The sequence below is a fragment of the Pseudopodoces humilis genome, chromosome 4, assembly GCF_049639895.1.
Source record: "Pseudopodoces humilis isolate 2021_Gansu_Grassland_sample_001 chromosome 4, ASM4963989v1, whole genome shotgun sequence".
NCBI classification, from domain to species: Eukaryota; Metazoa; Chordata; class Aves; order Passeriformes; family Paridae; genus Pseudopodoces; species Pseudopodoces humilis.
The window spans coordinates 34,927,031-35,215,388 of record NC_142203.1 but is presented as its reverse complement, the minus strand read 5'-3'; the positions used below and the strand labels follow the sequence as shown (position 1 = coordinate 35,215,388).

The following is a 288,358-nucleotide window of genomic DNA, read 5'->3' as shown; positions in this document are numbered from 1 at the left end:
ACACAAAGTTCATTTTAGCACTGAAATAGTTCATGGCACTCTTTGTCCCACACTTACTTCACACCCTTCAGCGAGCAGCATGTCATTCAGACCTGGAGGCTGATCCCTGCTGACACATAGGGGATTGTCTTTCAGTCAAGAACAGGGTCTTTTTCTGCACGAATTTTCCCGCAGGGCTGTTGTTTGGGGGTTTTTTTGTTTTTTTTTTTCCTTTTCCAAAGGGAACAGAATAAAGTCAGTAAAGACTTTGAATTTTCAGGATTACTGTTCAAATGAGGCAAAAAATTTAAAGCATCCCCCCCTCTCATGTCAGAGGTTCAGGGTACTCTGGAACTGGGATCTGGTGGCCCTGGTCTCTCAGAGGCAGGTGGCTTAGGTTTGGGCAGCTCTCAGTGCACTCTGCAGCCTGGAGAAGCCACTGCCTCCAAATCACAGAGAGCAGTTGCAAACCCACAGCCCCAGATTGTGCACCTCCCCAAGACATATAAAAAAGGTAGAGGAGACCAACCCCAACCTGCTGGAGGGGATTTGTTGGTAAATAAATAGCAGACAGGGCTCCACTCAGGTCAGCAGTGGGTGCAAGACAGATGCCCAATTTTGAAAGGTGTCTGGGCAAAGCAACACTGAGCCCTTGTAAAACAAGGTGGTGAAGTTGGGCTCTTACCGCAACAATTAGTTGCTTACATAAGTGACCTGATTTTTCAAATGTGCTGAACATCCAACAGTTCCCATGGACTCCAATTAGGGCTTCTGGCTGCTCAGCAGTTTTGGAAATCAGACCATTTCTTTGGATGCCTAAATATGGGCTTGGGGATGCTGGCTCTAGCCACTCCAACTTACAAATTCTGGTCATGCTATTTCTGCAGCAGAGGCAACCCCAATTAAGTGAGCAGAGTTAGAAGTCATTCTAGAAAATCTTTCTGGTCTGCCGACATGAAGAAATGAAATTTAAATTCTTGTGTTACTTACTGATAATCTTCTGTAAGATAAAATAAGAATGCACATGTCCTTCATACTTCACTATATGTCATTTTGCCTGCACTTTGAGAGAGGTTGCAGAACATCAGGGACTGATTTTGAAAAACTGTTAATTTAGTATACATTCCGCTTGCCCATCCCAAAACACAATGTACTTTACCACAGGGAAAGACTTGGACTTCTTTTCATAACAAAGAAAAGAAAACAGCAATAAATAAAATAACTAGGAGGCAACGGTCAGTGTTGAAACTTGTTCTCAGGTTGTTCTGCAAGACTTCCTTTAGTCTACCCCCTCCTTCCAACCCTCCACAGGGACAGGTAGCAACGGGCTTCAGAAACATTCTGATAATAATGAACATTTTGCATTCCCCTTCTAACTCCATCCAGTCAAATGTAAGCTCCTGTTAGCCATCAATAACACTTAACAGTTGTCTAACAGTCAGATTAGCCAGCAGTGAAAGTTTGCTCAGGTTCCTTGTAGCACTGATGTGAATGAGACAAGCTCTATTAGAGATATTCATACCTCTGTACCTTAAGCAAGCTCTTTCTAAATGCCTCCTGACATCCCAGTCACTCTGCAATCTCTTTCACCGCTGTCTGTTTAATGTGCCCCCATGCTAATCTGGAAATGTAATAACAAGATTGAGAGCCAACATAGGTTGTCTGAGCAGTGACGAAGGGGTGCTCTTGTTAGGGTATTCAGCTTAAGCTTCTGTATTTGGCTCCCCAAAACAGGTATGCTTGGCAGGTGTGATGTTAAATGAATTACTAATACTGGCTTTCAGCAAATTTTCTGTGAGGCTTTTATACTGATTTATGCTCCTGGCAAGCATTTTCTAAGTTCTGAAAGCATATTTAGATATTATCACTAACTTATGTAACACTTACAGAAAGCATGGCAAGTAGTATGGAAAGGGAGCTAATTTTCATTTGTATAGCTGATAGAATCATGTAACTATATGTTTGCCTGTGGCCTGTTTGCATGCTGATTCCTGTCCCCATAATGTTAATGTAATTATGTAAAGTCTTCACTATGAGTCACATAGGAAACTTCAAAGACAATGAAGTTCATTCATTTGTACACTGTGTATTTCCCAAATTTAAACAGGAAGGTTATCATCACAGCATCCCCCAAGGGGTCAGCCCAAGTGATAACAGTTCCCTTCCCCTTTCCCTTGTAAGTATTGCTCAGAGTATTAAGTAACTTTCTTCTGGACATTCCAGAAAGGGTAATGTGTAATCTATGACTTCACATAAGACAAAGAAAACCCTGATAATTTCCTATCTGAATAAAGAAAATTCATTCTTAAACATGTTTATTTTGAGGTGATGGGGGCATTTCATAGCCTGTGATAGCAACTTCATAAAAGTATCCATTTACTCAGGAGAGCTTTTGCCACAGTACTGGAGGTAATGATGTTGTAACATAATTTCTCTTTCTCTTCTGTTTTTGCTCCACCCTAAATACCTAAACAATGATTCCCCGTCTTCTGGAAGGTGTTTCTTCTAACTAAATAGAAGAAGGAATATTAGTCTGGGGCTGGCTTGCGTAGGACTCTGTCATTTGAATAAAAATCTCAGCATCCATTTTTTAGATCCAATGGTTGAAGAGCCCTGGACATACCACAGAAAAGCTATTTCTATCAGCTGTCCAGGAGCTCCACTGCTAAAGTTTCAAATGAATCTCTGGATGTACACTTTGAAAAAAACAAAAGAGTTTTATTATAGTGCTGAGTGAATCCTACTATACAGAACAAGAGAATTTATGTATTTTTCCTTTTCTGTACCATCAGAGCACCACAGAGCTGCATTTAGAATTTGATTTGTCATTCCCCATTACTGACAGGAAGGGAAAGTTTCATTCATTAGTCATAAGAAGAATAGAGAATGCTGGATTTCACAAGAAATCAAAACATTTGGTTGCAGATCCAGAAGGTTCCATCAGTGCTGCACTCAGTGATGTGATGTTCACAGATGGGTGTCAAACTTTAGAGACTGATCCACTGATTCCTGAATTTAAAAGGCACTTCCTGGACTATCCTTACCTCTTTCTCGTCTGTAGGTTCAAAGCAGGTTTCACAGCTGGTGAAAATTTTCAGCAAGCAGGAAATTGACAGTCATTGTAGCTAGGTAAGAACTATGCTTGTGTACAAGAAAGATCTTAGCTTGTTGGAGACCTGAAAACACGTCAACTAAAAAATTATTGTTTCTCAAACTCCTGCATAGATCAATGTACTTAACTTCAATAAGCATACTAATGAAATGTAATTCCAGTTACTATTCAGAAATAACAAGGTCAACCAACCTAATCCAAATAAAATCTTTCTGTCAAACCTTTGCTATGTATTTCTCTATAGATTATATATCTTCTATATTAAAGCCCACCTTAATACTATTCTTCTAAAAGACAACAACGTTAAGCATTCAGGATTTAGGAAATCCTGGCAATTAAGGCTCCTGTGCAACCTTAATTCAACCTCTGTGGTACATATGTATTGTCATCATGTATGGTGAGACAGTCACATAGTGGTTTCTTCTTACAAGACCTCTGCCTCTTTCAATTACTCAGGAAGGACAGAGCCCTGTATGTTTTTAATATTTAATTATTTCCTCATGCAGTACACTGTTGCCTAATGCGTTATTTATTTAACATTATTCAAGCCTACGCTGAAAGAAAAAACACATAAAATTTTCTCAAGGGTTTTCTGTAGTGCTTACCATAACAGTGCTGCAATGATACACAAATGTTAATGAATCATTTCACAGGTTAAGAAGTGAGGCAGAGACATTAAAACCTGGTAAGCAATTTCAAATGTCTGCAACCTTTCCAATGATTACTTAGCATTGTATTTTCAAAGCTCATCTTCCACTAACTACAGCTACAGCTGTGAGCATTCAGCATTTCTGCAGCACTGTCTTACAGCCTCAAGTCAGAATATCAAGAAATATGGGGAAACAAAATAATAGCCAGCCTGGGAAGTCACTTAGATGTTAGATCTTTCTCTTGGAACAATCCAGGTTTAAAAACTGGTCTGAACCAGCCATAAATTGAATTTCTAATCATAAAGATTCCAGTCTGGAAAAGTTATGTCAAAACAGAAATGTGTCCATGAGTGTCTTTGTTTTGATAGACTGGAGTTTTGTGACAAAAACATTGTGTAGAAAAATTCCCCAACAGTTCCCTTTGCAGTAAGGACACACCAAGAAACCAATTTAGGTTTGTTCCAACATTCATTTTTTGGTATTTAGCTTTATAAGTGCTTTAGAGTGCATCCATAATAGTAATATAAATCATTTACCAGTGTGTGTGGGCACTCTGGTTCCACATCAGTGAATGCAGACGTGTTCGTATTGACAACCGCATTAGACACAGATGTGCTGGGACATGGTACTACGTTGACTGGCAGCATTCTTATTTTCATTTGTATACAGCGATTAAGCAAGATGGAAACAGTATATAAACAAAATAATCTGCTATTTCTGACAATCTTTGTCAGCAGTGGCAGACATGTCACTTTGGAATACGATTTAGTGGTGGACTTGGCTGTGCTGGGTTAACAATTGCACTCAGTGATCTGAAAGGTCCTTCCCAACTGAAATGACTCTATGTTTCTATGAAACAAGAAGCCTCAAGCTTTAGCTTACACTGTAGTATCAGGTTGTTTTCACAGCTACAAACAGCTATACACAGACAATAAATTGATTTTCAAAATATTGCTGAATTCATTGTTGTTGTAGTATTTACTTCTCTAGACAGGTTTCTAATTCATTCAGGAAGGATATTACAGGGGAGGGTTAGGAGATGGGGAGGACTTTGCAATGGGAATAGGCTATACTTTTACCCTAGATGTTACACAGAAAGAATTTTAATAAAACCACGAATTGTATTACATCAGTGCATCCCCTTAAATCCCATGGAGATTTTCCTAAACAGAGCTAAGCCATTTGCTTCAAACATCTTATCTATTTCTGTCACTAGACAAATCCCCTAAATATTTCAGTCACTGCAAGGCCAACTGAAATGGTAAATTACCTCGTATACTAAAGGGAAAAGTGCTGAATAGCACTAGGTTTGGATCCTGCCGAAAATGAGGCTGCTGGGATTGAAGACAACTGCAGGAAAATCAGAATTATAAGCAGTATCATCCCTGTCCAATAATTACACTAGTGCCTATTGGTAACATTCCTTTATACTTCTCCTTGCTTTTATTTTGTCTGATGAGACATTCTGCTATTTTTCTAAGCGGATGTTGAAAGAGAACGGACAAAGGATGGCCTTACCTATTATTCTTTGCAATAGAACTGTTTGCAGACAGGTCATCAGAGGCTACAGCAGCTTTTGGAAAAGCTGACGATAATACAATGAAAGCATTTCTGAAACCTAAGGCTGCCTCTGCTGTACTTTTCCTTCTTCATTTTACAGTGTCAAATGCTTTTCTTAGTGCCCTTTAGCTAATTTTGGAAGGAGGAACTTTTATTAGATGGCTGGTATTAACCTGGGAATAAAGCTAGCAGCACTAGGGCACAAACCCAAGTGACTCAGATAAGGTTCAAATTCACTTACAAACTTATTCATAAAATTCTACAATGAAGGACAAATCCAAAGAACAATTAGCTTCTGCCACTACATGAATTATCTTTCTAACAAAACCACCAGAGCGTTAACTGTAATCCCAGGAACTGACAATTCATAATGATGACATCAGCCTACAAAGGGAAAGCAGAAAGAAATGTGTGGAAAGTATTATTATCCTCCCTTATTCTCTAGGATTATTATTTGTGGTTTGTGGTACCATCTTACTTGGGATACAGCCTTTCAGTTGTAAGCTTTGACATTGGAATTTTTTTTAAAATGTCCTTATCAGGAAAAGACATAAGGATTCTATTTTCAGCAAAGATCCTGAGTTTTGAGGCTTTTCCACACCTTTATAGATGATTCGGAAGTTTAAAGGCAAGTCAGGAAGTAAATGACATATTTACTAACGGACAGCAAACTCCAGAACACATGCCTGTAATTCTTATGTACTATTAAAGCATCTATAGTTGCATATTATTAAATACAGTAGGGACAATAGTGCCACAAAATTCTGATCAATCCTTCAAAATTTGACCTCATTTATGCTAGTAAACAACTTGCTAGCAACCCTAGTGTGAAATGACCTCTGCTCTCGTATCGTGGAGGTGACCTCCAGGAAAGGGCTGGTCATTCACTTTGCTATATGCCAGCAGATACTCTTCATTAGTACAACCCCATCCCAAGACCATGGAGGAGGTCCCAATGTTTTGGACTCTGTCCCAATACTATACTAATTCTGGCATGGACATCTTTTGTCCCTGACCATCTTTCAAGACAGCACCAAGTCCCAGTGGCACATTAGAGGGACAGCATCCGTGTGGCGTTGGCTCTCTGCAGTGGCACACTATTTTGCACTAAAGAATTTCCACTCTCCTCATTTCTCCAGCCTGCTCCATGCCCCACTAGTGCTGGCCTCTGCATTGTCTTGCTCCTCTGTAACTTAGGAAATTTGGGATCTTCATGTTAGATGCCAATGGCATCTCCTTCTGTCCCAAACAGCCCCTCACCTGTGCTGCTGCATTGTCCCTCCAGGAGACAAACGCATACCTTAAGGCTGTTCTGCTTGATCTTGTAACAAAACTGCTCATTGTTCACCAGGGACTGGCCTTAAAATCTTGGATTGTTGCCATCCTGCTGCCAACCCACCCACCCCGCCCCGTCCCCTGTCCCCACCACCACCCCTGTCTTTGTTTTCACTGATGTCTAGTACTTTAAAGCATTAAGTTGGCCTGGATATGTATCAGATGTCAAGTGGGATGACAGTGTAGCAATGCTGTCACAAAGGAAAATTAACAGCATGTTTCTATTTTGGCAGAAACCAGTTGTTCATGTGGGACTGGAATCTCATTGAGTTGTGCCATTTGTACCTAAAGAGCAAGCAGCATGGACAAGATGCCTGGTTGAGCACGTATGCCTGATTAGCATCTAGATTTTAAAATACAGTTGTGGGTGCACTAGAAGAAATACATGTTTTCTGGTGAACTAACTGTGGTGTTTGGATTCAGAAAATTCCCTGCTGGGCTTTTTAAAATAGGCTGTCATATTTACATGCCTCCAAGAAGGAACTTCAAAAAATTAAAAATAGTTCTCTCTTGTATGATGACAAAATGATACCAGCTTTTCCTTTTCTGAACTGAAACTCATGCTCAGAAGGAAGTGGAAGCGAATCTTTGTCTCTCTTTTTTTTTGAACTTTCTTGAAGGCTGACGCCAACATGTTGCTATATGGGTTGGGCACATTTTTTTCCTTGAAAGAGGTCAGAGGGGTGAAATCCCAATTTCCTCTGACTTCACTGTGGAAAGAGGCCACAGCATATTTCTGCTGAATGTTTATACTTTTCTTGGGAATTTTTTTTTCTTTTTCTTCTTTAAACAATTTATGACATTTTCTGGAAATCAAGGAAAACAGAAGTATGTTCAGACCAACTTGAAAAGCAAGCAGATTTACACATATGTTGGGACAAAAGCTTTCCAGTTCATCATTCGGAGGTCTAATGCCACACTTGGTTTTGTTTGGTTTGTAATTATTTGAAACACAGTGGCAGCCTCTACTGAAGTGGAACCCTAGTAGAAAATGAGGATGAGGAAAGACTGTAATTTCCATATGATCTCTGTGCATCTGCATGTACGCACACACATGCTGTGTTTACAGCTTTGTGGTTCCAGCTGCAGTGTCCCAGGTAGAGCACCCAAGGACTGTCCCTGATTTATGCAGGTCAAGAGAAGTGAAGAGGAAGGTTTGGCGCTGCAATGAGCACACATTCTTCCAGCAGGTGGGGGTTACTCAGTGACCTCCATTCTCCTGGAATGGCTGGAATCTTCAACCTTCCTATCATGGGGCTCTTTCTCAATGCTGTAGTCCAGCCTCAAGCCTGGAAAGCAATGCTAGAACTATTAGATAAGGCAAAAGCGTTGTTGCAGTTACTTCTCAAAGCCAATTAGATCCACTATAGAAAAGGGTGTTTGTTTGAAAGAAAAAGCTTACCAGTGCCTATATGCAAAGAGATAACTGAAGTCAGCAATAAAAGACAGTTTAACAGACCTGTGAACTATGTACTGAATCCTCCCAGCTACAGTATACTGTTTCCTTCAATTTAATACCTTAATTGCATCCACAATTCTTTGGACATAAAAGGTTAATGCAAGAATGCTATATCCCCTGGTGTGCAGACTGTTGTCAGCTCCCATCTCTTCATCTAACCTTCCAAGTACAAATCAGTTCTTAGGTATGGAAGAAATGAAGAAAGATGTGATTAATACTTGAAGCTGTTCTCTGGTTTCTGTCCTCTTGGCAGAGGCTGTAGCAGCAATGATCAGATCAGTGCCAACCTTCTGACATCACACTTTGCACAATCAAAATCCCCAAAGATTTGGTATAATCCACAAAAATCCTGGAATACTCTGTTTGAACCACTGATTTCTGATGTTGTCTTTGGCCTTTAAAGCTTCAGTATCTGGGTTTATTTTCCATAAGAGATCACTATGAGTTAATACAACTGTCTCTCAGTATAGGATAAGCAAACATTGGAACCTCAATTGGAAAACTCATCCTGAAGAGTTTTCATTTTAGTGCCAGCTTCTAGTGGAAGATTTTGAACTGCTTTGCTAAAGACTAGCCAAGATGCCAAACACTCCTTGGAGCTTATTAGGATTCACTCTTACCTTTTCTTATCCTTTCTTTCCTCATGAAGCAGATGAGACATTGTAGTTACAAGCAATTTGACCAGCTTTTGCAGCTCAGAACAGTGGAATGTTGACTGTGAAGAAACATCACCCGAAATGGCAATAGAGCCCTATGCTCCAGATACCATAGCTCACATTCACTTGTCCATGAATTAATTTCAACTTATTCTTGATAGTTACCACTTGCACACATGTTGTAAAGTAGACTTAAAAAACTAGATATGACTCCATTAATTTCAGTTTATCTATGCTTGGTTTCTCTCTACATCTGAATAAAGCCTGTGATGTTATTTTTAGACACCAAGCAATGTGTTTCAAGTATTCCATCACTGCCATAATTTAAAATGATTCTTTACTATTTGATGTGACTAATTAATCTTAAAAATAAAAAAGAGAGTAAAACTGATCAGCAACATCAAAGAGTATTGAAAGCAAGCCTCTCTATACACATGGAGATGTTTCTTAGGACATTTCTTAGGACCTCAGGAAAAATAATAAAGCAGATTTGACAGATTAGAAATAAACAATTGCAGTTAAGAACTTTAAAATGAAACTTAAATAAAAGTACAGCAAAAGGAAAAAATGGGCTAATGTTGAGGTCATCAGACTAAACTTACACATTGCACAAAGATTACATTTTTTCCACTAGTAGAAATACCTGTCTGGATCACTCCTGATGGTAGAATTCCATCCAAGTTAGCCGTAGCAGCTTAGACAGGAGACAGAAATTCTGCATTAGGAAATTAGCCAGTTAATTATGTATTTGTCAACAGGAAAAAAAGCTACAGGCACAGATGGATTCCCAACTGAGATTTTTAAGTTTTTGGAAGTAATACTGTGTTCTAAGCTTTAATGATGTTTTTGAAGTCAAGGGCAGTTAAAACTGAATGAATCTGATGGAAATACTGTCACCTTTAATGAAGATAAACCAGTGAGCCTGTTGCCATTTGCCAAGTTATTTCAATATTAAAAAATACCTACAAATAATTTGGCAAGCAGACTGGAAAACTGCATAAAGCACTTGATTGGCAGAGATCACGTTAGTTTAAGTTCTGGCAGGTGGATAACATCTGGCAGCTTATGGATTGAGTTGTTAAAGGAATGAAAGTGACACAGTTAAATGCTGTATAAGTTTTTCTTACTGTCTGTGGGGATAATTATTGTAAGCATGACAGATAATAAAGAGCAGATCTGAACAGCTGGACAACAGTAAGATGAGGCTAACCGTTTTGCATGAAGGAAGAATTGTACACTTTGGAAGGAACTTGTGAGCAACAGTGACCTCTCCCTTGCACCTCTCATTTTCAATCTATTAGAAAAGGATAAGTGCAGCAGATCCAGAGAGTGATAAATAAGGAAACAGCAATAATTAGCTAAACCAGATGAATGGATAACTGCACCATCACAGGCATAACAGGTGTGTTAAATCAATGTTTTGAAAAATCTACTGACAAATGTCCACTGATAGCTGTCTGATAGCTGGTTAATCCTGAAGAATAATCAAGCTGCCTTTTTTAGCAGAGGACACAAATATGTCCCTAACCCTAACACCTGACATGGCTAAACTGCTCCAAATTGTTTTAGGCTGATGTTATCCAAGATAAAAAACTGCACTAGTGACTAACTTACCAACTATCTGGCAAGTACATCTTGGCTGCATGCAGCCAGTGCTGTCTCCATGATCATATATTTTGCTTGTTCATATTCCCAAGTATTTTTAAGAGGCAAAGATAAGTGCAGAACTGGTGAAAGAAAATGCCAAACACTTGCTAAGATACCAAGGAGTTTTTGATTACCTTGCTGTAAGAAACAAGAGAATTCACGCTATGGTATTTTCAAGATGTCCCCAGAATCTGTTAGAGGGAGAGAGGTGGGCTGAGATATCAATTGAACTCATACCTGACTAAATACAAATAGTGCAGCTCTGCTATTCTGGTACAGAAAGCCCTTAAATATTTCATGCAGGACAAACAGTATTAACTAGCATTTTCAGAGGAGCCAAATGAACGAAAGTGTACAGATCCCATTAAATTTTCTGCTTAACTCCTAATTAGTCTCTAAAAATTCCATCATTTTTTACAGAGAGAGATACAATTTACTCTGTTTTCTCAATTTCATTTAAAATCACATTGCATTTCAATTGAAATTTTCCTCAAAGAACTTTGCTGATAGTAATTCGTTAAGAATTTAATTTTCACCAAGATTTAAAGTTAAAGACAAACATATTAGTTACACTTTAGTCCTTTCCTAAAGAAAAATACTAGCACTGATATAATGAAGATATCCAGAATATTTTTATCAAAGACAAGTGAATAAAAACCTTAGAGTAAAATATTTTATCTTGTATTTTTTTAAGGTCATAGTTAGAGGGATTGCTTTTTGTGTTGTTCTCCATATTAAAAAAAACCTGCAAACAAACAAAAAAGAACCCAAAAACCCCAAACCTTCCTACACAAAAAAACACAACAAAACAATATTTTGAGGACCAAAAATAATGAAACAAATACAGAATCAAAACTGTAATACAAATTCTTCTTTTTTATTTTGGCCACAGGGTCCAGCAACCTCTTCAACAGCTCCCAGTTCCCAAAAAAATTATGCCTTCTTTTTTTTCATAAATGGGAAAAAGCAGGACTTCAAAGCACAAGAGAGTTAACTAAAGGAGGGTTGGATTTTGAGATGTCACAAAAGCATTTATATAAAATTAATTTGAAAATGCAGTTATTTCAGACCTCAGAGAAAGGGTAGAGTTTGCAGACCACATGCAGAGGCAAAGAGGTGATAATTAATTCTGTGAAAGGACCATGGACATAATTTCAAAACACAGCAGTGAACCTAATAAGCCTGATACAGGAGATGAAAGTCAATTATAGGAGTAAGTAGGGGAAAGACTTCTGATAAGAAAATTCCCATTGTGTTTTGGACCCCTAAAGTGAAGGAGGGTGGCTATCTCGAAAAGATTTTTTCCTAGCAGTAAAAGAAAATAATTAAAAGCTATTAATTCAGAAGCACCAAAAAAATTTAGTCTTTCAAGATAATTCACAAAGATGTGTATCACTGGCTATCAGAGAGAGTGTGGGCTGAAAGGCAGGTAAATTTTATGCAGATTCAACCAGGCCATATGGACTTTAATTGGATGATAAAATGATACAATATTGGATAAAAGGTAAAATTATCACTTCCTGCATTTAGTGCTATAATAAGACTCATGAGTATATGCCATAAAAAGAAATGCCTTTAGCTCCAAAATGTGAGTAATAAGCCAAATTTTATTAATTCTGGACAGTTAGCATGCGTGTTGAAAACCTGGATACATAGATGGCAACTTCAAAGCTCTCTTCTAGAGAAGAAAAAAATTAGTGCAATGCAGACTTCCTCCAGTATTTTGATGAGATGGTAGCAAGTGGGGTTTTTTGTGGGCATATGGAATTACTTTGCATTAACAGACGAAATATGTGCAGTACACCGAGAATTGATTTACCCTACAGCGCACATAAATAATGGGATATTATGATGTCATCCACAGTACCCAAAACCTAACCAGGTATTGAGACACAGATTGAGCTGACTCAGAGAAGAGCAAAGATGGTAAACCAGAGATATGTTAGAATATCCTAAACTCAAATGAAAATGGGCTGCCAAGAAGACACCAAACATGGAAGCAAAATTTTTACATTTGGCGCATGCTACAAATTAAAAATATTAATGACACAAGCAGTAATGTTTTGCTATTTTGCTTCTATCTTTCTATCTTATGATTTCATTAATGAAAATTGAAAGGTGCAAGGAAGAGAATAAAAGAGGTTAAATATGGAACAGACACCTGTTTTAAAAATATCTATTGGTATTGCAAGATAGTTACTGTTTTTTCCTCTATGATTGACACCTTTGTGTTCCAAATAAGATTATTGGTGTTTATTTCATTTCTGAGAGTCAATTTGGAGTGCACTCAAAGAACTCCAGTGCATTCACCTGGCATGTCTACAGCTTGTACTTTCTCCACTGAAATATTTTGAAGTCCTCATACCCTTGGCCTTATTCAATATTTCCATCCTCACAAAAGCTCAAAAATATATTTTAAAATGTTGTAGAAGACAGCATGAAAAGCAGAAGCAAATCTGAAGGAATTTTCCTGACAAAGTCACTGTACATCCTAGCATCTTACCAGGAAGTACAAGCTTCCATTTGTAGAGATCACACTTGAGAGTGACATACAAGATACTTTTTATAGATTTTGTTTTGTTTTGGTTTTTTTTTTTGTTATTTGCATGCTCCATTAGGAAGAGCGGATTGGGAGGATAGGAGCATACAGGCAGCAAACATTTTGGCCATGCATGTTTGCTGCTCTCAGTACACTAGGAATGCTTACAACCAATAATCAACTTTACAAACCTTGATACAAACCGCACCAATTCCTATTTGCAACCTTTTAACAAGCATTGTACCCCTTGGAGCACAAGCGGAGGCTCTGGAATTATTACTAAGCAACCTCATTATCCTAATCAACCCCCTCCTTAAACTTTCCCTTTACTGGGCCAGCACTGCTCAGCTGGTTGCAATAAATACCCTGTATCATGCTGTTCAGTGCTGCCTTGCACCTCCCTGATCCCTAGCCCCAGTCCACTGTGCACACCTACAGGCCCTGGCTGCTTTTGGTATTTCTAGTTCAGCTCCATTGGGTGATTGGCTGACTCCACAAACTGACCTATTTTATTTTGACTGCCTGTCTAGAAGCCTGTCTAAGAAGCCCCAGTTAATGAAGACACACTTGATAATGGTCATGCCTTATCAAGAAGCACACTTTTTTTTTTTCTTCAGCTGATAAACAATGCTTACAGATCACAAATTTATTCAAAGAAGCCAGTCCATTCCCTTTTTTCCTATACTCTGCTCTTCTTTCCTCTGCCTCTCCTTTCTGCACTGGATTCCATTTTGCTGGGTTCTGCCTTCTGGTTTTCCACAAGATGTCCAGCAGAAACATGTGAAACAATGTTTTCATATTCCAAGGTTACACTGTTCCTCCTGTCTCTTAAAGCACTGCCTGACAAGTCTCTAAATAGCAAAAATAAAGCTGTTCATTCTGAAGGGAAGGCCAAGCTGATCTGTCCTCTAGGGTTCTTCTTGTCTCTTCCCAAGCAGCTGAAATCAGTCTTGATAACAAGCACAGGCAGCAAGACTATATTTTTCCAGGCCAGAAATATCCCAAGAAAATATCTGAATTGTGGAGAGAGCTTTCTAGCAAGTGATTTGTGCTCTGCAGTTTCTTTCCATGATCATAAATGCCAGAAAGACCTTGGGTCACATGCTGGAGGTCAAGTCAACTTTCCTCCTCCTTTTCAACACATGAAGGACCCTTGAAGTCTGCAAAGACTGCATAATAGTCTTTTTCTATCCTCAATTCCTGAACTTGAATAGCAGCTGAGCAGGAGGGAGATACATGAACAACGAAGTTCCCATAGCCTGCAGTCCACATTTCAGTCCTTTACCGAAAAGAAAGCCTCACACATGAAAGAATAAGGTGTATCCAGAAAAACAATCAAGGGCCCTAAATAAAAATATTGTTCCTCATAATGCTTATATTCTTTAACTTCTTTTGTTTCTTTGCAGTCTCCTGCATATAAACACACAGCATCTGGGATGTGAACAATCTTGAGATTTGTAAAGTGCTTTCACTATCCAGACTGTAAAGGAATTCAGAGGGGTAACAGGCAGGAGCTAACCTTGAACAGAAACTCTTCTAAGCCTCTATGCTATTCACTACCTTTCATATTTGCCTGTAATACCCCAGAATCTATCACAAGTTGTCATAGCTACCAAGGGGGTAGATTTTCAAAGTTAAGTGCATGCCAACATCCATCTAACAGAAAGACATAGTACATTTTAAATCTGTAGTTCTTTTCACCAGGAGTTAATGATGCAGCCAATTTGAGCATCACAAGGCACACAGACATTAAAAATATAAGGATTCAAAGAAAATAAGTTATGACAAGGCAATTTTAAAAATGTACTTATAATCACCAATCCAACCCAAAGCAAACAAAACCAATCATTTCACAAAACCAAAGCATGTGCCACAAGAATGTTCTGCTGGCTGGTGTTTTCAAAAGAGTTCTATTGTTCAAAGTAGCTGACATTGCCAAAAGATACAATAATTTTATTACATTTTCTTAGTGAACAGTAAACTTCTCTGTGTACTACAAAATGGAGGAAGAACTGCAGGGTTTTGAAAGGAAGAAAAATATGCATACTAAAACATTTCTGCTGCAGGCCTCAGCCATCAAAAAAGAAAGTTCAAAGAATACACAAAATACAGAAATAAATTACCAAAATTTTACGAAAGTATCAACACCTAGTTGTTTGTTTCTCTGATTAATTACATATAGACAGCTAGAAGAGCAGAATTTTATAGGTCTGTCCTTAAGGTAATTGCAAAAAGCATGTAAATTTAGACAGCTAGTCAGTGGAAAAAAAGGAAGACGTGATTAATCAACAGGATTAGATAGAAAATTTCTTTGCATATAAATGTAAGGAGCAACTGTGCTTTAATTGTAGCATTGAGAGAATATGTCTTTCAAATGTTAAATTATTCATCGTATTACATACTTGAATGATCTTTTCTTAAATGTTCATGTAGGAGGTAAAAATTTTACAGACAATACTTTAAGGAAGATACTGTAGGAAAATTTATATGAAAATTTTAGGAGTCGCTTATCTGCCTAGACTGATAAATAGTAAATATGAAAAGATACAAAAAAATAAAAAGAATGAAAAAGAACTTTGAGAGACATCGTTTGAGAAGTCTGTTTCTTAGAACAACAAATAGTGAGTCATCACAATAGAGAAAGAATTAGTCATTCTTTGCAATGCTACAGTACATCCTCTGCGTGAGTTATGCAGAAGATATGCAGAATATGGACTAGACTCTAAATCAGGACATAAATGGCTGATTTATAACAAATAAAACAATCAACCAAAGGATTAAATCCTGTGCTTTATAGTGTTCTGTAGCTGCAGCATCAAGCCAACAATGGATTAAATAAACTGGATTCAGGCAGGCAGCTTGAAGATGCAGTTGATAGCAGAATCTAATCCTGACGTGTCACACAGGTAAACCTACTGTGGGTTATACCAAGAGATCTTTTCAGAATGAGGATGACATAAACAGATTTCGGCATGCCTTGCAGAAACCAGTCTACTGTCATTTACCAGGATTACACCAGTAATTTGGCTTTCTGACACCATTTTATAGGTAAATGGGGAAAAATTGAGCCAAACTAACAATTTTTTTTTCTTATATTTAATGTGAGAAGTAGTCTAGATTAAAATACATAAACCAGAATATTTCATTCCACCTTAAAACGTCATCCCACATAAAGTTAGAAAAAGTGCCAGCAAAAAAACACAGAGGGTATTAGTTATTGTTGACTGACAGGCATGGAAGTAGACACTTTCCATCTGGATAATCTCTCTAGAACAGTTTGCTGCCTATAGAACACAGTCTGAGCTGGCATTTGGGATGTCATAAAGAGGATACCAAGCCTGCTAAAAGCTGAGGACTGTCACCCATGCTTACTCTTTCATGAAAGAACAAATTATGCCATGACAAAGAGATTGTAAAATACCAAAAGATACTTCATGTGTCTCAGAAAGATGTTGAAAGAATCTGGAGCACAGATATTATTACCTTCCATCTTCCCAAGTGGGGGATCCAGACAAATGGATAGGGTGAATGGCAAGACTGGTGCCTGTTCAGGGCTTCGGGTTCTTTGATTTGGGACATGCCTACAGGAGACCAGTGATGTTAGCAGATGGGGAACACTTGACCAAGAGGGGCACGAGTGTTCTGGGGAGCAAGCTGGCAGGACTTGTTAATGGGGCTTTAAATTAGATTTAGCAGGAGAAGGGGGTGATCTACCGGGTGCCAGAGAGGAACCAGAAAACAACAGCATGTTAGGGAACAGCAGGGAAATATTCGTAGATCAACCAAAAGGACTTTAAGAGGGCTCCTCCCAAAAGATGGAGAGTTTGCCATCCCAGATGAGTGCCTCATCACCAATGAGCACTGGTCACAAGCAGGAGGAATTGGAAACTGTGGTATAATTAGAAAATCATAATGTAATTGCTGTCACATAAACATGGTGGAAAGAGTTACAGGACTGGAGCACTGCAATCAAGGGCTACAAACTTTTCAGAAGAGGTAGGCCAGAAAGGAGATGCAGGGTTATTGCACTCTAAGTTTAGGAAAGGATAGATTGTGAAGAGCTGCCTCTACAAACCAGACAGGAGTCTGCAGGTGAAAACCAAGACCAAAAATGGACACCTTGTAGTGGGATCTACTACAGGCTGCCTGACAAGGAGGGGCCTGCCAAAAATACCTTTTGCTTTGGATACAAAAGCCATTGCACTCCCAAGCTTCCATCCCAATTTCAATTGGGATTTCAATCACCCAGGCATCTGCTAAGAAAACAATACAGCTGGCTGCAAGAGATTCAGGATACTCTTGGAGGACAGCTTCCTGGACCAGGTATTAGAGAAACCAACCAAAGGTGAGGTGATACTTGACCTGGTACTTTCCAGTGGGGATGAGCTCATTAAAGGAGTTGAAATTGAAGGTGGCCTAGGCTGTAGTGGCTGAGCTCTGGTTGAGTTCGAGATCTCAAAGCACAGGAGCCTGGAGAGGAGCAAAGCCAGAATCCTGAACTCAGAAAAATAAAATTTCAGGTATTTAATGAGTTGGCGAATAACATAATGTGAAAATTGTCTTCAAAGATGGAGAGGCTGACCAGAACTGGCAGTTCTTTAGGGACAGTTAGAGCATAAGAGCCCTCTCTCTAACCCATTGTGTAGGAAATAGAGCAAGGCAGGCTGGAAACTGGCATGGTGGAACAAGGATCTGCTTCTCACACTGAGGAGTAAGGAGTAAGGAAGAAATACACAGCCAGTGGAAGAAGAGAACGTGACCTAGGGAGAGTACAGGAATACAGCTTGAATATGAATAAGGTCAGGAAAGACAAAGCAAAGGTGGAATAGGACTTGAAAAGGAACTTGAAGAATAACAAGAAGTGTTTCTGTGAGTGCATGGGTGACAAAAGAAAGGCCAAGGAGCATATACCACTTTGATAAGCTTGAAGGATCAACAGGTGGCAACTGAGATGGAGAAAGATGAGGTACTCAATGAGTTCCTTGCTTCAGTCTTCACCAGCAGTCACCCTTTCCACTTGTCTCAAGTCCTTGATCCTTTGTGTGGGTATGGGGGAGTGAAGTCCCTCCCATTAAGTGAAGAGCAGGTCTGGGATCACCCGTTGAAGTTGAATAGCCCCAAGTCTATGGGACCTGATGACATGCATTCCAGAGACCTGAGGCAACTGGCTGATGATGGTACTGAGACAATCTCATCATATTTGAAAAGTCAAGGCAGTCATGTGAAGTCACCAGTGACTGGGAAAAAGGAAGCACCACTCCCATTTTTAAAAAGTGGAGAAAGGAGGATCTGTGGAACTACAGACTGAGCCTCACCTCTGTGGCTGGGAAGATCATGGAACAGACTCTCCTAGAAGATGCACTAAGGCACATAAAGGAGAAGGTTATCTGAGGCAGCCAGTACAGCTTCACTAAGGGAAAATTGTGCCTGACCAATCCAGTGGCCCTCTACGATGGAGTGGTGGCAGCAGTTGACATGGGAAGGCCAACAAAAATCTATCTAGAATTCTGTAATGCCTTCAATATTGCCATGTTTTTTTCCTGGCTGGCAGACACACCCTTCTTCTTCTTGGACTTCCAGATGCCAAAGAGTCCCTTCTTCCCACCCTTAGCAATGACCTGATGTGGTATTAAATAACATCTGGGTTCTGGCCATGCCCCCTCCCAGCTACTGCAAAAAACAAACCCTGTCCTTGACTGAAAGCAGGACATTAGGGAATATGTCTTACCCACTCACTACTGTGCTCTCTGGCCCATGTGTCTGTGGGGCTATTTATGAAATGAGTCCCATTAGTCCAACTCAGTTCTTTCTGGGGTGCCATGTTGCCACAGAAGTTACATCTCAAGGCCAGGATGGTGTTTTGGGCCCTGGTGTGGGGCCTGGGGTTCATCTCCAGTCATCCAGTGGTTGTTTCCACTGTTGTAAGCATACAGTGCTTGCCTTGGTGGGTGTGCAGCAGTGTGGTGTAACCAATTTGCCAGACTGCCCCATATTTGTATTTCAGCCATCACCCACCATAACAGAGAGGCCTTACCCTCTTGGCCCGCTCGGTCGCAGTGCATGTTTCAGTTGTGGGTAACTGGGAGGTGGTGTCCATGGGGAAGTCCACCCCTTGATCACAAGCCCACATGTATATTGCATCTCTCTTCTCTGATGGCCTGAGGCATCTTGAGCCCACTGAGACAGAAGTAATTTGCTCTTACACTGCCAGTCCAGATTAACCTGAGACGCTTTAATCTTGGTGGCCTGATCCACCTCTCCATCGTTGTGATGTTCTTCAGTAGCCTAACTCCTGGGCATATGTGCATCTCATGATGTAGTTCTACAGCCAACTTCTCTACCAGGGAAACAATTTCTTGCCACGATTCATCAGCCCAGATGGGTTTTCCTCTGCACTGCCAACTGGCCTTTTTCTGTCAGTCCAGCCATCCCAACATAGCATTTGTCACCATCCACAAGCCAGTGTAGAGGGGGATTGCTGGCCATTTATCTCATTCAGTGATACCTGAAGACAACTGGATGGCTTTCAGTTCTTCAACCTGACTTGATCCACCTTGTCCTTCAATAGCTTCTGTATGTGTTACACAAAATTTGTCCCTGTGATACGAAGCGAACTGTGATTTAAGAGTGTATCACTTTTAATTTTCAGGTAACTGATTGTATGGTGGAACCTCCTTAGCATGTGTCACCTTCTCCACCTTCTCCTCTGATGACGGTCCAAAATTTTCACCTTCAGGCTAGTTAGTGATGACTTCCAAGATCCCTGGGCAATTGGGGTTTCCTGTTCAAGCTTGCAGTGTGATAAGCACAACCCACTTACTCCACGTAGCACCAGTGGCATGATGTGTGGGAACGACTTTAGTTTTGAACATCCAGCCTGGCAGCTGGGGCAGCAGGAGGAGTTGAGCTTCAGTCACAATCACTTCTGAGGCAGCTTGAATCCCTTCATAAGTTGCCAGTATCTCTTTTTTGCAGTTGGCATGTAGCACATTTTGAATGCTTTGTATCCCTGACTCTAGAACTATTGGGGTCATCCTCGAGTATTTCCTGGGTCATCCTCCCTGGGTGTATTTTGACAGAGATTCCAAGAAGGATCATTCTTCCTGGCTGCAGTGTACAGTGCATTTTTAATATCTTGTCCTGACTTGACTGGCCCAAGAGCAGTTGCATGAATATTTTTAAATTTGCTCAAAAGCTTGTTGTTGTTCAGAAACATACTTAAAATCATCCTTTTTCCACATGATAGAGCTTACAATCTGGAATATGCATACTCTAAAAAATGAAAGCTTCTAGGAAAGCCTGTATTTCCTTCTTACTGGTTGGTGGGGACATAGCTACTATTTAGTTAACCATGTCCACTGGAATATGACAATGACCGTCTTGCCATTCTACTCCTAAAAATTGAATTTTCTGGGCAGGTCCCTTTATAGCAAAACTAGCCTTCAGGAGGATTTGGATAGTCTTCTCTCCTTTCACAAAAAACTTCCTCTTCTGTGTTTTCCTACATGATGATGTCAACAATGTATTTCAAGTGTTCAAGCCTCACCCTTTTCCACTGCAGTCTGGATCAGCCCATGGCCAATGGTGGGGCTATGTTTCTACACATGGAGCAGATAATTCCAGGTGTACTGGGTACCCCTCTAGGTGACACCAAACTGTGGACTCCACTCCCCTGCTAAAGGAAGAGAAAAAAAAAATAGAAATGTTGATGGTGGTACCACTTCACAGCTTTGGACTCCAGCTCGTACTGAAGTCCCAGCATGTTGGGTGCAGTGGCACTCAGTGGTGGTATGACTTCATTCAGGCCATGATAGTCTGTTGCTCCCTGGGCTTACACACTGACCATACAGGACTGTTAAAGGGTGAATAAGTCTTGCTGACCACTTCCTGGCTCTCCAGTTCACGGATCATCTCATGGATGGGAGTCACAGAGCCCCAGGTGGTGCAGTATTGTCGATGGTGTGGTGATGTGGTAGTGACTGTACCTGCTGTTCTTCAACCCTCAGCAGTCCCAAGGCAGAGGGGTCCTCTGAGAGACCAGGCAAGGTATTCAGCTGTCTCGTTTCCTCTGTCTCCACAACAGCTATCCCAAAAATCCTAACAACATCTTTTTGGGTCTTGGAAATACCATCTTTTGAGGCAATCTATGCCAAGGATGCACGAGGCCTCTGGGCCAGTCAAGTGGGGAGTTTTTGCCATTTATTTCCAGTCATGCTCTCTCTACCTTCCAGTGCAGTCAGCTGTAGGGATCCCTTTGGCAGCCCAGAAGGAGATGGATTCTCTTCCCACATATCTTGATGGCATCAGGGTACATCATGTGCTGGTGGGAACTAAAGCCTTACACTCCTGTGTGTCTGGTGTGCCAGGGCCCTGGATCCACAAAGTCCAATAAATCTGATTGTCCCTGTCTTCTGAAACCTGGTTGGAATCAGGGCCCCTCTAGTTCTGGTCATGGCACTCATTGTTCACTCTGTGTAAATATGAACTGAGGTCTCTTCAAGAGGATTGATTGTAAGCAACATCAGCCCTCCTATTCTGTCTGCCCACTGGAAAATGGAGTGGCATTTATCCAGAACTTCCCATGGTGGCTCTTCCTTTCAGCTCACATACCTATGCTGCAGGAGCAGATGTGGGTTTTCCATTCCACTTCTTCTTGTCCTCTCCAGGGTCATGCAGGTAAAGCCACATGTTACCTCACAGCATGGACCATCTCTCTCAAGAGGGGGTGCTTGCTCCCAATAGCAGAGACTCTGGTCCATGCTGGCAGGGCATGGGATATTTTCTCTCCAACTTGCTTGAGTCTTTCAAATCTGTCTGTGGCATTGGACAGTCTTTACACAGTTAAGGAGCATGTCTTTAGGGAGGAGAAAAGATGATCTTCATGTGCCTGGAGTTGAGTGGTCATTGGAAGTACTGTTGGTTCTCCTTTCATTAACATCAATGCCATTGATCTGGCTTACAAAAATGGTGCACTTCTTATAAAGAAGTGCACAAAAATGGTGCACTTCTCTGCCACATGGATTGTGTACACTGGATCTCATCTGGATCTACAAGGGACTGCTCATTATTTGAATCCTGATAGATTACCTCCAGCACAGCTAATTGTCTCCGGTACTGGGTACTTTTCTCCATCATGCTCCAACAGCTTGAGTGTATTATTAGATCACCCTTGAGAGAATACCTCATGTTTGACAGGAGTCATCTCCAAAGGCTGAGACTTTCTGTCCTCTTCCCAATCCCCTTCTTAATGTCTACATCCCAGGACAGGGATCCCAGTTGCCTGGCTTCACTACCATCTAGTTTCATATCATGAGGCCATGATGTATGAGCATCAGCACAGCCAGGTCACTCAGGGCTCATTCAAACGGCAGCTAAAATCTACTTTTATCTCTTGGGGATCACTTAAGGATAGAGATCGGGTGCTTACTTCTGGCCCTGCCTCTTCCTCCTGTTCTGAGGGCCCTGCTTCCTCTTCATCCCTAGCTATGCAAACTGTTCTTGAATTTCTTCTTCTGCCTAGGGCAGCTGCTACCAGCACAGGTTGTTCCTCTAGTTCAGCTGCAGTTTGAGTGGACATGGTACCTGTTGCTCTGCTTTCTTCCTTCTCCCCATGAGAGTTCTGCCTAGTGATCAGCAGTGTCCAATATACAGGAACCAGAGCACAGCATGTTGCATACATTTTCCCCTCTCTTGAGCTACCACAGCATTTTTGTTTCCTATTCTTTATCAATCCAACAGGATTGATATATAAGGCCCAAAAAACCCCTGAAAAGGTGTTTACAGTACTTGGGTTATACACACAGGAGAAATTCTGGATTGATGTTCTCAAGACAGAAGTGTACTGACAAACTGTAGAAAAATCAAGGAACTTTGGCAAAAAGTTTCCTACAACATCCAATCAACATAAGGCACTTCTCACAGCATTAATTTGGCCCATTCAACTTAGCAAGCTTTAAAACTATTCAATGTTAAGTTACTAAAAATGTTTCAAGAAGAGGTAATTAGAAGTAGAGAAAGACAGAGAAGCTATAGGCAAGCACACATATAGCTGCCAGCTCTCAGGTGCCAGCAGCGCTCAGAGACATATTCCAAGAGGAAGGTAGTCAAAATGTACTGGCCTTGTGTTCAACCTAAAATACTCCCGGGAATTTGTGGGCCCTCCTCCCAGGTGGGACTTCCAGTTGTACAGCCCCTCAGAAGCTGGGTTAGGGAAGAGTGGAACTCCAACTCCAGTGTGCCAGTGATTGGCAGCTTTGCCAGGCTGGGATAGAGGCTCTGGGATAGGGGCTGGGGGGCAGTTCACTATCTAACCAGAGCAAGGCCCAACCTGACCCCCTCCCCTCACCAATCAAAATGTACATCACAAAATGTATCAAGACATCAATCCCTCCAGGCTCTGTAGGATCCAGGACCCTGTAGATGTTCAGGGGTGAATTGCAAACCACTGGAGGAGAGGAGTCTTCCAAATACTGGCCCATGTCCTCTCACATTCCATGCCATTCACAACTACCAACCCTCGAGGCAGATCTTTGAAAGGCTTCCCTAAAAATCTCTTCTACAACTCTAAACATGGTGTGGACTGCTCTAAGGAGATCTGGCAGGCCTAGAAACAAGAACATGCTTTCCTTAACATCCAAGGGAAATTAAAAGTTCTCAACAGGTAACAGGCCTGAGAGAGAAAAAAGGGGTGAAAAGCTGGGGAAAATAATCCTCCCTGCAGACCGAGTGACTTGCAAAGGTGACATCTGAGGTAGAGGAGGAGGAGCAACACTGAATATACATCCCAAATAACCCTCATTGCCCTTGATATTATCATGTTATAAGCTGGTATCACAGAGTACAGTAACAAAGCAATCCTGATCCCTCTCCCTGCTCTGAAAAAGAGCACCCTAAGAAGCACAAACAGGAATATATGAGGGGTTAGGTAGAACACCCACATGAACAGACCAAGCAACATTGTGACCAGTGGCTCCCTATCTAATGCAACAAATGCTTAGGTCAAAGCCACCAGATGAGTTATCTCATCCCCTTGTGCCACACATTCTATGACAAATAAGCTTGTAGTAATTTAGGAATGGTATTTAATTTAGTTAATTTAATTTAGTTTAATTTAATTTAATTTAACTCCCACTAAAACCATGCATTGCTCACTGCACCCTTTGCTTCACCTGCAGCACCCTGGAGAGGGGAATTGGACGGCACAGACAGCAAAGATCATAGGAAGAGATAAGAACAATTTATGGGAAATGGCAGTGCAATAAGAAAATGAATAGTAACAGAAACAATACTAATGACAGAGGGTATAAGAAAAGGAACAATCACAGGAACCTCCTGACAATAGACAATACTGGATGGCTCCTTCCACCACATTTACCTGCCTTACCTACCCTTCTCCCCTTCTCTTTGACCCCCAGAAAAGATATGAAGTGCTACCTCCAGGTCATAGCCATATCCCTTTTGGCAAAAATTAACCCTGTCCTAGCTGGAAGCATAGGAAGATGAGTATGTCTATATAGAGATACAGAAAATTTCAAGGTTTGAAACCCATTATTGACCCATTAATACATTCCTTAACTTCCACATGTGACCTACATTAATTCTGTAAATAAGGGCATTTATACACATTTGTAACAACAGTATCAGAAAAACATGCCTGCAAAGCACAGGATGAAACAAAAAAAACCCAAAACGCGCTTAAAGAAGAAGTGGTTCACCGACCTGTTAGTGAACAAAAACAGGTTTGTCTGGCTGTGGAACACAGGTTACATCTTGCACTGCAGACATGAGTCCAGTAAAATACAATTAAACAATTACAGAACAGTTGTGTATCTATAATAGAAAAAGGACACCCCAGAGCCCCCAGTCTTCTCCATGCAAGAGAGATGCTTGCCTTTTAGGAATGTGTTGAAAGATTCTTGGCTTACTTTACTTTCACTGCCACTTGAAAGACACAGATTATTCCTTCTCATTGCTCTGTGTTAGCATGCCAGAGTCTTCTGCTTGTTTCCACTAGAACTAACACAGTCAACAAACTAAAAGGCAGCTGACTCAGTCTGACCAGGGGTGCCTTTCATAAATTATACTATTATTTATGACATGCTCAGGTTTATGTTGTGCTCACTATCTCTCCAAAATATTTCAGTTGTTAAAGAGGAGCCAAGTTTGCCAAAAGAACAGTTTATCTACACAAAGAAATGATACCTGGAAATCCTGCCAAGTGAGAAAAAGGTCATCTATTTAAGCGAAGAGTGAAGCTGGCAAGTAGCCCTCCTTGCACAGGCTTGTTCAGATCTGTCATGTGTGAACTGTGCTTCTGAAGAGGGACAAGATAGCATTACCCTTGACTTGTGTAACATGACAATTTCACAGCTGACTTTCTGTTTTTAATGGAGGCTCACTGTAGAATTGGCATATTTTTTTCTTATTTCCCAAGGCATTTCATATTCTAACTGAGTTTTTCCTACATGCAAAATGGTTTGAATACAAGGGAGGTGAAGTGCCCTTTCTTTAAAATACATTTTTACTTGAATGATTTTATAATCAAACACTTTTTCAAAAGCTAGACTACTGGAGAAATGCAGGATTTAGGCAGAACATCCAAGATACCAGAGTTTGGGGCTTCAGCTCTGAACCCCTCAAGTCAGGAACCAGCAAAGCCTGGAGCTGCCTGGTGCATTCTCTGATTCCTACATTTCCAAGTACCTACAGCAGCGATGGCCAAAACCACTTATGTTTTGGATGCCAAATTTAGCTGCTGACCAAAGTAATAAGAAATCAAGAATAAGGTCTGTTTCTGCCCAATCCTTCTGTGAGATGCACAGTACAGTAGGCATTCCTGGAGCTCACCTAACCTTTGGCAACAAGTCACATTACAGTATCCCCTTACAGTCTTTCTCTTGTTCCTAATGCTTCTTGTATTTCTTGTTTTGCAGGAGAAAAGTTTACACAGGATGGGTGGGGACTGCCTCTAGCCTACTTCAGAGCTAGTCTGGTGCTCACAGCACTTTCCTAGAAGAGAGGTAGAAGATAAGGTTTTTTACAGCCTCAAGCAGAGTAGGGTAAGTACATATACCCTCCTGTTTCCTAAGAGAATATTCCAACCACTTGACTACTATCCTTAAGGCAAGCCCGGCTACCATCTTCCTTCTTCTCCATTCAAGTTTCAAGTCCTGAACAGCCACTTCTCTCTGGTGAGAGCCCTAACCTGTGAATCTGTGGGTAACTGAAGAAGTAGGTACTTAAACAGCATGTCTTTGCTCCCTGCCTGGTTAGGATTTCCAGCATCTTGCTTTTTGTGAACATTTCTGGTAGCTCTAGGAGGCAAGTTGCTCAGTAGGAAGGATTTAATTTTCCCCATGTAGTTCTTCCAAAGGCCTGTTTCTCAGCAGGAAGCCTTTAGAGAGCTTACATGTGTTATGTAAAGTCCTGCGTTGTTTTTCCCAGGCCAGACAAGCTTCACTGCTGGGTGGATAAGAAGATCACCATCCCATGTCTCTTCCATCTCCACCCATTTGACTGGCTGCCATTGTGCATTTTCCCACACCAAGCCATGCAACTACAGCTGTGCATTCTTCTCCGTTAGAATTGCAACTGTGTCAATCTCTACCCTGTTCAGCTAAAATGAGAGGTGTATCCTCAAGGCATTTGTGAATTCCGTTATTAGGAAAGTTCAAAATACATTCTTAAGTTCAAAGCTAAAATTGACACACAGAAAAGTCCTTAACAAATTAAGCTTCTTCTCAGACTGAATTTGATATATTATGCAATTGAAACCACCACCCCTAAAATAGTGATTTAGACTAAATTGCAGTGATTTGATGGATTTCAGTGGACTTAAAACTCGTAAATAGTAGTTCAGGTTTTACCCTCGACAGCATAATATATTAGGCAGACCACTGTGTTGAAAGCTGCTAAACTCTGTGTGTGTGTGTGTGTGTGTGTGTGTGCGTGAAATAGGAAACATTAATAAGAGAATTAGAGAATTAAATTAAATTAAATTAAATACCTCATTGAAATGTTAGTGCCCACTATGGTCAGGGTTGTGTTCCAGATTCATTATCAAATTTAGTACTTTGTACTGACTCCCAAAAGAGGATGATGGCTGATAACTGAAATCAAAATAATAATAAACGAGCTATTTACTTGTGGTCTGATTGGGACTCCAAATTCTCATCAAATCAGGAGCAAATACAAAAAATGAATTTGATCACTTCTATTTTAGGAGTTTTTTTGATTTGTATTCAACAAGCAGATATGGAAAGATGTTTTTTTTTTCAAAAACATGACTCGATTTTGTTGATTGTTGAAAATTAGCTTCATGAATATTTCAGTATGGAAAAAGCATTTCATCAAGTATTCACTGACTTCATAGAGCTAATACACAATTGACTTAAAATAACTTCTGTTTACCAGGCTGTATTACATGGAAAATGTGCAGTCTACTTGGTCTTAGACGGGTATTATTCAACCCAGATATCAAAGCAAAAGATCTCTGAGCATTTTGGAGCCAGTCCATATAAAAAATACTGCAAAGGGTGTTCCTTACTAGCCTATATGTTTTTAAGAGCAAAGGGTCTGAGGCAGGTCCAGAACTTCTGAACTGAGTTCCTCTGTTTTGACTTCTGAATGCATTTCAGTATTTCAGTGAATAGACTAGACAATTCAGGTAAAATGCTGAGAATTTTTAAAAATTTAATTTTAAACATTTAATATTCAAAATCAAAATCACATATTTCTAATGATGCATAGACTGTGGCAAAATTTCTTTGGGAAATCACAACTTTGTGACAGAGAACCAGAACAAATTTGGCTAAGAGGGATTATAGGTAAGTACAAACATTGCTGTATGACAAACTGTCTGGAAGCCCATTTACTAAAGCTGTTACCATCTTTGTACTGATTTACTGAAGAATTCAGTTGTGTGGGTCTGAATTCATACATTAAGCCTAGAAGGCATAAAGATTCCAAATACAAATGGCTTGTGTCATGTGCTTACCGCTATTTTGAAGATACATATAGTAGAATTCATCAGTATCATGCATACTAGTTTTTTTATAAAAGGAAGCCACCTTCAAATCTACTGCTATAATGAGACTGCTCTGAGTCTTGTTATAAAACAATAATTTAATAAAGAATCTGAAATTCCCATTTTACACCTTGCATTTTCTCAGTGGTTATAAACAGCAAAGTTGCTATGAACATCAGTGATTTTAACTGCTTACTTTAACAGTTTTCATTTGTCACATCTAAGATATTGTAAAAAGAAGGGTGTGCAAGGAACATTTTGTGTGTATACGATACATTATGGAAGGCCAGGGCAGAGTCCAGAGATCTGATGAACTAGTGCAGAAGTAGCATTTAGACTTGTGCTTTTGGATTTATGCTCCTGAAAACAAATGTAAATATACATAATTTCATTTTTATAATGTAGATCATATTACCTGAAAGTGTGTCATTCTCATAAAACCAGTTGATCTTACAATTTTTGCCATATTTAAAAAAAATATGTCTAGAAAGATGTCCCACTGTAGATAAGTACAAGTATTCTCATTATTACCAGAATCTGCTATAGCTCAAGTGAATAGCAGAAAAAAATCATCCATTGCACATAAAACCCTAACTCTCTGGGGAAAAAAAAAATCAGACTAAACCTAAGAATTATTTTAATTTGAAGGCACTACTTCTAGGATAATCCTAAGCTTCAGAAAAATGTCAGTTCTTATCAAAGGAAAGGTTACATTGATATCTACAGCATGTGTCATATTTGTGTGGTGCTACTAGAGGCCTCTATAACAGAAGGCCAACATGTTATTTACTAATAGTTCATATAGTGTAGCCATAAGTGCTAGGTTTGCCTAATGGACTCTTTTTCATTTTTTTTTTAATAAAGTGCATATCATACAGACATTTACACAAACTTCCAAGTAAATATGTTACCTAGTTGATTTTATCTGCTGAAGTTTTAGATGCTTTCCAGACCAAAGCCCTGCAAAAGGCTTACTGACTGATTATCATTGGTGTGCTTGACAATTGCTACATATAAATTCTTGCATCTCTAAAATTATACCAAGTCAAAATTTTTCAATTTTCATCTCTGACTGAAGCATATGATTTTATTTTGTGTTCAACTTAAATTTGAGAAAGATTTTGGAGAAATGTCATTATTCTCAGTGCATGTTTGGTAGAATGACAAAGAAAACGCAGTGGCCAAATATACTTCACAACTAGTTGTGTCACATGGGCTCAGCTGGGCTCAACTACAGAGACAAGTGATTTTCTCCTTTCTTCACTCACTGGTCCTCAAAAATGAGGGACAATTCATGCAGTCAGCAGTGACAGTATGCAACAGAGTTCAGGTACGCATGCTACCTGAGAAGATCACACCACTGCTATGTGAGAGCGTAGGTTTTCTATTAATGCAAACATGAAGGTTTTTTGAACTAAAAGAAGGCGATTAAACACTAAAACAGTGCTGATTTGTGATACCATTGACTAGTTTGTGTCACAGAAGTCTTTGATGAAAATCAGTTCTTTCATAGTGATGCCTAAATTTACCAATCAAAATCCAGTTTCCTATGGATGTGGACACCCTTTGAAATTATATGCTATCAGGATAAATAAAGACAATTCCATTTCTCAGCATCAATGGAAAAGTGCTCAAAGCTTTTGGCTGCCTGTTTATGAATTTTAATGAGGCCTGGATTTGTCTCAGAAGGAGGCAGCCCTAATTTTCAAAGTGATTCAGACAAGTCAGTACAATATTAGAAAACAGTACAAAAAGCATGAGCGATAATATAATAAAGCACTTTGATGAAGCTATGTTGAGGAGGGGAAGGCGGCTTATATAAAAATCACCCCCGCTGTTTCTTCTCCTAAACTACAAAATTACCAACTTTAGATCTCAGTTTCCAATGTCATTTTCACCTTTTTTTTGCTAAATAGTCTGTGGTATAAAATGAAAAGTAAAAATAGAGGCTCATTGTTATATTTTAGTCTCAGACAGAGGATGATTTGACATTTCTCAGCCATCAATTATAGGACAGACCAAGTAAATTTTGGTTTTAGAAAATGTTTGCCTATTTGAATTAATTTACAAGGATATTTAAGTGCAGAAATTGATTAATCCTTAGCAGAAGCTACTCCATTATTAGCAAGGCCTTCAAAGTTCCTTCCTGGTCCAAACTCTACTCCTAGACATGCGCTCACATCTATGTACCACAGCGGCCTACCAGTGCCCTCATCCCAGCTATGACCACATGTGAAGGGAAAAGCTGCCCTGACAGGCCTCAGGATCCTACTCCAGCCACTCTCGTCACTGCATTTCTTACATTTCCTATGTGTCCTAGCTGTGGGCAGGCGTATGTATACATTGCTTTGTTATCAGCTAAATGGAGAGTATCGCTGCCCAGTGTTGCAACACCATCACAAGGCTTGTTTATGCAGTATCCTTGATCTTTTCAGCTCTCAGGGCTCTGAAACCTGTACTCTTATTTGTGTGGGCTTAGAAAGAAGCAATAGATGGGAAGAGTCAATATTTGCCACACAGAAAAGAACAGCTCCTGCATAAGTTTTCTACATCCTAGTGGGTCATGTGGAGTAAGAAAGGTCATTGTGGGAGTCAGCCCTGCTGGGACGCAGGGCCAGAATGACTTCACCCCTGAAGCACCAGGCTTTAAATGCAAGCCTTGGGAAGCATTTGTTTTAGGGTTTATGACAGCTAAAATGTTAATCAAGTCACGCCATATAAGGCTATGCCTCCAGAATATTCCCAGTTCTCTCCCCTGATTGGTGGTTATTCCTTGCAGTATTTTGCATATTTGTTGCTGCAGTTTGTGATTGGATCCATGCCCTCAGACTCCACCCTCAGACCAATCCTATGTATTGTTGTGTCTGCCTCTTGTCCTGGTCTTTGGAGCTCGTCCCTATATTGTGTTTATGTATACGGTTTATGGGCCTCGTCCCTACTTTATTTACTTTATTTACTTTATTTACTTTATTTATTTTATTTACTCAATCAAACCCACTGCTTGTGTTTGTGCCTCGGTTGCCCTGGTGTCAGGGGACCCTAAAGTTTTAAGGATTGTCGCAGCCATCCTTACTGTGACAGGTTGTGACCATTACAAACTGATGTCTTTAGGTGAATGCTGTTCACCTAGAAGATCAGTGTTTAGAGCAAAGAGCCAGCCCCTAGGTGATCACTCCCTGACCAGTGGATGAGTTACCAAGGTCCTGGGAGATGGAGGGTCTATCATGTTCTTGTAAGAAAGAGGAAGCCCAGGACCCCCATGAGTTGGAAAAGCAAGCTGATTTCTTGCACTCCCCCAGCTCTATCACCTCAACTTTCAGCACAAGCAGCATGGTCCTATTGCTTCTGCTGGAAAAATGTGGGATGGCAGGGTCCCTCATTCAGACACCCTTCTGCAGCTCTTCCTGCTGGATAAATGGCACTTCTGTAAGACATAGCAGGTGAGCAGAAATGAAATAACAACAATTGCCATCAATGATAGAGACTAGAGCATGGGGTTGTTCAAAGTCTCTCAGGGGAGACCTTCTTTTGCTCTTTCATCTGAGCTACTTAGAACTTGCTGTACTTATCTTCAGGATCTTCACTTTGCGTTCTGAAGTCAGACCCTTAAATGCAACAGCAGATGGAAGTCCCAGGTGATTGGGAGTCTATGTGAGTTTTCATATGTTGAGATAAAACTGTCTTAGCTCTTCTGTTGACCTTGCTGCCAACTTCTAGAAACATTTAACATTCTGTAGAAAAGAATTAAAGTCACATAAACTCAATGCTGTTGTTTTTCTCTTTTCTTTTTTTCCATGTCTTTATGCTCATTTTCTTCCATCTCCATTTTATTCTCATGCTTACCTACTGGATTGTTTTTGTTTTTCAACCTTACTCCACTTTTCATAGTCTGCTTCTTTTCTTATGTAGCTTTTCAGAAAGGTATCTATTCTTCTAATATCTATTACCTTTCATTTTCATTCTGCTCCCATTTCCTTCAAATTGCTTACTTATACTGAGGTCTAGCTTTCAAATTCTTTTAAATTCCCCTACTTTTCTGTTTGGTGTCAGCCCCTCAGTTTACCTATTTCATCTTACTGCATTTACCTCCTCTCTCTCCCATATTTCATATGTTTGTTGAAAAAGATAAAGGAGACAGTATTCTTCAAATGCCAAAGATATAAACAAAACAACTGCACATTTGAAAAAAACACTGTTATTTTTAGCTAGAAATGGCAGACTCTCAGCCAGCTATTGTCATAATATCCTTCAAAAAAAGGTGAGAAGTAGGTGGGGAAAATTTGTTTTACTCCTAAGCTAAGTGCTGGTTCCTCCTGCATAAAACCAGGCGATATATTATGCTCAATCCCACTCAGTTAATGAGATCAGTTAATAGTAAAAACAACATTTAGGAAGTGTATATTTATGCAATATATACAATGTTTCATTTTGGCATTGAAACACTACCACACCCAGAAAAAAAGGCTTTCTGCTTTTGTGCCTTGCAATACATTAACTATTAGCCCAATACCAGAGTAGTTGTTATCTGACTGTTTACTAAATGGGTAGGTGATAACCACACCTATCAATGATGAGAGTACTTAACATTTTCCTTGAAGGAACATAAAATAGTTTGGATTTCTGAAACTTTTACCTGGTAAAGGACTAGGGATTTGTTATAGGCACATAGCATACCTTTGGATCACTACCAAAAAAACATGATCTCCAAATTCCTTCTACCATTTGTACATGGAAAATAGATTAAGCACTGACTTCAGAACCACAGAATAAGTTGTGCAAGTGCAAAGCATCATAATGAATAATTGGTCAGATGATACCATGTAAAGGACACTTTTGGATCTAATCTAGTAGTAAGATTACTTTATCCTCTTTTTACTCATTTGCTTTTGTAGCCATTGGCATTTCATGACCTATGTTTGGATTCTGCCAGACAAACTATTTTATATTCTTTTAACTTAGTTTTTCTTGGAGCAGTAATAGGCTAAATTGCAAATGTGAAGGTCTTAGCAGGCTTTGCAACAGTAAGTCTTTAAACACACAGTAATGTTTCAGTTTTTCAGACAGATCACTGGCCTAGGACATTACTACATGACATCTAAAGAGCAAACCCGAACTTCTTGGATTTGTGGTGTTGAGACTGTAGCTAATAGTCATGTTTCTTTCATTTCATTTTTTAATTCCCCTTAGTTTTTGCATTGTCCTGGGAGTCAGAGTCATAGATTTTTGTTCCCTATGTGCAAGCTTGGGAGACATCCTGCAAGATAATTACTCTGAAATGTACGTATAAGGAGACATGTTCTGCCCCATCCTCCTAGTGACACTTCCTGTTGTCTAGGAATGTATAGCACAAAGCCTCATCTGCCAAGAGAAGTTTGTATATGTGTGTATATATATATATATGTGTGTGTGTGTGTGTGTGTGTGTATGTATATATGCATGTGTGTGTATATATATATGTATGTATATATGTATGTATGTATATATATATATGTATATAAGATCAGAAATTTCTCTTACTAAATAGGTCATACAGCCAAGCCACATGAAAAGGCTACACATCAGTCCAGGGGACAATTAAGAGAATTTCTCTTTATATGAGAGTCTTTTGCTCAGGATTACTAATCTACTAACAGAAGAGCTGCCTAAGAACGCAGTAAAGATTATGAAATCACATAAGAATGTACAAAGATTTCAAGCAAGGTTATAAAGATACAAATATATTAAAAAACACGTTCTCATGCATCTCTGGGCAGCTCATCCAAGGAAAACAATCAAAATATTTAACAAGCATTTGAATTTGAAGCTCAGACATCTGATGCTATCTAAATATAAAAGAGACATTTATTGTCCAGTAGATGAAACAAACATTTTATATCCAAAATGGCAATTCAGATCATTGAAATGCTCATGAGAAGCAATGCCTATTTTGCTAAGAAGGAAACAGAGGGGATAGAAATTATATAATGACACGACATTTCATGCCCAAGCCATGGATAACATTGATGGTACCTGTGATTATACATTAGGCATTCCTGGTTCTCAGTCCCAAAATGGCATTTGGAAACTTATGTCCATACACTGAAGGGTAAGCAGTAATAATAAGACTTTGCCAGAAAGTTCTTCAATATCAAAACAACTGTCAAGCTCTAGCCTCATCATGCGGGAATGAAGTTCAAAACAGGAAAGTATTAAGAAGCACAAGCCCTAAAGCCACATTCTTTGTCTTGAGATACATGTTATGAACCACATAACACATCCTGTGCCAGCAGATCTCAAATCATGTCAGGCATGCAGGGAATAAAGAGATTATCAAAACTGGGATGAACTAAACCCATGACGTACAACCCTGCAAACGATCTGCTATTCAACAGGTGCCAGTACAGCACTGGGGACAGACGTTTGAAATGCTTAATGGGAGCAAGAAACCCTGCCTCTGCATGTTGAACCTGCTTCTGGAGCATCCACAAGTGCTTGGCCAGGCAAGTTCAACAGCAGTTTAATTTTCTGTTCCAGGAATTATGACTTCCTACACAAGATGCTAGATCTAGGTGAAATGCTCAGGGTTTATGCTTTTGAATAAGCAACTCTCTGGCAGCTGCATGAAATTTGATTGTTTTTCACATATACAAAAACGGCAACTCTATGCATTGCAGCTAAAAGCAAACATGAGAATTTGTTACAGAGCATGTGTATTCACAGATTAGTGGCTACCTATGAATTTAGTCTTATAGTGTATTAGGAGAAAAAAATGTGTTTAACTGAATTATCTATATCTTAATAAAAATACAGTGGTACATATTTCTATCACTGCAAACAATCTTAAACATATCCTCTTAGGTATTGGGGGATGGTCCTCTTTTCATCATCGCATTTTACTGATAAAAAAATCAAGACAGCAGCTTCTTGCATGAGGAACTTGTTATAATTTACATGTAAGAGAAAATTCTTTCCAGCTGTAACTTTGCTCCTGTTTTGGGTGTGCATGATTCTTTCAGGACCTTGAAATGGGAACAGGATTATTTGAACTAAGGCTCAAATGATCAACTAGCAAAAATAAGCATACTTTCCTCTGTTTGACTGGACCAATGAAAATACATGCAAACATATGATCCTACTCTTTTATTTTAAGGGGATCTGAAAGTATTAAACACTTCTGACCTGCCTTCTTAATAATTAGGAGATCTTTAAATGAATAGCAATGTCAAAACAATTTTATTGGCCTACAGAGTCTGTCTTTGCTGCCAAGAGATTTTTTTTTGTCATATCCATTGCTGGGTTTTTTAAGGATTAATTTTTCTAGATAATACCTTGGGTTGATGTCTTCTTGTTTGCCCCATAAGTTCTGCCCTACAGATTTTTTCTCTTTATTTGGAAAGTAAAATTGAAAAGGCTTATTTTGATCTGAAAATTAAATAGAGAATATGAAATGGAAAGAACATACATGCACTGCCCTTCTCTCTACATCTTATCTTGAACTTTCTCTGTAGGTGTCATGTGGATGCTAGTAATATAGCATTCTCGTACCAGAATAGAGAACAGAGAAATCAGGAAAATATTTCCCTTTTCAGAAGATATTTTACTTTGCACTTAAAAGGCCACGCTCTCCATCAAAGGAAACTTTGGTCACCTTTTTCACATCATGATAAGTACCAAATGAAAAGGATTCATCATGAAAGAAAAATGGACAAGTTGATAATCTCCATATTTGTATACTGAACTCCACCTAGAGAAAGGCTTTAACAGTGTTTAGAAGGAGAGGACACCATTAATTCTTTTTGGAGTTTGTCTCCCACAGAAAAGGGCTGTTTGAGAAGCATTGGATTTTTCCTACTGAACTTTCTATGACCTGCCTATTTTAAAATGTCACCAAAGCAACAAACTGCCTTGGATATTCACAGAAAAGTCCAAAAATCCTTTCTCTGGATATTTGAATAGAGGTGCCTAGGGATCTTGAAATTTATGTAGAGACATTAATGTCTGCACAATGAAAATAATTTCTCAAGCTTTCAAGTGTTTTTTCTAGCTTCTCATATTTCTCCAGACCTGTGATTCCAGACTTCAGTCATTCTTTCCCCACCTCTTAAAAATGAATGTATTAGACTGCATAACATTCTTTATTCCCTATTACAGGAAAAATAAATATAATTGCTCCTGCATGAAGTATTCTTTTTCCCAGTAAGCCGCTCCTCCTCCCTGTCCAACACTGAATTTAAATCTGATAAACATGGTGAAGAATCATACATTTTGTGCGATCCCAAGTCATTAGGGAATCAGCAAGTACTTTCCTTGTATTTTGCAGTAGTGCTAACAAAATACATAATTGCTAGAGTTATTTTTTTCTTCTTTGTAATCAAAGGCAATTAAACAGTATTTACTGTGTGGTCAGTATGAGCCTGAATAATGTGAATTACAATCACAAAAGAGCTTTTAGGTGAGTGGAAAATAGCAGCCATAATTTTTTTCCCTCTCTTTAAAAAAGCCTAACAAGCAAACCCAAGAACACAAGCACAATGCCATTTTAGTGCATTTCTGGTAATACTTAATTAGAACTACACAGCACAAGTCAATATTAAAGCTCCATAACAAATTTATACCTTTTAAAAATTCACTGGGCTTCAAATGCAAACAAAAGCGGCTAAGTGACAGAGAAATAATAGAATTACAGCTGTATGCTAGGACACTGGCTGTAACAAAGGATGATGCCAGTCCCACAGAGGTTCCAGTAGAATTGATTCCTCTCCTGCTCCAGAAGAGAAAAACAAAAAATACAAACATTTTCAAACCTGTTCCAGCTGTACAGGTGTTACATACTTTCTAAATGAAGTGTTAGTCACAGAGTTTAGAGGAGCAGGTCCTGTAATACAAAAGATCAATACTTTGAACTAAATTCTCTTTTCAAAAATGTAGGGGGATGTCATATGGCATGAAAGTGGCAAGTACCATGCTGAAGTATACATTTCAACTTAAATGTTTACTCAAATACCATGCTGAAGTATACAGTAAAACTTAATAGAGAAAAATTTTAAGACCTCTTTGAGCTTTTACACAATATATCTTCATTAGCAGCAACACCCCTTCTACAGGCATTTTCAATTTCATAATAATTGTTCCATTTTGTTTCAATACAGAAACATATTCAAATTCAGTGAGCTTCATGTGGAAGCAACCTAGCATTTGTATTACAAAGTAAAATGACCAGCAAGAAACCTGGTCCCAGTTAATCATAGCTACAGTTCAGTTTCAGTTTTTTCTACATGATATTATTACTACATAGAAACTTTTTTCTCCCACCCATCCAGTCTTAAAAATTATGTCTGGCCTATTTTTTACAGCTCAGCCACTGACAGATCTTTCTCATGGCCCTTGACAAATGCTGGAACATACATTCCCTGTTCATTCACAGCTGTTCCTTCTGACCTGCCTATTCTTCTCACTGACTGTGTTTCACATCTGCTGTAGCTTTTCTTCTTCCCACACGTCAGCCTAAGATGAGCTCGTTGGCTTACCTATAGTCCATCCTCTCCTCATCCCTCCCTGTGTCTGACTCGTGCCTACACACAGCCAGCTACACCAGACACTACTTTTGCAGCCAGCACCATCCAGCTTTTCCAGGATCTCCTCTGAGAGATGGAAGGAGTGCTCAGGAAAGGGACAGCAGCCATGTCCTTTGTGGGGATGCTTGGCCAAAGGTTTTGTCCCTGCCATGCTCATCAGTATTGTCTCATCAGTATTTCTTCTCCAGATACTGCTGACTTGCAAGAGAGACTTAATGTTTGATGTTGCAAGACCCTGCAAAGTGACCTCTGTGCTACACCAGTTCAGTGATTTGTGGCTGGTGGTTGTCCCCAGCCCCCTGGGACCCATGATGTTAGTTGGCACTGCTTTATTAACAAAGAACCCAAAGCAAGGGTAGCAGCAACTCAGAGAGTTCAGACCTGATTATTTTTACATTCCAACTTCTTATTTCCTTTGGTCTTACTACCTTTTTAGCATAAAATAAAGCTGTTTTTTAAACCTGATGATATTATAGGGCTGTGAGACAGAACTTATGAAAATCACTATTAGCTTGCTACATGGTGCACAAAGTACTTTAAGCATGATGTTTGCACAATTCTTCCACTGTAGCTGGTTGAGCGAAGACATGACATAAAGTCTGTGTTTTAAAAATGTCACATAACCAAAAATTTTGCTCAAGGAGTTACATGGCAGAAGCATGAAATAGTTTTAATATAAAACAAAAAAAAACTGACTTTGATCAGTACTTAGAAGTGAAAGCTATCCCTAGGCCACTTCTTTGAAATACAGGCATCAGGAGAGCAGAACAGCATCTTGTTAGAGACGGACTGGGCAAAGAAGGTGCTAAATGAGAATGACCATGATAGACCTTTGGTACCCACTGCTTACTAGAAACCCAGTAAGTGTCTCAATCAACATACCTCCATGGGAAACAGCATTTCATCATCCAGTGTTAATTATACCTTCTTATATATTAAATTCTACATCGGTGACCTTGCTGGTTTTCAAAGGAAATGTGAATAAGAAAAGGTTTTGCATTCTTGCTAGCATTCATATTTCATACACGCCCTGAAGTCTGAACATGTTTTTAAAAATGTATTCAACTATAACCAAGATGTGGCAAAGCAGATCATACATATTAAAGTACACTGTGGGTTGCATATACTGATGTCTACGTATCTATCTAGGCACATAGCTGGAAACCAGCCCCTTGCCAGAGATGCTTTGACTAAGCACATGCATCCTAGATGTTTAAACATTTTGTGGTGTAGATTTTCACCCTTTAGGTTTTGGTGTGTGAATTTAATTTTCAAAATAAATGTTTGTGGATTAGTTTTGGTCTGCAGACTGCAATTTAGCACATGGATGAAAATGAGACAGACTCAAATCTAATTCACACCATAAAATGCAGCTGGATGTACTGAAGTACAGCTGGGATGCAAAGGCATGGAGTTTTCTGATGGTTACAAATATTGTGAAGTATATGAGCTTTTCCAAAAGCAGTGAATATAACACTATGAAATCACTTTTTTTTTTTTCAGAATTCTGTGTTGAAGAATGAAAGGTAGAAATGTGGTCTGTTTTGTCTTTCCCAGCAAAATATTTCTTCCCTTTTCTATACAATTTATGTTGAAAATAAATGATCAAGCTGATGTGATTTACTTTTTTATACACACCATATATCAACACAATCCTGAGATGAATTTTATGTTCCATAATCCTGTCCAGAAATGTTTTTATCATGAAAAAATAAATGTCCTCTTGAAATTCAAATCTGTAACACATAATTGAGACATTAACTCTAGAATCGGAAGAGGATATATGGAACTATTTTCAGTTGCATTGAATTGCACATGACTGTGCTTCTGAAGCACTTAGCACATGGGGATTGCTGAAACATTTTTTGAAGGGGATAGGTTTTATAGAATGATTATTTCCATAAAGAGATACGTCATAGGTTTTTACCTTCACTTTCCACAATGCACATAATAATGCCTGGGAAAGTTAAACACATTGTAAAGTAGTCAGACTATGAAAAAAAAATTAAAACTGTGTTTTAAGCATTTTACACTGGCACTAACGTTGCTTTATATATCAAGAACACAGGATGCGCAAATATTTTCTCAACTGGCTCCTGAGCTGAAGATGACATGACTGGAAAAAAAATTGCTTATGCAACTAAAAAGTTCTTCTGAATAGTTGTGTGTGTGATTCATGCGAAAAGTGTAATTTTAGTCTCCTTTCGCTTGCCCTTGAAAAGCTTTTCAGGAAAACCTTAAGGAAGTCTAAAAGAGAGAGAAAAGCCAGCATGTAGAAAAATATGATTGTCTTTGTTCTCTCTGTATTTAAAGATGCACCGAAAGAGCTTACTGTGATTATATGCCATATCCAGTAAAAGATGAACTACACAGTAATTTAGCCACAGATTAGGTGTCTAAATTGTAATCCCAAGAGACTTTCCTGTCCAAATCCCTTATGTCCTCATTAAACACTCTGATGTTTCATGTGCAAAGCAGCAGGCTTCTCTTGTGAGCCATGGTGCAGAATGCCATCTCTCCACGGTAGCAGGGGAGATGCTTAAGGTGGCACCAGGCTTGGCAGCTCTTTTCCCAGAAGTGGACAGCCCTCTGCCACTTGTAGCATCACCAGGCAGCACAGCCCTGGTCTGCAGCAGGCTCCAAAAGTCCTTCTCTAAAAGGAGACCAAAGATAACTTTCCCACATATTGAAATAGTGGATGCAACCTCGAAAGTGTATGCTAAAACGATCAGAGTCACCAGCCCAGGATCACGGTCACTAAAGGAAGATAGTTTTTATGGTGTGATGAGAAATGTTTCCAACTTTCAGCAGAGCTGTAAAAGATCATGTCTGAGCCACACAGATGATACTAGCAGTCAGAAGACCACGGAGGTGCCTGTCATCTCCCTGACTCAGCACTTCATTGTACATGCATGCATACCTCTCATCAGCTGAGCCAGTGACCATTTCAGCACATTTCCTTGTCATATGGATTTATTGAGGAAGGGAAAGTTGAGTATTTCCAGCTTTTTTTATGCTGAATACTAAGGTCTAATGCTAGGGTAAACTTGTCACCTGTCTGTGTTTATGCTTAAAGAATTACTGAAAAAACTTGTGGTGGAATGTACTCATGCTTGGGTTAAACCCCACCTACCTTTGACATAGCATCAGTCAACACTCCAAGGAAAGTAGCGCAGGCACTTGGATGGAATATATTTTAGAACAGATCTTTTCCTAGCAAAATGTGATTTTATGGCTATTTCTCTGCAAGGTAAATATTAGATTTCATATACATTCAGCATATTGCTGCAGATGAGTTTAGTAAACTTACTTTGCTGAGCAGCTGAAATTTGTGTGGTGTGGTTTGATTACAAAACACAAACCTTTGACTTTTTAAAAATACTTATCAATTCTGTAGCTTGGGCATATTCAGTTTGTGGAACCCAAACATTGTCATTATCTACTAAAACAAATTTTTCTCTTGAGATTCTCCACCAGAATTCTCCTACAAGTTTCCCTACTGATGCAGGAGAGTTTTCTTATTGTTCAATTTTTGTTGTTGGGATTTTTCTAAAATGTCTTCTTTCCATATCTTGCAATGATCTTTATAACAAAGCTGTTAGGTGTTTAAGGTTGTTAATCAATAGAAGGAATAAAATCCAGCCTGCCATGACCAGCCAAACTTTGAACCTATTACAGACTCTTCTTCCATACTGCTCTCCTGCACCTCTTCTAGCAGTCCACAGACAGGGCATATCATAACTCCTCACGGGGAGCTGAGTGTGTGCTCATGGTACCAGCCCACCTACATGAGCACCTGGATTGGCAGGACCACTTCTGACAAATGCACTGTGCTCTTGTAGAGAAAACTCACCTATTACAGGGACTCAAGACTCTTCCCACCTTCCCTTTATGTTGTTTTAGACACTAATTTCAACAGACATTAAAAGGAAAATTTCTTCAAGACATCTATTACAAAGTTGATAGAAATTGGTTACCCAATTCAAATTTCTTAAGCAAAAAGAAAGACAGACAAGTAGAGATTGCATAATGATAACTCCATCAGGAAACAATGTTAAAAACAGGTTCCTGAGTCCTTAGAAGTAATAATTACAGTTATTACCACTTAATACATGTTTCAATTAACTTTAACTCACTAAATACAAATAACCTGTGGATATCACCCCGTTAAGTTCATTTTAAAAAGAACTAAATCGGAAACAATTGCAAAGTCACTAAACACAGAGATCCAGTTTTCAAATCTGAAGGCATAAATTAGCAAGTTTTCTGTATTAATGTCTTTAACCAATGTGCTAGATGGTATTTGTCACATACCTACCTACATTGTCATTCTACTGGAAATTTCAAATTCCTGATATGGTCTTGGTCTCCTTGATTCACACAAAGACACTTCTGTGGCAAATATATACCACATTTGTATTGGTTATACACAGATTGCTACACAGATTCTCAGTTAAAGGGTCTTATATTTGTCCAGATATAAGAAATTACACTGCCTGCTTATGATGAGGTATGTAGCAGATCAGGTAGGGCATATCATAAATTTTATATGATCACAAGCAGTGGAAATGTATAGAATAAGTATTCCCTTTTGGAAAACTGGTGAACTTCATATGAAGTTAGTAGGTGGGAATTCGAAGCAAACAGGAGGAAATGCTTCTTCATCCAACACATATGAGTTCAGTTGCTGAAGTTTTTCTCTCTGGAGATGATTGAAGATGCTACCAGACAAACTGACAAAACCACTAATAATCTGCAAGCCACAAATTATTCTGGAAAAGTATCTATTTCTTGGGCATTTGCTGCTGACCAGCATTTCCTCTGTTACTTTGTTTTGTGAAGAAACAGGATTTTATTCAGGCAAGTATCCATGAAGTTGCATGTGTCTGTCAAGCATTCCAGGACACAGCAGCAACGTCCTCTCTGCTCCCATGTCCTATTGTCAAGGTCACACCCTGGTAGCTAGTGGTTATTAGAGCATGGAAAACATTCAGTCCACTGTGGCTGTCCTGAACTCAAATTTTAGCAAGCAGGCAGAAGTGGGGGGGAAAGAGACTTTCAGGTTCGAAACAGTTCTTGGATTCTTGTAAGCTGAGTTTTCAGTCTATTGATAGAGAGGCTCTAGTCCTCATGCCATACTGGAACCTGGTGCATAATGATAGCAAACCACAGTATACTTTGACATCACTTTTAATTAGCTATTTTATATGGAAGGAGTATTTTATCTTGTTATTAATTTTCATACTAATTTTTTTCATACAATTTCTGCTCTTCAGAAGTCCTACCTCATAAGGTCTTATGTAAATTTCCTTACAAAACTTAGCACTTCTGTAACTGCTGAAATCACAGCAGTCAGAAGGCATCAATAGCGTTTTTTTGTCAGAACATATTTCATTCCTTAAATAAGGCTTTGCATAGCCCTTTCACACTAATGCTTTATAAATTAATCATCATGAAAGGATGCCAAGTAGGTTAATATATTTTCTTGGTAAAGGGGAAATGCAAAAGGCCAGTCTTCTATTTGCTCTAAAACAGAGGCCTCCTGTTTATATCTTGTTACCTATTTGATAGGAAATATTCTGTTTGTGTTTTCAAGAAAGTTCCCATGCTATTCTTATGTTGCAAAAAAGAGACACTTTCCCAAATTAAATGCACTTAGGTTGTCCTTGACTTGAAGCATGCTCATTAGGTGTGCATCTATAAATACAAGAACATTCTATGCACATAATTTGTTTGCACAAAGTAAACTATGTTCAGGCAAATGAATGTATTGTAATACAATGCACTTCACAGGAAGAAACAGTGAGTGTTTTTCAGATTAATTTTTTTGAAAAATGCCATTTCATATTGATGAGTGTGCTTATGACCTTCAGCGTAAGAAGTACCAAATACAAGGGATTTTGAACATTTTTAAACAAATGCAACATTTCATTGTTTTATCTGGAGAAAAAGAAAAAAGTTTTTATAATTCAATTACATTTAAAAAAAATATTCTCAAAAAGAATATTTCAGTTTGATAAGAATCAAAGTTATTACCTTGTCGAGATGTAAAATTGACTCAATAATTATCTGTAGAGTTTGGCTTATAAGCAAAGTTGAAAGGGGCCATTTGGATACAACTACACAGAAACGATTTCATTACAATCTGAATTTTACCAAGATAAACTTCTAAGGCCACGCCTACAGAAAAATACTCAGAATTTACTTCTGTAAAAGCCTAAATCTTATCTGATGTTCACTGATTTATTTAAAAGTGAGCATCCATGATATGTATGCCTAGAGAAGGTAGTTGTCAAAAAATGTATGCAACTTCATAATTTTCTCATGTCTCTCGAGTTTTATTGATTTATACATGCATGAAACCCAGAGCATACGAATTTTAAACTTTATTTAATACAGAATACTCTCAATTTCACAGTAGATAAGACAATTAATTTCTTGCATGTCTATATGCAGAAAGGCAGATTCTATGTATTGCAAAAATAAAATAGTATAATAATATAATATAGTAATATATAAAATATAGTAAAATAATAAAAAGTAAAATAGAGACTATCAGAATTGTGTGGAGATCCTACAAAGAATGACTAATTAAAATACAAAATCTTTAAGCTCACTAAATGTCCTTTTTGAAGTAGGAAACAATCTGTGTTTTCCACCAAGGTTTTAAAAACCAAATTGCAGAGCCAGGTAGCTCCCCTAGTAATACTGGGATGGTGAGAATTTTTTCTTCCAATAAAGAGAGAACATTTTATTCAGTTTATCCAACTAATTCAGACCAATGCACTATGATACTTATAGCCTGAATGAGATATTAAGAAAAAAAGCAACAACATAATCTAGAAATTTGTCAGTTTATATGAAAATAGGCTACAGAACCTGAGATCTTCTATCAATAGGTCTTGACGCTGAGAACAATTCTTTCATTTTCATTTCTGTACACACTGCTTAATTTCTTCTTACTAGATACATTCATTTAGTGTCTAAATCATATTTTAACTTCAGAAAATGCATTACACAGCCCATACATTTATTATAGTGCTACTGCTTAATAGAAATACTTTTTTTAAACACCATTCGTGTTCATTTTAAGTGAATTCCTGCTCTATTTCAAAAGCAATTTGGCATCAGCCATAAAGAAAAGAATAATCACAGAGTAACTAGAAATGTATCATTGACTATTTTTAACAAAATTAGCTATAAACTGTTTAATAAAAATGCACAGGTACATAATTGGGTTCTTGTTAGCCTTACATATGAATCTCAAAACTAAGTTCATTAATTTGATAATTGAAATGTTTAGGTTCTTACCAAACAATAACAATTTAATATTCTTGAAGAAACTAATATTTCTATTACAAAAACAAACAAAATAAAAAAAGAAATCACCAAAACTAGTTACATCAAGCATGCTTGCTTATTGATCTAAATCAATCTCTCTGTAAAAAAAATGGTTTGGGCTGCTTTAAGGTCTTGTGAGCTGATCCCTTTCCGTCTGCAAAGGAAGATACTAATTTTCAGAGAAGCCACAACCATGTAGATTTGTTGTTCTGTAGGTATAACAAAATGGTGTTGACACTCCTGTGTCTTAAAATATGGCTATTATTTGGAATGTTTTCTGATAACTGAACCTTTACAGATCATCATAACATGATATTTGGATTGATAATTACGTCAATGATTCTTTACCATGCATTGTACATGACCTGCATACTGAGGGAGAAGAGTCCAAGTAAGGAAGGAATGTTTTCTGAACACGCTTAAACTCACCTCATCTCATTACATCCACTCTGTTCAGCCTAACTCACTCTGAAGACTGATGTAAAACCAGCAACACCCTAAAATCCACATTCTACATGCTGTTACTGCTTAAGTACTCAAGAAATGTTAAAATAATGATGAAATAACCTGAGATATACTGCTGAAAAAAACTCCAGAAAAAATACTCTGACACAGATTCAGATTTGTGTAAATGCCTGCAAGATATTTAAGATTCAAGCTAAAGTTTCAGAGTTTAGACTGAAAAAATGCAAGTGAAGTACTTAAGCAAAATTGGCGTGATTTTCAGAGACACTCAGCAGTTTCAGCTCCATTTCGCTCACCTCTAAAATTACATAAAACAATCTATTTGTGTAATCTACAACGCTGAAAAAAAAGGTCTCCTGTGATCTCTTGTAAAAGATTCTTGGCAGATAAATGTAAGTAACAGAAGAGACATTGTCTCTTTTCTGAAAGAGAGTGCTGAAAGTCCAATAGCTTTTCCAAATGCATTGTTAATATGCATTTTATTCAAAGAGGATGAAACTTTTAATGTTTGATGAACACTTTTAATGTTCTCTTTTCCTCAGTGTGTGTTTCTGTTTGGTGGCTTTCCTCCAAGTTTTCCCAAATTGTGTTGTGAAGTGATGAGGAATGCTGGATGGAGATAGGAATAGCAAGTACTACACAGAAAAGACAGCAATGACTCTGAAGTGATTGATAAAAGAAGTCAAAAATAGAATTTTGTTTTCTTTCTAGTTAGAAAGAGAAATGTTCTGCTTCAGAACGTTTTGTCTAAAAAGGACACGGTATGTCTTCTAGGTGAGCAATTGTCTGGCTTGAAACACACACTATAGAAGTGTATATTTATATAAATATGTATACATGGCAACACACACATGTATCAGCGTATATTTAACTGCTGAATACAGTTTATGGTTTACTGCTTCATAATTTTTTATTTTCGCTCTTACTTCCACATTTTCATTTAAGAAACAGAAGTCATGGTCTTTGAGCACAGAGTCCACTGCAGATTCTGAAACTCAAGAGTTTGTTTCCTCTTGCCATCATTAAATGACCTGTCTTTAATTAAAAGACTAGGAAATTATGGCATTGTCTACAAGCTACATAGACCTTAGGTATTAGTGTGCTTCTTCACTTTCAAATGCTCTTCCCTTGGACCATTTCTGTAAGGGGGAGCAGCAAATTTGAAATGGAAGTGCACAGTATCTCACCAAGGGAAGACCATGGGTCAGTAGAACAGCCGAGCCCTGGGATGTCCTCCCAGGGCACTGCAAGATTACACAGGGCTAGGGAAGCAGCAAAGGACCTTGGACAATGCTCAGGGTGCCAAGGCTGTAGTGTGGGTGCCAAAGATCATGAGCTAATGTGCCTGTAAAATCTCTTCCCACACAATGCCCAGGGCTATGGGTTTACTTCTGTCTTGTGATGTGACACAGAAATTAAAGACAGACAGTGTTGGAGAGTCACCTGGGCAGTAACCAGGTCAGACCACAGCTTGTCACCACTACAATTATGGTTCCCTTCTCCTAGGATGGGCCAACACTCCAACTAAAGCTGTTCCCAAAGATCTAATCTTCATTCTGCCAGCTGATAAAATTCAAAGAGAAGTGTAAAGAAACTTGCCTAACAGATCTTAAATGTGTTTTAACACAAAGAGCCCAAGAATATTTAACTATTGATTGGTACCTTTCCTGCAGCATCTGGAAAAAAAAACAACTAGTTCAGAGTAGACTTTAGGTTAGAGCTCTCCACTGGGCTGTGGGAGATGAATGTCAGTCTGTGGGTCACAAGAGGCAGGGGAGCAACTTGATCCCAGGTGGAGCAGGTCTCAGTATTCCTGTCCTTTATAGTGGAAAGGGAAGGAGCACAAAAGAATTCAGTTTTGTCATAATGCAGAGGGGAAAGGCCAAGGGAGAGCACACCCTTGCTTCCTTTCACCCTGCTAAGGTCATTCACATCAGTGACACACAACGCTTCCTTCCTGCTAGCTCTGCTCTCAGAATTTGGAATGTAACACAAGTAACCAATTTCATATTAATCTGTATTGGAGCACAGTAGCATGTTTGCCTTATTTACTTTTTATAAACCCTTAACAAAGGCATATAGGAAGACTGGATGAAAGGTTAATGTTCATAACTGCCCTGAGCCCAGGATGCTCTGTACCCAGCCAAAACAACACCCAGCTTACACAATCTACATCTGTGAAATACAGATGGAATTAACAAAGCTTGTACGTTCTTATTCATGTAGTCACTTCAGAAGAAAACACTTTTAATGGAATGAATCCCATATACTAGATAAGACAAATAAGATTTCTCCAATGACTACCTTCAAACTTTGTTTACAACATCACCAAAAAAAAACCCCAAAAACATATGACTCAATTATTTATCTACCCATTATTTATTCATTCTCCTAGTAGTAGCTCAGTAAACTAGCATGTGGTTTGGCTGCTCAGGTATCCCCTAAGGATTCTGGCCAAACACTCCTGTACAAAGGAAAGCCAGAGAGTATTTTCATTTGAAAACACAAAGAATGCAGACATATCTTTTCTAATCTCTTTCACTAAAGCTTTAACTAGTTGTGGACATATTCCAGACAGTCTAGTTCAAGCTTGGGTAAAGTCCTCAAATATTTGGACACTTCTGAAGAACCCTTGTGCTCTATTGTGCCCCTGAAAGCAGGTCCTAGAAAAACTCCTTATCTCTGGAACACACTGAAAAGGTATATTTGGTTACACATTCCAAATACAAAGAAGAAGAAATTAATGTGAGTTTAGACACACACACACACACACACACACACACACACACACACACACACACACTCTCTTGTTCATGTAAACTGAACTGGTTAATCTGAGGATATTTTTATTCTCAGAAAGTGTAACTTACAACTCCAGCAGGTTTGCACTGTCTCACTTTAAGTTCCCCTTTTTTGATTTTTGCTTGAGAAACATTGCTCCTACCCTAGCTATGCAAAACTGCTGCTTTCACTTCATATCATTTCCCCAAAATTAATTTTTCTCTCTATCTTGTTTCTCTTTAGTGAAGAAGAAAAAAAGATCCGTCACAATAAAAGAAGTATCAAGTTTTGTATTTCATCATTGTCAAAAAAGGCAAAATCTATGGGGAAGGACGGATTTAGACAAAATTTGGTCAGGTTCCAGCAAAGAAAAATATTCAGAAGTGTGGTGAAATTCTTCCATAAGCCTGGGCCAGTCTTCACCATTAAAGGATCTCACATCTATAGTCTAACTACACCCTCTTGTAAACAAACCCCTTATAAGCAGAGTTCAGCATGAATGCACCAAAGCTCAGCCACCACAGCAACTCCCTATTACAGTGAACAAAGAGGGGAAAAAACACCCCACCACCACCCCCTCACACACATCTTCAAACTAAAAGAAGTCAGAAGTTGGTGGCTGGAGAAAGCCAGCTCTCAGTGTAATAAATTTAGTGGGGAAGGTCTGAGGGGCAGTGACATGCCCTCCTTACTAAAGAACAGAGTTGGTAAAAGGCAGAAAAATCTAAATAACCTGAGAAGGCAATAGAAAGAAATAGCAAAAAACAATTTGGTGCAAGAATAAGATCTGGGGTGGGCCTAAGCTGTAGTCAACCACTCACTTAAGCAATCTGTATTTTAAACACAATTGGTATGTTCAAGGACAACTATGGTTCACTAAGACTATATTTTTTGGGTACATAGAGGCTCTGAAGTATTAAAAAACTCTGTCAGTCATTTCAATATGTAATAAATGTTATCTGTTTAATGGGTTATAAAAATCCCGATTAAAAAAGTTATAAATTGTACTTAGAAATTAAAATCTTCACAACACTGGAATAAAGAGTAAGACAGCTAACTATGACTGTAGAGTATGGCTAAAAAACCTGTGTTTTTCAAGTCATCACCTTCACAGGAGGAGACAGTAAATATTATGGGAAGGCACACAAAGATGTTTTCATTTATAGCAAGGCAAATTAATTCATCTACATTTATTGTGACTCTTGACACTTCACTTCCAAATCCTAAGGTTTAATTGTAAAGTTCCTTGAAATCCCAGTAGATAGGGTAAGGCACCCAAGTCCAAAGAACTAGAATATTATAATGCTGCAGTGAAAATTAATTTCACCACAACTATAATTTAAATCAAATTTAAGCACTGAATGCTATTCTTGTGGCAAAATGGTTTTGTCTTGGCTTTTTGTCCAAGGCTGATATTTACTTACTGTATATTTATCAGAACAAAAAGACAATGTCTAAAGAACTGAAAGAATTTCAGGATTTTTAATAAAACAAAACCTCTCTAATGACTCTGTAATTAGTGTAATGTAATTCAGGAATGCAAAAGATCTAGAGATTTTAATAAACTGAAACACTTCACTGCATTTGCTTTTGTTCAGGCATGTCCTGCATTTACTTTCTCATAAATCCTCTTTAGACCAGCAATTTACCTAAAACTAGCATAATTGAGCATATTTGTAATAATACACATGGTAATGCTTCTCACTAGGAGACTAAGGTCTAAATATTCTTATTTCAAAAAAAGAACAGTAAGTGACTTATTGCACTTCAGAATGTGAAGCTTTTAAATTTTATTCATGCACCTCAAAATATGACACCATCGTGGTCAGATATAAGCCATGACAAAATTAATTTCTAGAGACAAATGCATTTTTGGTATGAGCTTGTATGGTATGGGCTTGTTGCCCATTCAGACTCTACAAACATACCAGCAATACCAACAGGACTATAAAAGAATAAAATACCTTGCTCCTGGATCACATAACAAAATGGAGGCTGATTGTTTCCCGTGCAAATATGATTATTTTATGATTTTATTTTTTTTGGGTTTTTTTTTTTTTTTTTTTTTTTTTTTTAGTTAGAACAGTTTCAATAAAATTTTGATGTTCTAGTGTTTCCTGTAAAAATTTTTAAAACAAAGTCCTTTCACAGCCTGGAATATGCAGAGGTGAAAACCAACTTGTGAGGCACCAATGTCTGCAAATAACCCAGTGATTATATATCTCTAAAGAGAAGCCTCAGACTGTCCACTTCAGAAAGGTTGGACAAAGCTTGATCACAGCCTCCTATTATTTCTCATAGATGCCATTTAGGCCACGCTTGCAGTTTGCCAGTTGTAAATTGTACTCTTATCATATTTTTTATTATTCCTTCCAACCTTATCTGACAAGCAAAACCAAGACATTTCATCATAGCCAGACAAGAAAGTATCTTTCAGTGCAACTTACAAAGCATTTGGATTGAAACTGGCAAACTGGCACTACCTATCCCTTATTTTTTTTTATTCCCTCATAAACTCATTATGCTTAATATTTCAGAGGACTCCACTAGGGATTTATTACAAATTTTAGTATCTTAGCCACATGAAGAGGGATTGGTTTGAGAGGGATTTTTTAGATGTCATTTTCTAATTGAGCATTAAGTGCTCATTGTAGCACTAAGTCCCTCATGGTGTAACAGATGCCTTTATGTTTTAATTCATGTAAGTTACATGAATATTTATGTATATTAGTTAAAAACAATTCAGCTACAGCAGTACTATTCTGCGTTCCCTCGTCAACAAATAAGAAGTGCTCCCCTTGCCACATGCTTATCTCTCAGTTATTAATGTACAATAACAAATTCCAAGCTCTCAGCTGGGAACATTATATTGTAATTGCTTAGTAGGCTATTAGGGCATACCTGTCTGTCAGAATCAAAACACAAGAATTAACTCTCCTCATATGGGTAGAGAAAGATTGATTTCTTGTGCCATCTCGTGGAAAAATTATTAATTGCAAGACAATTTTAAATATATCACAGGGTTCTCTATATGAAGTAATCTGGGGAACATGGTTCAGGACAGCTTTGTTTCCTACACAAAAAATCTGCTGCTTGTGAAGTAGTAATCTTGTTTGGTAATATCTTACAGTCAAATATTTTCAATTAGTTGTCTTAAACTGAGTGGCTTATTTGTCTGTATGCTGTGTGGACTGTATATCATAAAGCTTTGATTTATTTTCTTTGATTTATATTTCTTTCCTACAAATTATTTTTAGAAAAATCTTCCTCCATGTTCACATTTATACAGAAAGATAGTGTAGTTCTTTTAAAATTCGTTGCACAACAGAAGCATTTATTTTCACCTGGACTGCTGGCTGGAATCTGATTTCTTTTCCCTAGTACTTTTTTATGGAAATCACAAACTGATCGTTCTGAAAATAAATATTCAGTGATAGCTTAATTAAACTTATTAAAATGCAAATTAAAATCCCAAACTAATGACAATAATTAAAAAAGAACACATTACCACAGTGATGAAAGATCAGATTTAACTTTTTCCATTATCCAATACAATGTCAGTTAAGCATAATTGGAAAATGAGAGAGCACAAAAGAAGTCTGAAAACAGCTTTTGCCAGAGAAACTTAGCCAGGAATGAGTTACCTCATACATAGCTCAGAAGAAGATGGCAGTGTGTTATTCTGCAAGGGGGTTTGGATACTGTTGTGTTCTAAGTCCAAACACAGGTTAAATCTTCTGTCCTTTCCCCTCCACCCATAATATTTCGGCTGTAGGAAACTGAAACAATTTTCAAGATCCCATCTCTTTAATCTGTAACCTCTTGCTAAACTACATTCACAGAAGAATACAGTTGATAAGCTCTAGGAAACCCCAGTGGGTGTGTGGTGGAATAACAGTAATACTTGAGGATTTAAACATGCAGCTCTTTTTAGCATAAATGTGAGTCAATAAACTTAATCTCTATATTCCACTTTGAAACTATGTGTGCAAGGGTTTGAATTATTTCCCTTTTTTTATGGTTATCCTTTGATATCCTTCAGCATGTGAATATAGCAAACAAGATGATAGTGGAGTTCAGCGCCATTTAGTCACCGCAAAAGAAATTAAATAGAATTTCCTGGATGCAATCTAATCCAGCAAACATTTCAGGAACTGGTCCACCCCACTCTCAGAGGCAACAGGCCATTTTGCTACATTTCTGATTCTTTCTAGAGCAGATATTGCTCTCTTACACTTCTGCATTATATTTCAATTGGTCAAGTATTTTCTACAAGTAATGTCAAGACCAATCTTGAATTGAGTGATTATCTAAATAAAAGCCACTTGATATGGCAAGCTACTGTGCTAACATATTGCTGCATAGACCATCTTCAAACTGTACTATTTAAATTCCTCTGGCTTCTTAAATGCAGTTTGTGCTTTGATGCTGCTGCAGTACCTGTGCAATAAAGTGCAGGTGGACTTTTCAGAGGGGCTTTGGAAGAATTCTTGTGGGAGAAAGCTTTCATTAAATGTGGGTCAATGACATTATGGAGAAACACAGAAGCATCAGCAGTTAACCCACTGCTGGGAGTGTCTCAGACAAGAAACAAGGTGGAGTCCCAGCCCCTGTTACCTTGGTCTCAAGCATGTGGTACATTAGGAGACTACACAGACTTAAGTTCATACCTGAGTGCTCTCACCACCTTTATTGCATGCTGTTGTCTCCAGAGGATTTGTGATCTCAATAGCAAGCTTGCAAATAGTGAAGCGTTCAATTACAAAGTATCCATACAGGCCTGGTCCAAGTCACGCTAACTCAAGGGCTGACATGAGTCAGTTTTACTCTGGCACAAATAATTTGCTTCTTAACATAGGTCACAGCTTACATACTGTTCTCCATACCATTAGCCTATGGAAAGCTTTGCTCCATCATTCACGTCACTACCAAAACTGGACCTGCTGTAGGTGGTTATTGTTGACTTTTTTCCTAGTAGGAGGAGAAGTGAAGTCCTATTCCAGTCACATAAAAATTAATGAGACTATAAAATTAAGTGCTGACAAAGTACAAGAGATGATGCTCTCTTCCTGTCAGAATGTGTAATGTATGTGCCTTTGTGGCAAGGGTTCACATAAGCATGCTTTCCCATTCGTATATTTTGCTGCTACTGTACATCTGTTGCAAATAGCATTGTTTTCTGGTCATAATCTCTCACCCATTATTTGATTACTACAGTAAAACCTGCTGTCAAAATGTTGTCCCTGATATCTCCTCAAGAAACTTCCCTGCCTTGCCTCAGGCATGGCCCGCAGATCTGTACACACTGAGGATTCCTGCAACACTCAGCATAATTTCCAGACATTGGATCCATTCTCTTGACCACATGGACTCAGCTGACTTATGGTTTGGGTAAGACAACTGGCTACCTGGAGTTTCTTGTGTTGCCCTAAGCATACAGAAACACTAACCACTGAAAATTACAAGATTTGAACAAATGAAGTTGATTCAAGGGAACTTTCTTGGGTTTGAGGTTTGGAAATCCTGTTGAATCTTGTTTTCCAAGCTGTCTTTGAAGGATTAAGTAATGATAGTTTCTTTTCTTCAGGTTTCAGAATTCTGCCAGATATTAAGTGTGAGACTTTGTAAAACTGTAGCTACCGCAGTCCATTAAAAATTAAATCTAATTACCCTTAACACAGCTTTCCGAGGTCAGCTTGAGTCAAAGGACAATTTGGTAGCTATGTTAATGGACCCATATTCAAGGAACTCAAGTACATAATCAGCAGTAATAACAATTCTGAAAGACAAATTAGATGGTTAATAACATGTAAACAGAACCACAGTATTCAGATTACATCATTAGTAATAGCTGTGCAACTGCGATGTCGTCAGAGAGAACACACACAGAGACCTGAATGGAAATTGCCAAACTGTTTTGTTGATAGGGAAAAAAGGGAGGAGAGCTAGATTCCACCCTCCCAGCTGTGTTGCTTGTGTAAGGTTAGCAAAGTGGAAAGCACTACAAATTTAGTTTTGCTTTGGAAAGCCTGCCAATTTTCCATATTCACACTTTTATAGACAATGCCTCACTCTTCCTCACTACTCTCTTACTTGCTGTCCGGCATTTTCTTTTCAATTCATTATTGCACTGCTTATTAACATGTTTTGTTTCTTCTGTTTAATCTTCTTGTACATAAAGCTATGGTGGCATGCAGAATGTCATCAGTTGCCTCAGAGAGGACAAGGAGATGACTTACAGCTCCTCCAGTCCTTCCACAAGGAGCCACAACTCCTTTTGGTGTTTAACCTGTGTGAATAAAGAAGAGGGTATGACCATCTCTGTCCCCATGGATATGACATTGGCCACAATGCAATTATCTGTTGCAGGGGAAGCAATGTCGGCTTCAAAGTTAAACATTCTTGTTATTATAAGTCTATGCAATGACAGGACAGTAATACATATTTCCTGAGTGTTTTGGTGATTCTTTCTCAGACAGTTATAAATTATTTCTTAGATGAGATCTTTTTATACTTGATGAATAGCAGATGTTTGTCACTACTTTACTGTTTAATTTTTAAATTAATTTGAAGTACAATTCTCCAACTATAAAGTGCTCTGAGACTACTAAGAAATTAATCACATTAAATGAACTTCATTATAAATCATCATCCTTACATGACTCTCAAAATCAGGCACTGAAAGAAATTAATGCATCAAAGTAGGATTCTCAAGGCTTCATTTAAACAGAAAATGAGAGAATTGAGAAAACATCAGGTATGTACTGAAATTGTGGAATTGTGTGGAACTCCTCCATTTTATGTAAAACCTAAGTTTATATGTAGCAAGAGCAAAAAGGTTTGTAACACCTATGAAATTAGAACTTATGCATTGAGGTCATATTATAAAAAATTTTTTAAAAGTATTATAGATCTGAACAGTGACCTACAGTTTTGGTCTTACACCACAGAAAAACTTCCAGTAATTACATTTAAGAAGACAAAAAGCCAGTCATGCATGAATAAAAGCAAATATGTTGCACTTTCTATGAAAAACCATGACATCTTCATATTGAAAAGAAAAATATCAAACACAGAAAATATGATTATTAAACTTACTAGCAAATAGCCATTAAGCTCTTTATTAAGCATTTACTTCTTGTAAAAAAGAATGCATAAAGTTTAAAGAGACACTGGAGATAAAATATGAAGCACATATCAAAAGCTACAGCTTGTAACCATAGTTTACTTTTCCAGCAAAATCCTTGGAAATTATAAAGAAAAAAAGAATAAACTACTTCTGAATAAGGGAGTGCTAATTTTTTATAAGCATATGGATATTTGCAAATCTTTAGTGCAATGTCAGAAAGAAAAGGCAACTGGCTAAATACCCAAGCTATTCAGCTGAGGCAGCCATGCAGAATATTCATATTGAAACAGGAAATTATAAATTAATAAAAACATAAATTTCTTTTTTTAAAATACAGTTTTAAATTATTTGTAGACAAAATACAGGAGATTTGAACTTGAGTAGGAAGTCTCTTGTGTTAGTCTTTCTGCTAAATGTTCAACTATCTAGAGGTACTATCCAGTGGCCTACACTAAATTCTAGAGACCACTATTATGATTAGTTTAGAAACTTGCCTCTGCTCGACTCACCTATTTTTTCTAACACCTACTAGGTTGTTTCTTTTTTTGCTATTTTGCCACACAGAATATGAATATAAGTCATAAAAGCTGAGTAAAAAATGAAAGCTAAGTTTGTAAAAACTTTTTAAAAACTTGTCACAACAACAAACAAGAGCTGAGAGTGAAATGTTGAAAACCAACACAAATTAAATTTTAGATACCATTCATCTCTCCAGAATTATTTTAAAGAAACTGATATACAATACACAGATTTAAATCTGTAATTGCAAATTTGAGCATTCTTTTGCATGAAGCTTCAGTGTCTTATTTGTAAAAAGGTCTGCTAAGGTGAACCAAGGGTGTTGCAGACCTATTGAACATACAGAAAAAAGAATGCAAAACAAAAATTATCTAGATGCTCACTAACTAGATTTAAATTAAATATGCAAAATAATTCTTAGACTTCAATGAGGTTTTAGACTCCACAGAGTTTACTATTTTTATCCAGCTGGTTTTTGAAATTTCAGGGAAGCTCTGGAAGTACTGACAATTATGGAATTACAGAATTTCCACAAAAAGCCAAAATGCTTCCTCAGTCTGAATGAACTTCCTAAAGTATCCTCATTTTATAAAGGTTTGGCGAAGAGTGGAGTTAATTCTTCTGCACCCTTTTTTTTCTATGCATGAGCAGACATTTCATGGTCAACAGCTGAAAGCACAAAATACTTATGCACAGAGTCCAGACAACGCAGTCTTAAAAGGTTTGTTTTTCTTAGCTGGTTTATACCTACTTGATGAGGCAAAGGTCTACAAAATAAGTATTTTACAGCCCCAGACTACAAACCAAGAGGCAACTTTGCTGCCCCTGACCCTATGCACCAGAAAAACAGAAGTAAAAAAGAAAAAAGTGTGGTAGAGGGGCTGCCTTCATTTTGCTCCAAAATAAACATTTACTTGCTTTTTAAAGAAGAGAGGGAGGAGGGAAGGAAAACATTGACTTAATGGAGCATAAAAGAAAACAAAGTTTGTTAAGTTCCTTTGTTCCTCTCTAGAGAATTACCTCATTTAAATGCAAGACCCATTTATGGATAATGGGAAAAATAAAAGCTTTGTGAATGTAGGCATGAAAAATTCTTGTACTTGCAGAAAACATTGATGAGTCAATATCTACTTATTTGGAAGATTTATTTGGTGTAATAGATAAGTACTTTAATTAAAGCTTTCATCTGTGGAAGTTGGCAAACACTGCACCTTTACTGTTTTCTGACCGTGATAATGCTGAAGGGGAATGTTTCTGTGCAATAGTGTCACCGAGGTCATTATATGGTATTTAATTATAATGTTGAAAAAACGGAGCATCGCACACTTATCTCTGATGTGAATGTAAATGTGACCTTTTCCAAAACTAAAAAGCACATGAATATAAAGAAGTAGCAACATATTCCAATTATTTCACAGTATTTCATCAAGAAGGCAGATGTAAACCAAGAGTTACAAGTGAATATGACACTGTTGTAAGTGTACTTCAATTTTCAAAAAATGAAAACTGCAGATATAAACTGTATAGGTATGTGGGTATTGATATCTCAGTGTATTCTTTTGGATTACATTTTCATTGTATTTTAGTTTTATTTGCCATGTGTGCTGAAGCTGCTTAACAGAATGTTCCTTTGTCACCAGAGAAAGTGTATCAAGATGTAGAAACACAAATTCTTTGATTAAACAGAAGTAAATGGTAAAAACAATGCTTTATAAGTAAACCTACTAGAGATACAAGGAAAACTGCAAAAGAAATATAAAGTATAATAGATTATATGTGGATTGCAAAATAAATACATAGAAGCAAATAAAATGTATGGGACTGGCAATAAAAGTGAACATATACCAACATGCCATCTGCAAAAGAACACCACTGCCACTAGCATGAGAGACAAGATGCAGAAGTGGAAGATTGGAACACTGGTGTACAGGTAAATCAAAATTTATGCTCAAGGAACTGTATTACCCAAGTAAAGAGCTTCATTTTAAAGGAGATAAACTAGGCAGCAAACGATCAACACCATTACCTAGTTTTCCATAAGGCTGTCATACAATTGTCAACACAAGATGTTTTGTTATATAACAAAAGATTCCAAATAAACTCATAGTTACAGTGCCATCATGGGTAAGACATCTTAATACTCCTCTGTTGGCAATGCTATGCTCATACAACACTTTAACCAAACCAAAAAAAACCTTTGAGAAAGTGTGAAATGAAACATATGGGCAAATCGGTCTTACTATCACAACTCTGGGATACTCCAGAAAGCATCTGCCTTGTTCAGTGCCCTTCATTTTATTAAATCCTAGAGGTTCCAAGTGTTCTTTTTCCATAAAGATTGTGAAATCAATTAACAACATATAAATATTGATTTAATTGTTTTTACCCACAGTTTCTAGATTCCGTATTACTGATAATAGGCTTAAGCTTCTGAGAAAAATGCATGAATTTTGATCTGTTAAAAAATTTACTGAGGAACTGCTGGAAGATCAAAGCACATTGATGCACAATTATATAAGTGCATCAGTTATATGGAATACTCTACTGCAGAAGTTTTAAGTTCTCAATTATATGGAAGTAAATGTGCAAACTGAACTTCAAAAGTACAACCACGAAACATCTCACAATGTATCTCTGTTATCCTATCTCACACTTGTAAAAAGACCTGGTATATTTCCTAGAACTGTTTCTGTGATTTATGGTTTCTAGAATCACATTTTCTTCATTGCTTCTGCAGTTACTTAACACTGTCCTATTGCAAGCATACTTGCAAAAGTCTTCCCTTTTCCAAAACATGTCTGTATTTCCATGAAAAATGGAAAAGCTTCAGTGAAACTTTTCCCATGCTGCTGCAACTGTATCTTCATGTTTCAGGAGTAATTACTTAGAGACACCCACACTCATACTTCATTTGATAAGCAAAAAACGCTTATTCTCTCCAGCTAAAAAATCACAGGTCAAAGCTGCACTTATGGTTGCAATACATCCTGAAATACAGCACATCATTTAGTGATGCCAGCAGAAAAATGAAGTGTTGCTACAAAGGCTGTCACTGTCTCTAGCTACACATCTCTTTTCCCATTTGCGTATGTGACCAATGGCCCATGCTGCCACCTGTGCCACAAGAAACAGGGAAGGCCAAGAAAGCATGGTCATTACCTTTAGTGAGATGTAATTTCTGCACTGGCAGCAATATTCAGTAATGCTCAGTAACTTTCCAAGGTAATGGAAAAAATTAATTTTTTAAACTCTTAGGACATTATCCCCTTTCATTACATAACGGGTCTCAATTTTGAAGATTGTGTTTAGAATTAGTGGAAAGGATTGGCATGAAGAATTAATTTTTTTTCTTATGTTAAACCTATACTTACAAGTCTTATCTGATGTGGGCTTATATGGAAAAAAATAGCAAAGAGTAAATGTCAAACAAGGTATCTCCTTCCTCTTTATCCTTTTTCTTGAAAAATGAGACCTATACATGGTTTTGATGAAGCACCAAGGTTAACTCTTTAAAAGAGTCTTCTATAAACAGTTAAAAATATTGGCCAGCTTTGCAAGTGTGTATATATTCAATAGTCTGCTCAGCCATGTGAGAGTAAACAGGTATGCACATGTATATGTGTACAGCAGGAATCCAAATAAGCAAAAATTTAATGTACGTGCAACTCATTTCAAGGTCACATTTAAAATCATCTTGGCTTTATTGAAATTTCTGTGAAAAAGTATTGAAGAGGTTTAGCATTTCCTCAGAGGTGTAGCACAAATATAAAACTTGCAACCCAGTATTCACAGCAAAACCGATCAAGAAGAAGCACTAGGTGAAAGCGTGCACACAAGAACACACATGGGTAACACTGTCTTGGAAATCTGCAAGTCAAAGATAATAACCTAGGTAAACATAAAAGTTATGCTATCTAAAGTCCACATTAAGAACTAGCATAAGAACTAGCATAAGAACCTTGTGTATTAAACCCACAAAAAGATCATTTTTATTAAAAAATCATCGATTCGTCTAAACCCTACATTTTACTTGCACAAAATGCTTTCTGGGACTCCAGAAAATGTCTTCTCCCCTCACTGTGTCATGTTTCCCTGCTTTCAGGAGCCATCCAGAAGCTGAAGTGCTGGAGCAGCAGGAGAGGGTTTGCAGGGCTGTACTTCTGTCCTGGAAAGAGGAAGCACTAAAAACCCTGCCTGAAACTTGCTGGCAGAGCAGACCCCTGACAGGATGAAGACAAGCATCTTCTTACTGTGCGTGCATTTTCTGGAGCGGGCCAGATGAAATCTCAGGAGCCCCCGAGATGGGGTCTGTATCATCCCTCCCCAACATGACACCTTGCACTGTGCTGGGCAGCTGTTAGTGTCCACCACCACATTCCCTGGAGCCACACGGAACACAGTGGTCAACTCTCAGTGCGTGCCATGGGACACACACCATGTATCAGGCCCTTGGAAGAATGGAATAAAGACTAGCTAGAGGTCAGCAGGGGAGGGTCCAAGGTGGCCAGGAGATACTTGGGTGGGATGAGGCCAGTGTTTTACCCCTCAGGCTCCCGGGCTCACAGACTCCCCCGTGATGTTGCCTGTTTTAAACAAATGCTGCCCTGGGACAAAGCAAAACCTTACTCCCTCCATTGCTCGGGCATAGTCTGTCAGATCTGCACCTCAGACTGGAGGTGGACCTCTTCCAAAGAGGCAGACTTCCAACTCTCCCTCCACCCTCCCCCAAAAGACCATCTTATCTTAGCACACTTTAAAATGCATGAACAAGGTAGGTATATTAACTCGCACTTATTAAAATCAGATAATTGCAAATATGTATGTGGGTTTCCAAGCAAAGTCAGAAAAAAAGGAGAGGTTTTCATGAATGTTATTTTGGCAAATATTTTTCCCAAGGGCATAGGCTAGTGAACAAAATGATTACAAGAAATTACAGTATGTACCATGAGTACTTTTTGGTATGCACAGAACAATTTAAGGCATTATAATGTCACACTGCCATATGAAAAATAAAAATAAAAATTAAAAAACAGACTTTTAAATTTATTCAGAAAATCATACTCTCTGACCGATGTAGAAGCTTTGAAAGCAAAGCAGGATTGTTTTAAACCATTCTTTGAGCACAATGTTGATTACAAGTTGGGGAGTGTTTATTTAAAAAAAAACAAACTGAAATTTTCTTATGGCTTTAATACAAACCCGTTTGAAGTTGCAGAGTTTTTCCCAATGACTTCAACCGGTTCAGGCCTCAAAACAATTTTTTACATGTAACCACTCATTTCAGAGCAGCGCACCCCCGAGGAGGTGCTACATTCTGCACATGGTGCACCCAGTCAGGCAGCCCGCACCAAGCCCAGGGGTACGGGCAGCCTCCTAATCCACTGATCTCCTGGGGAACAGAGGATGCCTTTGTGACATGTCTTGCATGAAGCCTCACCCACCATTCGGGTGCTAATCTTGCCTGCAGTAAGAATTCCCTTTTATCCCATGTGTTTTCCTTCACAATGCCTGAAGAAGCACCAGCAGTTTTGTTGTTTACAGGAGAAACAACAAACCTAAACAACTTACATGGAGTCTCACACGGTGCCAAATGGGCGTTCAGCCCAGAATTAACCCAGTTCCTCAAACAAACATGATTAGGAAAAATACTCAGTCCCAGACCCCTGCTGTCATCCAGCACCACCTCAGTGTTTCAGCACCTCCAAAACAACTGGCTTGAGGCTGCAGAGGTAAAGGAGGATTCACAGCATTCCCTGCTTTGGCTTTTGCTGGGTGTCCCAGAGCAGGAGGAGTCCTGAGCTCAAAGCATCAAGTTTTGGAGGTGAATTCTTCATTGGTTTGGTTGTATTTGCTTCTTTTAAACTGGGGAAGCAGTCTCTACGAAAGTAGCAGACACCACAGCACAGCACAGGACTGTTACAGCAGTCCTGCTGGATTACCTGGATAAAAGAACAGGTAAAGAAATCACAAAAATAGTCAATTACGAGCAAAGACATGGAGAAATGCCAGAGAACATCCAGCACTTACATTTAATAGGATGCAAAATTGCAGGTCACAGCAAACTCAGGAGAGAACTTGTACTGAAAACCAAAGATCTTTCTTCCACACACCTTTTTATTTGGGAATGTTTGATTCTGCAAGTAAGGGAACAACAAAATTCTTATTCCATTGGCTTTTCAAAAATGTTAAGACTGAGTCCATTCATAAGCATATCTATTTATATATATATAAATTTTGGGTTTTAGTCTGCCTTAAGAGAACAGTTTTTCAAGTAGAGGAGGCATGATAGCGAATGCTGTCCTCTGAGAAATATCTAAGAGAAGACAAGGGAGGGGGATATAATAAAGGCATAAGGAACAGAGGAAGCAAAGACATCATGAAATACCTTCTCTTCATAAAGAAACATATTTTTTATTCCCAGTGCTCTCAGTGTTAGCAGTATACAGTTTGAAAGGCTTCCTCAGTAATTTGTTGTGAAATTATCAACTGAGCTGGGAAGAGAAGGGTTCACTTAGGAGACATGCATTTGGTGTGGACACAAGATGATGGAACAAAAATGGAGCACAACATCCCTTCTTCAGTATGAAAAGCACATGGCTGCTAGCCATTTTTTTTGCAAGGTATTTCTCCCACCACCTCAGCCTAATTCTCATAAAAATATTTCATTTAAATCTGATATGAAAGTAATTAAATGGAAAACCACATCAAGTTATGAAAAAGTATCCACGGGATTAACAACAGAGCAAGACAATGATCTTTATCGTAACTGTAAAGCCTCAGACTACATTTGAGAATAATCAGCCTCAGCTGAAGTAATATTATATCTAAATTAAATTAATGTACCTTAAATGTTTCTGGTTTTAAGTTACTTAGGGATTCACTTCTTTAGTTTACTGTCTGTTTTCCTACCCACTATCCTGTCTGTTAATTATTTTATCAGTCTGAAAGGAATTTCTTTTGTTTCATAATGGTTGTGGGTATCAAATAGCTACTTCTAAAGCAGACTAAGAATTAAACTTCTTGATAAGATTTTAAAAACTGATTGTTATGAATCAACTACAACAGCTCCAAACATCTCCAGTAACTAGTTTATTAGTTTGAAAAGAAATGTACAAGAAGTCTATGTGGAAGATGACTCCTAGAAAAAAATTATTCTTCAGTAACAAAGTATGGGGCAACAAAAATACTTTCTATAAATCTCCATGATATATTTTTTATTACTTGGTGTATGGAATAAACATTCAATTAAATGAATGTAGTCATTTCAATTTAAATTCCCTCCTTTAATTCCACTGCTTTTAAAGTTAACAACCTACTGAACAGAAGGGATTATTTCAGTTTTAGACAGAGGTTTTAAAAAGGACAGTTAAACCATCAGGTACACTGTAATCGAGATAAAGTAAAGTTCCTCTTTTAGATCAATAGAAATGAGAAGTAGCTACATGGGATTCTGCGTTCCCTCAGTATTTTATTATTTAAAACTCTGACTCTTCTGGAGATTTACAGCCCTCAGAACCCCATACTATTTCCAGCTCCTGCCATAACCTCTCTTACATTACTTCCCCTGCTTGTGCAATCTTAAGGTATTCAGCTAAGATTTAGAGCCATATTTTTTTCATTTTAATCAAAAATGGGGCCTAGATGAGACGAGAGGGACACAGACAGTGAAAACCCTCTCTGCAGTTCTGTGTGGAGGCAGTGTTCCATGGATGCTGCTAGGGATTCCTCACATACGGTTTGTCCTTTGAGTCTGCTCCTGCTACTGCCCCAAGGACTGTGACTGAATGGAAGAAGAGCCCAGTAAACACTTCACACCAGGAGAAATTGGATTTGGATTCAGAGCTGCAGAGATCTCACACAGCCCTGGGACAGCACCATATCATCTGCAAGTGTGTCCGTACATTTCATGTGACCCCAAACACAGAGCTGTTGCCTTATATTCCAGCATATTTTTTCTTGCAAAATCAGGCATGTGAGCACAGAACACATGCAGGTGTTGCCTTCTATTTGAGGTCACAAAGCAAACCAGGTGGCCCAGTCTTCTGCACTGGCAACCCACTGCTAGGAGCCTCCACTGTGTATTTTTTGAGAAATTGTTATGGAGTCCAGACACTACAACTTTACAACATCAATCAAGCCAGGAACAGTAGGTGCAAAAAGTTTTTACAGCATTTTTCTGGAAAGGAAATCCTGCTGAACCAATTCTCCTATATTTCATCACAGTTGACACAGTACATTTTGGTCTAGAGAAAGATCTGACTGACACAGATATTGCAAACTTGGTTTATCTTGTCAAGTGAACACATTTAGTATTGCTTAACAGTCCTTAGATTGTTTATAATTCATATTGGTGATTAAAGGAGAACAAAACTTGTCATATCTGGAAGCCGTGCAAAACAAAGACTATACAAGGTCCCTTTTGAAAAACAAGAAACAAAATTCAGATTTCTGGTTAGGTGGAACTAGAACTTATCCACTGAACCATGCCATTGTTTGTGCTGTATACTACTACTATTCTAATATCAGTTTTCCATTGTTTGAGTAAATCCCCAAAACTGGAATCTACTCATGGAGTCCACTAATATTTATAGATTTATTTATATAACAGGAACATACATGGTTGTCCCTTACAATATGAATTTAGTCCCTTTCCTCAAAAAGAGGGTGGTTTTGCCAGTTGATTTTTTCCTCATATTTTGGGTAACTGAAATGATGTTTTGGAGAGCAGTTTGCAGTAGCATTTGCCTGTCTAGAAACAGAATTACTTTCTATGCATGGTGAAACTATGACTTGGGGTTTATTTGAAGATGCTATTCTCCATACAGCTGGATGTTTCTCCTCCTTACATCTACTTTATCAAACACCTCAAGGTCTGACATCTTTTGAGAGTGCTCCAACTCAGCAAATGTTCCTGAGCTGTCTTCCAGAAAGTATCAGACCTTTTCCCTTCACTCCCACATAGCTGAAGTGAGGTGATTCCTCTGGACACAAAAACCAGTGACATCTAATGCACTCCTCAGAAAGTAAGAAAAGAAATCAAATTTATCTCTCTAATAAAACTTTGAGGTACTGTTACCATGATGTAAATTCCCTATGACTCATTATGATGTTCACAGCCATGGCAGATACAGAAGCAAAGGATTCTCATCTCAGCAGGCAGCTTGTTCCACTGGATAAGTCTTTAGGGAAATCACTAGACGAAACTAAGAGTAGTGACGTTTAGATGAAGGAATAAACTGGCCTATCAAAGTTTGTAATAATGTCTGTTTGTACTTAACATTGTGGATGAATCCTCAGCTTTTATAGAGCTGCCTATACTGTACTCTTTATAGCTTGGCCTTCCTTATAGTCTCAGTGGGTAAAACAGAAGAAAAGACCCTGCAATAACGCAGATCTTGGACAAAATCAGAACAGAAGTCAAACTGGAGCTAGTGACACATCTGTAGTCAGTTTCCCCATTCAGACAAGGAACCATTACTCAGTTTTCCTGCCCTGTCATTGTAAATCCATTCTCCATCTACCCTATATGCTTTTGTGAGCAGGGACCTTCCTGATTCTCCATCTACCCTATATGCTTTTGTGAGCAGGGACCTTCCTGCCTCACCAGTGGACTGCTGTGGACAGTGTCAATGCCTAATCCACTTTTTCTAAAAAAAGTGTCAGACCCAGTCTTCTTATGAAAAGGAGAGTAGTATGAAAGAGAAATATTTTTGAGCAATCTCACAGTGTTCTCAAAAATACCTTGCCCTTTACTGGCCATCCAGACATGTATTTGCCACTAGAAAAGGTGTTTTGGCTTCAAGAAAAATTCCAGCTTTGCTAGACCTGCCAGGACAAAGTACCTTTGCAAGCCAAACTGAGCAATACTGTGCTGGTTTTGTTTGGACCCACCCCCAATCCTTCCCTCACTTATTGCCACCTTATCACCTTGTCCTATCTACTTACCTCCACATCCTTTCCTTGATCTCTCTTCGGCTTTCTTCCAAGTTCTGGGGAGCAAAGGCAGAGTCCGACACCAGCTGGGGCTGTGCAGCAGATATCACCAGCAAGAGTAGTCTGGGAAGTTGCAGAACAATAAGTTACTGGCAATCCATATGACTTAGAGTAGCCACTAACATGCTGGTAGTGGTGCTTGTGCTCACAAGAGGTGAACAGAGGTGCTCACCTGAAGTGCAGAGGAGGTGTTTGCATGCCGTCATGGCTCAGATCTTGGCAGCTCAGATGAGCCCACCCCCATCAACAGAGAGGGAATACCCCACTCCAGTACTGTGTGTATTACCAAGGCTGACCTAGAAAATTCTGTGTGACTCCTCGACCATCACTTTGAGAACACATCCACATTAAGTGGGGATGGGAAAATCAGTGTAGAAGTCTGACCTTTTTTCCTCACTGTAGTGAATTTATGAGGCTAAAAGAAGAAAATTAGGAGTTTCCCAAACTGTATTCAAAGCACACAAAGTCATAATGGTCTTTACTACTAGAAACAGCCTGAACTTCAGACAGTACAGAAGCTTCCACTGACTGCCATTCATTTGTTTAGTTTTTTCTCACTCAGAAATCTGTGGTGTAACTTGAACCATTTGTTCTCCACTTACTTTGAAGCAAGTTAGCAAAGGAACAAAGAAAGTCAATGTAGTTTAATCAAGTTCATTTACCTGAGATAAGGAAACCTAGAAAAAAAACAAAGAACTTCACATAAATAAATTTCACCTTTTTTTTCTTTTTTATTTATCCTTTATTTAGTTAAAGCACCCAAAGCTGCATTATATTAACACAAGTAATAAAGCTTTCATATTTTATTCCTACCAGTGCATTTCCAAGTCCGGGTGAAATGCCAGAAATAAGTAATGCTGCCACACCTTGAACATTGGTGTAGATCACAATGATACATGACTTACAAGTGAATCCCAATGTAAAAAAAAATAAAAAGTTGTAGTGTAAGTGTGAAACCTGTAACTTAAGCAGTTGAGGCCATTTCTATTTCCACAAAATACCATAACAAAACGGTGGCTATAGGATAACATACTTCATCATACTCTTTGCATCACTTTATTGAATACTCCATGCTGGATGTAGAACTTATAGCTATAGTGTGTATTGGCTGCAATGCTGCAATGAGAATGTGTACCGCTTGTATTACAGAAAGGGGTCATGAAATGTATGGACCTGTCCACATGTTTGACAAAATGAAACAGCAACACCATAAAACTGCACTGCATGTGAATATTGCAGATGGTTAAGTTATATAGTCATTCATTCAAAAATCCAAATATTCCAATGAAAAAATGTATATAAAATGTAGTAAAACATAAATTACATTTAAAGGTCTGTACATGATTCATCCCGCAAATAGAAGCACAAAAACAGCACCTTGTACATTATTGCTCATTTTGGTCTTTTAAAGTTCAAAGATAATTTTTACTAAAAGTCAGGAAAAAAAACATGGTTTCACATGCAATCCAGCAGTAACTGTGGTAAATCAAGTAAGTCACTCACAAAACCCAACACTTTCACAACGTAGGAAAACACATGTGGAGCCCTCTTCTATACTTGATAACCAATTAAAGTTGGATTTATTAAGTTAGTGCACACCTATAATATCCCCTACAATATCCCCATTTTTGGTTAACAGTGTATTAAGGCTGTTTGCTGTTTAAAATACACAGCAGAGAAGGAATACTTTCATCCACAAATGCAGTCAGATGATCTCATTTGGAAGCTTCTGTCAGTCATTCACCCAAAGTGATGAAAGAAAACCATCCTTTCTCCTCTCAGGTTATTCCACAAGCTGTTGTGGATACTCTAGCTCTATGTGAGTTCAAAATCATTTGGATAAATCCATGGTAGAAAATTCCATCAAGGGCTATTTAACAGAAAAAAAAATACACTTCTGTCTTGGGAAGACTCTAAGCCACAAATTGCTGGAGGCTGGGGCAATATCCTGGGAAGTTTCTGCAAGGGAAATTGCCCTTGCAGTCTCTCCCTTGGCAGGCATTATCGATGGTCTTTCAAGACATGATATGGGGCTGGACAGACCTGTGGTCTTACTCAGCACAGTCAATTTTATGTTCAGTTTCCCCCATTTTCTTGTTATTGTAATACAAACACAGATCATTATTCTCAACTTCATTTTTCAGACTCAAAAAACAAACAATCTTGTGTCCATGATGTCGAAGAGATAAATACTACAAACTAAGCTGTCCATCACATCCAGGGCACTTCTTTATGCTTAGAGCAATTCTGCAACCATAGCTGGATTTCTTTTTGTGTTATTGGATTGAGCATAACTCACTAACATTACACCCATATATCAAGATATACATGGTGTGCAGTGCTATTCTGCAATACGTTGCACAGCAACAGTACATATTTGAAAAGCAGCTTCTCTCAAGAACTGTAGGACAGTAAAAAAGATTAAATCCAGCAAGTCTATGCCACCATATTTGAAAAATCTACTGGTGGCAATGGAAACCTGGTATGTTATTACTGCTGCACTTTTAAACAGATGTTACTTTGTTTTAGTTTTGTTTTTTTGAGTCAGATCAAAATCACTCTATTAAGCCTAAAGATCTACTCTCTCCATACATGGAAGTGATGTGGAATTCTCATCAATGAGGCCAAATTCCTTAGGCTTCTGATTGAATTTCTGCTTCATCCATCTGAAGTGTGTCATTATCCCCCAGCAATTCTGTTTCAGGCACAGAGCCCTCTTCTTCCTCCTCCTCCTGGACAGGGTTCTGGGCAATATCTTCCACTCCATTGTGTGTGTCATCCGTGCCTTCTGACAGCAGAGCAGCTCTGTCAGCCACTGATGCATTGGAAGGTGCTGTTGTTACATAGCCTGTGCTGGTAGATCCACTCCCACTGTGGTGGGAGCCTGGTTTGGGAATGATCTGGGGAGGTATTTGCTGAGGAGCCATTTGCATTGGAATTTGGACAGGATAAAAATTTGGCAAGTAAGCACCATAGGCAGGCATTGGCTGGTAACCATTAACTGGAATGTAGAGCTGAGGAGGTGGGACCATTGGTCTCATCTGGCCTTTCATTTGTATGAACTGAGGTTGAGGGAAGGCTGGAGTTTTCTGCTTTGGTCCAATGTATCTAGCATTGCTGACATTGCTAACAGGGCTTGTGCTGAGAGAACTTGTTTGTGTGGTGTTGCTTGCCCCAGAAGTTTGCGCTGAGCTGTTGTAATTAGAAAGGTTCCCCCATGTTCTTAGTCTGTTATGTATATCCTTAAATCTTGGTCTTCTGTTAGGAAATTCATTCCAACACTCCAACATCAATGTGTATATCCATGTCGGGCAGTCATCGGGACATGGCAAAACTTGTCGGTTCCTGATCATCTCAATGACATCCTGGTTGGAATAACCACAGTAAGGCTGCAGGCCATAGCTGAAAACTTCCCACAACACAACTCCGTATGACCATATATCCGAATCAATAGAAAACTTGCCATACATGATAGCCTCAGGGGACATCCACCGGATAGGAAGAAGGGAATTTCCCATCAATTTGTAGTAGTCAGCAGCATAAACTTCCCTGAAAAGGCCCAAATCAGATATTTTCACATTCAGTTTATCAAACACCAGTATATTTCTAGTGGCCAAGTCCTTGTGGACAACATGGTGGCTAGAAAGATATTCCATTCCTGCAGCTATCTGAGTCACAATGTGAAAAAAGTCTGCTGGTTCCAGAGTAGATTTTACTGTCTTGTCATCATCAGTGCTGCCAACATCCGAGTGGGGAGATCTCATCACCAAGAACTCATGGAGATCACTGTGAGAACAATAACTAAATATCATACTTATAGGTTGCTCCTTTGTCACTATTCCCAGCAAACAAACTATGTTTGGGTGCTGTAACCGTGATCTCATCATTGCCTCATGTTTAAATTCTTCCCGAAGAGCCAGTTCTGCTTTGTCTTTAAGAGTCTTAATGGCAACGGCTTGTGTCTGTTCACCTGGTGCTGTACCAAAGAGATGCCCCTTGTAGACTTTGCCAAACCTCTCCTCTCCTAGTTCCTCCATAAATCGCACAGTGGAGAGATTAATTTCTTTAAGCTTAGCCTGAAATGAAGAAAACACAAGTCAGTACAAAAAATCACAATGTTTTCTGAATAACAGGATCTCTTATTAAAGAAAATCTCCCAGTGGTTAAATCTCCAAATGGAAGATAGATTGGGCCAAAAGGACTTTTCTGGGTTTTTGTGTATTCACATCAGTACATTGATTTCACAATTAACCTTGAAATGAGTTACACTCCTTTCAGAAGTATAAACTGAATTATACTGCAGGACAATGGATATAGTTGTTTTATAAAGGAGTGGCAGCACTTCCTGCATGCTAAATGAATATTGGGTTCAGAGTAAATCTGGCAAGAAATGACATCTATTAACTGCATCTGTACTTTCCCTGCAGACCAGTCCCAAGCTGCCCAGTGGACGTCTGTCAGAAAAGCACAGAGGCTGAGGAGGTGGCAGTCTCAGAGTGAACTGAAACATCCTTTCCACAGAAGAAGGAAAAAAACCTGTCTCTTTCAGCTCTGCAGTACCAGATAATGCCCTTTCTTCTCTGTTGCACTATAGGCATGGACCCTGCCCATGGGCAGAAGTGTACACTACCCCTGCTGAGGAACCTTCAGTTAGCTTCAATAAAGACAGGGGTGGAATTGGACAAGAAAGGGGAAGGAATTCCTCTCTGATACTTGAAGGAAAAGGTTGCAAACCCAAGAGTGGGAAATCCCCAGAGCCTTCCTCCTGCAGCTGGAAGGGAAAGCAAGGGAGTTTGTGACGGTGATGTAATGCATCTGTCCTGGGGCAGCAGGAGGTGGAGGAGTCCCTGACCAAGTGAGGTGAAGCTGGTACAGCTTCACATGCAGGGCAGCACAGCATGAGGGAGCAGGGCAGACTGGGAAGATGCTTTAGCAAGTGATTTGTGAACAATCTCTGATTTTTGTGTCCAACAGCCTGTAGACTGGGCTGGAAAATTTCATTTAAATATTCAGATTAACACACAAAATCATCACAATTAGTTACAATTGCTAATATTCATCAAATACTCTACCAGTTTCCTGAACAGATGTTGCCAGCTTCCAAAGTAAGCATTGTTTTTAGAGTTTGCATCTTGTAAATGCTGTGATTAAAAATTCAACATTAGCTCTGAACAGGATTTTAGTGCAGAGATCAGTTAGCTGACCCAGAAAATCCTGTTCAGGAGCTGACATACGTAGACATGAGTTCAAAGCCATTTTCCTTTCAACATCCTTTGTGATGCACAGCCTTGGAAACATGTTGCATGCCATCTCAGCTCTCAACTCACTTGTGGATCAGAACACCAGAGGTCTTGAGCTGAAGGATTAGAACAAGAAACCCCACTGTGCATCATGCTTTAAACAGGCAAACAGGCCACATCAGGCCATGTCATTACCAGGAGCAAAAATGAGCTGCAGGCTGAAGACTGGATCAGAAATAACCACTTTTTCAGTCATTCAGACAATTGGTGGGTAAGGACAAATGCCATTAAATACTGTGTACTGAAAGCTGTTGTCCAAGGTCAGGATTTTTAGATACACCTACAAAGTGCAAGACCTGGCTTTCCCTGAAGTGGATAGCCTACGCAGTATGAAAATTAGGTCCCAAACAACATGGCTCAATTTGAACAGACAACCTGAGATGCTGAAAATCGCAACACATTGAAAATAGGAGGGCCTAAGCAAATTGTGTAAGAAATACCTGTTTGTGTTGATTAATGAGTGGCATTTCCATGTCTTGGCTGGGAGATGCCATCAGCTGGCGGCGCTGCGGTGTAGCAGCAGATGCCTTCTGCTTGTTTCTGCACATGCAGACCAGGAAGAAAAGACAGGCTATCACCAGAGGGATGGCTATGCTGGGAACAAGGATGTAGAGGATTCCCATTTTGCTGTTGTCACGTGGACCTGTCAAGCACAGAAATGCTCACTGCTTACAATAAGTATTTTTAAGTTATTTGATAGTAACACAAATGATTATTAATACTATATTTTAAACCAAAAGTAAACTATACCCTGAAAACAGAAGTCACATTACCTTCTCCCCCTTCTTCATAATTTTCCATTACATATTTCAAAAAAGCTTGAATGGACATAGCAATTAACAGTATGAAGATAAACTAGCAGCCCCACATTTAATGTAATTTAATGTAATTTAATGTAAGAGTATGTGATTAATTTTACTTTATTTTTGAGACTTACAGTAGAGGAAACTGCAGAACACAGACAGAGTATCACTGCACTATCCTGTTTAGGGTATAAAAAGCAAGTGAGCAGTCTCTACCATAATATATAAACCAGAGAACTCAGTGTGACCCAGCAGAACAATGCAGTCTGACCCACTCTCACAGACTCAGCCATTTAAATCAACACTTGGCCCATTCTTTACCTGTACTGGTGCTACTTCTGCCCAGAATAAAATAAATTTCACTTCTCATTGGTAGAAATATTATTTGTTCTGTACTTCATAGATTTGCAGAGCTTTGATGTTAGAGATAGACATGAAAAAGTCACCAATCTGTGTATTGTATCTCTGGAACCTTCCTAAAATACTTTTTCACTTAATACTTAGAGACTTCAGGAAAGTCTAGTGATGTCAAAAATGTTCAATGGAACTGCCTGGGATGTTTTCTGTAACCTGTGGTTTTGCTATTTGTGGCAACTGCTTTCACCACAACCACATCCCAGTGTTATCTTTACCCTATGGTACATGCAATGTAGAAATTTATTATAAATGTCAAATCATGTTTCTGCAAAAAAAAGTGAACTAAAAAATTTCAAAGTAGTTCTGAGCAGTTTTAGAGATCCACATAAACCATTTTTGTGGCTTCAATGATATATCTGTATCTTGCTTCAGGAAACATTCTTTTCTTCCTAATGAAGCACAGTATTAACTGTCATATTCAAAGACACTGTCATATACAAAGACCATTACCAATGTGTGAAGTCTGTACCAATACAGAGAAAATGAGCAGAACTGTACTAATTTGTGAGCTTTACTTTTTATTTTTGCAAACAGTTGTGCTGTACAGAGCCACTAGCAGCTAGTGTGGGACTCTTCTGATGAGATCATCTGCTTTATGCACTCCAAACTGCTCTGTTTCTGCACTTGAAATGGTTTCTTTCCAACCAGGTATGGTGCTATATCTCCCTCTATAGGATCTGAAAATCCTTGCTGCCTGCAAGATGTCATACAGAGCAAGAGAATATACCCTTGAGCAGCAGGAACAAACCAAAGGCGTACTGGTGATTTGCATGTGCAATCTGTCTTTTGACAGGTCAAAATACGAACTGCAGCATCATCATTAATTATTACCTCAGACTAAGCCTCCAGTATATAATAAAAAAGCGTCACAATATGTCACAATATGTCACAAACTCTGATCTCCAGAGAACATTAAACAATTACAACACAAAACAAAGTTTCTGCAAGTTAAACACTTAAAAGTATAACCCTCCTAAATGAATTGTAATAACTAGAAACATTCAAAATTACACAGGATTCAGAACAGTAGTAGGAGAAAAAAGAAAGAGAATACATACTACAAGAAGGTATGTCACACAGTTCCATGCGTACGTTTTTGTTCTTTGTAAAACACCAGGGACCATCCATTTGACCTCCAGGATTTCGACAATACGCATGTCCTCCACCTAGCTCTGGAAACTGTGTGCTTGTCAGATCGTGGTTGTGGGGACTCTGTGAGTCCCAGAGTTGGCAAGTGTGGCCAGACTTGGTAACACTGACAGTCCCTCTGTAGTCAGCTCCAGAGCCATTGTAGCACTGATGATCTAAAACACAGGATTTGGGGAAATGTTAGAAAAATCAAAACAATCAAGGGACATCAAGACCAAAACAGCTGAAGTTCACAGAACACGTGTGGAAAAAAGTACTTAAATTTAGATGCCTCAAGATTTAATGAAAGCTGTTCATTTTGCAATTTCAGTTCTGTGTGTATCTGTACTTTTGCACCCAGTTATTTCTGGATTCTGTCCTGGAATGCCTCACGTATGGTACACACATCAGTATTCACAATTCTGAATTCAATTTGAGACTAAGAAGCATGTATGAACCTTTAGATACAGAACATGATTAAGTTAAAGTAAATCAGAGATAGGAGTTTCCCATCAGGAAAAGTTCTGAGTCAAAAATGAAAACTTTTATTTCTCATAATCTGCCCATCTTCTTCACGCTGCTCACTTGCTATAGGAATAAGGGCTGCATTTTCTAATGCCTCATGCCTCTTTTTCCTTATTTTCATCTTCAGAAAGAAAGGATTCAGGATCTTCTTCTCTTTAGAAGCATCATTTTCTTGTCTTTATTCTTTGTTTTGCTGCTTCATACTTTTTGAATGCTTGTCCTCTATATGAATCACTTGAGTTGAATCATGCATTTTCCTCAATATTTGCACCATTACCTTCCCCATAATCTTCTTTTTCTGTTGTCCCCTCTCCAGACCTCAGGAATCCAGCTCTCTCAAACCCCACAAATACTCAAGTTTCAGCTGTTCCATCAGCACCACTGGCTCTGAGAATCACAGACAACTTTCACCAGACTTCTTATTTGGTTTGTTCTCATGCCTTTTGCTTGGTATCTCTTCCCTGTCTGATTTGTCTCTGTCGTTGTATTATTTCTGCTTCTCAACTACACTACATTATTTATATAAAAGCAAAGACCTAGTCTTTCATGTCCACCATTATACCATGGTTCTTGCTCCTAACTGTGGATTCAGACAATGGATAGTCAGAATAATCTTATCACACTTTGAGCTTTAAATACCTTTGGTCTCTTCAGGTTTTCTTATTTTACAATATAGGGGGTTGTGATTCATTGCTATGAAATGGAGTAATCAGAAAGACTGTCTGAATATAATTAGTGACAACAGAACAGCCCTTCTACTTCTAGATGTAAATAATATGAATTCATGGAAGCAAGATCCATTTTTCAGCCATTCCGTGCAGGTAAAGAAAGATAATTGCACCCCAAGTTAAATTTACAGGATTAATATTCTTGCAAATTTCCGTATAGAAAGAATGAAAAGGTGGTTCATTTCCTGAGAGATCTTCCAGTGAAGCTTCAACAAACTATACAAAGTTTATTGATAGGTGAGCAAAATTCTCTAATAGGCGTATGGCAAGGTTCATCTAAAAAGGCAAGGATTAGTGGAGGCAACTCTGCAAATCTGCATCAAATCAGCCAGTGAACACAAAGTTTCATAGCCCAGGGTGGTTGATATAACACACTCTGGTACAAGCCCTATCCTTTAGACTTCCTTGTCCTCCCAGATACATCTTACAACAGTGCATGATTATGGTCAGTATTAACAAGACAAAAACGAGTAGTTCAGCGCTTTCTTTACAAAAAGAATGGCTGATAAAGTATTGTCTCTCAGACTCAACCAAGGAAGCAGCAAGCTGCACTTTTTCCCAGGGATGAAACACCCACACTTACACCGGCTCAGTCTCTCCACAGGGATCCCAATTCTTATGCAGTTGGCAGCTTCCAAGGTGTCGGGGCGCGGGAGGTCCTCACACTTAGGCAACTGTAGCTGCATCAAGATGAGGGGGTTTGACCTAGCAATGTTGTACTCCTGCCTACAGAGGTCATTCTCCAGAACTTCACATTCATCCCGGCACAGCTCCCGTGGCTTAGGGTTCCGAGAACGCTCGTCGCACAGGGGAAACACAAAGTGGCAGAAGGAAGGTATAGCGAACTGCGAGCACTGGTCAGACAAATGCGTCGAGGTGCCAATCATGGTGAACGCAGCTGCAAAGCAACAAAAATACTGATATTGCATGGATTCACAGTGTGGGAGAAAACTTAGTTTTGATGTCATTTGCCTTTACCACCTTTATTCTTTCCTTGAGGGTCTGAAAGCCTATTGTGCAACAGGTAAATGAGGTAATTTCTGCTGTAAAGGACAGCTGACACGTGCAGGAAGAAAATCCAGCATCCCAGTGTCCCTCTGACATCTGCACAGAGCTTGTAGGCCTCAGTTCCCAGGAATTAACCCACGTGACTACCATTGCTCAGACTACAGGCAATTGGTTAATTTTAACTTGAAAAGAAAAAGAGCAAAGGCAAGATACACCTGCCAGGATACTGGCATATCCAAAGATCCTAATTACATAAAATCTGAACAAAAATCACCTAACATCTTCTGCCTCTATACATTTTGATATAAAAATAAGTATTTTTCAAGTCTTTTCAGGCAAAAATAAGTGTATCATTTATATCTGTGGAGACATGGCTTATAACATACATGAGAAGCCTAACAGGCAGCAGCTTTCAGGAAAATTAATGTAATCAGTCTCAGCATGCTGATCACATTAAGATGAATGTCATAATGAGTCAGGAATGTAACTCTCCTCTTCAGTTCTCAGCACCTACACACTAACATTTAGCTCAAAGTTTTCTTGCAAATTGCAAAGGAAAGGCAAATGTATGTGTGCATCATGTATGTGGTGCTGAATCAACCTTTAAATGTAGGAACGTTCAACTCCCCCAGTAAAGCATCATTTAAGAGTGAGAGTTGCCAGACTACATGTTCCACCAACTCAAACTGTAAAAAGAGATGAAATGTCATTCAGCAGTCTATTTACAACCTACAAATAAATTCTTTCTCTCTTTTCCAGCTCTCTCCTTTCAATGGTCTGTTTCCTGTGGACACGTAGTACCAAGGCTCCCTTCCATGCCAAACATGCAACAAGCAGCTGCAAATCTAGCATTTCAGACTGTTTACACCTTTGTTTATTTTAATTCAGAAATATTAATGCAGGAATACAACCATTTACCAGTCAGGTTGGGAACACTGCATGCAAACAGACCATCAGACCTCAAAAAGCAGCTGTAACATATGCTTGTCCCAAAGACTAAAACAGAAAAAATAAAACTGAAGGACTAAAGTAGTCACTGTTGGTTTGAAACTCCACACTAAGTTTTGTAAAGGCACTGCATTACAGAATCTAGATCATCATGAGAGAAGAATGCACAATTTACAATTATATCTTTATTTTGATGGAAGGTGCAAAAGACACCAGTGCTGTGTGGTAGTTTAAGGGGTTTATATTTTACTTACAAAACAGATGTTAAACAGCACAGCAGAGACCTTGCTAGCCAAACACAGACAGGTCAAGCATCAAGTCTGTGCACTATTCATTGTTTGCCTTTCAGTTTTCCAAGATACATCTAAAGTTGTTTTTTCCAGGAATGTTATTCTTTATTTAATCAAAGATTGCTATTCTCACACACGGCCAGGACCAAACAGCACAAGGGCCAATGGAGACAGAGAATATGTATTTCTCACAACAGTACAGCAGGGAAATGAAAATCCAGAATGAAAATTCCCCACAGACGTAACCTTGCTAAATGCTCCTGGTGTTGGACAGTAGGTGTCCTCACTTCCCATGCACATTGAAACACACGCTTACCATCAAAAAATTCATTTATGGGCAAAATTATCAGCAAAATCTCAGCAGCAATTATTCAGGTTTTTTTTTTTTTCCTTTAGCTAACAAGTTACTGCAATTTCAAAAACACCCTCTCATTTGGGTATGGAGCACCCAGTCTTATGATACTTGCTTAACATATAATGTGACTTACAAGAACCAATAAAATGCTATGAAATCCTCAGGGTACATAAGATGTTTGGTATTACCTTTAGAAGTATGTTGTTTGAAAATGTTATATTATTAACAGACTAGACATTACTGCCTAGCTGGACATTGGCCAGCTCTATATGGTGGTTCTCAGTGTCTTCCTGAAAGAGTACATTTCCATCAGGAATTCTCTCCAACTGCAGAAGAGTTCCAGCACCTTAGCTTTGGAAATCTAACCAATAATTGTAATATTAAGTAAGTAATATTAGGAAAAAAGCAGCCAGGTCATCAATTCCAAGTTCCATATCCCAGAAAGTAGTACAAGTCAATGAATAAACATTTCTGGATAATATCACAGTTTCTTTGTTGTTGGGTTTGATTTTGGTGTTTGAAAAGAGCATTATAAACATAATTCACAAAATTACAGATTTAATAATTTCAGATAGTTAACATTTCTAAAATATTTTGTTTTATTGATGAAAAATTTCCAAACAGGACAGAGATTATGTAGCTGGCAAAAAAAAAAAAAAAGTATCCATATGTATTATTTAATGACATAATGTTTAAAGAGTCTGAAATTACAAAAGATTACAGGAGAAAGGTGGGAGGAGAATGTGCTGTAATAGCATAAGTAAAGCACCTGGATCCAGCACCTGGATTTTGCCAGCCCCAGAATCTGGTCACCATTTCAAGAATGGGACAAAAAATGGACCTGGATTTCTGGCTTAACAATGAGTCTTTAAGGTAATATCTTAAGGGAGTTCGAGCTGACAAGTGAAGTTAAATTCCTTTTGGCAACTAATTATGCTGAAGCTGGAGAGTCCATTAGTGAGTTGTGTCTGGCCTGATGTAGATCAGCTCCTGCTGCACTGAGTTAATTTGCTATATATTATGACAGTTTGCTCTATTCCATGGGTTCATTTGCTTGCTCTTCTTTGTGTACATCAGAGTCACAGCTGATAATATAGTATAATATATTAATATCAGCTAAGTGAGATCCAGTGAAGAAAGAAAACCCATGTTGACTTACAGCCCATTAAAAGTCATTAAGGTTTTGGATGCATGTTTGCAACTCTGTACAAAAACTATGTTCAGAGAAAGATTAAGCATAGGCAGAGCACAGGAAGGTCAGCTCTTGTTTTATATAAATCAATGTGAAATCCAGACTCTGCCAGAATTATGCAAACAGGAAAGAGGGAAAGGCCACCATACACTTTCTCAAGAAAATAAAAGATCAGTACTTTTTCACTGTATCACAGATTCATTTAAAAAACTCAATTTTTTTTTAATCCGTCCTGCAAAAAGCTCCAGTATAAACTAGAAACTGTTAAAAATTCAGTACTCTGACATTTTACATAAGGATATGGAAGAAGCTTTACACATTACCACAGATACTCACCTTCCTTTCTCCAAATTTTACTAACTGCTCAAGTGAGAAACAGGCTCACCCCATTGTAAACCTTAATATAAAGATGTCTTTGTCATTGGCTGACAAAACTAGAAGGATGATAGCACTGTTTTTACCTGAATTGGATACTTCTATGAATGTTTCTTTCTCCCTCCTAAAGAGATGTGTAGGCTTACCAGTAATTCGGTTTTCAATTTCCCCTTGCATCTGGAGGGAGTCCACATAAATGGTTCTGTTTCCAATGATTCGTGCACACGCAATTCCCCTATACGGCTGACAGAACCCATCTTCATGGTAATCTTCTCTGCAAAAGATATGTTAGGATTTTATATGCAGATGTCTCTCTGCTGCCAATGGATTTTTACAAAATACTTTCTTATAAAAGTGGAAACACTCAAAATATTTTAAATCTGAAACTGTCCCATTCCCAAGGTGCAGCTTTTTCCTCCGATTCTCTCTTACCTTAGAAGTATTATGAGGGACCCTGTAAACAGCACATTGCAGAAAGAAGAAAGCAAAACCCAACATTTATTTTAAAATAATAAACAAATAATAATGGAATTTGACAGATGAATCTATTAAAAAGTCTTTAGACTGAGACAGCAACATAGATCTAGTTACATGTCCTCATGCATTTTTGGCATCCAGCTGTACCACATAAAATTAAGCAGTTTGTTCTCTTCTCCCACTTCTCTCTCCTGCTCTTCATTTCCTGTAGTGGATAGCAGAAGACATCTTGCCACGGCTGAATTAAAACATGGAATAAGAATAATCAAGGCTATAACCTCTTTTCCTCTTCTCTCAAGTGAAAGTAAGTGCCAAATTTCTCTTTCAACATACATTGCAATATCATTCTCAATTCAATGAAGCTTTGGGCCTTTCACTCCCTTACATCAACATGAATATTTTGGCACAAAAGCCCTAGCCTCAAGTCTCAGAGGTTCAACACTTCAACCCCAAAGTCCTTGTAAATAATACAGAGCTGATCTGCATATCATAAGTGTCAGAGCACTGAAAGGGGACTTCAGAGTAAATAGCCAGTATGCCATGTCTTTCCTCCAGCATGGCACTGCCTCTGCGCTAGGATTCACTAACCTGATGGATTTAGGTTATCATGCCATTTACTGCATGGTGGTCCAAAAATAGGTAAAAACATAATCTATAAAAAGTGTCTCTAGAGTAGGACATCTAAAAACTTAATTAGCTTTTATAACTAAAAGGTTCAAAAGTTTGAAATACCTCTCCAAAACCAGCAACATTTGAAGTATTACTTCAGTGCTCCTCTGCACTTTGTACTTTTTTATCTTTGGATATTAACTCCTGCTTTGGTCACCCATGTTCCCAATTCTCTTACAAATACTTCCACCCTTCCTTCAGGTACCATGTGAGCAGGACAAACTTGTCAGCAACTATGTGTAAAATTTCATAACTTTAGCTGGAAGAAATCAGCATGAAAGCCTTCTAACAACAGCTAGCCAGCATTACTTGTGCCTACTGCAGCCCCTTACACTGATACCTTACTCTTACTTAGGAATCTTTCCATTTTTCCTCTGCTCTGTCTCCCTGATAAAGCCCACCTCTTCAGGGAAATGTTACCAATATTTCTTACAGTTTGGCAGTGGAAAGCTGGGCAGGACTCTCTGTACACATCACCAAAAGGTGGAACCACCAATCACCACTGAAGCTGCATCTCCTCTTCACCTCCCAAAAAATAATTACTTAACATGACTCTTGTAAGTCATGGATATGAAGCGTATCATGCAGTTGCTATCCAGATATGGCCTTTATTTCCTATCACAGTACTACTGTTAATATTCATAAAGCAACATTTTGTCTACAAACTCTGAAACAAGTTCTCCTTCCTCAAAGATATATAAGTTTTTGATTAGGGTGGATGAAGTAAAGGAGGAGTCATAGGATCAACTACTCCCTTCAGTGACATTCTTTCATTCTTACAACAAAACCTGTAATTTTGCAACAATTGCATCATGCCTGAAGGGACAAAAATATCAAAGTGTTTTGTCTGTGCCTGTTTTATGATCCTTGACCACCTCAGTAGGAAGTCAGCAATTCCCAAAAGGAGCTGAATGAATATGAAACCTCTATTTGACCTCCTTCTTAAGAGTGAATTCATACCCCTATCCTGCAGAACAAAGTCTGCAATGTATCTTACTGAAACTGTATCTCACACTTCAGGTCTCAGTTCAGGGTTCTCTTGTCAGTAATAAAAAGGAAAAAGAAAAAAAAAAAAAGGAGCACTCCAAACAGCATGGGTTTGGTGACAAAAGCAGTGTGATCTTTTACTTAGCTCCATTTATTTATTTCTGTCAAGAACTTTTAAACACAGCTTAGATACTATAAATACACGCATATGCTCCCCTCTCCCACGTTATAGTCAACCGCAGATTATACTAAACTAGATACGACCATTACCATGGACACAAGCTAAAGTAAACAGTAACCTGATGTCAGTTACTCTGACAGAAGCGCGGCTGTTTTTCTACATGCATCTTTGTCAGGTCAGGAAACTCGGTGAATGCTGTTTGACCAGTGCTATTGCAGAGAGAACAAAATTACATGGTCTTCTTAGGGAAAAAACTGATCTCAGCTGCAGAAGTGCCAGCAGTAAGAGTCTCCTTACAGCTTACTCTGTCCTACAGCTACATGTACCCTTGGAACATGGCAAAAAATCTTCAACAAAAAGCAACCTGATAAGATAAAGATAACCTATGAGTCTGATAAAACAACATAGGAGTGTCATAATGCTCAGTTCAAACGGGGGACCTTGGAACCATGTGCAGCTTTGAATCTTGCTCCAAACCATATGCCAGCAATTCAGTTGCTGATCAGAGCAATAATTAAAAGCTGCTGAAAATAGGCAGAAGTACTGACTCCTCCATTTCCTGCTGCTTGAGCTATAATGTCTGCTCTGATCAAGAACCCTGGCAAAAGCAGAAACCTGACTCCACAAAAGGAACCCAGAAGAGTTCAATTTGCTCCACTTGCAGAAATCTTACAAGCTATCCACCAGAGGTAATTTTTTACCTTTGTTCTTTAATTTGTGCATGCTTAAAGGCAGCATTAACATTTCTCTATTTTTTCCCGTTTTTATAGTATTTACTTTTTTTTACAAAATAAATTCAGGTGCATGTTAAGTGTTGGTCTTTTTTCCAACTTTGCTAGAAGGCTGAATCAAAGACAGTGCACCTGGAAACTGAATTTTCTCAGCACTCAGCATGGAGGTAAGGTATTCTCTTACTGAGTTAATTCTTTTACAACTACTCATCATATGTTTGACCAGAGTTTGTATTTAAAAATAAAATTTTAAAGAATATGACTGAACAGACCTTCTATTCCTAAAACCCCAATTCCCATAGCTCAGGATCAGTGTCATCAGTTTACCAGGCCCACAAGGTGACCTTCTGCCAGAACAATTCAGTTTAGAACTAGGCTATCTAATCAAAAGCAAAAGCAGAAGAACCTACTACCTCAGTCACAGGTAAATAAAACCAAAATATTGATGCTGCTTTTATGTAGAACATAGAATTTGTACCAGGCCTGGAAACATCTTGACGAACCAAGTGCTGATAAGCATTTACAAGTTCCCTATCACACATGCACTGCAACACCTCATAAAATACATCCTGCCTTCAGGTTTGTGGGCAGAAGTCCATATGAAATGGAGAATTAACCAGGCAAGAAGTGTAGAAGAAAGATGTAGATTCAATCATCCAGTGTTACTCCTCCCACTGTTAGAAACCGTAACTTCCAGGAACATCTGGGTCTATAAAGGAAGAACTGGAAGAACCAGGTACATCTGAAGAGGAATAAAACCTAGCATGATGAATAAGAAAACTCTCTAGATGGAGGCCATGCAACTCTTCTGTAAGACAGCTATCTGCTCAAGAAACACATAAAGAGATTTCTAGATGTCCTGGAAAAAAATATAGTGGACATCTAAAATCTCCACCCTCTCAGTAAGCACTACTTTAATTTCACATATGACACAGAAAGGGCACCAAACAAAATACTACAGAACAAAACACATGGGCAACAAAGGCGCTTTTCTTCACGGAAAATTTGAAATGCAGAAAGAATACATCTCTGCACAATACACTAAATGCTATCTATGTAACACCACCTATTGTTTGCAACTGTCACAGCTGAACAGACCAAAGGGCATATGAAACAAAAAAGTCACAGTAAAAAAAAAAGGCAACCACAGAAACCTCTGTTTAATACTAAAATAACCTGAAGCACCTAAATCTGATGAACATTTTCAGTATGTATTTAGTGCCCCTGAAAGCACAGTAAATGCAGACCTTGTGGTTTTCCTCAGAAACAGAGAAAACAGATGAAGCTCTAACAGTTTTCAGCAAGGATTCAGAAAGGGAATTATGAAAGCAGAACTGAGAGGTACCAGATATTCATTTGCTAGTGAATTACCTTTATTCTGATTGCATACCACAAGTTTTACTTGGAAAGACAGCAGAAAATTCTAAATGAAAGCTATTTCCCTGAGAATAGAAGAGACAAAACACCATGCACCAGCCATAGAAAGAAACTCATAAATTCTTCAGAAAACTCAGAAAGAATAAATTTTTTCAATTGAATATATTGTGAAAAAATATCATTTAGTAACACCCTACCAACCATACCTACCATACCAGTAATATGGACAGACATATTCTCAGCCTACAGTTTACTAAAGTAAACAATATAAGCCAGTTCACAGACTGTAACAGGATATTCCAAATGTTAGCCTTTAAAAGGTAGTAGCAACTTTGTTACAGAAGTTTCCCACAAGCAAACTACATGCAATTATAATTTCCTGTAAATTTTACCACAACAAACAAACCTGAAGCTTTGACCCTCTTCCATGTTGTCCAGGGATTAAGCAGCTTTTAATCAAGAACTGTTAAATACTGACAATGTTAGACCTCCCCACGTTTCATTACAAGAGGAATAGCAAAGCAAGGACAAATGCACAGAAAACCGCAGACTGTGATAGATGAAGGAAAGGACAAATTATTTATGTCAGTCTATTTGCTATCCTTAGAGAAATACAACATTTGGTATACAGTTGCTCATCTTATCAGGAAGTCTCAGGATTTTTGTTACAACTTGATAACTAATGTCAGAAGCTGTGTAAAGAGAATGATCATGAGGGACACTAAGATCAGAGGAAAAAAAGACAGGTATCATATTTCAGACTATGAGATCACTTAGCCCAGGGTGTGTCTTCTTTGTAAATATAAATCAAAGAAATCAAATTACCTGCAATACTAAAAATAATAAAGGAATAAAGAGTCTGTGTTTAATCAAAGAGAAGCAAATCTCTCTGACTGGGAAGGGCATTATAAAGAGCTGCAGTAAAAAAATAAGGTATTTCTGGGGTTTTTACATATTTATTTACCTGTTTGTTTGTTTGTTTGTTTATACACACACACACGTATATATTTATATATTCATGGCTTTTTGTACTGAATCTCAAAATCAGGACATCTTATAACGTTGCATTACAATCCTTGTAATTCATTACCCTTACACTTGACATGAATCATAAATCATATCATAGTGCTGGGGAGCAAAGTCTATTCACAAGAAGATCACTTTTCAGTGGTTAAAATGATTTTACATCCCCAAATATTCGCTCCCTCAACAAGTCAGATGATATCTGAGAGAAATATACTACCCTTGTCATATGCCATATAGCATCTGTAAGATTTGCCTCCTGTCAAAAGCATAGTGAATATATATTAATGTTACCATTGAAAAGTACTTGGTACCTTCTGGCCAGGTTCCTATATTTCTATATTACAGAGAAAACATCAAATACAACACTCAATTTCTTGTTTCACCATAAAATTTGTCAAGAAATTCTGTATTTTAAAGGAATAGTTACAATGGGCTTTAAGATTGCTTGCTCTCATAGGCTTCAGATCATCAGTGGAAGTTTTGCTACTGACACTCAAGGCAACAGAATTGGGGTATATTAGGTGGAGAAAAAGAACATATCTTTTTTAAAAAAGAATGGTTTGTACTATTACTATCCATTGAAGGGCCAGGCTAATGCCAGATATTTCTGACGTCACCCATAACACAGGGAAGAAATTCAGTAACACACAAATAGGTTTTTGGTTTTAGGGTAGTTTTGAAAACCCAGATGTACAGGAAAACCTCAAAAAAAAACCCCAAACCCACAAACCATAAAAGACCCAAAACTCCACACTTGCACGTTTGTGTCCTTCCTTCTGACGCCAAGAAACCAAAGGGTGGCATGGACAACTTGACTGCAGCATTGACCCCTTGCCTGAATAAAGGCCACCCTGAACCCACATCCTGGGAGAAGGGCACAGGCTTCCTGCCCTACCTGTATCCATTGTCTGAACAAACAGTTTCATCCTCTGACCAAAGGTTTCTGCAAATAACCCACCTTTCCGGCACTTAAAATCCTTGTTTGCACATCTTCACCTGCTTGTAAAGATCAGTACTCCTGGGATATCAGGAAATCCATACTGATGTACTTAACTCCTCAGAGAGACTTAGAATACTACAACAGTAAAACTTTTCCATTGCACTGGAGGAATGTAAGAAATACCACCAGAGAAGAAGGGCAGTCTAGTGTTAAAAAATAAAAAACTAACAGGCAGGGGAATTTGTATAAATAGTCATAGCTCAGTTGAAGCTAATGGGCCTATGACAATTTACACTCACAATGGATATGGCCCGTGACTTCTGCTACCAGGTCCTTATTGAGTGTAACAACAGACCCAAAAAGCAATATTCCTTTACATTGAGCACACAGCATGAACAAATATTTCCTCCTTAATATCTGAAAAGTAGTACATCACAGAATCCCTTAAAGAATTCACTGAAAGTTCCAGTTACTGAACAGAACAATTATGTTGCATTTGACTTGAATATTTATCTACTAGTTACTAAAAAAAACAACCAGTATGAACTGAAACTCCATATTCAATGCCTAAGATCAGTAAAAAACAGCAGCTAATCTTTATTCCACACATTCTATCAGATTATGGACTTGTTCATACGAATCAAGATCTGAGAGAGCATTTTAAGCCAGTTAATAAATAAACTATTCACTGTATTTATTATTAACTATTATCTATAAATTATTATAGATGAAGTAACTAATTGAAATGTCATTAGCAAAAACACAGATACAAATGGACCTAGTGTTTGTGACAAACCAAAGAGAAGATGTTTGTTTGTCAAAGAGCAACCTGTAAACTTTACAACAACCTAATATGTAGGCTGTTGAAAATATTGCCAAAATGGATTATGAAATCAGTATTTTTAAATACAAAACTCAGGCTCCAAAGTCTGTCTCTAAAACATAATCCAAATAATGTTTTAAACATATAATTCTAATTACTATGGTAGGAGGATTCTTTTCTTACTAAATATTTAAAAATTACTTAAAGACAAGAAAGGGACAGAATATCAATAGTGTTTAATCACAGGCCTTCACTGATTCTTGACCCAAACTGGTTTCCTCAGTAGGCATTGCTTTAAGCAGGTGTCAGCACTCTTAGCTGAGCTGTGTCCTTAATAAAAGTTACTATGATCAATTATTTAGGTGGATAAAACTAAAGGAAAATGGTGTTGCCTTCCTTTCTTTCACACACTCATCCATCATTGCTCCTATAACATGAAAAACAGCCCTCACAGGCAAACATATACAAGAGAAAGAAACACATAAAAAGGTGGCAGGTCGCTCATTAGATAACTACATGCTGCTATGGCTTCTTGGTATCATATTCAGGTATTTATGATTGCTTTGCACCTTTAGAAAAGTTTTCAGTGTACATGTAAAACATGTAGTAGTTCCCAAGTACAGCCCATATGGAAGTATAGACATAGGTGGCAGGGTTGCTTTTACTACAATAACCTGGGTAAAACAGTCAAGGAAGCAAAACTAAACAAGGACGTCAATGTTCCGAATTTCTGTAAGAAACAGACTATTGTCCCTAGCTGTATAACCAGCCACAATCCTCCTGATTAACGTGTGTAACTTCAAACAGATGATCTAATATTCTGCCAACAACATTCTAACTTCTGCCTACAAACTCTCTCTTTCAGTTTACTCAAAGGACATTTTTGTAAATTCTCCCTTGGCTTTCATAGGTGTTAGCACATTGGGATGAAATCTTGAAATCACATGAGTCAGCTGGCAATCCAGGGAGGGCTGCAGATCTGTTTTGCTGAGTGTCAGATACTTTTAACAGAAACATTTCTGTTACAACCACGGTTAGTGAAAATTTGAAAAATAAAAACCTTCAGAAAACTAATTTCAACATATGGGAACACAAACCTGGCCATGCAGCATTCCAGCTTCTCACTCACCAAAGAAGCCATTATAAGCCTTCTTCCCCACCCCTTTATTTCAAGGCATGTTATCCCCCTCAGTGTTATGACCGTCTAATAAATTGCCTTTCTCTGACATCTCCAAGGAAAGTCAGCAGGGCCAACAGACCCTCTCTGAAGAGCCTCTAACAAGCTGTTCCCTCTTCCCTCTGCTGACAGAGGAAAGCAAAATTCTTAGCAGTTATCTATCCTCATCCTGCCATGCCGCCTTGAGTGAACAAGCACACACAGGTCAGCTCCAAAAAGGTCTTAGAAGAGTCCACCAGATGAAAATGTCATTATAACTGCTGCTGTATCAGACAACAAGTAAAACTGGCAGGGACCATCCTGGGCAGCTCAGAGAGGGCTCCAGCACTGGGGTTGCTCATGCCTTGGGGTCAGTGCAGGGGACCAGGCAGCTCCACCTGCGTGGATGGGCTTCGGCAAAGGAGAGATGTGGCTGGGGGGACAGAGCTGAGAGATCATGTCAGCTACCAGAGAAGATGGGAAAGCCATGCAGGGCAAGGAGAAAATAACTTTGATGACTGCAGTGCTGAGGGAGCGGGGGAAGGGCTATCTGGCCTCACCAAGGGGACTGGTCTGGGAACTGGGGTACCCTTCTCACCCTGCGAATGTGTGACAGAAGGGCAGCCCACCTCCCACCAGGCTACTCTGACCTTGTCTGCTGTGATCCCCACCCCACTCTCTAAATGCCACCAGGGATAAGCACAGTATGGTGATTATTATCTTTTACAAAATCCTTTAAATTTTCAGGTAGACGTTAATGCATTGTGTTTTACCTACAGAAGCAGATTTTGTGCACAAATAGGAATTTTTTAATACATTAAAATATATACAATAAATAGATTAAATAAATATTAAAATATAAAATGGATTTTAAAATATAAAGTGGATTTAAATCCACTGACAGAACTTTATATATATGCCAGGAAGACAGGTAGGAAATAGAAAAACTTGAGAGAAAAGACTGTGAAAGCATGGCTGAAAATTGCAAGTCATAAAAATCCAAAGAGAAAGGGAGGTTAAAAGTAGGACAAAGGAATGATTTAAAACAAACAAACAAAAAAATGAAATCCTCTGGACATGTCTTAAGCTTTTCATTTTGGTTGTGGGTTTTTTTTTGTTTCTTCAATTATGGGGAATATAAGCTTTCTACAAAGTGCTTCCTGGCCTTTTTTCAGAGGTTAAAAATTAAAATGTTTCTGCAAAAAGGAAAAAAGTCAAGTAATTATTTTTATTTTTTTTCAGAATTAAAAATGTTTTAACTGACCATGCCATTAAAAATTTCATTTTTGGAAGAATATAAGCAAATGAAAAAGTGAAAATAACTGTACTGGCATAATTTTTTTTTTCTTCCTTCAGAAGAAAGAAGAAAAAAAAAATATGCCAGTACAGTTAAAACAGAACAAAGGTGGCTTTTCTATCTCAGTTACCACAGAGATTACACATCAGATAGCAAACAGCTTTGCAAAACACCTAGAAATGATCATAGCACCACCTATAAACTGGCTATGTAATTATATGTAGAAGTATGCATCTTCAAAGTCTTCTGCAGAACATTTTCATTAAAACTACAGAAACATCAGGTATTTACTGAATTGTCAGTTTTCCAGTTTTAAAGAAAAATTAGCATATTCCACCCACTTGGAAAACTCAACATCATCTAAATTATGTCTTTAAAAACATCCAAGTGACAATATGAAATACTTGTGAGTTTCTCTGCTACTTTTCATTTATGCAAAATGAAATAATTCTAGGCAATGTTGCAGAAAGTTAGTTTGCAAATACTTCCCAATATTACAGACAATTATCATAGCTTCTCTTTGATAAGGCTTATTTGAAATTTTCCACAGTCTGAAGATTTTTTTTTTTTTTTTTTTACTTTAAAGGAAATTGTTAGGTGTTTCAAAACATAAGGGAAGCTTTTAATATTTCTTTTCTCTTCAGAAAAAAAGTAAATTTAAACCCCAAACACAACCAGTACTAGTAGAAGGAGCAGCCACTTGTTTGTGATGCTATTACATTGTCTTGCCATTGAGCAGACACATGAGACTCTCATCAGCCCAATCTATGAGAGTGCACCTGATATTCTCCAAATACTGCGTATACAGCAGGCTTTGCATGCATATGTGACAAAAGAAAACTGCTTGGCACCCATGGTTATCTCCTAAGGTTGACTGAGGCACTGCTGTGAGAAGTTTGTGAAGGGCCCAGGATGGCAGGGACTCTGGAAGTGGGATGAAGAGGCAGGGCAGGGATGCATGCAGTGGCTACCACCAGAGGAGCACATGTCTCCCTCAAATCTGGAGCAAAAACAAATGATTTTTGTGTCTCACCATTTCTTTCTGTCAATGGGTGAAAAAGGATGTGTCTCCTGTTCTGGGATGGCAGTGCTGGAGACAACAGTCTATTATTAGTGTTACCCACTTGTCATCTGGCTCCAGCAGCCGAGGTCTGGCTAGGACAGCTAAGGAATCCAGAATTCATCAAATAATTTTGGTGTGTTGTCATAACTTCACATAGTAGGTTTGCTGGCTTTTTCCAAATTAGGAAAATTAGCTTTTTCTCCACAGGTAATTCTATGCCAGTTTCAATCAAGGCCTCTAGAGTTCTCAAAAATTAAAAATAAACAGACACCCTTCTATTTCAGCCACTGGAAAAGGGTGGAAATGAACAAACTTCAGCTCTGTAGCTTCCTTTTTCTGGAGCTGGAGTAAGAGCACCCTGAATCACCCAAAACTGCTGGGAGGCTGAGATATTCATCCAACCTTTACATAATCCCAAAGGTAACTTCCCCTTACATTTCTTCCTTTGGACTTAAAATTACCTACTGAATGTTTATTAGACTGTATTTGCAAAAACTCCTCACTTCTTTTTCTTTACTTCCTGTGTATAACCAATTAATTCCTGATTGTCACATTTTTCCATTTAAATCTTTCCGCAATATAATAGTGGATGCTGGCTGCATTGTTCCACAGGCAAAATAGCTCACATTCCGAAGTCAGAATTAATATATTTTCAGGTGCCACACACATGATGCTATGCAAACATCATTAGCTAGATACTCTCTGAGTCGCAATTGTACCAACACCCAGCTGTGTAAATTAATGTAATGGGGTTTAACATTAATAAACTTTTCATGAATCAAAATATATGGCAAACTCAATTAGGAGAACAAATGCTTACCCAAGTTTAATACTTCAGCATTTAGTTCTCAATGCTTAAAAACTGAGATTCTGTATATACTGATATATCTGTCAGTCTGAATCACAGAGTATATAAAGGCACAATGATCACCCACTGCACATTATTGATGGAGTGCCTGGAACCTGAAACTGCTGATTTTGTGTTACATTTTTGCTTTTCTCTCCGTTCCTCAACCTGGTAAAAAAAAATATGCAGCTTCATTGCTGTATATGTAACTTCATTACACACTGAGGTGGTCTTTTCTACATTAATTACCATGTGCATGTATGAAAATGCTACTTTCAGCTATCTACAAATGAATATCACCACAGCAGCTCCAACCTGAAAAGTGACTACAGCTTCAGCTCTGTAACATGGCACACCTACAAGCATGCCTTAGTTCTAAGATTCAAATTCCTGCATAATTTAGCAGATATTTGAGCTGAGAATATGTTTTTTATGTAATGAAGCATTCATTGGACTCTGTGAACTTAAGGGTCTTTTCCTACTTAAGTGAGTCTATGGCTGGGAAGCAGCCCTGCAGAAAGGGATCTGGGGGTGCTGGTCTGCAGCAGCTCAGGGTGAATCAGCAGTGTGTGCCCGGGCAGCCAGGAGGGCAAACCCCATCCCGGGCCGCATCAGACACAGCATCACCAGCTGTGGCTGGGATCATCCTGCTGGATTCAGCCCTGCTGCGGCCTCACCCTGAGTCCTGTGTGCAGTGCTGGGCCCCACAGCCTGAGAAGGGTGGGAAGGGCCCTGAATGGTCCAGAGGAGGACAACAGAGCTGGTGGAAGGGCTGGAAGATACATGCCATGAGGAGTTGCTGAGGACTTTGGATTTTGCTGCTTTTGGAGAGCAGGAGGCTGATGGGTGACTTTACTGCTCTCTCTAGGGCTATGAAGGGAGGAGGAGAAGGAGGCGCTGGTCTTTTCTCCCGGGGGTTCAGCTACAGTACACATGAGAACGGTTCAAAGCTGCATTGAGGGAGGTTCCAAATAGATAATTAGGAAACATTTTCTTGCCAAGAGGGTGGTCAAACTTAAACGGGCTTCCTAAAGAGAGGGTCTATGCCCTGTGCCTGTCAGTGCCTTAAAAGGAGGCATCTGAACAACGGTCTTAATAATGGGCTTTAACTTTCATCAGCCCATGGAGTGATCAGGAAGCTGGAATAAATGGAATAACTGTAGGTCCCTGCCAACTGCAGCTACTGTATCATATTATGCTGTATTGCATTATATTTTATTGTATCGTATTTTATTCTATTATTTTCTCTTTTGTGTGTTTACTCCTCTGTTAGTTACTGTGCAATAATAAAATTACTTTGTTGCGATTAGGCAGGCAGAAAAAAGGAGGTTTGTCAACATAATTTTGCAAAACTGAGTCATATATAAGTATAAGAATATCTATATGCAGGTCAGCCTGCTGAACTTAGGAGATATTTCCCAACTTGAAGGAAAGCACGGTGAGGCAGGAGAAAAATGTTTTTCGGCATGCAAATTCAACAGCTGGGAAAACTTAGGATGGGTGGAAGTATGTGTATGCGTGTGAATAAATATTTATAAAAACAAAGATTCTGTGATATACCATTGCTTGTGTCCCATCTAAAGTACTCCTTTGCCTCTATTATGTTATTGGAGTGAACAAAATGAGAATTTGGATGCTTAAGATTAAGCTTTTTGAGTAGTATGAGAAACTGCTGATGACACATGCTTCTTGCAGCCCTACTTTCAGAGCAGTACTACCTCAAATATTTCAGATTTTAGACTTAACAAAGCAGTACCGATTTAAAACAGATTTCCTTACTGAATTTTATTTCTTCTTCTCCAAAAATAATTCCTTCCATCACTGCTAATGCTATTTAGTTTTGAATAGAATGGTTCAAATGTTATTGGTTTGTACCATCTGTTTGACTTTTTCTCATGTACACTAGATTAGCTGCATCTAGGTTTTTTGGCTCTTTCAAACTGAAATAGAGAACATAATAATACAAAACTAGGGAAAATCTAACCATAAAGCCATAAAAATTGAAAGGATGATTTATGGTGTGGTGTTCCAGCATTATCTCATTTTGTTAAATTACCTACTTTTCATTAGAATAGTCTTCCTTTATCTTTGTGCCTAACTACAACATTCACGCTTTCCTTGTATGCAGTTAGAGGCTATTCAGTCTCCTAAGGAACTCTAATTAAACTCAATGTGGCATCAAATGCCTACAGGAAGTCTCAGGGACACATAACTGTCCTTTTGTAAGACATACAATAAATACTTTGAAAGCCATTTAAGCTACTGAACAAATGAGAGTAGGGGAGGGATAGAGGGAAGAAGTAAAATCTAAACACACTAAAGATTGCTGGTTGTATCAGGGATGTCCAACAGCTGCAGTAGCTACTTGCCAAAAGCCCAAGGGCCATTACTACTTTGAATATCAATTTACATATATCCTTAAAGGGAGTAACAAGTGTCTTACTTTGCTTGCAAGGTCTTTGGTAGTTTAATACAAACTGTTTCTCTGAGCTACTAAAACCTAAGCACCTGCTGCTGATCCGGAATTTGCTGGGAGAGGGCGTGTTGGGGTCACATATTTACAAAGAGCTGTAAACTGGCTCTTTGCCATGTGTTGCACAGCTTACAGTCGCACCTTACAGCTCGTCTGATGTAACAGCCTAGGCTTTTTTGGCTATCAAAAACCTAGCCACTGCTATTTAGACTAGGAAGCGGGCTGTGAGTGAATTCTCATCCACAGAAAACAACTCCCTTAAATATCCATATACAAGCTAAAGTTCTAAATTTTGAAAAAAGAACTCTTAGGAAAGAAAGTATTTGTTTTGTTGGGTGTAGTGCATGCTTGTAGCCCTACATATAATGAATTACATTCAGTACAATGCATGATCCAACCCATTTAAAAGCATCTTGATGGTACTGCTAATAACAAGTGGGCAAGTGTTTCCTACAATTAACCCTACATTAGCTTAACTGTAAGAAATGTAACTAAATACCACTTCTTCATGAGGTATTTAGAAACCTTGCCCAGCTACGGGTCAAGTCCTGTAAGGCTGGTTTTCTGTCTTTCCCACCTGTCTGTCTCAGTAAAGCAATGCATCTGCATTACACTTTAATTTACACAAGGGCATTCGATTTATACAATAGCAAAAAGAAGGTAAAACTTTCATGAAGATTTATTTTTCATCACCTGTGCATATGCTTGGCTTTCTTTGTGTTTTGGGGGAACAACATGGGCTAGTGAGCATAACAGATTGAAACCAACCATTATCCTGTTTTCTCCCTACATATTCCCTGTAAACTTCTTTCTTCAGTTCTTCCCTTACACTAACGGAAAGGAAAGAACCTACCACTTGTAATAGTTTCCCCAGATAACAAGCTGCAGGAATACAGACACTTGTGGTATGGATATCAGTTTAAATACACACCTGGCTTTTAAAATTCATCAACTTTGCATGTGCATTGAATTTCTACTTCTACCACTAAATAATGTAAAATGCATTAAATTGTTCATTATTTATTTACTTGTGATTAGAAAGCATTTAAGTGGAAGATTAAAGCTGAAGAAACAATGTCATGCAGGAAGAAGTCGTGAGCTGGTGCAGTGCAAAGCAATCTGAAAGAGTATTTCCACTGCTCTTTAACCCTGCCTTGAATTACATATGTTCTGGGGGTTAAAATGAGAGGGGGTAAAGTATTTTTTGAAATGCATGAGTAACATTAAGATAAAAATTTCAGGTTTTATTACAAGATAGACTGTCAGCTTCCTCTGAGTACATCTTACATCTCTGGGCAGAACAGAGTATAAATTTTAGTTATATGTTAATTTGTGATGTCATAAACTTCTGAGCCTTTTTAGGCTGTATCCATAACAAGAGGAAAAACTGAAAAATTGCACTCTAGAATAGATAAGAAAGAAAAAAATTTAGTGCAACCTTTGTTTTAGTTCTGTCCTTCCTCCAAATTTCCTGTCTTGGCCTGAAGGACTGTCAAAGGACATTTAAAATGATGAAGTCAAAAGCAGATCTGAGATTGTGGATCAAAATCCCCTGAAAGGAGCCCCAAACCCACAGGAGGGTGAAATACAGCCTCCCCCTCAGCCTTGAGAGAAAAAAGGGAAACTGACACACAGGGGCTAAGAGGGAATTGCAGCATGTTTCAGCCAGATCCCCAAATTGGATTGTCAGGGAGTCAGGAAACCTGCCAAGACAAACACATGCTGTTTAATGTAGACCAGCCCAAGATAATCTGTGCCCCAGTTCCTCACTCATAAAACAGGATAACATTCCATGCTTTATGGGGAGAGGAACGTACCCAAAACATTTTGAAATAATCTGATCCCATAGCAAAGGAAGGCAAAAAATTCCCAAGATCCATCATGTCCATTTGATGTACAAAACACGGAAAGACAAAGGTTAAACAACTTGCTGCAATCACACAGAAGAGACACAAGTACAGTCAGAAATTAAATCCAGACCTCTGAAATTACAGTCCAGTGTTTTAATCACAAAATTCTTTTTTTTTCCTTGATTAAAACAGGAAATGAAAACACAAGTATGAGCTTATTCTGTAACTCCAACATATTACCACAAGCATCTTAAAAAATCATACATCCTAAAAAAACATGGCTGTCTCAGCCACATGAATATTTTGATGAAACAAAAGACATGCATGTCATTCTGGAGGAAGCACATCATCAAACACCTGGTCCTTATGGGCCTGAATAAACACTGTAACCTCTGAGTTGAAACAACCTTGTATTGTTTTAAAAAAACCATCTGTTTATGTGAATTTTAAGATAATCTTGTATAATTTACAAGATTAACAGCATTATCTGTGGCTGAACCACATTGAGAACAAAGAAATTTGCCACACCACTTAAGGAAAGAAGAAGATATAAATGGTGCTGTTATTTGACGTTAAGGAAATTCTTTCTTTTTATTGTGATGTCAGATACCTTTGGTTTGCCAGACAAATTCAGTTTACAAAACTATTTTTCCCCTCAGTTACTGTCTTTCACATGGTAGACCCCACGCAGGGGTAGGGAAGCAACCTGTGGGTGAAGGACTCTCATGATCCACTGCTTTCTACCTTCTTTCCCAAGACTTTATATTCTCTTTTACATCTTGTAATTCATGATGAAGATTCATCACATGATGCAAATTACTTTGTTTCTATCATAAAGATATACGAGTGCCCCTCACATCATACAGAAATTCCCCTTTGGTATCACAGAAAAGGTGTGCTTTGGGATATGGAGACCATGGAGAATAAATTGCTCAGGAACCCAGCCTCCTAGCTGGAGTTTTAACACAGCCACATTACTGGTTTTTAGACATTCTGTTTTACACTGCTTGAAAGAACGTTTTTTTTTCCCTAACTACAATTGCTTCATCATTTTTCTTCAATGGGCTGAATCTTAAAAAATTTCCTGTTATCCCAAATTACTTGAAAATCAGGCATAAGGACATGCAAATTTATTCTGGTTGATTAATACCTAAAAAACTCCTCCACAGAGTACTGATGGTTTCTATTTGGTGGCAGAGTTTCTTCTCACCTATTTCTCCTAAGAATCCAGCATACAGACATCAAAGGCTGCAAACCCATAACTGATCTTAGTCAGAGTTCAATAAAAGACGGACTTCCCAAAGTTTCTTGGAAAACCCAATTCCTCTGCATAGGGAAAGAGATGTTCAGCTCCTGCCATCCTGAGCAGATTTCAGAAAGGTCACCTAGGGAAAAGTGCAGCAGTGACAACAGAGATGTTTCCCATACACTTGGCAAGGACTGAACTCAGGGGCATTACTTTCAGACTGCATTCTGTGTGCCTTCCTTACTTTGCAAAGGCCTCATCAGATTTTCCAGAAGCCCTTAAGAGCCAACAGACTGAATATTCAAATATTAGATGTCTTCCATCCCTTCAAGGTGTCACTAATACAGTTAAACTTCTTCAAAAGAGGTATTTCCTCAATGGGTAAAATTTAATCTAACCATTCCATTCAAAAGAAAAATATTAGACTAGAGAACACACAGTCTTTTAGAATGATGTTATCTTCTAAGAGCAACACTTCTAGAAGGAAAGACAGCTGTTTAGCCCTTCTGTTCTTAAGATGCCAAGATATTAATGCCCATTGCTTTGTTTTAAATCACAGTATAAAAACATTCTCTGGTGTTTGTCAAACATTTATTTTACATTCACACACTTGTAACTTTCTGAAGGATAGGATGTCTTTCTTTTGAGAAGCAAAGCTAAAAATATTAATGACGCAAAAGGTAAAAGCATAATGCATTGAGAGAAAGGATTGCTAAAGGGTTGTGCTCCAGTAAAATAACCCTTTAGTAGCACAGTCCTCTGGACAGCAAAGACTAATCAGAAACATTTTTTTGATCACATTTTGATTTTTTTTTTGTTAATTGATTAATTTGATAAATAGAATAGATTGTTACTACAGAGAAAATCCCTAGAAATATTTACACATATGGATCTTGACAGAAAATAAAGACACCTCCAAATAATCTGCAGCAATTTATGACTATGTATTTAGTTGAAAGTTTTTACATTTAGATTTTTATGAAAATGTCTCAGCTTCTTTACCTGAAGATCAAGATGCTCTTTTGCGCTGGCAAGTCTGACTGCATAACACACATTTTCTCTCCGGCAATCTTTAATTGCTGATTAATTCTAAGAATCTACAGCATGGTCTGCATAAAAATACCTTGCTAGATAGTATCTACATAGGTAATGTTTCTTATCCCTTAATATTCATTAGGTATAATTTTAAACCATATTACAATGGTTTTATGTTTCAGGTTTCCACTGAAGCATGTCTTTTTTGAAGCACTAATACCAACAGCAATTGCTCTTGTGTGCGAGGCTGCACTGTGCCGACAGTGAATGGAAAGAGTCCTTAGCTCCGTGAGAGATCCTTCCAATCAGTTAGGTATTTCTTTGCCTTTTTCCACCCTTCCTCTTTTCTGGCTTACAAAATAACCTGCATGATTTTATACAAAATATTTGGTTTTTAAAAAATCATGATCAGTTTCTGAGAATAAAATGATTATACCACCAAAACATGGCATTTTATTTGAAGGACTGATTTTAAGAAAAACTGATTCAAGTAAGCATGTAATGAGGCAATGATCTCTAATCCCTGAAAGTTCCTGGGCCTCATATGATAAGACCCTCATGACTTCTCACTAGACCTTTGACCTGACCTCGTTTTTCTGAAGTTTCAGGTTTCCCTCAATCTAGATATTAAAAAGAAAATAATCCAATCGTAGTGTACTCTTCAGCTTTTAATGGCAGGTCCAGAACAATGATGGCACACTATGCTTCCAACACCAACGGTACAAGACACAATGTGAAGTGTCATAACCCAAATGACAGGATTTTTAAATTATTCTTTTTCCTAGTTATTTATTTATTTATTTTAATTTAGCGTTCCAAACCAGCAAAAGTTGCATAGCAAAGCAAAAAAAAAGTAGGAAAAACCAGGATGAAGGATGTTTTGGGAACCCTAATTTATATCCACCCGAGGAAGTCACATATGCAGTAACTCTTCACTCTATCAGTTGAAATGTTCTTCTTATGTTGACATATGTGAAATATTAAGAAGTTCATTCTCAGTACAGGAGAAGCACTTGGAAAATACTAGGGAAGCCAAAAGAAAATTAATTACTTGCTCTATAACAAAAGTATCAATGTAAAATTTGGTTCTCAGGTCTATTGTTCTGACAGAGGCCAGAAAAGAAAGGCCAAGGAAAATGTACCCTGTGATAAGCAACAAGGACCAACTGGTGGTGGCTGATACAGAGAAAGATGAGTTATTCAATGACTTCTTTGCCTCAGCCTTCATCAGCAGTCACCCCTTCCACTAAAGTCCTTGATCCTCTGTGTGGCTATGGGGGAGTGAAGTCTCTCCCACTGTAAGTGAAGTTTGGGTTCACTTGTTGAAGCTGAATAGCCCCCAGTCTATGGGACTTGACGAGATACGCTCCAGAGTCCTGAGGGAACTGGCTGATGTTCTTGCCATAACAATATCATCATATTTGAAAACTCAAGGCAGCCAAGAAAACTTCCTGGTAAGGGAAAAAGGGAAACATCACTCCCATTTTTAAAAAGAGGAGAAAGGAAGATGTGAGGAACCACAGATTGGTGAGCCTCATCTCTGTGCCTGGAAAAATTATGAAGCAGATCCTCCTAAAAGTTATCCCACAGTATATAAAAGACAACAAATTGACCTAAGGCAGCCAGCACAGCTTTACTAAGGGCAAATTGTACCTGACCTATTGGGTGGCCTTTTGTGACAAGGGACAGCAACAGTCAATAAGAGAACACAATAGATATCATCTATTTAGACTTCTGTAGGCCTTGGTACCATCTCACATGGTGAGATGATAAGATAAGGTAAGATCTCCTTATCTGCAAATTGGAGAGACATGGGTTTGGACTATTCAGTGGAGAGGAAACTGGCTGGATGGATGAATCCAGAAAGCTGTGGTCTAAGGCTTTGTGTTTAGATGAAGGCCAGTGATGAGTAGTGCCCCTCAGGGCTTTCTCTTGGGACTGGTGCTCCTCAATATCTTCATCAATGACACAGACAGTGGGATCAAGAGCACCCTCAGCAAGTTTGAAGATTATGCAAACCTGAGAAGTGCCATTGGGACAACTCAGGGACAGACTTGAGAAATGGGCCCATGAGGACCTCATGAAGTTCTACAAGTTCAAGTGGCAAGTGCTGCACCAGGGTTGGGGAAATCCCAAACATGAACACAGACTGGGAGATCAAGTCATTGAGAACAGCCCTTTGAAGAAGGACTTAGGGATTCTTGTGAATGAAAAGCTGGATGCAACCCAAGAGTGTGAGCTCTCAGCCCAGAACGACAATTGTATGCTGGGCTGCATCCAAAGTGGGGTGTCCATCAGGGTGAGGGAGGGGATTCTACAACTCTGAATGTTCCCCATGAAACCCCATCTGGAATCCTTGGTCCAGCTCTGAGGTCCTTCGCACAAGAGTGATGTAGACCTCTTTGAGAGGGTCCAGAGGAGGCCATGAAAATGATCAGAGGGCTGAAGCACCTCTCTGTGAAGACAGGCTGAGAGAGCTGGGGTTGTTAAGCCTGGAGAAAGAGAAGGTTTTGGGGATATCTCACTGCGGCCTTAAAAGGTTCTCATGATAAGGAAGGAGGGGAATTTTTATACTGGTAGATAGTGCAGGACTAGGGGCAATGGCTTTAAACTGGAAAAGGGCAGGTTTAGATTAGATGTTAAAAATAAATTCTTTACTCAGAGGGTGGTGAAAAGCTGGAACAGGTTGCCCTGAGAAGCTGTGGACACTTCACACCTGGAAGTCTTCAAGGCTAGGCTGGATGGGACTTTGAACATCCTGACAAAGTGGAACATGTTCCTGCCCATGGCAGAAGGGTTGGAGGGGGTGATTTTAAGGTCACTTCCAATCCAGACCATTCTGTGATTGTATGATTCTCTTTCCATCCTTATAACTGAATCAGCAAGTGAGCCCAGGTGTCTTGCAGAAATTACCAAATCACCACTCAAGTCAAAATGACACTAACAAACAGGGAAGTTTTGCTTAACTACTCAGTGACAGGATTCTAGTCTCATTTTACCTGGCCCTTCAAGTTATAATAATATTACATGGGTAAATTTGCAACCACAGCAACCTAAGCATTTTACCCATTCATTTTTAACCATTCTTCTAGCCCATACTTGCCCTGTAAATAATTACTGTTCCAACTTGGCTTTGTGGTAATTTGCTTGTTCAAAACATGAAATAGGCAAGCAGAAGTTCCTGAAGAATAGTCAATCAAATCAACCCCCATTGTAACACAATGCTACCTCTGTCTAAAATAGTTGCATCCATTCTGTGAGTTTTTGATCAAATTAGATACTTCTTTAGCAAGAACACTGTGGCTGCAGACAGCATTTACAGAGTTTCTGGACCAAATTCTGACAGAACAAAAGTAGTCAGTGTACATTAAGTAATTTTCCAAAGAGTACTTACTGAAGATTGTGATTTGGGCTGTTTGTTGGACCTGCAAACATAAAACAAACAAGTATTACTGACAAGTTTAGCTCAAGGACAACTTAATAAAAAAAGTCAACAGCAATCTAAAGGAAATTGTGTCTTTAAAGAAGGTTTATCTCAAGATTCAAGCAAAACTTTCTGCATTCCTGAACATAATTATATATTGTTATTTTCAAAGCCATAAATAAAAATCACATGAGTCTACTATCTGCTCCAGCAGCAACTTGAATGGACTTAACTTTTTTCATAAAATATTTTCCACCACAAAAACACAGGCAGCTAGACAAGGTGTTATCTTGACACATCACCTACCTTTTAATAAGCACCAACTGAGCCTTACTATCAGAATTTAGGATGTGGCAAGGGGCTGACCCTTTTGTCAGCTTTTGTCAGAGCAGGAAAAAGGTTCAGTACTCAGCAGTTCAATACTCAATCATTACAAACTAAACTGTGGAATTACTTATTTACATTACAAAATTAAAAAAAATTAGAGAAATGCATCTAGACTTTTTTCTCCCATTGCTCCAAAGGCAAGCTACATAAAAGGCTGGCTTCCAGATTGGATTATTAAGTCTCCAAAATGCAATATAAGGTTTGAAAGGTGTGGTATACCACATGTCACATGTCAAAGGACAGAATTTGAGGCCATGCTTCACACAGCAGTACAGAGCTGATATTCACAAGGATGGGCCCAGAACTATGAACATTGCATAGAAAACCACTTCTCGTTCTTCTCATCAGTTTTTGTTTTTTTCACAGACTGAGTTCAGCAGCAGAGTGAAAACTACAGGCAATGAAATGCTACCTTTTTGTACTTTTTACTGACAGTTCTTTAATTTTTTCTTCACTGAGTATTTACAGACCTCTACATCTGTATTTACTTTCTTTTATTACCACTGAAAGGGTATCAAGTTCAACTGAGAAGTTCTGTGCTGGGAGAGAGGCCCCAGGCACTGACTTTATTTTCTTTTGTGCTGAGAATTTTTCTTAAAACATTAAATTCATTTCTCATTACACTATGGTTAAAACTAATACCTAGTCTACAAAGCAGTCTGAGTTTTATGACTATAAAAGCCAGGAACTCACCAAGCCTGACAAACAGAACTCCTGTTGCAGTTATTGTCTTCATGCCATTCGAAGCCACGCACTGGTAGTATCCTGTGTCTGTGGTATCCAGATCCTGGATTCTCAGACGTGAACCATAATCTGTTTTTCTGATGATGATCCGTCTGGGCTCCTGAACCACTGGAGCATCGTTTTTTAGCCATCTGACATTCGGAGATGGATTTCCTGCTACCTTGCAGTGGAGGATTGCTGTTTGCCCCTGGACGACAGTGATATTGTTTACTGGTTCCAAGAAGGTCAGGAAATAACCTAAGAGGAGGATAAAAGGTCATAGAAGATCAAACTTTACTTTGGTTGAGGTAAAAGCCTGCTCAAAAGTACCTTTGCAAGAGAGAATATTGGAAACAATTTCAGTTTTCTTTCAAGCTCAAAAAAATGCAATTCGCTGTCCTAAGGACACTGTGGAATCACACTCCAATTTTGTTTCCAAAATGTTTCATTGCTGACTTCATGTTTGTGTGCAGATAGGTATGCAGATTTGAAGGTCAATCACTCCACAGTTTACACTCCTAACTGCCTATTTGGACACCTACTTTGAAGCAGTAGTGACTTTTTCTACATCTGACATGCTAAAATACTAATATCCTAACATACATCTGGTGATGTTATGTTCTAATAGCAAAAATACACCCTTGTTCCATAAAACAATGATCCCAGTTTTAACCACATTGGAATATCATTGTGATTTTACCACATAATCTTCATGAATGATCAGACAGATTTTTCTCAAAAAGAACTACAACTGGAAAAGTTACTTTTAGATATTAATTTGACTTCTTTGTTACTCAAAAAAATCTTAAAATTAGACTGATGTGGACAGGCTTATATTATGATAAGTTTTCAGGATGATATGTCTCACATTCAATTTAAAGAAATAATGTCTCAGTTGCTGAAGTGACCTGTGATACAGAAGGGACCCATAAGCAGATTATAGACTGCCATTTTTTACATCAAGTCAAAATATATGGTCAAGGAAATGTCTGTATGAATATTGTGCAGAAACATTTTGTAGTTATTTTTTAAGTGAAAACTACAAGCTCTAATTAGTGATTTGTTGAAAGCAAAGGGCTTATCAAGAAGGCTGTATTGGTGATCTCTAGGGATGACAAAAAAAAGAAAGAATTGATGGAAGAACACTGTCAAAACCTGACAGTCAAATCTTTTGTAGGTTATTATTTATAAATTTAATTTGGTGTTAGGAGTCCTGCAACTGATACACATCACACACTGAAAGCTTGACAACATGTAATTCCACTGAAACAGTAATGTTGTTGTATTACCTTACAGAACAGGTAAGAAAATTATCTAGCTGTCATGCTCATATGTTTGTTCCAGTAAATTTAGACCTTCTAGACATGAAGAACCAGGAATTCAAATTACATTATGTTTTTATGGAAGCTGGATCCAAACATCAAAAAACTTTGATGGATGCCTACATGTGGACATTTCCTGTCAGATTATTTTGCAGTTGTTTAATTAAGAAATAGCATATGACAGTACACACATCCAACACCAGTAAAAAAATGGTCTACACTGACAGTCTAATTGCTGAAATACCTTAAGAAAATTGATGCTCTGCTTTGATTTATATTTGACAGTACCATGAAAAATCAGTTCCTCTATTATAGCTAAGTATAGCATTGGAGAAGAGAGCAGTAGAAACACCATAATATAATAAATGTACAAAGCCAGACATTACTGGAAAACTGGGTTTTGTGTTCTTTACCACTGGCCTTTCAAAAGAAATCCTGTTATAATGAATAGTATGAAAATACAATGTAGGCAAGTGAGAATTTAGTTTGTCACTAAATGGAAAATTAAATAAATCCAAGTACATAGAATCTCCAGATCATATTGAAAACTTACAGGAAAATTACTTATCCTTTTTTGTCATAAAATAAGAGATTATTGTTTATGTAATTTTACATTAGCCGTCCCCATTTTTAATTTAAAATCTTTAGCAGACTTCAAAACATTCTGACAGAGCACAGACAATATCTATTTTCAAATAACTTACATAAATGGGGGAAAAAGTATATTAATGTTTTCAGCAATGTCACACCACAGCAGTGTAATTTGTTATGGTTTCCAGTTACATTTCATAGCTAAAAAAATAGAAATATTATGATGACATTCTGGCAGGGAAAACAAAACCAGTAAATTTACTTCTTGATATAGTCAACTGAAGCCATTGATTAAAACTTCTACTTAAGCTAACATTTTATGTACGTATTTCTAGCAGCATGAAAGAAAGCATGATCTACTACAAGTTAGAAAATTATTTTATATGGCTTTTTCACTAATAGCTTGCTATTTAGAGACTAATTTCACCACCTTTTCATAATCTGTATGTAGTTTATTCTCATGAGCACCGTTGAGATACTAGGCTGCATCCATAGGGGCATTACCTAGCAGAGACAGAGATACCACAATCCAAATCAGCTCAGTGCCTACCAGGCCACACCTGGAGTATGACATCCAGTTCTGATCCCCAGAATTCAAACATAACACAAAAAGACAGGAGAGGGTTCAAAAGAGGGGTATGAATATCATCAAAGGGCTAGACAACCTGTCCTGGGAGGAAAGACTTGAAGTATTTAAGTCTCTTCTCCCTGGAGAGGAGAATGGCCAGGAGGGCATCATCACAGTTTCTCAGTATCCACAGGCACGTACAAAGAGAACAGGACACTCATCATTAGGAGCTACATGGAGAAGACAAAGGGCAGTAAGTGAAAGTAGCCAGGAAATGTTTTGTTTCAATGGAATAAAGACTTTTTTTTGCAGTGAGGACAATTATTGACTGGAAAATGAACTGCCTGGAGTTATGGTAGAGGGCTCATCACTGGATATTTTCAAGATGTGACTGGACAGAGTACTAGACAGTTTTGTCTAAGCTTTCTTTCCCCAGAAATGTTGGACTGCATGATCTTTTGAGGTGCCTCCCAGGCTGGAATGTTCTGTAGTCCTTTAGGTCTGTGATTCAGCAATCATGGGGACAGGCTGAATATGCTCATACAAGGGAGGCAAATAGACTGGCTTAAGACCTCTTTTGAGAAGAAGCTGGGCCTTTTCCAGCATGGAACCAGCACAGAGGTGCATTCCTCTAGCTTAGAGATGCTTCTGATACCCAGGAAAGGAAAGAAGCAGAGAAGATCTGTCTAAAAGGTGAGACCAATTCAAGCACTGTAAGATGACAGACAGGGACTGTGGTTTGTCTGGCTCTTTAATACATTTTTTCCTCTTCACATGTAAGTGCATGAAAGGGCTACATTGCTCTTGTGCCGTTGGTCAGCTTATACCTTACTCAAACCCTTTCACTATTTCACTTTTTCTGATTTAAAATCAACTAGATGGAGTCTTCTTTTTGGTATAGTCATGGATATTACATTCAAGTATTTTTGGTTGAAAACAGATAGAAATTTTATTCATTAGGTCTTATTAACTCAGGATTAAATCCATGCTAGAACTTCCCATTTTACTAATTAAAACAGAGCTACTGCAGGAAGCAATTAGATCCGTATCTTTTAAGCCATCAAAAATATTTAATATGAATCTATTATTCTGATCCTAATAATAACTAGAACAAAACTATTACCATGAAAAGCAATGCCTAAGATTTATGGGTTAGTTCAGACCCAGTGCAATTAGACAGACTTCACCTGGAGTCAGCATCACTGCATCTATTTCCTGCAGGTCAGAATTCAGCTTTAGTTCATCATAGCTCTTGCCAATTTTACAGGTATTTTATGCAGTGCTTTATATTACTTTGTTATTACAAACCAAGTAACATTCTAATAATTTTAACCTAATGAACTTTGAAGCATTTCTGTTTTCCAAAGTTCCCCAGAGATGCTGAAGAGCAGTAGGGCTCTTTTCTGCCTCTGTCCACCCCGAACTGCACACTCTCTATTTGCTGGTTTCATTGACTCTTTGAGGGGCGAGGTTTATGTATCCACTGATTCTGAAGTATTGGTATGACAGAGCAGCCAGCCATTTCTTGAGCTGCTCTGTTATTTGGTGTCCACTTTAGATAACCCATAATTGCAATTCTTTCAAACTAAGTGGAAAATTTAACCAACCATATTCTAAAGAATGTTTTCTTTATTTAATTCCTGTGGTGATAATCAGCAGTTACATTTTTGGTAATGTACGTCACACCACAAACACAGTGTAGATGCCATTTTGATTGAATGATTTGAGGAAGAAAACAAATTTTCCCAGGAAAAATTAGGATCCCAACAATGTACAAAGCAATTTTTTTTCCAGTGTCGTTCTCCTTCTGTCTTAGTAAATCTTAATTTGGAGAGGTATGGAGGAAAATGAAATGTGAAAATTCTAGAACTTGTATTTGATTTGTGTCCTGTATTTTATGTTAAGCATCAGTCAAGTAGAATTTTTTAAAACTGGAACACAATTGTTAATCTGTGTTAATATTAACATAATTTTGAAGCCGAAGATAAATACTCTCTATAAAATTTTTTGTGCCTGATACATATTGCCAAACTTATAAATGTCCTATTGTAAATGTCATATTATAAAGAAGTATATTTTATTTGGGTGCTGGATAACAAATACAATTTTTTTTTAAAAAATGCAAGTATAATGTGCAGAAATTTCCTGTGTTGTGAAATTAATATTGTTATATACTGTTTTTCATAACCTGGCTTATTTCCAAGGGTCATTGAAATGAAAATGCTTCCTCTGCCTTCAGTGATCTTTGGCATGATTCAACTATGTCAAAAGAAAAATCTATCTGGTACATATTTCTGTATTTGCTGTAGGCAACAATGCTGTAAATTAAATTTCTCTTTCATTATGGTTTCTAACATAGTCTACAACCAATACTAGTATTTATTTTGCTTGAACAGATTAAAAACTGTTCTGTCAAGAAGCTATGAGAGGACAATGCAACTTAATCTATACATTATGTTTTGCTATCATATTCTATGTACTCTATGAATAAGATAGCTTAGGGAAAAGATTGACATGAATTCCAGCAGAACTCTTTCATATTTGGAAAACCTTTGTTAGGTTGCCAGTACTTCATATTTTTAAATTGAATAAATTTGATATAAATATATCAAACAGAATCCCAGAGCAAATCAACATTAAGATGACAGGTCTATTATTCATGTTTTGGCAAGAATATAAAAATAAGCTTTTCCAGTATGCGTCAAATCATTGTCAAGATATGCACAAGAATAGATACTAAACTAAAAACCTAAAGGGTGCAACTATCCCTAAGACCTCACATGCATATTGTGTTTCTTAGTTTTATTTACATTATTCTGGCACTTACATGTCCAAGTTATTGGCTTAAACCATATGTGTTGTTCTTGGCATGAATACAGCATAAAATGATTGCTTTGCTTTTGTTATTTTAAGATTTTAGCTGTGATTTTGAAGTTCATTCTAAAAAAAAATATTTTAAATCTCTTTTGTTACTCTAGATCGTGTAAATTCTGGCTTAATTGTTTTTAATTCAAGTTTTAGTTCCTGTTCATCTTTTATTGGTTTAACTCTTTTTTTCTTATGTGATTTTAAAAATAATTATGTATTCATAATTTTTAAATGAGCTTCAATATGGCAACCATGAATAGTACTTAGTAATTTTTTTTTCTTTTTATCTCAGAACTTGTAAATCGGTTATGAATATTGAAGTCTCCTGAGACGGGATGATACCATCACCCTTATTTTCCAAAAGCAGAAAGTAAAGCAAGGGGAGTCTAAGTGATCTGACAAGTTACACATGGACTGTCAGTATCTATGATACTACACTGAGATTCACATCTTCTTGTATTTTTGAGATAATGGTGCTTTGAGATAATCATCCATTTTGACTTGTATCCAAGCTGACTCACCTTTCTTTCTGCACTGCACAAGGAACACAAACACTGAATATCCAGTTTTTGGGGAAAATAAAGGAAAATTTGACTCACAACTTGCTAGATACCTGAAGATACAACAGTCTTTTCAGACCAAGTAGTAATAATTGTGTATATGTGTTATCACTTGTTAGAATACTTACTTCTCCAGAAGACATATATATTTATTTAAATAACTTTATGCAACAGTCAAAAAAGCCCATAAAGCCATCAGGTTGGCCTTACAGAAAACATCACAGTTTGCAAGAGTCTTGGCTTGAGATACTGAGAATTAAAAATCAGCTGTTTTTTAAAAATGACAAATACATTTTTTATGCATAATTGCATAAATTTAGACCATTTTCATTTATTTAATGGAATAAAAATTTCCAGTGTTCAAAATCCCTATGAAAATATGTATATTATGATTTGTGTAAAAAGCAATGTGGGATTTTTTTTCCCTAAGTTTTTTTTGTTTGTTTGTTTGTTTGAATGCCTTCCCAGCTTTTTCATTTTTGTCTTCAAATAATCTTTTCTTAGGTATAAGTAAAAGAGCATGATCTTTCTTACCACAACTCTTTCAAATGTCAAATTTCTGCCCTGGCATTTTAAGACTAATACAAACTTAGATCCAACACAAAAGGGTTTGGGGACAATATTTTGAGTAAGTAAACTAATTATATTTCCACCTTAAGCAAAGTCACATTTTCCCACAATAAGCCATAATTTTTCACCTAGGATGCATGCTTTAGCTTATGGAATACTGGGGAAGACACCATTGTTCTAAAATTTCCTGTGTTATGAACACAGTACGAAGCATAAATTGTTCACAAAATTGACAGGTAATCTATAAAGCATATCCAAGAGATGCAGAGCTTCTTAGGCTTATAAAAGAACTGAAGACTGTAAAAATAGGAAATGTATGTGAAAGTTGCTGAAATTCAAGTAATATCTGTCTAGAGGTGTGTGTAACAGCATTGCTGTAAGTACACGAGTTCAGGGGACACGAATCACACCACATCTTGTCAGGTCACCACTAAAGGGACTCCTTCCACAACTAAATCAGAACTCCAAATAAACTGAGAAGCATCATCCTACTAAGGAGGGTAGATTGATGCATAAGACTCATGATTTCTTGCACAGGACATTTTCCTAAATAAAAAACAGTCTACCCAATTTTTCACCCTCTGTTTTATTTAATCCCAATACGAAGATGAGTGATTTACAGATTATTTGAGCCAGGTCAGCAAATGGAAGGAATGTTGGCAGGTCTCTTAAAATACACATGAGTAGTTAAGGAAACTACACTATCATATAATGCCACATAATATTTCCAGATGAAATGATACCTTTACAGCTTAATTTAATCCAATTTGCATCTCATCCTTCATCTTATTTTTTTTACCTCAACATACAAAAATCCATCCAGAAATATGTAAAATAAGTTGATTCAGTTCACATCCTCTTGACAAGTCCTTAGGAACAAGGAATGAGCAACTGCCAATCCAAGAATGAAGCAGAATTGCCTTGAAACACTGTCACAATGTGTACATTGTTCTCTCCTCTGAAATCAGTGGGTTTTTAGGACCCAGTGGGAGTATGTTAGAGTGCTTGTGCAAAAGAGGAAGAGACCAGGTGATGCTTACTTGTAAGTAAAGTTAAAGTAAGATTGAGGAAACTATCATCTTTGCAACGACTGACTGGACTGAGAGAATGTAGTCACTGAATGTTTTATTTTTATTCCAAAGCAGACCTTCTACAGCAAATGCTCACTGCTCTGCACTGGTTTTCAGTGAAACATTGCTCAGGGACAGTTCTTTTTAGTCATTCAAGTGCCCATTTAAAGGAAACAAGAAAAAATAAATTCTCCTCAAAGGCCTAGCCAAGCCAGTCCCTTGTCATCAACTATCAGAAGGCTAGCTTCACTTGTAGAAAGAGACTTGCAACATTTTTGTAAATGCACATTATTAATAATACCTTGCTAAAACTGGTTTTGTCTTTGGAAACACAACTATTTCTCAGGACTTCTGGAGATTCTAGAAAAGAGGATGACTAACACACTTGTTACTTCTAAAGTGGTAGAATTTTTAATTAATTTAGGCTTTTAATTTGGGTATTATTAAAGCTGCTTATATCCATGCCTGTTTTGAATCTATTCTAAAATAAGAAAAAATTTTAAAAATGAGAGGCACAGGCAAATCAGAATAACTAAAGATTTTGGAAGGAAGGAAGAAAGTTGATGTGATGGAAGGGCTGAAGAATATTTCTAATGGTCTCAACAGTATGCCCAAGCTTTGACATAGGACTGTCCAGTTTTGTGGTTTTTTTTTTGTAACAAAGCCTGAAACCTTACTATGACACAGAAACATGTGGGCTAACATTCCAACTAGTTTGCTTTTTGGAAAAAAAAAAAAAAAGAGGGGGAGCAAAATGACGCCATTTCCAAACCAGGCATGCTGGAAACTTTACAAGTGATTCTATACCAGTGAATAATTTAAGAACTTGGGGCTCTTTTTTTTCTTCCTTATTTTTTTTCTGAATGAAATATACATTTCTTATGCTGTAGAAATGTTTGAGATGTGATTAATTACTTCCTCAGACAGGTATTGCCTGTGGCTCTGCAAAAGAAGGAAATAACTGGAACTCCTTTTTCAGCAAGAATTTAACCAAGTTCTGTCACATGAATAAAAACCCCCTCTTTTATGTCTGCAGCCTTAAAAGGTCAGACATAACAAAAGAGAAAAGTGAGACCAACTTGCCAAGCAAACAAGCCTATCAGATGCAGTAAAAAGTTATACATGGCCCTTTTCATCAAAAGTAGTGTGTACTTAAATGTGAATAAAAAACCTGGTAATACAGTGCTACTGACAGGAATGACTACTGCTAAAATTTGTTCCCAACATAGATGGCAAATTCTAAATTTCTAAAATATTTCACAGTTTCAGAAAATGGCAGAGTTGAGGAATGGAGTAGACCAGATCTTCTTTCCAAATAGGAGGGACTTAGTCCCACGCTGATAATCAGTAGCAAAGTGGTTACACATATGCAAACAGAAACACACCTTTTTTACCACTTATGGACAAAAAATTAAAGAAAGATTCCATAAAAAACCTCCTAATATGCATAGTTAGGGTAAGAAATCTAACTACTATTCAGGAGGACAATAAGGATTAGATAACACTGGATATCTATGAGAAGAGAGACTATATTCCAAAGCACCCTCAAAATTCACGTTCCTCTGAAAGACAAACTACAAGAACATCTGGTCAATACCAAAGAGCTCTGTAGAGTTCAATATGTGTTCATTAAGGAAGCTGACATTACTATCTGACACTTTTCCTTAGCATAAGATTTGACATTGATACAGCAATGCACCCATAAAAAGATTCAGTATACAACTCAGTACATAACAGAAAATATGCTTCAGGTAGAATACTGAAAATGTCTAGCTTTAGAAGCTTGCACCAAATTGCAATTGGAAGCACAATTCTCAGTAAATATGTGCATTTTCAGATCCAAGAATAGCATTTGGATCTATAGTTTTAAATGCTAAAGTATCATAAAATTTATGTTAACTAATAAATAACTAGAAATTCTGACACTGGATTCAGTTTAAAAAAACCAAAGCACTAATGCTCAGAGCTACTTAAAAGGTAGGTATTCTTGCTTTGTAATGGGCTAGATTTAATTACCTCAAACAAAAGACACCAATACTTAACATTTCCCTAGAAATGGATGCTAAGTGTGGCACTGTACAAAATTAAATAAATTTCATTGCAACAATGTGAAATAAAATATGCTAGGAAGGTAATAATAGCACTCTGTGTTTGGATGAAACATCTAACCCTTCCATGTAGGGGAGATTCAACATGCATCAAAATGAATTTTTATAAACTCCTTTAACCTTGCTATCCCTGCTTGGAATCAGAAGTGCTAATTCACAAAAAGAAGGCTGCCTTCCTTACAGACTTGTACTAATTGAAAAATACAGGGAATGTACAGTTACAGGATTTTTCTGATCCTTTCTGAGGAATGTTTGTAGTTAAGCAGGGTGATGAAATTAGAATTCATTTTACCTTTAGGTGTTGGAATTGGTCTGTCAAGCCCATCCACATGACCTAAGGGGTCATTTGAATCTGGAATTTCCATTTCACCTACAAAGAAGAAAATATTTTGTTGAATTGAGGTGGTGAGCTAATCTTTCAGTTAAATAGCCTTATATAACAGTGTGTACAGCAAACTCTCAGTCCATATTCTGCCTCCAAAGTAGCACAGAAGGACAGCACACAGGAAACACATATCAACAAGGTCAGAATTTATCCACTGCAGATTAGAAAATGCTACAGTAACTATCTTGTGGATTACTTGGTGTTTGGCAAAATAGACAGCTTTAAAAACTACATTCCAGTTCTTAGCAGAAAAAAAATCACACATTTTCACAAAGAATGCAAACAACTCCTCGGAGTAATGCTGGCTTAACAAATTAAGGAGTACTTGAGCTTTACGGACCATCTTAGTTACAAAATGGAATAAACTTGCTTTTAAACATACATCATGGTAATTCAGATTGCATCTCCAGAGGTCAGACTCATTATTGCTACTGATTTTGTTATCCTATTCACAGTCTCATCCCTAAAAGATATCTTTAGAAATAAAACTATAACTGTTTTCCAAGGATTTCAAAGTGTGAGGAAATGGATAGACGTCTTTGGTATGCACTCCTGTTTTTGTGTCTATCAGTACAAGCTAGCACACTGCAGGTAGTACTTTGAAGTTCCTTTGCATTTGCAGGTCTTGCAAAACTGCAGCCATTATAAATCAGAAGCTGACCTGCTGGCTCTCCCTTTTAAAAATATTAGGTAAGGAACAAAACAGAACTTCTAACTCAGATGATGGTATTGATGTGCTTTAACTAAAACAACTTCTAAACTAACACCCCCTATTTTTTTTATGTTTTCTAAGTTATATTCATTCATCCAAATTCCTTACATCCTTAGCATATCCCCAAGATGTGTAAATGTAAGGTCATCAAGATCTAAAGTGAAAGATCTGGGATTTATTGTAGACTGTTAGGGGTGCTCGTAGTATTGTTTTGGGTGAAATTAAGCTAAAGACTCCCCCTCTTCCTATTGTCCTCATTACCCTTTCTTCAAACTACAATGTCACTCTGAATGCAAGTAAAATACAACTAATCTCAACCCTACCTTACACCATATTATGAAAGAAGAAAATAATTGAGACTCCTTTTTTTGTTTGTTTCTTCTTTCACCTATTATTTGAGAACAGATTTAGCTGACTCACCTTTAACTTTGCCAGGTAAAACACAGAAATCAGAGACATTTTCTACAATAGGATGGGTCTGAAAGTATTTTTTTTGTCACAGTAGTGATCTTGTCACTACTTCATCTCTTCCTTTATCTCCCATTGTTTGAGATTCTTTGCCTGGCAATAGTACAGATTCCACTTGATTTGTGTGCTCATTCTCAGACACCACAATTAGAGTGATGGTGAAGGTGGTGTTGTACCCTTGGTAGCACACTGTTTTGATTTAGCACAGATAAGACTTGGGCAGACATACTCCATCTTCTGCCACTCCCAACACTGGCCAGTGGAAATGATAGATAATATTCACCTGCAGACTGAAGGGAGAAATGGAGATGGGTCGCCAAGGTGACTATTGTCCACCTTTGCCATTGAAAATCCCAACAGGGCATGTCTTCTTACCCCTGCAGGCATAGTACAGACTTAGCACCTGACTTAGCTGCACAGAAACTTTGTTGATTTGTTCGATTCAGTGTGAAGTGGTGTATGCATGGCAGGCATATTCTGTCAAATTTCAGCAGAGATACATCACATCTTGCTCTTACCAAAGGGCAGCAAGACAATTTCACCTCTATCCCTTGCTCCTGCTTGAACTTCTCTGTTTCAGAGAGGTCCAGAAGGGACAGCAGCATCTACAGGGCACAAGGAAGGCAAACCCAAGATGAGACAGCCAGAGCAGAAAGAAGAATAGGAAAACCAACCAGATTTTAGTCCACAAGTACCTGCTCATATCTTGTTCTGGATAATAATCCAGCAGCATTCACAGAATGGAATTATTACAAACCCATTCTTAAGGACACTTGATTGTTTAGCACTCAGCACTCCAGACTCCAGGCTGCCTGAGATCTGAGTGGCACTTTTGGTGCATGACCAGACAAGACTTCAACAGAACCAGAACTCAGCCTGAATGCCAATGGCAAGTACGGGACAACATACATGCCAGATGTGCCACATCCCAGATACTAAGGAATACTTTATTAATCCTCTTTTCAGGGAACAGACAGTCAAGTAAAATGCAGGTGCTGTAAAAAGTAACTCTTTTAAACTGCTCACCCGGACGAAAGTTATTTCTTAAATTTTCAAAGCAGTAAAGCAAACCACTTCAACTTATGGAAAATCCTACTCCGAAAGAAAATCCATATTGAAAATAAGTATAATAATCTATATTTTCATGTAAAAAATGCATTCAGATCCTTTGATTTACATAGCCAATTGTAGCAAGGAAACAGGTGATACAGAAAATTCTTTTCCTAAAATAATTATCACATAATTATCACTTATTTTTTAATTTTGCTTCCCTTGAAAATATGAGGACGACCTTCCTACTGACAAGATCCAGCACAGGTAGGCCCATTGCTCTATTTTGTGCAATGACCAACAAAATACAGAAGTAAATATCCAGTGTTATTGAGACAGAAAGGCTTTTTTACACTTTTGAAAACTCAGTTGCCCAGCTGATCACAGTATCAGCTCACAGGGTATGCATCACTCATCACAAAAGAGCTGAATTTTTTCTTCTGGAACGGTTATGACTTTGCAGATCATTCATTACTTGAGAGGTAAGTGCAATAAACAGATTCCAAAATGCTCATGGCCATAACCAGACATCAAAACAATGCATCAATCTTCATCAAAAAGCCGGTCACAAGGAGGGGGTTACCATAATTGATACCAGGAACAAACCAAGGCGTCAGACTCACACAGAAAGAGAAAAGCAGTACTCAGGTATTTTCAACCAGAGTGGGCCTGATTGATTTAGAGCAGTTAAGGGCTGGCTGATGCAATACCATGCAATGTTATTAACTGTCTTTCATTATTTGCAGAGCACAGATGAGATCTTAAAAGATGAGAAATTGCACAAACATTTCCTATTATTTATTAAAAAGGGTAAAAAAAGGAGTGCCAGAGAATTATAGAGCCATCAACTTAACTTCAATTCCTGGAAAAATAATGGAACAAAGGAGTTATTTTTAAGCATTTACGATAAAGCAGAGAGATGAGTAATAACTAAAATAGAAGCCAACGTTGACTTGGCTGACACTGATTAGAATCAGGCGTAAGTCAACAATTGCAAGGTACTGCAAACAAGGCAGACTTCACACAGAACATATAAAAAGCAGTAATCTTCCCCATGTACTCAACCTAGTAAGGCTCTAGACTTTCTCCATTTCAAGATGGATGAGAGCAAAACTAAAATACAATCACTAGCATCATGAAGATAGTCTACAAAATATGGCTAAGAAAATCAAAAACATAATGATTACTACACCTGCTTGGTCTGAAGAAGATTAGCTATGGACAGAGAACAAATACTCTTCAGACACAGAGGTCTCAGTGCATGAAATTGTCCAGTGTGGCAGATTTGGCAACTTGATATGAATATCAATTCATATGATACTGAAGAGGTAAGAGACACTTCGTCTCTCAGGTGAAACAGGACTTTTTAAGATTGTTTTAAATCTTGTGATTCTATGAATGATCCTTCCCTCTACCATTGTATTTTGTATCCCATGGCTTACAAATAAATCTTTCAACACTAAAAATTACACAGGTCTGCAGCTAGCGAAACTGCAGATTTTTGTTCCAACATTTCTGCCACTCATCAATACTCCTGTTTCTGTAGCTGAAACTATTTTCAGATTTAAACATCAATATGCAACCTTTGCTTCCTATGGCTGTAACCTTTTACTCAGGTTCTAACTTTCTTCCAATAACATAAAACTCCCAAACTCTCTCTCTTCAGCCTAATACCCTCTAATATTCTGTTCTTTTCTTCATAAAACTTTGTTGACCTTGTGTCAATTACTAGCCTCTGGAGCTCCCAAACAAAGGGCCCACTGTACCTTTTGATTCAGCTGCCAATCTGATTACTTTGGCTGGGGGAGGCAGGCTGCTTGGGTTGCTGAATCAGGGCCTTTCATTGAAATTTCTCTTTTCCAACATCTGCAGCCCCTAGCAACCAATTGCAGAGTGGGCTTGGCAGACCTGTAAAGGGTGGTGAATAGGCTACAAAAGATGCAGTTTGTAGCATAAAATCAGTGCACCCCTTTCATAGTGATGGCAGATTAGAACCTTCACAGCTCACGTTTCTTAAATGGTGCAGCTTCACATAAAAATAACAGAAAGTGGGGGAAATAACATTCACTTTCTCTGGCTCTACTGAGACAACGGTGAAACCTGCAAAACAGTCACTTTTTAGCTGGTTATCAGCTCACAAGGCATGTTACTCATAGTTACCATGTTAACCAATTAAATGTATTCCTTGGCCATCCAAAATTCTTCAAAATTACTTTCAGCTAAATTCATAGTAATAAAAAGTTCTCACCACGAGACCATTAGAAAGGGAGTAAGCTCTTATAAGCCTGCTCTGTTATATCAAAATAACATTTAAAAAGTATGTTTAAAATAAAAGCAACACCAGCCTAAAAGTCACAGAGCCTTCAGAAAGGTAGGTATATTACACAGACCAGAAATCTTTTTAAGAAGCTAGGTTTGAGTTATGCAGAATACATTCTCACAATTCATAATTCATTTAAATTCCTTTTTAAAGCAAACATCTTATTTCATTAGCATGGATTTTCCCCTCTATAGTTTTTTTTTTTTCTATTTTGCTTAATAGCTAAATTGAAATGTTTTCATTTCAGTAAGTTTGAGGAAAAATGTTCTATTGCAAAATGTGGGAACTACACTACAGGACAAAGGCAGATACAATGTTTATGATCCGTAGCAATAAAAAAAGTATCATTATTTGATAGAAAATACATAAATTTTAAAGAAAATTTTAAAAACCCATAGACATTTATTCTGCTCAGTGAAGACTCATTTCTCCAGCACATGTTAAGGGAGATTCAAAATTTTTCATTTTGTCACTTAAATACATAAAGCAGGAAGCTGCATACTGCATTAATCTCTGTTGCTGAGAATGATTGTTCACAGATTGATCCAAGACAGACTAGTAGTCTTCTTTGGAACACTTGTTGTTAAATGCATGTGAAAAATACACGTTATAAATTTCACAATGTTCCTGCAGCAACTTCTTCATTTAATTAAATAATCCTTATTAACCTCCCTCTGAAAACACAGTAAAAAAAGACCAGTTGGTCATCAGCACAGAACTATAATGATTCTTGATTTTCACACAGAGCTGCAATAAACCCTCAAAACAGAAAAAAGTATACTAAAGATGCAGTTTATCTTCTTAGTCATCAGCCAGGCGCCTTAGCAAGTATGATGAAGTCAGTGTGAGAAGAAAGAAATCAGATAAGTTATTTAAAATATTATTAACAGGGATTCAAGCACAGACTTCAATGAATACCTTGATTTATTTCAACACCTCATACTGTTAAAGTGTATTTTACATTAACCACACAGCTGCATTTTCAATTGCACTGTCAATTTTTATTCTTTCATTGCACAACTTTCATCATAGACCTTAGCTATTAAATAACTTAGACACTTCCTCCTGCAGCTCCTATTTGCCACTTAAAATGAGAGTTCAGAAACACAAGTTGTGAGAGTTGAATTGTCTCACATAGAGAGACAAACCAGAGATAAAGATTTGTTCAGATTTCAGTCACAGACGAAGTCTCATTAACAGCCGTCAAAACATTAGAGTGAAGTAAACATGGCCCATGGAAGATACTAATTTTGAGTCAACATTTTCAGTGTGCAAGTTTTCAAGATATTAATCTCTGGATTACAAATTTTTGTATTGATTCACAGCCAAAACACTCTGATAAAGTTGCAGTAAAGCCCGGGTCCTCTTATTTTATATTGCAAAGTGGAGAACATTTAACAGAACATAGCTTACAAAATGAAGGAATATCCAAATCCTATTTTAAATTCTTAGCACTTCCTGCAAAGTCCTGGCCAAGTCACCTTAGGCCAGATTAGAAAAGAATTTGATGCCAAAAGATGCAGACAGATGTCTACCAGGATTTTCAAAAGCTTGTGGGCACCTGAATCTCATGTCTGCAGTAAATATCCCTTAATCTTTTGTACTTCAGTTGCCCAGAGGCTTAGAGGGGAAAAGGTTAGCTCCCTGATGTGGTTCCCCTCACAGCTGCATAAGTGTTTCAGTCAGCACAAAGAAGGGAGCAGCATGGAAGCAAGAAACTAAGACAGAGAAAAGGAGGAAGAGAGTTTTTTGGAAGACTGTTGTGATTTATATCACTATAACTCACTACAGAATTTCAGACAAATCTGTGACAGAGAAACTTCACTGTCTCCCAGAGCCCTAGTTTTGCAAGAAAAGCAAAACACAAAGCACTATTTGGAAACAAATTAAAATAATAAAACTGTTCTGAATGTTTAATAAGAATTACTTCATGGTAATTTCACATTTACAGTGAAAAATACCTGAGGTTTTTAAAGCCACAAATGGATTTCAATGTAATTTCTAATTTAGCAGAAATGCAACTAAGTCTACTAGCTATCATAAACATATCTTTTCTGTACAATTGTATGCTAAACAGTCAGAGACAATATACCAGAGAGAATATGAAAGCTTTGAATCATAGGAAAAAAAGCCCAAAAGTAATTATGGATTTCACAACAAATGGTATTTGTTGCTAGTACATTATGCTTTGGGGGAAAAAAAAAACCCGCTTGCAATTGTGGGTACATTCCAAAGCTCTTTGCCACCTCAGTTGTAAAATCAGAGTTTAAACACAACCAGTAGAAGCTCTGAACACACCTGCAGTAGCTCAAAGAACACCAAGAAACATGATAATTATCCATGGCATTATTACATGATTGATTATTTTACTGCTTCTGGCTGTGAAAACAAAATAATCTCAACCAAAAGGTTGAAAACAATCATGATTTATGAGTGTAACACTCTATCAACTGGAATAAACAATTATTTTCACAGTGCTCTTTTTTTCTGAAAAAAAGAGGAGTAGAATCCAAAAATGCCAGTCCTGTTTGCAGCCTTAGGCTGAAGTACTTAACACTTTAGTTCAGGAAAACACCCCGAGTCAGAAAAACACTTGAAAATGGGCTTATTTCTAAGCATGCTCTTAAAAGCTTTCCTATATTTGAAACAAAGCAACAATAATAATATCCCTCAGCCTAAGAGGCAAAAAAAACCCAGCACAGATCACAGCCAAGTGTAACAGAATATAGTAGAAATTACTACCTATTCTAGTAATTATTCTGGGTTGACAAAATCAGGGGAACCACCATTAGTGCAAAAAAACCCTTCCTACAGTTGTCTAGTTTTAATTCTGTAGTTGTACTTCAAAAGCAGGAATTGCAGCACCAGTCTTTGATGGTAGAGAGTTTACAGCTAGCCACTCTGTAGAAAAAAGTGAAAGTAAATAGCCTGTTCATATTAATCAGAGCACTTCCTGTACTATTTACATTAAGTTTTATAAACATCTCCCTGACCAAAAGGATATAGCGAAAACCAAAGAATAATTAATTCTCAGACACTAGGAGATGTTTCTAATTTGAGAAACCTGGGCACCTAAGCAGGACATCTGGGTTATCAGTACTTTAAAAACCAAGGATGGGAAGTGAGCCAATGATAGTGCATCATTTATCCTTCAATAAAAACATTGAATAGATGGCCATGCTCTTTTCTACCACCAGCTATCACAAACAGATGTTCATGGTCTCTCCTATCACAAAGCAACAATTATTTTTAAAGACTCGAGTAGATAGAATATACTGTACTGATTATCTGAAGCTTTACCTAAGTACTTGGGATTTGTCTGCTCAAATTCAGAGTAGAATGGAATTTTACAAAATTACACTGATAAAATTAACATTGAATTGAATTGTGTTCAAAGAGAAGGAGCTGATCACAAGTAAAGTTTACTACTTCCTATTGGTTTTGATGATGACCAGTAAAAAAATGAAATTAAATATACCAGATTCAATTGTTAGAGAGGGAAAACATCTCTTTGTCAGAAAGAATTTTGGTTCTTAGATCAAAAGTTTAAAATTAGTAATTTTCCACTGGAAGTTCTCTTTATAATGAGTAATTATCTATGGTCTGTATATATAGAAAATATTAACTTCTCCCTCCAACAAACAGTACAGCTGTGATGGACATGGAGCAAGTAGGGAGAGATAAAGTTGATGTGCAGTTGGTGTGGCCAGGCAGGTCGCAAGTGAGCACTCCCAGAACTTTTGACCAGATCAAATATTGTCATACCTAAATATTACTGTGTGTGTACCTGTGCATGTGCATGTGTGAATATTTTCCTCTGTGACTTGAAAAGGAAGGGAAAAGATAAGACAGTGTGCCAGGATATAAAAGAAAACAACACCTGATCTATATTTTAGCCATTGAAAAATGCAAAATAGTTATCCTAGTTGGAAGTTCTAAGGTACATTATTCATTTGTTTAGTAGGCTTTACTAATTTCCCAGCATGAGGTTATTTATTTAAATAACACTAACAGTAAAGTTTAAGTAATATTTATATCTCTTCATTTGACAGTAGATGCCTAAACCCCAGATTATTTCTGTTGACAGGTTTTGTCCAGTCAACATTGGAAATATCTTCCTACTACTTCATCAGTTTGACTTTTTGGATTACAACTGAGTGCATACAGTGAAGTCCTAATACTTGTCTGGTCTTAAAGAAACTCCCATTTCTCTTTCTCCTATAGTTTAAACTACCTTTTCTTCTACAGAGCGGGGGGAAATGCTCAGATGCTTAAGTGGACTTTGATATCGTTCCTCTTTGTTATTTAATTAACAGAGCTAAGCAAGCAACAGTCTTCAAGACGAAAAGAGATGGCATATTATTTGCTTTTATTCTCAAGAAAAATAATAAGAGTAGAGCTCTGAGGTGAAAAACAGTGTGTTCAGAATGATTCCAGATGTGGATACACACTGTTTTCAGTGAGTGGACAGTGAAAGAAAATGAAAATGAAAATTGAAAACTTGGTCAGAGTCCCACTGACAATAGCCAACATAGTCATAAGGATGCACAAGAACCCCTTTCAGCTGTGCCTGCCTGAAAGCAAAACAAGGAACAGCTTAATTAACCCTACAGAGCAGACAGCCCTGGCATGCAGTCACTAGCAAGCAAGCTCAAAGCATGTCGCAGTTTCCACCCAACTCACCTATTTCCCTATACCAGGAAGGATTTACCTGAGTTCCCACTATCACTGCTCATTACCCAGTTTAGTAACTGTAACTGGTCACAAGATCAGAGTTAACCATTATATTAGTATTTTGTTTCAGCCATAACATTCAAGGCTGCCATGCTGCCCATTTAATGCTCTGAAAGGAACACTTGGGTACAAGTGCAGTGCACTTTAAAAGTTTTATCCTCTCCATCAAAGAGCTCTGAATCTTACATGTATAAACTTTTATTTTACAAACTACCATCTTTTCCACCTTTCTGTTGCTCTGACAGCAGGACTGACATAGATTATTGTTCATCACATTGTCAGTCTTGCTTCTATGTCATCAAAAATACTGTTTGTATTTTTGTATTGTATTTTACTGTATATGCAGTAAAACACCTGTTTTCATGACATGCAAGTCAGAAACAATTTTACATTGCAAGGTTACCTCATGGCCCAGCACTGTGACCTTGAATTCCCACTTACATATTGAACAGAACTCGTCAGAAAGTCACATACAACCACAGCTGAGATTTCACTGGATAGGTTTTCAGAAACACACTCACTTGAAGTGATAGCCTCTTATTTTGAATAAATGCAACAAAAAAGCTCATTCTGATCATGCAGACATGATCACAGAAGGAAGTGGAACAAGCTGTGTGGAAGTAGCAGCTTTTACCACTTGAAAATTGGTCAGATCCACCCCGGAAGTGCAAAGCACACAGAAAACAGCAGCAACTGCATGCAATTGACAAATATGATGGTCTTAATTCCTCACACTTCTGAGCCATAATGCTATCTAACTCTAGTAAGAAGGAACTAGAAGCAGAATATATCTGACTGCACTGCAATCAAATCAGCCATTATAACAGAGATTAAGAAATTACATGATTTTTGGTACTTGTAGGAATCTGAGAATTTGTTGATAATGAAGCTTCAGTGAAAGTGTCCCATTTTGTGTGATGCACATGGAAGTAACATTTGCATAGCTGGGACTTACTGTGCAATGTAAAGACAGAAAACTGCTGAGCTTAACAGGCAACTTCTTAATGGCAAATGTTTTTCTTTATACTCAGTACTGGATATTTTGTCAAATACTAAGTGGGTTTCCTCTGGTTTAAAAAAAAAGAAAAGTAGAATCAAATACTTCCATCCTTCCTAGCACATGCAGGAAAAAGCACTTTCTCTGTGCTATGTGAAATTCCCAGGTCTGGCTGGTACAGAGCCCATCAGATAATTTCCAGCTTGTTCTGCACTCCTGTGCAGGCTGTGATCTGCAGTACTTGGCACAGCAGCAGATTCAGAGAGGGCACTGCCACAGCTGGAGAGGACAGCGTTTTAAGCTCACCATGGACAACTGAGGGGCTCAGTCAAGACCAGAATGAGCAAAGGTGTAGGAGTGACAGCAGCATGCCCTGTCAAGCAGGATGGAAGAGAGAAACTCCCAATGTTATGAGACAGCTGGCTGGCAAGCCGATTTGAAACCAGAGTGCATTTCTTCTCATGCATCTGACTTCTTTGCTGCCCACACAAGTCAAAATTAATACAAGGTGAACAGTTGTTTCTTATCAAAAGTATAAGACTACCTGATATGAAATAAACCCAGTCACCTGGGTTTAACCTGGCAAAAGGTCACAGCAATAGAAATAGTTATCTAATTGTTGCCCAGGGCTTCCTTCATTTACGGTAAATGACCTTTACATGACAAAACTCTAAAAATTAGCAAACATTAGCTATTGTTGCTAGCAGACACAGAGATCATTTTAGTGGTCAGAGTGATTTTACCTAAGACAAGGAAACTTTATTACATGTGCATCAGTTTAATGAAAACAAAGTTTTTATCTAGTATTATCAGGCATTAATTTCTTAGCACTTACCTTCTAAAAATGTTTGTTATTTACACCATGTTTTTTTCATTTGTGAACATCTAGTTTCTCTTCCTCACTCTGTGATGTGTGAGAATATACATCTTCCTATAAAAAATTCAACTACAGATACAATTTTAAATCTTGGTGGAGTATCTGCATTAAGTTGCAGTTACTGTGTTAACTAATTGTAGGGAATGTTATTTTTCCTGGTGTTCTCAAGCTTTGGGAAAACATTTAGGAAATTTTGTTCAAGGCAGGAAATGAGATGCTAAGCACAACCTAACCATTAGCTGTCTGTTGTGGTACTGAAGAAAAGCATCTTTGAAAAGTCTAGAAGTGGCTATTTGCATGTGCTGCACTTTCTGTTGATATATATGAAATTATGAATACACTGCAAAAAAGCTCCTGTGGATCCTCTACTATGTCCACTACCTACTGCCTCTCAGACTTTCTACAAAGCAGCCAACTTGAAAGAGACTGGGTGATTTACAGTCCAGCTCCATGAATGTAGATAAGATCTGGTCAAAGATCTAAAACCAAACAAAGAACTCTGTATTACTCTTGGAATGGATTTTCAAATATTTAAAACTACAATGACCCATAGAGCCAAACGATTGATATATTACCCTTGACCTTGTATTTCTTGGCTGGTCTGTTTTGCTCTGCTCTGTCTCTGTATTCTGCTTTGTATATATTAATCTGAAATATCTAACCTCTCTTATTTGATAAAGTAAGCACTGCAGAGACAATTGGTGATATCAAGTGCTCTGCTCAGTTACTTGGCTGTCCATAGGTATCTCCTGACTGTGCAATACAGCAGAGACATTTTGTTAATGTCACTATTCAGAAGAAAAACATCATTAGAAAAGCCTATGAAGATTCCTTTGCAGGATAATGAAAGCAATACCTAAAACATATTCTAAGGATATTTCTTTTCACTTGTATATTAATTCAATAAAATTATATAATCTTTGTATTTTCTCCTTCTTGGAAAAAATATGCAGTGAATTAATTTATTCATCAAAAATAAAATTCTCTATATATTTATAAACATAACTATCTTAAATAATATTAAATGCTAGTCAAACTGAAGGAAATCTTATTTATAACACAAGGTAAATGAACTCCATTTTCTCCTTATATTTTTCTCCCTAACACAGTGGTAAGCTTGAACATGTAAACATAACATGGAAACCTAAATATAATAAATGAAAAAAAAAACCTCATGCTTATAGAAGAAATAAAATAAACTGCATTACATATATATGTTTCTTCCTCCTGTTTTTCTATTCTTCTTCATGAAAATAAGTACACAACAAAACCCCAGAACAACCTGTGAAAGAATCTAAATTTCACAGCTCATGCAGAAACTGGAAAAGAAGTCATAATTGAGTATCTTTCACTGCAATTCTTGTATGCTTACAACAGCTACTAGGAGTTTCAGAAAAGAACTTATAAAGATGAAGTCCTTAATTGGCATGAAACACTCTTCTGGATTTCCTGGAAAAGGTCTACAAAATGGCAAAAGTAAGATTAAATTACAATGATGAAGAAGGGTATTCACAGACTGTAAAATTCAGCTTTGAAGAAAACATACCTTGGCCACAGCACTGCCACTCAACTTTCAGTAGTCACAGAACGACAGAATTAATTTACCATAATCCACTTTCCCACCCACCAATTACCATGAGACAAAGGCTACCACAAACTTTCAAGCATTTGGCTTGGCAGGAGTTTGTGAAATTACTTCATATACAAAAGAAGTAGCAAATATACAGTATTATGTTACCATAACAAGGCTTTTAAGCAGATTTTAAGTGCCCTTATTGGCCTAAGTCATAAAACGGTAATTCTTAGTGGACTTACAATTCATGGAGAAATTTGACATGAGCAACAGCCCCTGACTGCTTTAGTTAGTAGAAAAAGCTATAGCACATTCTGATTTATTGCATTATAATTCCTATACTTTTAATTTATTTTTAAAAATAATTTGTAACAATGTTATTAATAGAACTCCAGTTCAACAGCAACAAGCAAACCAATAACAGCTTGAAATGCATTTTTAGTTCCAAATAACAAATACAGCACTCAACACCAACCTCAAAGTGCTACCATATCAGCTACAATCACTATATCATCATAAGATCCAGTTATGTCAGTTCACTGCAAGTGTGTCTAATGAAGCAAAATCATTTATTACAGAATTCAAGTATAATTAAAATACTGTACCTTTCCCACATTCCAGTGACTAAACTTTGAAAAGTGAAAGTGTTAGGCACAGTAATGCTTAACACAGAATAATAAAGTAAGGTGAAGCCCTTGTGTTCCAGCATTGGGAGAAACAAACAACACTGAAGAGATAGATGGTCCTGGTCCATTAATACATGACTCTGTGACTGGTGTCACCACCAAAATGTTGTGGCCTCTGATATCAGTGAAATATCTCAAAAACATTAAGGGTTGTTTCTCTACAAAGTTGACATAGCCAGCTGCCCTGCTCTGAAGTGTCTCTACACCAAGGCTTGAAGCATGAACAACAATCAGGAGTTAGACGGTGCTGTGATGCTCAAAAACTATCACCTGTTTGCCATCACTGCAAATCACTTGGTGGGACAAATGCCACATGTGGCTCCTGAGTGCAGCTATCAATGGCTACAGACTGTTCAGAAAAGACAGGAGCGCAAGGAGGTCACTGAGTCAGTGTCAGGAGGTGTACTGAGTGTGAAGAGATGTCTCAGAAGAAAAGGCTGGAAGCCTGAAGGTAAGAATCAGAGTCTAAGGCAACAAAAGGAGCCTTGTGGATAGCATCTACTACAGGCTGCCTGATCCAGGGCATTTTGGAGATGAAGCCTTCTTGCTTAGCTTATGGGAAGCATTATGCTCAAAGACTTGCCCTGCAAGGAGCTTTCAGCCACTCTGACATTCACTGGGAAAGCAGCAAAGCAAACTTTCCACAACCCAGGAGCCTCCTGACACTGAGAGCAACGACCTCCTTGCACTCCTGTCTTTTCTGAACAGTCTGTAGCCATTGATAGCTGCACTCAGGAGCCACACATGGCACTTGTCCCACCAAGTGATCTGCAGTAATGGCAAATAGGTGATAGTTTTTGAGCATCACAGCAGTGTCTAGCTCCTCCTGATTGTTGGTCATGCTTCATGCATGGGGACGTCAAGACAGAAGGCAGCCTGGGCTGCACTGATCATGATCACTGGTGGAGTTTGCAGACTTGAGAGATATGGGAAAGATTAGGCAAAGAATAAAGATAGAACCCTGAACTTTAAGAAAGCAAACTTCCAGCTTTTCAAGGAGATAGTCAACAGGACCCCTGGGGAATTGTTTTCAGGAAGGGAGCAGAAGACTGCGTGTCTTCCATAGAGTGGAAGACCTCTCGGTTCAGGAAGGCAGGAGACCAGCATGGCTGAGTAGGGGAGAGAGCAATTGCTGGTCAAAAAAAGTGCATTTTACTAAAGTAAATGCACAGGAGATGGAAGCATGTATCTGGGGAAGAGTATAGGGATGTAATCCAGTTGCATAAAGGTGGAATCAGGATGACCAAGGCAAAGCTGGAGCTGAACTTGGCAAGGGATGCAAGGAATAAAAAGAGGGGTTTCTATGGGCCTGTGAGCCAGAAAAGGAAGGTCAGAGAAAGCATATTCTCCCCACCCCTCCCCAACCCTGATAAGCAAGGCTGACAAACTAGTAACAATGGAGGAAGAGATGGCTAAGTAACTCAACATACTTTTTGCCTCAGTTTTCATGTGCAACCTTTCTTCCCACAACTCCCAGGACCACAGTACACAAGACAAGTACTGGGGGACTGAAAGCCTCTCCCACTGTAAGAGAAGATCCTCAGGTTTGTGAGCACCTATCACCAGCCTGCTCTAATTCTGTACCTTCTCTCAGTAACACAGCACAGCACCTTGATAGTTTACAATTAGTTGTGTAGCCATTTTCAGATTAACAAACAGTAAAGGAGGCTGTAGCCAGGTGAGGGTCAGACTCTTCTCGAAGGCAAGGTACAAGAGAACAAGACAACATAGCCACAAGCTGCACCAGGGGAGCTTGAGTTTGGACATCAGGAGGAAATTCTTCAGTTTTTGGGGGTTGTCAAAGTATTGGAATATAATTGGGGAGGTGGTTGAGTCAGTATTCCTGGTGGTGTTCAAGAAATGACTGGACATGGCACTCAGTGGTGTGCGATGACACAGTGGTGTTCGGTCATGAGTTAGACTTGATTTTGAAGGTCTTTTCCAAGTTTAATGATTCTCTAATTCTATAGACATCTGTGTTTCTGTAAAAATTCTGGACAAGACCCATAAGAAATGGACAATTCACTGTGTATTTACAAAATTCCCAGGGGTAAGGATACATTTCACCTTGGTAGGCTCATAGTCAGTCAGCTGTCTCTCTCTTTCCATCCATCTTTCCCACTTTTCTTCCCCCTCTTTCTCCCTTTTCCTCCCACTCAAGGAAAGCTCTTGATTTTCCTCATGTTTTCACTTTACCAATTTAAGCCAAAGGACTTGCATGAACCATAGTGAAAAGTATTTAAATTTGCTGACATAGAAAGTTTTGTTCTCACTAAAATTGACCAAATTCTAAGTTGTGGTTAAGTTATTTTCCACTGTGCTTCCCTTGGGTAACAGGTATGCATGTAATTAATTTAGAGTAGAGGATAGAACTGACCTGCTTCCATTTATCTCCTTAGTTATGGGGTCTTAATGACTCAGATTCAATCCCTCAATTTTCAAAGCATAAAAACAACAAACCTGTTATATTATGATTTAATTAGATGCATAGGTCTGACTCAACTAGTTTTTCTAGTTTTTAGAAATAAATTAATTTCAAATATTAATATGTAAAGAAATAAATTTCAAATAATATTTTTCCTCTCCTATTTTATCCAGGGAAAAGATGTTTATGGCCAGACTTCTCTAAAATGTTGACTTGTTAATCATCAAGCAGTAGAACATTGGGGTCTGTTTACACCACTGCAAAGCTTAAGGCATTTTGTGGAATTTTTTATGCCAGATGTTGCCCTATTCAAAATTTGTACACAGCAAAAGAAACATAACAGTCAAGTCCTGCCTTTTGGCAAAATGACAAAATAGACATACATTAAATGTCAGCTTTCTAGAGTTTACATCACTCACACCCTTCAGTCTACAAGGACCTACAAATTACAGCTGTCGAAGTTTTTGCATAACCTAAACTTTCAGCTCTAGAGAACCCTTACTTGTCTACATTTATTTATATTCTTGGTAATGGAGTGGTTCATTATTTATACTAGCTGTTTAAACAGTAACTGGGTTGTTTTAGGAATTGTGCATTTGTGCAGAGATGGGCTGTGCATTTTATGTGTCTGAAGGAAATCAAGATTCCTCTACAAAGTAAGTAGAACTAAAATTGTGCAATCATAAGAATAAAATATTTTCCATAAAATATTTTGCAGTAGTTTTTGCAAGCAAAGAATGTACTTCTCACATCTATTAGTCAAGTTTTTTGACAGCTAGGATTTAACATTCTTAAATTTATAAACAGCCACTGCTACATTTTCAAGTCTCCTTTTATTTTTAGAAATGTGTAACTTTGCTCATGTATAAACAGCTCTGGAGATGTGTTATGGAAGAGTTATTACCTACACACTAAACAATCTCCTAAGTGAACTTAAAGCTGAGACTGGTGCTCTGCAGACCTTCAAAAATAGAAACGGGTGAACCATTTCAAATAGGGAGCCTTGCATCTTGATGATTCAAGAGTCCACAGAAGTAGAAGCTCTTACATCTCTTATCTCCAACATTTTCAATGCATGTTTCCTTTCAAAATTGACAGCATCAAGAGAATTGATCATTATTTTTAGGCAATTGGAAACATGAACAATGTGTGAATGAACGATAATCTGTATTACATTGCAAAGAGAGTGTTAACACAGGTAAGAATAACCTGCATGTGCACAAATATGCACACAGTAAATATTCAGATTATTTTTCTCTGCAGTCCCATTCCTCTAGCATCTTTTAAGCATGCACATTTTAAAAGATATCCAATGATGTAGAAATCTGAGGATTCTTCTGAAAACTAGCTCAAGAAACTAATAAAACAGCTTTCTGGATTCCACATTTCAGATCTTACATGAACTTAACAAGAAGTTAAGGGCTTCATGATAAAACACCGGTAGTGACCATGTACCTAGCACAAAGGTGAGTGTTTATGACCTTGGTGAGATGGGATTTCCATTTCCTTTAATAAGCCAAGACATCAGACTTGCACTCTTAACTCACGCAAACACAGAACCTGCCCCTGGGACAATACGTCTGTTTCTGCGGAAGCACAGGAAAGTAGGTGTGGAGAAGGGGGGAGGAGAGCAGATGGAGATGGGGTCCTGTGTAACCAAAGCCAGACAGAGACAGCATCTGTGGCTAGCTGATCTTCAAGCCAGAAAGAAGAGGAAGAAAGTACAACTGTGAAGTTTCACATTGGGAGCTGATGGTGGCACCCCTGTTCCCCAGCTCCGGATAGCACTGCACGCATTTTTGTTCCAGAGGCTGACGCGTCAAAAAGTCAATAGCTCTTATTACTGCAGAGTACTTTTTGCAATTTGTTCTCTCTGGAACAATGGCTCTTGAAGGCACAAAGCACACTATATTTTTCAGAGCTGTTTGGGCTTTGAGCTTGGGATGGCAGATGCTTGTTACCTCAGCTTTCCTGTCAAAACATTCAATACTGACAAAGACAGTAAAACCAGATGCCAACTATACCGACAATCATATGTGGTATTTATTCATGTGTCTTGTTTATTCATGTTTATTCCTGTCACTTGCTTCTTCATTAAGTCAAATGATACACCTCAGACCTACAAGAGGTGTGGGCAAAGTTAAAACTCTGCATTTCACCACTGAATGTGGCATTTAGCCGAAGAATCTCCAAGCAGGCAAATCTGATGGGATAGTGGAGCTTGGCTGCTGAGTGAGGAAGAGCATATATGCCAGCTGAGCAGCCAGATGTGTCCCTACACATACAGATGTGTCCTTGTCCAGCAGCACGTACTGCAACTTCAATCTGGCAAACCAAACAGAGTAAAGGGGAGGAAGTCCATATGGAGATGAATAAAAAGACAGGCAGCAAGGAGAGACTGCAGGACTCTAGAAGAACAGGTTAGATGTAATGATATATGGGAAGAGGGAAAAGAAGTCTCTTCAGGAAAAAAACAAGAAGCCAGCCAGTAAGTAGACTTCTAAGCAGAACACATACTCACATGTCTAGTATAACATAAGCTCCTTTCACCATACCACCTGAGCATCCATTTCTCACATATCAGAGATGTGAAAGCTAAAAGTAACCCAAGTCTTGGAAAGCATTGTAGAAAATATATCAAGGGTTAAGAGGAAAAATAAACTGTGGCATTTGAAATATAATTTGGAGTCACTAATAGAAAGCACTTGATGGATAAAACATAGACCGTCAAGTGCACAACTTCTTTGCACAAAGGCATTCATTAATTGAAGAGTACATTGTTTCATTTTTAATCCCAGACTGAAAGGATTGAATCTGCATGAACACTAACATTGAGATGGTTTCTAGAATAATACTCTAATATCTTAATTTTCAGATGAGAATGAGAGATATTCAGGTAAAATATTTTTTAACTACAAAAACAATTAAAAGTTGAATGGCTAATCCTCTTCCTGGAGTTTTCAATTTCTTATTATCTGTGAAAAACTACTAACTGAAACTCATTTGTTGCAGCTGTAAAGTGCCATTAAGTGCCAGACTGAGTCATGTCATTAACTCCTGTTTCTGAAAGAACAGCTTGCTAATTCTGTAAAGTCATTCAACCTCCTGGTAGTATGTGAGGAAACCTAACCCAACCCAAATCTTTCCCAGCCACTCTTTCTGAGAACAGACTGGCAGTAACAGAACCAAAATCAGGGAATGGGAAAACTGCATATGGCTTTTATCTAATCTCTCAGCCTTTGTCACGAGGAAATGTAATCAGCACACAGAAGAAATTACACTCTAGTCAAAATGTTTGTTTATGTATCTGCCTCAGTTTTGAGCAGGGTTTTATTGTAATCTACCAGTTCATGAGATCTACACAAGCCAGTTGTTTCACAATCAGAATAATGGAGCTTCTGCTATTAGAAAGAATGTAAACATTGTTTTGGACAAAACAGCCAGGTAAACAAAATTTTTAATTGTCTTGCTTATACCATGTAACAAAAGTGCAAGCAGAGAGCAAGGAAGACAAAAGGATTTTAAGGAAGCAGAAACTTTAAATGACTTTAATCCGTAGCAGCCTATACTCACCACTTAATATAAAGAGTTGTGACTGATGTAAGAAACAGGCAACTACTCTTTTTAAATCAACCAGCCCAGATCTCTAAAGCTACACATGCTATTTTATGTGTGAAAAACTACTACAAACCTTTATCATTCATTATAATAAGCTTACACTTCAGTTATTTTCTTTTGAAAAACAACTTTAAAATAAATAAACTTACAAAAGTATATTTTAAACTCATAGCAGTGTGCCTCAAAGCATCTTCTTTCATTCATTCATTCATTCATTCATTTCATTTTTTCATTCTTTCATTAATACAGTTTATCATTTTACAAAAACATATACTAAAGCTATTTGTATTCTACACAAAGCTAGAATGTAGGACTTGAAAAAGAACAATCAACATTTAAGATAAAATATGTACATTTCAATTCCAAACGAGGCACTAAATCAGCCAAAGCTTGTTTCTGATGGACTAGTGATAAATTATAGGATTTTCAGTAATCTTCCAATAAACAAAGGGAACACTGTTCTTCACGCAGAAACTGCTGGTTAAATCACACATGACATAGATCTGGTATTCTTGCTGGAAAATATGACATTGCCTTGATTGTCAGACAGCCTTCTAAAAACACTCAATATTCCAGCCTGCCTCTGTGTAAGCACACAGTTTAAAAGAAAAATTATGTGATAGACGTCATAAACATACAAAGCCCCTACCTAGCTATGTAGATCTTGAAAGAGTTTTCTATACTCTGGATCAAAGGCAAAAAATACTTCCATAAATATACTGTGAAGGAAGGAAGAAAGATTACATGAAGCTGGAATTATTTTGCAGAAGAAAATGAAGCCTGTCATCCTGTTCTAACAGCCTGTAAAGATGCCTAACACTAAAAAGGGTGTCTTACCCTTAAGAGGTAAGAGTTCTGTTCTTTGGAACAAGACCTGCCTTGCAATGGTAAGCTCCCTAAATGTTTGGCAGGGAAACAGTACCACCTGCAGTATATGGCAAAGCTTGTTTATTTGTGTACAAGACCAAGATCACATACTCCTTGATGAAACGTCTATTTTAAACATGCTTGTGGAGCAAAAACATGGTGTATTTACTGCTTCGTGCTTTGAAGTGAAAGTTTGCCATGGCAGGAGTCATTCACAAAAGATTCTCAACAAGGACATCTATTTTATCTTTCATATGAAACAATTCTCTCGTATAAACGGCACTTTGACAGAATAAAACTACATTCCTTCTTGCATCTGTCTGCTTTCAAAGTGATGAGCAAAACTATGTTTACTGAAGTAGAAAAATCTGTAATTCCTTACTATTAAATTTATTTTCTACAAAATTACATTTTCTCAGATCTCTGAGGGGTTTGGGGAGGGTAGAATTTTTTTTTGATAGCTGCTTTTCAGATCTTTATTTAAAGACATTTTATTTTGAAACATGCTATTTGTATTTAAACATTAAAATATTGTAATCTGTGCAAAGCAGTAACCTAGTAAAAACCATTAATTTAAGCTACAAAAATATTCAGTGGTATTTAAAGCATTCAAGAAAAACCAGATCAATGAAGAAACAGAAGCCAAAGACAAAGAAATTGGAGCTAGAATCAGCTTTTGACAGAAACAGACTGTTCCACAGGTGCATTGTGAGTCTTTGCTTCATTCCAAATTTCAAGTACTTCATTCAAAGCTGAAAAACCAACTGGGATTTTAAAAGCCAGGAGGAAACCTTATTTTTCTCTAAAATGAGGTGAGCGGCTGAGATCCAGATTTTAAATCTCAAAGTTCATGGTAACAAGAAACAATCAGTTCAATTCACTACTACAGATAAAACTTTATTTACTAAGTCAATATGTTTCAAATTAAAAACATATATTAGGAAAGTAATTTTCTCTTCCATATGAATGTTAAAGAGATTTTACTTTGCTACGGTTTTTTCCAGCACTTGTTTTATACACAAAGAGCACAACCATGGATAATAAATTCTTACACTAACATTTTTTTAAATCTTGGGAAATGAGAAAACATAGTAAATGTATATTAAAGCACACTAGTGATGAAGTGCCTTGCCCTATCAGAAAAAAGGGGTACTAGTAACATACTCATAAACCTTTAAACTGGTGTAATAATCAAGGACAACAAATATTACCCTACCAAAAAAAAACCAAAACAAAATGAAGATTAAAAGTAACAGTTTTACTATTTTCCAATTTCAATTATAGTCAGAAGCACTTATATTAATTTTTTCCACCCTGTTTTTCATTACCTAGAACCTGGAGGAAAAGGGAATGAGTTACACTGATTGGAAACTGAAGGGCACAAGATTTCATTCTCTTGCATGAATGAAAGCAGCATGAAGCAGACACTGCAGTTTGCTAGTTGGTACCACCCTCCCCATTATCTCAACTTGAAAAAAAATTGAGCTGACTTCTGGTTTAATACAAATTTTTTCTTTTTCTCATGGTAAAGGAGAAGTAGTTTCACTTAATCTTTTAGCAAGGTATGGTGTACTGGGGGGACAGTAGAGTGAATTTCACCAAAACTGAAGTACATCAGTGAAAATTACAAGAGAGGCAGTAGCCTACCTACTCCATCTGAGTTAATGTGCTTTAAAGTCCTAGGCTGGGAGCATAATAACTGCTTTGATATAAAACAACACCTTCATAACTATGTAGATTGTATAGCAAAAAGACTTCATCAAGTTGCTTTCAGTTAAGTCATTTATTGTTAGAAATTCATCTTCTGTTTCCCTATGAGAAATGAGGAGACAGTTGAAAGGGTCTATTAAGGCTACAGGGAGGTGTTTTCTGCAGCCATCAAGTTGTCCAGGTAAAGTCAGAACACTTCAAATGGATGGTGTGGGCCAGGTGCCTAGCTAGCACTTGGATTCAAAGAGTTTAATATTAATTAATATTAGGAAACATGTAAAGAGAACAATTTAATGTAAAATAAAGGCAGAAACTAATGTTCCTTTTTTTTTTCCCTGTATAAACATCTAACATACTGTTACAGCTGTGTTTATCAGCAGAAGCAGAACTAGCTTAGCCAGCTTTGTAATTACCTAAAAACCCGTATCACTGGCTCAGTTAATTTGATGCATACCTGATCCCAGTCTGAAGGTCTATATTTTAACCAGGCAATTACATCACTTAAGCAAAATATAAGTTGCTTAAGAATGGAAAAGGCATGTTGTGATATAATGTAGGTGTTCTTGACCAAAACCACAGTGCTAAGACAAAGGTACTAGATTTTCCCAGCTATTTTTATTGACTTTACCGATTCAATCAAGCTTTCCTCCCAAGATTCACTTCTGTGTTAATATTGACTGGCATAAAATTTGAATATATATTTCTGTTGTACTGTTTATTGGCACTTATTTAACAATAGGTTTTCCTCACAATTTTGATCTGTAATAGCATGTTATACCATACAGTTTATTTACAGTTCTACCAATTCCACTGAAAATTTTCAGTATCTTCTTAGGATAAAGTTATTTCTATTCAAATGAAGACAGTCCATTCAGACAGCCACCTGGTAAGGCAAAATAAAAAACACCAAGGCTTTTACTGCAGATGTGTTGTCTAGATATGTTGCTGAGCCATAAATATAGGTATATATCATATATAGTTGCTTATTACAACCATATATGAATAAGTTTTAACAACTACAAGTTATCAGGGAAAAGCAAACAACTTACAAAGCCTAATTTGCTCACAAACCAGAATGAACTACCTCGAAGTTATGAAGCTGATCCTGTTTGGCTATGCTGATATAATGAGCTTCAGTTGCCTGAGCTGTGATACCATATTAGGTAGCAAAAATGTTGCAAAATGGTTAAGAGTGTACTGTTATAAAAACATTTGTATCCACGACCTCCTCAGGTACCAGTAGCCCTGCAGATTTTGTGGTGGCCAGTGGGTGGCCAACCCTGTCTTCCAGCTATTTGCTCGCAGGATCAGCAAAAGAGGAAACTGAGGACACATGAAACAGTACCAAAGATAAATGACAGCATGTAATGCATGACAACAGTAAAAGTTCTTTTTTTGGCTTTCTAAGCTTTTCCTCTCTGCACCACCATGAGACTCAAGAAAGTAGTAAAATCACAGAAGAGCAATAACCACAGAATAGTTCCAGTTTGAAGGGACCCACAAGGATCATTGAGTCCAGCTCTGAAGTCAATGACTCATATACAAATTGAGTCTGTGACCTCGGCATTGTTAGCACCGTGCTCTAATGAATTGAGCTAATCTCCAAGGAGCTCTGGCTGCTCCCAGCACTAGGCATTTGCAGACACTGCACGATACCAGCCATTAACCTCCACTAGGGCAGGAGATGGCTCAGCAGTAGAACTGGTGTTTTGGGGCATAGGATGCAGGAACAGAAGAGCACAGCTGAGTGATGCTCTCTGTGAACTCTGCCTCTTCACCTTCTCCCCCACCCCCAAGCTTGCTTTCCACTCAGAATTATCTTTCCCTTCATCTTCCTTTACAGAAGCCTATGCACTGGCCTTTCTCAGACTCAAGGCTGAGCAGAGGAAACATTTAAGTCAGGAACCTCTGGCTTATTAAAGTCCATGCAGCAATAACTTTAGGCAATGTAGGAGCCTCACTCTCCCATTCACCTTCAGTATCATGAAAGGTAGATACCTGCACCTTGGGGTTCCAGAGGCTGAAACCTGGCTGTAATGCAATGAGTTGGAAACCGAGTCAGCTTGCTAGGGAAGAGGCTTGCCCTGTCTTTCCTAGGAAAACCACAATAGTCACAGCACAGAGAAGTGGTGACACAGCATCTGACCTAAAACTGTATGACTGAACATGGCTACAACCGGTACAAGTGAGAACAGGTTTCTCTTCTAGTACCCAGAGACAGATCCTTTTTCCCCAGTATCCAGCACAGAGCAATAGAAACAGTCTTCTGTCAGACTGTAAAAAGGAGACAAGGAGCAGAAGTATCTGGGAACACGGATCCTGCAACATCCAAAAGCAGATGGGAAGGTTAAAGCCATCTCCAGCTGGGCACAAATTAAATAAACCCTACACACTCAGTTCAGAAATACAGCTATGTTTGTTAAACACAAATCAGAAATGATAGCAGTATTTGCTTAATCCCAGAACCTATGTAGCTCAGATACATACAGCTAAAGCCAGGTTATTGTTATTACATACCCTGCATTTGAGGCAGTAGGCATTCTTCCACCATATCCACATTAAAAAAAATCAGGCCACACTTGAGCTGAAGTAGAAATATCTGTGACACATTCTACCAACTAATGTCTTTTTTCATATATTTCTTAAAAGTGATACTTTCTTGCAGTGACCACTACACATGACTTAAGATGTGGACAGGACATCCACAACTGATGTCACACTGGTTCTAACAGTCACTGAACCACCACATTTCAATTTTCAGTGTTTTGCCAAGCATGTCAGTTCTAAGCATAAAAACTCTGCAGCACTGTAATTATGCAGTAGCAGCAATATAATTATAATTGCACTAACCAAGCAGGGGCTGTTCTGGGGAAGAAAAGAAATGGCAAAAACTATCACTGTGTAACAAAAGGGTAAATACAGGCTCCAACAACGTAAATCCAACACACAGTGTCTATCTTCTGTCATTCAAGCAGAACATGCCATAGAAATCCAGGAGACCTGACTAGAACTCACTTTAAATACACTTGGTTCACCATGTTTAATACATATTTCAGAGTATCTGGTTAAGCAGACTTATTTTCTCTTTCTCTATTTAAAAAGAATAGTTTTAAGACACAGAAATGAAAACCTGACCCTTGGTAAACACTGTGGAAGCTAAAGGCTGGACTTTCAAAATAAGTCAGCCCCTCTGAACTCCCTTTTCACAGCTGCTGAGCACTGAGAGTATGGGAATCTTACCACACGGCTTTTATTTCCAGTTGTGAAATTTTGCACATGCATCTGTATTCAGAAATAAAAGCTGGAAGATCTAATGATGCTGTGTAATATGGATTTATTGGCTCAAACTGATGCTAAACCAAGTTTCTTGGAGATTTTGTACTCAACAGTGCCCCTGGTTTTGCTCTCATTTACACCTTTGGTTTATGTTTCTATCTTCTGAGCAAAGCTTTTTCAAAATTCTTGAATGCTGCCTTTAGCACAGCTATGTGGTAGTTAGAAGCTTTGTCATCTCCAACACTTAGCACTTCAAAAAATCTCAATGAACAGAGAGAAACAGTCTTGGTGGTTGGAATGTGTTTTAACTGATACTCAACCATTTTAGAAAATTCATTAGAGATCTTTCTGAAAAGATCTCATCATTTATTAGATAGAATCTTAAAAGTATCAACCTAGCTAAACAAGAACATCATTATTGAATATTAATTCAATATTTTTGTATTTTTAATGAGAGTTTTAATTTTTTTTTGCTCATTTTTGCTCATCTGTTTTCTGAAGACCTAACAAAATATTATGAATCTTGTGCTACACTACTTCTATGAAATGAAAGAAACAAACCAGCTAACTCTTATGCTACTAGGCAGACATTTTCATACAAATACACATTAAAAGTGTTCTTCACAAGCCAAAGGCAGGTCCCTAGACTAATATGAGGAAAGACAGAGTTTTCATGCCATTTATCCATCTCTTTCTCCTTATCTCATTAGTTATACCTCAGAACTTAATTGAATCTGCAGTGTCAATCAGCAGTAGCTATGAACTTGAGTGGAAAACTGTCCTTGAGTTAAGGACACTGTAAGAAAACTTAAAGCATCTATCTTCATATTGAAGACTTTCCATTCTGTTCCACAACTCTGTCAGCAGAATTACCTGAAACAAACATAACTTAGACCACTACACAGCAAGTAGGTGAGGATTCCAGCTGTTTCAGGTGAATTAAGAGAAGGTGCTTTAAGAAAAGCCTTCAGGGAAAGTGATGTCTGACTCAGGTACCTCAGAGACACCACTGCTCCCCTGAATTCAGCTGGGGATATTTGATGAGAGGACCTCAGTTCCTGGAGTAGAGAAAACAGCAGCATTCAGTTGCTAACATCTGTAAGCACCAGGAAGAAAACCCTGTGTCTGAGGCAGGTGAGGCCCTGGCCAGCTCCTGAGCAGCACCAGAGGACATAGTATGGACATCGAGCAAAAGGTAGCCAAGTCCCTGGCATCAGAAATAAGAAATAGTGGTGCCAGGTCTTTGACAAAATAAGCAGGGTTAAAAACAATCGTGTAACTGAAAATATGCAGGGGCTGAGAAGACACTTGTCTTAGAAAAGCAGATTGAGAATAAAGTTCCAAAAATTTAATTTGTGAAATTTAATTTTTGAAACCTAGAAGATTCAAGAGATGCCTCATGCTAATCTACTGGACATGATCTGCTCCTAAAATGTGTCTGTAAACAGCCTCAGTTTTCAGTTCCCTGCTAAGTGTCTCTGCCCTTACACGTTCACTGAAATCCAGAGCATACTTGTAATGCAGGCGCAAGGCACCACTTCACAAAAATGTCATTCAGAGATGCAGAAAAGTTTCTTTAGACCTTTATATCCAAAATGAAGACAGTAAGGTCCAGGATAGCTATCCAATGCACCCACTTCTCACTAGCTTTATGGTCTGTTCTGTTTTCTTTCAAGCAGTGAAAAACTGTGCCATGTTTGCTTTTCTGCTCTTATTTGTTGTGTTTCCTATATTAAACAAAAACAAACAATAAGCAAACAACAAGGTGGTGATAAAGAGGCAGAAAATAAAATAAATGTAGTAAAAAGCACCCAAAACATAGCAGTCTTGTAAGAAAACAAACCACTCACAATAAACCTGGACATCTATGAGCTGAAGGGTTAACAAATCTGTTGCTAGCCTTACTTTCCCCAAACAGATGTTCCACACAACATTAAACAGGGGCTAGAAAGAGGGGGGAGGCAGAGAATGAACTTTGGTGCAATATGGAATTTTTAAAGGCATTTCCTTCCCTGTAAGAGCCAAAAGCTGTGATCACTTAAGTCTTTGCTTTTTTAAATACATATTAATTTTGTAGCTTTTGCCAAACTAAATGAAACCAGTCTTTGTAAGCCCCTTTTTAAAATAAAAAGAAATCATAGTTTCCTCAGTCATACTTGAAGCCTGAGTTTTTTCCAAGAATGCCACCAAAAATGTATATGAATTTCTCTCTCTCAACAATGAATTCTTAAGTGTTCAAGTGTGCAACACTGTTATAACAGTAACTCAGTGTTACAGATCTTAAAACTTTCATATCTAAGTAAATTCATTTCACTCAATAATTAGGAGATTCTTTATTTTTGGGGGGGATTTTTTTGTTTAGTTTGTTTGTTTGTTGGCTGGTTTGTTTTGATTCATTGCTTGTGGTTTTTAACTGGGTTGGGTTGGTTGGTTGATTATTTCAATTTGCTAAAGATAATATTGAGCAATGCTATAACAGCTGCCCTTTCTGAAATTCAAATATTACTTATGAGTATAGTGTAATATTAAAAAACTTTATTAATCTGCATGAGTATTTTTCTTACTGAATAATTTAAAAGTTGATCATGTTTCCAAACATTGATCCAGTTTTCTGATGACACAGATGTTTGATACACCTTCCTCTTCCTTTGTGTGAAGTATAAATGAAGTATAAATGAAATATAAATGATTCAGAAAAGTAGACTCCCAAATGAAATATCTCTTTCACTCCTGGAGAGCTGTAATTTATTTTTAAAAAACAGAACTTGAAAATATTAAATATGTTTAAAATGTTTAAAAATCAGAATACTGTTATTTCCCAATTAACAATGTACCTCAGAGACCCTTGTTACAGGAGAAATTTCTCATTTATTCCAATAGTTATACATTTGCTGAACTAGATGAATTACACAAGTTAGAAGGAAAAAAAATCACAATAAATATGAAAGATGTATGTACATTGCACATTGCTAGCATTTTCCATGTTCTGCTTTCTCACCTCCAACCTTATGCCTTTTACATTTAAGAAAATTAATCTTGAAAAACATTAGCCAATTTTAACCGGTATAATGGGAGGCAGGTGGTAAATGAAAACAACACTGATAAAATATGGATGACGTGATAAAAAATTCTTGTTAGGTAAGGCCCCACATTTATGTGAATGTTGAAAGTGTTCACTGTAGAAACAACCATTAGTATTAATGGTAGTGAACTGGATTACAATGTGGGAAAAAAGCAGATGAATTAGTTAAATACTCTGAAGGAAAAGAAAACCTTAGATGTTCAAAACAATCAAAATTAAAGTAGTATTAAATAATTCCCATTCAGTGTTGGTGAGGACCCTCATGTAAGTGGGCATTCCCAATGCAGGTCCCACCTAGACAAAGAGCAGGAACCACCACACCAGTTTTGTTCTTACACAGAAAAAGTATATGTCCTGGAAAACAAACAGGAATTCTTCTTCTGCTCTGGGTAATGCAGTGGTCAACTCTTTTCAGACAGATTTATTTTTCATTAATTCAATTCCAAAACATTAATGGAATTAAATTTACTGTTTGCTATTTTCCCTTATTAATTTGTATAGAAACTATGCTTTCATCTCCCTTAATCATTTTGCTGTGTGTTGGGAATTGATTTGTGTCACTAGCTTCTCTTCCAACAAATGAAGTATTTTGTCTCTTTTACAAGGTCAAAGAGTAAAGAGCATTTATTTCTCTGCCTATATGCTTGATTTATTTTGTCACTGTATATCCAATAGCAAAAGTCAAAATAAACAGAAAAATTATCAGACTCTCAGTAAATTTAGAGTAAATTGTGTTTTCTTGAATGCTACATAGTCCAGCACACCAATAAATGCTCTGAAGGTCTGTTATGCTACAACAACTCTCAGCTTTTAATGCAAACTTTTACCAGAAACCAAGGCACTGAAGACAGTGAGGAATTTCCTGGTTGTATAAAGCAAATAATTAACATAATAAATAACATTAATTTAAAAAAATCAACAATATAATAAATGTAATCACTACTGACTTGGCAGGACACCAAAGTTCCTGACACTGTAGTGCTACTTCAAACGCTACAAGAAAAACAAGTGCATGACACAGACTGGGGAGACAGTGATTAAATTAAGTCCTCAGTATCAGATTTGTATTAAAATTATGTACTTTCTAGAAATGTAAGTAGCATACTCTGAAAACAGAAGCCATTTTATTATAATGGAAGTACCAAGCCTGGAGTCAGACAGAACTCGATCCACACTCACAACAGGGAAACTTTAACATCCCACCCTTAGGAAAACAGGCAGCACAAAGCCAGAATTTCTGTGACTCAGATAAGACACAGTTGTATTCTTGCAAGCTCTTGCATGCCATTTTTCTGTCAGTACCTCAGACCTAAAGGAAATGTGGATTTTGCTTCTTCATATGCATCACACATGATGAAAAATAACAGCAAGGAAGAAAAGAATACCCAAAACACAAGCTGATTCATAGGCCACTCACATTTCTGGTTGAAAGCATACACTCACATCTTCTGTGAAACAGGAGACATACCAGTTGCCTTTTAACTGTAAGGAAATTCAGCCCAAATAGACAAGATTTTTCATCAAGCATAAAATAAAATGACCCTCACTTAAAATAACAGCTTGAAACTCTCTCTCAAAACCCTTTTTTCTATTAAGCATGTGTAAGGAACTTTGTACTATCTGGTGATGAGAGAGGTAGCTGAACAAATGCCAAATACCATTAAGAGTTGTTTCAAAATCTCTAATCCTCTGGAGATTTCAAAACTGGTTCTGTAGACACCAAAAGATATCATGGGGCTGGATGGCTGCTCATGACAGCACCCCAAATTCTAAGTACCTGATTACAAAAGAAATTACTGGTAATAAACTGTGATATTTTTTGAAAAGCTAATCAAAATAGTCCTCAGAATATACTGGACATCAATAAAAATGGAAATTGTGTTCACTTTTCAACAGTGTTCTGGCAAAGGAATAGTAACTACACATCTATTTTTTTGCTCATCATTTCACATAAAAAACAAAAAAACACAAAGAAACAAACAACAAACCTCCCAGACACTGAAGAGTGAATAAACTGTTATTTACATGAAAATTACTAGAAACTTGACAGGGGTTTTTTTGTTGGTTTGATGGTTTTTTTGGTTTTGTTTTTTTGGGTTTTTTTTATCATGTTCTTTTTATACAAACATGACCCTTCTGGAGGGGAACAGTTCACAGGGGAAGAGAAAATGAGCTATGTGTTCAGTGCTTTAAGGCTGTGATGTCAGGGCCCTGCTGTGTGTAGGCCAACATTTGTATTACAGCCATTACTTATTCTTGCTAAGCATCAAGTAACACTGAAAAGATAACACAAATACACAAGATTTTTGAATTCTCATCAAATTTCCAAACACAGACAATGCACTCATAGAAAGCAAAAGTAAACTGTCCTTTTTAATTCTTAGCAAGGCAACTGCTTTTTCAAAATCTTTTTCCTCTTAGCATAAACTATTTTTATTGAAATATTTTGGGGTGCCCACTGCCTGCAGAGCAGCTGTACTTTGTCACACTGTGATAAAGCAGACCTGCTTTGACAGAGAGCAGGGTTACTAAAGGCTGTCATTCATATATGCTAAACCAGAGCAGGAGATCAGTGATTTTTGAGTCCATGCCCTGCTCTTTATAAATATTTCCATGTGTTTGCAATTAGTTAGTGGGCTATACTGGCAGCAAAGGTTATTGAAGGCTGTTTTCCAGAAGTAGGTTGTTTCTTTTTTCCTGGTCTGTACAACTAAAACAAAACCTAAGCATGTTTAATAACAACCCAGCCAAACAGTAGGCTCCTGTACACACACATATATATATAAAGAAAACTTAAATGGAAGAGTTTATCTGCCTTCCCTTGCAAAAACTGGACGCACTTTAGATCCAGAGGACTGCAGAATGCAATTGTGTAGCTTTTAGCAGCCTGTGACAAGGAACTGAAGCCTCACATGAGAGAAAGAAGATTCCTGAAACATGGTTTTAACTGCAATAGTGTTTAGAGGGCACTGAACAGGGGGAAGGATTTGACCCCTGTTGATCTGAAATTTCATTATGTGAATTGTTTAATTAAGAAATTAAGTTATTGAAGTATTGCCCTCCAAGACATGCAAGTATTTGCCCAATAAATGACGCATTGTAAGTTACATCTCAGAAAACAGATTAATCTGTTCCTGACAGAAGTGCAACCTATGTCCTCCTGCAGTAAATCAACACAGCCTTCAGAAACACGTGGCATGACATACTACACATATTTCAAAATAGTGATTGTTGTTTTACACTAGATGTTACCCTGTGTTCCATAAATTGCTTCCTTAATGAACAGCTGTGGAATGATACATAGGAAATATCCTCAACCATATACAGTATTCAGGACTATTCAATACTATGGAATATGCTGGATTCAGAACTAGTACTGAATAAAGAAATATAACAAGATTAAGTACCTTTGTAAACAATGCTTGCACTCCAGCAGGCTGATTCTATTCCTTGGTGAAATTAAAACCATAGTGTTTACTTTAAAACCTTGGATACAAAAGGTAAAAATAAACAAACTGCAGAGTAAAGGGCTATAGTCTAAGAGAAAGGTCTTATGGGATTACTGATTTACCATCCAAACCACCCTTCACAGTCTATGTGGCTCTTGAAGTCAGTACAGTAAGAACTGAAGATGTAGCATTAAATAATTGTTTTTTTAATCTGACCTAACCATGTCACTGATACTCTCATATCAGAGAGTACAGTTCTGCAGTGGCTAAGAGCATCCAAAGAGAAATAATAAAAAATAAATAAAATAACCTAATTTAAAAATAAGTAAATAAAAAAATATTTATTTAAATATAAAAAATATAAAATATTTATTTAAAAATAAATAAATAAAATAAATAAACCTCATTTAAAAATAAATAAATAAACCTAATTTAACAGCTAATATAAACCATTGTTTCTCGTCCACATCATCCTATTATTGGAGTCTGCCTCTTCACTGCAATACAAAGAAAGTCAACTGAGTAAATAATAAGCCTTGGATAAACAGTCAGTAGTAGTAGAATAACTCATGTTGTTTTAGCTGTTACAGGAACCATTTAAAAAAGCCCCACCATTTTCAGTTTTTATGGAATTCAGAAAGAATTTAAGATACATGAGATTAGGAAAATCTGCGCTTGTGGAGCTATCAAAGTCTGGACAAGTCCAACATGTTTCTCCTTTCATTCTCATACTTACAAGCTAGGCCAGAAACAATTAATCAAAAGGAGAACAAAACAGGTTGTTCTTGTACAGCACCACTTATGCATACCCACTTTAAAGAAGATCGTGAGAGAACAGAGTCAAAAGAGTTGACTCTGAAAAAGTCTTTGTAACATTGAGTTACAATCAGTAGAATTACTCACATGACTACTTAAAACTCATGTCATGGATTAGGTTTCAAATTAAGAAAATGTCAGAATTAGCTCACACACAAGAAGGATGAGAAATAGGCTGGAAGAAAGAGAGGACTCTAAAATGATAAAACCTTCAAGCATACCACATCGGTACATTTAAAAAGTCTGTTTAAAGGGAATTAGATGATTCTCAACTTCCATAACTAGACATAAACCATAACCAATTAAATTTAAAGCATATCTCCATATTATATATTTAATACAGATGTGTAAAAAAGCAAGCCTTCCATCTAGTCCTCTTCAGTTGCCTGGAAGGAAATTAGAGTTTGATCCTGAAACCAAACACAATATAATTTTTCCAGTACCAACTCAAATACAGACACAACCTTATGAAATATTTTGGTTTCAAGATACTTTTACTTCTGGGGAATAAAGTAGTCTGATAGCAGTTTCCGGAATTCAGCATAATTAAAGTCAGGCACAACCAAAATCAGGCTTTGGGTTAGTTAGAGACCAGACTGTAGGTGAAACTTCATTCCAATCAGCCCTTCAATTTAATCTCCAATATTATTAAGTGCATGAGAGGAACAGACCTGACTAGAAATATAAGGATATCAAGCGGAATTGTATTTTCAGTAGTATTCAGAGTTGTGATTTTTTTAAAATGCTTCAATTACATAATGAAGGAAAAAAAAAATTAAACTGAGTCCCTCATGCACAAAAAGATCAGTCAATACCTACCAGACATTTACAGTCCTAGACTACCAAGACTGAGAGTACTCCACAGAGAAGTGAAAATCTCTATTGCTGGTTCAGTACAGGATTAAACTTTTCTGCATCCACTCTTTTATAAAAGTCCACAAACCATTTCACCATTGTGCAGGAAACTAGATGAAAATTCCTGTCTCAAAATATTCCAATCACCAGCAGCTCTGCACAAGGAGGATTGCTTTATAAGCAGATAGTGTAGCTTAACTACAACGCTCTGACCTCTGAAGTCAATTCAAGCCCCACTGGAATCCAGCCCAGCATCTCATTCATAGTCGACTGTTGCGAAGGAATGCTTGCAATATGAAGGAGTAAGAGCAAGCAAGCAGATAAAATGCAGTAGGTATGGCCAATATTGTGATTGCACAGAATATTCTGCATTCATCTTGAATTTCCCATCTGAGATACAGTTGTGGTCTCCAACAGCATTTGCCACCCTTGAAACACAGTTTCTAAGAGATGTAAATGTGTAACAGATCTCAGTCATTCATCTCTCTGCCAATGGAGAATTACTTCATACAGTAAGTTTTCTAGTATTTTTCCAACTCAGCTTTATGAATTCCAAGAACTTGAACCTCCCTTGAGAAACTATTCCTGACAGAAACAGAAACCACCTGATTTTACAATGCATTGCATTGACAGTAAAAGCACAAAAAAAAGAAAACCAACTCCAAAAAGCCAAACTAACCAAACCCAAACCCAGATATGTTTATTATTATTTTTCATTATTTTACCATATCCCTTTTCATCAGTGATGCTTACACCATTTTAGTATTTCTGCACTTGCATGTTCCAATGCCATCCTCACTTCCTTCAGCTTTGTTGACACCTGGCCAATCCTCTTCATGCATTTGTACACAAATACACAGGTTCGATTATTTTTGCTGCTTTACTTCAAGCTCCTTTCAATTCATATTAAGATCTCACTATTAACAGCACATTCACATCTGCAACAACTTGCACACACAACCTACAACACTCCTTCTGGGCAGTCTGCTTGCCAGCTCAGCCCTTCTCAGGAACATCCAGAGACCTTTCCATCTTAAATCTGTCTATCTCCCCTATCCTGACCACTTTTTCACAGTATGACTATGGCAGCAGTGTATCAGTTTATCTAGCTATGCTGTGACTTAGGTCAAGTGACTAACCTGGTAAGAAATAAGACAGCAAAAGATTATTAAAGTTATTTTTAATGTAAATCAGTCTTCCAATCCAGTTCACTACACAGCTGCGCACTCTGTTGCACCGGTTGATGAGGTGATCTCTAGAGACTGGAATAAGCAGTAGAAAGCAGTGGCAGTAATGCAGAATAGCACTGCCAGAAAAGGATACAGCTATGAAACTATACAGTCTTGCCAGGAAGTGCCTGGAACCACACATCATCGCCTGCCCAGTGAGTCCTGTGCTGTGATGAAGTGCAAAGAAACACTCATTGGTGCAAGTGAGATACTGGCTAAAATCAAGTCTATTTTTATTCTCCATTCCAAATAAAGCAATGTGTATCTTTAAACGTAGAATAAGGCAGCGTATTTTCACCACCAGTAAAGTTAGCATAAGAATCTATGTCCTTCCTCTCCACAGAATATTTTTCAGTCATTTCAGCTATGCTCATGCAATCATACAGTACGATACTGATGAGATGCCTTAGAAATATCCCAGCTTAGAGAAAAGACATTGTTCATTTAAAACATCATCTTTTAATAACCTTCAAAACAAAACAAAATACTTGAGGGAAAAAAACAACAAAAAACACTATTTCCCATGGATTCATTAAAATAGTTACATATTTATATGTAATTGTCATCCAACTGTCTGTGGATTGTGTTTGGCAGAGATTGTCTTTCCAGTGACGAGACACCAGAACTATAATAATTCACAATGGTTTAATTAATTTCAATAAATAAAACAGAACCTCGTCTAAGATCCAAGAACCTAGAAGTCTTCACTTTTATCTTATTGCTTTAAAGTTAAAAATGTACCCTGAAGTTACACAAAGTACAAATTTACTGTCAGAAGGAAAAGTCACCTGCACACATTCTCTTTTAGGAAGTGGCCAGTTGCCAGTGCTCCTTCTGCCTCATGCCCTCATCTGGCAGGAAGGCAGCTACTGTGTTCACACTTCCTGCCATGCCTCTCATTCCTTATGCTGGATTCCTTTCCTCTTTTCAGAGCTCTCTAGCCACTATATTCTCCATTTACATCACTGTTTTTTAGTTTCATTCTGCTCTCCTTTCACTCTTTACAACATATTGTTCTGGATTCTCATAAACTCTCAGCTACAGTTCCCTCATGAGAATTCCTTCTGTTGCCCTTCCTCCACAGCCTTCCGAATGAGGGCTCAGAACCTACTTAACGATCCAAATTCTCAATGTAATTGAACGTATTGACTGTAATTGAATGTAATTGAATGCAATTGAACTTCACCCTTCCCACCAGAAAACATAACCAAGAGACCAAGTATCATCTTTATGTAGACAGCTGAATAGCTTTTACTCCACACCAGGCAAGTTAGCAATTTTATTTTTAACAGAATTTTATTGTTGAGCATTCTATCACTTAGACAAGGACAATTCCCTCTTTCCACTTCAGAACCCCCAAAAGGTAGTGACTGATTCTTAGTTCTGATACCAAAAGTTTTTATATTCATTTCATTGTTGTGACAAAGCATTTCACTTTCTGTAACTGAGAACTACTGAACTCCCACTGTGACTCAGGGGAGTCACATTATACACTCATAAAAGAATGCCTAACTTCCTTGACAGGATCTTTGAAAATATATATTTATCAGGAAGAGAATTTCAAGCAATTTTAAAGTAGACAATTATAAGTAAATTTAAACAAATATTGATTTTAAATCTTACAGTGGGATCAAACACCTTGCCTTAGTCAGATGTTAAAACCAGTGATGTCCAAATCAGAGATTAAAAAGACAGCACTACAGGAATTCACAGCCTGTAAAATTTCATATGATCAACTTGATCAAACATATATGAAAAGACTGATATCCATGAACTAAAGAACTCCATTTTGTACCAGATTATACAACCTTCAGTTTTGAGCCAAGCACAGCCCACAGCATTTTCATACCTGCCAGGTAGTGGAGGCATGACATATCCTCACCCACCCAAAGATGACAGAATATTGTGGAAAGGGCTTTGTGATTATTCAGTACAAAGTAGACTATGCCATAAAAATATTCCAGTGCTTGTTGCAAACCTTCTCTCTATTATGTGGAAGGCAAACACTATGAACCTAATGATGTGCAGGAGGAATCATCTAATAAAGCTCTAACAAATCATACTGCCAACAAATCTGGATTTAAAAAATACTGCAAAGGCGTCATCGCTGATCCTGCAGAGGCAGTTTCTTCACTTCCCTTCATGCTCCTTGTTCCACGTTCTTACAATGTTCTTTAGAAAACCTGAAATTCTCATTGTATGTGGTTCTTACTTGTGCACTACAAAATTCTGCCTCCTCCATTATTATATTCACCTTAACACGGAAAGTGAAGATCTGCTCCTCAGTTTTGGCAGCATTACCTGCATTCCAGGAACCTCCTTTCCTGTCCTGAAGGACATGAGGAAAATAAAACAGCAATTCAAGAAATAGCAGGCTGAGTCTTCATATTTCAAAAGACAAGAACAAAGACAGTGCCACAGCATAACAAAGCCCTTGCTCTGATCAAATTTATTTTGTACTCCTAGTCTTCCTTTTCTGAACAGGATGAATGGCAGAGAGGCTCTGCAATTCCCCTATTATAGAGGCTCGGATATAGGAAGAAAAATTGCAATTTTTGTATGATTTGCACTACCTTTGTGTGTTTACAGGAAGCCAGCCATAGAAAGCTAGGTGCTACATAAACATAAGCAGAACAAGAGACTCACCTCAATCTGGGGATACAGACTTCTCTAAGTAAGGCTGGCATGACTGATAGGAGGAGTCTCACACCAAGCAAAGGGGAAAAGGTTGAAATATATCTGTAATTTTTGTACCTATTACACACTAAAAGGTAAAAGTGCCAGATAAGAGTAGAGCAATAATAAATAAAAAATAGTAAGTAGAGAAGAGAAACTAAGTACTAATATAAATGAGAAAAGCTATCAGGCATGTATAAGAAGTAATTCAAAGGGCTGTGTCTTATAGAGCTCAGATTTAGGGTGTAAACAATCAGAAGTACCCAAAATGTGATCTAGGAATTTCCAGGCCTGGGTTTCATTAACAGCCAAGATTTCAGAACAGATTTGCAGATCAACAGCAAACAAAACAAATCGTAACAGGATCTGTAACAATTCTATCTGTTTTACTGGGTAGCCTTTTCTAAGACAAGGGCTATATGTTATAGAAAATAACCTAGCTTTGCTTAAGCAAAACATTTGACAAAAAGCCAAAGAAGAAATGACCTTGAGGTCTGGATCAGAAGAATTGGATGAATCAGTATAAAAATTGTGAGATCAATGAATAAGGGAATAACATAAAATTTCCCAGTTTATCATTTAATCTAGTTAAGGACTGGTCTAAATGCTCTAGTAATATTGATGTGAAATGGTAAATAACATTCTTAGCAGAAAATAAAATTCTTAAATATATCAGGTGAGACATTGCAACACTGCAGAACAACTAGAAGTTCTGTACAGATCCTTGAATTTATGTCACATACATTAAAGAACGAAACAGAAAATAGATGCAGAAAAAGGAACTGAGAGACAGTACTTACTGAATACATGAAAACCAGGTTTGCTTGTTTCCCACAGCAAAACAAAACCAAAGAGAACTGGTCTTCATGGAAAGTTCAGAGAAAATAAGCACAGGATGAAAAATAACTGCTTGCAAAAAAAAATAAACAGATAAAATGAGGAGTGGATAAACTTTTTCTCAAAAGTGAAGACTCAGGTAGGAACCTGTTAAAGCAATCAAAACCTAGGACAGCCTTTCTGACGGGAGTAGCAGAGGCAAGAAAACACTGGCTGGTTTTCATACTGACTTTGATAAGTTTAAGGAATGGACTATATGGCACAGTGCCTTCTACAGCAGAAAACTGCTCAGTGATGCAAAGGGTTCCTTATAGTGCTAGGAAACTTGCTTTTTTTCCCCTTGGGTTCAACAGCTCATAAAGATTTTGGATTTCTACTCTCTCCCTTCCAGCTGATCCCTGTTACAACTTACTGGCTGTGAAAAAGGAGTTCCTGAGACAGTACAGAGTATGACCACCAAGAACCAGAATGATTAATGCCAGAATGAGGAGGAAATAAGAAGCCAGCAATATGCTTCACACTTCATCCTGCAGATGTGGACTGACCCAAGCAGGATATTCCCCAGATAGATCTTGCCTGACTGAGAAGGTGACAGGTGTGTCACCCCAGCCACAGGGTCCTGTTTCATTTGAGACTCTAGAAAAATGCTGCTCTGAAAACAGCACCAGAGCGAAACAGCTGGGGTCAGAGGAAACATGACTGCCCCTTCTAGCAGCAGCAATATTACATCAGCTTAACTGTAACATCAAATCTAAACGTGTGCTGGATGTGGGCTAATTCAGGGCAAGACCAGCTTGGGTGGCTCTGTTCTATGCTTAGAGCACTGGTGCTCTGGGGAGTGTCACGTGGAGAGAACCAAACACTCCTCTGAAAAGTCTCAGCTCAGTCTGACTGTCTACTAGCTGATTCCAGCACTCCTGCTGCAGATCTGTGCAGCACATCTGAGGATAATAAGCCTTGGCTGGAGCTACTGACTTTTGGGCCTGGCATGAGAGGCTAAAGAAAAAGGGTTAGGTTCTTTGAATTTCAAGCACCACTGTTTTCCTCAGCTAGGCCACAGCAAGCTGTAGAGCACAGAGGTCGTGGGTTTTAGTGTTGTAATAAAATCTGCACACAGGCCCTTTCCCTTTCTAAAAGTATGCAGCTTACCTTTCAGAGAAATGCATTACATAATCCTTAAGCCCTTCTATCAAAGCAGCGGTGGTCTTCTGAAATGGATTTATTCTTCTTTGTTTCCTATTTTTTTTTTTTTTTGTCAAGAGGCAATTTCTGAATTGATCAGAAAGCAATTTCAAAATGAAATTAAACATTTCTCCACAGTCCCATACTTCATAAAGGCAAAACCTTTAGATGCAGCACAAGCGTTTACCTAAAATTTCCATTTCTCTTTACTCCCACAAGGCTCAAGATAAACAGTACCCTAATAAAAGTTGATAGCACGGGCTCTGTTCAAGCGAAACCACTTTATAACTTGACCAAGTTTGTTCTCTGCCAGGAAATGATTGCTTTTCCAGTTCAACCCAAGAATGCTGCTCTGCCTTATGTCTGCTGGCAACAACTTCTCTGTTTATGGGTGGGCTAAAAAAGGAGGATTCAAAGACTAAGGTTAGGCCTCAGCTAATGGTGCTCTAATTAAGAGTTGGTCCTAGATTTTACCATACCTAACATGCTGATTTGAGAAGATGAGCAGACAAGCAAAAAACTTACAATAACATATTGCATAGTTCACAATTCTTCTCTTTTTCTTATCCATATATTTACTTCAATACCTCTCCATACAAATCAAAATCAGATCTACAATATGAATGCAAGCACTAGCAGATTCTATTTTCCTATACTGCATTAACATTAGCACTTACTTTTTTTCTGCCAAAGTCACTTTCTTGTAAGTAAAACCCTCGTACCTTACTGCAGAAGAGTCTTCCTGATTTGCAATACAAAACCAGCACTGTAACTGGCAAATGTACTGCAATGTACCATGGCACTTTAATGAAAAGAAGGAAATTTGTTCCTCCCAAAAGAGTGTAACTTAAGAAGTACTGCTGCAGTACACCATGCAGCACCCTTGGCAGACATGTGGTGGAACACGCTGCCAGTATTCCCCACACCGCTAACAAAGAGAGTGAATATGAAAATTAAAGTATGCCCTCATCCTGCATCCGAAAGCAAAGCACCTCAACATTAAGCTACATGCTTTTAATGCATTCATAGGAATTGTCCAGGTCTGAGGAATTATGAAGGAAGTCTAATAGAAGACAAAGTGTTAAAGTTATACTTCCCTGTTTGAAAGCTTTATGCAATCATCAGCTAGATTTAAAAAAAAAAAAAATTGTGCTACAAAGCCACACCTCATTTACTGTTCTACCTGTACATTGACTTCTACTCTTGGAGAAAAAAATACTGTTTTCTCAGAAAAAAATTCTATTACAGCCAAAACTGTCTGCAGTTGAGGAATTGTACTTTAATTAATTTATTGCCATGCAACACAAATCTCTGATCACTGACTTGAACACTGAAGAACATAAACTACTACATTTACATAAAGAAATGTATGCCCAGTCTCAGTTTACACGACTTTCACCAGAGATTAAGCTCAGCCCATTCACATGGATCTAGTGAAGCAAAAGGCAGTGTAAGAGGTTGAAGCAGTGCACATGACAGATTTAGTCTGCTTCTTTGTTCTTAGGATTTCTGCTGCCAGATGCTGAATAGTTTGTTTCAGCTTCCCATTATTGTTTCTACCCTTCTGCTCCTCAGTGCCTCTGCCTCAACCTGGGTTGTTCTGGTCTGGCTGTAGGCTGCAGTCTTTTTGGAGGTGTCCTGCTCCATGTGGCTCACCCATGGGCTCCCCAGGAGTGATCTGGCACCACTGCTGCCCCCTCCTAGTTTACAGCCTGTGACATATTTGTATTCAACCTACCACCCCCACCCCTGCCAAGAGCATCTCTAATCCTTGCTAACAGGAGTCAATATCCAAGAGCCTGGACATGTTTTTATTAGACATTAGAGCTTTTGGAGCAGAATTATTTTGGCCAGAACTGCCAGAACAATTGCAAGAAAATGATGGATAACAGAAATAATCAACAACAATACAGTTTGGAAAATATGCATAGCTATGTCTAAACAAGAACAGCAGAGGAGGGGGAAACAGCTCAAATGAATTTCTACAAAGAAAAACAAGATTGGGACATTTGAATCTAAATGTGTCAATAGCTATCTATCAGAAAAACAATTTATCATTGAGCCTTTTATATATTAGGATCAACTCCTAAAATAATTCCAGAGTAGCAAGGCTTACCTTCACAGAAAGAGCAAAAAACCCCAAGCATACAAACATAATTAGAGAGCTTTCAGTAATTTGCAGTGGCTTCAGCAGGGAAAGCAGAACAGAGTGAGCTTTCCATCCTCACAGTTCTTCAGATCTCTACCTTCGACTGCTCACAGATGAAGCAGATATCCAAGTCTACCCCTGGAAAGAAATACTTCCTACCATTTAACACAGCTACAGAAAGACATGTGAAAGCATGCCTCATTAACAATTTATTCAGAACTGAGAACAGTTCAATATTTCTGAACTATTTAATAATTTTAATAATAATTTATATAATTTATATAATTTATAATAATTAATAATTTAATAATATTTAATAATTTCTGAACTATTAGAAATAGTCCAGAGATAAATCAAAAAGGATCAGAATATCTTTATGCCAAACCTGTGCCAAATGATGGAATTGACCTAATTTATAACAACTGTGTTTACAAAGACATTGCACCAGTAAAAAAAAAAAAAACAAACAAAAAACAAATAGATTCTTGAAGTAACACAAAGCCAAACAGACACTTGGGAGATGAATGTCCAACATGCAATCCAAGCAAACACCAGCTTTCTTAAACTGATACGTGGAGGCCCTCATTTAGCTTAAACAATTTACTTCCAAGCCCTTTTCCATTATTGAGCTTGGTAATACAGACTACCCCTGGGAAGCCACTCTCATACAGAAGAAGGACTTTTTTCAAATCAAGCCCTCCTCAGACACATCTGAGAGTATCTTCCCTCAGCTGCCACTAGAATTTTTTAATTGTTTGCAGCATAAAGATTTTTATTGCAAATGAAGAACAGGGGAAAATCAGCTTTGGGTAAAAAGACTATCTGTAGAAGAAGACATGTTACAGTCTTAACCTAAGGAATTTAGGATTTAATAGCAGACAACAGACAGACTACACAAGTATCTTCTGAGAAAGGAAGATATAGAGACCCAAAGGACACTCAGCTAAGGAATTAATACATTAATGGTGTGTTTCTAGAGGGTTCACATATAGAATAACTAGGCAGAGTGAAATGAGACTTTTTCAATCACAGGGACAAAAATATGTCAAAAAGAATACTTGTGGGGGAAAGAAAACCACCACAGCAGTAATATAATACATTCCAGAGGCATGACCATAAGGACAGGAAAAAAAGACTACCTCTAGTGTATGAAGAGCTGTTAAGGTGAAGAGAATAACTGATTCGGTTTTTAATGGACTCTTAATGGACTCAGAAAAAGGTTAAAACTCTATAATCTTAAAATTCAGCACCTTGTAAAGAAAGAATGTAACAATATATCTGGCATGTGATGCAGAGGAGCATCAGGAAAGCCTTGAAGACAAAACTGAAGAGACAGAGAGAAGAAAATTACAAGGATTTAAAGAAGAAAATAAGGCCTTATTTTAGATAATGGAAAAGGGCAGCAGACTAGCCATAAAAGATGTCAGAAGCTCCATTCAGAAAAACAGTTGTAATCTGATCTGATGACCATACTAATAATACTACCAAATAGAAATATTTAGAAATTAACTAGGAAAATAATCAAATGTTCCAAAAGCATTTGAACAAGCCTTGGGAAACATGAGGATATTTAGTTTATTTTTATTAGATGCTATTGACATTAATGTGACTATCTTTGCTGTTGAAAAAATGGACAATTCTGCTCCAGATCTTCTCACACTTTGACCACAGGTAACTTTAGTAGAGTCAGATTTGCTACAGAAACCTGTGGCTATAGCCATCCTACATTTTCAGTCTTAGCTTCTTACTGATATATTGTAAGAGCCTGCTGGATGTCCCAGGCAAGCACTGACATTCCTTTCTATATAGCTCTGATCTGATTTCTGCAGCAAGCAACTGTCTCAGGTTATTGCTGACACCTAAAAGTCTTCCCAAGAGTGCATGGAGCAATAATTTTTGTAAGGAAACTAACTTCTGTAACTATATATATATATATATATATATATAAAATAATTTTGTTTGTTTTAATGCCTGTATTACACAGTGGAGTTATCACATTCATCACATTGATATATTCCTCCCAGCTGAAGGTTGCTCAAATGTATCATTTTATGACAGCAGTTTATCATTTCTGTGATCAATGAGTGTGGAAATATACCCAAGGTGGGAATTTTTGCTTGGTATGAGGAATATTCAGATGATGTCTGGTCTGTAATTCAGTCATCAACCCAGTATCCACTATAAATAGTCTATGTCACAGTGTCCATAAACATTAGCCTAAGAGCAGCTACTCAAAGCCTAGGGAAGAAAGTAGAAAAATAACTGCTTGGAAGGAAAAAACATTCTATTTACTAAGGTAGTGCTTGTTCATTTAAGAGGTGCTAGAGTGCATCTAAAAACCAATAAAGCTGGTGAAGAGTTTGGAGCACAAATGCCATTAGGAGCACCTGAGGAGCAGGGGTTGTTCAGCCTGGAGAAAAGGAGACTTTGTGAGTCTTTACAGCTGCCTGAAAGGAGAGTGTACACAGGAAGGAGCTCTCCTCCCAAGCAACAAGTGACAGGATGAGAGGAAAGGGACTTAAATTGCACCAGGGGAGGTCTAGATTGGATATTATAGAAAATTTCCTCACTAAAAGGATTGACAGGCACTGGAACAGGCTGCACAGGCGTCACCATTCATGGAGGTATTTAAAAGATATGCAATAGATGTAGCTCACAGGGATATGGTGGACTTATTTTGATTAGGCTTTCAATTTGACTTGATGATCTTAAACAGTTTTTCCAACCTAAATGAAGCTGTGATTTTATGATTAAGCTTTGTTAAGTCTTGCTATAAAACACACACAAACTGCACAAAGAACAAAGGCACATTTCTATTTCTTTTCTGACAGGGGAAAATAAATTATCATAGTTCTGAAATTAACTGCCTCTAAAATTAAGTTACATTTCATTTCTATTACATATTATTTATTTCTGTTTAGCTGATGATACATGCCAGGTTTGCCAGGGAAACTCATGAACCACATTCATGAATCAGCAAGGAGATCAAAGCAGCTTGAGCTTCATTGGCTGCTTATTCATTTTGGGATGAATTTAAAGTTCTGACTTACACCACTCTCAAAAAGAGAGCTCAAGACACACAACAGAAATTAATCAGATAATTTCTCAAATATTAAAAGCTACTTCTGAAACTCTCTGTCACAGCAGATCATACAGTTACATTATGTTCAGATGTAAATACTCTTTCTTAAAAAACTCTGATTCTTACAAACTTCCCTTATAATTGCATCTTACCATAAAAAAGAGAAGAGAAAACAGTAAGAAGGATGGAGACAGCAAAGAAATATGAAGGAAGTACCATGCACACCACTTGACACAAGTCATCTTAACTTTACCTGTAGGACTATGATAAGAAAAAAAGACACAGTGCACCTTTTGGGAATCTAATACACCGTCAATGCCAGCTGGCTCTTTTGTATGGTCAAGTGCATTTGTATCAGTGAACTCAGGTTTCCACCATAAGATACAGAGATGCATTCCACATTTTGGATAGTGTATATTGACACTTGACTACTGACTTCAGCAAGGCTTATGCCAAATTCATGTGACCTGACCCTCCTCAATAATCTCTCCAGTCACAGAGTCTCACTGTTAAACTGTGACACTGGAAGATGTCAAACACAATTTCACAGCAGATGGAATCACCAATGAATCCTCTGAACACACTATAAAGAAGCACTGAAAGGAAAGATGATTTTTGCTTTTCTTACAGAACCAAATTTCTTAAATCCCGGGTGATATAACAGATAAGGAACTTCATGGAAAAGAGATCTTTCTACACAAGACTATTATTTGTACTACAGCAGCTGAATTCTTTCTGCAGAGTTCCGAAGTGCTGATGTCTAGAAAAAGAAAAGTAAAACTCTTCTTGGGACTGATGTTTGTAAGGGGTATCATTTCACAAATTTAAAACGAGAATCAGCTCAAGATTAGTTCATAACAGTGGTAAATCATTTGAATGTTCAAGTAATTTAAACTGTTTCAAGTTGTATGTCTTTAAGGAGCACTTCAACTATTTCATGATACACAGGGAAAGTCTAACACAGAAATATGATTTTTTTTTTTCCCCATTAGAATTTTTAGTCTTCTCCCAATGTCTGTTCTACAGTTTTTCCTGGTCCCTGAGCTAGATATTCCATATGTAATCAGGTCTCCAGAACACAAACACAAAAATATAGAAAGAAGTCCCTCAAAATAACTGTACACAGCTTCAAGCAAGTTAGAGTGGAAAAGAATACAGATACCCTTTCCTAATCTCACTTCTTTTTTTCTTTCTTTGCAAATCACCAACACCATAATTTGAGACCAAGAAATTATTTTTTGAAAGTAAAGCAAAAGACTTCAGTAAAAATTTCAATCACACTTTGGTAATAAAGGTCATATTCATAAGCAATTTTCTTCTTACTTTGTTGACAGAAAAGGTCAGGAACTGAAAGGAAGAATAACTTTTAGAATTAGATTTAAGTAACTTCTTTTTAACTATAAATTGCTTATTTTAATTTCCAGTGTACCCTCCATAAGGAGGCTTTCTCCTGCAATATCTATTCACAATGCGAAGAGAACAAAAGCAATTGTTTGAAGAATTAGAATAGAATTCTAATAATTCTATTGTTAGATATTATTTATATCATTATTAAATATTCAAAGAATTTAATAACTTCTTCCAAAAAATTTTTGTACTTTTAGTTGCATTCATGTTTATCTCTTTTTATCATGAACTTTTATCTCTCTTTTTGAAGATGTCGAGATTCTAACAGCAAGAAAAAAACAGCAGTAAAAGAGAAAAAATGCACACAAAATGGTCATGTCTGTGCACTGTAACAACAGCTACTAAATGTATGTAAACTATATATTGATGGCTTCCAATATCCCAGCAAAATTTAAAAGCATAAGCAATCCTGAAGAAAGCAATTGTGTCACTGGCAAAAGCCATGAATAACTGAGCAGAAAGTACTGCAGAAGGGTAGCCTTTTGAGTTATATCTGTTATATAAAAAACAGTTCTTGGCTTGAAGAAAAATCTAGATTCCTTAATTGAAAGTTCCCTTCATCCTCCTCACATTACTTATGTGAACTCCTTATGTGAACACACCTTGGATATTTCTTGTGTTTTCCATGTTCTTTTTATTTTCTTAATGAAACAGTGATTTATCAAATAATTTACCAATAATTTATCAATGAAATAATGATCCTAATGAAATAATTTCTTTTATTTTCTTAATGAAAAGCCTACAGTGATTTATGGGCCTCTCGCCTCTAAAAGAAGCAACTTTCATCTGTAAAAGGCAACTACCATTTCTAAAACACCACTGAAAAAACTGAAAGAACTGAAAGAAATACCACTAAAGAACTGAAGAAACACTTTAATTCCTCTTTCTCCCCTAAAATAGATGGCTGCACTGCAGAGAACAGGGGGAAGGAAGCTACAGCATTCAGGATCTTCAGAATACATGGATTTATTATTCTGCTTAATTTGAAAAGAAGGCAGGAAAAGGTATGGATCTCTGCATTCCAGTCTTCATTTGCACCTGTAAAGGAGCAGGGGAAATTTTTGGTTCAGCATAAATACTTATCTTTTGAAATGCACAGTTCTCTGGAAAGCTGAGCCATATTTTTCTTTAATGTAAGAAAAAATAAGTTATTCGAAGACAGTCATTAAAATTTTACTGAAATTCCTTAGCTAGCTAATTTCACTGTAACTTGTTCTCTTTTTCCTGATGTTGATTGTAAAACGTTTGTCTGGCTCTTTATGTATGATGATGAACACTCTTGATTACAGTTCTTATCAGAAAAGATTTAAACATGGCTCTGCTCTAACCTTAACAGAAGAGTGTTTGTGATTTCCCCCACAACACAGGGGACATTTCAGTTCAGTGATTTAGTTCACTGGGTGATCAAAGACATGCCTATGAGATAACACAACACAGTGGCCAGTACGAAATTCACACAACCCAGCACGGCATCACTCACTTTGGTAGAGGGCAGGGATGGCAGCTGAAAGGCTTCTGCCACAGCTGTCAGGGCTGCCTGCAGTGCTTCTGTATGGCATCACCTAAGGCTGTGCTTTGCAGGCATGTAATCACAGACTTGTCCCCTTGCACTGGGGAAGAACACAAAAGCTCTTGTCCGGAGCTCAAGCTGTCTCCCAAAACCAAGATATAGATGGATTTTTTTTTTTCCTTAATGACCACCAAATATTTATTGAGTACCTGATTATAAATAAAAGCTGCATCAAACATTAAGGGCAGTGGGGTTACACAGACATAGCATAACACACTGTTCTCAGTAGCATATGACATGTAAAGCCTGTGCTTCAGTCTAAATCCAAGCCAAACTCACAGAACTCGTTTGTATGTCTTTGCAGGCGGACACGCACACGTGTGTGGTGGGATGCTCTCACATGTTTTGGTTGGGGTTTTTTTGAATTCACATAGCTGGGCAGGCAGAGCGTGCTGATGTGTAGGAGGAGTATGGATGTGTGGGTATTTGTAGATGTGTGCATGCAAGTATGTGTGGGTATAGGGGTGTACATGTCGGTAACCCCATGTGGAGGTTCCTGTGTTGGTGGAGGGATGTACAGCTACGTGTGGGTAGGTGAGACTGAAATTATTTGTGGTTTTCTGTGAGTGTGTGAGGGGGTTGGTGTGAACAGGTGTGTAGCTACATGTAGGTAAAGTGAGTGTGGGGGAGATGTGCAGTGGCCTGTGTCCAGCTAGGGGTGTGTGGTCCAGCACCCAGGAATTAAATGTGCACGTACAGGTGCGGGTATCACAGGAAAGTGCAAAGGTATGTATGCAGATGGGAAAGCACTGGGGGGTCTGTGCTGTTGTGTCTGCAGGTAAGAAGGCGGCAGAGGTGTGGGAGTGTGTGTGCACACAGCATAAGCAAATGTAACAGCATTTTACAGAACAGAGATTTGCAATACAGAAGTCCATTTTCAAATAAACATTTTTGACAGAACTTAATACTATCTTATACTGATTTATACTTAAGGCTGATTTTAGAGTTTATTGTAATTTCTGTGACTTTTATCACAATTAAAGAACTAAGTATGCATTTGGAGAAACAATGAGTACGCATGGCTAGGTAATTCAGAGATTACCCATGACACTGATTTATATGATTTCACAAGGAAACTAGAAGCAGTCAATTTCTTTGAGAGGCTTCAAAGCCCTGGTGTGTCTAGTTTAGTATCTTGTTTTAACTTTGGATTTATCCAGAAAGGAAAGACTCTGTATTTTTCAGCACCGATGTCATTTTATATCTCAGAATTTTATAATAAACCATCATGCTTATGTGAGCACTGAGTTCTGAGAAGTTGTAAGTTTGTGCCTTCTAGTTTGATTTATCAGGCTGCCATCTATCATGTAACTGAGAACTCACCATAAATAAGCTGAAGTTTTTATTCTCTATGACATGCACTGCACTGAAAGAGAGTAGGTTTAGACCATGTATTAGGAATAAATTCTTTGCTATGGGGGTGATGAGATACTGGAACAGGTTGCCTGCTTATGGATGCCTCCTCCCTGGAAGTGTTCAAGATCAGGTTGGATGGGGCTTCGAGTCATCCATGTTAGCAGAATGTGTCCCTGTCAATAGCAGGGAGGCCGGAATTAAATGATCTTTAAGGTGCCTCCCAATGCAAACCATTCTGATTATATGAAAAGCAGTATCTGGTTTTGAATTCTCTTGCTGTAACAGCCTAATTTCTAGGCTTTAAACATATCATATTTAAAAACATCAAAATCACCCACTCAAAGCCCTCCCTGTTCAGAAATAAACTACAATGTTTCAGCACAGAAGGGAAATAACTGTATGAAAGAAAAATTTTAAATGAAAGAGCTTATTTGTATACTCAAAAAAAAAAAATTAAATAAAAAAAAAAACAACATTGAAGGCACTGCTCCCAAGGCAATATTTTTAAGTGAGAAAAAAAATCATAGCATCTTGATAGCAGCTGGAGATCCATTTCTGAAAATACAGATGTAAATTCCTCAGCATGTATAAGAGGTGAACATAGGAACTATACAATACAGCAGCTAATTTTACTTGCATTGCTTTGATAACTATGAAAACATACACATGTGAACCAAAGTGTGCAAGGAATTATTGACCTGAGTCACAAAGCAGGAAGCTCAGCCTATCCCACTTTCAGTTGTCAGGCAGTTCCTGTTAAGTACTAAGGACAAGGACAGGATGTTTACTGCAGAACATTTGTCGCCATTTCAACTCGGGTTACTTCACGTCATTACCTTCAGGAACTCTAGGTACACAAAGGTCCTCTGCCAGAAGTGCAGTGCCATGAAACCTCCACTATACCAACTCCAACAGCTCTCTGATACAAGGGAATGGGACAATGTTCTAGATGTGTTAGAATTAAGAGATACCCAGGAGCCATTCTTCTCTTCCTGTGTTGCTGATTTTCTCAACAGTGAGCCGTGGCAAGTATTGCAAAGTAAATACTGCTCTCTTACTATATTTTGCCTAATATTGAGGGTCACAGCTCTTATAACCTGAGCAAAGACTTAATATTCAGAACATTCAGAAGGGTTTTTTTTATGATGAACAAGGAATGAAGCAATGAAACAGCCAGAAAGCAATTTTGGTGGGAGAAACAAAAGAGAAAAAAAGAGATAGATAGGAAGTTAATAACATTCCAAAAACATTGTTACTCAATAACAAAGATTAAAAGGGCAGAGAAAGATCACTTCTCCCTTTTGCAAACATTGTTTCCCTAGGCAACCATTTTTGAAGCTGTCTGTGAAATGGGTTCCCATGTTTAGGGGAAAGAAGTAATACTTTCACCAGGAGTACAAATAAATGTTTTTTCTTCTTGCTAGAATGCTCTTCTCCTTCAGCCATGAATAAGCATTTGTGATTGGTGTTAATGGATGAATTATTTACAGTGAAGAGTAACAGATTTACCACTACAAAAAAAATATCACTAGATAATTGTGCAGCTTCTTTCACTTGGAAGGCAGGTGGTAACTGCACACACACACACAGAAATTTGTTCAAGAGAAAGTGAAATTAATCCACTGTAAGACATGAATTTTGACACTGTAACATGAACTGCCCTCTTTCTGAAGGCACTTACTCCATCAGATTTTGCAGCCCAACACTCACCACTCAGGTACACAGCATGCAGTTTCTGATACACTCATCTTTTTTGTGGAAGGAGCTAAAACTTGTCTGAAGACGCTCTTCAGTAATTAAAGAAAATCAGATTTTTGTACTATGGACTGTAAAGAAGATGCATTGCTGAACCCACTGAAGCCCATGCCGTTATCACTACTGAGGTTCTACAGGTACTACAGGTACACTGATACAAAAGGCCACATCAAATAAAGGATCTACATCCCAGAATACCCTCTCTCCCTCTGTGGTCCATGGCAGTTATTTTGAAAGCAGTATTAAAAAATAAAGGCAGTTTATAATGATATCTCCAGTACATTCTCATATCTATTAAGCTGCCTGCAGCTGAAAAGCTTCTGAGCTAAATGTGGTTTCTTGTTTAATAGCTTCTGGAAATTCTGGAGACCTCTTAATGTGCAGACCTGGAACAAAAGGTAAAACTTACTCCAGTTTATATCTGTGAAACAAAGTTGCTAACAAACAATGAAAACATACAACTGGCCACATTACATTGGATCAAATTAACATTTAGCCCTGTGCCTAAAAATCCTGGATCCTGGTGATATCCATATCCTCACAAGCAAGGTATATCTCAAAGCCCATAATGATTCAAATATGGAACAGTAACACTGAAAACTTGAACGTAATAAAATATCAAGCAATTTTCACTGAAAACAAAACAAAACAAAACAAAACAAATCTCCCCCCCTCCCCCCGCCTTTGGTCTGATTCCTGGCGCCACTGGTTGAACAAGGAACCACAAGCATAGCATATTTACAGCAAGCTTTCCCAATTCCATTGCAAGAGCCAAGAACCTTTTCTGTAAACTGAGGCTTCAATCTACCCCACACATTACATATTGCAGCTATATGCCTTTAATAAAGCTTCACATTCACATTTTGATTTTTCTCATTACATTGTTTATATTACCCTGCATTAATTTCCTCTTTGTAAAATCCCCTGAACTGCTCATAAAACTGCCATAAAATGAAGTAAAATGATACAGCTTGGAGATCAAGGAAGAGAAGTAGGAATATTTTTCACTGGAGACATAAATAACAGGGAAAAATAAGGGATGACTGACTCCTGTAGAAGTCTTGTCAGCAGATAAAATTTTGGGCTCTTTCATCCCAGAATTTGTCCCAAAATGGTAGATGATAGTGTTTAAGACAATCATATTTCAGAAGGCATTTCTGAGCACAGAAATACAAATGCACATGATCCTCATGACAAATAGGAAAATGATAAACAACAAAATTTTGGTAAGCATCAAATTCATGTTTGAAAATCAAGTCAGACATCCTAGCAGTCTTGACAGCCCCAAAGGTGTATTCCTACGTACCCTGACACTAGGGCAGAATCACTCACCTGGAAAATGAGGCAAGGTGTTAGTAAATAACATTTTGAAAAATAACTGCTACAATAAAAAAAAAAAAAAAAGAAAAAAACTTGAAACTTAGATTTATTATAAAGGAATAAACACACAGACCAGAGAGACAACTGTGCTCATACAGCTATTCCATATAGATATTTATTCCTAAATCCCTATTTTCATAAATCTTTCTGAGTTTAAAAGAAAAAAAAAGAAAAAATAAATAAAAGAAGAAAGCTAAAAGGCTCAGACCGATGACAAGCCCACTTGGCAGGAGCTCTATAAATATTGCAAAGTTTCCATTTCTTTCTCTTTCAAAAAAAGAAAAGCACAAATATAGCCCTTTTATGTCCCCATTTAAGTAATCACTTCCAGGTTCCATACAGATCCATCCCCATGAGTAAGACTTAAAGTCTGCTATTATGAACAGAAAGGATAAAACTGCCCTTTGGCAGAAGTATTATTTTCATGTAGTTAAGTCTTTTGGATTTCTACCACTTCCCTTGTTGGCTTCCATTCTTTCACCCATCCCTACTTGCATACTGGACCTCAACCTTGCACTGCCAAGCAAACTCCCTCCAAAGAGTACATGAAGGGCAGGGGGAGAAAAAAGTGGTAAAAAAATACCCCAATCAACGTTGCTTTCCAATATTGTGTAACAAACAAGCCACAGAAGAATTTTGAGTCAGCAGAAAACATTAGGCATGTTATTTTTTATGCCCTGGAAGTGTTCTATCTTCTGCCCAGAAGGGAAGCTACACCCACTGGAGCTCCACCTATGCTGCTCTGGCTTAGCTGATTCTCCTGGCGAGTCACCATTGCATGGGAACACTTAATATCATACCCCAGAAAACTGTTAATCATAACATGGTAACAGAAAACTTATCATAGAACACAAATCACACAATCTGAACAGCAGCAGACATTTAAGAGCCAATAATCATCAAAATAAATTACTATCAAAGCTCCAGCTTTTGCCTCTGTGCTGACTTATGCTAAATTAAGCCATTGGATTCCCAAACTGCAACTGTTTTGCAGAAAACAAAACTAACATTAAAAAATTAACTGGCGTTCACTCCAGATTTGTATATGTTAATTTCAAAGCTAATGATGTTGCACACCTCCACTTTTGAATAATCAATGGGACATATTCTAAGGAGACCCTAGTTTTGGCAAAGCTGCTTCATGAAAATGAGTTCAGGCATCAAAAATAACTTGATCCTTCAGACAAAATATTTTCTGAGAATTATAGAAGGGACAACTGGGAGATTAACAGAGCAACATGCTCAACATTTAAGATGTTTGTACAGAGACATCAGAAATAAGGAGAATAAACAGAAAGAACATTAAACTGTTTAGAATCAACAAAAATTGCCACTAAATCCACCTCACAAAGACTGCAGATAAATCACAAAGCTGGAATTGCTGTGGAAGGGTGAAATGAATTTTGCTGGTGAAATGGTACAGGGTTCAAGAAAAATGGAGAAGGTCCTATATTGTTACCATACACTTGCTCTGAAGTTCAGGAAGAGTCAAGAAGCAGATTACTGAGTATCTCTGAGCAAATATGAAGTGTGAAAAGAGTGTAGTCAATCACATATTCATGAAAGTCTGCTATAGATCACTTACCAGAGACAGGGATGCATTATGCTTATCCCTTAAGTAACTAGAAGCGTAACCCACAATAAAAGAGATGATAGTGTGGGGTCTTCATTGAGAAATGCATGGGTGAGGAAGAAAACAGACAAAAAAGAATATACATATAATCAAACATCATTTTTGAGGAGATTTCTCAGGTGAGGTTGACTTAAATCTGAGTAAAAAAGAGATGAGTCAAGAAACACAAGTCAAACTAGTGGTCATAAAATGAGGCAAAAAACCAAGATTGACAGATATATTAAACTTTTCTTGAATTTTTTTTTAAAAAAATTAAATAACCCAAACCCTAAACCAACCTCCAAAACTGTTACAATAAGGAATGCTGTATTCAGAAACACATACAACATTCTAAGGATACTGGTAAGTGCCTGTTGATGAAAATCTTGAACAAAAAGAAGACAGAATTAGTCTCAAAATGGAAAGAACAAGAATCACAGTATGGGACTAATGCAGCTATGTAAGGGCCTCTTTATAATCAGGAAATATAAAAGGAATAATTTTTTTGAGTTCAGAAATAAGAGCCTGTGATGAATGATTAGTCATAGTATAGACAAATTACATAAACACATATGGGTAAAATCAGAAAGGCCAAAGCATACAATGGGCTAGAGTCAGCATGGATACAAAAAGACAGTAAAAACATGTTCTCTATAAATAGTATGTCAAAGAAAATATAAAAACTAAGGTCCTTAGTTAAGTGGGAAAGAAAACAAACATAAGAATAAAGTCAGAAGTTGCTTTCTCAAACAGTAAATTTCTTAATCAGTTTAAGTCATGTCACAAAAACTAATTGTGACCTGTGTTCTGAACTAAGGAATATGATCAAAAGCTTGGATAAGCAAATGCTATACAAATTTAAGTTATTTTCAGATCGTTATCTGTATCTAACCTGTCATGCCCTATCCCACCAGATTCTTCCTTAAGGGCCCAACAGATGAGGGCAGTGTTCCCAGGTTCCCACCTCATGGATGATGTCCTCACAAGGCAGGACCATGTGTGTGTGTGTGTACAAGGTGAGAAGAGCAGCAGCTGCCTCTTTAGAGGGTTATGGGGCTGTCAGAAAACAGAAGGCATGTCTGAGTGGCAGTCATGCAATATATCTTTAGTAGCACAACTTTTGACCTTCTCTTCAAAACAGGCAATCGGAACACAAGCAGAAAGGTAAGTTAGATGGACTTACAGCAAACTGAAAAACTGTCTGCCCAAAGAGTAATTCAGGCTGCTGCAGAAACCAGAAAGGTAGGCTGTAAATGCTTAAGATTTGAAAAACCCAATAAATTTTACTAAGTTATCATAGTGGGGTATCTGGGTGGATTACTTTGTTCTACTAGATGCTTGTGAGAACTGGAAATAATTACTCTCCTGATTAAGTGCCAAGCTCCTTGTCCAACTTTGGGCATCACTGAAAAAGCCATAATCACCCGCCAGCTCCAAAAGCAAACAGGAAACATGACTCTTAAAAAAAAAATAAATGCATGGTTTAAGCATAAAAAAGACATAGGTAAGCATTTGTCCAATGTCAAAAAGGTTGCTATAAAGAAGACAAGAGAGCATCTATTTTAATTTCTGTTATATGAGCAAGAAGATGAAATCAAGACAATTTGCAGCCTAGAGGATTTGGATTAGAATCTAGAAGAGGATATGCTATTCTGTGGACAGGTGAGCAAAGGAACACACAGTTTCTTCTCTGGAGATTGTCAGGGCTTGCTTTGAAGTACACAGAGACTGATTAGAACATGAGCCTGAACAGCATCACTTCTTATCTGTTTTAAACTTTCATTTTTCCTAAACCTTTAATTACTTCTTTGTAGTTTTTATCCTACAACTGAAATATCTGCAAAGAACTGACAATACTTTTAAAATTTTATTTTAAAAGGTGTTTATGTTCCTAACATTTTAGAAGTTCCTTCCTAGAAAAATCCTAGCTAGTTATTATGCTAACCTTCTCTTTCCAGGTACATGCTTGAAAGAAATGAAACAGCTACGTATGTTTTTCTTGAAATTGATGGAAGACAGAGAAAATATACAGGCAAAAAAATTGCTGGACATAAAGTAATCATATAATGGGCAAGGGAAAAGGCAGTAAAGGCAGGAAAAGGAAGGTAACAGAGTAGGGCTGAACTATGGATAATTTGAGGGACCTATGGAACTCACAGGTCTGAGACACCATTTCCCAGGTCCTGGAGGAAAGCACACCAATATATCACTTTAATTTAAAGGACATAAACAAACAAATCAGTAAAAGTGTCTTTCATTCTCCCTGAAGAGTCATGAAGCACTTTAAAACAGTAAGAACAACGTGGAATCTATCTTCCTTATGTTTGAAGACAGTGACATTTCTTGTACAGTCTTTCGTGATTTACCATGCTTGAATTTGGCTTTAACAACAGTAAAAGAGGTGCTGTCAATAAGCAATAATCTGTTGTCTTTTCCGTTCCATCTCACTAACTAAAAGAGCAAAACTAATATGCATTTGTCACCTGTAGACACCCACTGAGCCTAGATTAGGCCTGAATTGTCACAGGAAAGAGATGAAAGTAAATTCTGGTCACAGTCCAGAAGCTGATTTAATCTGGGACAGGAAGGCGGAGCTAAATGAGCACAGTAATTCCAGAATTTAGTTTTCTAAATTCTCTGCTCATCTTTGCAGCAGAAAAGAGGTGAAGCTAGAAGAAGATGGGTGAATATACTAGAAAAAATGCTTAAGTACATGAATCAATTTTCAGAAAAAACATTGAGTCTTAAACTGCAGGCTTGCACAGACTAGAGAAAAGTGAAAACACACTTAGTCTCCTCTTATTAAAAATGCAAAGGTGGAATATTAGAGTCTTTAATGCAGAATTTCTCCACTGACAAAGAAAATTATACACCAAGATAATACAACCAACAGTAGTACAATAGAAATTAAATAACTGTGATTGTCTTCTATATAAGTGATTATAAATTTGCAACATTGAGTTATATAATTAAATAGGAAAATAATAGTATCTAAAGCTACTTAACCTGCACTTACATTAACAACCATCACTCTGGTGTTTTGGTTGCCTCCCCAAAAGTCTTGAAAACTTTGAAAAAATTAACTTTTACTACCATAGCAAAGATTCCATGATTATTATAGAGGCATCATGGCCCCAGAAAATAAGTTCACCCTGAGTCTGTTTAAGTTCTGTCCTATCTTCCTGTTATAGAAGTTCTCTTTCAACAGGACTAATCTATCAAAGTTACCTGTTTTGTACATCAGATTCCTCCACAATCTACTTAATACTTCTGTACTTCCCATAATAACAGCAAAATACAACAACAGTCGTAAAAGAAAAATAAAAAAAATTGGTGTTTCTACTATGCTGCTACTTAACCTTACGAAACTTCTAAGTGATCCAAACATGAAGAAATCCATATGCTTTTTGTACTCCCAAGTACATTTTCTTCATGTCTAATTGATCAATGGGTGGTCCAGCTACATGATGGCACATTCCACAACAGTCTGGTGGACAGACAGAACAGGAAGCACGTGACCTGACACCTACCATTCACTGTTTTTCATACAATTAATTTCTCTCAGTTGCTGACATATCTTTTATAATGCTTTCCAAGAGTTTTCTTTGGAAACCAGTAAGATTTTTTTTTAAAAGAACATGGATCTCAATCTGAAAACACTTCACTGAAGCATATCTATTTCTAAGAAATGCAGATTGAAATACAAACCTTCCATGAATCTGAGGACAGGAAACCCTTCCCCCCTCAAAAAACTTATTATTCTCATATGATGAGCAAGCTACATTCATTCACTTTAAAATTACTGCCAGTAGAAGAATTTCAGTACAGATCTAATTCATCAGTAAGAAAATGTTCAGTAGGAAAATTCTATTATTCACCCAGAAGGGAGGGGTGTCCATAAATGTGTGGGTGTTACATGGAAGTAATAATTTTGCTTTGCTTTGTTTCAAGTTACTGGCTTTTAGCCCAGATTTTCAACCCATCTAATTTGTTGAAGTGGCTAATTATCTCACTGTCATGAGCACTTAATAAACATTAAAATAATTGCTTTCTGCAGAGTGGGTAACCCTGAAATGATTATATACTCTCTTTCCTCCCCCAAGATGAATCCATTACTTATCATTTTGTCTGCTTACATCTGATAGCATGATGTATCTCAAACTACAAATCTCCAAACCACAGGATCTGTGCTAGACAGTTAAAAAGCACAATTCCCTTCTAAATCAAAAAATTAACTCTGCAGACTGGGTATCCATTGCAAAAATAAGCAAAGCTGGGATTTTTTAAAATCATCTCTATATTTACCATCCATTACATATGGAGATGTCTCATCTTCTAATGTGGTGAAGATGAAGGTTACTAAGCTACTACCATTACAGTGATTATGCCATAAAAGAATGATGCCAGCGTAAACACACACAAGAAATCCAACCTTGAACCCCCACATTCTTCAGCCAAACTCTGCCCAATTCTAGAACCATGTACAACCACATTATTGTTGCTGTCAGGCAGCAATGCTGCTATGCATGGCCACCAATGCTAACATTGTGCCTCACCTCTATTACTCAGGCTTGTCTAGCCTTGGCTTCTGTAGCCCCTCAAAGCTGGGCAGGGGCTGAAGCCAATTATCTCTCACCAGAAGCAATTCCCTTCTCTGCAGCAAAGAGCCAGCAAAGACATTGTGAGTGAACCATCGTGCAGTTTTTCCACTTCTGGTGATGAGCAGCTGACATTTAGGTTAATGGTGAGCTGTAGAATCCCATGGCCCATAGGAGAGAAAACATACCCCTAAGTCACTAGCAGGACATCTTGGGGAAGAAAGCAATCTTACTCTCTTTCTTCACAAAGGAATCAATTTGCTTGAGACTGGAAAACAGTTGATAAGAGATACAGGAGGAGCAAAAGAGGGAAAAAGGTTTAATTTTCTCTCCACCTCCTTCCAGAAACTCATTCTCCTCCCAGGAAAAGGTTTAATAGGATAGCAATCTTTCCATGCTTATTATGGCAAGTCCAAATGAAATTCCAATTACCTCATTTCTATGCCAAATACCCCTGAACTGCAAGCCAAAGAGGCCAGTTATCTTCTGACCTACCCCAAAACAAAATCAGGCTCTCTCTTTTTGTTTTTTTCCTTTCATTTGGGCAATTTCTGTGTTTACACATTGTGCTAAAGATAAGCCGGAAAAGTTTTGTCCTCCCAAATCTGACTTACTTTATTGCACTGGATCACAACAGTGACTGAAAAAACAGTTAAAAAGAAATCCTGAACCCTCAATTCAAACACCAGCAGGATATTATCTTTTGTTGCTGAACAATTACTACCAGTTATATCCCTATATGATCAGAGTAGCCCTTTGTGGCTCAGAGTTCCTCTGATGTCAGTGGAGATCTACGTTTCAATTAATTCATAAAGAGAAGCATACATATTTCTATTGCAACTCACAACTTAATATCTCACAAATAGTACATAAACTCTCTGGTAAATGTGGAACAGATGAGCTTTAAAATAATGTTATTGATATCATTGAATGCTGTCAATATCACTGAGTCTTTCAGTCAAATTGAGAACTAATGTTGACTTATCATCTGTCACTCTCCATTAATGAAAGTTTAGTACGGATATTAAAATTCTGCATGTGATGGGGAAAGAACAAGTATTCTTTAATAACAGAACTCTTACAAAAATCTAATGACCGTTCAGATCTGTAAATCCTTAAAGAGCAAGTTAACAAGAAAAACAATAAATAAATGCAACAACATTTTAAAATGTTGGAACTTAAGAACAGGTTGTTTAAATCTTCCCATTTTGATACTGATTACGGTTCCATTCTGGGCAACTTCATAAGAGGCATCACTTCATTCCAGGGTTATTGCCTTAATGATTTCCAAAGGAATCTGTTCAGTTTACTTTCTTGCTCTGTAAACTTGTTATAAAACTGAAGTACTTCCTCCCTGTATAAAAATCAAGAACGAAGATGAGCAAAATGCTGACATAGTTACAGAAAATCTATCACCACCATCAGCATAGCAGATACTGTAATTGCTTCTGTAATTGTCAGGAAGCCAGGTGAAAGATGAACCATAAGGAAGATAAAATCAGCTCAAGTGGATGACAGAATTACAAGTGTAGGGTGTTATTGCTTGAGGAAGAAAGAACCATCTCTGATTTTAAACTTCCAGGATGTAAGATGGCAGATGAGTTAAATCATTACATGTTCAACCACATCAGTCCATCATGCATCCAAACAAGACTCAGCCACATATGCTCTCAGAAACAAATAATATAAACTACTAATAATTTGCTACTCCTGCTACTGGAATAAAAGATGGAATGTACCAAAATCTTCCCTCTGAAGCCAAAGATAAAGCTTCAAAAATACTGAAAAAATGGTATCTAATCTGTCTCACCCACAGAAAGTTTTTTTTCTAAAAACTTTCTGATCTGTAAATGAATTATGAACTGGAATATCCTGCTGTCAGATGTGTACCAAACACCTATAACAGAGTACAAAGGGGAATAACCAAGAAAAAGTATCAACAGTGGTCCTCACAATTAGCCTTGTACTACTTGTACTTCAGAGTTTCAAAAATGCCCACATCACAATCCAGATTTGCACATTCATGAGTAGAAGCAGAGGTTATTATTTCTTAGGGGAATTATAAGGTTATGTTTGCAATATGCTCTTGTGTATATATATATATATATATATATATATATATATATATATATATATATATATATATATATATATATAAAATGTATATAATGTGCACAATCTGTAATTTCTAATGGTAAATTAACTCATACTGTGTAGACAAATACTGCATAGTTGTCCTCACAGCATTAGGAGTTGATAAAGACCTGATATAAACATAACTGTATGGCCTGGGCCAAAATGCATCAAACACTATTGGTACATATAAAGAGAGAAAATGTATAAGAGATCTATTTATTTCTGTTTCAATTTCCAGATAGGGTTAAGTACAAAGAATGCAGCCAAATGTGCATACAGAAAGACTTCAGAATCTGTAATTCACTCAGCTCTTCCTTGATTTGATACTTGAAAACAGTTTTTCTTTGATAGAAATTATTTCAAACTTTAAATAAGTTAAAAACTTATTTCAAACTTTTAAAATCAGCAGGACACAAGATTTTTTTAAATTACCAAAAAAAATATAATCAACCACAAAAGTTCTATTATAGTTTGTCAGAATACACTATTTTGCTAGACAGACGGAATAACCCAGCAGCTATTGGCTTACATTTTTTCTTCACTTTTTAATGTTCTCTTAAAAAATTTTATCCAGTGTGTTACTGCCTGAAAGTAACTTCAAATAGGTGAAAGCTGACAGCAACAGTGGAGTTTTCTCTGCCAGGGGTATATATTAAAAAATAAAAAATTCTCCAAGCACGCTATGCTGTTCAAAATGAGACTCTAAGGCACCACAAGAAGAAACCTTTTATAAATCAAGGGCACACTGTATACAGTAATACACTTACAGTCCTGAAGAGAGAGATTGTTAAAATCTACTAATCCATTCTTGGCATGAACTGCAAACAGGCGATATAGTTTACAAATACAGATTATGAGCACTGTTGCTAAAGCTGCCATTCTTGTGATCTTAGGCAAACTCTGAAGCACGTTGCTTCCTTTCTGAAAAGCTTAAACATGTTTCCTCCCCCCGCACACCCTTAGTCTGGACAGTTGAATCATTCTCACAGCAGATAAATCTTTCTGACTGCTGATTATTCTGACGGAGGGGAAAAAAAGCCATTTTGTGTGACAGGGTCCCTTTTGTTTCACTGCAGGCACAACAATCTGTTTTCCATTGAACAGAGGTTTTAGTTCTCCCTCCACAACATTCTTCTTTAATTATGATAAAAGACAGTAACTTAATCAGGCATAAATCCTGTTCAAGCAAACACATGAAAATAAAGGGGTTAACTTCAGAGGCAAAAAGCTAGATATGTGACTTCTCAATTGCAACTGTAGATAATAAACCACTAAAGTACTGACAAATGAAAATTTGTTTTTTCCTCACATTTGCACTTAGTATCACTAAAAGAAGTTAATTAAAGAAACCCACAATCATGTTTATTTTGTTTAACAAGATTGCCTACAATGTAGCTATTCAGTTTTAAAATTATCTTGACTTTTACTGCAATACACACAGCTGCTCCCAGAGAAAAACGTTTTCTTGTTTTGACCAGTACCTCAATATGCCAAATAAGTTGGTTACAAATTAAGATATTGGGACTGACACCAGGAAGGTACAGTATACCTCCTTCACTCCTTGTGTGACACATGTAATACAGATGTAAGTGAAGAGTAGGAGCAGCATCCTCAGACTACAGTCAGTATTGTCACCCGCTGCCAAGTCCAAGAACTGGCACAGTAAACTGTGGCTTTAACTTGGTTTACTTGTTAGACACAGAGCACAGCTAAACTGCAGCAGGACTGTTCTCTACTGACACAGCTGCTTTCCAAGATGTGAATAGGCTGCCTGTAGTTTAACCCACTGCAGTGGAGCAGGTTGAAGCAGGAGTCCACCTCCACTCATGTTCTAGAGGAACTGAATATTGCAGTAACCCAAATGACTCACCTCTTAGGATTCAGAACACGGTGGAAGAGGGAGAACACGGTTTCAGCAGAGCAAAGTGAGAGGATACACCAACAGACTTGGTGTGCAAAGAAGTAGGGACAGATGAACGTGAGTCGTAAGAAAGACATGGAGCAATAGTGTGACAAACTATGGAGTTAGGACATTTTCAGGAGGAAGGCACAAAGTGTTGCTATACACAAAGAGGAGACAGCATAGAGAAGAAATTTGAGAGCTGAAATTTGGAAGTCTCTGGAAACACAAATAGGGTGTACCCAATGTATTCTAACTGAAGATGTTGGATCTTTCTGAACAGGAAAGGCCAGGGACAGTTTTTTGGCCCTGATGACAAATGAAGTATCAGCGGTCCTGTCTATGTATCTGCAACCTCTCTTCTCACTCCCAAGAGGCTGGCCACATCAAAGCTAAGCCTGGGGACATGCCTTGCCACATGTTCCTCCTCCACATCGTGCTACTGCAGCACAGGCTAGAGCCATGGAAGAAAGCTCCCCAGTAAACTGCAGACTGGTGTCCAAGATTCAAAGAGATCCTCTTTAGTTATGGTAAGAATGTAGCCCAAACTGCTGAAGTTCAAAGGGAAAGACACCAGAGACAAAAACTCACCAATAAGGATAAACTAAGGGCACAGGAAGTTCCCTTAATGTGGAGGAATGGGAGGATCACACACAAAGGCCTAGGTGGACAGAATAAGTGGATTGCACCAAGTTGATGCACCAAGGGCACGGGGCAGACCCTGCAAAACACACAAGTGCTTCATTCCCCCTATAAGTAGCAGTAACTGCTGCTACCAGTGAAAGTCCACAATCATCACACTGAGATTCCATTTTTAGTCTCTCATGTCATGTCTGGTTTGTAGCTAGTAGCTTCTTTGCTTAACTAGCAGGGAGACAGTTTCTGAGACTTCAATCTCACAATCAAAAATAGGTTTAGTTATTTAGTTATAAGACTTCTGAATAATACATTCCACATTGAAATTACAGGTTCGATAAACCCTTTGGTCGTGTATGGGGGCTTTTGATGGGTTTTTTTGTTTATTTGGGGTTTTTATTTGGTGATTTTTGTGTGGTGGTGGGTTTTCTTGGTTGGTTGTTTGCTTGGTTGTTTGCTTGGTTGGTTGGTTGGTTTTTGGAATTTTTTTGTTTGTTGGTTGGTTGGTTAGTTGGTTGGCTTGGGGTTTTTTTTCTCTGACCAGTCTGGAGTGCATTATTTCATGCAGCATGGAACTGCTTCTGGCTATAGTTTACAAAGCAGACTTTAAATGAAAGCTGGTGTTGGTCTGCATAATATTTGGTGCACCTGGGGAAAAATATTTATCCAAGCAACAGCCAAATCTGTGGCCACCAAGCTTGTTGAGCACTCACTTGTATTATTTTCAGTGGAATATTTGAACGCACCAGCTTGCTGTACTTGCTGCTTTTAAGCAGGTTTCTTACCTTCGAAATACATGAACAAAAACTGGCAAAAGAAATATCACACAGAATTAACAATTAGGATATCACACAATGCAGTCAAATTTGCTACACAGTCACTCTCATAGAATGCATTTTCGATATGACATTTAAAATTACAATTTAGGTCAACAAATGTCACACATGTAATTAGTTTTACCCTATCAGGCATTTAGTACCTTTAAAAATGTGAACACCTATTTAGGGTTTTCATATCTTAGTGTAAATCTGCTGTTCTAAAAAGTCCTATACAGACTTACTTGAGCATACCAGTGGGGCTTTTTTCCCAGCACAAGCATTCATGATAAAGCATACCAGCTTTGCAATAATTCAACATCCACATGCTGGACTTTTTGGGTGTGTGATACTGTACAGAATCAAGAACAGAATCACCATGCTTCCTTATCAGGAAAGCAGACACTTTAAAATACCAACATTCTTTGTTTATATGGAAAGATTAATATATAAACTAGCATACATTCCTATGCTTCCATGCAGTCCCAACTTCTCCCTGTTCATGTTAGTGTGTTCCTGCCCCTATTGCATTAATTTAGGCACTGGGAAAGTTTCAGTTAATATCAACTATATCTGAACTATTTCAAGTAGTTCACCTCTATTTTTTATTTTCTGGAGTAAAATAAAATATGACAGCCATCTCAAATACATCCAGAGATGAATGAAAGTTTATGTTGTCCCTCCCCATACATATTGAAAGAGCTCTCTGTAAAAGAAGAAAGTGTCTGTTGCACAAATTAATTTAGTTACCTTCCTAATCCTGAGATAATTAAAATCTGCTAAGGTAATAAGGAACTCAGTCTGTTAAGAGTTTATTGGAGAAATGCTCTCTGCATTCTGAACAGGATCTACAAAGTTTCCATTGACATTCATGGGGTTTTTTCCCTAATCAAATAAAAATACTTCTTCTCAACAAGAGCAAAAGTGGAATTGCGGAACCAAAATTTATGCACTAGAGCACAGCTGCCTCAAGCCACGTCAAAAAGCGTCCTCAGCACATCATCATCACGGCCCTGCTCTTTAGCCACACGCTCCACGGAGTAATTGCTTTCTAAAAGAGCTCAGACTATAAATCACCTCTGACAAATTGACTTTCATTTTGTCTTCTAAAGTAGTAAGACCAGAGATGCCACTTAAAATTACATTAAAGAGATTATTCCTTGTTCCCCAGGGACTACATTGCCTGGGCTATACCAAATGCAGTATACAAGCCATCTTTTCCTACTTTCTGACATTCCATTTATTTTACATTCATAGGTAACCCAAGCTGAAGAAGAAAATTGCAATGGACATGTGAAAAGGTGGGCCAACAACATTTCTGCTGTGAAAACCATCACAAATGCGAACTAAAAACATGCTAACGTTTCAGGGCACAAATGCAACAAAGAAAGTCATAATTACTCTGAGGAAACTTGGTGCAGCAGCAAGTCTATTCTGAAATCATCCAAATGAACATAATATTCCAGAACATGCAGTGTCAGGAATTAAAATCTTTTAACTCTGCCATCTACACTACTAACTGAAACACACCTTTAGTCCCAGAAATTAACACTGCATTATGAGAATATTCTCATTATTTGAGAATATTCAAAATTTTAAGCAAGAATATTTCTTTCAAATTTCAGTTCTAATTTACAAAAATTTGCAAGTGCTACTAAATTTATGAAAATCCTTCTAGACCAATCCATCTCAAAGCAACTTGTCCATTTATATACAGCCGCAGTGATTTATAGAAGCCTAAAATAAGACAAAGTGGGCACTTTAAATCTCAATTCATTTTTTCAAAGTGACAATGCTTTACCAATAGATATTTTTCAAGATGAGGGAGGTGCAGGGCTAGACTACACAGTGAGAAGTAGAACTGTCTTCTCCACCTCTGTCCAATTTGTATTATGAATTATTTGCATTGTGGGATCACTGATGAAGGTTTTGCTGCTGAGCAGAATTCCATGAGTCTTTTTCAGCATTTATTATTTGGCAGGACACACTGTTTGGTGTATGCTTGGTCCAAAACGCAGAGCACCAACTTATAGCTCCAGCTCTTTAGTCTCCTTTAATTTCATAGTCTGTCAGTAGAAGAAGGATTCATACGTTGGTTACTTGCACAAAAGTGATATTACACAGCCCAGAAGTGTAAAGTTGGAAAAAGTGAGGAGATGCCAGTGAACAGTCTTCGATAACTCACTAGGCTAACAAAGCATTAGCAGACTAACACATCAAGATCTGAAGAAGTCAGATTTCACCCACTCTCACCCATGAATATAAACCATTGCATATTACATTATATACATATAATTATAAATATGATTTTATCTTTTAAGGGAATGCTGTAGAAAACATTTAGCAGAAACACTACAGAAATTATGAGAGCCACAAAGTGAGGGTGACCATTAGCTTCAATATTTCACTACCATATGTTACCCCTCACTAAGTTCTACTTAAAGGCTGAGACTTACCCTGATCAGATTTATCAACAATCATCAGTTGAAACATCACTACACCAGACCAAATGCATAAAAATTTTTGTTTACAATAGACAGGTGAAATGCTGGATTAAAAGCATAAGAGAGCAATGGCTAAAACTGGCAAGTCTGAAACAAAAATTGCTGAAGAGTCATTCTCAAAAATTATCAGGACAGAAACACCCTTGAACACCCCTAATTTTTTAATTCTCCCATCCTACTTCTTACATATTACTATAACTGTTTCTGAAAAAAGAACTGTTCAGTAATAACAGTCTGTTTTGCTATTTCTTGTCATAAATTTTTGTCTGCTGCCTTTTCAAATCCTTGGTCAACTGGGAAAGAAATATTACAATTGCATTTTAATCTGTTTTTACCCTTATTTGTTGAGAAATTGATGGATTAGAAGCAAAGAAAGGTTGGATGGGTTTTTTTTACTGCCTTAATGATTCATTTGGCGGAAGAGAGAAGTCCTGATTGTTGGCAGTGAGGAACACACTTAGAAATCTATGACTGGGCCAAAAAAGTCACTTCTAGTGCAATAATGGAAAACATAAATGCATTGTTGGAAAAAAAAACCAACCGAAGGAAAAAAACCCTATCAAGCCCTTTCAACCCCTATCAACTCTTTCTTAAAAGAAGGACTCATGTTATCTTCTCTTTTAGAAATTCTTTACATCAATTTAAAAAATGAAGACTAACCAACATCATATCTAAGCCCAGAAAATATGGCTGGGGGAGTTTGAGGGTTTGGGGTATTTTGTTGTGGGGGGGAAGGGCGTCCCATTGTATTTCTTTTTCCTGAAAATTTTGTGCTTTAATTTTGAAGTGCAATGCCTGTTCCTTCTCTGTCCATCTTCTGCTTGCAAAATCACACTCTTGCACAAATCGTATTACAAAAAACAAATGCAGTACTTGCACCCTAAATTCACAGCTGTGATAACACAGTTATCAGAGTCTTAGAAAGTTTACAACTGTTGCCTGTAACCCAGCATTGTCACATGGCAGTAAAACTGCCATGAACCAAGCCAGTTTCCCGTAGTTTACAAAAGATGTGAAATAGGGAGTTCAAGTTACTATCTAAGGAGAAACACCCAAGAGATAGGCCGGGGGCCGTAGTTTTTTTATCTGTGTGAGCTTATCAACATCCTACATGTGCCAGCTTCATGTGTTGAGCTGTACAACTTCTAGGTCACCCACACAGATACTCACTCTCTTTCTCCTGCAAATCCTGCAGACAAAGTAATGTTTACAATTTTACCAGGACACCATCATCCAGAAGTGCCCACATTCACGGAATAGAAAGTGATGAGACTGAGAGAAAACAGAAAGTCACCACCCCCCACAACCCACTTCCAACAATGTTTTTTCTCTGCTTTCAGACATGTACAGTTAATTCTTGATCAAACTCAACCCATTCAGCTTTTCACAACTGCAATTCAAAGTTTCTCTCAAACTGAAAAGAAAATGAGTTGAAAGTGTATGCTGTAGGTCTCAATTTTCTGGAGCTCTTAGCACTTCAGTCCTAAGCTGGTCTTCTGGGTTGGGCGGGAAAAACTGAAAAATTTTGAAAAGTCAATACTCACAAACCACACACCACAAACTGGCAAAAATTTGTGTGATTTTTACTAGGTGCAGGAATGATCAACTCTATGGGGATCAACTCAGACAAGCAAACTTTTGGTATTTACGGTTTAGTCCACAGGTATTCAGAGAGAAATGGTCATATAAAAAATTGAAGGGCGGTTGAAGGGGGTTTTATTACATATTGATTTTATTACATACATGATGAAATATTTGCATCATGCTGACATATCTTCTCAGTTATGAACAATGTGGAGGTAAAAATATTGTTATGATCTTCCATGGAAATGTAAGAAAATGATCTTACATGTAAAATGAGTAAGAAATGATCTTACATGGAAAATGTGATAGGTAGATGTACTTGGAAGAAAACAGTTTGATATTTTGAAAAGAAGAATCTGAAAAATTAAGAAAAATAAAAATATTCTAAAACAGTAAATATTTTGTGTGCGAACATCTTATTGAAGCTTTTCCAATGACAGAATCTCTACTTAAAACAAAAAGTTACATCATGAAAGAAAACAATTTTTGTTAAGTTCCTAAACCAAGCATATCTAATTAGTTTTGCACCACCAAAAGAAATTATGTAAATGAACACTGTATGAAAAAACAACACACTTTGCTTTCATAAAATGATTTCAAAATCAGGTTGATATTTTCATTTAAGAAAACATTTTAGTAAATCATGATTTATCATGAATATATCATGAATTCCATAGCAGTTCAGTTTCAACAACATTTTTCAACATATTTTAGAATTGTTTTATACATGGGGGATCATAAATATGTTTTTACCTCCACCTCAGATAGCATTTAAAACGAAGACACAGATGTTTGTACACTATCATATATACATTAGGATATCATATATACAAATACATAAAATATACTATCATATATACATTTTGTATACTGTCAAGTTTCCAGATCATACTTCAACAGCTATATCCCAAGAATACTGAGTTGTTCATTTTTCAGTTGATACTGGCAACTGCCTGCAGGCTGCAGGAGTTTTATAATTCCTTTTTCCCAGACCCAGTTAAATTTCTGAAATAGCTTGCAAGCTATAATAGAGTTTTCCAGGAACGTACCTTCTAACTCCATTTCCTGTTGTATTTAAAATCCTGCCAAAGGAACATTTCAAAGCAGAATGCAGGATGTAAGTGTATGACGGAAACTCTGCTGATGGTTTCCAAAATCACAGAAGGAGTCATACTAATTTAAAAATGAGATGCAAAATTCTCTATTAAAGAAACATGGACTATGATATTCAAATGGGTCTAAGAAATAATGCTAACAGCATTGCAGTCCCTACAGACTTGTTTTTGATTTCACATAAAAGGTTGTTAGGGAAATAAAGGACAAATGTTCCCAATACTGTTTTCTTCTCATCGCTCTGCCCTCTCTAATATTTGGAGTGAAACAAGATTTGAAGAAACAGCCTTTAAAACACTGCTTTCTGCAGACTTTGGACAGAGCTGTATTTGGCTGGTGCTGTAATTCACAACTTGTAGCAGCACCACCACAGTGCATCAGTCTGCCTTGTCTGTGTGGTGCATTAAACAGCAAGCTCAGAGAACAACTGAAAACTGTATTTCAGTGACAACTTACAAATTCAGTGACAACTTGACAAATTACCTGAAGAAGGTATCTGAAGTTAGCTACTGGCAGGGATGTTTCAGCCATTCTGCTGCAGCAGCAGGTGTGTTCTTGACAATGCCACAATCACTCTACATGAAAAGAGGGCGAGCTTTTGGCCACACATCAGCAGTGAGCAGTACCTGTGCCTGGCGCACAGCTCCCAGCAACAGCTTCTGAAACTGAGAGCATTTTCTCTTAAGGGGGCAACAGAGGTGCAGAGCTCAAAAGGACTGACACTGCAACCCTTCAACAAGCTGGAGGTTTTTTCATTCATAAAATGAAAAAACATGTGGATTTACTCAGCAGAGGCAAGTAAAATCCTGTGTCCTTGTATTACTGATGCAATTTCGTTCTGAAACCATCAAACTTACAGTGAGAAGGAACATAAATGGGTTGTATTTGGGAAACCTTTTTTCCAACTGATCATGAGCAGAAAGTTGCAGTTAGATATTGGACTCACTGAGACACTACTGATAGTAAGAAAAACAGTGCAGCAAATGAGTGAATGTAAGAAGCTGCTCTGTTAAGAGGAACAGACCAAAGCCTTCAAAGTATACAAAAATAGAACAAAAAAATTACATGTGCTAACATCCTAAAAGCATTAAACTTGACAGCATTGAGTACAGTGGCTGTCCTAGCTAATAAGAAAATATTAAAAAATATATTTAAGAGAAACTGACTTGTTTTCTAGTTTGCTGTTTTCCATAATATTCTAATTTACACATGCTCTTCTCCTAGGATAATTAAATATGCTTCCCTATTCAGCAAAAAAGACCTGTAGAAACTTTTAATCCTGAACTTAGGCTAGTTTGGTTGCAACCCTTTGGAATGACTGGCATTAAATGTGGCCTTTTTAGTAATTAAATAAATAAATAAAAATGCTTTCATTTTTTAGTATTTGGTATTTGGTTTTGGTTATTTTTGTTGTTTTGTTTTGCTTTATGTTAGCTGTTACCTGTATTTAGGGAACAAATATTAAAAAAGGAGTGATTTGCTAGGAAAAAAATCCCCCAGGATGGTTAAAGAATTGAATGCAGATGTCAAATCAAAGGTAACACCTCTATTGTAATCACAGGTCAGTGCTAGTTCTTCTAATTTTCCTATGAAAAGTATGTTTTGAATAATACTACTCATGGCTTCTTTTAAAGAGACATTTGTTTCTGACAGCTGCTTTCATTTTATATACAGGAATAGTAAAGTCTTTTATTATTACAGAGAATGCATAATTACAAAAAAAAATTAACATTTGCTTTCAGATGGTCCCCAGATTTCCCCCATCCATCCCCATCATCTCCACTACTATGTTATTTTCGTGTAAGAGGCAAATAAATACTATACCATATAATTTAAAATAGTCCGAGTTTAAATTATACTAACTTGAAAGCATGTCTTTAAAAAACTAAAAAAGAAAAAAAGAGTTATTCCTGCTGCAATTCTGTTTTTCTTTAGACTTAGAATCTATTAAAACAAAACAATGCTCTGTCCTACTGCATTCTTTTCATTATTTTCTCATCCTTCCAATATCATCCTAAAATACCATACTCTTACAACATGGAATTCTCTAATCAGTCCTGACATGCATCTACTTTTTACTTGGCCCAACCCCAGCAAACACAGTTGTGCTCTACTACACATCATTTCTCTCCATAACCTGTTTTCCTCTGGATAACATACTTCATTTCAAACCTCTGTAAGGGTTAAATTAGAGGTTGGGTAACTAACGCATAAGCAGAATTCTGGTTTCATTCAGAAGTACTGCTCTCATTCAATCTGAGTTTTGGCCAACCCAGCTGCAAACCAAGCTTTAGTCTGGCTAATCAGTTGCTATAATCTGTTACTGAAATCTTTGTTGTTTTTTAAAACACCTAAACTTAAGAGCATGTTCCAGGATCAATTCTTTTTCAGGATCATCAACTCTTATGTGGTATTTAACAAAAAACATTACAAAATAAATAGATAAAATACAAGCCTATATTTTACTTCTGCTACAAGTATCACCGCTTGAGATCTCAGCTCAACACCACCAGTACAAACCAGATAATTTTCCAGTACCACACCACTGGCAAATCAAAAGATTCACATATATTTTTCTTTTTTTTTTTATATTCACATGTGTTTTTCTAGAAATGCTAATGTAATGGTATCACTGAATTACTAAAGCAAGAAGAGATCTTCAAGGTCATTGAGTCCAACTGTTAACCCAGCACTGCTAAGTCCTGAAACTAAACTATGTCCCTAAGTCTACATGTCTTATTCCACAAAAGTGCTCCAGTCAGGAGCACGTAAACAATCCATACCATCAGCAGGTCACATGCTGAAAATGCAATGGATGCTCATGGCCATGAATACATGTTGTGTTACTAATCCTTTTTTGCTCTACAGCAGAATTTTTGATGGTTATACCAGACATCAGATTTACACAGGACCTCTGATTTTTACAAACAACATTTCCATAATTTTATTTGTGTAGCAATAATTTTAAGAATATGGATCTGAAATATTCATAAACTCTTGATCCACCTCAGAAGCAATGTTCATGAAGTAATTTTATGTTTAGAAAAAAAGTGGGTTTAGAGTCTACTCATGCTAACACTTACACAATGCTTTCCTCCTGTGATGCAGGGTCAGGGGAAGAAGTTTAATAAATTCCATAAGAATTTGTAAGAATCAATAAATTAAATATATCTTATAGAACAGTATTTTGAGTTGTGTTTTTCCAGCAAAAAATATGTGAATCATTAGAGAAAATGAAATCCTTTTTCTAAGGCTCTAGAGCCTGAAGTCATTATAGCATGTGGCTAATATGCTTAGGGCTGTATGTTGCTTCTGCAACAAAAGATGAAATGCAGCAGCCACAGGAAGAAGCATGCACATCTTATGAATAACGCAACAGACAGATAAAACTGACACTACACACTGTTGATAGGGGAGGCAGAAACCCCTCCAGGCAACAGGGATGGAAACAAGGTGCTCCTGTTTTTGTGTTGAACGTGTTCTTTCTAAAGGTCTTCCTCCTGGATAAATGAGGGCAATCCACACATGTCCTGCACAGGTGGTGCCTCATTTGCACACTAGACAGAGCAGCTAGCTGAGCAAACAGAGCAATGTTGAGTCATGTCATACAGCCTGGTCAGGTTGGGACACATTAATGCAGCTTTTGTACCAAGTAAAGAATAGAAGACATAGCTCACCGTTCCTTACATGTGCAGCATTACTTGCACCGCTTTCCAAGGCAAAGTAACTCTGATATTTGGCAAGCCAAACTTTAGTCTGGTGCCGAATGGAAATCTCTTTTGATCACAGCCTTTCCATATCATAGGGTGTCCTTAAGAAAACAAAAAGAATAAGAAAACTGTTCTTTGCCTTGACAAGTCAGTAAAAACAATCCTACTTCTAACACTGTTATGCAACTGTAAATACTTAGGAACATATGAAAACGGAGATTAATTCATTTTCATTTGATTACATAAACAGATCAAGGAATAATTCCATTCTTTTTGTTTAGGAAAATCTTTAATACTTTGTTTGCTTTGTTGTCAAAGATAACATTTTCTCACTCAGTTAAAGATAAACCTTATGGCTCTTGTTGAGATAAATTATCAGAATTCCAAGCCTGATGTTTGACCCTAATCAGTAGGGCTATCCAAGCAACTTGGATATATAACTTTCTAGAGCCAATTTGTGCTAACTTTTGCTACAGGGTTTATATTAAAGCAAAGGTCAATAAAGACAAGAATAAAAGATCCTTTATATTTGCTCTGAACTAAATGAAACTTACTAAGAATTCTGTTTAAAATACGTTCAAAGCAGAACAAAAAAACTTTTAATACATAAGAATGTAAAATATAAAAGAAACTAGAGTTTGCAATACAATAGGCAATAATAACGGAATAAAAAAATGAGAAAAGCTGTCTACATTAAGTTAAAAATGTTTTGTTGTTCTGTTAAGTATTTTCTACTACAGTCAGAAATGCAATAAGCAGGTTATGAACCCAAGATCATCTTCCCTGTAATATGTTTAAATTCCAGGAACAGAGTCTGGCCTCAGACTGGCAGCCACCAATTCCAACCACTTCTCTTGAAAACAAAACTTTGCTTCCAGATTTCTGACAAGCTTTTTTCCTTATTTTGTAGCCTGTTTTGAAGGGAGGGTGATGCTCATCATCTGAAGACTTAGGCACACCCAGAGAAGATCCCAAAGGAATACCATGAAAAACATCCTTACTTTAAGGATGTAACGCATGGCCACCTACATTCTTTTCCCATTCTCAAGAGATCCTCAGGGGAAACAAAACAAAACACAGCAATTGCATTCATTTAGACCTAGTTTTAGGGAAACACTAATCTATTTCATTCCCTCATGACCCTATATAACTCATCAACCATGTTCCAAGAGGTGATGGAAGAATCTCATGCTTCAAAAGCATCTAAGTCACTGTATGTACTGCTCAAAGTGAAAGAAAAGTCTGAGCTCCCAGAAGACAAGCAGTGGTAAATGTCTCCCTCTAAGGCTTTCTTCAGAATGTAAGGTACTAGGCATCTGCACATAAAGACTCTTCCCAAAATCTTCAATAGCAATACTAATAACTGATAAGTAACAATTATAAAAAGTAGTTCAGTCTGCAGGTTACAGGTAAACTCCTAGCAGAACAAGCAGTAAAAATGGTTCAACTCAAGTAAGACTCAGCCTGAAAAACCAATCTCATGGTGTCACAGTAATCTGAGAACCCCAGGAAATGCCAGAGTTGTCAGGCCACCACCTTCTCAATAACATTTCACCCAAATTAGAAACTGGATACACTAGGTCACTAGCTGGCAAAACTCCCAGCCTCAAATGATGGCCTGTCAAACAAGAGAGAAGGGCACTCTTCCATCTCCTGCACTACTAACAGGAGATCATGACGGTCTCTGTGGAGTTGAATCAGCCCTTCATCACAAAAAAACCACAGCAACATATTTTGTTTTCTGTAGAGTACTGCACGCCCCAGCAAACAAGTTCTTCAGAATTCACAAGACTAATCTTATTTTCAAATTGTCTCACTATTATGGTGATGGACAACTTGATCTATTGCTGTGTAATACACTGCACTGAAACTACAGTTTCAGTAGTAGTTGCAGCTAGACATTCATTAGGACAAAAGAAACCTGATTATCATGGTGATAAAAACCTGACAGTAATTCTGTTGTTAAATATCTCTTAGGTGTTGATCCCTTCATAATAATAAAGGTGGGGGAGGATGGAAAATGGAGCATTAATTAATGGTCACTCCTTCAACAAGAAAAACAGCTGATTTTAAAATCAGCATCCAGTGTCAAGGGTTTCTTTGCTCACTTGTATCCCTCTCCTTACCAGCTCTGAAGACGGGCCACTGCTATAAAAGCTTTATCCACACATATAATATCCACACATTATGAGAAACCTAGTGCCACAGACACACACTGATATCCAGTCTGTCTTTATTTTAGCTGGGTCCTGAAATGTTTATGTGGCCCTCTGTGGCAACGTAAATGCCCTGGCCACGATTCACAGGAGGGGAGTGTGATCTCTCTGCGTCATGGGGAATGAATGCTCCACAGAGCACACTGTGGCAGTGAGTCAGCAGAGCACAGAATTTGATGTACATCTTCATTTCTTCCCTGCCCAAGAACCTTTCCAAAAGGAAATAAAGTACATAGGACCAGTGCATAATCTAGTCTGATCCTGACATTGAATCATAGCACATCATGAGTGAGAGGCGCATCAGGAGACTAGGAGGAGCACAGGTATCCTGAAAGGTGTTTGCTGCCATGTGCAATAAACAACCATTGACGGCAACAGTGAAAAAGGAAAAGGCAACAAAATAATTTACACTGCTGAAAATTCAGGTAACCTCAACTGGGCTATGGTCTATTTCTACTTATGGAAAATGGGACATCAAAATTAAGGTGAGACTATAAAGCTTTCTGGTACAGATATTCTCCTGAAATGCAATTTTGCACAGACACACTGTTCCCACACACTTCAAGTTAAACATTTACTACACAGCTGAGAGAAATGAAACACTAGCAGAACTAGGGAAAAAGAATCTAGTAAATTCTTTCCAAAGGTCATATCTATGGACTAAATGTCAATCAAACCATTGTTCTGATAACCAGTTGTGTAAAAATTGCCAAGAAAAAAAAATAAAAGAGCAAGATTCTAATTCCTTCTCCTAAAGATTGATTAATTCTTTAATTCTATCAAGATAAATCAACTAGAAAACTCCTTTTTGAGAATATTTACAAGGGTTCTTTTTCCAGCCAAGCTGAAATTATCACACTCAGTACAGCAGAAAATAGTGAGAAATAACACATAGCACAGGCTTTCAAAAATTCCATTACTTATATAGGTTTGTGGGCTGTTTTTCTTTTGGATGTAAGCATGGTATCTACTAGAGATTGCCCATAAAACAGAATTGATAAAAGTATAAGACAGACATATATGCAAGCTTGAATCATTAATTCTTTTTAATAAACAGTAACATGCCAAAAACTTGTGAACTATATAAAAGCTTAAATAAAAGCTTATTCTAATGGCAAAATAATTTGTACTACATCTCAGTGAAATTACGGAAATGGCATATGCTCAGGTGCAGTTTTTGGCATCTACAGATCTGGTTTTGGGATAAACTAACTTCACTGAACCACAAGTGGAAGCCAAGCCTTTATCTTAAACGAGCTGATTGAAGAGACAGATGCGCTAGTCTGCAAATTTAAAAACTGTCTTTTGATGAGGAAAACCAAACTGCTTGAGAAGAAGGAGGTGGGGAAAAGTAGAAGGGACTGCATCAAAATGTCATCAGACCAATTCTGTTAGGCAAAATGGATATTGTACATACTCTGGCTTTCTGCCCCAGGATGACCTATCCATCATCACAGGAATAGCTCTGGAAAAAGGAAATACATCTTCTTATAGAACTCTAAAATATGTAGAGCACCAAGGATTAGGAAAGAAGAAAGAAGAAAATACTAAGCAATGCTTGTAAATTTAGCTCACAAATACCAGCACCTATGACAAGGGATTGCTGGGCATCTTAGAGCAGAGCAGCCAGCTCCTCCTCTGAGAGAAGGGGAGCAAGACTGGGAAGTGTAAGGTAGGAGTTTGTGTCACAGAACTGAAACATGGACCTGACAGTAAAGTGAAGGGGTGCCAGAAGGGGCAACAGGTGAGTGAAATCCTTGAGGCAGCAGGAGCCAGTGCCTTGCAGGCCATCTGGACCCACCTAGCTGGCATTCTCTGCCAGGGGAATCAGGCAGCTGTGCAGACACAGACCAAGTAGGCGCAGCTGGGCACAAGGCTGTGGGCAACCTCCACCCTGGAGCCAGACACCACTGTCTCCTGTTAGAGGAAGGGTGCAATTTGAACTGAAGGTGTTGAGGAATTCTGTGAAGACAGCAATACAAACCAAACCAAACCTGAGATGGACACCTTAATCCCTCCCTTCCCTCTCTGTAGTGCAGACAGCTGGTGCCACTGCTTGGCCACCTGGTGCTTCTCCAGTAGCTACTCCCAGCCAACACCCACAACTTGGAGCAGAACAAAACCCACCCCTTCAGTCTTTCCAGACTACACAACACAGACACCAGATTAACAAAAAACATGCATAAATCAGAAATAAACTGAACACTGGCTAAAGGAACTTTTTTAAAACGTAAAGGCTGAAGAACGAGCACCCAGACTATGCAGGTGAATGATCACCCAAAATTTGAAAATCTGTTGTTGTCAAGAATTTACACCTTCACACAACATGAACAAACTTTTCACCCAGTATTTTTGAAACATTATGACAAACAGATCTAAGCTTAATTAGCACTACTCAAAGTTATCTTTACAAAATCCAGTACAAAGAACCTCAGTTAATAGACTACGAGCTTCATTACAACACTTAACTTTCATATCATCAAAGGCTGAGTGATTTTGTATTTTGAAGACATCTCTTGCCACCCTCCAATAATTAGATTGGAGGCCACTAGAGAGAAATACAGAGAGCCGTGCAGGAGACCTTGGAACCGTGATATAATTTAACTCTTGAAATCTGTTTAAACAATATTTCAGTGTGAAGAAACAGGCATCTTTACTGTGCACTACATTCCTGCCATTCCAACCTGTCCACAGGTTCCTGTTCATGTTCTTTTTCCTGTATATACAGAAAGCGTTCTTTCTGGGAATACACATTGCACAGGGAAGTTTCAGAGCAAGCTACACTTTCAGATGACATGCTTCAAAGTTTGAATTATTGAAAAAATACTATCCTTTAAGGCAGGGGAAAAAAAAGACCAGGAGAAAGACATAGACCAGATGGTGTGGGAGGCAAATCAAAACAGCACAAGGGTTATTAAATTGCATCCACTTGGAACTATTAACTGGCCAAGAATCAACAAGTCAGGTTTCCAAGTGAGCTTGAATACTCAGGCTAAAATCCAGGGCCTTGCAGCAAAAAATATTTGAAAAATAAATTTCAAAACAATGACACTGTAAATACACAAGAAAAAAAGAATATTTTGTGTTTAATTTATATGCTTCTCACAGTTACAACTGTATATTGGAACTGAGCCATCTTTCTGATGGGAGAATATGAATGCTGACTTCTATGCAGAGTACGACCCTCTACCAAAAATATTCTTCTTGTGCATGGTATGTCACAATACAAGTAAATGCCATAAAACATTAAAATTTTAGAACCACATGGGGTTTTTTCTGAAGAAAGCTGCAGATATCCTATTTTTGGAGTTACTTAAATTTTACAACCAATTTCAAGTATCTAAGTCAGAAAAATTTTGGCCAAATTTGGCCACTGCATACAACGTAAATGTTTCCCAAATTTGCAAAATGCAACACAAAATACAACAGCACACATTTAATAAAATGCAAAGAAATCATTATTCCCTTTTGTTCTTATACTCTGAACTGCACAACTTTACACAGTGTCTGCTGATCACAGAAAAAGGGAAGAAAACTCTTCTGAAAGGCTGAGAAGTAGAGTAATAAACCTGAAAACATTTTCAAATTTCTTAGAGAAAAAGAAGTTCTAGGAGGGCATTTACCTAAACTAAATTAGGAAAATATAATGACAGCCCAGATTCTGCTGGTCAAGGGCATCACAAAGAGCAGTTGTTTAAATAGAAAAACTGCTCTTGAGGCCAGGCAACACTTTTAGCAACTCTTTTTCAAATGTAGTTGAAGTATAACATGCAAATAAAAGAAATCACAAAATGATGCATTGCCTGCTAAAGGGGAAGGGCTTAGGTCAGGTATTATCAGTAATTACATCTATATAACTTCGTCTTCAAAGCAGTAAACAATGAAGATCTCCACTCCCCACTGACTCAGAGTATCGTTCCTATTATGCATAGAGAGAGAAATTAAATGCTGATGGCAACCTCAGGCTGTCAAATCAGTCCTCATGCAGTCAAGCATTACAGGTTGACATTTGACTCATATTTCTTTCAATTCAACAGATGATTCTTGCAGGATCAGAAGAAAAGGAAATGTGAAAGCAGGAAACTGTAAAGGACTGTCAAGAGAAATGAAAAATGCCTTAGTGATACATGCTTTTTCTTTGTGATTTAATAGGCAGAGTACCCACAGAAGTGTTAGCCCTGTTTTGAGGCCTGGATCCCATGAGGAATTGATGTCCCTTTCAACCCTAACTTTCCCCAAATGATGCGTATTTCCACTTCATTGTCCTATTCAGTGTCGAGCCTAACTAATGTTCAATTCTTTTCATTTTCTGTCATTCCTTGCCCTGTCTCACATCTGAACATCGTCCATCTCACAACTGAACATCAGTCTCTTCAGGATGACTGGATCACTGTAAATCAAATCCGTCAAGAAAAACCCCACAAGTGACCATTGGCTTGCCTGTGTAATTGACTGCTCCAGCATTCTCAGAAAGCCTGCCCTCAGTAAAAATACAGAGATCAACCTGAAGATAAGCAAACTACTGTAAATTAAACCAGATTTGCAAGCAAAATTTCCAGTGAGACTTGCTCCATTGAGATAAAATGCAAAATCAAGTTCTGTCAATAGGTATAGGACAATACACTATGAAACTAAGCCAGAAAAAATGACATTTAAGCAAATTAAAGTTTTCAAGCTTCAGAGAAGACTACAATTCATTTACAAACATATTTTCATATATAAAAATATATACATAGTACAAATTAGATGCACAAAGCAGGATTTTTCAACTTTCTTCCATTTTAACCAGTTTGCCTTCAGAAAAAATCCCTAGCCTATTAGTACCCTAAAATATCCCACCTTTCTGATTTACCCTTGGGAAAAAAACGAAAAAAAGCAAATAATAAATGGCTATAAATTATAATAAGGCAATCCAAACAGTATTATTCAGCCACCATTCAAACGAAAGTTAATAAAAAGGGAAAAACAAAAGAAAACAAAAACAACAGATATCTTGAAATCCAACTGGAAGCAATTGCAAAGACATGCAAAAATGCAAGACTAAAAATTTCCTGCATTTTGATAAGACACAAGAGGAATGTTGCTATTTACAACAAGTACAATGTTTCAAGGGAAGGCCAGTTTGCTTGAACATAGACTTTCTAATCTAAAACACCTTCAAGACATAGAAACACTATCAGTCAAGTCTAAGACAGTCTAAATTGCTTAACAACACCTTCACTGAAGTTTCACTGACTGTAACAGAATCGTGCCATTTTATAACCCGAAGATGGGCAATACACTTCTTGTAGTATTACCTTGTATTACCTTGTAGCCAGCAGCAGCCTCTGCATTCTACAATTATATAAAAAAGAGCACAGGATGAGGGGGGGAAAATTAATGGCAGACAAAATGCCCTGGCAGTGTTTGCTACTCCAATGGTCATCAGTATCTTAAAATTCACTTTAAGAAAATGAACTGTTCCACCACTTCCATTAAAGATGTGCAGTTTTTGCTGTGATATAAAATGGGGACAAAAACAAACCAAAAACACCCCAACTTTATTGTTCTACAAAATAAGATACCACCAACAACAACGACTGTGTCAGTGAAATGAGACTCCATTTTGGATGCTGAACACTAATAATGCAGAAGACAAAAATGGGTATCTGGCAAGTGAAATGTTTTTCAGTTCACATTTTCTATAATCATTTAGGTGTGAACTTTAATTTTTGTACATCTTTTATTCAGGCAAAATAAATTAACACTTTATGTTCACAAGAAATTTTGGTTCCTTACAGAGTTAAAAACTCATTATTCCTTTAACAAAGAGGTATAAATGTTACCTTAATTAATAAAGTTTAATTGTGTACCTTATACAAAATGTAGAGACTGCTCCCAGAACAGAGCTGCTCCTCATGCAATTTGTAATGCCACTACATGAGAGACAAATGAATGTTTTCATCTTTATGTAAGATAACTGTTTTAGAAGTAAAATGGAAAATATGCCCATGAAACCAGATCTTTTAACATTCATCCCAGCAGACAGCTGTTTGGGGGAGAAATGGCAGAACAGTCTGTAGATTTTTGTACAAACAGTTTTGTGGGATCTTAGGTATGAATAAGTCATGGTTCACATTCTTCCTTAACCAAGCAGTCTCATGGAGACATAGTCAAATTTGTCTTTAGATGGTTCTCTCATTGTGTCTCTCACTGTTGTCCTGTTCAACAAAACCTTACAGTGAACTATAAATCACCTTAATGAAAAAAACACATATTAGTCGGAAATCAAATCTTCATGAAGACTTACTTTCATTCAGATGTATAATTATACAAATGAAAACACAAAGAACAGAAATTAAAGCAACTATTCTACTCTGCACTCTACAAATGTCTGCCTCTCTAGATGAAGCCAGGAACAGGCACTCCACAGAAATGGCTGTTCATGTAAATTAAATACAGGGAAATTAAGTTTCTGAGATTCCAGACAGAACTATTTCCACAGAGCTGGGGTGGCACTCTACAGCTAATGAAACATGGCCAATGAATTAATGATGTAAGACACTAATTATTCACTTATCATGTAAGTGCTAGTCTGTATTTACTGCAAAATTCAATATATCACAAATCATGCCTGACATAAGGTCTGCTGATAACACAACTGAAGACAGAATTGAAGAGAGTTCATAGGGAATTGATACACAACTGAAGAGAGGGCTCACATACAACTTTTTGTAGTAAACATGAGAGACACAGAAACAAACCACTGCTGCTGTCATAAATTAAATACCCAACCATGTTCTTTCCGAAACCTTTTTATGGTGAAGCAGTGGTTCATGCAGAATTCCTTTTAAAAAGATTGTATTTACACTGCATGTCTGGGAAACACACAGAACACGAATACTTCTACTGCCTGTGCCTTCACCACTATGGCTGTAATCATGTTAACCACCAATAAGAACTATGCAGAAATTAGGGAAATATCTGCTGATATCACTGTTACATGGCAGACAAAACAATCCCAAGCAAATATCACAAATACCAGCTTCAAATACTTACAAGGATTTAGCACAGTATTTGATAAGCCAGTAAAACAAGTCTTGGGTACCAAAAAAGTGAGCTCAGGAATATGTTCTTTGTCTTTAGCTGTGTTTTACAATCTGCACATACTATAAAAGTATTAACTTGGTTTCTAAATTAAAAAAAAAAAAACCCTCCTTGGATAGCTACTTACAATATTAATTTATATGAAATGCTTTTTCTATAGCATAGGTCAAATTACTGAAGTTTTGAGCAGTTCCAGACACACTACATATTTAGGGGGTTACTAAAAGATTAAAATTGTTGCATTCAACTTTGACATAATTTGAAGTTGAACTGCTTTATTTGCTAGTTAAATAGCATTTTGCCCCACTCTAGAGACTCAATTCACCACAGCGTGGAGAATTCTTACCACTTCATAAATACCTTGTTAACAGCTAAACTATGACCTAGATAAGACACTTCATCATGAAGCAGAACATTAAATCAACTTAATTCATTTTTGTTAAGGCAGCAAAACAAACCATGGCCTTTTCAGGAGGAAGGACAGCCCTAATGGTGAAAAGAATGATGACTAATTGTATAAATGGAAATATTGGCTTTTTTCTCTTAGGACTCAGGAAAGATCCATTCCAAATTATGGTTTTAAATTAAAGACATTTGGAGGTCTCAAATCTTGTCGCTTTTGGACATATATCTAAATCCCTAAACCACCACATATTTTCTGAAACTTGGCAGTCTCTGCACAGAAAAGCCCAGGACTGACCCAACTGACTCAGAATTACCAAAGAGAGTGGTTTCATCAGTTCAAAGGGAGAAAAGAAAGAAAGCAAGGAAAGGAAAGGGGGAAAAGAAAGGAAAGGGAGGTAAAAGAAAGAAAAGAGGGGGGGAAAGGAAGGAAAGGGGGAGGAAGAAAGGAAAGGTGGGAGAAGAAAAAATAAAAAGGGCGAGGGGAAACTAATCCCCACTTTAGGAAAAACAGCAAATGGGGGAGGGGGGTGGAACCACAAACAGCTTTTATATGTTAGACATGTACAACAATAAAGGATGCAATGATTTTCACTATTTCATAACTATGGTTTTGGCATGTGGCAAAACAAAGCATGTTTTTTTTCCTAAACAAGCAGAGTCCATTGTTTTTTCTGCACAATTAAGGCTCCCAAAGGGTTAGAACCTCTAGATGATAAAATCTTCCTTCACACCTCTACTCATGCTGAGTGTTTCAAACTCAACATGGCTTTTGAAATATGGACTGGCCATCACAGTGGACTCAATTTCACTTCCCTTCATTTTCCTAAGCAAAGCTAGCTATAAAAGCAGGGTGAAAGACATAGCCATTATTACACTGTGTGTCCTGAAGAAGAAAAAGGTAACCACAGTATAAGGTAAGACATTCCCAAAGACAGCACTGCAGCAATGGTGACGATTGTGCAGTGGCTGAAGTTTCCAATTCTCTGCCACTCCACACTCATGAGCACATTAAACACCCCTAAACTTGCTGTCACACATTCTTACAACCCTAACCTAATTTCTACACCCCACAGACATTATTTTCCTTATAAACTGGATCACAGTCCAGATGCTCTGCTCAGACATGTCCATCATCACCAGCCTGTTCCCATACCACTCTTTCCATGCTTTAGTCTTCTATTTCATGTTAAAATAAGTACAGGTGCCGATACCACCAGCTTCTCAAGCAACATGAGCCACAAAGGAACATGGTAATTGCTCAGTCACCGAAAACCACCTCTTTGGAGGCATTTATCCTACCTGCTGTCCAGGAACTTCTTTTCCAGACAGCTAGGAACAGCCACTGTGCATCACTGAATTATTTTCTATCATTAGTAGGCATCCATAGCACGTCTGTGAATTCCTGAGATCTGAAGTGCTATTTAATGGGCAAAGAATTAGTCAGAAAGAAAACAATTAAACAAAATGCCCAAATATCAGAAAGAAACATGCTATAGAGAAAATCATTAAATCAAAGAACAGAAAAATAAGATAAAGGAAGAGGATGGAATGATGATGAGGAAAAAAGGAGAACCCTGTAGAAAAAATTACAACTACACCTATTTATTCTCACATCAGCTCTACAATTTTAAAACCAAGACTTATTTCACTTAAGTATTAATATTTAAAAATTAATTTATATCATATGTTTCCAAAGCCAGAGTAGTTTTAGTTAATTGCCTTGGTCTTGCAGCAGGCAGCTACTCACTAAACATGGGACTTAGAAGAGTAAAAGAAGTAGGAATACATTACCCAATGTGAGCTTAAAGGGTACAATTTTAAGCCATGAAATTGATGCAGACATGATACTAAGAGTGAGAGAGAGAAAACTGTCATTTGCAAAATTTTCTATGGGCTTTATCTGAACTCAGAAAAAAAGAATCAGTTTCTGAAATAGGCAGGTATGAACTCACTGCCTTTCAAATTGATGAATCTGGTACCATATGAAAAGGTACCTTACCAAAGTTATAGAGATGAAAGTTACAGAAAGGCAAATTATTTAAGAAGGAACCATAGAAGCAGAGACTTACACGTGTTACAAGAGTTGCTGCTGCTGGAAGTTTAGCTCCCAAGGCCCATAATATGATATCTACTGTCCTTTATGGAATGATATCCTGAAGGTGCTAGTGGGGAGGGAGCTGTTCCCTATGACATTCTCTTAGGTGAAACATGAAATTTTATATAGAGGCAAATGACAGCTCCTTAGAAAACCATTACAGTTAAGTCTTGGTGGTTAACTAAAACAATGGAGCCTCACAAGTTTCAGGGCTATGGATATCTGCCTTACTGAACTCCACAGGCAACACCAAGCTGTTAGGTGCTCCCAACATTCTGGTCTAAGTAAATGGAATCAAACACCAGCAAAAAATAGTGTGGAAAGTGTGGGAATAAAGATGGGCAAGAGAGTGAAGACAGGCAGAATGTTTCCTGCTTAAACCATTTCACTGGTACCAGACAGGGACTTGGCAACAACTCTTTGTGGAAGATCTGGAGTGGATCAGAACTTGATCAAGGCCACCCTGCCACAAAACAGTAAGACTTCAATTTGGGAAACAAAACGTCATCTGGTAAATATAGGAAGCAATCATCTTCCTTCAGCTGGTCCTGGTACAGCATGAGCTAGAATATACCAGTTTTGGTTAGCACACTTCAATAAAGATGTCTTGGAGAACATCCAGGGCAGAAGAATGAGTACAACCATGAGATTCAGAAAATAAGATACAAGAGGACAGACTGAGTGAGGTGAAGGGGGTGTTAAGAGAGAGATATCTGCAAGGATATAAGATAATTTTTAGGAATTATTTCTGTAAAAATTTGAGGAAATATTTCAGAAACCACAAAAATAAAATCAGGTAAAATTACAAGAAGTAGAAGAATAAATTGTAAAAGGAAGTAATGCACTCGGATTGCGAACAATTATAAGTAATCAATAAGCCTGCATGCCTGCCTGTAGAAGTCACTAAATCTCTGTTCTTGTCACCTCTGGAGATAAGGCTATGCCAGCTAAAGTTGATTCTGTCTTGGAGAATAATCCAGTCTCTCAAAGTCCTTTTAGATCCTTTTGCCCCCAGTGATACTGTGGTTACAGAAGACATTGATCTTCCTAGAAAATATAACAGAGGTAAAGGCACTTGAAAAATTTCTACAGAGCCTAATGCCACAGTATTGAGATTTGATTTTTCTCTATTTCTAGAAATGATAAATCACATGACAATCTGATTTAGTACAAGTAAAGATGATATTACAAGTATTTCACTGATCATTAAGGCCTTGCCTGCAAGAAGGAGACTGCATCTAGTTTACTCTTCGGTTTCACACTGAACTAAGACTTTCTAATAATTGCCTCTGTCAACATAGTAAGTGTTCAGTAAATGTGAGATAACATTTTCCAGGTTTTGTAATTCTGAAAATATGCTATAAATCAACACCTTTGTCTCTGCAGCCCTTTCCAGCATAAACACATCATCCTTAAAGCCCAGAATCAAAGCTACTCCTGACTTTAAATTTGGCCTTTGGATTACAGACCAAATTCTGAATTTCAATTTCTGAAACTTCTCTTTTCTAACTCTGCATACTCTTGTCTTTGACTAGCATGATCCTCTTCAAAATATTTTCTACATATGGTATGTTCTTAAATAAAACACTAGCAAAAAAAAGTGTATTTTTCTCAAGAGCAACATTATCCAAAAGCTCTCTAGACATAAAATTAGAAAGAACCACAGTTGGGTTTTTTCTGTTGCTTTGAAAGCCACAGTATCATGAACTTTGTAACAGTTTCTCTACTACCCCTGTTAGAGAACAGATTTCTGAATCATATTTCTACACTGATCCAGAGAGAAAAAGATAAATGTGACATCAGCTTTAGAGAAATGGGTTGAATTCCTATCTGTAATTTCAGATATAAACATCCAGATTCACTGAGTTTGCAAAACTAAGCCTAAAGAACAGACTCACCCTTTCAAGGTATTTATTAAGTACTGCTTCTGGTCTGGCTGGAAATACTTTTTTAAAAAACAATTTGTTGTATTAAATTGTTTCCAGGCAGAGCTAAGAAGCACAGTTATTTTTAAAATTGAAGCAACAGCAGATGTGTTTTCCTCATGTAGGTTTGGTTCAGATCCTACTCAAGCTTGCAATTTTATCTACTTACTACCACTTTTCCCTTTGTAAGGTATTCTGGTCTACCATGAAAGGAGTCATCATTAACCACCACTATAACAACAATTTTTAAAACATTTTTTTATGTTTCAGCTCATCCTTCAACTACAGAGTTCCTAGGGTATCATAAATTATTTTAATTTCCCACTCCCCAGTAAAGGAAATTCTTATATGAATGCAATTCTCTGGTTTCTCTGCCATAGGCTCCTCCCATTTTTCTTTTCAACTTGCTGAAAGAAATATTTCACATCTACTCAAAAAGAAGCATGATCTGTATTTCTGCACAGGAAGTTGTAAGATTTAAAGGAGTAATTACAGACAGATGCTACAATATTCTTGGTATTTTCAACTTACAGAATACTCAGAAAGCTTTGATAGGTCTTTAGAATTCTAATTTTCACATAACTTGGATTCTGTCCATTTCCTTTATTGTGTGAAAAAAACCAAACTTCAGTGCTTTATGAAGACCTTTAATTTCAAAGATCATCTATTCTCACCTATAATGCAATTAAAAACTCAGTGGACTCCTGAAATGCAGCTTTAAGCAACAACTGCTGAAGACTCAAGAGTTCTAACACAAAGACAAATGGCTAGGACAGTTTGTGGTGAGAATCTGACAACTAATCAAACACCTGTTTGCAGACTAGACTTTTGAGGCAGATGAGAATTTTCTTACTTAAATTGCACAAGTTCAGCTTCACTCTGCACAATTCAAATCTTACACAGGCATCAGTTACAATAATATTGTGGAATCGTCTCTAAAATGTCCAGCTCATACAGCTATATCGATACTTTTGCATATCAAATTTTCTGTCTCCAGGAGTAAATTCCCATGGCAATTTAAGCTGCCCTGCCAGGGCTGCCATGTGCTTGCCCTCCCAGCCATCTATTGTCTCTTCCCCACACCAGTGCCGGTGGATCCATGGGACTGGAGGGAAGCCAGTTCAGGGAGCCTGGCCAGACCTGGATCCTGCAGGGTTAATTTTTGTTCAGTCAGCTCTCTGATATGCAGTTTCCATAGTTTTGTATTACTTGACAAATATCCATCAGGGTAGCACATGTCAAGAGGATATTTTGTTAAAAAAACACTCCTCTAGTTTGTCAGCAAGATGTGGAAACCAACACATATTTGGTATCAGAACAGGATTGTTACTGCCTGAAAAAAAAGGGTACATATTATATTTGGGCTCCCTGTCTGCAGCCTTCACTTTCCTATTTATGCTTTTGGATTTTTAAGAAGGGATAAATTTTATTATATACAGAAATACTGCTGCAATGTTACCAGTTCTAGTGTTATTATTGGGCTTTTTCTATAACACACTTCTGCTGTGTCAATTTTCCAAACTAGAAACAACCACAGCCAAACCATTTGTTAACTTATATCCCATGCTCTCTCATTTTAAGCATAGAAATATTGCAGCATTCTCTTTACATCCTATAACTTCTTCCTAAAATACAAGATGATGAATGGCACAGAAAATTTTATACATTTTTGGGGCATCTTAAGCTTTCAAAGTTTTATTATTGGTTCATACCATAGATTGACAGAACCTACTATAAAGTTACTTAGCTGCTGTAGTCCAAGACTGCCAAGTAACACCATTTTTCTTTTCTTTTTTATTTTCTTATTTTCAGACCTTGCTCTATTCAACAATATTCAACAATTGATATATTCATATGAATAATTTCTCATGCAAATCCAGGCAAATTGAATTAATGTTTCTAGAACAGTCCTTCTTGGCTTTTTTCCTCCAGAGACATCTTATTCTTATACATCAGACTTTTGTTTGCTCTGCTTCCGAAGAGGAAGAACAAACAAGCAAGGTCCCACAACACCATCTGATCTGAAGCAGCACTGCTGCATCTCAGACCTCCTGTCCCTCTATGTGCAACCCCCTCTGCCAGCACTGGCTGTCCTACAAGCAACTGAAGTTTTATCATACTGCTCTCACATGGACATACTGTACCAATTTCCAATTATTATTTCTTTACTTATTATTTCTTTACATATATATATGAAGAGCTGGGGAGGGGAAAGGAGGTAACTTCTTTTAATGATGCCTTGCCGTGCAAAAAAAAAAAGTTCAACAATTACAGCTTGCTAAGGGCCTCAGAAGTGAAAGATTAGTATCCATCAAACAAAAAGGAGCAATGTTAAAATCTTCCTGAGAAACATGGCTCCAACATCTGAGGTGTGTGTATTTTGAGTTAACCTGGTCCTAGGCTGCTTATCTCTGCCCCTGAACTTTGTTCTTCAAAAACATCTTTTGTGTCTCCTTTAGAAGCAAGTTAGATATATGACATCCATCTATTCTGTTGCAGACATGGAAGAAAGCAACCTCCTCCATTTGTGCAGCAGCCTGCCACTTTCACTAGTTGCCTTTGGTAGAGCTCTGCAATTCCTCTTTTAGACTTATATACAGTATTTTTTGTTCGTTTGTTTATTCATTTGACTTAGGAGAGGGTTTCTGACTACTTGAAATCTTGAGTTTGTTATTTCCAAGCCATAATTTTTTTATTTAAGGACACGTGAATAAAATTCTTCCTGTTTTTTGTGGTACATTATATGTTCTCTGTCTATGCAATAATTGAATATGTGACTGTGTTATTGCTCTGGTAGAGAACTAATCCATTGATAGTTTCATGTATGATTCAACTAGACAGTTGTGTAGATTGTTCTGAAAAATAAGCCTTCAGAATTTTAGAAATCTTACAGAATTTACCTCTCCTTTATACAACCAGTCAGGTTATTCTTCTTATATAGACAATACCACAGGGGGGAAAAAATAATGTTAAGGTGTTAAACTGCAAAAAACAAGGAAAATATAGAAACTACATCACCTTGAAAACACACTTACCAGATGAATTGTTAAATGAACACCCTAGAGCAGTTCTGATGAATACAAGTGGCAAAGCATGAAGAAGATAAGTAACCTGGAGTTACAGAATTAAATGTTTATGCCATTTGTATAAAAGGAAGTCCAACAAAGGAAGTACGTGACAGAAATCTAACTTCAGTAGAGATTTCATAAGTATGACAATATATACATGGTACTTTTTGATCAAGAAAGAATACTGATTGTATTTGCTATTGACTTAAAATCACATCTGATTAGAAACTTAAAATCCAAAAGGTACATTAGATGTGTTTCCCATGTGACATTGATGGATTGCTCAGCGAAAAAATGGCAAATTTGGGATCCATTCTAATTTTCTGATTCAGCTACTCCCACTTCAAAACCAAATTCTGGAAAACTGTGACCCCCAATAATTCCCCATTAATTTCACTTTGTTGTTTCTGCAAGCTGTACCCAGACAAAACACCTTCCTGATGCTTCAACAAAAATCATTACATTGGAAGAAAAAAATGCCCTTATCTGTTGTGCTAATTCTCTGTCCATGTATTCTTCAACTTTTTTCTCTATGGCTACTTTCCAGTGGAGCCAGCTTGCTGATTTAACTAAATAAACCAAGAGCTTCAGGTGTGTGTGAAACAACCACCCTCACCAGCCACACAGCATTCTCTTTAGGAGGTTGAACTCTGCTCTGGACTCAGAGGGACAGGCACATTCATTCTTTGAATACCTTCTAGAGAACCATTAATACTATGACATCCTTCCTTTCCCTCAGCTACTATATCACTCTTCACCATCAAAGGCAGGCACACGTTATAGCAAAACCAGAAGGCACCGAGATACATGAGGGCCAATTCCACCAGCACAGAGGAGCATGTTCCCTGTGCTTCATGAAGCAGCACATACACTGATGCATGTGCACAGTGACTCCAGGAGATACACACAGACTGATTTAAATCCAGCTCAGAAGGATGGAATGTTGGATACTCACACAGGGTCTTCAGCATTGGTGGAATTCATTTACTTATGCCCGTCACAATAATAGCACACTACTTAGTGAAATGTATTTCTATTGTGATTTCTTGTTCTTCCTGATACTACAATGCAGATTTGTTTGTGTTCTTAAATGAAAGTTTTGCCCACTGCCATCTAAAAGACAAAGTCACAATTTATGGCAAAGAGATCACCTTTTGGCTTTTGAAAAAGTATACTTTAAGGCTAGGAAAGTCATGTATGGTCATTTTTAGTTTTAATAAAAAGATCACTGGCTGGCATCACTTGGAAGAGGAAGTGGAAGTCCTTTCCCAAGCTGGTCAAGGAGGACAAACAGATGTCAAGAGAAAAAGCTTGTTTGTGAGTCAAGTCTGTGGAAAACATCAGCAAAACTATCCAGCGGGATGCTGCAGGTGAATATTGGTGTATGGCAAAGGCCCAGAAAAAGTAAATGCAAAAAGCTGGTAAGGGACATTTCACTACTTATGTTTAGACAAAACCAAGAGAAAAGACAGTAATTCAAGTAAAATCCATGTTTGTCTCAAATGATTACTAGCAACGCTGTAGCAGTCTTTAGTAAAGTAACAGCTTAAAGTAGGATTAACAAACAATGCATTTTTTTTCAGTGCAACAAAATCCTGTCGTTCCTTTTCTTTGAAGCGTTAACTACTTTGTAGTCACTGGATTAGAAGACTTGAGTGCTTGCATACTTTCCAGACATGCTGAGCCTAATGACAACTTCCTTTATAAAGCAACAGCCTCACAATGAATAAACAAACTTAAATAGCAAACCATTCTTTGCACAGAGAACATAGTGACAGATGCTATAAATTAGATGGAATACTGTAACTAGCATTTCTTCTTTCTGATCAACCACACAAAGCAACAGAGAACATCTATAAAAAGAATTATTATTTTTTTCAAAAATGAAAGAAAGTTTGCCTAATATTTTTTCTTTGTCTGCAATGTTAAAAAATAAATACAAAGAGACCTTTAAAACAAATTCTCTCAATCAGAAGTATGATTAAAAGCTTGAGATGATGACTGCTTCTAAAAGACATTGTTATTGACTCTGAAATGTGAAATTAAGACTCTGAAAACAAGCCATGAAAAGGACTCCACAAGCCTTCTATACAGAAGATTGTCACAGCTATCAAACAAAACTCAGTATTTCTTACCGTTCTTTCCTTTTACTCTTCCTTGTCACTGGTTGGTGGACTAAGACTGTCAGTTTCCCAGTTAGTGGTCAAACATATTTCCATGCCAATGCCTGAAAGCTGTTCACACCTTAGACAAAGTGCAGTGAGTTTAGAAAAAAGATTAGCTCTTCTGCAAACAACTGAAAACTTACTAAATAGGATTAATTTGCCTTGTCTCTCATCTCATCCTTTTCTTCTAGCATCTTGCATTTCTGTGCTGTTTACAGCAACAAAGAGACTAAGGGGAAAAGTGCCATTCCACTACAAGTGCTTAATTTAATCGAGTCAGTCAAGGGGGAAAAAAAAATATCAGTGCCAACTCTTCACCCAAAGATAAACTTCATTACTAAACTAACAACTTAATTAACACTAGAAAGGTTTGATTAAGATTTGACTTAAAAATAGTTAATGTGGTCAATATAATTTGTTAAAAGCTATCTGCAAACTCCTTGTACTCAAAGAGGTACTGACTTTTATCAGGTGACCTGTGTACAATTTCCAAAGCTGAATCTCTTTTATTAAAGTCAGGGTGGAGCTAGAGCTAAATCTTACACAACTTTCAAGATTTAAGTATTTTATAACTTTTTATAGTTAGGCATTTAAAGACATTCAGAAGTAATCCATACTTGTATTTATTTCTCCACAAACATTGTAGTCTCAGAAATTAGAAGGTTTTTTTCCTTTTATGAAGTTAGGTTGAGGTTTACAAATTTCAAGGTTTTCAAAATCATAGGCATGAGTTACCATTATGTTTTCATTCCTAGACATCCTGTTGACAGTGTTTTGATTGTTTCTTTTTTTTTAAAACTCTGCATTCTGCATATTTCTCAAGTCACATGAGCATTAACTTCCAGTTGGAAGGGGACAAAAATGGCAAGGGGACAAAAAAGTCTGCAGGCTGAGTCCATTGTGCATCAAAATTTTCAACATTGCCTCTCACCTGGCCATATTCTAAAAGTGAACACTGAAAAGGCTGAAATAACATTTTCAAAAATAAATCTTTAAATGAAATGTAGATTGCAAATCTCTGTTTACCATTCAGCAAATCTAATTAAACAGAAGAATGCCCCTCAACAATAGAAGTACACAAGAATTTATTGCTGTGATTATGTGCTCTCAACCACAGTGCTGCTTATTCAGAGAAGAAAATGGAGTCTCAAACTTCATGCCTATCGAGGTAGAGTGGGTCCACACTTTCTACAGGTGGTTGAGGTGATTAATTATCACAAGCCTGTTATAGGGTAGCGCTGAAGAAAAAAAATAAAATAAAAGATAAACCTCCAAAACACTTTTAATGGTAATTTATGACGAGAAGGTTGACATGTCTCCTGAGAGCATATACAAGCGGACGGGGCAGTACCCTGCCCACAAAAGAGGACGGAGGCACGCTGCCACACTCCCAGCGCCTTTCCGGCCCGTTTTCCCAGCGCCAGGCTGCGCTCCCGGCCAGAGCATCCCGGGACCCCGCACCCCTCCAGCCTGCGGGGAGCCGTGGGGAGACCCTGGGACGGCAAAGAGAGCCTGGCCGTGGCAGATGCACCAGCGTCGGTGTTCTCGAGCAGCCGCTGGGGGCAAGAGAAGGAAGGAAAGAAGGAAGAAAGGAAAGAAGTTCACGGGATACTTGTGCACACCTCCCTCCCCCTGCATTCGAAAAACAGACCGAGCTGCTCAGGGTAAAGGGAATAAAGCGGGGATGGGGACAGACAATCCGGCATCTCCTCTCACAAGAGTCAGAGGCCGACCGCCATCCTCCCTGCTGCCCCGGGGGATCCGCGGAGCCCGGGACCCCTCAGGAGGGGCCGAGCAGCGGGGCAGCCTCTTCAAAGGGAGCAATAAAGGCTCTAGGAAAAATAAACGCGACGGGAACTGACCCCAAATCCGCGAACTGTAACGTGCCCGCCTCCTGCTCTCGCCCCGGAAAGCGCCCAGACCCCTAGCTTTCTGCTGACCCTCTCCCTTCATGGCAAGGCAACAAATGGCAAGACCCCGGAGCTGAATAACAGGAAATATAGGCATCTGTCACCTCCCGGGGAGAGCTAAATGGATTAGAGAAAGCAACAAAGGGAAGAAAAGCTCTTTCAAACGTGCAATTGATTAACAAGTCCCCTCTAATCTGCAGCATCACTGTTTTTCCTTAAAGACATCATCGGTCTCCTCCAGCACGTCGGTGCAATTAAGTTAAAGCCGGGAAAGGCGGGGGAGGAAGGCACTGCTAACCCACCGAGCTCCCGCGCTGCCCGGTGAGAGCAGAACGGGAAGGGTTACAAACCTGGCATGGAAATGGTGCAGCCTTGTCATCTACTCCCTCAGTCCCTCGGCAAAGACTCCCGGGAAGGACTCTGAGAGGAAGGTTTATCTGCTGCAGAGGGGGAGAGGGCAATTTTCCAGAGAATGGCTTCATGAAAGATCAAAGAGCTGGATCCGGCAGCTCCTACCTCGACGGTGCATTTCACATCCCAGAGAAAACGAAAATGTTAAGCCTCCCCTTTCCTGCTCTGAAAGCACCACACAACTTTGGCGCGAGTGGAGGAGGGAAAAATTTTAAGAAATATCCTTTAAAAAAAGATATTTATGTGGTTTCTCTAACAAGAACTGTGTCTTACACCATCGTGGCTCTCCAGCCCCACACGTTCCCTCCAGGTCTCTGTAAATCACGGCGCTGCCCTCGGAGATGCCGGACAAAGTGGCATCTCTTCAGCGGCCGCACCGCTGCTGCCACGGCGCAAGGTCAGATGTTAATAGGGACAGTTTATTCAGCCCTAAAAACAATCGCGGAGCTCACTGAACCGCGCGTCCTAGTGTTTCCTGAGCCCAGAGTCTGACCTCCTCAATCCCTGAGGGTCGTCCAGGTATACAGAGAAAATGGGACCCTCTAAAACCCAAAAATACACAGAAAGAAATCCCGCCGAGCCTCCATGAGCTGCAAGCACGGCGGCTGCCCCCTCGCCCACTCAACTTTAATCCCCTCGTGGTTCCCGCTGAGATTCTGGCAAGACTCAACGTCCCAAATAATAACACATTATTATAACCATTCCGAGGAGAGTGCTGAAGGGCGGGCAGAGTGAAGCAGGAAGCTCCACTCATTGCTATTCACCCTAGGCAATAACAAAACCCCGAACTTTTCCTTTGTTTTCTCCTTTTTTTCCCCTCCACCCTGCACGCCCTCCCCACCCCGCAGCGGCTACCAACCAGCCTTGGAGCTCTGAATCGGCCGAAAAGAGGCACGAAGCGCCTGCTGCCCGACGGGGGCAGAGGCGCGGAGATGCGCTCGGGGTAAAAGTTTTAGCCGCCCTCGCCTCCTGCCAACCCCCGCCCCCTCGTAAAGAACGCAACATCAGGTTTCCATTGTGCCAAGAAGAACCGAGGGGGAAAGAGAAAGAAGGAAGAAAAAAAAAAAAAAAAAGGACGGAGGAAAGAAAACGAGAAATTAAAAAAATAAAAGAAAGAGGGAAAATAATTAAAAGAAAAAATATAAGAAAGAAAAAGTTGCCAACATGAATCGTCACCTGGCGATGCTGGAGGCTCCGCCGGTCCCAAATGAACACGCGCAATTCTCCTAGGAACAGGAGCAGCTTTCCCTGCTTCCCCTGTCCCCACACACCCCTACTGGAAGAGCAGAAGCATCCTCCCCTCCAGGCAGGGGTCCCGCTCCTTACCTGCCACTCGGAGGAGAAGGAGCGAGGCAGCCGCCAGCAGGAGCAGGAGGCGGCCCGCCGCCCCCCGCAGTCCCGCCGCCGCCGCAGGGTCCATGCTGCCCGCCGGGATGATCCCGCAGAGCCGCAGGGAGCAGCGCCTGCGGGCGGAGAGGGCTCCGGTGGCGCCGCCGCGAACTCGTCCCGGGGACCGCCGCGCCGGCCCTGCGCTGCCGCTAACGGACCGACCCCGACTGGGGGCGGAGGAAGCCGCGCTCCTTTCCCCTCCTCCTCCTCCTCCTCCTCCGCCTCCTCCTCCTTCCCCAGCATCCGAACGTCACCCGGGACCCGGCACAGGGGAGGGGAGCGGCGCCGAGGGGCGGACAGGGCAAGGACAGTCCCTTAGCTCCGGCACCCTCTGCCGGGGGCAGCCTCCGACCCCAGCCCCGGCCCCGGGCGAGTCCGCACACACTCTTCCCTCCGCACTCGACTATCACCAGGAGCCAGCAGGACTTGGGGCCCCCTCTGAAAGGCGAGTCCTGCTCCCAGAAGCCTCAGGAGCCTGCAACCTTCCTCACAAAAACCCCCAGTAAAACAAAAAGAAGCGGGCGAAGGGCACCTCGGCCAAAACCGCTAGGCTTTTCTCCTTTGCCTTCTTCCTTCCCGCTGCACAACTGAAGAGTTTTTGCACCCCTACAGAGTTAAAAACAATTGATTTAACACATTTTCTCCTGCCCCCTAAAACGCCCAGGGGCGTCATCCCCGCGGCACGTACTCCGAGAGGCAAGGGCCACCACAGCTGGGATCTTCTCGGTGCTCTACCGATTCTCTCATGATAGGGTGTCAAGAGTAAAGTTTGCTTTCTGTCTTCAGCAGGAAGAAAATATTCTGCAGCCAGTAAAGTTTCAAAACATTTCCAAGTTATTTACTACCAGAAATAAGAGCATTCTGAGCACAATTTAAGTAAGCTTTTCCAAGTGATTTTTTTTTTTTTTTTTTTTTTTTTTGTGGGGGGTGGGGGGGAAAGGAGGGAAGAAGGAGTTGTCTTGGTTTGGGTTTACAGTTCAAAGAAATCAGTATTCTAAGGTAATGCAGAACTATCAGCAGGCTTCTTTTAACTACCACATATAAGCTCCAAGAGTACAGTTCAGCCAATGAATTGCTGCACTTTTAAAGTTATAATTTAACAGCATATTTAATTAGATGTCTTCTCTGTAAATACATTTGTTTTAGATTTCATTTCTAAAGAGCTGATGCTGGGTGATGCTGAATACATACAAATCCCTTTAAGTTTTTCTCTAAACCAACCTCTAAATTCACAATAATTTTTGTAAAGTTGATTTTCTATTAAATTTACTTCTTAACGCAAACAAAGGCAAACTTTACAACATGGTCTTTCTTCATCCTTTTGCACCCTGTTTCTTTCCCCTCAAGTTTTCTGTTCCATCTTGAAAATTCTTCTGGCACCTAAGAATGACAAAGGGAGGTCCTGATCCCTCTTTGGCAGGAATGTAGGACTGACTGACTTCAGCCCCTTGCCATCACAACAACACATTTTAAAATCCCTTTCATAAACATATGAAACCCAAGGTAAAAGTAGTGATGATCCTTTTTATAAACTCCATTCCTTGGATTAAAGGCTGCTCCAGATTTTGCCTTTTATATTTTTTGCCTCTTTTTATTTTTTTCCCCTAATTTCCAGACTATATGTATTCAGATCAGTTTATATTCCTTCTCTCTTGTGCAACTACTATTCTTCTCCCTATGACATAAAATGACAGATTCACACCTCAACCTTTATGTTGTTACACCAAAAAAACCTAAACTTTTTAATTTCCATTGAAATGACCAGTTATGTGTTCCCTGATCAACCCAATCCTTTTTCCTGCCACACTGAATTCCCCCCATTCCTCCAAAATTTTGGGAGTATAATTTAATCTTTCTGATGATGAGTGACTTGAGCTCAACATAGGGCTGGAGATGGTTTCTCACTTTTAATTTCCTTTCTGTAGTGAAAAGACTGATGCATATCAGTGATTTACAGCACCTTACCAGTTACAGACATGTTATGACCACTTAGAAAATCTACTTCGCTTTTTATCTTTTCCAGTGTATAACTAACAGCAGAGACCTGCATCAAAATCCTGACCTCACAGCTCCACACACCCCGCCCTTTTTTTGTAGCTCAAGTCATAAAGATCAATTCCTTCTGCACCTTCTTTTATTAAGAACACCTCTTAGCACTGCATCAACAAAAAAATTTGGTTACACATTGATAAATAAAATCAGCTTGAAGAAGTGTCCCCAAGAAACTAAAACAGAGACAGTGCTATGACTTTTAAAACAAAGTTTAGGTGGTTAAAAACTGCAACAATTACCTGCCTAAAGGTTACAAGTTCAAACTCCATGTTCCTCTGAAATTTATGATCATACAGCTGTGTTACTCGCCTCCCAACCTTAATAGGAAACAAAAATATCTGCATAAATTAGTCTACATTTTGCATAATCATCCCAATAAATAATATTTTTGATTTTTCTCTTATGCTTTCAAAGATCTCACAAAACAACTTTTTGCATTTGGGAATAAATTAGCATTTAATAGAAACTTGGCTTGTGAATAACTTTTCTGATTTGGGAGAGTAAACTGGTTTGCCATGAAGGTTAAATGACTAGGCCAAGTTAGCTACTGAGAATCTAAGTCACCTTCAGCCCCACAAATTATTTTGTCACTAACCACAAAAACTGCTATTTATATTTCACATTGCAAGTGAAGTCACTACAGTGAAGAAACCACAGTACAAATTCTTTCTCTGTATTGTAGAAAAACACGTACAGCAAAGACACATGGAACATCTGCACATTCTGAGCTGGTTCCCCCAATTCATGTAAGCCATTAGTGAGATCACTCGTGTTGTGCAGCATATGGCCTCAAACTTTGTCACTGTTTTGTCACTGTTTGAGAACGAAAAAGCTGTGCACATATCTGTTTGCATGACCATATGGTATGTGCCTGATAGGAGCAGTTAGGAGCAATAGGCAAAGCCGGAATTCAGCATGAACTTCCTTGGGAATCCCTGACAGAATTTGGGTGATTCCCTACGCCATTTTTGTCTGTTTTCATAATAAAAATAACAAAAATGACTTTCAAGAAAGTGTAAGATTAAATGTGGTCCCAACTTGAAGGTCTTCGTGTGTCGATAACCACCCTGCAAGGTTTTAATTGGTACTCTATCCTTAGTAAAAAAATTAATTCCCCCCCTGATCCTTTTACTCTTGTGATGAAAGCAGCACAAAAAACATTACCTACCTATCACATTTTCAGGATCAGCTCTGGGGCTTTCTTCTCCAAAATTAAAGTACATACAGATTCCCACCATTGGCCAAAACTTAGAAAAGGATTTGGACATAAAATATAGGATTCAGACACTAAACTCCAAATTTGTAATGCAAGAATGCATTAACCTGTTTAGCCTTGAATATTCATTCTTATCTGAATCCTGTCAGATGTAAGCATTCCTTGTGTGATCAGTTATTCATGTTCAGAACTGCCACAGCAATGACAGACCACTTACACAGAGATCCAGAAACTTTTCTGCCACAATGCTTGAGATTCCTGACAAGCCATGCCTGATTCTGACCACCCATACAACTTTAGTCACTGTCTTCTGAAGAGCACATTTTGCAAGAAAACTGAGGTGATTGTGCTCAGTGTTATGTACTGGCCCAGTAAATACCAGCCTAAGCCATGTAGAGCTGGGCTCTCAACCTCAACATCTAGGTCCTCAGGGACTGATTTGGTCAAAGTACACTGTGCAGAAGAGTGGGACACGTTCTACTCTACTTACCAGAGCTCTGCCATTGTATGCAAACAAACTGGAGAGCTTGGGATGCAAGTGGGAAGGCACAAGGGATTGCTCAGACACTGAGCATAGCACTTGAATTCGATGAGACTGTTGGTCATCAGATAAATGTTAGTGAATCACTGTTAGTTAGTGAAACACTGAACAAAAAGAAAATAGTTTGGAGCAGCTATTCATATAAAGAACTGTCTGTTTACAGTTTACCTGTACACTTCTGTGGTTTGTTGTTTTGCTGGGTTTTTTTTAATGAACCAAACCTTGTAAATATTAAAATAAAACAGAAGTTAAAAACACTTTTCTAATCTAAAATATTAGAAAATCTTTTCCTACAAAAAGAAAAACCAGGTTTTGATCCACACTTTTGTAACAGTGTTTCTGATGCTTTAAATATACATGATTTTGAGAGATACGTATGTGTGTCTATGTGTCTGTGTGTACTAAAATAGTCAAAATAAATATTTTGAAGGAATTATTTTACCTTCAGAAGGTAAAAGCCATTTCTACATAGGCTCAGGAGCCATCTCCTTGCTTTTGTTCCTAGGTCAACATACACAAACATGTCAAGTAGTACTGCTACAGGAGCCAACCCACCACAGAATAAACAAATCTGCAAACATTCATACCATCAACACTCTTATTAAAAGATCACCAAGGATATTTCTCATGACCTACAGGAAACAATAAACAAAGTGTTTTGTTTGTGTTATAAGTTAGACTGCAGACAACACTCCCAAAACCAGAGCCAATTGCCCTAACTTGTAAAATCACACTCACCTGATGGTTTGAGCATCCTGCAGTGTCTCCAGACTGATGTACCCTCAAACCTATCTAGCCATAAAAACTGTAAGGGGGAATAGGCTGCATCTCTCTTCTGTATCCATTATTCCAACAAGTGAAACAACTACAGTGTGACTTATTGAAGATAAAAATCTGAATAGGGACTGGGGTTTAGGTTTTCACTGTATGAATTAAGCAAGAACATGAGTGTCTGATTTAATTTATGACTCAAATACTCCTTGAAATTGTTATGATTACACTAAAGAGTGATCTTGGCATTTAGTCTCATGCTCAAAAAAATAAAACCGAGGTTCTTTTTCCATGCAGTTTTCATTATCATCTTGTTGGTGGTACTGAATTACTTAAGTGTATTTATTTTAGTTGTTTACGTCAGCCATCCCATGTCACTAGCATGTGAACAATTAAAAGTGTAGCTATTTAACTTATGCAAACTCCAAGGCAAGTTCTGGCTGTCAGACTGAAGCACCAACTGTCAGACATTTGACTGACTGCAAAGTGAAAAAAAAAGGCTGGTTATTCGTCCTTGACACCCTAGGTTACTTGCAGAGTTCATAAAGAACTATAAATGTACCACCCAAGCTCACAGTACTGGGATAAAGTGCTAAGTACTGCAATTTACAAGGCAAGACCAAAAATACATCATTATGTCAGTGGGACAGGCGCAACCATGCCACTTGATCCTACAGCAGAAATTTGTACACCATACATGATAAAAATACAGTTTAATTTTAAAATGCATGCGATTTTTGCAAGTCATCAAAAAGTTATATATTATTTCACTTTGAAAGATCATCTGGATGTGAAGGTGTCAAACCCTGAACTGAACCAAGAATTTAAGTCAGTACCCAAGGGGTAAGAGGTATTGACTATGGAGAATATTTTTTTTGAGGGCCTAGATATGCCTGTCAGTTTCTAAAAGACAGTGGGGAGAGAGAAAATAATAAAAGATAAGCATTTTCTGTGGTTTTAATTCAATGTGGTCTGGGTTTGGAGGCATTTTGTTCGTTTGTTATAATTTTGTTTTTTAAAGGTAGCCTTAGCAAGAGAACAGGCAGTCTTCAGGATTGGAAGATGGAGGTTCAGGCCCACAGACATATGGATATACTTGGGAAAGAGGTAAAATTTGTAAGGAGAAACCAGAAGTAGTCACCACAATTTATTTTTTATTGTGTTATAGACATGAAGTTTCTTGCAACTCCTCTGCCTTTGGAATCCCAAAAAGCCCCCAGATATTGATATATGAATAATAAAATATTTTGGACCCAAAATAATAATGTGTAATTAATTTAATTATTAATTATTCAATAAATTCTTTTAATTAATAATTATGTATCACTAATAATAAATAAGCTAATAATGTATTCTACAGCATTCACAGAACATTACACCTAAAGAACAGGAACCTGTGAGAGTGTCTTGGGTTCAAATAGATTTACAAGCTTGAATAAACTGCTTCACACAGACACAACTAGTTAACAATAGAGACAGTAAAGACTTTGCACATAAAGCATATGTGATTGTATTGGATTTTACCTTTAAAACATTTTAAAGACAACTTTTCTCCTCAGAGAGGTTTGCAAAGCCAATCACCTGGAACAAAAACAAAAACTGCGCTCCAAGCTCCCACAGCAATTGTTGAGGTTCACTTCTATTAAAAGTGGTATAGTAAACAAGTAAAATTCTTTTAAAATATACTTTATCATTATATCCAATTGCAAGGTTGAATTTTGTCTCATCTCCCTAATCACTTTTATTTTGCAGTGTAACTACCTTCTATATAGTATTTTTTCCTTCTTTTTGTTTGCACCAGTCCCATAAATACATAAGATTTTACAAGAAAAATCCACCAAAAAAACAGTAAAGTGAGGCACTTCTGTTTACTTAAAGAGGCTCTCTACCTCATCTCATTCCTTTTACTGGTGTTGGAGCAATCTGAACAGTTAGTTGCTACACAACTGCAAAAAGGAATTTGTGCATTTTCCGTCTCTCTTTTAGAATTGCTTTGTTTTTTTTAAAGTGAATTTTTAATATCTAATGGTCCCATCTCTTCTGTTTACAGGCAGAGAAACTTGATCTTATCATCCCTTTTGCATCCTGTATTTTTCATTTACAAAAGAGACACAACAAGGCTGGAGACAAGTAATAGAAAAATGATTAGTTTTGTCCTATGTTTAACTGCAAACTCAGACTGACCTACCAAGAGAGATAGGCAATTGCCTCAGCCTAAGGGGAGATTAGATAACTCTCCTGAGTGCAAAGGTCTTATACCCATACACAAGAGACAGAGGAAAATATATTTCAGTCAATAAGTTTTTTCACCTTTTATTAGGGAGTCAATATTTTTTAGCTGGTCTACTACTTTAATGACACCATGTTCTGTTTCACTTTAGGGGTCTAAGTCCCAGTTATGAAACTGAATTTCTGTCTAATTTGAGGCTCTGCTTAGATGGATTGGTACCCCTGGCATCAGTCAACATTCCCACTTTTAGCAAACAGGCAAAGATGGATTATCAGTTCAGTCACTACTGTTGTCCCCAACAGCTGTAATTTGACCACAACCAAGCAGGAGAGAAAACTTACTATGGTTTCTGTATTGTTCAGAAATTCCTAAGTCATAGATTTTGATAGAAGCTTATCTTACTTGCCCCACATCAGCAGCCGTGCTACACAAGTGTCTATCTGCCTTATCTGAAAGCCTCTCAAATGAACACTTCTTGGTATCTTTCTTTCCCAACCAACCATATCAGCAGCAGCCAACTTCTTGCAACAAATCTGTAATTACATTAAATAGCACAGTTAAATTGGACTCAGATGCTCTGAGCTATTGCATAGACTTGATGATATTTCTGAGACACCAGTGTAATTTTTGTGGAGAAGAGTTCATCTGAAATTCCCCAGCATGTGCCAGTCTCTGCCTTGTGCAACAGCTAACATTAGGCAATGCTGGCCCAGTGAAAATTAGACCCTCCGCACCACTGTCCTCTGTCAGGCTCTCAGCAACTACCAAGCAGTGTGGGAATCAACCCCCACTAAGAAAAATACCAAATGGAGAAAGAGGACAGCTCATTTACAACTCTGAAATGAAGCCCTCTGAGAATGTCAAAGATAAATGTGAAGAATCTGAACAGCACTTTTCTGTTGCCTGCAAGTTGTGGATAATAGGAAAAGAAAAAGACAATGGAGGGTAATATTAGTTCTTCTGTGTGGTTTGTTCTGAAGTACTTGGTATTTAATAGCAGCTAAGTCAGACAAGAAGGCGTAGACTGATTTGGCAGAAAGCTTGCTCTGTAACATAAAACATATGAAGGTGATCTATTTAACCTCTGCATTTCTACCCTTGCACAGCTTTTAATTCAACAGGAAGTGGGGAAAGACGGCATATATATATACACATATATATATGTGTGCTTTTGACAGGGTAGGAAAGGAAGATTTTGTTCTTTTGTGACTTACAGGGCTGCTCATACTGAAAAGAACCTCAGTGGAGCAGAGGGCTTCTGAGCCACACATGGCAATAGAAACAAAAACAACTAAATAAATATATCTGGGTGGAAGGAATAATGAGAAATCATTTTTTCCACTGTGAAATGTGTGTGTGTATGTGTGTGTGTAGCTTCAAAATTTTATAGCAGAACTGCAGCTAGTGGAGATGAGTTTGAAATTGACAGCTTTCCTCAGATATTAACCTCATTGAGGAATCTTCTTTGTGGACAAAAGTTCCTAGAAAAGATGGACCATATACTGGGTATTTTATTAATGGTGTATCAGAGGCATGGTTTTATACTGATGTGTATATTATTGAAATAATCTTAGGAGACGTTCTAATGCAACTAACCACCAGTATCCTAAACCCACATTTTTTTCCCTTTTTGTTTAAATTCTTTGGAAACTGCCATTAAATCAAAAGGAAGAAGACAGCATTAACAGTGCAGTAAGGAGATGATAACAAAAGAAGCAACAGATGTTAAGAATTCTGGGGCAAAGCCTAATCAAAAAATTCCTGCCTATAGAATTGATAACAGCCAAAGAACTGTGATGTTTAAGGCTTTAAAGTTAGCCTTTCTATTACCTACAATAAACTCCATGGCATTTATTTTGTTTATTTAATGGTATGTAAGGTTGGGGTGACTTCTGGGATAACCTGAAGCCTACAACTTTTTCAGTTTTCATTAGCGTTTGTGGGAATCACATACATGCATCAGTGTCAAGATAAACTCTAAAAGAATTAATCTTTAAATAAGAAGGCACACTTAAGGACAGATTTCTATCAGGACATTTTACATGACTATGAAAGATTTTGATTTCGTCCACACTCAGCAGGAGTGCCCGTTATTCAAACCATGTGGTATCTGCTTGGTATGCAGGGCATAAATACTGCTGCTGTCAGCATTTGCTTTAAAATCTGATGCAATATATTACAAAGAAGATTTGAACAATCATAACTAGAATTTGTTGGGAAGACTTGAAACAAAGGTTTGAATGAAGTTGAAAACTTATGGAAACAATAAAATCTGAAATGTTATAAAAAGAAACTTAGTATCCACATGGGAACTATTCTACAACCTTCTTAGCAAATTTTAATCAGACATGCTTAACAAAAGTAATACAACCATTTCTATATAAACAAAAACATGCATACCTTCCAACAAAGAGATTAAATAATGCAGTTTACGTTTTTTAGAACTACCATATATAGGAATACTTGGTGCAATCTGATGGCACTAAACTTACAGAAAAATGCACAGCCAATTAGCAAAATAGTTTCCAATACGTATCTGTTTATCAGATAATTTTTCACTATTTTCCACTGCAAAATCTGTATTTACATTGACATTCACACAATGTAATCCTAACAGCTTTATTCCATCTACTTTTATTTGGTCTTCTTAAACCTTATGAGAGACTCTTCTGTCCAAAATATATATACTGATAACCACAGCCACCACAACCTGTTTGTGTGTCACAACCTGACATATTTAAATTTATTTAAAGTTTTGCTATCAACATTGCTCTAATTTGATATTTAGACAGGGCTGTCGGAAGTTGTGATGGAGTTCAGATGAAACAGTTCTTTCCAAAGGAGATCTAAAGATGTACTATGAAATACACAGCAGACAAAGGACTTGAAAATAGAGATCTCTGTCATAATAAATATTTCATACTGCATAACTTATTGGTCCAGAGGTTTTCAAAGTCTTATGAAAACATTAATATATGCAAGATAAAATTAAAGAATCTGTATTAACAACTTTTTAGAGATGAAGAATCCATGGGGACACTGATCAGTGTTTTACAAAAATCATGACAATAATAGCAATAAAACCTGTGTCTCTGATCAGGATATGAAAACACATACCACTTTGACATTCAGTCTGTGCTTCAGAGGACTGGTCTTCATGTACACACAAAAAAATCCATCCTTTTCCACTCAAGTAGTGAAGTTTTCCCTGCCAAGCTTCTGTTGCATTAATTTTAACATATTGAGGGTTAAAAAGTAATGTGGAAGCGTAAGAGAACGCCTAAACATATAGTGTACGTTTCCAAACATGGAAAGAACTCCAAGAAGGATATTTGAGATAGTAAAATATATTTTCCATTATTTATAGTGATATTAAGCAAAGGAAATTAGATCAGCATGGCAGGGTTTGACTAATATAGATGTTTTGCACATTTAAGATTATCAAGATCTTAGGAAGCAGAAAGGATACTCTTAGCTGAGGTAAAGTCATCTTTCTTATAGGTATTCCTTAGTCTGCTGTAGACAGCAATCTGATAACAAGTTCCTAGGCAGACAGACCTGGATCCAGTATGATTAGTCTTTAACTGTGTTCAGCAGAAGTATTCTAGTATCAGATAAAGACTAGAATTTACTGTCAACTATTGATATGTACTTTATTCTTCTTCAAAACAGATTACATGGCCTTTTGAGATCCCTTCCAAGATAATTTTTATAAAAACAGCAAGATGGGTCTTATTGTTAATATATAAAAAAGTAGAAAATCACTCTGTGTGTGACCACATTGAAATGCTGAATTCTACCACCAGAAAAGTGTTTTTCACAGATATAGACAAACACCGAAAAAAGTGAAGTTTGTTTATAAAGACAAATACAATGAAGTTGAGTCTGAACTGACGACAATCATCATTATTTATATTTTATATAGTTATATGTCACTATCCAGTATACATTTTATCACAAATTATGAAAATAACTTCTAAGGGACATGTTAGTATTAACCAAGGATAAAGGTTCTGGTGACAGGATGCCCCGTTATTCTGATAACAGAAGAAAAATTTATCTGAATTGTGCTTTTCTTACTTTTTCCCTTCTTCAGTTTGACTTCAACACAGACATTTCTATTTGCCAAGACAGTGACATATCCCTATGGAGACATCCACAAAAGGAATACCTTGAAATAGAAAACTCAGATATTTTCCTCCTCCTTTTGCCAATGACAAAAAGTCTACAGAAACTTGTCAGTTTCAGTTCTCTACTCTTTTCCTTCCATTTATATGGATTATTTATTATTTCTTAAATAAAAAGATGGCTTATTAAAAAGTAATGATGGTGCAATTATAAGAAAACAACAATGTAGTAACAGTAAAGTAAACTGTGCTTTATTATTCACTGCTTCATTCTCATCATAGAAAGCCAGCTTCCATAGCAAAAAAGGACTGGCCAGATGTGGGGATTTGGGGCTTTCTTTTATGAATTATTTTCCCTGTGTATCTAGATGACTGATGTAATATAGCAAACATTTATTTTTGTGTTAGACAGATAAATTATGGCATTAAAACACAAAGTTTCTTAAAGAGCAACATTGTAGGGAATTCACTGACCACAAACACAGAGCCATCTGTCAGACATGGTACCAGAATGCATACATTGTGTGTTTCTGGCATCAGCTTTCTATTCTTTTTGACTGCCAATCAACACACCACCACATGGTAAGGATACCCAACCCTTCTGGTTGTAAGACATTTTGCGCAAAAGCAGTCAGGCAATTTAATGACACAGTCTCCATAAGCATTGATAACTATCTAAAACTACAACCCAGTCAAACTCTACAGAGAATTAAAATTTTTATTATATGAGCACAATACTCCTGAAGATATTAATCCTATCTCATTGCAGTTACCCATTTTGCACCAAACACATAACTCCTCTCATTTCCTTGCTTTGATGGACCTATGCCATCAGTTTTATCCCTAATACCTTGTATTTCAGTACCTCACTTCTTATTCTGATGGCCACAATAAACCACCTAGAGCTAATTCTTTTAGTGGTAAAAGGAAAAAAAATTGAGATGCCATTTCAAAGTCTATTAAGTATTTCAGAATAATAGTTTGATGACCCTGAGTGGAAAGTTCAGACAGGAAAGACTAATACCCAGTGGGATTCTGAGGGCATGTGGAGTGGTATGTGGATACTGGTTAAATTTCCAGCTTTCCTGTACTCCATGCTTAGACAATATAGATTTCTAAACACTACTATCCAACGCAAATCCCTAAGTATAGTATTAGGCACATATGCTAATAATGTGATCTGCATATTCCTCAATCCAGCCATAATTTCCTATTTACAATTACAGATCTTGTTTGAAATCACGGTCCTCAGAAGCTGGGACAATGGTGGTAGAAGTTGTTCTTCAGGTTTTTTTAAATCACAAGAACTGTGAAAAGAGTACAATTGAAGCCATAGTTTGGGTATAAATAATGACTCAGACAAATGTTTTTTATTTTCATTTTTGTTTTCACTGACTGAGAATGTAAATTGAACTTTAGTGCTATTGTGCTTTGTTCTCCCTCTCTGTGAAAAAATGTGTTCTGCATTAAATTGCATGGATAAACTCAAACAGCTCCAAATATCACCCTTCAGCTTTTGTATAACACAAGAGCCAAGAAAAGATAGAGAATGTGGTTTTATGACCAACAGATGGTGTAATTGGTATCATAGATGTTTTTATGTCAGGGGGTCATAGGTTCAGTCTCCATCTGGAGCCTTCTCAGATCTGCTGCGTAGCTCAATGATTAAAGAAGCTATATTGGGTCAAAGACACAACCACCTGCCTGAGGGTAAAAGAATTGCTTTCTTGATCTAGCTGTTATACTACAGTTGCCTCCTATACTAAAGTTTTCGAGCCAACCACTGCAGCAGTAAGTAACAACAGGACTGCACAAAATACTCAACACCAATTTGTTCTTATGCTTCGAGTTTCTCAGGATCTTTTGACAAATCTCATAAAAGTAAGCCTTGTCTTGCTTACATGAGTAAAAAATTATTCTAGCTCAGGATGATAAATAATTGCAAAAGACAAAACCCCACGGAAAAAGAAAAAGTGGGCTGGATAGACCTTGAGAGATTCAGCATTGTTCAGTTGGTCAAGAGGGCTCACACCTCCCAGTGAGAATTAGACACACTTGTAATCTGATGGTAAAATGCAGTATCAGTGCTCAGCACATTTAGTCTTAGCTACAGTTTATGGAATAGGATCAGAACACTAAGAAATGCTCTAATCCTACATTATTAAGTTTGTATATGTTGTACCTGGCTAAAGGGTGTACAAACAGATCAAACACAGTAATTCATGCACACAACGAGATCATCAGTTTACTTCCCTTATGGTGTGAGTATCAGCAGTAACAAAAGCACAAAACCAGTGAAACTGCAGCTTCACTAGAAACCAATATTGTCACTTCCATGAAGCTGGAATTCTACATACACAGAATTATCATTATTATTACATAGGGCACCAAATTTGCCTGGCATACCTCATGATTTAGTTGCTCTCTATAGAACTGTTGCCAGTTTACCTGGCTAATACTGGAAACACACCAAGTATTTCTGTCTAATTAAAAACCACCCTGCAAATTACTAGTTTCATGAAGTTTTTACAAAAAGAATCCTATGACTCCACACAAACTCTGGATAGCAGTATCCCTGTGCTAGACAGAAACCTATCCAGGATTTAAATTTTAAAGACAATGACACAAGTATGAGTAAAATTATTTCATTTACCACATTTCATGTGCTTACACATAAAAGAACAGTAAAGTCAAACTCTTTCAGAATGTTAAAATATTCCCTTATATTCATTTTAAGGATTTTCCCATAGTAATGATAAACTCAGTCTATATCAGTACTTTAAAATAAGCTTTAACACAAATTAAAAGCTAATATTAAATAGACATGTATATTTTTAAAATTTAAATACAATACCTATTTTCATTGATTATAAATACAAAGAAAATAACATGTGATCTCATTACAAGCTTTAAGATTTCTCTTCCCCTCTATGACTGAACTGACAGCCTGCTAGATCACTGTAATCACTAAAGACTTCTCTGGCAAACTTACATCTCTGAGGTCAAGCTTCAGTATCACAAATTTCAGCTGTTGATAACATGCAAGATTATGTGCTTCTTTTTGCAGATCCCTAAACAAAATATACATATGCATGTGTCTTCAAAAAAGCAGTTGCAGATGAAGTATAACTGCACTTGCTTCAATGCTAAACATACCTTTGCATGGGGTGTCATTCACATGACACATCTTTGCTGCTGTAAGAAAAACTTGAGATGCAGTAAAAGGGGAAAAAAAGGTGTATTTTCCCTCTCATATCACAAAAATATGCATTTCTACTTATTTTTACTTACCACAAGCAGTGAAATATTTTCCTTTAACACAAAAAAGATATTTCTGCTGCAAAGCACTCTTCCTAATAGGCTATGCTATGGCAAGGATGACAATTGCACTTCAAAGTAATAATACATATTTCCATTCCAGTCACCTCTACGTAGCTGAGACATTTCAAGTAGGGGCAGGATTTATAAAAATGAGTAAATTTAACTGACCAAAATATCCATACTAGCTGCTGAACATATTGCTTAGACTTTTGAGTACGGACAAGTGAGAAACATCATCAACGTAATCATTCAGCAGCCAAAAAAACAAACTCGTTAATTCAAGTACTTCTACGTGAATTCATGTAGCCTGTTCTCACAAGTACATTATGTCCTCTTCTTCCACTTGTCCCCTCAAATCCATCAGCACTCCCTTTAAGGGATAATAGACAAACACACAACGTCATGTACTAGCAGTCTAAGATTCTTCTGAGACTACTCTTGTTCACTGAAAGTAAAGGGCTGTGTCAGTCAGGCCCTTCAGTCACCAAGTCAGATACTCAAATGTTAAATAGCTTAGGCATTGTGCAAGTTTCATGCTGCTCAAGAATGCACAGTAAATACACCAAAGGCAAATGCTTTGCTGCCATTTTATCAGTTTACAACAAAACTCCTTTATCCATGAGTTAGTTCACTAAATATTTCTCCTGTCCTGCTGCCTGCACAAAGAATCTCTTTGGCTAAAGCAGTACACAGATGCTGAATTTTTCAGGTTTTTTCATTTCAATGCTTGAAGTGACCAAAACTTGTTCAAACTCTGCCATCTGAAATACTTTATCTCTGGTCAAAACTGTTGGGAGGTTATGGAGAGGTTTTTTGTCTTTTCAACAGCTTTAGTGGGGTTACATCAGGCTGATGACTGATCACTATTCCTCGAGGTTCCACCATAGGCCCAGCTCTCTTCAATATCTCCATGAACAATTTGCATTCAGGACTCAAGGATACACCAAGTCCGCCAGTGGGAGGAGTTGTCCACTCCCTCAAAGGCAGTGAGGCCCTGCAGAGACCTTGACAAATCAGAGGACGGCGCAATCACCAACTATATGGCATCTAACAAGGAAAGGTGCTGGATTCTGCTCCAGGGACATATCAACCCTGGATGTATAGACAAACTGGGCAACAGGATGCTGGAAAGTAGTGCCACAGAAAAGGACCTGGGTGTCCTTGTTGAGGGCAAGTTGAACATGAGCCAGCAGCGCCCTGGCAGCCAGGAGGGCCAAAAGTTAAGACATTATTTCATTCTGCAAACAGTTTCTGATTATGTGACAATTTGCAGCACAAGCTCACCATTCTCCAATGTACATTGCTACTGCCTAGACTTTGAAGGGACCAAAAATGGGTGAGCAACAGTTCTGGAGACAGAATCGATTAGTCTCATTACTAATGATAACAAGGATCCTTCTACTTTCTTCACTGCAGTTCTACTGCAGCACCTTGCATACTTAACCAGCATCTAATGAGTACTTGTGTTTTGTGTTCAAATGGAAGGCTCTTCAAATACTACCAAATTCAACCTTTGTAAAAAACACCATCTTCCACCATTTTCACCTCATAGTATTCAAAACATGTTTCTATTTTTGACCTGTAACTCCAGCATATCTGACAATGCAGCCGTGGTATTTTACCCACACTTAAACTCTATGGTTTCAAATTGGAAAAAATACTAAAGTGCAAAAACTGGCCTTCTGTACCTAGAGGTGATCATTGACACCTTGAGTATTTGCTTCCACAGACCTCAACTTACATTTAGCATTCACCAGGACTATGTGCCACAGAAACAGATCATTATACTTTCATCAGCATCATCAAATAAATCAAATTAATTTGTACCATCATATTAAAGCAAACATTCATTACTGGTGTAATTTTCAAGCATCTAGCAATGTATTTAGTGCTAGTGTCTGTCCTGAAAAATGAAGGAAAAAAGCAGGAAGATGACTGGAAAATAAAAATGCAGGATATATCAAAAGCTTCAAGAAACAAGAAGGCAACCTATTTAAAAGGTCTAATATTTTAAAATCCTTAAACATTTTTAAATTCTTATTCTCAAAATAGCAATTCAGGTTAAGCATTTTTTAAAGTTGAGAAGTTAATATATTTTAAATTACTAAAAAAAATTAATAAGAAAATTTTATTAAAATTATTGTGCCTAGTTCTTTTATCCATAAGGAAGCCAGGAATTATTTTCTTGCGAATGATGATTATTATATAGCAGTGATTCTTTGTATGTAGCCTGTCTTTGAAAATCTAAAGATGGATAAAAAATAGACCTATAATATTTCACCAATAAAATGGTTGACATGGTAGTGTTTGGTCAAAGGATGTACTTGATCTCAAAGGTCCTTTCCAACCTTAATGATTAGATTCTATTATGCTGTCCTGGCACTGTTCAAGGCCAGGATGGATGGGGTCTGGAGCAACCTTGTCTTCCTGGTCTGGAAGATAACTTCAGATCATGGCAATGATCTTCAAGGTCCCTTTTAACCCAACCATTTTATGATTCTATTGCCCCTTCTATTCTTCATGTGGCTTGCTGTGAAGAGAGCTTCTGCCATCTTTGTAGATTCTGTGTAAGAACTGGAAAATTGTCCTTCAGTTTTTCTTTCTTCACAGGGCATGTTCTCCAGCCCTTTGGTCATCTTCATGGTCCTCCTCTGGAGTTTCTCCAATCCTTGTCCTCCTTGAATTGTGGATACTAGAACAGGACCACAGTCTGACAAATGCTGATTAGAGTCAGACAATCACTTTTCTTTGGCTTATATAAAATCTAAGTTAAACAGTGGATTACATATTTCCAATTCTACTTAAGCTGTTCCTTCAACTCCAATACTTACTGGTTTTTGCCAGCTCTGAATTCTCTGCTAGAAAATGCAACTCAGTTATACAAACAGCATACTAAGCTAAGCGGTAACACCTCTAACAGCAGTGGAAGATAGGGAAATCTTATCCATAAAATACGGTAGGCAAAATTGCGGTATATTATTCTATAAAGGTGTCTCAAAGCTGGGGCATGTCATCTGGACTCAAGTTCGTTGATATGCCAGTAATTCTATTCTGAGTCACAACAAAACTGCATCTGGCCCAGTAGTGGTTTTCAGCAAGTGAATGCTAACAAAGTATTAGAAATTGGACATGTAGAAACTGTCCTTCTCTGATAGGTACTCTTCAACAGATTTAGTAGTTTCTGTGATTTCTACTACACATACTTTGCAATTACCTAGTACACAAAGGACAGGAAACCAAAATCTGGAAAATCTATCAACAGCAAAACAGAGTAAGTCCATTACCTTATTACCATGAAAACTGCCAAAGAACATAAAAACACAAGAAATGTTATCCAGACATTTCCTTTTATTAGGACACTGAAACAGTTTAATGTACAAATGCTTTGTGTTAGTTGTAAATATTTCCTTTGTTTAAGCAGCATTTACAGCTCTGTACATTTACATGTGCACTTCTCTAGTCATCTTAAGACGCAAGACACTTTTGCGGTAGCAACTTCATAGATCAGTGAATGCCAACACGCCACAACCCTGTTTAAAATAATAAAGTCCAGATGGAGTGACAGAAAGGAGACAGTACACCATTCTGTGCATTGACTGGGTTCGTATTTCAAAAGTGAAAAAAAATAAAATCAAAGTTATTCAGCCATACGTCTCTTTCTTTCTTAATACCCTCCTTATGCATTTCACCTCCTATCCAAAAATAACAATTACTATAATAAACAGAAAAGGTATCTGTAGTTTTTCCTATAAAAATCATGAAACTACACAAATAGCAATCAGTTATTTTTAAATATTCAAGGAAAATAAATCTCTTTATTTAAAATAGGAATATATATATCATGTAGACATATTTCTTCAGGATAAAATATTTTCAAAGTATAAATTCTTTCCAGTCCATCCCAGTCCTCACGTATTGTAAAAAGTTGGTTTCATCAAGACAATTTCAATGAATTGCCAATGTTTTACAGTTAAAATGCCCTCCTTCTCAACTACCAGATATTAACAGTCAATTAAAAGAAAATTAACAATTAATTTTTGATCACTATTTAAAATACTGGATTTATTATCCACTTAGATGAAACTCTGTTCCAAGTATGTGGCAAAGCAAAATATATAAATTAATTGAAACAAAATTTATTTTCAAAAGATACTTTGAAGTTTGGGATAAGGTACCCGTGTTTCATTCATTTCACAGTATCCTACTTAATATCTTCACACTTAAATGAACTCCAGTCTCATGCCCACATCTGAAGAAATGGATAGAAAAATACCAATTCATCCAAATGTAACTACAAAGGAACTAACACAGATTTGTTCATATATTTATCAGCCAAGAGCACTGGGCAGTGAAGCACCTTAACAGGTTTCTGACTTTTCAAATGTCAGAAGCTTAATCAGAATCACCTGTTGTATCCCTAACCCAGATCAATATTTTTCCCCAGAGCCACCCATTTCTTCATCTGCTTGCCATGACAGAGACATTTATCAAAAAAGTCAAAATGAAGAGGAGCCAGACATGCTTAAACTGACAAGAGATATCCCTCTCCACCAGTTACATCTCATAAGTGTCTTAATTTTTCAGAGACCATGCATATAACCTGTCAGTAAAAGACATATTATGAGAGCACTTCAGCGGCTATCAACCAAGGTACCCACTTTACTGTGATTTAAATGCTTCATTCCTATATACTGGTAAAGAGTAAAAAAAGTACAAAGGAAGTTTTACCAATTTTTTAATGATGGGTATGTGTTTGTCAAATGAATCAGATTATGGTGCCTCTTAGCAACATTTTTGAACTTATGTTTCATCAGAACCACTAAGTCATGGCTTTGAAATTGCTAGAAATTTCATTCTGCTTCTTGCTACCTTAGTTGTCATCACTTCATTTAAAAGCAAAAACACCCAGCAAACCAAGAAAAGTAACAACACAAATCCATGTTTCTAAAAGTTATTGCTAGTTCTTCAAGCACAACAAAAAATCCACCCCATTTGCAAACAACCTAAAATAAAATGAAAGAATGAAATATAGATTCTGCAACCTAGGATTTCAATGCCAATGGTTATTTGCTTACCTTCCCAGGTTTAACTTAACTCCAAAACCATTTAATATGCTGCACTGGAATTAAAGTATCTCATTTGTTCCAAGTTTGTACATCAAAGGCTTGACTTCACTAGAATTTGAAGGTTTCAATTATGCAGCCAAAAATGGCTCAAAAGTTCAAAGTAGAGTGATAACATTTAATTTCCATTTCTTGCAGTCTCTGAGAGTCCTCAGAATGACTAATCTGCACTTTCAGTTCCAGTCTGTAAAATGGACGTCAGTTTCATTCTGCACATTTTTCTCTTTTAAACTGTTGGCTTCTCACTGGCTTTTACTCAAAGTTAACAGAGAAAACATATAAATGTCAGTGAAATAGGGATACTCTTCCACATTGGGATGAAGGGTTTACAACCTTGCACAGATAATGATTTGACTATTTCAAATAGCAACAATCACAGAAGTGCCCCAACACATTAGACGTTCTGTTTGAATGTACACAGATCAAGTTTTGAAAGCCAGTGTAGAAACAGTCTCTATGAACTGGAGGCATCATAGACTATGCTCAACTAATGCAGAATATTTAAGAATATATGGTCAACCATGCTACAAAATCCAATTGTGTAAGTAAAAATCTGAATCAAACATGATTAACTTTATATTTAACAATGATGTTTCTCAAAAATAGTCTTATAATCCTTGTAGTAGCAACCAAAAAGCCACATAAGTACAAAACAACTCAACACATATTAGGCAGAATACAAAATTTTTTAGACAGGCGTTCTTAAAGCAAAATCATGAAATAAAAAGCTGTATTTTTTGTTTTATAAAAATGTACATACTTCCTTACCAGTTTCCTGATTGAAGAAAAGTGTCTGTATACATAATGTCCATCTGTGCTGATTTAAAATCCTGACAGCACAACCTCCAAATATTACTTTCAAGTTACTTGGGAATTTCATGTGCACAGACTGAGTAATGTTTCAGTAGTATTTGTACCATCTAAACTCTTAGTATCTGTCTTTGAGTCTTCCCTTCTAAGGTATAGATGTTTACAGATAAAACTAAGCACACATCATTTTTGTGCTTAAAAGTAGTTTGACTAAGCTAGCACTTAGCTGCCATTTCAAAACCTTGGCTCATTTTTCATGTTGCCTATTACTCCTCTTCAAGACTGGTACAAAGCTCCCTTACCTGAACATACTACACTGGAATTACATCAGTTTCACAATTCAGAGGTTTGAATTTAGATATTTCAAAGTTAATAATATGAAAAACCTCACCCATAATATCAAACATGCATACAATTACATATGGAATGCAAAAAGCAAATAGTATTTTATATGAATTTACTATCTGGCCAGGCTTTCTTAAAACCTGTGCCAAAAATGGTTAGAGAAAGATGTATTAAACAAAAAGAATTTAAGGTCCTCCCTTCTATAATTCAATAAAAATTACATAATATAGCACAAAATTATGTCTTAAAGTGTTATCCTTTTGGCAGTAATAGGAACAGTGTATTTTCATTTGGAAGACGAGGAGGGATAATTCCTTGACATTTATTTGAAGTTCCCACATTCTGAGAAAATAGAGAGAAAACAACACATTTTACCTGGTTTGGGATAAAACTGAATGTTCATACACATTTTTGAGACCGTTTAAGGGTTTGAGGAAATAAATTCAAAACTTTTTACACTAACTTATGAAAGAGTCATGAATGCAATAGTGATGTCCCATTTTAAGAAATGCTAGTAAATGGTAAAGCTTGAATTGGAACAACACTGTCATTCACCAACTCCAAAATTCAGCATTCTTCCCCTCACTGCATTTGTACCACTCCAGAACAATTTTGTTGGTCAGGTGTCAATGCCATCAGTGGAAGAATCTGGAAGTCACTATACAGTGTAAAACACTTATCCTGATAGGGTATGGAAAGAGGAATCCAAAAACAGGAGTCTAATTCAACACACACTGTGCAGCTTCCTTAAGAAGTGATGCAGCTTTGTCCAGTTCTTGTTCTGTTTGTTCCACTGTTATCACCACTCGAATACTAGAAAAAGAAAACCAGAACATACACAGTAAACTTTACTTCAAGGCATCAGCTGTAAAATTATTTCATATTAATTTCAACACATTAAGATCACTATCTGTAGGGAAATCATTACAAATTCAACCAAAAACAAGACATATGACTAAATAGATGTGGTCAAACTACTTTTTGCTCTTGCTCTGCCCCTAACATATACACTGCAGAAGTCTGTTATCTTTTTTACCAGTAGAGGCACAGCTCATGGAAATGTGCCTGCTAACAGGCTACATGCTGATCCCCAAGATACAGGTAGTTTTGATACAGTTATTTCATGGTAGAAGCAACCTGTAACAGTCACTGAAAATATACCTCAAAAATGGAGCCTCTCCCATTTTTCCAAGAACCAATATTCAATCTAGTCTACTGAACAAAACTCCGTCATTGTATGGAAAAAAGATGGAAAGCCATAGCCAAAAAAAAATCAAGTAGCACATTAACTTTCTGCTAACCTGGGTGGGGGAAGTGATTTTTCTTCTTTCTCCAGATAGCGAGCCTGTGTTAATGCAATACCACTATTCATGCACTACAAATAAAGAAAATACAGTAGTTAACCTGGGAATTTCTAATGACACAAAATATCCTTTTGTGTCAAGATAAATGCAAGTTGTTTCCCAAATGGAGGTTACAAAGATTGTGCAAAATCATCTCTAATTTCAATACAGCTTTACCACATAAAACAGTTTAGGGTGCAGTGTCTTTAGCTTTCACCTCCACGTAATCAGGCAAACATACCATTTGTATCAGGAAATTAAATTATATTTAAGCATATTTTCAAGGAAATTAACTTCAGAATTTCTTTTTATTATGTAGTCTTGTTTACTTGCCACCTGATATATAAAGTTTTCCATCAACTCTCACCTCTTCACGTGGGACAAAAGAACCAATGTGTATTGAAGAAGGGAAAAATACTACGTATCGAACAGGAGATTGTTCACATATTAAAAAAGCAAATTCACAGACTCAAAGAAAAGGTTGACTTTAAATGGTTAAAATGCACCTCCAGAACACTCTTCTTATTAATGTTACAAAAGTTGTCTAAGCAACAGTTTTATACACAGATTTGAGCATTAAAATAGATAACAGGAAATAACTATTTCCTGAAGTAAATAGTCTAATATGCGTTTTTTAATGCAGAGCTACAAACCGAGCTATAGGCAGCAAGAAATGCTTAAAAGATGATCTTTAATAGAGCCATATAATCAGCAAAGAAACTAAGTTTCTTGCAGCATCCTTGCAAGATATTTCAACAAGTAACCTGACAAGCCTCCCTACCCTTCCTCAATTATTAACATTTAAAGGCAATGATACATTTTAATGACTATGGGGACACTTACATAATCCACAACTCTTTTGAGTAACTTCACATCATTTTCTCGAGATCCACAGCTCTCCTCCAACTGTAAGTGCAATGCCGGAGAAAAAGATTCTCCCACTACTTTTAAACCAGAAATCCTAAAACAAATAAAAAGCCTTTGATGTAGATACTACTTGAAGACATGTTGAAACACATGATAACAACTACTTCTCCTTTCTAGGTGGTGAGTGGGAAAAGATGGATATTTCACTTTACTGATAGTAATGCAGACAAAAACATATGTGCATTTCAGCTTGCATTACATAAAGATAATGAAGTTATCAAGCAAATGTCTTTTCTAAGGAGTTTCAGTAAGTTTGTAAAACAATCCTTTTGCAAAAAGGATTAATAATTCAGAAATTTTTGAAGAATCCTTATGAAGATGTAAGAGATATGTCTGTGTTAGGCCTGTAAATTGCTGATAAAAACCCAGCTAGCTAGGTCAAGTCACCTTTTTATCACTTAAGGGACGAGGAAGAACAAAAGTTTTGCTGGGGTGTTTTGCAAAATTTGACAAGATTTATGATTTTAAATTATTTTCTGTAGAATCTCTTTAAAGCATCAGCTGTCACTTAGTCAGAAGCTCCTCTAAAATTAGTTATATGACTATATAACTAATCTATATCTAGTTGTTGTTAACTAGGTTTCTAGAATTTGCCTGAACAACTGACGTTTGATTGTCATTGTCCTGACACATCACAAACATTTAGGACTGAGTTATTCCCATCCAAAAATCTGTATTTAATATCCAAGCAAAACCTCTGGTCCGCAAAATTAACAGGTCACATAAACACATATCAACTATCAGGTGTAATTTTGATTTCTGGACTTTGATAAGCTTGCCTAATACACATTTTAAGAAGAACAGGCTCATTTAATGGTAGTATCATTCCAAAGAAACTAGTATAATCAATAATGCATTAGAGATTTGTATGAGAGTGTGTAAAATTTATTAATTTCTGTAATAAGCAACACAAAATTGCTGAGGAAGAAGAATTGTAAAATGCAATTGCACAAGTACTGCACATTAAATGGCTGTTGAATATCACAGCAATTTCTGTATCTTTTTAGTATCAAAACCCAACAAATAAAAAAAGTCAGTACAGCCATCTTTTAAAACAGCGTAGTGTTAGGAAATGTTAAACCTTATTTTTCAGATAAATTAATTTTTTCTGTGCCTCCAGAGCAACAGGTACTTTATTACTGTTTTAACACTCAAGTCTAATATACAGGAACAATATTATATTCAAGGTGATTGAAAGGTGCATTGAGTTGTCTGAAAGAGTATCTGCTAAGCTTCATCCCAAATGCTTTTATTTAGACAATTTTCAAAATGCTTATCAACACTTTGTTGTGGAGAGTTATCACATTCTCCTAAAGATTTTAATGTGTAAGAGATTGCAGACCTCAATAGCCTTAGGGTATAATCTCATTTCAAAACCTGTAAAGGATTTTAAAAACTTGGACTCTTTTCAATAGCATAACAGAGACAGTTGGGAAAGAATCATTTTCCTCCTTTAATACATACATAATTGAGTGTACATATCCCAATCTAAGCACCTGTAAAACCAGAAACAGATTTGGGCAAGAAGAGTTTCTTTAAATTTGGCATTTTAAAGGCATAGTCAAATAAAAGCCAAAAAGCCCCAAACCCCACACTTACCCCTGTAAAGCTTTGTGAATCCATTCACATTTGGCCCGGAGAGTCTGAAAAATGTCTACACACAAAAAACAACAACAACAAAAAAACCAAAACAAAACAGAAAAATAAAAGGCTTAGATTTCCTGTTTCTACTTCGCATTTCTCTAAGATTTCAAAGATAGCATTTGGAACCAAACTAAGGTATGTACATCCATTGAACTAATAAGTCTCTTTAGCACTCTTCTTAATGTTCCCAATTCCTATTTCTGCCAGGAAATGACAAGCTTTTAAGTTCTGACAAATGCACTACTTCCCTTTATCTCATTACTCCAGCTGCATATGGAGCTGCTGCTGTTCATGACCATATGGACGGGATGACATAAACACTTTGTAATGGGACTGAAATGGCAGGTCCAATTTATAAATATCCATAAATACCTACTGCCATTCAGACTTTGCTCACTGATCCTTTCTCCTGTTCACTGCAGATACTTAAAAAGAAAACTGACTCCTGGATTTGTAAACCATGGCTCTTTTCCTTGGTCAAAGCTAACCCTCCAGTATACCTAACAGTCTTGTAACTTACTCCTAATTTTTTCTTTATTCTACTTTACTTCATACAACAGGGCATGGGCTACCCAGTCATTTTTATTTATTTGTCACAAATTAAATACTGCATCTTTGCAGATGTCTTCCAATCTGTTGATGGAAATGAAGGTTAAAGCAAATTTATACAATTTCACAATTTGGCCAATTTTGTCCTCATTACCCCTCAGAAAAAAAAAATTATTTCCCAGGTGTTCTAGTGGCTGGGATTTGGCACTGCTGTGGCCTGGGCTCAATTCCCAGTCAGCAAAAAGACTTTTTAAGTCTGGGTTGGATGGAGCTCCTGGTCTAGGTGTCCCTGCCAATGGCAAGGGTGCTGGAACAAGATCATCTTTAAGGGTTTTTCTAAATTGACTCCTAGAGCAGAACTTCTGTCTGCCAGCTTTATACAAATGCCCCCTATCTGATCCCTCGTAAATCACAGGCAATTTGCACCCTGATCATTCTTGAGATTCTTGCCTGAATGCTTAACTAGAGAAGGAAAAAAACCCTAATTATATAGCACAAGTGGAAAGGAGAGGATTGCTCTGTCCTGAGGAAATATACTACCATTTGTTTCTATTTAACTTTCTCTTCCTTCATTTCTGCTGAAGGAATATGTATTTAAGGAAGAGGCACTGATCTAAACAGCAGAGTAAAAATTTCTTATTTGCTTTTTAAAAACCATCTGTGTCCTCAAATAGCTTGCTTATTTTCCAGCTGGAAGACCAAAAGGGATGGAAACACCGAAGAAGGAAAGAAGAGTGGGAAACGCCATGAGGAAAAAAACATACATGTAAAATGAATTAGCAAAAAAAAAAAAGAAAAAAAGTACATCAGAGTAAAAAGGTGAGGAATCAAAGTAGGGAGAAGTACAAGTTATTAGTTTGGAGTGAAGAAAAACTTCAGAAGAAGGATAACATTTTCCTAAATTAAGTACCTGGATTATCTTCCATAATATTCAGAGCCTCAATAGCAGCAGCAGCTAACAAAGGAGGTAGGGAGGCAGAAAAACAATACCCTTGACCAGACAATCGCTACGGCAGAAAAGGAAAAGAAAAATTATAGTAACCTAGAAAATGTTTTAAAAGTAATTCATGTATATATTTAAAATCTCTCCTCCACACCTACAGGTACATGTAAGGATTAAAAGTAGGTCTCTGATTCATCTACAATATTTCATAGGAACCAGACAGCTTCTGTGTAGAATCAAATACTGCATAATCATCTATATCATACTTGCAAATAGATATTAATAATTAACTCTCACATATAAGTAACTAATAGTGCCAGACTACTTAAAAAGAGATCTGTCTTACCTGATGGTCAATAATAAAAGATCTTCCACAGCAAAATCCACCAATAGAAGCCAGTGAATTTTCCATGTTTGCACTAATAAGATCTATATCATCAATCTGTCAGTTAAATTAAAAAATTATTAAAAGATGCTTTTGATTGCATCAAGACTGTAAGTTAATCTATTAAAGATACACCTTGTTTCATATTACCATGAATACTAGAGATGATCCACCAAACTATGACATAATAAAATTAAAGTACAAATGAAATAATAATTTTAAGCAATACAGAAAGGACCTTTGAGAAATTGAGATTTATGGATCTGTAAACAAATTGCATATGATCCCTCTTTTCAAGTCATTGCAATGTGAAGAACACAAACAGATAAAATAAATTATTTAAATGCTGGTGACAATTCCACAGTGCAGTCAGTGTAGCAGTGTCCTTTAAGTAGCCACTCTGTAGTCAGTAGGAGGTAGAATGTGATTAAGTATAAACCTAATTAAAACAGAACACTAAAAACACAGATGTCTTTCTTATTTCATTTGTTAGCTGCAAATATTTTCTTTTGTCAGGCTTGGAAAGATTTTGCCTGTAAATTAATTTAACATAAAAGTCAATTAATTGGAAAGGAATTTAACATAGAAATCAGACCGCAGTTGGCATGTATCACAGTAACACTGGTTCATTTTCCAAATTAATTTTCTCTTTTCCATGTTTGGTATTAAGTGAAAACAGCAAGACAAGGAGGAAGACAGAATGAATTCTCTGAATTTGTTATTTCACTTCCCAGCTGAATTCAGACACTGTCAGAATGCAGTGAGGTGCTCCACACTGGAATATTAGCTAACAAAAAGCACTTCTTCCTTCCCCTCAGCCCAGGGGACTGTGGTAGTAAGCAGCTGCATAATACCATTCTGGATTTCCAAAGTACTCCTCAGCTGCATAAACACCATGGAAAGTAGACCCTTGGAAAAATAGTTTGGCTTAATCTGCCAGGAAAGTACTACCTTTGAAAGAACCATCAGAAGTTGTATTTTTCCCCACTGGAGTAAAAGGCAATAGAGCAAAATATGATTGCTATATACTGCAAAGATTTTTCTTATTTACTCCAAGACCTCAGAGTGGCACTTTTAAGTGTATGTGGCTGGAAAAGACAGTATTCATTATCTCACTGAGTTTCCAAAAATAGAATAGAATTATGCATTGTAAAAAAAATTCTTTTGTTATCTTCATTGCTGAAGATAAGTAAAACTATTTCAAGTAAGCACATGAAAGACTGCCAAGACGTGAAAGCTCTAGGACTGCTAAAAAAAATACTATATTTAAAAATATATATGTATTTTAAAAAACTGTAAATTTAAATGTCTACTGTACACTACAAAACTATCTGCTAATGGCATAGGTATGAGGAAACAATTTCACAACTTGTTTCTGCACAAATCTCTCATTCACAACAAAAGAGTACATACATTTATTCCAAAGTGTTCAGTAATGCCTCTTCCGTGTTCTCCAAGGACTCCAAAGGAAAGACTCTCCTCCAAAAATATTCTAACTTTGTATTTATACTTCAATTTTATCTAAAACAAAGAAAATTTTACAAAACACAGGTCAGAATTTGGTGACAAAATGCATGGGAGAGATAAGGTAAAGAAAGACAAGGACAGCATTCTGAATACTACATAGAACTTAGTTCTAGAGCTCTGTTCACTCATTAAAACATTTTAAAAGCCTTCAAAACTATTCCATCATGAAATATTAAAACAAATTTCATAAATGTTCATATAGAAAAAACCTCTTTTTTAATAGGTGCTCAAGTACTTTCAAAACAATGCATTTTCACACCATTTCTTCCATCATCTACAAGAATAGAGCCTGTATAAAAAGCCATTTTATGCTGAAGAGCAAATAGCTTCCCTGGAGTCACTATTTCTGACATTTCTATGAAGGTGTATTTGAAAGTTTTTTTTCCTTTTTTTTAGATATAACCTAGCTTAAATACCTAGTATCACACAGTCTAGCTGAAAATATAGTATATTTTACAGGATAAAAATTAAGACCACAGCCAGACATTATTTCTAAGTCTCAGTAGCTTCAGAATCCTAATCAGAAATTTCAAAACAAGATTACGGTTTGGAATCACCTTTTGAAATCATGAACATATGAGAAAGCAGGAAGGTAAACAAAAAAGCTGCATGCTGAACTTTTCTGTGTAGGCTTAATCACACAACACTGTTATTTCATTGGCCACACGCTTTCATATGCAATTCAAAAGGTGAACTACACTTACCAACTCTGGAAGAGGGCAAATGTCTCCTGTGTTCATATACAATCCTTCCACTACAATAAACCTTCGAGTTACGCGGGCCTTGCGAGGATTCTTCAGAGAAATATATGGTTTTAGTTTATATCAATTGTTACTAAACAAGCAAAGTTCTAAATATTTTTTGGATAGGGAAGATCTTTCTGAAGAGAATGGTCTCTTGTTCAAATAAGCTGTTACTTAAGTTTAAAGTCAGTATTTTTCATCTGTAACAAAAGTTTAAATGCCTCACTGGACTACTTTTGTCTTTTATTTACTTTGTAATAATTTCAAAGCTTCTACACATGATTTAAGAGGCCCTCTTTTGCAACAAATCACAACCAATCCATTTGAACGTTATAAATAAAATACAACCAATGTAACTACAGAACAAATACTACAAATCTTGGTCTCTATTATACTCCTCATTAGTGTTTAGTATTTAGAAGACTTTTCAACAAGCGTTTTGTGCATCAGGATTCACAATGCCGCAGAAATCTCTTACAAGTAGTGCCTTTGTAAAACACAATGCAAGAGTATTCATAACACTCATGTCACAAAGTCCTTGTGTGATCTCTGGATACCATAGAGATCATTAAAATATCTTTCACTTGTTTCTGCTAAATTTCAATTGGTATCATTTCAGTTTTACTGTTTTAAGATGCTATTGCTCTGCTATTTTCTTTGAACCTTACTTATATTTTCTGAAAAAGGATATTTAGTCACACTTCTTTCATTTTTCAGTCCTTGTAAAAAGATTCAGAAACATCTATTTAACTTTTCTATGTGGTAGATACCAAACTAGTCACAGTACAGGCTTTATCAACTCTAATGATATGAGCTTTTTCTAGTCAGTACATCTTAGTTATACACACATGGTCTGTATTAAGCTCTTGCCCACCAATTTTATGTTCACATTCAGCTAATTACAGTAAGAAACTTCAACCATGTAGCTAATTCAAAGCATTCTGCTCTAACAAACCAAATGTGTTACACAAATTAGTCTGAAAACCACATCTAAAAACTCATGTAAAGATTATCTGACAAAATGTATTTTCCATGAAGGTAGGTTAACTAGTATGTTATCTATAAATCTGCTATTAATCAGATCCATTACTGATTTACACTCATGTTAAGCTGATTGACAGTTTATCTAGTTTACTTTTTCTATGTCTTATCACAAAATCAACTTTCTTTCAATTGTCTGTAACTTGCCAGCATTCTGAAAATAAACCATACAATCATGACAGCTACTCAGTTAATTCTTTTAATGCTCACTTAATCAAGTTATCTGTACTTTCTGATCCTCATCTTAGTAACTGCTTTTGGACATCCTTTTGCTTTACTGTCAGAATGAGAAGCAAGCCATCAAACTGACTCAAATTTTTCAAGAGAGAGAATATCTTAAGAGTTGAATGTATGATATGGGAAGACTGAGAAAAAAAATCAACCATATTGATTCCATAAAGGACTAGTAATTTTTGTGCTGATTTTATAGTGTAGCATTCAAAGTGATAGTTAGCTTGCATGATGTATTAGGTAAATACAGTTACATAAATTCCTCAGAGATCCAAAACCAAAAGAAAGCTCTGTAATAGTTTTTCAAAAAAAAGAAAACATTATCTCACATCAGCCATCTGCTTGTAAAGATAGTTCCCTGTTACTAATACCTATGAGCTCAGTTCTAATAGCTAAGAAGACAAATGCAAATAAATAAATATTTTTTTAAAAAAAATATCTTAATTAAATAAGCAACATTAACTGCTCAATAGAGAGTTATGAAAACCAAGTAACTGCCTTTAAACACTACATCCATTCAATTACACGACTCAGTAAAAAAATGTGGGGGATGTGGCACATAAGAGTACAAACATTTCTTCAAAGGAATGGTACCTTTTGATCTTCAGTTTCTTGTTCTTTCAACAGTCGTTCAAGGTCAGCCATATCATTATGCTTAAATAACTTGATGTTACTACGAGATGCTTGTAATCCCTTCTGAATAGCAAAGCAGGCAGCTTCATCTCTGTAAATATAGCAAACCCTTCTAAGTTTGTGAAACTCAATGCAATTATTCAAAGAAAACTGGCTATTAGGACTTATTTTTCTTTTGAACAGGTATTTGTACTTATGTGTAGACAAAACCAGATGTTTTAAAGCACTGTATATTTTATTTACATTTTGAACCCTCATTTCAAAGATTTTTAATTTTATATGTACTACAGACACTGAAAGCAAGCCAGCAGGTATTTTTCTTTTTTTTTTTTTTCTTAAATCTACACTCATCCTTTTGTTTGTATGTGACAGAAGTTTTAACACAGCATTCTATGGACCAGGTAGAATACCACAGTAATCATCCCAGAAACCTCTCACTTCATTTGCTCTGGGTCTTAGAAAAAAGCACAAAGATGTGCCTGTAACATTTACTGTAGTCCCCAAATACTCAAAACCTCCATTTTAATATTCTTTGAGAAATAATATATCAATGTGCAAAGATGGAGGTATTATTTCCAACACTCATTTTTAAGTGTTGGAACAGCAAATTTCTGACTATGATGGGATATGCAATTTCACAGCTGCTTAGGTCAACTAATCTTGTAAAGTGGTAACTAAACCAAACCTGCATATGTTAAGTGCAGTAATTTCAACCAAGCTGCTTTCAAATACAGTGAGATCTTCTGTCAATGAGAAGCTGAAACAGTACGAGATAACTAAATCCAGGGTACACACTGGCATCCTTGAGTAGTGTGTGCACAATCCAGGCCATTTGTCTCAGAAATGCTGATCCAGAAGATAATCAAACACAGTCAAAAAACATGATTAAATTATGAAAGAACTTCTGTGAAAAGGTTAAACAGGCTGCAAGCCTTACACTTAGAAAAGACAGCACCAAAGAGAGATTTTGGCAGACAAATACAAAAGTACCACTGTGTTGTAATTTAACCACAGCAGGCAGCTGAGTCCCACATTGACACCCACTCCCTACTCCCAGGGGGAAAAATGCATGGGGAAAATCCCTGCCTAAAAATCAAATGCATCAATAGAAATTAGTAGGTATTATATTTGAAACAGGTATTTCTTCATATTTTTCATAAAATGTTCAAGTTAACCATTTCCATGTGATAGAAACACTGAGGATATTAAAGATTTAAGGTACTGAGAGAATCAGAAGACAAGAAAAATCCATCAACTCTTACTAAATCCAAACCGTCTTCTTTCCAGCAGTAAATTGAATAGTGTTACATTGTTTCTCACAGTTCTTGAATCTTCACTAGACAAATCATGATTGGCTATTCTTAGGTACCAGATACTGGGCCTGCCAGATGATTTACTTGATTTTGCATAACTATTCTTCTGTTACTTTAGTATGTACCAATATTTATTCAACTAATCCACTGCAAATAGGCATGAATGGAACAATTCTCCTGGACGAAAGGTGAAAAGCCAGCAATAGACATGAGAAAAGCAAGTATAACCATATTGCTTAAGAAGAAAATTACTTACTAGAATTACATTAGTATTTGAATGCTACATTATTTTGCTTTTTTTTTTTTTGCAGCTGAGTGCCTATATCTGAGCTTTCACAATGAAACAATAACTGATTTGTAATATTTGGCAAAGAAAAAATATTTAAACTTTGTACTACATAACACTTAATCAAAACCAGCATTATTTTTAAATGTTCAACAATATGTTTAGCAATCATTAAAAATAAGAAAAAAATTAGAAAACAATACTTACACAAAAACAATGTCGCCTCTCTTTGAATACGCAGGAATAGCACTGGCAATTGTTGCAAATCCATATGAGTATATAATAGCTTCCTCTGTCCTCATGAATTTTGCTAGCCGTTCCTCTAATTCTAAGTGCACATCTATTTGAGAGAAAAATCAAAAATACTGAAATATTGAGAAAAATAAAAAACAAGTTAGCTTCTTTTTTATACTAAAAAGCCTCATTACTTTTAGAAATCATCTAATTGAAGCAAACAGAACATTGATTTGTAGGAAGAGTATTAAAGCAAGTAACTTCCCAAAACCCAGTTGCAACCAATCCAGCTTCACTGAAACTGACAAGTAACCCGTTATTAATCACAGGTTTTGACAGAGCTGAAAATACTTATGCAACATATTTCTCTAATGTTCTTACACCAAAGTTGTTAAAATCTACTTGTAATTAGGCCACAAATAATGCAGCATTCTTGGACTGCAACTAGAGAGCACAGTTACTACAGTCAGAAAACAAATTATGCAATTTATCGCAATTACTGAGCTCCTGTTGGCAGACCATCAGTTCTTCCAAGCTGATGCTTCCACTACATAAGCACAGCTATCATTATAACAGAATACTGCTCTTGTGAGACCACAAGTCTCAAATGATCTCCTGAACACACTTTAGCCCACTGGAAAGGTCACACCAACAAGCCAGAGATTATTCATTCTTAAGGTATATTGACCCAATCACACACACAGCATTTCCCAAACCAGTTTGGTCAAAATGACCCATGTCAAAAATCAAAATATTAAAAATTGCAATACCACATGGTGAGTGGATTGTTGCTGTAGAAAGGTAACCACAGAATTGACTATTCTTCCTAAGCAAAATAGCCTGTACCAGACAAACTGTTATTTTGATTGTCTAACTCTCTCTCCACTATCTGCTTCTGCTAGCAATGAAGAGATAATTATGTCTTTTATTAACTGGAAATAAATAAGATTAAAATTCAAATAGAGATTATTACTAAGTGACTTGAAAGACCACCACTGGCCAAGCGTTACCTTTTAGCAATTACTGGAAATTCATTCAAACTAAAATCAAATAAAGTAACATCAGTTATATATACAGATTCTTCCAACAGAATATAAGGTTATGATGTCAGTATTGCTCTTTCTGGCCAGACACCAACTGAAAGGGTGCAGAAAGAAAGGATATCAGAAAAGCCCCAACTCTGCCATACTAAATGCACTCCCCAAAAGGACATAGCCACCTGATGTATTTATTAATAAAAGCAAATAGTATTTATTCAAACAACAGCCACCCAACCACAGTAAAGAGCAATTTTATTCATAGCACGCAAGATATAAATCCTCAACAATACTTTCCTGATGATTACCTGGGCATCAAAAAATAGATCAGAAAAAAATTTGTTTTCCCATGCTTTAGATGAAAACAAACAGTTAATGATTTGGAAGTCTTCTTTTGCATCCTATAATTTTGATCCAGCTGTACTAGATATACCAAATGTTCAGGGATTTCTAGAACAGCCTTTCCTCTCCAAAGACATCAGAAGGAAGGATGCTGACTGGAATTACCTCATCTACTTTCTGATTGAGATTGTAAATAATCCATTTCCAGAATCTTTGTGTCTTTTTCTTGTGTCATTGCTACATGGACTTCAGGATCAATAAACAATCTTCAATCAGGCTTCCAAAGAGGTGGGATGACCTTTGATTTATTGAATGAAAAGCCCAACAAAGATTGGCAATTACAAAATTTAATAAAAACAGGCTGGCCACATAGCACTTAAACCATGCAACATAAAAAACATGCAGTCCAAAATGTTTGTTTTTGAACTCCCATCAGTAGAGAATAATAAATTAGGGGAAATAAGAACTGAACTACCACTTTTGAGTGGTCAACTATTGATACCTAATGAGGAAAAATGTTTTGAATGACCACTTACACAATTTAACTGAAAAAGATTATAAGACCATCACTGCTCCTAATCAGAACCTGCATCTTTTTCACTAAGCCTTATTCAGAAACAGCCACCATTACACAAAGCAAGGTCTCGGTAAAAACAAGTATTGTCAGTAAGGGCAGCTAATGAATATATTCAGGTTTGTGCTACAGAAAGAAGTTTTGTAAGCCTAAGTAAATTTTGCAAAGGGGAAGAACACATAAGTTCAAAATAACGCACACTTGGTATATCACTACACAAGGGTATGAATACTTTGTATAACCATGAGGTTGAAAAGTGCTAGGGCAATATTAAGGCTTCACTGTGATAAAATCCAAATACCGTCTGACTTTCCTTTGTTGCAATGATTTGCTTTAGTCTGATTACACCACTTGGATTAGCCTATTTTAACTGAAACTGCAAACACCACCTGAAATACATTTGCACAGAGGAAGACACTGTAAGAGCTTTCTATGCAATTATGAAATGTTAATAAAGCTAATATTGTTAGTAACTGTTATGAAATGCCTTTTCATTGCCTAGTATATGTTCACATGGAAGTCAAAAACAGAAGAAATTAGAATTATGGAGAAAATACCAACAAATATTCAGTTATATGTAGATATACAAATATTTCATGCTCTTTATAGGATAAAGGCACAGATAGATATTCCAGAGATACAAAACAAAGTAAAAATTTCTTAAAAGGGACTCACTGCATCTATTAATTACCTTCTAAGTAGCATAGATATGAAGAACCAAATCTCCATTCAAAATAAATTATAACACAATATCTACATTTCAAATAGAGATCTCTAATATTGATATGAAATATCAGCTCCTAAGAGGGGATAAATCTGAGCAGTAACAATCAACAACCATTAGTTAAACTCTACACAGGAAAGTAAGAGTAAACTGTGTTAAGTTCTGCATAGAACATGACCAAAGCCACAGGACGTGAAAAATTGTGTGAAATGTTTAAGGCACCTAATGCAAAAAAGTGTTTTTTCTCACAGATTCATAATCCTGCCACATTCAAATGTTTAAAGTTAGGTGCAAATCCAAAGACACTTTCAGATTGAACAAGTAGAGCAGGAGTCTGTCTACCATTTAAAATGAAACCTCCATTAGTTTATGTGTAAAAGATACCTCAAATGGGTGAGTATAGTATCACTTCTTCTCTACTGTCAAGTAGCAATGTCACAGATTAGATTCCTTGCACTGTGCAATGCAGCACTTCTCAAAAAATTTCAGAAGCCAATGAATAACAAAAGCTATAGTTTATAGTTTGTATTTTAGGATTAGCCCTCCAAAGGGGGCAGAAAACAATCCAAATAATCTCCCATTTACCAGAAAGAAAAAAAAAACAAATTTAACCTGTTTCAAACAATTACTAGAAACAAACCAAGTGAAAGAACTACACAAAATTTAAAATCAGCTTGCATTCAAAAGGTTATTATTATTATTATAGCGTTTTTTGAGCATTGCGCTGTTTTGGAGAGAAGGGAAAAGCCTATATGAATTCCAAGAGACCACTGCTGAACTGTGATCACTGAGTAATCTAGTTTCCTATAAGTTCTGTACTTATCAGTGGGTCATTAGTACATTCCTCAGAAACAAATTACAGTTCTAAGCTAATGAATAATTTCTAAAATTGATATCAAGACTCAACCCTATTCTGATAGACTTCTATCAAATCAAATCAGGTATAGTAACTAGTTGATCACTTATAGGACTAGTTTAATTAACCAAGAAAAGCTCAATTGAATTCAAGTCAAGTCAAGGCAACAGGAAGCTAACTCTATAAAATAATTTGAATTAGAATTCAGAATTCCATCATCTCTGGGGAGAGACTGGAAAGTTCACAAAATTAGTTGACAGTTTTATCCTGTAATTGTGCAGCTATTCATGTAAAACTCTTTGGTTTACATGCAATATTTCAAAATATAAATGCCTGTAAAGAACAATGCCCAGAGCCCGATATTTAACAACTTACTATTTCTTAAAATGAATGAAAAAAACCCCTAGGTAAGACCTGCTCAGGTCACAAAAATCTCTCAATTACAACATTAAAGTTATCAGCAGTGGAAAACTTCATTCTGGCTGCAGCATTAGTAGTCACAGAAGTAGTCACGTTAGTTATCACAGAAATCAGACTGCCCCCTTGTGGTGCCCATTGAAAGTTTAATTTGCACTTACATTTACTCTTCCAGTCACTGTGTATTATTAAATGCATTATTTAATTCAGGTTTATTTTCTCTTTTTACGACGGTTACCAGAACCAGAACTACAACAGACTATAAACTTTACAATTCTCCTCAAAGACCCGCATTAGAAAGAGTAAGAAAACAGATAAAATAATAAGAAACAAAGCCAGGAAGAATAAACACTACCAATCCTCAACAACAGTAAAATGTGCGTTAGAGGATAATTGTTCTTCAGAGCAACAGAAATAACTTTGGCTTATATATTGGACTATTTTGGCTGGCTTATCAAACTAGTCTGAACACCTTTAAAGGCAGATCAAAAAGGTTACTCACCGAAAGTACCATAGAATCCTCTGGGTCCACAAGTGCCAACACCATATTTCTTCAGAGAAGCCTGGGCTGCACTCTTTAATAGGAAATAATGACATTAAATATTCCTACATTAGCTTTCCTATACACTTCACACTGACAATTGTACATATACACAGATGACTTTTTCTATCATGCAACATGACCTGCTTCACAGAAAGTATCATAACATACAAAATTCTAGAACTAATTTCACCTCAAAACTACTTTAGACAAGTGTTTAAGCCATTTTATTCTAATACTTAAGGACATTAAATACTAACCTAACTAGATAATCAACTAGCTATGCAGTAAGTACACCAGATTAAACTTCAGTAAAAATACAAACTTGAATAGCACAAGATTTATAATCTGACTTCCTGCTTTAGCAGAATATGTTACTGATGAAGTTCATGCTTTCTGTATTCTTTTTCCCGAGATAACATGCAAAGTAAAAGAGGAAAAATCACACAAATAGAACAACTGGAAGAACTCACCTTAACTTTTTCGTTATTCAGAAGTCCAAGGAAATTAAATGATGCAAAGTTTATACATTCCTTTCCATTAACAGTGATTATATGGGTGGGAGGACTGAAAAAAAATTACAGACTTATTGTTATGAATGAACAGTGAATGAATATGAATGAAAGTTGTCATTTTCAAAAACACTTAATATAGAGTTCTGTTTTTCAACAACAGAAGGCACAAAGGTTTTTTAAGATTCTTTATTTCTACTTACTCTCTTTCAGCTGCCAATCAGTATTTAAGTTCAGTGTCAAGTCATAAATACATTGAAAAAAACCTATATTCCTGTAATTAAATAAACTGTAAATATGATTCCTTGTTTAAAACTTAATTAATAGAAAAATGACTCCTGAAGAGATAAATAAAACTTCTCCTTTAAAAGCAAAGTGATATAGTGATATCTATTTTCAAGAAGAAGTACTAAAAATGAAAATGATATCTCACTGCTCTTACTTCCAAGTGAAAAATTAATTCAAAATCAATGTTTTTGTCATAAAGCAACCCCAGAATACCTATCTTGAACCAATATGGCTACTGAAGTATAGGTAGTACCCGTAAGTGAACAAAACTATTGTATTAGCTATCACCTCAAGTTTCCAATTCAGCTTAATCTGTAATGATTTGAGTAATTTATGTAATCAGGAAATGTAGTCTGAAAACACACACTACTAGCAAATGCATAGAGCATAATATACATGAAGCAAAGAGCAAAAAAAATTTCTGCCGTAAACAAATTATGATTTAGGTAAACCAAAAAACAACAAAAACCAAACCAAACCAACAAAAAAAATAGGGATAAGTAAAATAATATCCCTTTACATATAAGCATCATGTCTATATACTATAAGCAAACCTGTTTTGGCAATTATACACATCAATACAAAAAGTTCAAAAATTTCCATTAATCACTTGGTGAGTTAAGAAGTCTCAAATCTAAGCCAAATACAAAACTCGGTGTCTGCCCATTTCTATCTATACCTGCTGTCAAGTATTACAGTTGAGACTCTATGCTATTCCTCAGACACAGTAATTTCCACAAGCTTTTCCCATGTGGAAAACTAGCACTGGGCAATTTTCTTGATTAAAATTAAATAGGACTGTTCAAATGTCAAGTGCCTATGCACAGCTGTTCCAAATCTGGTGGCTGACAATATTTAACGGGTACATTTGGTGTGCAAAACAAATAACTTTTAAGTCCAAGGTATTTACTGCAAGTTAAGAAAAACACTGAACTGCCTGAATTTCAATTAAAAAAACTCTGTGATTTCATGTTGAATCTGTTCACTTGAGAAAACAGAGCACATTGCTTCAACTAAGCAATTGCAGAAGTTTACTAAATAGCTTTGGAAAGCTTTCTAGTAACACAGTGCTTGTGCATATTTTGAATGCTGAGCCTGTCCCCACAAAGGAGCTGTCCTGCATTACTGCAGTGCATTTTCTGCACAGTAGTAGCATTACAGAAATGTGCAGCAAACTGTCTTGGGGAACTGACTGCCATTAAAAATAAACCTGAATCTGTTTCTCTGTCTAGCTCTTCAATGAGCTGTACCAAAGTCTGGATGTCCTACTAAGTGAAATAATTACTTAGTTTCACAGATATTCACCTGGTCGGTCCTGTGTGTGTGTATATACATATGTGTGTGTGTGTGTATATACATATATGTGTATATATAGATATATATATGTTATGTACACACATTTTATCACTAACATGAAGTTCAGTATATTCCCAGCATACTATCAAATCTGGCAAATTTACAACGATTTGCCTCAGATCCTCTCAAATCCAGAAAACACACCAGTGTTCACCAACAACTTGGCCCTTATAAAGCTGTAGCCCTCATGAAAACTTGGCCACCCTTTGCTATCAGAATTTTACCTAAACTTCTAAAGAAACAACAACAAAAACATAAATGGAAAAGGTTATTTTGGTAAATAATCATAACCAAAACATGAATATTGACTGCATCATAAACCCTGCCTTGCAACAACAGTAAGTCTTTGAAAAAGGAAAACCTTGAAACTTTTCATGTATCTCCTCCTAGTATAACAGCTCATTAGGTATCTTGGTTAGGAACAACAGTTATGAGATACTGAGTGATCCAGCTTGAACAGTAAATAAAAGTATCACTTCAAGCTATATTCAAAGAACTTGCAAGCAAATCCTTCAGAAATTCTCTTCTAAGGACTGCTAGTATGCCCACTGTTCTTGGGCCTCTCACTTAAGTGTTTCATATATTGAAAAAATCAGTCACAGAAGAAAACAATGTTAAGAAGGTACTAACGATGTGATTTTTATTTTAAAGCAGAACAAGAATTAGCATGAAAATTTTTCAGATGTACCATTTTAGGAAACAGATTTACATTTTCTGGGTGAGATCTCATACAACTAAGCTATCTTGCATAGATAGTTCTCAGAAAGGCTACCACAAAAAGTAACTAATTTCTGAACTCTGAAAGCTGTTGTGGGTACCTTCTTCAGCATTGGTTCAAGATGGATCACTTTTTTGGTTAGGACATGTCTGAGATTTTGGCTTTCCTCATAATTTGGCAGTGTTACTTAATTATGCAGAAAGGAGAATATGAATGCAGGGTACAAACTCCACAGCCCACTGAGGGAGGAAAAAATCTGCCTCACGCACAGAGCAAGTCAAAATTTTTACTGAAATACTTAGTTTTTCTGTAGTGGTTATGAGCTTTCATAATCCCCACATATTACTGTAAGCACACAATATTAGAAAGATAAGTTAGAGTGGTGAGGCACTGAAACAGGCTGTTCAGAAAAGCTGTGGATGGTCTATCCCTGAAAGTGTTCAAGACCAGGCAGGATGGGGCTCAGGTCATCTGGTCTAGCGGATGGCGTCCAAATGGCAACAATAGAAATGAGATAACCTTTAAGGTTCCTTCAAATATGAACTGGTTTATGATTAGGATTTTTGTAAATCACCACTCATGATAGACATGAGAATAATTGAAAGAAGACTACCTCAATAGATAGGTTCCCCCTAAACTACTGGTTAAAAAGGGGAGATACTCTTGAGGTGAAATCAGGATGCTGACATTTTTCTGTATTAATTCTCAAACATGTTTTAAGTTTACAGTCAAAGTTACAATCTACAGCTGTTGAGCAACTTGCAGGGAAGTAGTCAGTTGGCAGCTTAAATGTTACAAGACAAATGTCAACTTTTCCCCACAGCCACTACTGAGTTTAATAGCCACAACACATTAACATTCTGTCACAATACATTTCCTGGCTGTAAGCACTGGAAAGTTCTAATAATTTAAACATTTTCTGAATCACTTTAAAAGATACATTTGTTCTATTTTTTCAAAACTTCCTTTAACTCCACAGTACTGCTTATTTCAAAATTCTGAAGAATAACAGAAGAATTGTTCACATCACAGTTAATTAAAACTGGCATCACTTTTATAAGGCAGACTTTTCTGTGGTAGCAGAACCATCAAAACAGACCTCACTATGACAGTAAATAATTGTACCATCATTAAATTGTTTCGAAGTGTCAATAGAAGGATATTATGAATGCTTACAAAGTAAAAGTTATTGATGCGCAAATCTGAAGATTATAAAAAGAAACTTCAAAGTAATTTCTGAAATATTGTGACTCTTGCCTAAGTCATCAGACATTTTAAAAGCCTTGTAACACAAGAAAGTAGCATTGAGCCATAAATTTCCTCACAAAAAACAGCTTTACCATCCAGCATTTCTAATTCTGATTGCACAAAGAAAAACAATTTTTCGTGAAGTATGTGCTGGGTTTAGGGTAGTCAATTTCCTTAACAATGGCTGGTAGGGAGATGTGTTTTGGATTTGTGCTGAACACAAGGTTGAAATATAGATGATTTTGTTATTGCTGAGCAGGGCTCACTCGCACAGAGCCAAGGCCTGTTGCCTGTCCTACTTCTCACACTGCCAAGCTAGCAAGGAAGTAGGAGGTGCACGGGGTGTTGGGAGGAGATACAGCCAGGAGAGGTGACTCCAACTGACCAAAGGGTCCAGACCATATGGCATGCTCAGTATATAAAGTGGGAGAAAGAAGGAGGAAGGAGGGTACATTTGGAGTGATGTAATTTGTGTTCCCAAGTAACTGTTACATGTAAGGGGGCCCTGCTCTTCTGGAGATGGCTGAACACCTGCCTGCCCATAGGAAGCACTGAATGAATTCCTTGCCTAGCTTTGCTTGTTTGCATGGCTTTTGTTTTCCCTATAAAACGCTTCATCTCAACCCTTGACCCTTCAAATTCTCTACCCACAGATGGGGGGAGTGATTAGCTGTGTAGGGCTTGGCTGCTGGCTGGGGTTAAACCACAGCAAAGTGCTAAGTGGCTACACACAAAGTTGCTTTTAAATTGATTAGTGATGATGTAATAAGGTTGTATCCACTTTTGGAGGTCTAAGTCTATGCTTCCAGGAAATATGAAACAAATTAATACCAAACAATAGAGTGTCACAGTGAAGGCAAAAATACAACGTTCCTTTTTCTACCCCCAATATTAAAAACAAAACAAACCCAAAGAAACAAAAAACCCAACATTTAAAGAAAAAAATATTTTCTTAGTAACATAGTTCTTGATAATCTTACAATACCGAGACCTCTTCAGAGTCAAATTCAGCCCTGCTCTCTAAAAATTCAATTCGTTTATGAAAAGTTTTAAGGATTTGGAAATGCTTAGTGAGCGCTATGCTTTAAAATGTGGATATCAAGTATTTGAGTCAAAATAACTAACTAGAATTTATTTTGGTTACATTTACCCTGAAACAATGTTGTAATTGAGAGCTGGGTGATCTTTTGGCACAGGAGGTACAAGAGGCTCCGGCTGCCATTCTTCAATCAACTCTTCTTTTTCCTGATCAGGAGAAAAAAAATACTGTTTGAGAAGGGAATTTCCCTAGAAAATACATTATGCACTAATAAACAATTGATAACAATTGTACTAGGAATCATGTATGCTAGTATGTGTCACCTTTCTGAAACTTAAAATAGATATTATCTCAGGATCTTTAAACGAGAGGCTCACAATTATGAAATCAGAAAGGGAATAAGACATAAAGAAACATGGATCAGATGTGTCTGTGTATTAAAGATCTTACGATAATCAAGAGATGAGATACTAACATGACGCCCCTGCCAAATTTTAATCAATACTGAGAAGGATACACTAGAGAAAAACTGCCAGGTGCTCAAGAAAAGGTAACAATAACTACTAAACCACATATGGAGATAATAACAACTACTACACCTAGCCATGGAGGAATACTGAGCACAAATTCATTTTCAAAGTAGTTCCTAAATTCAGGTTAATCTCAGAGTGGAACCACAACCATAGCCCAAGAGAGAAAATTCCATCCATGTCTCACAACACTAGAAGGCACCTCTATACCATATTACCATCTGGGTGAAAAATAGAAAATCAAAGACACAGTTTTACACTTAGGGTGCTGATCCACCGGACTGCAAGCCAGCAGCTGTTACTGTGCAGTCCTCTCCCATCCAAACATTGCTGTTCCTTGTGCTGGCAGAAGCAGTTGCAAAACCAGACAAAAGCCCTATTCAGATCCAGATGAAAACTAAGTCAGGAAAAGCAGGATGGGATATATATCTATACTAGAACCCACAACGAGAGTCTCAATCCCAACCTAGACTGGCTGATGCTATTGGGAAACCATATCCTGAGTTGCAGTTGCCCAGTAGTATCTTATACCTTTTCACAATAATTCAAAAAGGAGTTCTGACAATCATAAAGCAGGACCTCATGCAGCCTTCACTCTGCTCGTACAGTAGTTGCTGAAAGGCCCCAAATCCCTAATGTATAGTGTATCTAGAATCAAGAGTTTTCCATTAATTTTGGAAAGTTGGTTGGTGTTGTGTTTAATTTTGGTTGGGGTTTTTGTGGGGGAGGGTTATTGGGATTTGTTTTAACTAGGCAGTAGAACAAATCAGGTGAGAAGTGGGTGCAGCCTGTCAGTTATGGAAGGATAAATAAGAAAAGCTCTACTTGACATCAAATGCCTTAGAGGGAAGGACTTCAGAAGCATGGTGTTTTTTCTGTTTGAGACCTGAACACAGAACATTTCAACAGCTTTAAGGCAGAGCAGGCAACATAAAATTCATTCTCTTCAAAGAAAGCAGAATTAAAACTGTGTAAGCACGTAGTTAGCTTTTTCAATAAAGTCTAAATTTCTTTAGCTAAGTGTGCAAAAATTCAAACAGCTTAGCTACTGAGGACACAAGCTCAATTAAAACACTTTTGTCAAGGAGTTTAGCAATTAAGAAAAAAAGTATATATAGACTGACACTGTAACTACAGTAAATTAGCACATTCCATTGCAGTTAAGATCATGAACATAAAGATAATGAACAATTCCAAATTAATGTTCATATCCCCCACTCACTAATTTCTAAGAAGTTTCTACTCCTCCCTTTAAAATCTTTGCTGCGCACAAACTTCACAGCATAGGTTAAAAGCCACAGATGAGACATGGCAACATCCTATTTTTTTCTCTTAATACAACTAAGAATATACAGAAGTGTAATTGTCCTTTCAAACACCACTTCACTAATTCTAGGTCATATTCATTCTCCTTGTCCATTACACAGCATTTTGCTTTTTCATGGACATAGACAAACATTTGCATATTCACATCTTATGTCATCTGTTTCCACCAGTTCTAAGCAGAGGAGGGGATTGGAGACACTGATGATTAAAATTATCTAATCTCAATCTAAATCTAAACCAGCCACCCACCACCAAAGACATGACAGTGCAAACCCTTTCCTCCTTCCATTCATCAAATACCTCAGAACACTGGCCTGTCCTCCCGACTGTTCAGGGTAAACATGACCATCTGCCTCTGAACAAAAGGACAGGGAAGAAACAGACTTTCATGCAGTGACCCAACATCAGAGTACTTTTATCTTTTACCTCCTAAACAGATTAAATTTCACACTAATATCAACAAAAAAATCTTAATTTTCAAAATACAGAGAAACCATTTTTTTAATTCACACTGTAACATTCTCAATACGTAGTTGCTTTGCATTTTTCTTAGTTTGCTGCACTGAAAACATACACTTGATGAAGAGAATGAACTCAAAACTCAGTCTCCACTTTCTTGGATTGCAATGTATGTCAACTCATCCCTCAACTTCCCTCAAGAAGCATGACTCTTGCCCTTTTATCATTACTTGTAATTTATATAAGCAATAAATAAAATATAAGTAACATATAAAGTGTATATATTTTATTTTATGGTTAATACATAATAAACATGCAAGTATAATCTACAAAATGCTTATATTTTATAAATTACAATATACAAAACTTTTTATAGATTTAGCTTTAGGCTTTCTATCTCTCTGAACTCTAACCCCACATGTAGTAGAATCTTGAATTTGTTTGTGCATATTTATACATAAAAACATCTTAAATCTGTTTATCTAAATACACACATGTACATACATATACAATGATTTTGGGTAGATGTATTCTGTTGTGGATTTTACTTTTTAATTACCATATACCCTGGGTAAGGAAAATACCCAACAACACGAATTATTTTAAAAGTTTCCTTGTTTACCCATGTTCTTAAGAAATTTTGTTCGTGAAGACAGTTCTTAGCTAGCACTAGTGTTCTGAAATGATGTCATGAATGCATATTTTACATTAACATCAAAATATTAATAAAACTTTTTGTTTACTGGTCCTCGAATAAGTCTTCAATTTTACAGTATTTCTAGACTCGTGTAATATAATGGGATAGATCAATTGGTGCAAATAATGGGCACACCACTTAGAAATTTCTCTCTTTTCAAAGTACGTATGTAAGCTCACAGATAAGAAATTTTACCTATCATGGAAACCTTTGCCTCAGGATTACTGAAAACCTTTACAAGAGCAGACTGCCTCTGCCATTCACTACAGAACAGTATCTGATTAGTCTGTGAATGCTGTTCCTGCAAAACAGAGCTCTCAAGGTCTATGTGTTTCTCAGCCACACATTAAACATTTGTCTCCAATAGGAACTTTCCAGACTCCTGACTAGGATCACTTAAATAAAATGCATCCCATGTTACTACTGCAGTGGAAATTCTAATACCAAAGGAAAAAAACTATTCCTCCCATTTCCAAATGGGAAGATGTGACTCCTAGTATACTCCAGAGATTTTGAGAGTAAAGCTCAGTATCATTTCCATTTACTGCAGACTAAAAGAAAAACAGGGCACCTTCCTTTCACCCATAGCTAAATGCTGCCGTACAAACTCCCACAGCCCACTCCAATCCTCATTGTCACTTTCACTTTCCACAGGTTTTATTTTGTGTGAAAGCCCATAAGAATCTATGTCTAGCACCCTGTATGGCCACAGACTTATTTATATTCCTAAAACGTTAGACTATCAGGAACTTACAGTATCAGAGAAGCACTCGGCCTTTTTCAGTTAATGATTTGGGAGATACTATTTCCTAAAAGAAGCAGTAGGAATACTTAGAAACACTATTACCAAAACATGTTAGCCAATTGAAAGGTGATTTCTGGATTTCATAGTACTCTTGCTACACATTTGACTGAACCTAGAATCCACCTTCAGGGTGGATTTCTTCATGGCTTTAAGAGCATGACTTCTAAATGCCCTAGGTTGCACAATATATCATCTGCTTCTCATTCCCCAGGATTGACTTGTCCTAACAGATCACTAAGATGGCTGTGCAGTAACTGCATTCTTCTTTAATATTTATTACATGGAGCCACGTCTGCTCTGGCAGCATTCCCAACAATAATTCACAAAGAAACTTCAAGTTTACATGAGTGGCTGGCATAAAGGCAGTGTGTGCTCTACCATCTGAACATGTCTGTCTCCAGTGGCTGTACTTGAGCAACCTACTATTTCTTTCTGGTGTGGTAAAGACTGGACACCACAGCACAACTCAAACTAGAACCAGTCAGGAGGCAAATCAGCAGTAGTCTCCTTGCTGAACAGCTGGCATGTTTCTACACGTAGATGAACACACAAACACACAGAAGCCTGGCTGTATGGGACCGTGTACTGTATGAAACAGACTGTACTGGGTCTGGCTGTGATGGTGGGAATTTTCTTCATAGCAGCTCACCACAGTGCTGTGACCAAAACAATGCTGGTAAAACACTAAAGTTGTATCTCTTGCTGAACAGCCTTTGCACAGTGCAAGCACCTTCTGTTTCACACTCTGTTCCCACAGTGAATAGATTGGTGCATGCCCAAGAGATTGGGAAAGGACACAATCTGGCTTGAACTAACCGAACACAGATGTCATACTGTACGATGTCACACCGCAATAAAAGGGAGAAGAGAGGTTTTAAGGAATTTAGCCACCTTTTGCTCGAGAACTGTCTGATATTGGTCCATCCACAGGAGGCGGTGAGTGAGACATCACTTGTTTGTTTTCTGTCTTCTTCCACTTTCCTTTGCTCATTAAATAATTTTATGTTCACTCACAAGTTTTCTTGCTTTTACTCTTCCTCTGCTGTGAGCAGCTGCACAAGGTTCAAGCCTACTGGGGTTAATCCACAACACAGACTAGGGCCAATAGGTGCAGATTTTTTTGTGACGTTTAAGGAGACAGCACGTCTCTGTGTGTTCACAGCTATTCCCCTACACAAAATACATGAGATCTCTTCACAAGAATTACCTACACCGTAGAAAGGGAAATTGAATTATTCAATGACTCTGATGTATCAGTTTGCTTAACTCCTCCAACTGCAGAAGATGTATTCACAATAAATTCACTGCTGTGTTTATGCTTACTTTCAGTGAACTATCCACAGACAAGACATTCCCTTCCAAATATAGTTCTTCCTAAAGCAACCACTACTTCCACCTTCAAAGGTCAGTGATATAGTCAACTACTCTAACTTGTACCGCCTTCATGGCTTGAACTTGAACACAGGATTAGAACAAAGCGCATTCACCCATGCTACTTCTTTTGCCATCAAGATAAAGGTAACAACATGGTGGTGTCTTTAACAGTCAAACCCTTTGCTGCAATCTGGCTCACAACACTGTCACTTTTTGCCACTGTAATCTGCAATGTGAATCAATGTATCTAGTCTATATACAAGGTAATGCTAGATCCCTGGTTGCATTTTTTGCTAGTATTCACATTCCTTTTCACCCTTCAACGTCAGAAAATTTTGTGTAAATCTCAACAAAAGTATCACAGCAATAACATATTTGCATGCTTGTATTTTTCAGAAAGCCTGTTAACAGCTGTCCTGACAGTGAATTTTAATACTGTCATCCTGCGAAAGTAAGGTTCTTTAAGCCTAAGCTATTTTCACATGTTTTTCCTCCTGACACCCTTCTAAACCCTTGCTTCCACTGAGCTGTAGCAGACTGGCCACATGTGCCATCCCCCAGCGTTTACTGCCCTCAGTTAAACACAGAACAATTTCCTTCTCCACACAGCACTGTTAGAGATTTTCTGCATACCTTCCTCAGCTTCAGCAAAATGATCAGTCATGAATTAAAATGATGACCTGCAACTGCATGATAAAATCCAAGATACATATAGAGATATATATGTGAATTTCTTACTTGGTAAGGAAAAAACAGGTTTCATCTTTTTTGTTCTTTTTTGGTCACCAATTATCCAGGAGTTGCAAAGAGCCTTTTCCTGTCTTCTACTGCAGAGATAATTACTCTTTAAAACAAAAAAAAAAACCCGTATCCTCCAAAATACTAAAGATGAAAACTATCTGATGCAGAAAAACTCTAGTAGATGAACTGGACTGGATGGACAATCAGCGCCTACTTTAAGGCTGCAGCATGTCTTCCTAGATCATATGAACACTCAGTGTTTTACTACACTGGAGCACTCTTTGCACTCATTCCTGCTCTGTATTCTTATCAAAGATGGAAAACTTCAAGTATCCCAGGATCAATTCAAACTCTTCCAAACACAAAACCATCCATGAACCGGCCATTCTTGATTCCTGCTTAGTTGACTTAATGCTTCCAGTCGTAGAAGCATTTGGGTTGGAAGAGACATTAAAGTGAATCTGATTCCATTCCTGCCATTGGCAGGGACAACTTCCACTAGACTTCCAGTAGACTAGAGTGTTCAGAGCCCCATGCAATCAAGCTTTAAATACTTCCAGGGATAGGGCATCTAAAACTTCTTCGAGCAATCTGTGCCAGTGCCTCAGTAAAGAATTCCTTCCTAGTATTCAATTTAAACTTGCCACTTTGAAGCCATTCCCTCTTGTCCTATCACTACATGCTCTTGTAAATACTCTCCCTCCATCTTTCTTGCAGGCTCCCTTCAGGTGCTGGAAGGCTGCACTTAGGTCACCCCTAAGCCTTCTCTTCTCCAGGCTAATCAATCCCAATTAATTCTCTCTGCCTTTTCTCCTAGCGGTGAATAGAGGTGCTCTATCCCTCTGATCATCTTGGTGGCCTCCTCTGGACTCACTCCAACAAGTCCATGCCCTACCTGTGCTGGGACCCCAGAGCTGGATGCAGGGTTCCAGGTGGGGTCTCACCAGAGCAGAGCAGAGCAGAGGGACAGAATCCCCTCCCTTGCCCTGCTGCCCACGCTGCTTTGGATGCAGCCCAGGACACGTTTGGCATTATGGGCTGAAAGTGTCCATGGCTGGGTCATTATCTCATCCACCAGCACCGCCCCCAAGTCCTCCTCCCTGGGGCTGCTTTTGATCTGCTCATCCCCAGCCTGTGCTGATACCAGAGGTTGCTCTGACCCAAATGTAGTATCTTGCACTTGGCCTTGTTATTTATTATACCTCATGAGATTCTCATGGACCCACTTATTCCCTCAGGTGTGTCAGCCACAGCACTCAGCTCGGTATCATGTGCAAATTTGCTGAGGGTACACTTGATCCCATCATCTAAGGCATTAATTAAGATATTAAATTAATTAAGATATTGAGATAGTGGGTAACAGTGATCCTGGTACAGATTCCTGAGGGACACCACTTGTCACTGATATCCATAGGGACTCAGAGACAGTGGCCGCTACCCTGTTTGTAAGACCATTCAACCACTTTCTTATCTACCTAGCAGTCCACACATCACATCCATTTCTCCCCAGCTTAGAGAGAAGGATGTTGAGGGGGACCACGTCAAACCTTTACACAAATCCAGGTAAATGACTCCTGTAGCCCTTCCCTTATACACCAATGGAGTCACTCCATCACAGAAGGCTACTACGTTGGTCAGGCAGATTGCCCTTTGTAAAGCCATGCTGGCTGTCTCAATAAATACCTGGTGAAGTGCTCTCTAGAACACTCTAAGCTCGTTTAATAAGTGCTCCCCAAATGACAACACCGCCTGCAGTTTTGTTCTCAACTGCAGACTTGTGCCTACAGCCTCTGCATGCTGTTCACTGATTAATTACCCTAAGCACGCATCCTTAATGTGAGAATAAGATCAAAAAAGCATGCAAACTCACCACATAGAGGGGAATTACATACACCCATTAAAAATACCTATAAATCTCTTTCACAAACTTTCTTTAGTACCGTGAAGAAATTTCAGTATTCTAACCTATTTATAAGGGATATGACTACTCTGAAGCTCAAATAAACTAGTCCAGGGACATCTTCAAAACAAACTTCACTCATTTCTGATAGTCTACAGCCAGAAGTGAGGAAGAAATTCCAGTCTTCACAAGTACGGCTTTTTTATTTTCTCTGGACAATATTGCAAAAGAAGAAAACTGCTGCTAAACTACAATTTTTGTGGAACCCACTGTAAAGTCCCAGAGTTGTCACTCATAGACACTGCATACCCCAACTGACTGTTTTCCTACCATCTACAATCTACAATGAACAAGAGTTCATTTTGCTTGGTGGAGTTTCAACATAGCTTTCATTTTTAAAATAAAGCTCTCCATTGAGTAGATCTAATGACAATGAGCTAATGAGTTTTTCATAGCTTAACAGTCACTGTCATATCTGTTTTCTTATTTCTCAGACTCTCAAATACAGTGCTACTTTAAAAGCAAAAACTGACACGTTTAAGCAATAATCAGCTCCTGAGTACTTCTTTTACTTGAAGTCAAAGAAAAAAAACAAAAGAACCATTTATAAGGCAGCGGTGGTTCAACACCCCATATATCAAGTGCTATAAACTCTTTCTCTAAAGAGAAATGCTTTTTCACCATACCTTAAGTGTTAGATCAGATCGTTCTTGAAGCTTGTATGTCTTGGAGAAAAGAAGTCTGATTATCCATAGTATCAGAATTCCTTCTAAAATGAGATGGTAAGCAGGAGCCTGAAAACAAAAGAATTAGTTTAAAGAGAATTATACTTGAAGCAGTGTGACACAAAACAATAATTTTGTACCTACTAGCACACTCAGAAAAAAACCCAAAGCTGATAATCAGCTGACATATTTCTAAATCAGTAAAAATTTTAAGTATATGAAAGTGGAATGTTTTGCAGCTATTACTTGTAGCTGTTGACTTGATTTTGAATGGATTAGGTCTGTTGTTCATAAACAAGGCACATTCTACACTGATTCCACACATAATTTGAATACTGAGAGTAAAGGTAGTTAAGTCATACAGGTTGCACCAGACAGTACCCTTGAAGGCAGGCAGCTTTCACAACAAGAAGTATTCTGAGAGCCTGAAGGTCTGTGTCATCTATACAAAGTCATTTCAACTCTCCAGTTTTGTAACTTACAGTCCACCAGCAGGGACAGACAGTATTTAAAAGAAAGCCAATTCTGTTCTTACAGCCAGGTTCTGTCAGTTTTACAGGCACTTCATGAGGTATAAACCGAGTCAGCTCAACTAGTTTTCTCCTTATGTCCTTTCCTCTCTTTTGTGGACACAAAGTGTGGGAATAGACAAAGCAAACCAGAGTTGATCCAAGTTAAAGTTAGACTCTTTAGGTGCTTGGGGGACGAAAACGAGTTTGCTCTGGCAGCACAGCTAGTTTGAAGTAGATGTGCAGTTATGGCATCAGCACTGGACACCTAGTATTAATGATGAGTTTAGTTATTCCATTTCAGAAAGACTCCTATTATTTTTAAAAGGCACACAAAATTATTTCTAAAAGTGCACACAAACAAGCACATTCCTTCTTCAAGTCAGGGGAACTGCTCCCACACATCAACACTTTTGGCTGTAGCTGACCTGCCAACTTATCAGACATCCAGAAACTAAAGTAAATTGGACACAAACTTTTAAAACCAGTAGACTCCTATGGCGTACCAAATTGCAAATAACAAATGTTACCTATTGCAGAGTACTTTTCAGTTTACCAAACATATTAAGAACACATACATGATGTGTATGACATGACATCTAAAGAACACACAGTATACTCCCACTGAGGTCTCTGCTTTTCAGTGCCTACAATTATCCTGGATTCAGTGCACTAGAGCGTGCTACCTGCTTCATTGGCTAAGCACTTCTATATTTGGACTGCAAATCTTGCATACATTCTTTAAAAGTAACCACCCTTTGCCAAAGGAAGGGACATGAAAACATTGCCTATCATCAGGACATCCTTTTTAACATCACGAAAACACCCAACGCCTGGCTACAAACACGCACAGCTGATCTCCACCAGGAGGAAACTCAAGCCTAAACACTTAAACGCCGTTTCTCCTTTGCAAACGACATTTATAAGTTAGAAACCTTGACCCCAGCAAAGTACTGTGAACTTTAAGGCTTAATGCTCTGCTACACGCCTTAAATGTCGCCTTTTAACCTGCAGAAATAGGACGTGCGTGTATACTTTCAATACACAGCCGTGGTGCACTCACACTCACGATTCAGCGAGTGCAGCCCGACCTCCGTAGCACTGACCCGCACCCAGCTCCCGATTCACCGCCCAGCACCGGCCGCCGCCGCCGCCCTCGGGGCAGCTCCGGTGATACCTCCCCGCTCCCTGCGCCCCAAGCCGCTCTCACGCCGCCCCGCCACGTTCGGGAAGCCTGCCCGGCCGCACCTCGTAGAAGGCCTGCACCATCTCCACCAGCACCCACTGCTGCCCCACGCCCGCCGCCGCCATGGCCGCGCCGCCGCTTCCGCCTCTGCGCCCACGCGCGGCAGGGCGGGCGCGGCGCCGCACCCAGCGCCCCCTGCGGCCGGAGCGGCCCCGGCTCCCCCCGCGGCCTCCCGGGAAGCAGCGCCTCTGGGAGCCGTGCGCGGCCTTCCCTGGGCCTCCCGGGCCGTCATCGCTCCAGCCTGTGTGCCGTGTGGCGACCTCGGTCAGGGAAGGTCACTGAATCGCTGCCTCTCAGAATCGGTCAGATTGGAAGGTACCGCAGCAGGCCATCTGGTCCAGCCTCCCTCTGGGCCATCCCACGGATGTTGTGTCGAGACAACACAATCCTTATTGGATTTCTCCAATAAGGGAGGCTCCACAACTTCTATGGGCAACCTCTTCCAGTGCGCAGTGAAGCTTTCATGTCCAGGTGGAACTTCCTGCGCTTCAGTTTCCACCCATTGCCTCTTGTCCTATTGCTCAGCACCCCTGAGAACAGCCTGGCTCCATTCTCTTGGTGTCACCCTCTTTAAACACATATCTACAGATATATACACCCTTCAGTGCTGACTAAACGAAATCAGCTACAAACTGGACTTGCCTAAGAAGTTAAACATAGATGTATTAATGTGCACTTCCTCACCACGTTTCAAACCTGGTCCCGTTTGTTGAACTTGCTGGAGTTAGCTTGCTGTTGCTTCCTCCACACACGAAGGCTTCCTCAGTCCCACGCTGCCCTAGGTGGAATGGGACAGGGTGCTGTGCTTTTGTACCCCATTCGCAAGTTACATGTTACACTTGACACCCCTATATCTGTAACTGGTTAATTCATTGCTGGAAGGAACATTTGCTTAGATACTTGTCTAATGAAAGGAGCAGCTAAAGTAAAACCTGAGTATAGTGGAAATAATGGGTAAATTCAAATAAGAGCAGAAATTACTATTTTAAAAGTCTTGCCAAAGTGAGTGGCCCTAAAAGCCAAAGATTGCTAGGGAGAGATAAATGCCATGAAGAGAAAGAATAGCATTGAAGGCCTTTCCCCACATGTGTACCTAGATGTGGGGAAGTGACTGAGCTGCTGTGCATAGCTGTGCAGGATCTGAGCAACTGCCTAAAAGTCAGTGGAGAAGAGAGGCAACTGGAAAGAAGACTGCTTAGGAACTGAGGTAGCTGTTAAAATCAATGTTTGAGAATTTCATATTGAATATATTAATATATTAATTAATATTTAATTGATAATTAGCTCCCTGGAGCTACACAACTGTGGAGAGTTTCTGACAGTCTTCTTGGACAACACAATGGAAGCACACTCCTTGGGGTTTCTTTCACTAGTGTTCACTGTGCTTGGGTGAGAGAAACCTGGGGTAATGGCTGATGAAACAGTTGACAGCAAAAACCTTGTGGCTGTTGCTAACTACAGACAAACAACAGCTTACAATTTTACAGTTGTGGATAGTTGAAACCAGTGAACTTCACTTTCACACTAGTTGAAATGCATAGTAGTTAATCTCCCTGAGTTTCTGAACTTAATCATATAATTGTAAAATTCCAATCTCTGCACAATAAAGAGAAATATGTGGTTTGAGGCTATCTGAAAAGTCAAGAGAGACAATAAATATCTCTTTTGGCTTTGACATGAAGATTCTTGTCTTCACTGTTAAGTTCTTCTGTGGCCATTGTGTCATGTTGGAGTCTTGGACTCTTGGGAGATGGGTGCTACTACCAGCCTCAAAGAATGTGTCTGGTATGCAGTCCCAAATTGCCCCCAGAAGAGAGGGCCACATAAGTTGTCTTGGTGGGCAGCAGATTGAATCACATCTCTGCTCTCATCAGATGCTGACTTTCAATATTTGACATATATATGTACAGCTGGGAGACTAAAAGATTGATTTTGTGAAACACTGGATGAATTGTTTCCCGCATGAAATGCAGTGAAGTTAATAACATACTAACCAGTAATTCTTCTGGCAGTTCCTGGTCTGGATTATCATAGTGCTGGGTCTCTCATAATAATGAGCCTATCCCTATTGCTCAGCAGTTTCATTGTTTCAACACAAGGCAACTGCTGCTAATTGCTTAAGGCTCCTTTACTTCTGACAGTAATAAAGCGAGGGAGGTAAAGGGATAAGTCCTTTGCAATGGAAGCTTATGACAGGAAAAAAAGGGGAGAGAAAAAATATCTCTGAAATTAAAGACCTGATGAAAGCTATTGAGATAGTGCCCTATAGGAATTCCTGGTCTGTATGTTTCAAATTCTGTACTCCCCCCAATTCTCCATTTACACAGTATTTCTAAACAACTCTTAATCTGGATCTTCCTCACCAGCCCACTCATTTCTCACACCCGGCTTTGAATCCCCAGCTCAGTTCTACTGAGTCAACACTGGCATTCCAGCTATCTGCTGTAATTCTCTGGTCACTACAGAAACCAAAAAATAGGACTTGGTATGGCTAAGAATTTTATTTTTTCCTAAATGTCACAGACATAGTGCCAGTTATTTTTCTCTCCTCTTTGCTTTATTAGCTCTTCCTCTGGCTTCTTCATTTTTGCTTTGTCAAGTATGAGACAGACAGTCAGAGCTTCTATTGACCTGATATTAACTGAGAAGGGACAATGGCATTGGGAAGTGGCACGTTACTGTGGAGGGATGGTGGAACTTGCTGCCATCCTAGTTGTATTGCTGTGTTGGAGGTATGTGTATGGCAGGCAGAGAAATCTGGGAACTGGTGGAAAAAGCTCCTGTGGGTTATTTGCTTCTCCCCTGCCTCCTCCAACCACACACGCAGAAGAGGGATGATGGTGTTGGAGATTAAGGGCATAAAGGAGTGTTTGCAGCTATTCTCACACATTCTAGGTGATGAAAGTTTAGTTTAGTTTATTGTGGTTTTAGTGTGCCTGGTTGTAACATGTTGGCTTTGTGGCTACCCTGAAAAAATTATCAAAAAAAATAAAGTGTTGGGAAAGCAACCCCAAAATGGCAAGGGGAATAGCAGGATAGTACTAGTTAGTCTTTTTTAGTCTTTGAAACTTGATGCCCCACTGAGATGATGCTGGCAGCAAGCACAGAAAACTTTCAAAGTCAGTTGAACGCTGCCTGTTAAGCCAGAATTTGTATCTCAGCTCCTAGTGGGAAGCTGAAAGGTGTTGCAAGAGTACTCTGTAAGTGCCAAGAAGAACTGGAATATCAAGTTCTGTAGTTTACCCAATATGTGGAGGAGTAATTGTGCACAAGGCACGCAGAGCATGGGATAAACTTAGTGTTACCTATTTTTTTGCACCATTGCATCTCAGAAATGTGCTTAATCCAAGTTCTATAGTGAATTAGCTTTGAATTAATTATTAAATTAGACAGCAGAAACCTGTCTCAGGTGTGCATGGGAACCATCTGGAGATCTCAGCCTTTGACAAGATTTGTGAAAGAATAAGAGTACCTAATGGTCAAAGCACTAGTTCATTCTAGCTATTTCTAACTCTTCCATGGCACTTCAACCAACTGCAGTGACTAAATGTCATAAAGTGGAACTGCTGTAATATTTTCCTGGAATACCATGAGGACCAAATTTAACCTCAGCTGGACTTAATTGGGCTATTGCAACCATGTAAGAATGACCAGAATCTTGTTTTTAAAGTATTTTCAGCCAAAGGTAGACCTTTGGAACGAAAACCTAACTTATCAGAGAGATGTATATGGGCAGAGCAGTCTACCTCCTGTCTACATCTCTTTTCAATGCTTGTCCCCCATGTGGGCTTGGCAGCACTGGACTAAGCACTTTAATTTCCATTACATGGCTGAACTAACCATCTTAAAATGGAACTGACACCAGATAAGCCTAGTTCTGTGATAACTAAAGAAAACTTGTATTAGGAGCTTTTAAGAGCTGAGGGGACTACTGACAGAACATACACTCTTTAAATGAGAATGTTTGCCTTGCAGACAACCAGTTACCATATGTGGTATTGCAGTATTTCTGTTGCAGAGTTCGGTTTAGTTTAGCAACCCTGTGTGGTTGAATATCATGTATCTCTCATTCAGAACTTCAGACATACTCAGATTGGGGATTTGCAGCACAGGCCTTCCACCTGGGTTGCTTGTCCCTGCTGCAGGAGAAAGTAGATATGTAACACATTTGTTTCTCTTCATCACCTCAATATGTAACTGAACTGCTGTCCATCCTCTACTTAAAACCTTAGCCCAAGCAGCACATTATTTATTCCAAATTGTGTCAGTTAAAAATCTCCTTCATTTTAGAAACATAAGCACTGTATTAATAGAACATTTCAAAATTGTGGTCACTTCTTGTCCCACTTTTTGCTTGTATTGAATTGACTAATAATTGACTAATATGCTGTTTCTTTTAGCATATTTGAATTAGAAACATAGCAGATTTTATGAGCAGATTTGTACTCAAAATAATTTTGATGGAGTTAAAACGGGTTGACCATAATTAAGGCAAGATCACCACAGCAAGAGTAATTCAGCCAAAATAAATAATGCAGCGTGTTTTGAAATGCTGTCATCTCATCACACACAAAATATCCAAACTGACTAGATTCAATATGCAGAGTGAAAAGTAATAACACCATGTGTCTGCATGAGACTGAATTTTCTAGGCTGAAAACTCATTTTCATACGCTTTTTCTAGGCAGACTCATCTGATATGAATTTTAGGTAACACATATGATATGCACTGTTTGCAAGGTAGAGCTTGAGACCTGCAAGGTGAGAAATAAAAACACAATTGGCATAAATTCTAACCTTTGGAAGAAAGACAATTATTTTTTTTCAAAAATTCTGCAGTGTGTATTGTAGATTTCATTTGCCTGCAAATAATAGGAAGATGAATAGTTTACTACACAATCATAATATTATAGGTAGTGGCTACATCCTATTACAAGAGATCTTGCAGAGTCTGTGAAAGGTGCTATCCATATCAGAGGCAAGCTCTTTCCTGTACTGGACTCTGATTGTAAGTGTTCCCTGAAATCAGGTTTTAAGTGTGGTTCAGATATAGCAAATCTCATGGGAACAGTGTGTGAATTTAAAGCTGAATTTTTAAGATTAAAGTGGCAATTTTGTCCTCTTGATACACAGAAATGCAATACCTATCTTCCAGGACCAGTCTTAATAAATTGGTTTGGCTCAGGAACCACAGACAGTTCCTAGCCCTAAATTTGAATGCATGTCAAATTCATTCAGTTAGCTGATAATTTTTAAATATTAACAACAGATTTAGCCTTCTCATTCTGCCACGGTTAGTTAACAACAAATCTTTGTGATGAAAAATAGAAAAGAACTGTTGAACTTCTTGAGGCCTACTATATTGCAGAACTCAGATCAAAACCAAAATTGTACTCTGTGCAGTTTGACTATTTTTGTCAGCCTTAGAAGAAACCAGAAATATGGCCCAAAATTAGAAATTTTTGCTGGAAGCAAAATCAGTTTTTGATCATACCTTCATTGTGGCTCACATGGCTCAATATCTGGTAGCTTCTTACATCCATGTAGCACTGTGGGGCATTGAAGCATTTTAGAATCCCATCTCTTAACCACCTCTGTCTAAATGTTTGTTTCAAGTTAAGCTTTTAAGCAAGCTGTAAATCTTCACAAACCATTTCCAGGAGCTTTGAGAGTAGATTAAGCTGTCTATGATAACACAGTCTTTTTCCCCATGATGACTGGGTTTTGCAACTGAGGTAGGCAGAGTAACATGCTCTTGGTAACACCATTGTGCTGACTAAAGCAAGCATTCATTACTAATGCATTTCCTGACAACTACAGATGGTGGGACTTTTTGTCTTTGTGTTTACTTCAGTACAGCTTCTTTGCTGTTTAGGTGGTCCTGCACTTTAATGGTAACAGTGCTGTCTGCAGTGTGTGATTGTAAAGCTCTTACTAGCATACTTGATTTTAGAAATAAGAGAATTCAGATGGTGTTATCAGAGAGAAATTTGAAAAGTCATAGAAACTTTAACTTTTTAATGCACAGTGATCACCACAGTGTCTGTTTCCCTGAAGATACATATGTAAAAATGCCTGTGAAAGAAGCAACAAAATTTCATCCAGAAACACAAAATATCCCTTTGCCAGCTCATCATTCTTGCCAGTCTACTGAAGCACAGAACAGGACTGTATTGTTTGCAGATCCATGTAATGCAAACCAGAGCACCAGCTGAAATTCTTTGTGGTTATAGGTAAAACGTGTGTGCATGTGTTGGCAGACCTAGTCTAGTCTGAGAGGCAACACCTTACGTATATTTGTTACTCAGAGAGTTGCCACATAACTTCTACAAATTCAGACCAGATGTGGCTAAAAACATTTTTTAATTGATAGACCAATGCCCTTTCAAGCACTAAAATTCTTACCTGGCTTTTAAATAATATGATTTTACCTGAGCAAGGCCTGAGTAAAAGCACAGTTCTGCATTCAACTGCTGTTTCATGACAAATTAGTGGAATATAATCTCTGTTTTCCATAGACAACCCAGGTATTTCACAAAACTAAGTAATTGTAAGCAGTTAACACCTAAAATATAAAATAAACTAGATAAAATAATAATAATGTTGGGGAATAAAGTGACTGAGAACCCCTCCACACACTTTCCAACATGGAGTAACTGTTGAAATATACCTTTCAGAGAGATCTGAATAGGATGTTGAGACAACAATGCAGTCTTTGTTAATGAGCGAGTATTGGTGCCTTTATATGACAGAATCTTACTTTTCTGACACCTCTTAAAATCTAAGTCTGCTGAAATCAAAGAAGAATAGCTTGGTTTTTGACACTTTTCAGAATTTCACAGTGCATCACAAAACAGTGGGTTTGCAGCTTCACTTCTGTAAGATATTTGTGTTGGGAAACAGATTGCTGTATGTAGTTATTTATGCCAGTATAACTTGTGCTTCATCTGAATAGTCTCATAATTGTTGTTGAATTACCCTATCAGATTTTCCTCCTTCTCTTGAAGAAAATGTCTTCAATTTTATTATTCTAATGGTAGAATATTTTTAATATAAATTGCCATTTATACCATTATTTCACTTTAAAATTCACATTAAAAATAGGACTGGTGATGTCTTAGAATGGTCTTCTGAGAAATGCAGCTCATGTAGCTCATGTAGCTTGTGCCTTTTTGGTTTTGAAAACAAGCAAGCTGGTTTCCAGTTCCTAATTCCTCTTTGTAAGTTTTATTTCTGTACTGCTGACTTACATTCTGAGTGATTGTTTTAAAAGACAACAGTAGTCTTAATTAAGGTATAAAATGAAACAGCAGCTTCTGATCAGTGGGTCTTTGCTTAAATATAGTAAATGGAACAACTCCAAATATAATGATTGATTTTTCCAGAAGACAGGAAGGGACAAACATTTGGGGCAGTTCACAAGTAGAAAAGAATGTGAGATGAGAGCTTACTTTCTTCAACTAGTATCAATAACAGAGACCACTGCTTGATGAAAATGCAAATAGTTGGTCCTTTGGGGGAAGCAAAAAAAATTTGGAGAAAAGTCTGGTAAATTATTCACCCTTGGAAAAGATACTTTTGGCTAAATTTCCATACAAAGTTGATCAACTCTACCTGTTCTGTTGATTGCTATCAAAATCAGGAAATAAAGTAATCCAATCACTTTCTGTCCTCCTCGGCTTGCCACATTTTTCCAATTATAAAACATTTACATTTCATCAAAACCAGAAAACAATTGATAACATTTAGAGGTAGTTCTAAGCAAATCTTAGTTCCTTCTGTACCTGGTAGGTAAAAAGTCTTGTCAGGATTCATTGGAATGTGTTTGTAGTTATGTAGAAGGAAAAGAGAACCACTTGTTAAATTCTGTGGCATTTAAGTAGTGCTTGAAAATTCTGTCTTCAGTTTTCTGATGCTGTAACATTACCCGTCTTTTTTTCTGCTCCAAGAACAGCTGGTGAGAGAAGAATAACACATTGTTTAATTGTCAATAGTCTTATCATGAAATGGGTGGCTTTTGCAATAGAGTTTTTACAGTCATTTCATATTTCAAGGTCTTTTTGTATATGGATCTCATCAGGAAGTGAAACAATAAGAATTTGGAATTGTGGCAACAGCATTCCCAGACACATTTTTTTATTCCATATGGAGAAAAAAATGCTTAAAAAACATTTGCAAAATTGCAGTACATTTTCCAAGTGATTTTTCTGTTAAATATTTTAACCAAAATCAGACATATGTGGGTAGCTACAGAAACAAGGCTTGTGACTTCCCCCCGTCTCTGACCTTAAACACACATATGTTTGCTCACAGAGAAATTTGAACAAAACTTCTGTCCCAGATTTTTGTCCCTAAGACTGCAAAAGTACGTTGCAAGGTTTGAAAGAACATCATTATTGGGTAGATCCTGAGATCTCACCAACAAAGCAGTTCTTGATGGGTGCTGCAGACTTCTACAACCTCGCTGAAGTAGCTCTAGCAGCTAATATTGGTTGTCTACAATCACTGACTCAGGAGGATTACTCTTGCTACCACTATTTTAGATGACCTGTAGTGTCCTGGTATCCAAAGTAGCAAACTCATGCTTACTTAAGCAGTGCACACTTGGAAATTTAGCTACTCTCAAAAATGCAGGGTCAAGTAAAAGACATAAAATCCAAACTTTTCCAATTTTTGTACTTGCTTTCTGATTTTGATCCCTAATCTGCTAAAACCAGGATGTGAGGGTGGATATTTAGGGGACCAACTACATAAATTCAGGTTCTGTTTTAGAGATGAAATATATTTAAATACCAACCAGGGAATCCCAGAGAAGATTGACTGACTCATTATTTCTGTGGCAAATTAGAAAAGGTACCTCAGAATAATTGTCTTCCTTTTATTTTTGTTTGTTTGTAAGCATAAAGTAAAAACTGAATTGAGATTCACAGAATTTTGATATTTTCTCTTGACCTTTCAGTCTTACATTTACACAACCATAGAAACAACACATTTTGCTTATTCCTGGACCTTTGTGGAAATGAGTGAAGTAAAATTATTATGCTGCTCAGCAGATGAAATGCCATTTCACAACCAATATTTTTTACAAATGCAAAGTGTTGGACACAAGGGGACATCTGCTGCCAGCAAGAGGCAGTGCACTGAAGGCATTTAAACTTTGAGTTCATGCAACAATTTTGAAGGAAAGTAAAAGTTACAGATATCATCAACCATTGCAACTAAATTATTTTTTAAAGTATATGTAACTTGTGTGGGATTTGATAGCACACTTGCTCCAGTACCTAGAAAATACATCAATGGATAAAAGGCAAAAGTAATACTAACATACTTCTTAAAAATCTGCTTAATATGGAAAGTATGTCAGAATGATTGTCAGGGGAATTTTAGACTGGGGCACAGTGATATTTCACTGGGAAAAAAGTGCACTATTCATTCTTGATATTTTGTCTATTTTTAGTTGTGTAATTTTCATAGAACACTGTTATGTTAGTTTTCCATTTGGAAAATCTGTACCACACTATGTCTGTCATTAGACAGCTGCGGAAACTTCTTTCAAACATACACTTCTCTGTTTTTATGGTGTCTATCCTTTAGGGGGCTAAGAAAATGCATTCCTCTTAATTCAGGGCATTTAACCTGTAAGTCAAGAAATAAACAATGTACTGTAAAGACAAAACCGAAATGTTAAATATAATTGTGTTGCTCACATCAACAGGATGTCATAAGGATTTTTCAAATATATTTTGACTTCTGAGTGCAGCACATCATCAGTGTGTTCAGTATCACAGTTATAAACATCATTTCATGTGCTTTGTTGATGAAAATATTGTGGCAGTAGGGAGCTGCTCAAGCTCAGCTAGTTAAAGCAATTTCAGAGAAGGCAAATCAAAATAATCACAGGGATCAGAAAAAAAAAATGTGGAAAACAACCCAGAGCTCTGAACTATGTAGGCTGGCTCTATTTAAAGAAATCCAACAAAATGATAACCAACCAACTAAACAGCCAACCATACAAAAAACCCACAAAACACAAAAGAGTGTAGAAGTGTTGTGGTTTTAAACCAATAACTAAGAAAATTACTTATTTCTTGCTGTGAGATATGGATTAGAACAAGAGCAAAACAGGCATAAAACTTAAAAGGAAAAAAAAAGAAAGTTTATTGACAAACTACAATAAGAACACCAGAATAAACTTCCAGAAAAACCTTTTCATCCCCTGTCTACCCACTATTCCCTTGTTCACATGACAAAAGAGACAAAAACTTTGGAACTTTGATGGTTAAAACAGTCCCAATTCTTGCTACAGTCTTTTCACCAGTCTTTATAGAGAAACAGAAGTTTCTTCCTGTTAATTTATGGAGTTTCTCACAAGAAAAACTATTTTTGCTATAGTTTTCCATTGCTCTAATGTTAGCTGCCCAGAGCTGCTGTTATTAGAGCCCACTCCTCCCATTTTCACATCACTCTCAAGTGTGTATGGGCCATGAGTCTAGGGATGGGATTTTTAAGGATAAGTTATTCAAAGGCAAAAAGTCTTCTTCATCTGTTTCTGTGAGCTTCACTAGAAAACAGTTTTCTCATTGCCTCTCAAGGCTTCAAATCTTCCAGCACTTCACTGTACCATAATTACTCTACTTTTTTACTCAAAATTTACACTTTGAACACTCTATTCCTCCCTATTTACTGTCATGAATTAAAGGAGTGTTTTCAAGACCTTATTGTCCATTTCCATAGTTTTAACAGAAAGATATTTCAGCTTAATTAAAGCATCTTCTTAATTCTCTACCTTTTCTGAAGCTTCTTTTCTTTCCTGTCACTGGTAGTTTATAAAGTCTCTTTTCATGTTGATCACTCTCTTTTTCTCTCTCTGGATAAAAAGATTAATCTGCAAGTCTCATCTGGGTAATGAAAGAGTTAAAATCTTGCCCAAGCTGTTGTAGGTAGTTCTGTGGCCTCGGCCGGTGCAGGAGCTGGAGACGTCTGCGATGGAAAGTTCCTCATGGCTGCTCTGGAGAGTGTAGGCGCCGCGCCCAGCCCGCTGCAGGTCTAGAGCCTCTCTCTTTCTTCACTCAGCAGTTTCTAGTGAATTTAGTTACAGCAAAAAACCTGCAGCCGAGCCAGAGATCGGCTCGGCCCGGCCCGGCCAGAGCCCGGAGAAAACTTTTTCCGCAGGGCCCGCATCTCCCGGCCGGGAGACGCTGGGCCCAGCCCAGTCCCCGCCCGGCCTCATGGCCTGGGCAGGGAACGGGAGGCCTGGAGCTCTGCCGCCCTTCACAGCCAGGAAACAAAGAGAACCAAGAGAGCTCTGGTTTTACACTTTAAGGTAGGGTTCACAAGTTGATCCCACTTTTCAATGGCCTAAACTGCTGTCAATTCTCAGCAATGACTGATAATTGGTCAGGAGAAAAGACTCCAGGCAGTTCCCAGCAACTTAAACTTTCTTAAAGGTAAAGTAACTCCGTGACAAGAAGGCGGTTCAGAACGGCATGCATCCCCTATTTTCTAGACTGCATCTATGATTTACAACATGATTTACAATTTACATACACCACAAATTTAAGCTACCATACACACTATACATAGATTTTCGCCTTAATAGTGATCAGAAATTGAACATTGCTCTGCTTAGTGCCTTGCACCAAATCCATAGGTAATTGTGTCTCTGGTTTCTGCCTGAAACTCTGAATATTGGAACTTTATCTGTGGCACTACTGTGTGTGGGGTAGGACCATCTCCCATCCATAAGGTAATACTGCAGCACCTTGAGGTGTGCTCTGCCACCCACCAAGGGAACACTGCTAACTTAGTTTGTCAGGATGAGTCTGAACAAATTTCCCTTTTTTGGACCAAATCTCTAATAAGATAATTTTCCACCTGGGCCACAAAAAACCCCACCCCAACAATAAAAGCAAACCGCCTTGAAAACAGAATTTTTCACAGTACATTTCCTCCCTGGGGGAAGGATGAAAGTACAAACAACATATGGTTGATGTTAGCCATGCTGTTTTAAGCCCTAGCAGAAGCTGAGACAGCATGCTGAGTGACGCACAAGCAGTAGAAAAGTGGTCTTTAGGTAATTTCTGAGGGGGATTGCAAGGTGCTGAAATGGAAAGTCACACTGATGTTGCATTTTTGAAAAAAAAAGTTTTTGTTGGGATTGTAGGGAAATAGACTGTTGAAGGGGAAGCTTAACATATGGTGAATAATCAATTCCATGTTTTTTACTATTCAGGTTATAGCAGTTGTCTCTCAAACATTTATTAGCTGTTTAATGCACTTAAATTTCATATAAACAAAATGCTTTTCATGGTTTTCATTGCTGGCTTTTTTGAGGGAGGAGTTTGTGACTTTTTCAGGAGCAGGAAAGGTTGGATGTTTTTCTTTTTAGTACTATTGATCTATGTTTAAATCAAGGGATTAGTAAATATTTTATCTGGTGAGGAAGAATTGCAGTTGTCAAATTTAATTTTTAATATTGAGTGGAGACCAGAAAAAAACCCAAATTATAATTCTACTTTTAGGGGGATGACGCAGTGCCAGATTTCACCCAGCCAGCTCCCAGGACCGTGCCAAGAAGTGGGCTGCCCCCAGAAAGCCGCGCAGTCTGGGGTGCAGCTGTAGGACTCTCGCTCTACAGCATGAGTTCTATTGTGTGTTGAGGGTAGGGGCAAGAATCAGGGAAGGGTCTTTTGTGTGGCTTCCAAAAAAAGGTTCATTCTTGGAAGGCCCAGGGACAAAAGACAACCAAATACGGTGCACAACAACTTATAAACAGGGGAGGATCAAGGGATACAAATCATAAAGCAATAGGGAAGACTTAAGGGAGGAGTTCAAGGTGGGGTTCACAAAGCATGGACCAATGCGGGGAGGGAACAGTTTGCATAATCCAATGGGGCATTAAATATTGGGTGATTGACAGGGAAGGTTCCAGAGTAAGGGGTAGGTACAAACTAGGATTGACAATTCAATGGGAGGGAGAACAGGGAAGGTTCAGGAACAAGGGGCTGGGTTTACAAGATTGATAGGGAATGTACTGGAAGAAGGGGTTGGGATACCCCTTGGGGAGGAGGATACACCTTGGAATATACCAACAAAGTATGTACAAACCATGTACTTAAAAAACTTTAGACTTATTGAAATAAAAACACACCACAACAGGGGGGTTAGACAGTCACAGTTTTCCATTCTTATGAAACGTGCTTTATGTTTTCTTATAAATCAGTTAACATTAAAGTCCTAAAGCGATGAATTTCCCCCAAAGGATTATTGCTTATTTTTGCTCAAACTGCCGATTATATATTATGCTGTTGTGTAATTTTTCTATCAGAGTTTAAAAATAAAAAACAACTAATTTATGGAAAAAGATCAGCCAGGAAGGTTTAAATGCTGACACTACTACACTGGAAAAAATATTATTCCTGTATCTGATACACTGTCTTATGTTTTTCCTGGGGCTAGTCACTCATTCCTGACTGTCCTGCTGTGAAGAATGTTGTCTTAACCATGAGGGTCTTCCCTCGCTTCTCCACTGTTCAGTGTTTCTACTTTTTGTGATCACAACTCACTCTCTCAGGTTTAATGCAAGTATCTTGACCCCCATATGAAAATCTCAGTTTGCATATATGTATGTTTCCAGCTTCCTTCTCTTTGACCTCCTACAAAACATTAGCCCAGGATGTTCTGAGCAATTTCTGTGCTCAGTTATGCTGTGAACAACAGTGCTGTGACTCTATTTTTTCAAGTTCTTTAGAAGTGCTGTGAGTATGTCTGACCCGATACTTCCTAAAAGCAACAAGTTATATCAGTACTAATCTTACTTGTGGGATACTGTTAACTTAGGACTGGTTAACTAAGGTTAGCTAAGGACAGTCTTCTATGCTTAATGCAAATCTTTTAGTGTTGTAAAAGTGCTTTTAAACAACACTGTGCAAAAAGAAAATTACAAAGTGGCAATATACCTTTGACAGACAGTGTGAGTAGAAGGGGAAATCCTTGGTTAAATACGAAAATTGATGTGTATAACTCAGAGCTGAGATACATTGCCACCTTATGAGGGCAGAGCATGACACTTCCTTGTACACTTACACTTGTACTCTTGTACACTTATGTGTATACACATAGATCAGCCAGGGAAATGCAGATACATATGTTTCCTTACCACTTAACTGTCCTCAGTAGTCCATTGGGAAAATTCAGGTAACTTTTCTGAGCTGTTTTGAAGCAGTGATTGCATAGGAAATAATCTCTAGATTATTTTTAAATTTCAAGTCTCTAATTGTAATGGAAGTTTGTTACTTTGAATTTAACATCCATCCTGATGTAAATATTTCTGTAATTAAGTTTAATTGGTATCCTTTGACATTACAGTATAACTTTGAGCCAAGATAGGTTTAAATTTAGTGCTGCTGGTGTTTTTTTTCATGCTGTAATATAATATTGTGGGAAATAGCAACAGATGCTTGGACAGTGGCCACCTAAGATATATCTGAGGCAGAGCAGCAATGTGTCTAATTCTTACATAGTTGAACAGCTTGCTTGTCCAGGAACTAGTTTCCCATAACTACTTTTGTTTCTTTACACAAAGCAAAATACCTGTGTCTGCTTCACACAGGCCTTTGATTTGCTTTGTACAGCAGCCTTGTCATAGCAGAAATCTGCAAGTACTGCAAAATGCAAGGAGTTGTATACAAATATGAAACAATTTTATTGCCCCCTCTAAGTTTCCAGGGAGAGCATCTTCTACGCTGTGCCAGCATAGCATGTTTTTGCTAGTTCAGCACCTGCTACTCTGTGATGACTTTGGTCAAAGAGACTAGTCTGTCTCCCTCACCCTGGTAATTATGTTCAGCAGATGACACACTGGTGCCTTAGATTGCTACCTATTTGGGGCAGGGATCAGCTGGCTTTATTTGGGGTCTTCTCTAGTTAAAAGGAGTGTGCAGCAAATATATCTTGTGCAGAAATATATCAGAGGGAAAGTGCTAAAGGATCAGCTATTTATAACTGTTCTTGGTAGACAGGTGCACAGGTTAGGCATCTGTGTGCATTTGCATATGTAAATATGTAAATGAGAAATTAGTTTCTTATGGGGAATAAAACAGAGAGTACAATGGAACTGATAAAGGAGTCTGATACCTTAGGCGTGATCGAGCAGAAAGCGTGGGAGAGACAGACACAGATAAATGCTCCCTGGGCAAGAAGTGACCAGGAAACGTGTCGTGAAACTTTGTGATGTTACCAGGTGAAGTGATGTAATGAAGGATGTGTAGCCAATCAGAAATTGTTACCAAAAATAGAACCCTATATAAATGCCATACAAGTAAAAACCTATATAAATGATTTGTATACTCAATAAAATCGGCTTCTGATCTCAATTCGGATGTCCCCATCTCTCAGTCGCCAATAGTCCCTCTTTTGGAAAACAAGAGTCAGGACTTCAGATGATATAAACCTTTTGCTACAGTGATTAAAAAGAGAACTTCCAAAAGCTCTTGGTCTTCCTTATCTTCCCAAATGTGAGGGCTGGCAATTAGAAAAGTCAGCATGCTCTGATTGTTATGAAGCACAACCTCACTTTTTTGTATTTACCCGCTTTTTCCCACTCTTTTTTATTTTTCCTTCTTACTGAATATCTGAGAAACCCACCAAATACCATACTTTACTGACATATGAAGAACTCCAAATATTACTTAGGGCAGCAAAATTCTCTTAACTGTTTATAAAACTCAGTTTTATCCTACCAATATGCTCAGTTTTATTCTGCCAATATGCTGTCAAATATCAGGTGTCTTGGAGGCTGTGGCTATGGCAGAACTGGTCATCACCCTCTTTTCTGTTCCAGTCAAAAATGCACGCCTATCTGCTGCTGAACTTCTGTGTATTAAAATGGCCAGTGTTGGGTAGCATTTACTTCCTGGACTAGAAACTAGTAGTTCATTCCTCACCCATGTATCTATTTCAGCCAGGTACTGACCTGTGGAAGTTGTGGCAAATTTAGTCAGTCTGCTGCAGTTTAATCTACCAGAGTTCATAAGTATGCACATATCTGTGTGGGAATTACTAAAATGAGGAATGAAGTAGCTGACAAGCCAGAAAGGGTTGTGCTACGCAGTCTAATCTAAACACAGTCATGACATCAGAAGCTAATAACAAGGTGTAAAAGTCTTCACAGTGAAATGAGTAGACTCTAAGTTCAGTTGTATTCACAGTCTTTCTTAAAGTCTCTCTTGGAAACTTCTGCAAGGAAAGATGTCATTAGGGAATTATTAAAATGATCTAATAACATTGTTATCTCCTATTTCTATGGTTACTTCCTAGTTTGAAAGGGGAGAAATGTTACTGACAAGTAATAACCTGCATGTGCATTGACAGTTGACATTCCTGTCTTACAGGCTTTCAGGCTTGTTGATTCAGATCTGCTAAACTCATTCACCATTCATGCCAGTAGTACATTAGTTTTTTTTTTTTATTTTTTTTAATTTGTTATATTTCTTCTTATGATTTTCCACCGTACCTCAATTGTGTTTTAAGCTATATTAAAAGAGATTGATCTGGTACAGATAGAAAAATTAACTAGGATTATCAGATCTGGACAGAATTATACACCCTCAAGTTCAGTCACTGAAATATTTACTTTATTAATTTTTTTTTTTCCTTATTACCCACTCCGCAGAATAACAATGAATTTACTTAATTACCTCAGGATTAACTAAGAATTTTTCTATAAAATTGCTTTGGTAATTTTTGCCACTAGAGAGCAGATTTGCACTAGAAAGAGTAAAAGGCTGGGAACAGCATCCTGTAAATAGAACTTTGTAATATGCATATATTAATATCTTCTTCTGAAAGCTACTTTTGAGTCTTCCCTGATTATTATAGATAGTTTCTTTCAGAAACTATAATGGTTAAAAGTTACATGTTTTCGAGGATTTCAATGAAATTCTACAATTCTCTTCACATTAACCTGAAATTCAGGAAGCAACAAAACATTAATTCATACCAAGTAAACTACCCTGGTAAACGTTGTATGACCTGATGGAAAATAATTAGCTAAATTTAGTTTATGTCTAATTCTTAAATGTTTCACTCTCTTAAATCACTTTTCATTTACTTGGACATCTATTAAGCTATATTTAGAAGCAATTTGGTAATACCTTTTGGCTATTGAGGTATAGCAAAGTATCTATGGTGGGGTGGGGCAGGGCTTTCACACTCTGTTTTCAAGCTTTCTGACCATCTGAAAGGAACAAGGACTTGTCAAAAACAGAAAAGGAAAGCTGAAAAACCCTGCTGTTTGTCCAGCAAATTATAATATTCAGAGGGTAATTCTGAGTCTATTGGAATCAGTAGTTGTGCTAATTATTTGATAAATTAGGTGTACACCAAAGATTTACTGTGAGGCAAATATCCTTACACATGTTGCATTCTTTAACTGAAGAGAGTGAATAGATATCAAAAGTGATATTTGGTATATAATTTGTACATACTTTGAGATACTAATTTGATATATATTGATATATATATTTATAACAATGTATATTTTTAAATACTTCAAGATGTTTTTCTTGCTTCACTAGCAAGAAAAAGGTGCTTCTGAACAAGATCACAAACTGACATGGTCAATGTGACAACTAAGATTCATGGGCCAAAGTGATTTATCCCTTACATTATTGTGGTAGTACATACTCATGTACTAGGTAGTACATATTCTTCATGTTCTTCATATTCTTCATATTCTTCATATTCTTCATATTCTAGCTGAGTTAGGAGCCCAACATGCAATATGATGTGATCACTGCAGGATGCTTGAAGAACTTCAACAGTTAATTTTTTTCTACTTAATTTTCTTTGTGGTGTTCTGTCAACTCAAATGTATGTCCAGGTGATAAAAGGCAGTATTATAGCTCTGAAGACTTGAAAAAATATCTGTATCAAAGGCAGAGAATGTTTTAAGTGTCCTATGATCTCATTTAAGATTAGCTTATAGATTCTAAGTACAGAGAATCCAGCCTATATAACAGTTGTGGATCTCTTTTGGAGGTGTGGCTTGACTTTTAAGAACCACAAAAATTTCAAATTAAATTTTAATCACCTTTGAGTTATGTGACAGATCCTTTCTGTGAGATAATTGAGAGAGGCATTTATCTCACTTAATCTTGTTATACTCAAAATATGGATGAATATATTCGTGAACATTCTTACCATATGCTTGTTCTGTGTTTTGGCTGAAGTGACTATGGAAAACAAATTAAACTGAGATGTGTAAAATATGACTAGGAAGAAGAATTCAAATGCATGTCCTCAGAAAACTTCAACCATAAAAGCTTATGTAACTCAAATATTCTAAAATGCTGCTGCACTGCATCAGTTCTCCCAACTATACTCTCTATATCTGCCTTTGTGAAATCCACTTCCTACTGGAGAACAAGATGATGGGGAACAGAAGACGTATCTCTCTACTCCCCAGAAAGGTACAACTTGTTGGCTGCTGTGCTGTACATAGCAAGTATATAATTGCTTTATAAATATTAGGGTTTAATGATACCCTAATATCATTTAAGCAGGATTGAAGGTTCCTATGAGTAAAAGAGAAGAATGGTGAAATTCACTTCTCTTCAGCATTTCAGAAAGGAGATATGAGAATGATCAGATATGGCTCAATCTTGTCATATGAGGTGCAGTGATATGATGTCTCATTTGCTTTCTTCCTAAACAATCAAATAATATATTCATTTTGTCACTCCATGTGGTTTATTTCCCTAGATCTCCCTAGAGTTTCAAATATACTAGAAGATGTCACTGTCCTTGTCTAACAATTTCTCTATCGGTGATGGGGATCTGAGTATTCCGCAACCAGCACCATAACCATAACCCTTGCTGATGTCACCTTGATGATGTCATCTAGGGCTCACTGAGAGAAGAACTGGACTCCTCAACAGCTGCTGGCAGAATCCAGCTCAGCAACTCAGGACATGTCTGCTTCTATTCCTTTAAGGCATCATTATAAATATTGAGTAAGGAGAGAAGCCTCAGCAGAATTTGTGCATACTGCTATATCTAACTTTGCTATGCTAGGACTCTCAACTGGATGTACATGGTATGGTTTAAGTATTTTCCCTATTACAAGGAAGGCAGAAGCTGGTCATAAGCATAGCCAACTCATCAGAAATCAGCTGATCAGAAACCAGCTGTGGCCCTGAAATACTTATCACAGTATGAAAGTGTGTCAGGTGTAAGTCAAAGTAGTATTTCTTTGGGCACTAATGAAATCAGATTTATAATGCTGAGTGGGCAGTATATTACTGGGCTTAATTATAATTGCAGTATGTGCAACTACCATTTCTCCCTCACTTTATCATTAATGACAGGAAAGCAGCACTGAGAGGAGGTGTTCTCTGATTGGTGGTTTTATAATTGCAATTATATTTATTGCCATCGATGCTATGGGAAATTCTGATTTCTCGTATCACATCAGAAAAAAAGGAAGCAAAAAACCACTTCCTCCTGCCTTAGTCTGTCCAACTGAATTTCCCAATATTTGCAGCTTTGCAGAAGCTAATATGCTAAGCCTGGTTTTATTTCTGCTGACAGGGTATGGCAGTTTTTTAAGGCTGTACTCTTTAACTTTTTTAAGGAATCAGAATATATACTCTACCATTTGACTGAAAAAAATTTAGCCTAGATTAATCGACCATTTAGATATTCACACTTACAGCCTAGACAAGTAGATTGTTAGACAGGGTGATGCTAAGCACTGAGATGCAGTGGATCATGGAGAGTGGACCAGTATATGCAGTAAGTTTTGAAGCTAGCTGGAGTTCTTGCTTCTCTTCTTCCTTCTAATCAATTTGGAACGTTTTCTATCCTCCTTAGTGTAGTTTTCCTCCTTTTTAGCATGGAAATGCCAAGCTCATACACCCACAGATTTTTAGATCTTTAACTAGTCAGAAGCTTCTCCTTATTGCAGAGAAGTGTGATTTCTTCCTGTAGTGTCCTGCTATTCCAGAACGATCTTTGAGATTCAGGGGGAAAATAGTAGGGGCTATTTTAAATGTAATGTTAATGAAGAACTACCATACAGTGACCTAGTTCTAACTGAGAACAGTCTCAAAGTATTTCTGATTATTTCTAATAAACCCCTGCTTTTTCTATGTGTCAGAAATTTCTAGGAAGATGTCACAGTATTGACTTTATGCTTCTGTCTTAGGACATAATGGTTTCACAATGTGAAACAGTACGTTTTAAGCCTCCAAATAACAGCACTTAAAAATTACATGCCTTTTTTTCATGGAGTAGTGCTCATCAAGAGTACCTTCAAACAGTGGCAAATATTAAATAATCAAACCAAGATATCTTGATATATTTCTAGTGTTAAGGTGCCAAAAGACTGGCAATGAAATATAATAATGTATAAATATTGGAGCATATTAACTAAATTTGTTTTAGGTATTCAAATTAAATTGGAAGAGATAAACTCTAGTAGATATGATTTATGCACATTCTTTAGGCTGGTTGAAGACTCTGCGGTCACGTGTGCTCATTTCTTAAACTAGGGAAGACTCCAGCAGGAACTTAATTGAGGATCCCAGCCATTTTTTCTCTCCTCTAAAGGCCTCCAGACTTCAAGCATAGTAAATATGTATATTTAGTGCAGTATTTTCTTACAGCACTGATGACTTTTTTTTTTAACATTATGTTGATGTTAGATAGCACTGATGACTATTTTTAAGCTTATGCTGATGGTAGATAAAAGGTTTGTTGTATATGCGATGCTGCCTTTCATTGCTGTGCAGCAATTAGCACATTAGCCAGAAATTTAGGAGGATGAAGTCTGATTCTCAGCACAAATTAATATTTCTAAGTGTCTCAATCTCACTTCTCTTTCAGAGAAGTACAGATAATTTTATTTCTCTGGTATAATACATCATAAGATTTTGAGGTGCCTACATGCTAAAGAAGCAGCAAAAAATACTTGATATTGAATGCACAATTTTAATATTTGCATAGAAAAGCTACAGAGTAAGGATCATTATTCTCTCTTTACCTCGCAGATATTCAAGGATGTTGAAATGACCTTCCTATTAATGTGAGAAGAAAAATACCCATACATGATGTATTTCTTGCAAACCTTCTTAGTACTCATAGCATAAAAAAAGAAAACTGTAGTTTTGTTTATCTGACATACCTGTGTATTTTCACTATTTTTTTCAAATATTAACAGCAGTATTTCTAAAATATTTCTGTCCTAGGACGATTTCAAATAAATAGTGTTTTCTGCCACTACGTGCAGTCATATTGCTAGCACACTTCTTTTAATTCACTGTTTATTCGCTTCTATTTACTTATTTATGTGAGTTTAAATTATAAATATTTTCCTCTGAAACTAGAGTCTATGTCATTGTTTTGCCCTGTGTCTTTGACTTAAACTGCAAACTTCTCTTAAATTGAGTAGTATTGAAGTTATTTGGTTCTTTATGTAGAGCTAATGAACTCCTCAGATGTTACGGTCTTTTTCCTTTGAAGATAGTGGAAGAGTTATTTTTAACTCTTCTCTTTTAGTGGAAGAGTTATTTTTACCAGTAAGATAATTAAAAAGCACTGTGAACTTCCTTTCAAATGATTCCAGTTTAATTTGTCCATATAACTTTGCTGTTCTTTTTATCACTTGTTAAAGACACATGATTTACAATATTTATTATTGTGCAATGCTGCTTTTGAAGAAATGCATTAGATTTCTGAAAGTGATTGCATGAAGTAAAAGACCCTCTGCCTCTTGGGGTTCATTCATAACCAGAACATAAGTTGAAAAAATTTTTCTTCATTTAGACACTTCCTATAATGTCTGTGTGTCACAGAGTAAATTCTGCTTTGTCTTGCTCAGTTGTTTTCTTCCAGAAGAGACCTTGGAGGAAGGGCAAGTTACATGGGTAGTTTTGGGAAAGTACCTAAAAACTTGTGCTTAAGCCTCTAAATAAAGTTTAAAAAAAGAAAAGAAAAAAAAAAAGGTCCTTATGTGCTTTAATGCCTTTGCTGCTGAAATGGTTTACATTTGTGCAGTGTGAATGATTCATTATCGTAATTCCTTTATGCAAATCCAGGAAAGAGAAGAGAAATGCATATTCTCTTGCCATTGAATTCACTTGGACAAGAGATCTATAATGTTTTAGCTTTCTGGAGAATCAATGGCTCTATGCTTTATTCCATGCATTTATTCCACTGCATTTAAAATAAGACATATGTAATCAGCATGAAAATCCAGAACCTTCTTTATCTGAATCTTACGTAAATAAAAAGCTGACATCACTTGGATGCTTTCATAATTAAATACTTTGAAAATAGAATGTATATTCAAGAAAGACACTCGTGCCAGTGGCTCAGCTGGTGTGTTGAAATGAACTGGGAAGCCTGGCCTGGTAAGGTTGCAGAATGTAGCATTTGGTGTTTATGGAAAAATACAGGGTCACCCTTGGTGATGGGAAGATCCACCTTCACATCTCTGTTCCCTAGTCCTGAACTTTAGAATTGTCAAAAAAAAGAAAAAAAGAAAAAAACCTTCCTGATTGTATTTACCTCCTCACACAGAGAGCAAAGGCACAAAGTGTAACATAGCGATACACCCTGAAATACACACCAAACCAGGATGTACATTGCAGGCATCAGGGGGGAAGAGGATCCTGCCAGCACAAAAGCGGTGAACCTGGTATGTGTTGATGGTGCTGCTTGCTCTTACTGTAATGGGTGCTGATGAAAATTGTCATCAAGAAGCAAAAGTTACAGAGCCAAACCCATTTCCCATTTCTGTAGATACTGGAAGATCAAAATAATAATGAAAACCTGAATTCAGAGCATTCTTCTTCCATGTTGTCTGGTGCTGCCACTAAGCAAGGGGGAAAGTTGTATTGAAGTAAGAAAATCAAGAAAGCTCATAGGTGATTGTTTAATTCTGATTGTGAAAAGCTGTGGATTAGGGTTCCTGTTCCCAATAACTGGGAATTTTTTTAGTTGGTTTGATTGGGATTTTTGTTGGTTTGTTGATTTGGGGATGTTTAGGGGAGGTAGAGAGTTTCATTTTGTGTTTGTTTGTTTATTTGTTTGCTTTTAATTTTGTTTTCAGAAGTGTTTTTGTCCAAAATGAGGTTTTAATGTGAAATTGTTCTATAAAGGACAAAGTAAGCTTAAAGACATTCTTGAGTATTGATGTGTTCCAGAGAACTAAGAACTGAGTAGAGTTTTAGTTGACATCCTATTTTTTAGTAGTTTGTCAGCTATTACAGAAAAAACGATAGGATCATCCTTTCATCCTCTGGCCTACTCCTTTGAGAAACTATCAAAAGTATGATTATATTGCATTGCAGATCTGGAGGCCCTTTTTCTTTCATGAGCTCCAAATACATGTGGGTTTTTGGGCAGCCTTCCATCCTATGCTGGTTTTCAAAGGATATTTGGCTGAAATTTAATTTTGTCTTGCAGCAGAATTTAATTAACCTTTATCCCTCTGAGATGAAGATTTAAAACTGTCAGGAAGTCTGTTATCTCTCTCAGTTTTCGCAAGTAATTGCTAAATGTAGCTGACAAAATATTCCATCAGAATACTGTCAATTTTGGTAGCAATCTGTGAGGAACTCTTCAATTCTAGTAATTCTTTAGAGGCAGGAACTGGAAAAACAAGCATAACCATCTCACATTATGTGTTCAGCTTCTACTGATGACTTTTTTTCTACACAGAATAATTGGCTACATTATTGGCTAAACTACACATGTCCTTTCCCACCAGGCACAGTACTGTAAGTACTGTTTAAACCATAATCCGTGGCATAAGATACTGTAAGGAACAAGGCTGCCTCTCTATCCCTTATTTATTCTAGCCAAACCACATAAAAGGATGGATTAAAATTAATTAAAATGCTGCATCAAGATATCCCTAAATTATGTCACCATTATGTTACATCTTTGTCTCAGCAAAGATGACTCAGCATTTTAGTGGTGAGGTAATTTCCTAAATTGTAGCATAGCTAGAACATGACATACTTTGCCCAGAAATTACAGATGAAGGCAGAAGGCAAGAGAAGTGATGCAACTATTTTTCTTCTCCAGATTTCTCCCTTGTTTTTTGTTTGGTTGGTTTTGGCAGTCTCCTGAGATGTTTCTGTTGAGCTAAACACCAGGTACTTAGTTGCCAGTGTGCAAACCTCTGGTGACTTCAGGCTCCATCTTCTCAAATACAGCTATTGATCAGCTTCTGATCTTGGCGACAAGCCTGCAAACCCAGATGGATTTTGTCAGCCATAATAGAGCCATTTCAGATAAACCATATTTTAATAGATTGGAATCTGGCCTGCTTACCAATTCTTTTTAGTGTAGTATTTGTAGAAAGTAGAATGAGAAAATGAGAGAATTCCTTTCGAAGGAGAAGAGTTTCCTTAGTTGCCTAGTACAAATATATAAAGGAGGAAAATAACAGGACAACATGACCCTTTTTTCTGCCTCAGTTGCAGCATCTCAATGTCCTGATACAGGAAAACAACATAATTAGTCACAGAATATACTATTACTTTTTTCTAAAAAGAGATTTTACTTAAGGACTTTATTTGGTCAGATAAAAATGATAGATCCTTAAATTTATGTATTTCTTTCTTTGCCTGCAAAAAAGATCTCAACACATGTTCACGTAGACTTTTTCAAGGTGTCTGTCTGTAATAGTTTAGAACTGGTACTCTCAGTATTTTATGTATGTCTTGAAGCTGCATATTACACTAAATTTGCTGTCCTTGGAGCATCAAGACATTCCCAACCACCATACTATTTCCCTCAAAGGGCACTTCACAACATATAAGCCTGGGGGTCCTGCAACTTGTTACCCTCAGCTCTTCAGTCTTCACTATTTTGCAGCAGATTTAAGTGGGTTGATTTTTACTTTTGTGGACTTTTTTTACAGCACTTTACTTTTTTTTTACAAGTGTCTTTTGGCTTTCCAAGAATATATTTGGGAAATTTCTACTGTCTTCTCAAGCTCTGTAGTTTACAATATGTTACACGGAGCAATTTTAGTTTCTGCATTTGTGTCCTGCTTCATTATTCATTTGAATGTGGTGTTTTTCCCCACTAGTCCCATAATCCAGGAGCAGGTGTCTCTTAAAATCTGCAAATGTTCTTTCTTAATGAAAATGAAGACAATAGCACCTGATGGGTTACAATTGTGTACTCCATACCTTCTTAATACATGATACTTCTTAATACATGAAGTACAGATGGGCTTGAAGAGATACTAAGTCTGCAGATGGAAGGCAGAGAGACCTTGACAAAACAGAGGGCTGGGCAATCACCATCTGTATGAAGTTCAACAAAGGCCAGTTCCAGATTCTGTACCTGGGAGGGGGCAACACTGGATGAGTTGGCAAACCAGGGAATGACATGATTCAGAGCAGCACTGCAGAAATGGAACTGGAGGTCCTGGTCAAGGGCAAGTTGAACTCAAGTCAGCAGTGCCCTGGCAGCCAGGAGGGCCAACCCTGCCCTATCCTGGGGTCCATCAGGCACAGGATCACCAGGCAAGGGGGAGGATGGTCTCACTCTGCTCTGCACTGAGGCTGTCTCACCTTGAGTGCTGAGGGTTCATATTTTGGCAGTTTTGGGTCCAAAAAGATAAAGAAGGTATTAAGTAACCAGGGGCAAAGCAGGGCTACAAGGATCGTGAAGGTCTTCAAGGGGAAGCAATGTGAGGATTGGCTGAGGTCACCTTTGGTTTGTTCGGGCTGGAGAAAAGAAAACTGAGGGGAGACCTCATTGTGGTCTACATTCTCATGGGGGTAGGTGTAGGGACAGGCACTGATCTCTGTGAGGAACAGTGTCAGGGCTTGAGGAAATGGCTTGAAGTTATGCCATGGAAGGTTTAGGCTGGATATCAGGGAAAGGTTGGACTTGTGAGTCCCTTCCAACTCAGAATATTCCTTGGTACTATTTATTTTTACTGAATACTGTCTCCATCTTTCTCTTACTTGACACTGAGCTCTGAAAACTGACATTGCCCAGTTCGGAAAGCACTCTAATATTTGGGTTCTTTAATGGTTTCACACGTGCACAGAAGGAAGGCCAGAAAGAAACTTAATGGGAAAAGCAAATAGGAAGCCCTTGAACTAAAATAATTCTAAAGTAACTAAATAGTGAAACTATTAGGTAAGAAATGCCTTTTTCCTGAATCTATTTGTGGCAAGAAAATCTCTGTCTGAAATGGTGGTCTCCTCTGTCTCTGTCCCATGCCATTCCCATTGTTGCTTAGATGACAGCTTTGTTGATCATAAGAAGTATCAGTCTAAAAGCTTCAAAAAGTGCTTGTGCAGCACTACTGATTTTCTATATACTGCTGCATGTTATGTGGAGTACCAATCTTATGCTAAACCTGGCACATGCCCTACAGGCAGGAAAAAAAGTGTATTTCAGATGCATTTGCAGAAATAACCAGAAAACCCAAACCCCAGCCCCCCACACACTGCTCTCTCTCGAGATACTCACTTTCCACCAAATACCGGGCAATTCTTGTGCGCGGACATCTGTGTGAAGAACTGGACATTTACAACGGTGTGTTGTAACTTTTTATTTAATGTCATAAACTTCCTTTCTGATGCCAGCGAATTAGCCATTTGGGATTTTTTCAGATAATGAATCAGAAAAAGAAAATATTACAACACGATGCTGAATTTTTATAGCCCTATCCAAGTGTTTTTTCTTCAGATGCAGTTCTCAGGATCACACATGGTGATGTTGTGCTACAGGAGAAAATCTCTTGGCATTGTATGGGAAAAAATAGCTCTTTGCCCCTTCCTAAGTCTGATCAAGAGTAAAAGGATTCTTTACATGGAGTGATTTGTTACTTTTGTGATTAGGCAGTCTCACATGAATGGTGGAAGAGTAGAGTAGTTCTTTGTACACACATTTTAAAGGGGGAAAAATAGGTTTCTTATACATAAAAATCCTGTGTACCTTAGACCTGTAATGACATTTAAGCAACATAGGTGGGAACCAGAGCAGGGACTTTGTTTCTCACACTGCATATGGTATACAATGACAAAAGTGTGGAACATTTCTATTCTTGGCAAGCACAGAGCTTCAAACTCTCTTGAATGCATTTAGGCCTTAAAGCCAGAAATTAGTTGCCTACTGCCGTGGTATAGATTCCTTTCAATAAACACTTCAACACAATTTGAAAGACATTCTGTTGAACTATTGTGAGTCTTTGTCTGTAGAGAATGAGTTTTTGGGAAACACAGAATATATTTCTCAGTCTGTCTGAGCACAGAGCTGTGAACCAGTGTAAAATGACCAGGTTATATCCAGAGCAGACCACATAAAGCCATTTCTGAGGATTTTGTGGGTGTGTCTGGCTCCTTTATCCAAGATTACTGTGAACTGAGTTTATAGTGGGTAGGTGTTATGTTTTGTAACCAAAGATATTGGGTAACCCTGTACCAATGCAAATTGAATAGGTTGAGCAAACTCAGTTCTCCTGAACAAGACGCCTGAGCTGTAAAACCTCCTGAATGACCCAAGAAAGATGATGGAAGAGTGAGTAAATCAGGAAAATTAATAAAACTTCAACATTTGGAATAAATTTCCTTTTGACCAGCTGTGGTGGGTTGACCTTGGCTGCATGTTAGGTGCCCAGGAAGCTGCTCTATCACTCCCCCTCCTCAGCAGGATAGTGGGGGAGAAATTCAGATGAAAAAAGCCTTGTGGATCAAGATAAAGACAGTTTAATAAAGGTAGATCAAAGGCTGTGCATGGTAGCAAAGGAGAACAAAATATATATTTTCCCCATCTCATCAGCAGGCTATATCTAGTCAAGTAGAGTCTCAGAACACATAGCAGTTGGTCCAGAGGACAAACATCTAAAAAATGAATGCTTCCCACCCCTTTCTCTTATATTTTATTGCTGAACAGATGTCATAGTTTATGGATTATTACTGGATCAGTTTGTCTCAGCTGTCCTTGTTGGAGGACATCCTTGAGTGAAGGGCAGCCTTGAGTGAAGGGCATCCTTGAAACTCCCAGGGTGGGAGCCCTGCAGCCAAAACACTGGTATGTCATCAACACCCTTCTAGCTCTGAAAACAAAGTACAGCATTATCAGGCCTGCTATAGAGAAAATTAAGTCCACCCCCTACAGAGCCAATACACAAGCTGGACAGGATACCACAGTGAGTCCATGGGGAACTTTTGTTTGAACTAGTTTTGGTTTAGTTTTCACTCTCCTAGCCTTGTGAAAGATGAAATCTCCCTGGCAGTTCAGACAATTCAGATTCCTAGAAAATCCAAAAATTAATCTAAGCCTGTAAAATTAATACACCCTTAAAGGAGGGAGAAATTAGCTGTAAATAATGTTTCCTACATGTGTTCTTTGGAGTAGCATAGCTCTGTAACAGGCTGCAATATAGGGAAGAATGAGTAGATCCATATGCTGGAGTAAAATGTACTATACCGTAACCAAGTGAGCTGTACTGTTTGTCTGAAAGTAAATCCAAGAATGTGGGAAAATTACTGCAGTAAGTAACTAAAGAAATGTTGTGTAATGTGGTGATATCTGGACCAAATTGCTATCTGGCTGTACAAACATAGTACTGTCCATATGCAGACCACTGAAATAGTCTCCAAGCAATGCAAATGCAGTCTGTATTCAGCAAGGCAGGACCACAGTGTGCACAGGGGACCTAGTGGTTTTAAGAGGAACCTTCGAGCTGGTGCATGTGTGAGATCAAGCTAAAAATGTTGATCTCTTTGGGATTAGAGTATTGTCAGTGATTTACATCTTTTTCTGTAGAGAATGTTGGAGTAGGTGTAAAAAAAATTTATCTGAAATAGACTGAAAATTATAGAGAAGCAAAATATTATGTAACCTGAAGAATGTATGTCGAGGTCCCAATTTAATATTTAACATAGCAGCTTTTCATCTTGTGTCTAAAGTGTACGTATTTTGATCTCTCATGTCAGCACAAAGAATTTTTAAGTGAGATTTTTTTTCACTGGGATCTGTCAAACTAACCTCTGTTAGCTACTCCTTCTCCCACACAGTTATATCCTCAAACAT

The 288,358-nt window shown here is 37.6% G+C and overlaps 2 protein-coding genes across 2 annotated transcripts; both read right to left on the bottom strand.

The window, feature by feature from the left end:
• Positions 1–66,494: 66,494 nt before the first annotated feature.
• On the bottom strand, positions 66,495–207,730 carry ROR2 (ROR family WNT receptor 2). Its single transcript, XM_005530048.3, has 10 exons — positions 207,672–207,730; positions 206,921–207,132; positions 111,475–111,552; positions 101,496–101,783; positions 100,386–100,416; positions 78,960–79,087; positions 75,229–75,543; positions 73,323–73,568; positions 71,485–71,687; positions 66,495–69,820 (listed from the first exon to the last, which is right to left on the bottom strand). Exons 1-10 carry the CDS (start codon positions 207,728–207,730, stop codon positions 68,378–68,380), a joined length of 3,003 nt encoding a protein of 1,000 aa, XP_005530105.2. The 3' UTR covers positions 66,495–68,377.
• Positions 207,731–224,569: 16,839 nt separating this feature from the next.
• SPTLC1 (serine palmitoyltransferase long chain base subunit 1) lies at positions 224,570–259,381 on the bottom strand. The gene is made up of 15 exons (XM_005530047.3): positions 259,285–259,381; positions 257,489–257,596; positions 249,082–249,176; positions 244,283–244,376; positions 243,771–243,843; positions 239,292–239,424; positions 237,447–237,576; positions 235,542–235,631; positions 234,724–234,831; positions 233,272–233,367; positions 232,893–232,989; positions 231,389–231,443; positions 229,706–229,823; positions 228,821–228,894; positions 224,570–228,332 (listed from the first exon to the last, which is right to left on the bottom strand). Exons 1-15 carry the CDS (start codon positions 259,345–259,347, stop codon positions 228,239–228,241), a joined length of 1,428 nt encoding a protein of 475 aa, XP_005530104.2. The 5' UTR covers positions 259,348–259,381; the 3' UTR covers positions 224,570–228,238.
• Between the last annotated feature and the right edge of the window lie 28,977 nt (positions 259,382–288,358).

Excerpts from the sequence above, each read along its gene's own strand:
- SPTLC1 (XM_005530047.3), bottom strand. The coding sequence starts at position 259,347 with ATGGCGGCGGCGGGCGTGGGGCAGCAGTGGGTGCTGGTGGAGATGGTG. Across the intron at positions 239,425-243,770 it reads AGGATTCTATGGTACTTTCG|ATGTGCACTTAGAATTAGAG; the intron begins GTGAGTAACCTT and ends TCTCTCAAATAG. Across the intron at positions 233,368-234,723 it reads CTGAACACTTTGGAATAAAT|ATTGATGATATAGATCTTAT; the intron begins GTATGTACTCTT and ends TTTAACTGACAG.
- ROR2 (XM_005530048.3), bottom strand. The coding sequence starts at position 207,730 with ATGAGAGAATCGGTAGAGCACCGAGAAGATCCCAGCTGTGGTGGCCCT. Across the intron at positions 207,133-207,671 it reads GGTGGCCCTTGCCTCTCGGA|CGGCAGCGCAGGGCCGGCGC; the intron begins GTACGTGCCGCG and ends TCGGTCCGTTAG. Across the intron at positions 79,088-100,385 it reads AGCCCAAATCACAATCTTCA|AGAAGATTACCATGAAGATG; the intron begins GTAAGTACTCTT and ends TATCTTTTGCAG.